The sequence below is a fragment of the Hemiscyllium ocellatum genome, chromosome 11 (genome assembly GCF_020745735.1).
Source record: "Hemiscyllium ocellatum isolate sHemOce1 chromosome 11, sHemOce1.pat.X.cur, whole genome shotgun sequence".
In the NCBI taxonomy this organism is placed as follows: Eukaryota; Metazoa; Chordata; class Chondrichthyes; order Orectolobiformes; family Hemiscylliidae; genus Hemiscyllium; species Hemiscyllium ocellatum.
In genome coordinates, this window is record NC_083411.1 from 68,448,939 (window position 1) to 68,733,864 (window position 284,926).

The window sequence follows — 284,926 nt, forward strand, 5'->3', positions numbered from 1 at the left end:
AAGGCTTTAGTCAAAGTCTGCGACTTCGGAACTGCCTGTCTTATTCCTTTTAGAATCAGGTCTTTCAATTCCCTCATTTCTTCTCTATGCTCCGGGTTTTGATTTTCCCACTGGGGTCTCTGAGGGGAAACTTCATCTCACCCTGTCCAGCATCTCCATCTCCAATCGGGTGTTCCCTGTCCCATATTTTAATGGCTGCTCCTCGTATAAGTCCCCTTTCTTCCCCAGTAAATAGTATATTCAAAATAGACATTAACTCAGCCCACGTATACAGACTGGGCCCCAAAAATTGATCAATTTGTTCAGATAACCCTACTGGATCTTCAACCAGTACCTTAATTTCCTTTTTAATGTTCTGACCTCCTCACTGGCGAGGGGGGCACTTACAAACCCAATCTCTTTGTCCTCTATTGGGACCTCCCGAAGGGGATAAGTCGTTACGTTCTTCCCCTTTTTTTGTTTTTCCCCCTTAGGTTTTGATTTAGATCCTCCGGAGGCCTCCTCTATGTCTACTTTAGCTTCCCTTTCTTTTGCTGAGGATTAAGGGTCAGGAACAATAACATCCCCGTCCACCGCCCCTTCGTCTTCCTCTTGTGAGTCATCTTTTCCCTGTCCCTGTCTGTCTGACTTTCCTCTTCCTCCATTTTCACCTAATCTGATTTTATGGTACGGGGTGGGGGGAGCAAACAGCCAAGAGGATCCCAGGGACAGGGTGGGGCAGAGGGGGAAACCCTTGTCTTTACTGCCATCATTCCCAAACTGCCCTTCCAACAGGATGCATAGTCCGCCTCCTCTTGACTAAAAGGTTGTTTTTTATTCACATACAAATCTAAATACTGACATACCCAATCCTCGTTCGAACCGTATTTTGGCCAGAAGACAGCCGGATGAAGGATTGGTTCTTTGATCCATACTAAACAATAATATTTAATCATTTTCTTTTTATCTTTTGCCCTTGTACAAATATTGCTTGTCCATTCCCTCAACATCCTCCCCAACGGACTTTCAGGAGGAATGTTACCAGGGACTTTTTCTTCTTCCTGTACCCCATGACAGGTACTGTGCCTACCTCCCATTTCCCGGGGCCCTCGCCAGTCCCTCAACGATTAAATACCCCTTTTTCCAGCCACCAAGGCAATACTTAAAAGTCAGTTTTCTTACCTTGATCTGTGCACAGAGTTGCCTGGCCCCTTGTCGCCGTATTTTCTATCGACCTCCTGTCACTGTCTGATTCAGATGTCTTGCTTGTGGGATGCGTACCAGTCACCCAAGGGAGTGGACCAAAGCGGGACACGAGACCGCTCCTCAATTGGGAACAGGACGCGTCTTCCCAGTGTCCAAGGCCAGCCACTCCCCCGGCGATGGAAGAACATCCTGGACAAGCCCCCAATTGTGAGAAACTAAGCTCACACACTTCAATACTTTCAGACCGAGACAAAATCTGAATCAGTAGTGTCCTTTATTTACTCTTGCAAGAGGGTGTGATGTCCACTGTCTACAAGGCAAGGGACACACACACACTGAATTCAATGAATACTCGATATTTATATAATTTGGTTTCTTTTTTTATTTCATTGCTCCTCCCCTGTTTATATCCTCCACTTCCCTAAGACCAGTACCCATTACTCCTGTTTATCTCTTGCCTTATCCGGCCTTGTCTGTGACAAAATGCTTATTTCTGGCCTCACAAGGCCGTTTGACCTCATCCCGCTGTGGGTCATTGTTAGGCATATCCTCTCTTTACCATTATCTACTGCCTCCATCTGTGTCTCCCCCACCATACTGATCGTTAAGACCCTTTTAATTGGGGTTTGTTCCTGTGTTTCTGTAAAAGTGGGAAACAGATGTTTATACCTATTGTTTGTACAGACATATCTAGCTTAACTGCCTCCCCTCAGCATCTTATCTAGTCGCCTGTAATATCTACCATTGTTTTGCAGTCCAGTTTCTTTCTTGCATACAATTTTAGCTAATACAAAAAGCAATTATGCATTTCCTCCACATAGTTTCCATTCTTGTTGACTCAGCTCTTGGCTGAAACAATTACACACTGGTGTGAGTTCATTTACTTTGTATAAGTAGTTATAATTGCAGAAGTAACACTACTTTACCTATACCCCATACTAGATAAAAGATTTGTACTGATTTGAAGGGTGAAAGACCCTCAGGTGTAAAAAGTGCTTTCTCTGAATATGGACAATGTTAAAAATCACATAACACCAGGTTAACATCCAACAGGTTTATTTGGAAGCACTACCTTCCAGAGCACTGCTCCTTCATCAGTGAAGCACCAGTTACCTGATGAGGGAGCAGCACTCTGAAAGTTTGATCAACAGGATGTGTATTAATCCTGCAGGTGACAACTGGAATTACTATTAACTCTATAGGTGATAAAGGTACTGAGAATTAAACTTACAGGTGATAAATGATCATAAGCATTAACCTTAAATCAGGTAAATGTTATGTCAAAGATGTGATAAATGTAGTGAGCAGTATTAGAGTATTCTCCCCGAAATTGAAAAATGGAGGAAATATTAATCCATAAAAATGGCAAACTGAGTAAGTAATAGTCCATCCGGTCATAAATGAAGTCAGTATTGATCTATAAAGTTGGTAAATTCAGTGATCATTATATTTCTAATACACCGAGAGTTGACATTGCTGCAGATGACGTTGATGTCCCAGTACCAGGGAAGTGAGAGTGCGCGTTCACGGGGTCGGGGGGTTGGAGAGAACCGCGTGGGCGCGCTGACGTAAGCGGCGGACTGACGTCAGCCACGTTGCAGTGGGCGGAGCCAGGGGCGATGGGGGAGGGGCACTGTCCCTGTCGGTGTCGGTGTGGCTTAGGCTGAAGGCGAGTGTCCGTCCGCTGCCACCCAGTCCCTGCCCTCCCGCCGCAGCAGTAGCAGCATTATGAGGCACGGCCGCGCCTGGCGGCGGGACTAGGGGATGCCGTTTGTCCAGCTGGAGGAGCCCTGGCAAAAAATGGAAGTGTCGAGTGTGAGTGAGGTAGGAGGCAGGGGGCGGGTAAGGGAGGCCCCGAGGCTGGGATTGCCCCTCCCCCATACCACACCCCAACCATACCACACCCCTCCCCAAACCACACCCCTCCCCCATACCACACCCCCTCCCTACCACACCCCCTCCCTACCACACCCATCCCCCATACCACACCCCTCCCCCATACCACACCCCTCCCCATACCACACCCATCCCCCATACCACACCCCTCCCCCATACCACACCCCCTCCCTACCACACCCCAACCATACCACACCCCTCCCCAAACCACACCCCTCCCCCATACCACACCCCAACCATACCACACCCCCTCCCTACCACACCCCCTCCCTACCACACCCCTCCCCCATACCACACCCCCTCCCTACCACACCCCTCCCCATACCACACCCCCTCCCTACCACACCCCAACCATACCACACCCCTCCCCCATACCACACCCCCTCCCATACCACACCCCCTCCCTACCACACCCCTCCCCCATACCACACCCCCTCCCATACCACACCCCCTCCCATACCACACCCCCTCCCTACCACACCCCTCCCCCATACCACACCCCCTCCCTACCACACCCCTCCCCCATACCACACCCCCTCCCTACCACACCCCTCCCCCATACCACACCCCTCCCCCATACCACACCCCTCCCCCATACCACACCCCTCCCCCATACCACACCCCCTCCCCCATACCACACCCCTCCCCCATACCACACCCCCTCCCCCATACCACACCCCAACCATACCACACCCCTCCCCCATACCACACCCCCTCCCTACCACACCCCTCCCCATACCACACCCCCTCCCTACCACACCCCCTCCCTACCACACCCCTCCCCCATACCACACCCCCTCCCTACCACACCCCTCCCCCATACCACACCCCCTCCCTACCACACCCCCTCCCTACCACACCCCTCCCCCATACCACACCCCACCCCATACCACACCCCCTCCCTACCACACCCCCTCCCTACCACACCCCACCCCATACCACACCCCCTCCCTACCACACCCCCTCCCTACCACACCCCTCCCCCATACCACACCCCCTCACTACCACACCCCCTCACTACCACACCCCTCCCCATACCACACCCCACCCCATACCACACCCCCTCCCTACCACACCCCTCCCCCATACCACACCCCTCCCCCATACCACACCCCTCCCCCATACCACACCCCCTCCCTACCACACCCCTCCCCCATACCACACCCCTCCCCCATACCACACCCCTCCCCATACCACACCCCTCCCCCATACCACACCCCCTCCCATACCACACCCCCTCCCTACCACACCCCCTCCCCCATACCACAGCCCCTCCCCCAAACCCCTACACTCACCCAAACCACACCCCTCCCCCATACCACACCCCCTCCCTACCACACCCCTCCCCCATACCACAGCCCCTCCCCCAAACCCCTCCACTCACCCAAACCACACCCCCTCCCCACACCACACACCCCTCCCCACACCACACACCCCTCACTCCCATACCACACCCCCCTTACCACCCCCCTCCACCACACCACACACCCCTCCCCCACACGCCCCACACCACACCCCCCTCCCCCACCCCATACCCCCCTCCCCCTTACCACACCACACCCCCACACCACACACACCCACCTCCCCCCATAGTTCACCCCCTCCCATAGTCCACCCCCCACCACAGCCCCTCCCCATAGTTCCCCCCACCCCCACCCTCCCCCACAGCACACACCCCCACACCACAACCCCCATACCACACCCCTTCCCCCTTTACCGTACCCCATTCCCCATACCCCATCCCCGCCCCGTACCCCTCCCCCTTACCCCTTACCCCTCACCCTTCCTGCTCCCCCTCCCCCGTGCCCCACCCCTCCCCTCCCCTCCCCATCCCCTCCCCCGTACCCCATCCCCCCCGTACTCCATCCCCCCCGTACCCCATCCCCCCCGCACCCCATCCCCCCCGCACCCCATTCCCGGACCCCATCCTCCCCCCCGACCCCATTCCCCCCATCCCCCCGACCCCACCCCCCCGACCCCATCCCCCCGACCCCATCCCCCCGACCCCATCCCCCCGACCCCATCCCCCGACTCCATCCCCCCCATCCCCCGACTCCATCCCTCCCATCCCCCGACTCCATTCCCCCCATCCCCCGACTCCATTCCCCCCATCCCCCGACCCCATTCCCCCATCCCCCGACCCCATCCCGCCCGACCCCAGTCTCCCCACCCCCGACCCCATTACCCCCACCCCCGACCCCATTACCCCCACCCCCGACCCCATTACCTCATCCCCCCGACCCCATTCCCCCCATCCCCCCGACCCCATTCCCCCCATCCCCTGACCCCATTCCCCCCATCCCCCTGACCCCATTCCCCCCATCCCCCTGACCCCATTCCCCCCATCCCCTGACCCCATTCCCCCCGACCCCATTCCCCCGACCCCATTCCCCCATTCCCCCGACCCCATTCACCCCATCCCCCCGACCCCATTCACCCCATCCCCCCCGACCCCATTCCCTCATCCCCCCCGACCCCATTCCCCCCATCCCCCCGACCCCATTCTCCCGATTCCCCCCGACCCCATTCCCCCGAATCCCCCGACCCCATTCCACCGACCCCATTCCCCCCATTCCCCCGACCCCATTCCCCCGACCCCATTCCCCCGACCCCATTCCCCCGACCCCATTCCCCCCATTCCCCCGACCCCATTCCCCCGACCCCATTCCCCCGACCCCATTCCCCCATTCCCCCCGACCCCATTCCCCCCGACCCCATTCCCCCCGACCCTATTCCCCCCGACCCTATTCCCCCATTCCCCCCGACCCCATTCCCCCCGACCCCATTCCCCCGACCCTATTCCCCCATTCCCCCCGACCCCATTCCCCCGACCCTATTCCCCCATTCCCCCCGACCCCATTCCCCCCGACCCCATTCCCCCCGACCCCATTCCCCCCGACCCCATTCCCCCCGACCCCATTCCCCCGACCCTATTCCCCCATTCCCCCCAACCCCATTCCCCCGACCCTATTCCCCCATTCCCCCCGACCCCATTCCCCCCGACCCCATTCCCCCCGACCCCATTCCCCCCGACCCCATTCCCCCAATCCCCCCATCCCCCGACCCCATCCCCCCTCCCCCGACCCCAACCCCCGACCCCACCCCCCCGACCCCACACCCCCCCGACCCCACACCCCCCCGACCACCCCCCCGACCCCACTCCCCCCCGACCCCACTCCCCCCCGACCCCACTCCCCCCCGACCCCACTCCCCCCGACCCCACTCCCCCGACCCCATTCCCCCCGACCCCATTCCCCCCGACCCCATTCCCCCATTGACTCCATTACCCCGACCCCATTCCCCCAATCCCCCCATCCCCCGACCCCATCCCCCCTCCCCCGACCCCACCCCCCCACTCCCCGACCCCACCCCCCCACCCCCCGACCCCACCCCCCCGACCACCCCCCCGACCCCACTCCCCCCCGACCCCACTCCCCCCGACCCCACTCCCCCGACCCCACTCCCCCCGACCCCACTCCCCCCGACCCCACTCCCCCCGACCCCACTCCCGCCCGACCCCACTCCCCCCGACCCCACTCCCCCCGACCCCACTCCCCCCGACCCCACTCCCCCCGACCCCACTCCCCCCGACCCCATTCCCCCGACCCCACTCCCCCCGACCCCACTCCCCCCGACCCCACTCCCCCGACCCCATTCCCCCGACCCCATTCCCCCGACCCCATTCCCCCGACCCCATTCCCCCGACCCCATTCCCCCCATTCCCCCGACCCCATTCCCCCATCCCCCGACCCCATCCCCCCACCCCTGTACCCCATCCCTTCCCCCACCCCCCCCGTACCCCATCCACCCCACCCCCGTACCCCATCCCCCACCCCCCGTACCCCATCCCCCATCCCCCACCCCCGTACCCCATCCCCCACCCCCAACCCCCCGTACCCCATCCGCCACCCCCACCCCCACTCCCCCGTTCCCCATCCCCCACCCCCACCCCCACCTCCACCCCCCCCCCCCGTACCCCATCTCCCCCCCACCCCACCCCCGTACCCCATCCCCCACCACCAACCCCCCACCCCTCCCACCCACCGTACCCCATCCCCCCCGTACCTCATCCCCCCCCACCCCATCCCCCACCACCCCCGTACCCCATCCCCCCACCCCCCGTACCCCATCCCACCCCCCCACCACCCCCCGTACCCCATCCCACCCCCCCACCCCCCGTACCCCATCCCACCCCCCCCACCCCCCCGTACCCCATCCCACCCACCACACCCCCCCAACCCCCCGTACCCCATCCCACCCCACCCCACCCCCCCCACCCCCGCGTACCCCATCCCACCCCACCCCCCCACCCCCGCGTACCCCATCCCACCCCACCCCCGCGTACCCCATCCCACCTCCCCCCCCCACCACCCCCCCCTCTCCCACACCCCCCTCCCCCATACAACACACGCCCCCAACTGCCATACCTTCCTGCCATACCCCCCTCCCCCCATACCACACCCCCCTCCCCCCATACCACACACCCCCTCCCCTATACCACACCCCCCTCCCCCCCCGCACCACACCCCCCTCCCCCCCGTACCACACCCCCCTCCCCCCCGTACCACACCCCCTCCCCCCCGTACCACACCCCCTCCCCCGTACCACACCTTCCTCCCCCCCGTACCACACCCCCCTCCCCCCCGTACCACACCCCCCTCCCCCCCGTACCACACCCCCCTCCCCCGTACCACACCCCCCTCCCCCCCGTACCACACCCCTCCCTACACTCCCCCTCCGCATCACACACCCTTCCCCTCCGCATCACACCCCCTACCCCTGCACTACACACACCCCCGCACCACATCGCCCCTCCCACCGCACCACACACCCCAAAACCCCTCAATCCACCATACCACTCCCCCTTCCCCACTCCCCTCACATCCTGAGACTGTGCCTACTGATTCCATGCCTAAAGTCAGTACCCACGTCTCCTTCACAGACTTTGCCGTATTTGATTTTCTCTTTTCCCCACAAAATCACTGCCTCCTCCAACTGTGCATGTAATTATTCTCTTTTCCCAGTTCCCCTCCACCCTTTGTCCATTTTTTATCTGCCTCACACTTAACATTGCTTGTTGTAATTATGCCAGTTGCCTGTTTTAACTAAAGGTCTATTCATTGTCTCCATGGTGTTGACTTGGAACAAATAGGAGGAACTGGAAAACTTTTCATATTCACAGTGCTGGTGGTCTCTTGTAATTGAGACCTGTCACTCACCACAACATTACCAAGCTACCCTGCTGTTGAACCTCGGGATTTCCTAAACAGTTTGTTTTCCATCACTTTTGCCAGGGGAGAAAAGACATGTCTCTTATTTCTTAATCAATTCACATCAATTTTGTATTTGTGCATTTGTTGCTTAAACATATTTCTGTTCTAATTTTGTTGAATTGTTCGATATCTGAAAAAAAATATGGTGGCAGTGACTTGAAGTTTATAATTCAGGGGATTCCTCTTGTATTAATAAACTGATTTACGAGTTTATTTTGGTTTAATAATTCTATTATCTGTGCAGAGCTGATGGCCAAAGAACCATTTCCTAAACCTTTCCTGCCTTTGAACTGACTGTAAGCAGATTTATAGGCAAATAGAATTGTCCTCTATTTTTTGGTCTTGTGAAATAATTTTGGTTGAAGAGGTGCCCTTCTGTTTCTTGTAATTTGCCCAGAGAAATATTTCAGCTCTTTCTATTAGTAACATACTACTTGACTGTACACATGAGTCTCAATTAGACTCTTGTTAACTCATTGCAGGAATTCATTAATGTGTACGTAGACTTCCTGATGTCTGTGCTGAATTAGCTTTGAACTGTTGCCCTTTGCTCATTCAGCATTTCAAAGTAAAGGTTTACTGTTGGGCATTGTACAATGGCAACTTTCCCCTGAGACAGGGGCTTACCGCTGAAGAATTCTAGTTTTGAAGCTATCCAATTTTGTATAATTCCCCTTCCCTTGGTAGATTGGAATCTTGGTAAAGGAGGAATCATGTGGCAAACCCACATCCTGTCCCTTGCTACTGTGTGCATTCCCACTTTGGTTCGCTATTTCGGATAGTAATTAGATTTTGATTTTAAGTTGGAGGATCAAAGATTAAGTTGTCAATGTTAGAGTACTATGAGAAGAAGTGCCTTATGTTCATAATTGGGTATGGCAGTGGAAACCTCACCTCAGATTCAGTAGCACTGATTTTTGATTAGTTTCGTGGATTCCCATATGCACTTGTTTTCTAAAGAAAATCAATTGGGGGTGAGAAAGCTGCAGAAATTTTGTCCATAAAGCAAACCTTAATACTACCCCATTACAGGGTGATTGTCAAGAATTTGATAGCTGTTGATAAGCGTGGTGCTGGAAAAACACAGCTGGTCAGGCAGCATCTGAGGAGCAGGAGAGTTGATTTTTCAAGCATAAGCTCTTCATCAGGAATGAGGGGGTGGCCCAAGGGGGTTGAGAGATAAATGGGTGGGGGTTGGGGATGGGGCTGGGGCTGGGGCTGGGGGGTGGGAGGGGGAAGGTAGGTCGGAATGTGATAGGTAGATGGAGGTGGGGGGGTAATGGTGATAGATTGGAAAGGAGGGTGGAGCAGATGGGACAGTTCAAGAAGGCAGTGCTGAATTGGAAGTTTGGCTCTGGGATAAACTGGGGGAAGGGAGATTAAGAAACTAGTGAAATCTACATTGATCCCGTGTGGTTGGAGGGTCCCAAGGTGGAAGCTGAGGCATTCTTCCTCCATGCTTCAGATGGCTGGAGTTTAGCAGTGGACGAGGCCCAGGACTTGCAAAGAGATTGATAGCTGGCAAATTCAGATTATGGGAGAATCTATGACAAAAGGAAGATCGTAAGAGTGTTTAAGAGAAAGTTCTTCCTACATACTTTCCATTTCCCCCACCCACAACGAAATTTTGTTTTGCAGCTGTAGGCTGTCTTGGCAACCTGCAAGATTAGTATTGTTGATTATGTTAATTATTAAATTCTATACTGCATTGTTGGTTACCATAATTCTGTCTTGTATTATTTATTAAATTCTACAGAGAATTGTGGTAACCAACAATGCAGGCTTGTATTAAGGTATTTAATGGCTTTATTTCAGTCCATCTTTATATGAAGAAATCGTCTGATTTTTTGAATTGTCCTATTCAAAAGTTTGTAAGTTTTGTAATCCTCAGTGTTCACGTTCTTTTTGATCTTTATAGTATAGAGTTTTCTGTAATTCTGGATATACTTGGCAATATGTGTATGATATTGGCATTTTAGTTGAGAGAGGACAAGGTTATAATTTAGATTTTAACACCAGTCTGCAAATATATTGTGGCTTTTAATGTAGTAAAATGCTCCAATCTGCTTAACAGGAACCATTTTCAAATGAGTTGACAAATCGCCACATAGAGATTTGAGGTCAGGCAGAATGTACATTTTATGAAAGGAGCAAATTACTTCAGGTGCTGGAATTTGAACTAAAAACAAAAAATGCTGGAAGTCAGAACCTGTCAGGCAGTATCCATGGAGAGAGAGCAAGCTAATGTTTTGAGTTCAGATGACTTTTCATCAGAATGGATTTTATGATGCTTCATAAAGGAAGACAGTTTAAGGGATGGGAGAAGTTAGAGCCTTAGTAACCAGAAGCATGGCTGCCAGTGCTGGTGTGAAGAAAATTGGGAAATGCAGGAGGCTGAAGTTGGAATATAGAGATCCCAGAACATTCTGGTGCTGGAGGAGGTTACTGGGATAGAAAGGGCAAGGTCCTGGAAGATTTGAAGATGAAATTGGACTGGACCATGAGCCACTGTTGAGCAACAAGGACGTGGTGTTGGGCGAATGGTACTTGAATGGATTGGGATATTGACAAGTGAGTTCAATTTTATTGAAGGTGTAAGATGGGAGGCCAGACAGCAGTGTTAGAACAATTGAGTCTAAAGTGAAAATACGGAACAAACAAAGGTTTTAGTGACATATGAGCTGTAATGCTTTCAAGAAGTATGTTTATAATCTGAACAAAAACAAATCTATTTTCAATTTAGACTGCCCTACTGAACAAGCATTAGCTTGCTACACTCACATTTTGGGTTGTATGCGGCATTGGAAAACCCCCATGTGCATAATTGAAGCTCTTTCAAATTGTCCCGTGGAATTTCCAAATGCAGGTACTGGCTTTCCATTGCAAAGTGAAATTTTGATTACAGTGTGTTCTGATGTAATGCGATAGCTCTATTCCCGTGCGATCCTGTGTTATAAGAAAATTCCGTAATACCAGAATCATGTTATAACCAATAAAGGTAAGGAAAGTTCATGTCCTACAAATAATAGTCTAAATTCTTCAATCATGTTGTAGCTAATTTGCATTGAAGAAACCTGTGTTATAGCCGAGCTGGCTATAACTGCGATATTCCAAAAGTAGCTTAACCAATGTCCACTACAGCTGCAACATGACCTCCCAACTCCTGTACTCAATACTATGACCAATAAAGGAAAGCATACCAAATGCCGCCTTCCCTATCTACCTGCGACATTACTTTCAAGGAGCTATGAACCTGCACTCCAAGGTCTCTTTGTTCAGCAACACTCCCCAGGACCTTATCATTCAGTGTATATGTCCTGCTCTGATTTGCTTTCCCAAAATGCAGCACCTCACATTTATCTAAATTAAACTCCATCTGCCATTCCTGAGCCCATTGGCCCATCTGATCAAGATCCCATTGTAATCTGAGGTAATTTTTTTTGCTGTCCACTACACCTTCAATTTTGGTGTCCTCTGCAAACATTAACTATACCTCCTATGTTCGTATCCAAATCATTTATATAAATGATGAAAAGTGGTGGACCCCAACACCAATCCTTGTGACACTCCACTGGTCCCAGGCGTCCAGTCTGAAAAACAACTCTCCTCCACTACCCTCTATCTTGTACCTTTGAGCCAGTTCTGTATCCAAATGGCTAGTTCTCCCTGTATTCCATGAGAGCTAACCTTGCTAACCAGTCTCCCATGGGGAACCTTGTTGAACGCCTTACTGAAGTCCATATAGATCACGTCCACCGCTTTGCCCTCATCAATCCTCTTTGTTACTACTTCAAAAACCTCAACTAAATTGATTTGCCACGCACAAAGCCATGTTGACTATCATTAATCAGTCCTTGCCTTTCCAAATACATGTACATCCTGTCTGTCAGGATTCCCTCCAACAACTTGCCCACCTCAAACATCAGGCTCACTGGATTATAGTTCCCTTGTTTTTCCTTACCACCTTTTTAAAATAGTGGCACCATGTTAGCCAACCTCCCGATTTCCAGCACCTCACCTGTGACTATCGATGATTCAAATGTCCCAGCAAGGACCCCAGTAATCGCTTCCCTAGCTTCTCACAGAATGCGAGGGTACATTTGATCAGGTTTTAGGGATTTATTCACTTTTGTGTGTTTCAAGGCATCCAACACTTCCTCCTCTGTAATATGGACAATTTTCAAGATGTCACCATCTATTGCCCTACATTCTGTATCTTCCGTGACCTTTTCCACAGTAAACACTGATGCAAAATACTCATTTAGTATCTTCCCCTATCTCCTGTTGCTCTACTTAAAGGCCACCTTGCTGATCTTTGAGAGGCCATATTCTTTTCCTAGTTATCCTTTTGTCCTTAGGTAAAAACACTGACTGCAAATGCTGGAAACCAGATTCTGGATTAGAGTGCTGCTGGAAAAGCACAGCAGTTCAGACAGCATCCAAGGAGCAGGAAAATCAACGTTTAGGGCAAAAGCCCTTCATCAGGAATACAGGCAGAGTGCCTGAAGGGTGGAGGGATAAATGAGAAGAGGGTGGGGATGGGGAGAAAGTAGCTACTTTGGAATCTCTTTAACTCTATTTGCCAAAGCTATGTTACATCCCCTTTTTGCCCTCCTGAATTCCCTTTTAAGTATACTCCTACTGCCTTTATACTCTTCTAAGGATTCACTCGTTCTATCCTGACTTAACCTGACATAAGCTTCCTTCTTTTTCTTAACCAAACCCTAGAATTTTGTAGTCATCCAGCAATCCCTACACCTGCCAGCCTTTCCTTTCTCCCTAACAGGAATATACTGTCTCTGGACTCTTGTTATCTCATTTCTGAAGGTTTCCCACTTTCCAGCCATCCCTTGACCTGCGAACATCTGCCTCCAATCAGCTTTTGAAAGTTCTCACCTAACACTGTCAAAGTTAGCCTTCCTCCAGTTTAGAACTTCAACTTTTAGATCTGGTCTATCCTTTTCTATCACTATTTTAAAACTAACAGAAATATGGGCCCAAAGTGTTCCCCCACTGATACCTCAGTCACCTGCCCTGCCTTATTTCTCAAGGGTAGGTCAGGTTTTGCACCTTCACTAGTAGGTACATCCACATACTGAATCAGAAAATTTTCTTGTTCATGCTTAACAATTTCCTCTCCATCTAAACCCTTAGCACTATGACAGTTTCAGCCTATGTTTGGAAAGTTAAAATCCCCTACCATAACTGCCCTATTATTTTTACAGTTATCTAACATTTCCTTGCACATCTCTTTATCAATTTCCCTCTGACTATTAGGGCATCTATAATACAATTCCAATAAGGTGATCATCCCTTTCTTATTTCTCAGTTCCACCCAAATAACTTCCCTGGATGTATTTCCAGGAATATCCCCCCTCAGTACAGCTGTAATTCTATCCCTTATCAAAAATGCCACTCCCCCTCCTCTCTCGCCTCCCTTTCTATCCTTCCTGTAGCATTTGTATCCTGGAACATTAAGCTGCCAGTCCTGTCCATCCCTGAGCCACTTTTCTGTAATTGCTATGATTTCCCAGAACCACATTCCTAATCATGCCCTGAGTTTGTGGTCTCCTTTCTTGAAGACGGTGGCAATGGCAACATCTCAGATCAGCAGGGATTCCTTCTTTGTCCCTGATTTTCAGGAACAGGTGGTGAGGATGATGGGTAAGCTCTGCTTCTCCAAGTTTGAAAATCTGTGCTGGTATCTCTTCTGCACCTGCAGCTTTTCCATTCTTCATGTGTCTAATGACAGTTTCAACTTATGCCACATTAGGCGGGAGTCCAAAATCACCTTTGGGGAGTTGGGCGGATTTTCTGATATAGCTAAAAAGTGATAAACTGCAATTCAAGCTCATTGGAAGAAAAGAATGTAACAGCTGGTCTGGGGTTTTATGATCAGTGTTGGGCTCTTTGCTGCATTTCAGAGGCTTGTGTAATTGGTGTTTATTTATGAGAACTTGGCATTAGCCTTTTAGAGGGGAAGGGAGTGCCAGGAGCTGAGGTAACAAGAGGAGCATCAAGTTTTAAGCCTTTTGGTATCTCTTGTAACAATTGAGGTATCACACTACATGTCATGGTTTTGTAATTAGATACAGTGTAAACATTTTTCCAAAGCTCTGCTGCAGCTTTTATCCAGTATATGTTGTTTAAATTTGTGTTTGAAGAAAATGATATTTGCCAGCTGTTAACCTGTTGAAATTAGAGAACGTGGTGGCATTTTCTCTTTCTGGATAATCTCTACTGATTGAAAGCAGCACCATTGAACATATTGGAACACAAAGGTGTACGCTATGCACATAAAATGTTTGTAGTGCTTAATCATTCTTGCGTAGAAACAATCTATTATTAATTGGAAGGTGATGCCATAGAGAAATTGGTACAAAATCAGCTATTTTTGATAGGCCATGAGCCCATAGTACGCAACAAACGATAAAATACTACATAGCCTGACTCTCCTATCCAGAGCTGTCAGGTCTGTTGTAGTCTTTGGATTAGTGGTGCTGGACGAGCACAGCAGTTCATTCAGGCAGCATCCAAAGTGCAGCGAAATCGACGTTCCTGATGAAGGGCTTTTGCCCGAAACGTCGATTTCGCTGCACTTTGGATGCTGCCTGAACTGCTGTGCTTTTCCAGCACCACTAATCCAGAATCTGGTTTCCAGCATCTGCAGTCATTGTTTTTATCTAGGTCTGTTGTAGTGGCAATGAGAACTTGCAGCCTGTTTTCGTGCAGAGGTGGAGAACGTGCAGTTTGCATCCAAATCTGAACAACGTGTGGCTGAAATTCTGTTCCAAACTTGACAAAAAATGCTGTTATCTAACACTAGCATTTCTTACCTTTGACATGGCAATAACTTGGATAAGTGATTTCTGACATTGACCTCAGGGTTTTAGAGAAGAAGCCCTTCACAGTTAAGTTTGTTTTATTTGAATTTTGAGATGTAATTCCCCAGTAATTGAGTTCTTTTAGATTCACTTACGCCAGGGACAAGAATGAATAACTGGGGACATTGGGACGAACTCTAGTAAAACTGAGTCTTATTTTCTTTAGTTGAAGCATTGGTGATGGACAAATTAAGTTGATGAGGTGGGTGTCAATTCTTTATGGAGAATTAGGGCACAAAATGGTTTGCCACTGGGAGTGGCTGAGCCTGAGATTGCATAAGGAGAAACAAATGCACATTTGAAACAGAGGAAGAATAAATCAGTATATTTTGTTGAGAAAGAGGGGAGGGCGGCAGGTGTAATGGCTTAATTCAGTTCAATGAAGCAAAACTAACTCAAATGACTGAGGTTAATTGTCTTCCAAATAAACAGCATGCATTTCCCTTTTGTTTGCAACATGTACTGTTTTACAGCTGGTGCTTTGTGAAATTTTTTTGGAATATGCTGAATTTTGTGCAATGCCGGAACCAAACATGGTTCTATTGTTTCGCTTTTTTGAGGAGGAGTGAAGGCTGATGTATTGGAGGATCTGGCAGTTGGCATTACTGAGTGCAGTGAGGAAGTCTGACGCAGGATCGCTGAAGTGTGTGGGTGAAGTAACAAAGGACTGCCTGCGTTGTTTGTTAAGGTCTTGAAGTGCGCTTTAAAATTATAGCTGTAGATATTTTACGTTCAAGTCCAAACAATACATGATCTGAATACATTTTTTTTGCATTCATGTATCAACAGGATTTGTTGAGCTTTGTGTGCCACTATTCGATGGTGGAACTTGTTTTACATTGGGCTTGATGTTTGTCTTGAGCACAGAAGGACACATTTAAGGACACAAGTGCTGCAGTGTTTCACCAGTCTGCTTCAAGTTTATTTGAATAACCTACAAATATAGATACTAAATACTCAGTTTATCTTATGAATATGTGAAACCTATTTACCTGTTAAAGTGATTAATGCTGCTATTATATGAGTTAGTGTCTTAATAAGTGGAATTTACTGGTTATTTCAGGTTTCTAGACTATTTGCCCCTTGTGTACATGCTGGTTTGTTCTCTGTGGCACTGTTGCTGCAAGGTGGAGATGCTATATGCTGTTTTGATTTATTTCAGGAATATAATGCCAGAGATATTCCAACAAAGGCAGCTAGAAGTGTGACCTTTGAAATTTGTTGTACCAGTTTTGATTATGTGGTCACACATATTTGTAAAGGGCATTGGGCTATTTAGGGTAGGCGATGACCTCATGATGTTTTTGTTGGATGATTAATTAAGAGACTCAGCTAATGTTCTGTGGATCTAGGTTGAAATCCTATGATGACAGGTAGTAGAATTTGAATTCAATTAAAATTGGAAATAAGAATTGTTGAGTGTTGAGAAAAACCCATCTGGCTCACTAATACTGGATAGCTAGAGATTAGATTAGACTTACAGTGTGGAAACAGGCCCTTCGGCCCAACAAGTCCACACCGACCCGCCGAAGCGCAACCCACCCATACCCCTACATTTACCCCTTACCTAACACTATGGGCAATTTTAGCTTGGCCAATTCACCTGACCCGCATATCTTTGTGACTGTGGGAGGAAACCGGAGCACCCGGAGGAAACCCACGCAGACACGGGGAGAACGTGCAAACTCCACACAGTCAGTCGCCTGAGTCGGGAATTGAACCCGGGTCTACAGGCGCTGTGAGGCAGCAGTGCTAACCACTGTGCCACCGTGCCGCCCACTATTGAGGCTCTGTTCAAGAAAAAAGGAGGCATATGTCAGCTTTAGCCAGCTGGGATTGAATGAATCCCTCAGAGTGTAAGGGCAGAAAGAGTATACTCGAGGGATATCAGGAGGGCAAAAAGGGGACATGAAATTGCTTTGGCAAATAGGATGAAACAGAATCCAAAGGGATTCTACAAATACATTAAGGACAAAAGAGTAACTAGGGAGAGAATAGGGCCCTTTGAAAGATCAACAATGCCGCTTATGTGTGGAACCGCAGGAGATGGGTGAGATATTAAGCAAGTATTTTGCACCCATGTTTACTGTGGAGAAGCATGTGGAAGCTCGAGAATTTGGAGCAATAAACAGTGATATCATGAAAAGTCTCCATATTACAGAGCAGGTGGTGCTGGATGTCTTAAAATGCATAAATGTGATCACGTGTAACCCAGAACTTTATGGGAAGCTTGGAAAGTGATTGCTGGGCCCCTTGTAGATATATTTAAATTGTCAATAGCTGTGATGAAGTCCTGGAACACTGCCGGTTGGTTAACGTGGTGCCATTACTCATGGGCAAAGATGAGAATGGTCCTAATGGAAGTATTGGGTATTCTAAAAGACATTAAGGTGGACAAGTCCCCAGGTCAGGATGGGATCTATCCCAGGTTGCTGAGGGAAGTGAGAGGAAATAGCTGGGGCTTTAACAGACATCTTTGCAGCATCCTGGAAAATGGGGGAGGTCCCAGGGCCTGGAGAATTGCTAATGATGTCTCCTCAGTTAAGAAGGGTAGCAGGGATAATCCAGGTAATTACAGACCTGTGAGCCTGATGTCAGTGGTAGGGACGCTACTGGAGAAGGTACTGAGGCATAGGATATATACCCATTTGGAAGAAAATGGGCTTGTCAGTTATAGACAGCATGGTTTTATGCAGGGAAGGTCATGTCTTACAAACCTAATAGAATTATTTGAAGAAATGTCAAAGTTGATTGATGAGGGAAGGGATGTAGATGTCATTTATGTGGACTTTAGTAATGCATTTGATAAAGATCCCCATGATAGGCTGATGAAGAAGTTGAAGTTGCATGGGGTCCAGAGTGTTCTAGCTAGATGGATGGAGAATTGATTGGGTAGCAGGAGAGAGAGAGAGAGTAGTAGAGCGTTGTTTCTCAAAATGGAGACCTGTGACCAGTGGTGTTCCACAAGGATCTGTGCTGGGACCACTGTTGTTTGTGACGTACATAAATGATTACAGATGAGTTCAAAGTTTGCAGATGACACTAAGATTGGTGGAGTAGCAGATAATGAAGGGGTTTGTCAGACTACAGTAGAATATAGGTTGGAGAATTGGGGAGAGAAATGGCAGATGGAGCTTAATCTGGACAAATGCGAGATGATGCATTTTGGAACATCCAATTCAAGAATGACCTAAACAGTAAATGGAAAAGTTCTGACGAAAATGATGTGCAGAGAGATCTGGGTGTTCAGGTCTATTATTCCCTGAAAGTGGCAACGCAGGTCAGTAGAGTTGTCAAGAAGGCATATAGCATGCTTTCCTTCATTGGATGGGGTATTGAGTACAAGAGTTGGCAGGTCATGTTACAGTTGTATAAGACCTTGGTTTGGCCACATTTGGAATACTGCATAGAGTTCTGGTTGTCATGTTACCAAAAGAATATTGATGCTTTGGAGTGGGTGCAGAGGAGGTTCACCAGGATGTTGCTAGCTATGAGGAGAGGTTGAGTAGATTAGGATTATTTTCATTGAGGTTGAGGTGGGGGGACCTGATTGAGGCTTACAAAATCATGAGACGTATAGAAGGGAAGAAACCAAGAAACTGTTTTCCAGAGTTGGGGACTCAGTTACTTGGGGTCATGAGTTCAAAGTGGGAGGGGAAAAGTTTAGGGGAGATATGCGTGGAAAGTTCTTCATGTAGAGGGTGGTGGGTGCCTGGATCGAGTTGCCAGAGGAAGTGGTAGGGCAGGAACAATTGCCCTTTTAAGATGTGTCTAGATAGATACATGAATGGGGAGCAAAGGGATACAGATCCTTACAAAATAGGCAGCAGGTTTAGATAGAGGATATGGATCGGTGCAAGTTTGGAGTGCCAAAGGGCCTGTTTCTATGCTGTAATTTTCTTTGCTCTTTGTTCTCTTTGCATTATTTAAGAAAGGTGGTAAGCAAAAACCAGGTAACTATAGACCAGCAAGCCTGACATCAGTTGTTGGAGGGGATTGAGAGAGAAAGGATTTAGGTGTAGTTGAAAAGGCAAAGAGAATCGTGTATCACAAACTTAATTGAATTTCTTGAAGTAATAAAGAAGATTGATTAAGGTAGAGCGGTGGACATTGTTTATATGGACTTAGCAAGGCATTTGACAAGGATATTTCTGATGATGAGCTTATACGCGAAACGTCGAGTCTTCTGCTCCTTGGATGCTGCCTGACCGTTGTGCTTTTCCAGCTTTGATGAGGTTCCACACGGTTGATTGGTGGCAAGGTTAGATTAAATGGAATACATGCAGAGCTAGCTATTTGGATACAAAATTGGTTCAAAGATCAGAGATGGGGTGTTGGTGGAGGATTGCTTTTTGAACTGGTGGCCTGTGACCAGTGGTGTGCTGTGCAAATCAGTGCCGGGTTCACTGCTTTTTATCATTCATATAAACGATTTAGATGTGACCATAGGAGGTATGGTTAGTAAGTTTGCAGATGACACTAAACTTTGTGGTGTAGTGGATAGCAGAGAATCAGACCTCAGAGTACAATGGACCTTGATCAGAAAGGTCTAATGGATTGAGGAGTGGCAAATACAGTTTAATTAAGATAAATGTGAGGTGCTGCATTTTGGTAAGGCAAGTCAGAGCAGGACTTGTACCCTTATGTCCTTGGGAGTTTTGCTGAACAAAGAAACCTTGAATCAGCATCCCAATATTAATTGAAAGTGGTGTCACTGATACACAGTATTGGAAAAAGGTGCCAAAAAATGTGACATTGGAAAAGCTCAGCTGATCAGGCAGCATCCAAAGAGCAGGAGAGTCGACGTTTAGAGCAAATTCTCTTCCAATCAGGTAGATAGGATAGTGAAGATGGTGTTTGGGGTGTTTTTGTTTATTGATCAGAGGACAGAGTATAGGAGTTGCGAGGTTATATTGTGCCTGTACAGTGCATTGGTTAGGCCACTTTTGGAATATTGTGTGCACTTCTGGTCTCCCTCCTATAGAATGGGTATTGTGAAACTTGAAAGGGTTCAGCAAAGATTTATGAGGATGTTGCCAAGGTTGGAGGGTTTGAGCTAAAGGGAGAGGCTGAATAGGCTGGGGCTGTTTTCCCTAGAGCATTGGAGGCTGAGCAGTGACCTTTATATAGGCTTATAAAATCATGAGTAGGGTGAGTAACCAAGGTTTATTTCCTCAGGATAGGGTAGTCTAAAACTAGAGAGTATACATTTAGGGTGAGAGGAGAATGATTTAAAGGGACTGAAGGGGCAACTTGTTCACACAGCGGGTTATGCTTGTATGGAATGAGCTACCAAGGAAGTGGTGGAGGCTGGTGTGATTACAACATTTAAAAGGCATCAGGATGGGTACATGTCTGGGAAGGGTTTTAAGGGATATGAGCCAAATGCTGACAAATGGGACTAGATTAATTCAGGATATTTGGTTGGCTTGGAAGAGTTGGACCAAAGGATCTGTTTCTGTGCTGTACATCTCTGATTCTATATTTCTAATGCCTCTTAGGGAAAAAAAAATGCCATCCTCACCTGGTCTGGCCTGCATGTGATTCCAGACACACAGCATTGTGTTTGATTCTTAACTGCTCTCTGGCCAATTAGGGATGGGTAATAAATGCTGGTTAGCCAGTGATGCCCTCACCCAAGAATGAATCTTCCTTTTTTAAAAAAAAATGCACATTTTTCATATAGCTGGAAATATGTGAAAGCTAATGGTGACATGGCTTAAAATTTGATTTACAAACCTCAAGACTCCATGGTTTTCCATTAATGTGGTCCAGCACAGCTGGGAGACAGAGTTATTGCTAGCATGTACTTTCGCTGGGTCACCCTTTATTGGATTGTGCTTGACACTTCATTTCTTGGCCCTCTTGTTTTCACTGGACAGCATCTTGAAATTTGGCTACCACAGTCTGTCCCAGATAATAACTTAATTTACACTGTCTGCAATTATTAACCAGTCTTGATCTTGAGTTTAATCAATTGTCCAAGTTGATTCAACCTTGTGACCAAGTGGGCTTCAGGAAAGCTATGACATTTCTTGTAATGTCTGTTCTCTGCTTAAAGCAGGGCGTAGTCATTTCTGCTTTTCCTACTTTGAATAAGTTCCCTCTGTTCAAATTTGCATGCACATTAGACAACTATTCCTGCATCCCAGCGCATTATTAGTTTCCTTTATTTTGTGATCGTCTTTGTCTCTCTTGTTCACTTTCCATTCTGACCTTTCTCCCCTCAATAGGTTTGCTTTTCAAACTTGACCTCAAATAATCACAATGGCTTTGTCTCCATACTTTCCTGCTTTGTTCGCAATATAAATCTCTTTGATAAGCTGCTGTATGTTCCTTCTCAACATTCTGTAAAGTCCCATTGAGGAACATCAAGTTTTAAGCCTCTTATACATCTTGTAACAGTTGACATGTCATGGTTTTATAATTCGAATACGGTACAAACATTTGCCAAAGTGCTGCTGTAATCTTTATCCACTATATATTTAAATTTGTGTTTGAAGAAAGTGATATTTGCCCTGTGTTCACCTGTTGAAATTATAGAGAACATGGTGGCAAATTTTCTGTCTGGATGATCTCACATTAATGATACCTTCCGTCATGTTTGTACAACACTACATCTGCAAAAGGGAGTAGATTTCACCCAGGTCTATGATGAGAGACATGCAGAGTTGTATGTATGCTGCAGCAGCAGCAGAAATGATATGCAACCACAGTCTGAAACCTGCCATTTGTAAAAATACCTCCATAAAACAGACTGCAAAAAAGGCAAGTCACATGTCCGTAATTGCTCTTGAAAAGGCTAAACGGTAAATGCTGGCCCAGCTAGCGAAGTGCATACCCTCTGGAAGAATATACAAAAAAAATTGTCTCTACAAAACCAGGTCAGAAGCTCGAAAATCAGTGGTAAACAAGTCACCTTAGCACTCAACCTCAAAATAATCCGTGACAAAACAATTCAATTGATGTGGATCCCATCCACCATCTTTTAACATTCACTCCCTCCACTAATGCACAATGGTAGCAGGGGACACAATTGACAAGAAACAGTTCAACAACACACCAAGGCTCCTTAAACCGCATCTTCCAATACTGCAGTCTCCATTACCTAGGGCTGAGGAATTAAATTACTGTTCCTTCACTGCCAAATTGTGGAGCTTGCTCCCGATCAGCATTGTGATTCCATCTACTCCTCTTCCACAGCAGTGGGCTTGAGAGGGCAGCTCACCATCACCTTTTCCAAAGCAACTGAGGGTGGGCAATGACTTCTGTACTAGCCAGTCTCCCCCCAAATTCCATGAACAAATGAAACAAATACAGTCAAATTTCAAAATCAAATTAAAGAAACTGAACGTTGAGCGGCAAACAAGGGAAGGCATAGTGACTCAGTGGTTAACACTGCTGCCTTGCAGTGCCAGAGACCCAGGTTCAATTCCACCCTCGGGCAACTGACTGTGTGGAATTTGCACATTCTCCCCATGTCTGCGTGTGTTTCCTCTGGGTGCTCCAGTTTTCTACCACAGTCCAAAGATACGCAGGTTATGTGGATTGGCCATGCTAATTTGCCCATAGTGTCCAGGGATTTGGAGGTTAGGTGGACCAGTCATGGGAAAGCAGGGTTACAGGGATAGGGTCTGGGTTGCACGCTGTTCAGAGGGTCAGTGCAGGCTTGTTGGGCTCAATGGCCTGTTTCCACACTGTAGCAATTCTATGATGGACGATGATACTTATTAAGTGCAAAAAGGGTAACGGGCTAACAATAGGCATCCAAATGCATATGAAATTTAATACGCAGAAGTATGTACTGATGCATTTTGCCAGGTTGAATAGGAAAAGTAAATAATGTTAATGGCTGAGATCCAAAAGGAATGCAGGGGCAGAAGGCCACCAGTTCTGGCCACCACATTGCAGCAATTAAAGAACAGTTCTTTAATTCAGATTTATTAATTAAAATTAAATTCCATCAACTGTTTTGGTGGGTTTTGAACTCCTGTCTCTGGGGTATTAGTCTGAGTGTCCACCTTATTAGTTCAGTTACGTTACCATTTTGCTACTGCCCACATGAAATAAATCTTTGTTTTGGAAGGCGCCTTACCTCTGTTTTATTGGCAAATATGAAATGTGTGAGATGCTTCTTGATGCTGAACATGACAAACTAGATGTGACAAGCTATCACCTTGAAAAATCTCCTTTTGGAACTGTTAAATGTTATTGAACTGTAATTAAATTTTAGTTCTCTAACGTGAGGGCAAAAAAACATGGCCATGACATTAACAAGATTCAGAAAGAAAAGGCAGAGATTTAAATTAGTTGATAAAGAAGCAAATAAGATATAAGCAAAAACTCTTTTCATGCAGTAAATGGTTATGGTCTGAAATGCACTGCTTGACGTTATATTGAGGGCAAGTGCAGTTGAAAATTCAAAATGGAATTGAGCTGTTTTCTGAAAGGAAGAGAGAAGCATGGCACTAAGCGAATTGCTTTATTTGGAGACCTGGATAGATATGATGGACTGAATGGCATACTCTGCTGTATCAATTCTGTGATAACCAATTGATGAATGTAAAGCAACTAAGAGACTATAGTAGAATTGTACCTGTTGTTTCAGTTTGCAGATTAATCCTGTTCTAACGTTAAGCTGTCCTTTGTTGTTTTTCATATAATCTGAGACCCAAGGTCATCTTTTGCAATTCGTAGCCAAATAGTGCAATAATAAAGAAAGATAGACTTGTATTTGTTGATGAGTTTTAATATTTTTTATTATAATCTAAGGACCATCCCAAACCACTTTGCAGGCGATTAATTCTTTTGCAATATTATTGAAGTTGCAGTATAGAAATGTGGAAAACAACTGATATAGCTAAGCATCTCAATGCTGTGTAAGGAAATCCAATTTTTTCAGTGTTGGTTGAGGTTAAGTATTGAGCATCTTTTATATTGAACAGGGTCTTGATTTAATACCTCACCCAAAATAATCACCACTCCCTCGGTACAGGACTGGGGTTTTTAATTTTGATCGTAGGGTGTGGCTGTTGCTGATTGAGCCAGGGTTTATTTCCCAGAGGGCCGTTAAGAACCAATCACATTTCTTTGGATCTTGGTGTACACATAGACAATCTCAGGTAACAGTGGCAGATTTCAGCTGCGTTTTGAGAACAGCCAACTGGGTTACATGATTGCCATTATTCCAGGTTTTGTTGTATTCAAATTCCACCACTTGCCATAGTGGGATTTGAACCCATGTCGCCAGAAGGTTAGCCTGGCATTATTAGTCTAGTGACATCATCATTACACCACTGCCTCCCCAAAGATACAGGCTAGTTTTCATCTTAGTGAAGTGGACTGGGATTTATGGCTTGTGTTCTTATCTGTTCTTTACTGAATGTGAAGGCGATAAGTTAAGTAATGTAAAGCACAGAAATAAGTGAAAAGCAGATTTTACATTTGTTTTACACATTTCTGGCCTGGCTGGTCCAAAATTATGTTAAGTGGCAATCTCAGTGAACTTTGATAACATTGGTTTATTTCAACAAATAAATATTGATATCCAGCTGCTGGTATTTTACACGATTTGTAATAAAATGTTTCACTTAGCTGGATATTGGGGTGTAATGAGCTTGTTAGAAGTTTCTCTGTTGACTGAGCCATGATAGTATCCATAGAATATTCTATACCAGGAATTGTGGCCCCACAGATTCCAGGCTTAATGGAAGACCCTAAAGTGTTCTGTGTCATTTGTGATCTAATAGATAAAATGTGCTAATTTTTCTGATAAATTGTGGACCGGAACTATCACAGCAGTTCCCTGATTCATATGCAGTGAAAGGAACTGAATCATAAGGTATCAGTCATATGTTATGCAGTTGGCATGGAAAACAGTCTTTTGTATTTTTGTTATTTTTAATACAGTGTTAGAAATAACAGTCTGAAGAGAAAATTAGCTTAAACAAACACTATCAAGTGCCAAACAGATATCATTTTGGCTTCATTGGTGATGTTTTATTTCTGAGGCAGAAATTGGTTGGTTCAAGCCACACCCCAAGTCTCAATTTCCGAGCATTTAAATTCATTACAGAATGAGAGTGCCATTGTTTGAACTGCCATTTTTTTGATGAAATACTGAATTGCTGACATGGCTTAGGTTTGCATTAAAAGAAAAAATGGAAGTTACTTGGGGAGTTCTTAGAGTGTTCTTATCAGCTTTCTTTTGTCAAATAATGTGTCTCACATGAATTAGTTATTCCTCTTATAGCATGTGAAAAGTTGGTTATTGCATTTATTCACTTAATTGACTGGTTATAATGAAATGTAATCTTAAGTTAAGGCCGTTGGGAACTTTCTGAGCTATGCAAATGCAGTATTGTTCATCCTGTTTGCTGCACATCATCAATTCCCTTTCCCCCTTCACTTAATGAAGTAATCCTCGAAGAAAAAATAAATGTACATCCCAATTACTTATAAACTGTAGACCAGACTAGCTTTTATTCTTCATTATCTGACAGAACACATCAAAGATGACAATGTTCCAGAGGTGAAAGGTTTCCAGTATTTTTTTAAAATTGGTTTGTTCTAAATTAATGTTTTTCCTGCTGCAAAATAGATAACAGGTCTGGAGTTCTGGGCTAATATTCGTACTGGGAAAACAAATTGCTTCCTTTGAGAAAAGGATAACTGAACAGGTACATGCTGAACCTATGATGCTATGTACAGATCCAATGTTCCAGGTTTTTCGATCAGCATTTGCAGATACTCTTGTCAGTCTTTGAAACTGAACCATGTAGAGGACAACTGCGGCAATATTGAGATGTTTGCATCAAATCTGCACCACATTTTCTTTCATTTTAATCAGACTTTGTGGTGAAACAGGTAAGGTGGACTTTTGCAATAATAAGTTGTATTTCATTTAGGTATTTCTGTGTTCTGTGTAAGGTATAGACAGGATAGATCGAGTGAATATTTAAAAGAGTATAAAAGAAATAGGAGTATACTTAAGAGGGAAATCAGGAGGGCAAAAAGGGGACATGAGATAGCTTTGGCAAATAGAGTTAAGGAGAATCCAAAGAGTTGTTACAAATACATTAAGGATAAAAGGGTAACTAGGGAGAGAATAGGGCCCCTCAAAGATCATCAAGGTGGCCTTTGTGTGGAGCCACAGAAAATGGGGGAGATACGCAATGACTATTTTGCATCAGTATTTACTGTGGAAAACGATATGGAAGATATAGATTATAGGGAAATAGATGGTGACACCTTGCAAAATGTCCATATTATAGAGGAGGAAGTGCTGGATCTCTTGAAACTGGTAAAGGTGAATAAATCCCCAGGACCTGATCAGGTGTACCCTAGAACTCTGTGGGAAGGTAGAGAAGTGATTGCTGGGCCTCTTGCTGAGATATACGGCGGCACAGTCAGCTCAGTGTTTAGCACTGCTGCCTCACAGCACCAGGGTCCCAGGTTCAATTCTAGCCTCGGGCAACTGTCTGTGTGGAGTTTGCACGTTCTCCCCTTGTCTGCGTGGGTTTCCCCCAGGCGCTCCAGTTTCCTCCCACAATCCAAAGATGTGCAGGTCAGGTGAATTGGCCATGCTAAATTGCCCATAGTGTTAGATGCATTAGTCAAAGGGAAAATGGGTCTGGGTGGGTTACTCTTTGGAGGGTCGGTTTGGACTGGTTGGGCCAAAAGGCCTGTTTCCACACTGTAGAGAATTTAAATTTGTATCATTGATAGTCACAGGTGAGGTGTCGGATTACTGGAGGTTTGATAACGTGGTGCCACTGTTTAAGAAGGGGGGTAAGGACAAGCCAGGGAACTATAGACCAGTGAGCCTGACATCAGTGTTGTTGGAGGGAATCCTGAGGGACAGGATGTCATGTATTTGAAAAGGCAGGACTGATTTGGGATAGTCAACATGGCTTTGTGTGTGGGAAATCATGTCTCACAAACTTAATTGAGTTTTTTGAAGAAGTAACAAAGAAGATTGATGAGGGCAGAGCAGTAGATGTGATTTATATGGACTTCACTAAGGTGTTCAACAATGGGAGACTGATTAGCAAGGTTAGATCTCACGGAAAACAGGGAGAACTAGCCATTTGGATACAGAACTGGCTTGAAGATAGTCGACAGAGGGTGGTGGTGGAGGGTTATTTTTCAGACTGGAGGCCTGTGACTAGTGGAGTGCCATAAGGATTGGTGCTGGGTCCTCTACTTTTTGTCATTTACATAAATGATTTGGATGTGAGCATAAGAGGTACAGTTAGTAAGTTTGCAGATGACACCAAAATTGGAGGTGTAGTGAACAATGAAGAAGGTTACCTCAGATTACAACGGGATCTTGACCAGATGGGCCAATGGGCTGAGAAGTGGCAAATGAAGTTTAATTCAGATAAGTGTGCGGTGCTGCATTTTGGGAAAGCGAATCATGGCAGGACATATACACTTAATGGTAAGGTCCTAGGGAGTGTTTGCTGAACAAAGAGACCTTGGAGTGCAGGTTCATAGCTCTTTGAAAGTAGAGTGGCAGGTAGATAGGATAGTGAAGAAGGCATTTGGTATGCTTTCCTTTATTGGTCAGAGTATTGAGTACAGAAGTTGGGAGGTCATGTTGCGGCTGTACAGACAATAGACAATAGATGCAGGAGTAGGCCTTTCTGCCCTTCGAGCCTGCACCACCATTCAATATGATCATGGCTGATCATTAGTGTACAGGACATTGGTTAGGCCACAGTTGGAATATTGCGTGCAATTCTGGTCTCCTATCGGAAATATGTTATGAAACTTGAAAGAGTTCAGAAAAGATTTACAAGGATGTTGCCAGGGCTGGAGGATTTGAGTTATAGGGAGAGGCTTAACAGGCTGGGGCTGTTTTCCGAGGAGCTTCGGAGACTGAGGGGTGACCTTATAGGGGTTTACAAAATTATGAGGGGCATGGATATGGAAAAGACTTTGTCTATTTACCCTGGGGTCAGGGAATCCAGAACTGGAGGGCATAGGTTTAGAGTGAGAGGGGAAAAATATAAAAGAGACTACGGGGCAATATTTTCACGCAGAGGGTGTTACGTGTATGGAATGAGCTGCCAGAGGAAGTTGTGGAGGCTGGTACAATTGCAACATTTAAGGGACATTTGGATGGATATATGAATAGGAAGGGTTTGGAGGGATATGGGCCGGGTGCTGGCAGGTGGGACTAGATTGGGTTGGGATATCTGGTCGGTATGGATGGGTTGGACCGAAGGGTCTGTTTCCATGCTGTACATCTCTATTACTCTATGACTCTGGCTCCCTTTTGTCATTCATTCACTATTCAGTATTTTGTGTTGTTTTCCTCTAAAATGATATTTATTAATTTCAGGTGTAAAATTTGCAGATCTGGGAGCTATCTGTTTAAAAACAAAATAATTTTTTCCGTCAATTCTGAAAAATTAGATGTGCAATGGTTATAATTTTGAAGAATTCTTGATATGAACTCTTGGAGCATCTCCTTCCCATAGAGTAGTGCTTTCTGATGTAATTTTGGTGTTTCCCTGCAAATATTCAGGCAAGACAACATCCTACAACAGACTTGTGAGAGGTTGTGGGAAAAATTGTAGACTGTGAGGGGAACATTGTGGAGCTTTGAAAGGACATGGGCAAGTTAGTGGACTAGGCCCATAGGTGTCATTCAATGGAAAGAAATGTGAGGTGATGCACTTTGGGAGGAAGAACATTGAAAAACAATATAAAATAAAGGGCACCATTCTAAAGGGAATGCAGGAGCAGATGAACCTGGGTGTGTATGTGCACAGATAATTGAAGGTGGCAGGAGAGGTGAAAAAAAACAGTTGATAAAGCATACAGTGTCCTTGGCTTTATTAATTGTGGCATACAGGACTAGAGCAAGGAGGTGATATTGAACTTGTATAAGACACATTGCATTTCATTTGGAGTATTGTTTACCGTTCTGGATGTCACATTATAGGAAAGATGTGAATGCATTGGAGAGCATGTAGAAGTGATTAACAAGAATGGTTCCAGCAATGAGAAACTTCAATGATAATAGATTGAAAAAGTTCTCTTTGGAGAGAAGCATGAAGGACTCTTGATAGAGGTTTTCAAAAGCATATGCAGGCTGGTAAATAGGGAGCTGTTCCAACTCAGAAGGGACAAGAGCCAGAGTGCATAGATTTAGAGTGACGCACAAAAGAAACAAGGATGACATATGAAAAATCCTTTTCAATTATGTGAATAGTTTTGAACCTTATGTCGAGGGAAAGATATAGTAGCATTGGAAGGTTCACAAAGCTGATTCCACATATAGAGGGGCTGTCTTATGAAGGAAGGTTGAGTATGTTGAGCCTGTATTTATTGGAATTCAGAAGAACGAGAAGCGACCATATTGAAACATACGGGATTCTTAGAGGACTTGACATAATAGATGTGGAAGAATTGCTACCTTTGTGAGAATGCCTAGGACCAGAGGGTGTTACCTCAGAATAAGTGGTCACACATTTAACAGACAGATGAGAAGGACAAAGAGTTGTTGAGATGGGTCGTTAAGTAAGTTCAAGGTTGAGACAGATAGATTCTTAATCAATAAGGAAATCAAGGGTTATGGGGGAAAGGAATGAGAAAGGAATTGAGGAAGCTCAGATCAATCATGATCTGATTGAATGGCAGAGCAGATCCAACAGGCTGCTCCTACATCTTACGATCACACAATAAGGGTATGGAATGCGCTGCTTGGAAAGATGGTGGAGGCACTTAGGAGGACATTAGATGATTATTTGGATAGAAATATCATGCAAGGGTATGGAAAAATGCTGGCGATTCAGACTACACCGTAACAATTCTATGATTCTGTGCTCTGCATTATAACTGACTGCAAATAGATATGAGCCAAGTTCGAAAGATCTGTGCCTTGTCCCAAAGTTCTAATGCCACTTTTTAAACCCAATCATTGTACCCAATCAGCTTTTGAATAATTCTTTGCACTGAGACTCACAGAAGGAATGATTCACACACAACCAGCTCTTTAGTACTGGTGTTTGGGTACCATCTCTGCTTGTCTTGTACAGGTGGGGCTGAAGGGAAAAAGAAGGGAGGGCATCACAGGAGAAGGTCTGAGAGACTAGCTTTTGGTTTTGTTTGAATGTGATTCCAGCCAATCCATTTACTCCCTCAGCAAGCAAATTGATCCCCGATCAGAATCTTTGCAATACATAAAAATTAAGTTGATTAATTTTGATATAATTTTAGCTTAAACCTGGTCCTAGCTGTACTTCTAATTATGTTTTAAAAATCAGTTTCAAGTAAATTTTGTTCAAGGTATATAATCCACGGAAATTGTTTTGGAGTTGGACTTTTCAGTGGGATTTGAACCCATAAAATACCAGCTTCAAGTCTCTACAATGAGACAATGTAATGTTGTCAGATATGCTGTCCTTCAGTTGAGACATATGTCCTTGAAGTTTGCTGTGGAAGGTGTTGTGGTTCTGTTAAACAAGGAGGCAATGAGTTTTTTCTCATTGTCCTGGCTAGCACACATCTCTCATCTGATACCACCAAGACAGATTGTCTGCTCACTTGCTTTGCTGAGGGTGGGACTGAGCTATGCATTGGATTCACTGTCATATTTACTTAATTACAACTGCGAATATATTTAGGATGTATTTAATTAGTAGAACCATGTACAATATTTTAAGATTTGCAATTATTAACTTTCTGTTTGAAATTTGCAAGATGGTAGTAAAGAGAAGAATGCTTCTGTGTTTGACTGAATAAGACTTTTATTCCACTTCCATAATGTTGTCTGTTTGTTAGATTCATTTTGGTGCAACTTAACAAATTGTTGTCGTCATCATCATCATCATCATCATGGCCACTACCTTGTGATCACTAGATAAGTCAAATTTTGACTTTTCTATCATGGAAGTCTGCATTATTGATTATGGGGATTGATTTTTTTTAACCTTTTGTGAAATACGTATTTTCTTTCCCTTTTCAAATGTTAGTTATAATTTAAAGTAATGTATAGTTGGAGAGCTAAAAATACAAGTATTGTAGGTGGTGGAGACCTGAAATAAATTCAGAAAGTGCTGGATCAACTAAGCAGGTCTGGCAGTGTCTGTGGATAGAGGAGCAAAATTAAGGTTTGAAGTTCGTTTATTGCTCTTCTTCAAAATGCATTGTTTGTCTTAATCTGTGACTTAACAAGAAACTATTTCTCTTCCTCTGAGGTGTCAATGTAGCTAAAAATAAGAGTTGCTGAGTTGGATTCTAATAATTTTCTTGTATGTGCTGTAGTGTCACTTATTCATTTGAGAAAGAGTTCTTAGAAATTGCCGTTTTGCTATTTATCTTTTCTGGTAAGTTCCTGCTTGCAGATTAACTTGGTTTGATGAAACTCAATCTGTTAAGAACTAAGAGAGTCATCCTCTGGATGCAAGCTAAATGTTGAAGATGCTAGAAATCCAAAATAATTCAGAAATATTCAGAAGATCAGGCAGCATCAGTTGGCAGATAAATAGTTAACACATCAGATTGATGATCTTTCATTAATTTCTGATTTTAAAAAGTCAACTACCTGAAACAGTTAACTGTCTCTGACTTGACAGATCCTGCCTGATCTGCTGAGTGTTTTCTAGCTACTGCTTGGTCGGTGTATCAGTCAAATTCGTAGATTCTGACACTATGACCTTGAAATATTCCAGTATCTGTTCTGTTATGCATCTACTTTTAATTCAAATTCTAATTATAAATTCAAATTGAATTCAATACTAAATTAAAAGCAAGCCATAGATGCTGCTAGCTTTGTATTTAGGACATTAATTTGTTTTTTGTTTTGAGTATATGATGGTTGTTGATGATGATCATGTTTTTGTAAGATTTACACACTAATCTGAAATAATTGTAGTGTAATGACCAGCACTCTGCAAAATTACAAAACCAGTGTAGCGACTATTTATTAAACCAGCAAACCATGTGCTGCTGCCAATACTTATACAATATTTGAGTTGTGGAATTGCTCCATGAGTTAGTGAAAGGATGATTCCTTTGATGTTTATCCTATTGATTTAAGGTTCAATTCCACCTTCAGATGGTTGTGTGGAGTTTGTAAATTCTCCCCATGTCTGCATGGGTTTCCTCCTGTTGCTCTGGTTTTCTGCCGCAATCAAGTAACGTGGATTGGTCGTGCTAAATTGCCCATAGTATCCAGGAGTGTGCGGGCTAGGTGGTTTAGCTGTGGGGATTGCAAGGTTGCAGAGATACGGCAGGGGTTGCGTCTGGATGGGATGCTGTTCTCGGTCAGTGTGGACTCTATGATCTGCTTCTACACTGAAGGGGTTCTATGATTCTGTGGTTGTTGCTCCTTCCTGTTTCTAATCATGTAATTGCCATTTCCTGTGGGGCCTTTATCTTGCTTTGGTCATTTTCATTATTCATGACTGGTTCATCTGAATCTTGCTATTTATTTCCCTGTAGAAGATTTTGGGTTCTCTTCTTACTTTTCTTATTTGCTTTGTCATCTCTCTAAACCACCTATATTCTCATTGTTTTCTAGCTGACACCAGTCATAAGCACACTTTATCTTAATTTCTACCCGCTGTATTTTGTCATCCAGAGAGCTCTGGCTTTGTTCTCCCTACCTTTGTTTTTAGAGAGGATATACCTTGCCTGTGCCCAAAATACCTTTAAGAAGGTATTCCATTGTTCATTTATTGATTTTCTTGCCAAGGTTTAAAACCAGGTTGTTCAAATAATTTCCATTCTTATCCCTTTGAAGTTGGCTTTCCCCTAGTTAATTGGATGTATAACTGTAGGGAATTACTGAGGTTAAGCCCGGTCACACTGTGTAGGTCATTTCAAATTGGTGATTAGAGTTTTGGAGTTATGTGGTTAGGATATGGGTAACTGCTGAAGTCTTGTGCAGGTGTTGAGGTGGACTTTAGCATTTTAGTCGGTGTTAACTTGAGGAAAACTGAGGTGTGGTGCAAGATAGATTGTTCTGAGAAGTCATGCTTTGAGATGAAGATTTGGGCTTGTAATTTTTCAGTGGTTGGGATGCTAGGGCTGAAATTAAGCTACGTTGATGGAGTTAAAGGAAGTGATTTAGCTGGCAGCAGGGAACAAATTCTGCCTTTTCTCCTCTGATAGGCATGTGATTTCCAACCAAAGAAATGGGGGATATTTACACTCCACATGTTTAATTATCAGGGCATGCCCACATTTTCCCAAGGAGCAAAGGTGATTCCATTTTGTTGTATATGGTTGAATTAATATTTGATCTCTTTTTCCATCCTGGAGAGTTTTTAAAGCTTCCATAATTTTCTGTGACTTATTGATTCTTTTTTTCACTTCTGTATCATCCATGTTTTACAATTTTTGCATACTATACTATCTAAGAGCAAGAAATACATTATAAAATGGGAAGGCCCTGTATTCGATTAAATTTGCATTTAATTTGACAGTGGATTTAACATTTTTACGTGAATAATGATTCTGGGATCTCCAGGATATTGAATCATTAAGGGTAAAATTAATTTAAGACAAATGTCCTTTTCTTTGAAGAGAAATGGTTAACATGGGACCATATCAAATCTCAGGGCTATTGTTTTTGAATCTCATTTGTTTTTCTTCTCACCCTCGATATTTTTGAGCCATTTTTTCATGCTGATGGGGACAGTGATCACTACTGTAAATTATGAATACTGTCAGAGTTCTGAAATGTTATTTATTGGTTGCATTAATCACTTGCATTTGCTGCGTGTCTGTTTGCAGGAATGGCAAATGCTGCATCTGGTAGTTGGATGGTTATAATTTACAGTAAATAGTCCTGTTCAAAAGTGAAGCATCATGGAACTATTTAAAATTGCTCCTGAAAATACCTCCCAGGCTAGTTTTCTGGCAAAACAGGCAGTAAAAGCATAATTTTATTAGGCTTTTCTCTTCAGTGAATTGACAGTAATATGGTCCAGCAATGGGTGCTATGAATATTGCAGGGGCAGTTCTGAGATGTTGACTCCCACCCTCAACCCTGACATTTTGTCATGAAATCGAGAGCATTTTAAAAATGTTAGATTCCAATTATTGAAATCAGGAAACTGCTGTGATGTAGCACCACCTCCAGCCAGCATGTTGTGGCATGGCACTGTGCTACATAATGTCACAATTTGTAACATGTGCCCGCAGCTACATGACACGTTGCATATACTTCACCCAAAAGCCATGTATAAAGTTGAATGGGGCCAATTAAATGATCTCAGCCAGTTTACAGGTTTGGTGCAATCCGTCTGCGGATTATAGGTACTATACATTAGTCAGGCATGCTGTGGAGAGGTCAGTTTAAGGGTTGAGCTTGTTATTCCTGTATTGAGATAAAGGGAGGGATTAAGTATGATGAAAGTGGATGAAAGAGCAGTTAGTGATAATGCATGAGCAGGATAGGCAATAAGGTGTCTCTAGTGACACAATAGGAAGTGCTTGCAGTTTGTAGTTTGGAAGAATTTGGGGATGACAGTCATTGAGTTGATCTGATCTAAGCAATAATGGTACTTATAGTACATGAGCTTTGAGAGTCTTGGGCCATTGCAAAATGGTGGTTTTTTGAGTGTGAGTTAGCAGAGGAAATGTGGTGCCAGTTCTCCTTGCAGAGCACAAAATGCGATTAGCCTTCTTGTAAACTGCTGTTTTGTGTTCCACCTGGCACACTGCACTCATGAAGGCAGGGTCCAGGGTTGCTGAGTCTTTTGGAGAGGCCTTGTTTTCTGGTCAGCAGGAAATTTCACTTTTTTTTACACCATCACATCTACAGACTTGTCAGCCAATCAAGGAGGTAACTTAGCTTTCTGTAGGGCACTCCTTGAGGATAATGCTGGAGCACCATGGTGAAAGAAGCAGTTCCTGACTTGCAGCACCTGAAATGCAGTGGAGCTTGGGTTTAAATATGGCACTGATGGAGTGAACATCACAATGACCTGGCAGTGGTGAGCACTTCTATCCCTATGCCACACAAGATTGCAATTTGCTTCTCCAGTACCTTAATGAAATGAAGAGCAGGAACTTTGTGAGAAAGGTCAACATGGGCATAGTGGACTGGCTGCCCTGAATTTCATTTGAGAAAACACTTGGTTAAAAATTGGGAAAATTCAGCCTCTGTCTCAATTTGTAAAGCCCACTATCCTTATGCCTTACTAATTGCCTTTTCAACCTGTCCTGCCATTTTCAATCATTTGTAGGCATGCACCTCTGTTTACATCCACTCAGGTTTCTCCAATTGAATTGTGCCCTTTTATTTTACGTCGTATATCCATGTTCTTTCACCCAAAATGTACCATTTAACACTTTCTTGCATGAAATTTTATTTGTCTTGTGTCTGACAATTTCACCAGCTTGCCACAACCTCTTGAGGCAAAAATGAGGATTGCAGATGCTGGAACCAGAGTCTAGATTAGAGTGGTGCTGGAAAAACATGGCAGATCAGGCAGTCTCCAAGGAGCAGGAAAATCGACGTTTCCTGCTCCTCGGATGCTGCCTGACCTGTGCTTTTCCAGCACCACTCTAATCACCACCTCTTGAGGTCTACCGCTATCCGCCTCTACCACACAAAGTTACAAATGTTGTGTCAGTTGCACAGTTTGGAATTTGTCCCTGCCATACACTTCCCAGAATTTTGACTTGGCGATGTTTCGGAGTCAGGTATGTTTATGACTTTGAGCGAAATTTAGAGATTGTGTTATTCACATATATGTGCTGCCTTTGCCCTTCTATGGTACAGCTTCCAAAACTGTCGGATAAGATCTTGTAGTGAATTTTAAGCCAGCAATGGCTGCCATGGAGAGTTGACTGATGTTAACCATTCTGATCCCTTTTCAAATCATTATATTGTTTTTTAATGGTGCAAGCAGTCTAACTGGTCAATTTTCAAAGACTGATTGCTGTTCCAAAAAAAAGCCAATGGTATGGTAAATAATTAAACATCCCGAAAGATTGACCATTATCCCTCCCTTCGCAAAGAGAGGTTGTGTCAATTTTCAAGTTTTAAAATGTATCCCTCTGAGAAAAGATTTGTGGACTATTGTTCAAGGAGGAAGAGGTCATGAATTTGCAAGTGCTGTGACAGAAGCCATTGTTTGAGTTATATTTTGTTGAGTGTATACACTGCTGCCATTTTGGCTGGTAGAGGATGGACTTCGATTTCAGCAGCTCTTTTATTCTGGATGATATTAAATTTACGTTGGTACTGCACTCAGCAATGCAAAGTGAGAGTCTCCCATACATTGACTTGCATTTGAACCGCAGGTTTGCATCTATAATCTGATGCCATTTTGTATTCACGTAATTAGTGAAAACCTGGAAATGTCGTAAGCATGAAGTGCATTTTTTGGGATTTCACAGAAGTCGATAACTGATATACCTGGATTCTAAAATATACACTGAAGAATAATGCCCTTGCCCTCTATGTCAATGGTCAGTGAACTGTGTAAGCTTGTCTATTTCACATCAGCTTTCTACCACAATAAATTCAGCAATGCTCAGGATTTTTGACTTTGGATGGGAAATGAACTAAAAACTGTCATTTCTTTTCACAGGCCTTACACGCAGATATTTGACTTCTGTTTAGGTTAAAAGCTTTTCAAAAAGACACATTTAGTTGTTTAGGATATCATAAATTTTATCTATTATTTTGAGTGAAATTTGCTACATGTCTAGAGCTGTGTTTTGCAAGTTGATCCCATGCAGCAGGTTGAATAGAAGAGAACTTTGCATGATTGGGGGGGAATCTTTAGGGAGCTTCTGAAGTAGCGAGCAAGGTGAGGTGGAGGAGCTGAGATAGGCCCTTCCACAGGTAGGAGAAAGTGAGGGCTGCAGATGCTGGAGATCAGAGCTGAAAATGTGTTGCTGGAAAAGCGCAGCAGTTCAGGCAGGATCCAAGGAACAGGAGATTCAACGTTTCGGACATAAGCCCTTCTTCAGGAATGAGGAAAGTGTGTCCAGCAGGCTAAGATGAAAGGTAGGGAGGAGGGACTTGGGAGAGGGGCGTTGGAGATGCGATAGGTGGAAGGAGGTCAAGGTGAGGGTGATAGGCCAGAGTGGGGTCGGGGTGGAGAGGTCCTGAACCTCCCTCCCCCAAGTCCCTCCTCCCTACCTTTTATCTTAGCCTGCTGGACACACTTTCCTCATTCCTGAAGAAGGGCTTAAGCCCGAAATGTCGAATCTCCTGTTCCTTGGATGCTGCCTGACCTGCTGCGCTTTTCCAGCAACACATTTTCAGCCCTTCCATCGGTAGGGGTTATGTTGGATGAGACAATAGCAGCTGCTGGAGATACTGAAGGAGAATGAGAAGCTGGGTCCTGTTGGAAGAGCTGAAGGTGTATCAAGAGAAGTACATCATCAAGAATGGAAGGCTCCGTGAACTTAATAATACCAACATTTGATTTAATCAAATGTATTGATATAAGTGGACAAGTATCCAGAAGGTCTGTTCTAATAATCTAGAGAATGTGAGTTCATATCCCACTTAACGGTTTGAGAATTTGAACTTCAGTTTTAGTTAATAAAAAGCAGTTGTCAGTAAAAATTATAATTTTTGAATTATTGTAAAAATCTAGTTGGTTCTCTAATATCCTTTTTAAGGAAGGATGTTTGCTATACATTTTGTAACTATGCCAATATGATTGACTCTTGATTGTGTTCTGAAGTGGCTCAGACATTTTCTTAAAAACAAAGTTCTGTTGTGAGATATGGTTGTCCCCAGCTAGGTCAACATTTATGGTCCATCCCTAATTGATCTTGAGAAGGTGAGGCGAGCTGCCTTCTTGAACTGCTGTATTTCCAGATATTACATACACCTTAATCTTATGATGGTGTTAGAGAAGGGTGGGCTGGGGGAGTGTCATAACTTTGATCCAGTAGCAGTGAGGGAACAGCAATTTATTCCAAGTCAGCATGCTGTGTCATTTTGAGAGGGATTTTGGAAGTGGTGTTCCTACGCATCTGCTGCTCTGACCTTTTAGGTGGTAGAGGTCAAAAGTTTGGAAGGTGATATGGAAGGAGCTGGTTCAGTCACCACTGTATTAAAAGGTTGTGGTCCAAGCCTGATGGGGTGAAATTGGCTGAGAAAGATCCACCTCAAATGGCTCAACATTTTTTCATTAGAAAATGGCTGCCTGCATGAAGACCTAATTAAATACCTGGAGTTTTTTCAGGAAGGCTTAGGAACTATTAAATGTACCAAGACTACCTTGCATGTTGACTAGGAAACAATTCTGTGATTCTGCAAGGCCTGCCCACTGCTATTTGCTATAGAAGCAGAAATCCGAGAAGGCTGGAAAGTGAAGGAGTCATCAAACCAGTCCAGTTTGCAGAATGAGCAGCGCCAGTTTTTAAAATTAGATTAGATTGATTAGATTACTTACAGTGTGGAAACAGACCCTTCGGCCCAACAAGTCCACACCAACCTGCAACCCACCCATACCCCTACACCTAACACAATGGGTAATTTAGCATAGCCAATTCACCTGACCTGCACATCTTTGGACTGTGGGAGGAAACCGGACACCCGGAGTTATACCAATTATAAAGCCCGATGGATCAGTTCACCTTGGTGGAGGTTTTAAACATTTTGGACATGAGCCTTGCAAACGAGGTTAGATGAGGATTGCCAGAAGAATGCTACAATTTTTACCTATAAGGGTTTGTATCAATATACAAGACTGCCATTTGGGGTATCATCAACCTGTGCAATGTTTTAGTGGATGACCAACAAGGAGCACTTAGAACTTAAAACAGTCCTTAAATATTTCTCCCAGGTGGACGTATGCCTTAGAAGGGAAAATGTGTGTTTCAGGCACCCCAAGTGATCTACTTGCCCTACAGATTCAACAAGACCAAGTTTCACCCGGTTAAGTTAAAGTGAGGGTGATCAAAGATTCCCTGGCTGCCATGTCAGTACCAGAGCTTAGGTCTTTTCTTGGCTGGTGTTTTGTTATGGAAAGCTCATACATAACCTAGCCTCTACCCTGGCACCTTTACATCAACCCTTTAAAAAGAGTCAGCCTTGGAAATGGTCGTGTAGCCAATCTTTAGTTTTCAGAGGAGTGAAGAAACCACTGTCATCCTCTAAGGTGTTGGCACACGATGATCCCAAGTGAGATTGGGTATTGACATGCGATGCCTTCTTGTGTGGCATTAGGGTAGTATTAGCTCATAGGTTGCCCAATGGAGAACAAAGCCCAATAGCATATTCATCCAGGGCTTTGGCTAATGCAGAGCATAAATACGTCCAAATAGAGAAGGAAGGTTTGGTAATCGAGTTTGAAGTTAGGAAGTTCCACCAATACCTTTTTACAGTTGTACATTTGTAATAATAATGGACTATAAATCCCTGCAAGGTCTCCTTAAAGAGACAAAGCAGTGCCGCCCATAGCTGGAGGCCAAATTCAGTAGTGAGCTCAAATACCATGTGCATATAATTACAAGTTGGAACACCATCTGGGAGGCCAAATACCAAATGCAGATGCATTGAACTGCTTCCCACTGGCAGACTCACTACTTGTGGTATCGCCACAGGAATAATCCGTAATGGTTTTAAATTTTCTGGACACCCTTCCAGTCACAGCTGATAATATCAGAAAGATCCGATTCTGGCAAAACTGAAACAGATGATGGTGGGAAATGGGGTTTAAACACCAGTCTGAAGCCTTTTTGTACTCAGAAGCCAGATCACAATCGAGGATGACGTGATTATGGGGAGCAAGAGTGATTGGCCCAAGCAAAGTTTACTGCCAAATACTTGCTGAACTGCACCAAGATCATTCAGGGGTTTCCAAAATGAAGATGTTGGCGAGATGTTATATTTTGTGGCCAGGATTGGATGCAGATGTAGCCATGTTGGTGAGGCTGTGCCCAGAGTGCCAACAATGGCAACATTTATAGCCAGCAACTCCCCCAGTTTTCTGAAAATGGCTGGATAAACCCTGGACTTGGTGACACATTGACTGTGCAGGTCCTTCCATGGGCTCAGTATTCTTAGTCATTGTGGACTTCCAATCAAAGTGGCTGAACATGCATGGAATTCATTCACCAAACACAGGGAAATTGATAGAAAAACTGCATGCATCGTTTGCACTACACAGACTCTTGGAAGTGTTGCGGTCACAGATAATGGGCCAGCGTTTAACAGCAAGGAATCTGAAGTTGAATAGTATTCATCATATAAGGACAGTTCTATACCATCCATCATCCAGTGGTCTGGCAGAAAGTGCAGTCCAAATTTTAAAGGTAATCTTTAAAAGTGCAGCTGTATGTTGCTTCATGTACCAAATTGTCCCGGTTCCTATTTGATTTATAAGACTACGCCTCATGCAACTACAGGAAAATCCAGCAACATTGCGAATGGGGAGAAATCTCCACACCAGAATTAAATCTAATCTTCCTGGACCTTGGTGGCAGGAAGGGTGAAACTGTATCAGAAATGCTAATGCCACACATGTGACTACTCTAAGCGAGAGACACAGTTTACTTCAGGAGATGAACTTTTGTACAGAAACTGCGGGAATGGCCCTGTATGCGTAAGACAGGAGGTCAGGTCCAGTGATGTATCAAGTTTGGGTAGGTGTGATGGTCCTGAACAAGGCCATGAACAAACTGCAAACTCATAAATGTTGTGAGAGCAAAACATGTGCAGGTCCTTGACTGTCTTTCTGACTGTTCAAGAACCTGTGGGTTCTCCCTCTCTAAGCATTGAAGGTACCATGTAATCTGAGATGGACATGATGAATGTTGCCGCCTTGTGCCTTTGCTACCTGAAGACAATCTAGGTGGAAGAGGCAAGCTATTGTGCATTACACCCCGCCTATATCAGAGACAGAGTTGGTGGAACCTGACCTGGTGCTAAGAAGGAGCTACAAAAAACAGAACCGCCTATATCCTCGTACTTTGGGAGGGATATAACTGCGTCAACCAGATGGACCTCAGAATGAGTTCCTTGGTTGGGGCTGTTAACCTGGTCCAGTCAGGGAGTCCTGGTTGACAGATAAGAACAAGAATGCCAGATATCCTGTTCACTCTGAAGAAGCTGGATCAGGGTTGAGGACTCTCCACGTATAATTCAAGGGTGTGATGGTGATGGGATACTGACATCTGTGGAGTTATTTCACAACTTCTGATATATTATCCAGTCATAACTTTGTACCAGTAACGCATCTCGCAATTTCAGAGGGAAAATATTACTGAACAGAAAAAGCTGCCTGAAATGGTGATTTCTTTTTCAAATGCATGATATTCAATGGGAAATAGATAACGGCCGTTGCATTGTATTTCAACCTCTTAGTTTCTCATGGTTTCCTTTTTAAATGATGTGGGTGGGAGTAGGAAATTGCAAAGGGATAGAGACAGATTAAGTGAGTGGGCACAACTGGCAGATGGAGTTCAGTGTGGAGGAAGAGATGATGTCATTTATTTTTCGATCCTAGAATGAAAAATCTATTTGTTAATAGTGATAAAGCAGGGAATACAGAGAAACAAAATTCTGTTTGCATACGCAGTTTACAAAGGTAGTGTGCAGGTACAAAAATAACGTCGTCCTTATCTTAAGCAGCAATAAGTGTTTTAATATCAAAGACTGATAAATTGAAGTACAGGCAGTTATGATCTGATTGATTGATAGAATAAGCTAGATGGTTGTCTTCAGTTCTCTGTTGGACGAGGATATAACAGGTTGACAGTCCTATCTGATCAGTTGGGAAAACCCATAATTTAAGTTGTCAAAACAGAAAATGTTCAGAATATCCACCAAATCAGGTGGCTTCTGTAGATAACGAAACGGAGTTAATGTTTCAGGTCAATAACCTTTCACCTCTGTTTGTCCCTCTACCGATCCTGTTTAACCTGCTAAATATGACCAAGGTTTGCAAAATTTTGTCCCTGGTCTTAAGTGTTGTCTTATCTCATTTTAATATGCAACTTTTGACATAACTTTAGGTATTAAAAAAGTCTAAACAATGCTAACTATGGAAGAAATGAACAGAATAATATTGTAGCTGGCTGCCTATTACATGTAAGGTGAAGTCAAGCCTATGTATTTTAAACTGAACTCTGAAGCCAGCTCGGTCTAAATTTGAGACCAAAATTAATTTTGGATTCCTGAGCAGAAAACTGATTAAGTGACTTACTAAGATTAAAAAAAGGAATAACACTTGTAAATTAATTATTCCTTCCCATATCTTGGCCACTATTCATGGATTAAATGATGACTTCCCAATGGAAACTTGAGAGTGGAAAAAGTGTTTTGCACATAGTCCTTTCAGCTATTATTTTCAAAGAGCTGGTTCAACTGAGGCCAGTGCACAGTCAAGATTTTTGAGGGTGGAAAGTAATTGTTGCCATTTGTTAAAAAGGATATTCCAGTAAACAAGAACAAAAAGTTATCTTCCATTTTCTTAGCAAGCATGGATATTAGTGTTTTGAGGCAGACTAATTAAAATCCAGAAAGAGGGGAAACTTTTCATCTGAGAATGGTGTCAAGGGGGGATTTTGAGAGAATACAATATGATTTATCATTTTCCAGTCCCCTCCTTTTATTGTTTCATTTGTGTTTTTCTAACTGTTAATTTCATTGTTTTATCCATTCATGAAACAGGCTTCCTACATTGCAGCTGAAAATGTGTTGCTGGAAAAGCGCAGCAGGTCAGGCAGCATCCAAGGAACAGGAGATTCGACGTTTCGGGCATAAGCCCTTCTTCAGGAATGGGCTTATGCCCGAAACGTCGAATCTCTTCTTCCTTGGATGCTGCCTGACCTGCTGTGCTTTTCCAGCAACACATTTTCTGCTCTGATCCCCAGTATCTGCAGACCTCACTTTCTCCTTCCTACATTGCAATAGTGACTGCACTTTAAAAGTACTTGATTAGTATAAATTGCTTTGAGACAGTCATGTTAAATATACTACAAATACAAGTCTTTTACTTACTGTGGAGGAAGCAGTTGGGGAGAGTGGGTTGCTGAATGAACCACCTCCTGTTTTTATGACCCTATCCATTTCTCTTATTAATTTACATTTTTCTATTTCACTATCCAACTGATTCATATCACCCAACATTTTTTGACTGGAAAATCAGTTATTTTTCTTCTCTCTCCCACTTACATAATCATTTCTCAGAATCTTAATAGAATGCTTAATCTTCTGATGATGGGTACACACTAAACATTACGCATGTGCCTAAACATGAGCAGCAAAATTTTAACCTACCTTTTCAGATGCTGGTAATTTGCACCATTTTGTGTTTCATGCTGGCTTGCTTTCTGCTACACATTTCCGTGTGTGATATGAGAAAATATTTTTCTAACTTTTGATGTTAGTACAGCTTTTCTTGAGTAATCTGTATTCTGTACTGCTTTCCCTGTTGTCCTACTTGGAACAATTGCTCTCTTGAACCTTTTTAATTATTTTGAAGATCTGCTTTATCCTTTCCTGTGAAAATGTGTTTTATCCATTTGAGAATTTCACAGTGACTTTCTAAGAGACCTGCAGCTGCCCAGATCCCACTGTTACAACTCTGTTAGCTTTTGGAGCTTGATGAGTAAAACTGCTGTCTCGCAGCAACATTTGCTCTATTATTGATCACTACAATGTATAATTACAACTTGTTCTGACTTGAAGTTCCAGTGCATCCCAGTAATTTCCTTTATTGATAATTGCCTCTCAGAGACCAAATGCTTAATATTAGTCCCACAATATTTTGTTTTTGAACTCTGGCAATGGAGACAAAAAAAAAAGTCCTTTTGTGTCCTGGTGCATGCTTCTTTATAATTACTCAGTGTTTATCTACACTAAAATCCATCTGATTTTTCAGTCTATGTACTCAATATTTTACAGGTCTCCATGAAGGGTGACATACCTACTTTCTGCTTATCTGACTACACGGATTCACATCATCAGAAAATTTAGAATTAGTTATAATTGCTGTATTTGGAGAATGTAATCTGATCTTGAATTTTCCTTGATTTATGACCTTGCACTTTGAACTACTGTTGCTGTTTCCAGGAGCTAATTTAGCACGGGCTCAGGGTGAACTGATGGCCTTTCTCATCCATATGTTCAACAGTGATCCATCAGATATGGTCATATTTCTGCAAAAGACAATTCATGATATCACCAGAGAAGTATCCTGGGTATGCTTGGAACAGTTAATTGAAAACTCTAAAGATCATAACTCGAAATAGATATGAACTTCCTTGTGGTCACCCACACCCAAACAAACATGTTACTGACCGAATTTACAAAGTGCACGACCAGTGTCATGTCTTCCTTCAGTTGAGAGAGCTCAAGTAGACATTAAAGCTCATCTGAAATTATAAACTTCTTGATGTAACATAGATAATCAATTACCTTGTTTGCTGATATTGTAGATCATAGAAACCAATCATAGAATCTGTATGTTGGAGAAAAGGGCCGTTTGGCCCACTGAGTCCACACTAACCCTCTGAAGAACCCCCCCCTCACCACCACCACCATATCCTTTAATCCTGCATTTACCATGGCCAGCCCACCTAACTTGCATGTCCCTTGACACTATGGGCAATTTAGCATGGCTAATACACCTAATCTACACATCTTTGGACTGTGGGAGGAAACTAGAGTGTCGTCCCATTTCTGTATCAGTCGAAGCAAATGCTCAGACACAGTATGGCTCTATCTCCTTCATCTTTATTCCAAGCCCTGGAGAAAGAGCAATTACCCATGTACACAAAGACATGAATTCCCGGTCTTCTCTCAAACAGCAGATTCTTAAGGAATTATATAGTCACTTAAAGGAAGCAGCATCCAAATAAGGCAACATCTATATTGATTGGGTGACCATTGCAATCAGCGAGCATCAACAGTAAAGGTCGAGCCATCTGGCATTACACAATGGATGTTCCTCACTTTGTTAACTGGCATTACACAATGGATGTTCTTAACCTCGATAACTGGCATTACACAACAGATGTTCTTCACTTCATTAAGCCAATACTCTTGTCTCCAGTACCTCATTGTTTACTGCAAGTTCTTATCCGGTCAAAGTCATGCTAGCTGAGCCTTTGTCACGCAAACTTAAACTTAACTCTTTTCCCTACCTGCTCATACCTTTATATACATTCTCATTCCCTCCTTTTATCATTCCATGATAACTACGTAGATGTCATTGCCACTTCCTTCATAAGAATCTTACAGCCAGTACTTAAGCATGTTAATGACACACAACATAACAATGACTATAACAACAAAAGTTATGAGTCTGTGCACAGGTAGAATCTGCAGGATCTTCACACGTGGAAGTAAAGTTCACCAGTTAAGTTCTTAAATCCACAGTCCTTAGTGACCACTCCACCCCCCCAACCACTTACCTAAACTCTTCTTTTGTAAAGTCCAACCTGAAAACAAAGTTCAGACTGTCCTTGCACACCACTCCATGGAGAAATCTGAATTCTTGGATAAGGGCAGTTAAATACTTAACAAGGCTGACAAGACTTCTATCCTTGCGGAGATACTTCAAATGGAGGATACCAGTGCATCTGAACGTGAAGTGCGGCAGCAGCAGCTGCAGGCTAGGTGAATGCAGCATTCTTTTCTGCTTCTGCTCCCATTCTGCTGTCAAATGCGACAAAGACAACTGGCTGTGTTGATGTTCACTTGATCAGTGAGCCTTCATATCCCTTAAATGTTTGAAAGAGAAAGTAAAGCTCATGGTTTCATATCCATAGGAAGGCCACTGACAAAAAGCACACAGACCACCTCTTCACTGTTGTTAGCTGCTTCACTTTTCGTGACTGGGACCTAATTGAATCCGTTGGATCAGGTTGTGGGGGGTGGGTGATAGTCCGAAGGCATGCTTTACCTGTGAATGAAAAAACTCTAGCTGCTGAGAATATCTTTGCATTTCCTCTCTCATTCCTTCCAAGGTGGGTATCAGTATGAAGACAGTCACACAATTAACTATACTACATTCCTGATGAAGGGCTTTTGCCCGAAATATTGATTTTCCTGCTCCTTGGATGCTGCCTGACCGGCTGTGCTTTTGCAGGACTACTGTAATATAGACTCTGATCTCCAGCATCTGCAGTCCTCACTTTCGCCGACACCAAATCATGTCTGCCTATTACAACATTCTCAGTCGTCTTGGAGTCTGTTACTCTGTTCACTGTTTATGATAATATCGAGTTTCATACAATCCATAAACTTCTAAATTGTAGTGTCTAAACAATTAAGTCAATTATAAACAATAATCAGTGGCCCTAAAATCAAACCCTTGGGATCCTCATTCAGGTTATTCAAAAATGATTTTCCTTTGACAAATTAGTACTTGACTAATGTGAAAGCTGTCAGGAAAAGTAATTCAAAAAGCTGGAACAGCAAGAAACCAACAATGTTTCCTGTGTTTTAGCCATCTTGAAACAAACAAACCCACAAGGTAAGATTTTAAATCTTGATCTCTCTCAATATTCCTGTGTGTTGGAAATGGTCCCCTCGTTCAATCACTTAGTATTCTACGGAAGTTTCAAATGGTATTCTTGAGTTACCTCAAAACTAGCAGTTGTGTTTCCTGATCAAATGTGGTCCTAGATTTCTCTACCTTGATCTTCAGCTCCTGCACTGATTTCTTTTCAGCTTTTGCAGCAGGATAACTTTCAGCTAAATCCTTGGCCTCTCAAGATTTGATTTTTTTCCTTAAGTGAATTTCTCCTTGCAGATTAGAGAAACAGGAAGGCCAGCCAAATTTGTAATGGATGTCAATGATTTGATCCAGTCATCTTAATTCCACTTCAGTTCTTCTCTTCCTTGTAGCTAGTGAAAAACGTGCTTCAAAACAATGAGCCAATTGAGTGTGTTCTTTCATTGTTGCATGTGCTCAACAAGACAGCCTCAACTCCAGAGCCAGAGTGAATGTGCTGTCTTATTGATACCTACCTGTATATGACCTGCTGCCCTAGCGCTACCCATCACATTGTCAAGATCACTACCATTTGAAGTCATGTTTGTTCGCATCTTTTTTAATGCCTCAATTCTAGCTGCAGGACTACTCTCTTGGTGACCTTTGATACCAATATGGACATGACTAATTTCTGCTCATTCTCCACTTGATGGGCTCTGCAGCCATTCAGGAGTTTCCTTGGCTCCTGCACCAGAGAGGCAACATACCATCTCAGTTTCTTGTCAATAACTGCCAGTGCAACAATTTCCTCCCATATCAACACTATTTTCGTTATGGATTCTCCAATCTTTATTGCGTCCCTTATGCAGCTGGAGCAGCTATGGTGCTGTGAAGTTGGCTTAGATTACGCCCTTTCTGCTGTCATGTCTTACAGGCAATATACTTTTCAGAGTAATGCTCATGATATGATCACTTCATAGTTTGTAACCTGAACGTATAAAAATCTTGTACTTAGTCTTAACTTAGATCACTTGAAACATGACTCAACAGGAAGCTTTCTCTTCGGTTTAACAGGATAGCTTGCTATTAGTCCAGATGTTATGATTGAAGAGTGTATTGTATGTACATAATTGTTGGTTCAAGTGACTGTTGGGTTCTTTAGTGCCATGATATTTACACTGTAATTCCTTTTTGTTACTTGAGGTAATGTAAGCATTATGACATAAGGTCAAGTGCAGTGTGGGGCAAATTCACAGCGGTCCCTAGATGAACCATCATTTCTCTTCTGTCTAGGTACCCTTTAGCCTATGCATATGCTGTCCATGAAACGCTTTCACTCAATGTGTCTGTGTTGGCAGCAGCAGCTTGTACATCAACATCCAGAGTGTGAACTGCTTAAGTTGATGACACTTTGTACACACATGGGAATGTACATTATACATTATGGAATTCCCAAATACACCAGGATATGAATTCCATGATTCCAAGTTGTGCTTCCATGCCTCTATTATTTGGACTCTTAAATTTATTACTTCAACAGAGTTACCAGTCACTCACCATTGAGATGCTTCTCCTGCACTAATGTTGTTTTATTGTTTAAGGGAGTTAACTGAAATGTTATTGCTTAATTTATTATTTAAAACCTTCATGTTATAATGAGATCATCATGAAGGATTCCCATTCTCAACCTCTCCTCTCACCTGAGGTGTGGTGATTCTTAGGTTAAATAACTACAGAGTCATCTCTTTGTAACGAGAAAATAGCCCTATGGTCTGTAAGATGATGGCAACTTTACCTTGCATTATAATGTACTGGAAAATATAGACTTGTTTCACCAGCCCCGATTGTTTAGTTTTAACTTTCAGCACTATGGCTGATTAATTGAGTATTGCTTTTAATTGTTTGATAAACTGTCAAATCAGTTTTCATTTTAAAATATTTTTAATCAACCCAGTCAGTGATGTTATATAACTCTGGAGCAGGTGTGGATTGAAACAGCGTTATTGGCCCAGAGGTAGAGGCCACAAATCCCTCTTTAATAATATTGTGAGGTGCATGAATAGCGTAAATAGCCAAGGCATTTTCCCAGGGTAATGTAGTCCAAAACTAGAGATCATAGGTTTAAGGTGAAAGGGGAAAAATATAAAAAGGACCTAAGGGACAACTTTTTAACGCAGAGGGTGGTGCGTGTATGGAATGAGCTGCCAGAGGAAGTGGTGGAGGCTGGTACAATTACAACAGTTAAAAGGCATCTGGATAGGTATATGAATAGGAAGGATTTAGTGGGATATCTGCCAAATGTTGGCAATAGATTAACTTAGAATATCTTGACGGCATAGATGAGTTGGACCGAAGGGTCTGTTTCTGTGCTTACGTTTGTAAGATTCTAAGACTCTCTCTAAGCATTATCTAGGTCTCTGGATTACTAGTCCACTAACAATGCCAGTATGCCATTGTCTCCTTCAGTTTTAGTTTTTATATTGATGAATCAATCACCTGTTGCTTTCTAAACATTTCGTTTGGATTAAGACCTTAGCAATATAGTCTGACTGACCTGTTTTCTGATTCTGTGCTCACAACTTTATGTAATGTTACTTGGTCATCATTCTTGATTATTCCTGTCTTTGAGTTAGCTCCGGGGGTGGTTTTCAAGTGTATGATCAGCTCCTGCTGCTTTACATCAAGGCTATGATCTTCTGTGCATTTTGAAACTGTGTTGCCTTTCTTAAAGGTTGAAATGAGTGCAGTTATGAGAAATGTAAAGAGATTTCAGTTTAATTGCAACCATTATTTTGCTTCCAAATTTTTTTTTAATGTTTGACTGCAGAAGTAAATGATTAAGGTTCCAGTGGGCTGCTCTGTCCTGGGCGGGTGTGAGGCTTCTTGAATGTTGTTGGAGCTGCTCACGTCCAGGCAAATGGAGAGTATTTCATTGCACTCCTGACTTGTGATTTAATGTAGTTGGGCAGATTTTGGGGAATCGGGAGATGATTCAGGTCAGCAGGTAAGATCTACTCTTGTAGTCAGAGCATTTTGGAAGGTCAAATGTGAATGCTGAATATAGGATTAAAGACGGGATTCTTGGCAGTGTGGAGGAACAGAGGGATCTTGGTGTTTAAGTTTCTATTGATCTCTGCTTTAGTTTTACTGCAGATGCATACAGGAGTATGCATACAGGACTATGACAAAATTTGTCATAGGTAAACTTACCAATGCATGCTAATGTGGACATCAATTACTGTGTAATCTGAAAAGTAAGTAAGTTTATCTTCACACACTTTAGTACACTTGTAATCTGAAAAATTATTTACTGAGATAATGTTGGACAATATCAAACAGTAACTTAGTGTTAGCCAAGATCATGCTCATGCTAAGAAGCTGAATTTCTCAAATTCTATGTGGATTCTTTAGCTAGATTTTGTTCACAAGATGATTGTAATTTTGTCTAAAATAGCAAGAAGCCTGCAGGTAATTTGCAAATGCTTAATGTGATGGTTTGTCTTGGGCTCTGTTGTGTGATGAAGTTTGGGTTCAGTTTATAATTAGTATTGAAGCAGTGTGTGTTGCTTAATTACTAAAAAATGTAACAGAATCCCTGTATTCAGAATGTTTTATTAATGTATAAATGTGAGATGACCGGACGTTGTCACTGCCACTGTCACAGGACTGTTGGTAACACAACAGGAAGTTTGAAATGCCACAAGAAGCAAACCAAAAGCAAAAATATGTTGTTGTGTGGCTTTCTGATCTCTCGGGTCTACTGTTTTCCTGAAATTCTGTGAGCAAATATGATTTTCAGGAAAATCACAAATGTTTATTGTCAGTAAAACTTTGGCTTTAATTGGAAGATCGAAGTATATTTAACAATGTGCTGAACGCCACATACAAATCATTTTGAAGCAGCATTTTTTTAAACTGTGTGGAGGTACATGTCTTTTTAAATAAGTGATCTAAAATAGAGTGAGAGGAGGGGCTACTAATTCTAGTATTCAGGAGTGGGCTCTTCAGATTTAAACCTGATTTGTATTCTGTGCAGAATTTTTATTTTAATTAATCCAGAAGTTAGAAGTTGTATAATCTAATGGGTGAAACTTTTTGCCTGAAGTACTTGTAGTTGTGAGATTAAATGTAATTGCAGCAGATTTCCTTATGTGTTCATTTTGAATCACTGCAAACATGAAAATTTAGTTTCTGTTGGTAATACTGTGGATTTTGAAACTAATTCGCAGCTTTTTTTTACTTCATCGGTTCAATAGACTAGATAGTTTCTTCAACTCCACATGATGTGGTGAGATATTTTTGTGTTGAAAAAGTGTTGGTTCTATTTTTGATTTCACTCCAAAAGTATGTTTAACACAAGGCCAAATACGACGTGCTAATCTGATGCTCACCTCATCTGACAGCCGTAAATGTGAACTTCACAATGGTAGTCAAACTGCAAAAGATAGGAACAAGAGTATGTTCTGATTTTATTCTTTTTTTTACATGATGCTAGGTTCTGTGACTCCTCTGTCAGGCACTGCTGAGACCAGCTTGCAGACTGTAGACTGAGAATAGAATCTGGGACCTTAGTGTGTAGCTTTACCATATAGAACTTCCCAAATACTTTCTTTATCACAAGCTAGTTTGAGTGAAAGCTGAGATTTTTAATACATTTTATAAACATAATCCTGATTTTTGAAAATAATTAGAATTAATGAGAGAATCTGTTTGAGTACTCTGTGTATGTCAGCGTTAACTTTTTTCCTGAAAAAAACTTGTTATTTCACAATCTGTCTTTTATAGAATGGTGTACTAGTACAGTGCTTTTGTTAGATTTGCGACCTGTTTTCTTTCAGGTTTTGATGTTTTATTGAGACAATTATGTGAAATCCAATAAAATACACTTGATACCATAATTTTTGCATTTTCATCAACTTCACAAAATACATTGTACATCTGATTCTGTAGTTGTTTAAGGGCAGTACGGTCAAAATGAACTCTTTTGCTAAAATGCAGTGCGATGGGTGAGCCATATTGTTTTTTTTTCATGAATGACTCTGCTTCTGTGTGACATTAAGAAATAGCCTAACCAAAACCTTTCCCTGCTGATACTAGCTGTGACAGATAAATGTAAAGGTTATGACTTAGTACCTGGTTGCTGGACTGCTGCTTAAATGAGTCAAAAAGCACGTAATTAAGCTTAAATTGCCTGCGATGAATGAATGCATGAACGAAAGTAACGTGAGAACGTTGGGTTTGATCAGCGATAATTCCAATAATTGTGAAGTGTTGTTCAATTATACCTCTCCTCCAGGTTTGCTTGAAAATATTTACTCAAAAGTATTGAAAACTCTGATTGAAAATGTTCCTATTCTAAAGGAAGAACAGTCTTTCTACTTTTAAAAATAGCATTGTTTTATTTTGAGCTGGGTACACCGTTATACAAGGTGCATTGACAGCCAAGTCTGTGATAAGCTTTTGGTGTTTGATGTTAGAAATCTTGGATGTTCCAACAATGCTAGCATGCATTGACATACCCACTAAAGAATATCGTTGGAATTATTATTATTACCAGGTTTCAGTTTAGGAAAAATTGAGGCTTCCACATTATGAAACGTTGTCCTTGATATGATGATCTTCAGGAATTAAGTTTGGCATGTACTTTAAGTAATGTAATCAGATTTGAGAAACTTCCTTTCCCAAACGGAAAAAAGTTTCTACTTTTACAAAGATCTCTTCCGGAAGGTTAGAAAGTAGATTTTCACCTTCTAATATTATAGTTTCAGAATGAAGGAGTACCAATTTAAGCCTAAGATGAGGATGAATTCTTTGAGATTTGACAGTCTTTGGAATTCCTTGCCACAGAGAACTGTGGGGGAGAAAGAAGGCAGAGTCTTGCTGTGTTTTTGAGGTTGAGATAGAGGAATCAAGGTTATAGGGAGCAGGCAGGAAAGTGCACATAAGGAATGTCAGATCAGCCACGATCCTATTGAATAGTGGAGCAGGACTAATAGCCTGTTTCTACTACTAGTAGTCTCTTTTTAGATTACTTAGATTACTTCCAGTGTGGAAACAGGCCCTTCAGCCCAACAAGTCCACACCGACCCGCCGAAGCGCAACCCACCCATACCCCTACATTTGACCCCTTACCTAACACTACGGGCAATTTAGCATGGCCAATTCACCTGACCCGCACACCTTTGGACTGTGGGAGGAAACCGGAGCACCCGGAGGAAACCCACGCAGACACAGGGAGAACGTGCAAACTCCACACAGTCTGTCGCCTGAGTCGGGAAATGAACCCGGGTCTCAGGTGCTGTGAGGCAGCAGTGCTAACCACTGTGCCACCGTGCCGCCCACGGTGGCACAGTCTTATGGTTTTATTACAGATATAGTTAAAACTAAGTAGGTAAGTTTGCTCGCTGAGCTGGAAGGTTTGTTTTCAGACGTTTTGTTACCATGACTGGAGTCTCCGGTGAAGTGCTGGTGGCATGTCCCACCTCTCTATTTATACGTCTTGGTTTCTTAAGGTGGGTGATGTCATTTCCGGTTCTCTTTTTCAAGGGAAGGTAGATTGATTTAGACTCTGTGTTTGATGGAGTTTCTGGTTAGAATGTCATGCCTCCACGAATTCTTATGCATGTCTTTGTTTCACCGTCCTAGGATGTGTGTGTTGTCCCAGTCAAAGTGGTGTCCTTCTCTGTCTGTGTTTATAGAAACTAGTGCTGGTGGGTCGTGTCTTTTGGTGGTCAGTTGGTGTTTAAGTGTCCTGGTGGCAGGTTTCCTTCTAGTTTGTCTGGTATAGTGTTTTTGCATGGTAACTTGTAAATGACGTTAGTTTTGCTGGTGGTATCTAATGGATCCTTTAGGTTCATTAGTCGTTGTTTAAGTGGAATACCATGATGCTAAGGGGTCTAAGTAGTCTGGAAGTCATTTCTGATATGTCTTTAATGTAAGGTAGTGTGACTATAGATTTTAGTTGTTGTTTCTGTTTGTTTGGGTTTGTTTCTGAGGAATTGGCAGATTGTGTTTATTGGGTATCTGTTTTTCTTGAAAATGTTATATAGCTGTTTTTCATTCTGCTATTTGTAGTACTTGGGTGCTGCAGTGTGATGTAGCTCATTGAAATAATGTCTTGATTGCTCCTGAAGTGAGGTATTTGGTCCATGTGTTGTATTTCTGGTTTGAAGCTCTCCCTTAACTGAACGTTCAACTGTCACATCTTGGAATGGGAGTCTATTGTCGTTCTCTTCTTCTGTGAATCTTATGCTTGACAGGATATTGTTGATGGTGAAGTATGTTTCCTTGATTTTGTTCCGTTTTGTGATGACAAAGGTGTCATTTATGTAGCGGACCCAAAGTTTGGGTTGGATAGCTAGGAGGGCAACTTGTTTAAGTCTCTGCATTACTGCTTCTGCTATGAGCCCTGATATTGGTGATCACATAGGTGTTCTGTTGACTTTTATTTGTAGGTTTTGTTATTGAATGTGTCGTGCGTGGGTGGTGAGGCACAAGTCCACTAGCTTGAGGATGTTGTCTTTGCTGATGAAATTGGTGCTGTCTAGTGTTTGTGGCCCTGGTTTTCTAAGTAGTGAAGCCAATGCTGCTTTGGCCAGAAATTCGACTATTTTAAAAAGGCAAATGCTCTGCTTGCAGACACCGACACATACTAGCAGGTGGCGATTGACCTGTCCCCACAGCTATTAAACAGAATCTCGTCCTTTCTCACAGCATTTAAAACTCAGGAGAATTAAACAGGACAGACTTCCAAAACATGAAACCAGATGGATTCAACACACCACGCTTCTACAGATTACCAAAAATACACAAACCTGGGGCTTCCCTCTTCCTATCTAGTACACCAACATACAGGCTAGCCAAAAAACTCCACTGAAAACTAATCACCTAATTGAAGATTTACACCTCTCCATTCACTCCACCCAAGAATTCCTGATCACCATCAAAGACAGCAAGATAGAGGAGGACAAAATAATGGTCTTGTTTGACTTTATAGCCCTTTACACATCAATTAACATCAACCTGACCAAAGAAACACGAACATCATGACTAAGAAAACCAGTACCACAAACACGAGACAGCACCAACTTCATCAGCAAAGACAACCTCCTCAAGCTAGTTAGCTGACCTGTGCCTCATTACCCACTACATATTCAAAAACAAAACCTACAAACAAGTCAACAGAACACCTATGTGATCACCAATATCAGGGCTCATAGCAGAAGTAGTAATGCAGTGCCTTGAACAAGCTGCCCTCCCATCTATCCAACCCAAACTTTGGGTCCGCTCTGTAGATGACACCTTTGTCGTCACAAGACAGAACAAATTTGAGGAAACATACTACACCATCAACAATATCCTGACAAGCATAAATTCACAGAAGAGGAGGACAACGACAATAGGCTCCCATTCCTAGACATGACAGTTGAATGCTGATAAATAGGCTGCTTTGTCTTTGATGATGTTGACCCTCTTGAGTGTTGTTAATATTGTACCCATCCAGCTAGCAGAGAGTATTTTATTACATTTTTTGCCTTGTAGTTAGCTGTCGGTCATTGGATAGAACAAGAGATGCATTCTTTGTTGTAGAATTCCTAGCCTCTGACTTTCTTTTGTAACCACACTGTTTATATGGCTCGTCCTGTTCTGTTTCTGGTCACTGGTGACCCCTAGGATGTTAGGGATTGTTGACCTGGTATTTTTACATGTCACAAGTGTCTTTAGAAGTCACAATTTTGGAGCAATTCAAGCTGATGAGGGTGGTGGTGTGGAAATAAATTGCCATTGGTATGCAGAGAAGACAGATCATGATATCATTCAGCCCAGGTTAACTGATTTGACTCTTTGTCCATTTGTGAGTTCGATACTTTGGCCCCTAGACTTTCTATCTTAACAAAGTATGCATTGGCCAGCAGCATCCTGAGCAAAACTATTTGAGATATCTTTCTTTAATTATTTGAAAGTTAGTTTCCATTTCATCTACTGAGTTTTTGTTTCGTTACTGTTTTGTACTTAATGTTGTCTATAGTAAAGTTGCAAAAACCTACAGAATATTGAAGGACATAGTATGCATTCCCATGTTATTGGCTACCATTGCTCACATGCACATTGCTTTGGAGATACAGCGTTGTTAGCTCTGCCCAGCAATGAAACTGAAAGCAATCCCACTCCATCATGTTGTGCTGGTGTGTGGCGACAAATCATGCAGTTCAATACTGGGCATCTTCTCACCAGTTGTAAGATGTTCTTTCTGAATCAGTCTGATGTACTATCTCCATTTGGGCTTGGTAAATCAAAGAAAGGCTATTGGCTGATGGGGGTTATCTGCTCCCACACAGTTGGAGTTGGAATATAATCAAAACTGTGCTACAACATACAATGTGATTAAGCTGACCATTGACATCCTGAAAAGCTGCTCCAACTCTTGAAACTCTTAAATTATTTGTAGAGGAAGTGTCGAGATTTCTTGCATAAAATTGTCATTGTCAGAGGGCAGCCTTTACTAGCAACTGTATGGAAGCAACCATAACACAACATTAATTTAATATTCTGACCCTTGAGGGAAGGCTACTGGACTGTCATGGCACCTTGCAAGCCCCTTTACACATGAATTAACAACCATGATGATAGTGGTCTCTGCTTGCATGGCAATAACACGAACTTGCTCTTTAGCAGTCAAACAATTGGTGGAAACTATTTGTGTTTTGATGAAAGCTGTATTGCTGGCCCTCAGGTGCTGTGTTATGGTTGCACGCATGCAAATAGAATTGGCCAAGACTGTGGATCTTGAAAGGATGGTCTTCAGATTCAGGATGTGTGCCATGTTGGTACTGCACTCCATGATACTTCTCGCCATTGACTTTGTGGAAGGCTTCTCAATGCACTGAGTGTTCCATGTACTCATGTTCTTCGGCAGGTTGTCTCCTCAAAGTGCAGCAAAGAGGAGATATGGAGTGTTTGAGAGAGACACACAATTAGGAAGAGAAATTATGAAATTTAATTCTAAGGAGCATGACAGAAAATAATAATGTTTTACAGGCATATCAATAACAAAGGCTGTAATGGGATTAGGCCCATTAGGGGAGATACAAAGTAACATCATTACTAATAATAAAGAGCTGACAGAAATATTGAATAATTATTTTGCTTGCGTGTTTACTCGGGAGATAGAAAAAGGAGATTGGATGATGAGCACAGCTTTGTTTAAGTGCATTTAAAATAAAAAGAAAGTGGATGCCTTGAAAAAAATTTTAAAAACTCTAAGGATAACTTCCTGATCTGGAAGAACAACATCCCTATATTTTAAAATAATCTAAAGGAAAGAACACCAGAGCCGTTGTACATTTAAATGATCTCGAAAGTGCACGAGGACTTGAGTAATTTCCATATTTGAAGAGAGGCAGTGTTTGTTTGGAAAAATAATTTCATCTGTATACAGGGGAGAACATAACATTTGGAAATGGGAAAAAACCCTAGTAGATGTTCAACGCGGATTTCAACAAGGGAAAAGTCTTGGTAGACCAGGCTTACATTTTTTTAAGGTGAAAGCAGAGCAAGTACGCAATAATGCAGTAAATGTAATTTACCTGAATTTTGGAAAGGCCTTTGATAAGGTGACTCATATTAGACTAATGGATAAGTTCAGAGACAGAGAACTATTCGCAAAATGGATTTATAGCAAGCTTCAAGGCAGAAAGAAGAAAGTGGCAGTAAAGGAGGTTATCCAGTATGGCAGATGTTCCTCGAGGATGATTGCTGGGGTCACTGCTGTTCGTAATTTATATCAACAATTTAGACTTCAAAATCGAAAACATTATTTTTGAATTTGCAGACTGCACCAAATTGGAGGATATTCAATGCTCAGAAGGCTGACAACACATTACAGGAGGTCTTTAATAAACTTGCAGAATGGGAATGTGGTAAATGAAGTTCGACACTAGGGAGAGAGAATAGCTCGGCTGCTTATGACTTTGCAGTTGCAAGTCTACATGGGTCGAAGAACAAAAAGAGTTTCGTGTGCAAATACACAGAATTGTTATGGTGCAGAATATGCCATTCGACTCAACACACTCGCAGTGGCTTTCTGAGCATTTTGATTGGTGCCAAACTTCTCTCTTCTCCATAATCTTACATATAGTTCATTTTAATTATTATCCAGAACTCTCGTGAATTCATCAAATGAACTCTCCACTGCACTTCCAGACAGCCCATCCCAAACCCAGACCACTTGCTGTGTGAAAAAAACATTTTTCCTCCCCTCGCTTTTGCTACTTCTGCAAAACACTTTAAAACTGTGCCATCTGCTTCTTAATCCTTTTAGGAGTGGGTACAATTTGGTCTCCATCTAATCTGTCCAGATGTCTCATTGTCTTGACAATTTCTACCAAATCTCCTCTTGAACTTCTCCTCTCCATCGAAAAATATCTCAATCTTTACAATCTATCCTCACAACTGAAAATGTTCATGCCTAGAACTATTCTTTTAAACCTCTTCTGCAATCATTGCAGTGCATTCACATCCTTCCTACAGCATGGCTTTGAGAACTGTACACAGAACTCCAGCTGAGGTCTGACCAGTGCCCTATGTAGGTTTAGCACACACTCCCTGCACTTGTACACTGTACCTTTATTAATAAAACCTTAGAATACTGTATATTTTGTTAATAGTTCTCTCTACCTATCTTGTCTACCTACCTATCTCTGTATCATCATTGATAACTTTTGCACATATACACCTGAGGTCCCTCTGTTCCTGTATACCCTTTTTTTGAATTGTACCTTTATTTTATACTGTCTGTTCATGTTCTTGGAGTCAATGTGCCACCTCACACATCTCTGCATTGAACTCCATTTACCACCTATCTATCCACTCTGCCAACTTGTGAACTTCTATTGTGTTCCTCATAGTTTACATTTTTTTCAAAATTTTGAGGTATCGGAAAACTTTGCACACCAAAATCTATGTGATTTTTGTAAGTTCATGTATATATTTTATATTATGTGATTACATAGTGTAGAAGCCTCCAGTACAAACCTTCCTGCAGCCTGAAAAATACCCATTAATCATTGCTGTTTCCTATCCTTAGCCAATTTTATATCTACATTGTTATTATCCCTTTTATTCCAATGACTTTTAACTTTCCTCATAAGCCCGTGGTTTATAGCTGTATAGGTGCTTTTTTGGAAGTCCAAGTACACCACAAAAATAGCCTTGCCCTCATCACCCCTCTTTGCTTCCTCTTCAAAAATCTCCAAGTTAGTTAGACGTGATTCTCCCAAGCACACCCATACTGACTCTTCTGATTAATCTTCTTTTTTCTTTTTCCTATTCCAAAAAAATCGCTTACAGAAATTTCTCTACCACTGAAGTAAACTATCTGGTCTGTGATTGCTAGGCCAAGATTTATAAATTTCTTCTCTGAATCCGGTGAAGACAGAATAATTATTCCCGATGCCTATGTAATTCTCACTCTCACTTTCTTCAATATCTTTGGAAGCATCTCAATTGGTTCCTGTGCCTTAAACTTTAAGCAATGATACCTTAGTTTATCCAATCCCACCTTCTGATCAATTTTAAATCCTTCTAGTGACTGAGTTTCCTCCTCTCTCCATTAATGATGGCCAATCCCCCTTGTCAATATACAGAGGAACCCCGATTATTCATATACCAAGTATCCGAAGAAGATCTCAAGGTCACACTAGAAACATTACATCAAAGAGGTGTTTTCAACACTGATCGTGTCTTTTGTTTACATCGATTTAAAAACAACCTCGGCTTTCTGAAATGCTGCCGAGAACAGTCCTGGTCATCGATGGGAGCCCAGGCACCATCTCTCAATGACTGGCTGCCCGTCCTCTCTCTCCCCACACTTTCCCTGGAGTTCTACACAGGGGTGTATCAATGTTGCAGGTCCCTTACACACAAGTGTGTGTCTGTTCAGAAACAAACCCTGAGACAGAGAGAGGGAGCAAGGCAGGCAGAGTGAGGAAAAAGGAAACTTCAGAAAACTCGGAGCCCCAGAGGAGAGGCATTGAATCAATTAACCGAATAATCAATTATCCAAACCAAATACTGCCCGCCTGTCTCGTTATGATAGTCGAGGTTCCACTGTAGACATATGCCTCTTATTTGCATGTGCAATTACCCTTTTTAGTCCCTACTTAGCCATTCTCCAGTAAAACAAAGAACTGCGGATGCTGGAAATCTGAAGCAAAAGGAAAAATTACTGAAGAAGTTCAGGTCTGGCAGCATCTGTGGAGAGATGGCAGAGTAAATGTTTTGCAGCTGTTCAGAGCCATTCTAAAGAAGTGTCACTGGACCTGAAGTATTAATTCTGCTTTCTCTGCACAGTTGCTGCCAGACCTGCTGAGTTTCTCCAGCAATTTCTATCTTTGTAAGCCATTCTCCACCTTCTTAAAACCTGTTTACTATTGATGTGCTAATGGAAGATTTTGGAATTTCCGTTTATATTACCTACCAGTCTCTTTCTGTTATTTGATTTTCCACCTACCTTTTGTATTCTACCTGACACCTCGCATAAGCACACGTACTTTATTTTAATTTCCATCTCTTTTGTCATCGAAGTAGGTCTGGGTTTATTTATTGTACCTGTTTCTTTTTGAGGAAATATACTTTCGCTGTGCCCAAGCCATTTTCTCTTTCAAGGTAGCCCATTGGTCTGCTACTGTTTTTCCTGCTTACTTTTGGTTCGTGTATCCAGCCCAGCTTCGTTCTTGCCATATTGAAATTGATTTTCCACGCAGTTGATTGTTCTTACTCTGTCATTTGCTGTTGTCATTCTAAAGGTTATGATGCAACGATCACTTTCCTGACTGTATCCCATGACATTTGATCTACTGAGCCCACCTAACCCTGAAGGACTAGGTCTAACAGTGCCACCTGTCTTGTTTTTCTTTCTTTAGAAAATTCTCCTAAATACAATTTCTGAATGCTTGCCCTTGTGCTTTCCTACACTACATGCAAGTAATAAGTCCCTTATTTTAATTATGATGTTTTCACCTCTCTATAATTTTCTTGCAGATTTGATTCCCTGCTGTCTTCCCGCAAGTTTAGCAATACCCTTTTTCATTCCTTAGCTCTAATCAAACTGATTTAGTCCCTCGTCTCTCTAAAGCATTTCCTTGCCCTTAGTATAACAATGCTTCCGCTAGCCAAAAATGCCATGTTAATCCTTACTTTTCCCTTTACTTATCTTTTATTTTGCCAGCTATCACTTAAAGTTGTGCTGTAGATTAGAAAGCTAAATTAAATTCAAGCACTAAGCTTATGGTTTCTCTCCTATGAAGAGGATCCTAGGCACCGCAGAGTGTACAGAGAGGCATTGCAAGGATAACACCAGGATTACATAGGTACGCATATCAGGAAAGGAATGGACAGTTGAATCGCTTCTTGGTGGAAAGAAAAAGGCTGAGGGGTAACCGAATATAGGTCTATGTAAAATTCTGAGGTTTTGATAGAGTGGATACAGAGATTGCTTCTAGGAAAGGAAGCTATTTATCATTCCAAGTTAACCGCAAAGAAATCCAATCAGGAATTTGGAAGCAATGCTTTTAAGCCAAAGAGTAGTCAAAATGTGGAACCTCCTGCCACACCAAGTAGTTGCAGTAAACTATATAAATGGGGAATCTGGACAAACATTGTATTAGTATGATAGACTGTTTGTACCCTGGTATCCTGTGCAATTGAATGTTTAAGTGCCCAACCTATAAAATTGTGTGAGATCTGCAACAACAGTAGAATTAAGGGTGCGGTGTAGCACCGAAATGTTGGGTGGGAATCCTGACCAATAGAAATTGATGGTAGATGAGTAATGAGAGATGTGGCAGAACATAGCAGTTGATAACACATTCACTGACCTTGGTCCCTGATGGGGTCTTCATAGTCTTGTGCTGCTAGATCCAGGCCCTCATGGCTTGATTTACCTCTATAGCTATCTGCCCTTTGTAGACTGTGTCCCTTCAAAATATCCAGCAGCTCTCTTCTTTTCCAAAGCCTTCACACCATTGTAAACCAATATTCTGTCATTGATTGTTATCAGTCTGATGAATAGTTTACATTTATGGAGTTTGCACTTCATTTTTGCTGCATTCTTACCAAGTTTGTTGCTGAACTGATATTACATAGATGGTAAAGCATGACTTGATTTGTTCCTTAAATCCAAGCAAAATTAAAATCATTTTAATACCTTTTGTGCTTTATTAATATAGCGTTGTTTCAAGACCTATTACAAAGTGTTTGAAAATGTTTGTGTTGGATTCAAGTTATGTTTCATCTTTTAATGGAATCATGTACAATCCAATATCATAAGAACTTTTGTTACTTGGGCATGCTGTTCACGAATATTGTGTTGATTTCAAATTTAAAGTAGCACTGTAGGGTTTGATATGTCTTTGCTAATGTTATTGGAACTGCTGTGTGGAGTTGCTCAAATACCTTGATTGTAATTATTCATCTATGCAATGCAGCCAAATATTAATTTTTAAATAAAAAGGCATAAGATTCCTGAAGCAATGGGTTTACGTTATTGGGAAATGTCAGTGTTGATTTCCCAAAGAAGCTTTATTCTGGAAAGAACTATTGTATTTGTTTAACTACTTTCCACCTTAAATTACAATCAAAATTACACCCAAATATCTGCTGATTTCAATTATTGCATGTGTTGATTAAATCAATACTCATTGTTTTGGTACACCAAGTGACACCAGAACAAATCACATTTCATTAAGGAACTGCTGTACTTTTAATTCCCATCTCCTGATTGTAGCAACTTTTATGTTACTTCAGTTTGGATTCTAGGTTTTCTGAGCCAGTACCTGATACTGAAACTGCAAGTCCATTTTGCATTGGTATTTCCATTGACCCATTTCGAACATGCTAATAGGGAGCTGGATTTGGTAATATTCCCTGTTTGTACGTTGCAGAAAATGAGTAGCTGAGTTAACCATTTGTATGGAGCAGTAATCAACATTGTGTTTACTCTAAAGTACAGTTTTAATCAAGATTTGGAAAGTCTCTAATTTTTATTTATGCTTGGGGTGATGTGACTCATTTGACAAATTATTAAGACTAGTTTCTAGCTAATTTTTAATGGCACAGATTTAGTGATATTGCTTCATACGTGTTAATTCTTTTAAGAATGAAATTGTCAACCTATCAACTTAATTTGCTCATTGAAGCATTTTGCCTTAGCTACGAATTAACAATGCACTTAAAAAGAAGCTAGACCAGTAACTGAGGGAGTAATGAGTAGGAGGATATGTTGATGAGCTGAAACGGAGCAGGGTGACAAGAGCTCATTTCAAGCATCAACACCGATAGCCCTGTTTGGCTCAATGGCTGGTTTCTGTGCTGTAAAATTTAGTGTAAGTAAGATAAATTACACAGAAAATTATATGCAGCAGTTCAGAGAAAATAGTTATAAACTAAGATTTGTTTCTTTCAAAAAATACCCCAGAATCTTTTTTTCGCATTATGCATTCTTGTAACTGAAATACTCTGTTTATAATTGTACATGTGCGCTTCAGGCTTGTAGTGGGTTGCAGTGTGGGTGTTTTGGCATATTGAACAGAACGGTGTGTCTTTATTTCCACATTTGAGTCATGAATCCTTTTTGGATCAACTCCCAGTTTGTTCAATTTAATTTGAGTTCGGCATTTCCTACACAGTATATGGCATTATATCACAGAATTTTGTTTATGTTGATGTGCGATGCAAACTTAATTCGGTTTGAATGGTTCTGCTTTCATATTTTCTGTAATACAGAGCTTCAGAAGAGGGAAAGAGAGTGACTGCAAATTTCATTTTTGTGAAATAGACAAATTCAAATAAGTTGTTTATTTGAAAAACCATTTATATAAACTCTGGAATTCCATATGTAACTGCTGCAATAATTTGATTTATTATGTGTATGTTAACTCATTTGTAATTAATGCAGCAGTCCAAGTGGCTAATTTGCAAGTAAAATATTTTGCTATTTACGGTTGATTTCCTTTGTTCACTTTTATATTTAGCAATTTTTTGATGTAAGATCAATCCAACCAAGATTGCAGCAGGGTGATACATTGTGCTTTGTTTTTTAATTTGACATTCTAGTTCTTAACAATATTTTTCTCTAATTTACCGTTAGTGCCACATCACACCTCTGTAGCTGTTTGCCTGCCTCCTGTTGGCATTTGAACGTCTCTCAAATGGACATGATTAAATGGATTTAGCTTTGAGGACTTGAAACAGGATCTGCAAATTGGATACAATACAGTTACATTAGTACCTGTATAATGCATCCATGAACTCGTCATACTCTCTGTTTAAATTTTGTTCCATTTTCCTTCTATCTTGTTGTGTACCATTCCTTGTATATAAACAAACCTGAGATGTAGATGCTGAATTATTTGCTGGCAGAGAGCATTAGAAAGATCTTCAGCAATAAAACAGCAGTCATCTTATGTCAGAGGTACACTGTCCATCAGATGATTCTGTGGACTATGACCAAGACTAGCCAAGCACAGTGACGTGGCTTTTTTTTTCCCCATCTGTGGATACTGAGACCAATTTTACCAAGGTCTTTATTTAGGTTCTTCTCTACTTCATTTTCTTGTATGCCTGTTATTTTTAGAAGCACCATGGAACTATTATCCTCTCTCTGACAATTCTTTATAGTAACAAAAGAAAAAATATTGATGAAGTCAGCCTGTTGATTGTTTTGAAATTATTTTAATCAAAATACAGTCATCAGTTGCTTGATATTTAATTATAGAGCTGTGCTTTCAAAACTTTGTATCTTCAGGATGAAGGAAGGTTCAAAGAGATTGCAATCACGCATCATGTGAAGGAAGGTTGTGAGAAGGCTGATCCCACACAATTTGAATTGCTGAAGGTCCTTGGACAGGGATCTTTTGGAAAGGTCAGTGTCTTTGTCATTTTGGTGACAGCAGGCTGCTGAGAGAATTTAACCATTCTTTATTCAACAGGCAGGAATTCAAATTCATGTGTCCATCTGATCCTTTTCCTCAAAGTTTGCATATACTTTTGAATGTGAACATGATATTACAAAGGATAACATTATCTCCATTGCTGATTCAACCTTTGCTGATGTGTTCATGTCTCCTTTTGCTACAAGTCATAATTTGATGAGAGTTATCCAGCGCAGACTAAATTAACTGATTTCCAATTGCTATGGTTACCTTTGTCAATGACTGGTCTTGTGTCAAAATATCTTGTGATGTAACAGGGAAACAAGACCAATTAATGAGTCATGCACAGTGTAAGTGATATTGGAAAAGAATGGGTAAGTGTTTTTGCTTTTCTGAAGTTAAAGAGCACAGATTAAGTGGTTCATACTTGATCAGGTTAATTTTAGTTGAGGATGGTGGGGTAAAGAGAGAGCTCTAGATATGGTCTCTGTTCATGGACTGGCAAAAGCAGAAATTAACGAGAGCTTCTATTTTTTGTGGACAGGAAATGTCACAGTTTGGAAGTATATAGAAGATGCTGAACGAAACCTGAATTTGAATTAGGGGTACGGCATTCTTGCTGAAGTAGTCCACAGGCACCCTGTCCAAGTTGTTCATGAATATTCACTACCTGGGAACCAAATGTGCTGTAAACAAGTGTCCAGAAGCTTAATTTTGCATGCTATGGTCTTTGAAGACCCAATTTCAGTATTTCCAGAGCCCAAACATTTTTATGCTGACCAGCCATAGTTAAAACGAACATTCCTGTTTTCTTCTCTCACTAGTTTTCTCATTCATCTTTCCTACCTGAGGGGGTTTATTCCTTGCTGGAATCTGATGCCTGGCTGAGGTAACTCATTCATTCATGTGCAAACTTGGTACTGCGCATCTGCAGTTATTCAATCTTGAAAGGGTGATGCCGTCTCAGCCAAACTGACCTGATATTTATCTATGTGCAGGGAATGTGGGCTAATCATTAGGATAAGAAACTCTTTAGTGTTTCCACTGTTTTTCACCTGACATCAGCTAATTCTCAACCTGGAGATTGGGTATTCAATGCATGAATGGCTCAACGATTTCCTCAAGAAACCTGTTTTGCAGGACCTCTAACAGCATGTTTAACTAGTAATTGTTCATGCTGTTGCACTTGAATCCATAATGCTTTTCAAGTATTTTCTGAAATCATTGATTTTCTTTCTTAGTGGTCTAAGTGTTAATTAACATTCCACTCAGCTTGGTTGATTTCTCAGCTCTAAAGTTTGACTTAAATTTGCATTACTCTGATTTAATTGAAAATGTATGAGCAATTGACAATTTCTGATTACACTTTTTGAGGCCATAATTAGCTATTTTTGAATAAATTTGTACATCATTTTTCAGGGAATGTGATTGTTTCAAACCTTAAAGTTACATTTAACTGGAGCACACTTTAAACAAAATGTAAGTGTGTACAGTACTTTTGATGTTCAAACATGAAAAAGACATTGATTGAATTTCTGGGCAGTGATGAGCTGCAAAAGTGAAAGGGAAAGGTCCTGAAGTTAAATGGTAGATTATAGACATTTATTACAACCATGTGAAAAATTTCCTGGTGCTATGTTAATTGAAGCATGTACCCAAACTTAAACAAATGGATTTATGTTTCTGTTAAATAAAACAAATGCAATTTCAGTGGAACACTTTGTGCTTGTTCATTTTCCAGGATGTAATTTTAAGGGCCTTTACCCCAGTTTTATTAACCTCAGGACACTTCTCCCCACCAGCCTCTGAGTTATCAAGGCTTACATTTGACCATAAGTAATCCCATTTCTCTTCTCCAAGTATGCTAATCAACATATCTGTTTTAAATTTATGTTTTGCATGTACGTAAAACTGTTGGGGATAATGGAAGATTGTATTTTTACTGTGTGTTTCAAGACCTTTCAAATTAAATGAAAATAGCTTGGTTAGTTTTATTTTGTCATCTTTTCTTTTGCATAATTAAGTTCAATTTTATTTTTAAATAAATGCCAGATCTATACCACTGTGTGCTTTTGTTTTAGTTAAAGCCCTTGTTAACTAAAAAAACAAGAACACAATATGATCCATGAAGTTAGATTTCAGTCTGGGAAGTGACTTGTTCAGCAATAATGTTCACTGTGATTATTTCCATGCTGGTGTTAATCTCGGCTTTTATGGAATACTCACGTTAAAGTGTTTAACTGGCTGATTATCCTGAAAGCACAGCATCGTTGTCTGAATTAATGATTGCATGCATCAGCAAAGAGGTTTTAATACTTTCTTTATTCCTGAACTGAGAGGCTAGAAGAAATACTGAGAAATATATCCATTCCAGGCTGAAAACTGCCCTGCAATGGCTTAACGTCAACTGGTTGCAGTGATTCCAAAATCAGTATCTTAAAAACAGATCAAAATGAGATGGACTTTGCATCATTTTCTTATAGAACATTTTTTTTTAACAAAACTTCAAATTTTTACAATTGACATGTTTTTAAATAGTACTGAGAATTCTGTGAAAAATGCTACAGGCTTCATACACCTGGTGGAAAGATCAAAAATTAACTGCTCAAAGCAAATATGGCAAGTTTTGAGAAAACAGCTTTGGGTTGGCCTCAGTATACCTGCAAATAATAGTTTGTAGTGCATTGCTAAAATGGATAATGTATGAAATTGGCTTCCAAAATCATGGAAACTTGTGAAGTGTGTTGATGGTGAGATATTTCCTTTCAGACTTTTCTTTTGTAAGCACTTGGAATGAGAAAATTAATTGCCTCAAACTATATTATCATGCAACAGTGAATCATCTGCATTATTTTGAAATCGTTTTATTAATTATATTTTGGATGAGGAAAAACGTTCATTTGTTGATGCATGTTTGTATGTGGCAAGTATAAATTAGCTCTTTTGAATATTGTTATTACTTGAGTTCAAAAGAACATCCTGTCTGTTTTGGATGGAAGGTGTTTGTTGTAAATATTCACTTTTAAGGAGTTGAACCTGCAGACTTTTAAATCATACTGTGGTTTTGATCTCAACCTTTTTTAAAATATCTTTTTATTGAGAAAGATTTTTTAAATATTATAACAAATACAAAACAATACAATTCAAAACCATACAAAGAACACCAAAAAAATTCAAAAAACCCAAACTGCCATCATGTACAAATGTATAAATAGATTAAAATATATTAAAACCCAGCTAACTACTTAACTAAATAATAATACAGCTCAACAAAACAAAACAGTAACTCTCGAATATAGAGAGCGTTACTTTTCACATATTCGTACATTCACAGTTCCGCCTCTCTGGATATTGGACTCGTAAAGCACAATCGTTACGGCCTTGTTAGTGTGGCTGACAAATCTGTGTCCAGATAGTCCAAAAAGGGTGGCCATGTCTTAGAGGAATTCTCAGATTTGTGGTGTACCATGCTTGTAAGAAAATCCAAGGGGACGTGCTCCATAACAATCTTACGCCAACCTGACAGGCCTGGGTTTTTGGACACCAACCTAGCAAGACATTCTTCTTTGCGCAGAAAGTGAGGATGTTGAAAAGTTTTTTCTTATGTGCATCTAAAGGAAATACACTGGGCAGACCAAGAAGAAATTACACACACAATCCCCTCCATTGCACCTGCCAAAGTGTTCCAGTATGTTTGAAACCTGCCACAGAGACAATAAGTAAGAGTTCCTGTACTAACTTTACACTTGGGCCATGTTGTAGATACCCCTGGTTTAATATTTGACATATGGTCTGGAGCCAAGTGGACCCCTATGGGTCCTGTTGCAAATTGAGATTTTTCTTGTGTTTTCCCAAATATCTTTCCATGCCTCTGAGGAGACCTCAACACCTAGAGCGCTCTCCTAACCCTGCAAAGCCAATCAAACTCATCTGAAGGGCCATCCTTCATTTAATGATATAAGGTGCTGACAGAAAAGGTACTCTAAGCACTGAGCACCCTCTCTATGTTGGATTTGTACAGATCAATCGTAAGTGTAGTCTTTTTTTGAATTAAATTCCTAACTTGAAAACAATGAAAGAGGTCTCTGCTAGATAGCTCATATCTGATAGCTGATCAAAAGACATCATTGTGTCTCCTTCAAATAAATGACCCATGCAAGACGCACCCCTAGCTGCCCAATGTTTGAATCCTGAATCCATCATTCCCAGTTGAAATCCCAGCATACCCATTATAGGTGTAAGAAAAGATGTTTTGCCAATATTGCCAATATTCTACCAAATTGCCCTCCATGCTTTAACAGTATTGCTATCTATTGGGCTATGGCAATATTCCTTAACTGTCCTCATTTTATCCAAAAACAGTAAATTAGTAAGGGGGCACTTGGCCTGAGAGGTTTTGATATCTAACCATATTGAAAAAGGATCCCCACAAGCCCAGTCACTCTCGTAAGATAAACACGAGCTTCATTGATTGTTTTTAATGTTGGGAGATCCACTCCCCCCAGTTTGTGAGGCAATTGCAGTTTAGCTAATTTAATAAGGGCTGCTTACAATGCCAAATAAAAGAGCTGAGCCAGCCATTCAGTCTCCTAATGCTTGCTTATCAAATATCAGAGGGAGCATCCTTATAGAGTACAACAAACGGGGGAGAATATTCATTTTAGTAAGAGCTGTCTGACCTAACCATGAGACTGGAAGTGCCCGTCACCTTTGAAGGTCTTGTTTGATTTTGTAAAATAATTGAATAAAATTAGCTTTAAACAACTGATCAAGAACTGGAGTGATGAATAAGCCCAAATACATAAAACCCTCCAGTAACCACTTAAATGGGAATAGAGATTCTCCCTCAAGATCTAGCACCTTCATAAGACTACCCATAGGCATAGCCTCTGATTTTGCGAAATTAATCTTGTATCTCAAAAAGGTGTCAAATGATGCATTATATCGGGTGAGGCACCAAAATTGTTAGATTTGACAAAACAAATGAGGATATTGTCTGCTTACAACAAAATCTTATGTAATTTTGACCCCACTTCTAGACCTTATATATTGAGATCCCTATGAATGGCCTCTACCAATGGTTCAATCACCAATGTAAAATGCAATGGCAAAAGGGGACACCCCTGACAGCTGCCCTTTAAAATGTTACAGTTGCTTGATTGTACCGCACTGGTGATGACTGCAGTGAGGGGGTCACTCGTAGAGAACCTTTACCCATCTCAGAAAGGCTTCACCCAAGCCAAATCGCTCGAGAGTATAAAAAAAGTGCGGTCACTCAACTCTGTCAAATGTCTTCTCTGGAGAAATCTCCAATCTCTGCATTGATTGTTGTTGACATGCTTGAATTTCATTAAGCAGCCTCCTAACATTATTGGAGGATCTGTGACCCTTTATTGAAGTCCGTCTGGTCTACTCTCACAATAGAACGTAACACAGTCTCCAGCCTTAATGCAAGAGTTTTAGGGAGGATTTTAATGCCAACATATAAGAGTGAATTGGGCCTGTACGAAGCACACATTTTGGACCTTCCCTTTTTTTAAGAATAAGCGAAGTATTGGCTTCTCTTGGAGAGGGTGGGAGATGATCATGACTGTACGAGTCATTGAGCATGTTGAGCATCAAGCCTGACATGCTTATAAATTCCTTATAAAATTCGCTGTGAAGTCCATCAGGATCGGGCATCTTACCATTCTGAAGCTGTTTCACAGCCTCCTGCACCTCTTGCTCTGATAAGGGGGCATTGAGGGGAGACTATTGTTCGGGAGTCTCACCTGGGAGCTCCATCTTGGCCCGTCCCTCCTCACAGCCCTCAGATAGGTGCATTTCAGAGTATAATCTCTGGAATGCCGCATTCATCTTTTTGGAAGCACATGTTAGGTTCCAGGACCCTTCCCTAATTGACATAATGGTTTGACGGGGCACTCCATTTCCTGGCGAGATTCGCTCGGCACTTGCCCTATTTGTCGCCATGCTCATTTAACCTTTGTTTTGTGAAGGTAAGTTCCACTGTACCAATTGGTTCTTTGCTGTCTTCATGAGCACAGAATTCAATGCAGACTGTAGCGCTGTAATCCACTGTAGCTTAGCCATTGAGGGCCTGTCAAAGTAAGCCTTCTCGGCTGCTTTCAACTGTGCTTCGAGGAGATGCTGTTGCTCACCCTTCTGCCGCTTCCTACTGGCAGAGTAGGAGATAACTAACCCCCTGGCATAGGCTTTGGCAGTTTCCTAAGGGAAGGACGCACTACTAACCGAGCCTGAATTAATGTCTAGGTACGCCCTAAATTCCTTAGAGCAGTACTCCACTGACTTAATATTCTTAAGGATAAAGGGATCCATTTGCCAATGCCTCGTGCTCACTATAGCATCTTTAATCTTAACCAACAGGTACACTGGAGCCTAATAGGAGATGGTAATATTACTAATTGTACATGATGCCATCAAATCCAGGGTTGCCATGGGGGTCGGAAAGAAAATCAGTCCTGGTGTGACATCTGTGTGGATGGGGAAAAAAATGCAAAAGCTCTGCCTGTAGGGTGGAGACACCTCCAGATGTCCACCAACCCTAACTCTACACACAGATCGACTAATTGTTTAGTTTGCACAGAGAGTATCGGGGAGCCTTTGGGCAACCTGTTTACTGTGGGTTCCTTAAGACAATTAAAAACTCCCCTGATAATGATATGCCGGAACTCAATACTGATCAATTTAGAGAACGCATCTACCAGAAATTTGAGGAGAAATTCAAAGCATCCATCCCAACTGCTTCCGAGCATAGTTTAGACCAGATTGTTACCAATAAAAAAGTGGAAAAGAAAGTCCTGATCAGACTTCCTCCTTTTATTTAAAGTGAAGTAGACATAGCCATACAGCACTACTTTTTGACATACTAAATTGTTCAGATTAAGTTAATTTTTGCCCACAAAGTCTCTTGCTTTCTCTGACATGTCAAAGAGATGTACAGATCCATCTAAGTGTTCCGAAGCACCGCTAGATATCTGAAAGAGTACTGCATCCTGAGCTCCCTCAGTCTTGTCTTGGCGCCATCATAGGATTTTCTTTTCCCGATCACTGTCACTGAGAAGTCCTGGAAGAGCATGATCTTAGAGCCCTCATAAACTAGGGCATTCGGATTTTTCCCCTGGATTCTGGAAGCTTCAATGATTGTCTACTTATCTCTGTGGTGATGAAATCACATCAAGACAGGATGAGGACATTGATCCAACCTGACCTCCGCGCTGAGACCCAGTGAGCCCCCTCAATCTGCAGGCTTCTCGTTCCAGCCTGCAAGTTAAGGAATTTTGGCAACCAGCCCTCAATAAATTTCACTGGTCTCTCACTTTCCTTACCCTCTAGCAGACCGACAATCTGAATTGTGTTTTCTCCAGATCGTGTTCTTGAGGTCATCAACCTGGTCAAGCAAATTATGGACCTGCGTCTCCAGGGCCCAGATCTTATCCTTGGAGGAATCAGTATCAGCTTCCACCAATGTGACCCTGTGTTCTACCTCATTCGTCCTTTTCTCCATGTCTCCCAGCTGCTGTTCATGGTTCTGCAGCATGATAGAGATCGGGGCCAGCTTCTCCTTTATCTGCTTACCCAACATCTCACGAGATTTCATGAGCTCCTTTAACAGGACCTTGTAGGAAATAGAGTCCGAGGATCCTGCAGGCTGGGCCAGGCCTTGGATGTACCTCCTCCCTTCTTTGGCATCCCCGGACGGTGAGGTAAGTTGCTGTCTGACAGTTTCCTGGGACACCACAACCCTTCCAGAGACCCAGGGTATTACAGTAGTCCAGGTAGGGCGGGTTAAAACTTCGCCCTGCCTGCGCTGCGGTGCGGAGCTCTGCAACGTGATCTTCCTAGATCGCCACCATCTTGGATCCCCCGATCTCAACCTTTTAACCAATGCTTCTGAGAAAGTTTAGTAACTTGCACAAGTTCTGCTTTAAATGTAAAGAAATATTTCAAGTATTTACAATGCACAAGCAAACCTAAACAGTGTTCGTGCTCCACGTAAGTTTTCTTCCACATTTCTTCTTCAAATGTGACCTTTATTTATTTCTGTCTCAAGTGCAAATTATTTGGAAACAGGCTGAACAACAAATGACCAAGTAAGATGAATGTGAAGGCACTGTATTTGTTAGGATATTCTTCCATCCATTCTGAGGCCTGAACTATTCACCCCAGTGTTCACTACTGACGTAGATAATAGAATAGAAAGCCATTTATCCAAATTTGTTGGTGATACAAGGCTACGTGGCTTTATAAATATTGTAGATGGGAGCTTAACGTTATAAAGAGATTTTGTTCAGTTAATGTATGGGCAAAGTTGTGGCGAAAATATTTCAATGTAGGCAAATATATGTTCATCCACTTTGAATGTATGAAATATGAAACTACATACTTGCTATAAGGTGCGAAACTATAAACTGTGGCTGTCCAGTAAGGCTTTGAAGTCCAGGTATATGGGCCATTAAAATATTATGAACAAATACAGAAAGTAGCTTTAATGTTAGAGTCTAGTCTTTAAGCAATGAACTGAGGAAGCACTTTTCCCTAAGGCTGATGGCAATTTTGAAGCCACTTTCATAAAGCCTCTAATGCTTTATCAGTAGAAATGTTCAAAATTGTGATCACTAGATTTTGGTTGCTGTGGAGTACAGAGGATTGTGAAGCATAGCCCTAAACTTTATTCGGCTAGTTGATGATTCTTGAAAATGCTGCAGATGATGCTACTGAAATTATTTCAGCTCATGTTTTAAATTTCAATTTTTCATCAAAATTATAACCTTTTGCACATTTCTGTGATCAGGTCTTTCTGGTTCGAAAGGCGGTTGGCCCTGATGCTGGACAGTTGTATGCAATGAAAGTACTGAAGAAAGCAACGCTAAAAGGCAAGTCTGTCTTAATTTCTTATTTCAAATTTTAAGTTCAAACCGTTAGTTTCCCATCCTGAATGAAGGAGGTTGAGAAACACATTTTATAATACAAAATCGTAACACTGCAAATACTGAGAAGCTACAGTTAAAGTTGTAAAAAGCTGGAAATACTGAGGTCAGACAGTCAAAGTTAATAGTTCAGGTCAATTAACTGAGAATTTTCTGTTTTCTTTTCCACCATTTGTGCTTTTTCCTCTTTTTTGAATTGTAGTGTTACATGAATGGGCTTTAATATATTTTAAATCCTTAATATATGACCATTTATAAAATAACTTTGAGAAAGTATTGCTGAAGTCACATTTGATTTTGTAAAAAGGCCTTCAAGTTTTCAACAGGTTCAAATGAATTCTAACAGATGGCAATTACCAGATTGTTTAGCTGAGCTACTTCTAATAAACATTTGACATTGTTTCAGTCTTGGTTGTAAATGTTATATCATTCATTTGACGTGGGAGTTTGAAGTGGCAAGGTTTTCAGGTCTCTGCTTGCAGATGTGGTAACAATGGTACCAAGTGCTTTGAGTACACTGAAGTGTCATTTGCCTTGGGAGGTAAACAAGTTTGATGTGCCAGAAATTAAACATAGAGCCGTAGAGGTGTACAGCACGGAAACAGACCCTTTGGTCCAACTCATCCATACCACCAGATATCCTCACCTAATCTAGTCCCATTTGCCAGCACTTGGCCCATATCCGTCTAAAGCCTTTGTATCCATATACCCATCAAGATGCCTTTTAAATGTAATTGTGCCAGCCTCCCCCACTTCCTCTGGCAGCTCATTCCATTCGTGCACCACCCTCTGTGTGAAAACGTTGCCCCTTAAGTCCCTTTTATATCTTTTTCCCCCCCCTCACCCTAAACCTATGCTCTCTCGTTCTGGACATCCCCATCCCAGAAATGTTATAAACGTCTGTAAGGTCACCCCTCTGGGTCCGACACTCCAGGGAAAACAGCCCCAGCCTGTTCAGCCTCTCCCGATAGCTCAAATCCTCCAACCCTGGCAACATCCTTGTAAATCTTTTATGAATTCTTTCAAGTTTCACAACATCCTTCCGATAGGTGGGAGGCCAGCATTTTACACAATATTTCAAAAGTGGCCTAACAGCCACAACATGACCTCCCAACTCCTATACTCAGTGCTCTGTCTAATAAAGAAAAGCATACTATGTTGAGTTTGCTCATTCTCCCCATGTCTGCGTGGGTTTCCTCTGGGTGCTATGGTTTCCTCCCACAGTCCAAAAATGTGCAGATCAGGTGAATTGGCTATGCTAAATTGTCCCTAGTGTTAGGTGTATTAGTTAGGGGTAAATATCGGGTTTTGGAATGGGTCTGGGTGGGTTACTCTTCAGTGGGTTGATGTGGACTTGTTGGGCCAAAGGGCCTGTTTTCACACTGTAGGGAATCTAATCTAATCTAATCTAATCTAAAATGACTAAAAACATTGGACTCAGCAACGATCCTTGTGGCACACCAGTCAGGCCTCCAGTCTGAAAAACAGCTCTCTGTCACCACCTTCTATCTTCTACCTTCAAGCCAGTTCTGTATCCAAGTGGCTAGTTCTCCCTGTATTACATGAAATCTAATCTTGCGAACCAGTCGGCCATGGGGAGCCTTGTCAAATGCCTTACTGAAGTCCATATAGATCACGTCCGCTGCTCAGCCCTCATCAATCCTCTTTGTTACCTCTTCAAAAAACTGAATCAAGTTGGTGAGATTTCCCACGCACAAAGCCATGTTGACTATTCTTAATCAATCCTTGCCATTCCAAGTCCATGTAAATCCTGTCCCTCAGGATTCCCTCCAACAACTGCCATTGTTAGGCTCATCCTGGATGTTTGGCAAGGATATGTTTCTGAATGATCAGATCCTCACTTGTGCTATTCCAAGGTGTCTAACTGTAAGCTTTCAACAGTTTTCCCACCAGTTAGTTTGGACATTAGATTTTTGTATCCCTTAGAAATGGAAAAGAAAACCTAGGGAAGTATCAGCCTTAATTCCTGAAAACCAGCTTTGCAACCAAGTGCAAATTCTGATGACAGGTAAATGACCTAAACCACTAACTCTGTTTATGTCACTGACAGCACTAACTTTCTTTCTCTATGGATATGGCTGGACTTGAATATTTACAGCATTTAAAAAAATATGTATTTCAGTTTTCCAGCATCTGCAGAATGTTGCTTTTGTTTTAATGAGCATAATTCATACACTTGAATTTTTAGCTAAATTATTTGGTCTGTATATTTGGGTAAGGAGCCAAATCACTAAGAATCAATGTCCTTGGTTTACTTTTTCCTTTATTTGTATGAAATAAGTATTCTTATATAGTCTAGTTCCTTTTGGGAAAGGGCAGGGAAGTTAGCTTCATGCAGCCAGCAGTAGTTGAAGAACTAAATTTGTGCAGGTTGAAGGAATGTTCTCATCGCAGGTGATTTTGGTAGATTTATGAACTTTCTACATTTCCTTTCAGTGATGATTGTGTTTGTTTATTTTCAGTACGGGATCGTGTCCGAACAAAAATGGAACGAGATATTCTAGTCGAAGTAAATCATCCATTTATTGTTAAATTACACTATGGCAAGTATTAAATTTGACTCATGTTAAATTATTTTGATACTTCTAACTTAGTTTTTTTAAATGCAAAAGGCATCTGGATGGGTACATGAATAGGAAGGACTTAAAGGGATATGAGCCAAATGCTGGCAAATAGGACTAGATTTATGTAGGATATCTGGTCAGCATGGATGAGTTGGACCGAAGGGTCTCTTTACATGCTGTATATCTCTATGCCTCTAGATTATTTTATTCTGTTGTCTGTTGTATTTTAGACAATATATAGATTCACTACTTTAATTTTCCATTACAGTAGTATACTTTAACTATTATCTAAGAATATTTTGTACTGATAGAGTACCTGTAGCAGTTGATATTTCAAAGAAGAAACTTGAACTTTCAGCTGATAGATCATACAAGATTTTACATTTTGAGACATTTACTATTATAAGCAGACTTAGTAGCATTAGCTAAGTACTGTTGTACATTTATACTTGCTAAGCTACAAAACAGAAAAAAAAAATCATTTCACAGGCACATTGTCTCTGAAATAATCGTTCATTTTTTCCTGGACCCAGCCCAAATTTATTAACTTCTGGCAATTTACTTTTGATCTTTATCTTTCTGGTCTGATAACGTTTAGTCCCAGAGTTGTCTTTCACAGTAAATGTTTTTCCTCGAAATTCTCCCTCAAGAGCAAGATAAGCAAATCCTTATGCATTTTATATTTTCAATCTGATTGCAATCTCCTACCTTCATTCCTACATGCCTGAACCATGGACACTTTCAACTCTTGGCTGTGTCCCCTCTCTCCTGGATCCTAACAGACTAGCTTGCCTGAGCTTCAAGAATATCTTGAGAAACTGTGATCCTCTCAAACTCCATATCTCGTTCATGTGTTTGATATGAGTCTTGAATCCAGTTTTAACTTGTTAGCTATCATAGAGATGTCAACTTTCTCATATCTGGGAAGCAAATAGAGTTTACAGTATTGTTCACAAATTGACTCTGAATATCTTCTGAGGATTTTGGAAACTTGCTGTCTGACCACTGTAAACACAGATGCTGCTGTCATTGTCTTTGAGCTTGAATTACCTACAACTTTCTTCCTTTTAGTTTTAACAGACTGTTTTAGGCAGATATTTGAACAGGTGACATTTTTACTCTACTTTGTCCCAGATTAAAGACCATCTCAAAGTATAACAAAGTCATAAACCTCATATTTGACACAGTACTTTTTCAATGCTGTGAATAGTTAGCCATGCATTTGTATGATACAGCAATAATCCCCTAATGTAACAATGCAGCGTAACAAACAAAAAAGGGGACAAGGAAGTTCAAATGCAAAGAGTAAAAGGTTTAGTGGTTGCTACTGGAAATGTGACAGGTGGCAGAATTAATTTGCTTATGTGTCTGTTGTTATTTGAGTGAAATATTATATCATTATTTTGAGAAAGTAAGCAGTTAAAGTAGAAGAAAATGGTATACTTATGAATAATAGTTTAAATTATGTGCTTGCCTATGGTCTTAGTACACCAAAATTCATGTGATTGTCCAATCAGTCCCCTCATTGGTGAATAATCGGCTGCTCAAGGATGTGCTGCTTAAGTCCCAACACTTCTGACCCAAAATACACGCGCAACTAATTGATCAAAATTAGTTAAATAGTTTTTTTTGCGGCATAACCCATGAAAGATGGGCCATTTTAATTAAGACGTGTAAATAATGTTTGTGATCTTTTATTCTAGTTTAAGATCTATGGAAGCTGATCCCATTTAGAAATTTAGGCTCATCTCCAAAATAAGTTCACCAACTGTAGTGGTTAACAGGCCTTCTAGATAGCTTTAGATTCAAGCTGGTTCTTTTGCCCACAGGACACTAATACACAATTTTAAAATTTTTGAATGTTATTTTGAACTTAATAAACTGTACTCTGATAGAAGTAGAAAATTGTGTTCTTTGAGTAATTTTCAGGAATTTATCTTAAAGGACGTGACAGCACATTGTGATTAAAAATGCAAATTTTGTGCAAGCCCATATTCAGTTGTATTAATCAAAGTTACCATTTTATATCGAGGAATATTATAGAGTAACATCTAAAGAAAAAATTGTGAAAGATATAGCCTGATTGTGATGATTTTGGCAGATTATGCATCTGGCAAGGTGGAAATTAGATGGAAAGAAACTTGATTAAGAAATACTGCTTGAAACTAGCACAGTCTCTTTGATTACACTCAGTGGGATTGCTCCCCGTATTTTACTTTATCTTATATAGTTGCTGCTTCCATGCTCAGACTATCTTTTGTCTACAGAATTTTGTTTCTAGCAAGTTGTTTGTACTTTAAGCTTGATACCCACAAACTGTTGAGTGTAAATCACAGCAGGTATTGGGGTCAAAATAGTTTGTAAGAAAAGGAAGATAACAAAAAAAAATTAGTAAAGAAGATAGATTGTTGGTACTTAAAACATGACACAGATGCATCCTAGGATTTTGAATGAAGTGAAAGTAGAAATTGCAGGGGTAGTAGCCGTAATCTTACAGTCTTCCCTAGTCTTTGGAAAGGTGACAAAACACTGGACAGAACTGAAATCATTATGGACCTCATTCCAGAAAGGTTGTAAGGATAATCAAGCAATTACAGACCAGTTAGTTTAAATTCAGTGGTAGGGAAACTTATAGAAACAATTACTCAGGGTAGAATTAGTAGTGGAGATTAAAAAGGTGGGTTAATTCAGAACAGTCTGCAAGATTTCTTATCAAGGCGTTTAGAAGCATAGTAATGGCGCATATCTTTTTATACTGTATGAGGAGAGTGTGCTGCTTGGATGGCAAGTGGACTGTCATTGATGGAGGCATTGCTGTGGAGAATGCACCAGAAAGATGATTGACTGTTAATGGCCAAACTTTGTTTGAATTTAAACCAGATAGATTGTTGTCAACAAATTGCCCAAGGAATAAACCAGAGACTCGTTTTGTTAAGTTTGAACTGGTATTATGTGTGTGTATTCTTCCTGCCCACAAGGAGCAGGATGCATAGAACTAAGAGTTACACCGACAATCAATTTACAATTGTAAGTCACTTTGGCAGAGTGGCACACTTACATGTACGGGAGCTATATATATTAGCACATATGCTTGTTCTTTGTAGACAAAAAAATAAAAATATACAGACAATGCACCGGTTTCAATTTTGTAAAATAGGTGACTGTAATTCTTTGGTTCATTGGATTCCGATATGATTGACCTGGTGTGTGATAAGTTGAGGTTAGTTTCGTGGTTATCTAGGATTTAGACTAGATTTTGACATCTAATCTTTCCTGAGTAATTGGTTACTTAATTGCTGCTCGATTTGCCAATTTAAGTAGGCAGCTGGAAACTGAATAGTTCTGGCCCCTTATCTAAGGAAAGATACACTGGCATTAGAGGCACCCCAGAGGAGATTCACTAGGCTGATTTTGGGCGCTAAGTATTTTCTGATAAGGTGATGTTGAATAGGTTGGGCCAGCATTCATTAGAGTTTAGCATAATGAGACACCCATTGAAACAAAGAAAATTCTCATGGGGCTTAAGAGGGTTAATGTGGAGAGATTGTTTCCCTTTGTGGCAGAGTGTGGGACAACTGGTTATATATTTGGCAAATAAAGTCACCAAGTTAGAAGAGAAATTCCCTCAGTAGTGAATCTGTGATATTGTTTACTGCTGTTGAGGCTGGGTTATTTAGTATATTCAATGCTGAGAAAGACATATTTTTAATCAGTCAGAGCATTAAAGATTATGGAAAAAAGGCTTGAAAGTTGAGTTGGGGATTATCTCATCAGCCATCTTCTCAGTAAACAGAATGGCAGGCTTGATGGACTAAATGGTCCACTTAGGCTCTTCTGTCTTGCGGCCTAGGTGCTGACCTCTTAGCCATACTATTTCTGAAGTCCACCCAAACTGACTCGCCACTTTGATGCTTCAAGTTAAGGCTATCTTTTAGTACTGAGTCACAGGCATCTTAAGTAACAGAGCTACCCTATCACTTTTTTCTTGAGTCATGTTAAGTATCCCAATCAACATTCAGATCCCACCCTTTGTCATTTACAGCCATGTTGCTAATGCTCATTAGGTCATCAGTGATATAATCTATCCAAAGAAACTTAAACACATAAATAGAAAGTGGGGCATACCATCAGCGCTTCATCGGAGGCTCACTGATGATGTTACCTTGTATGATGACGAAATGTCTGGAAACAAACCTTCCAGCTCAGTGAGCAAACTTGCATTCATAATCCTTTCTCTGCTGATTCACTCTTTGTATGTTTTGTCACTTCCTGCCACATTCTGCTAAGTTTCCAAATTGCTCCCCTGCTTCATTATTCTATTGTTTGTTTTTATATGCCACATTTCCACTTAATTGCTTCCCCTCACTATTCAGTAACCTGTCCCCTGCACTAGGTATGTTTTTCCCAGACACTGGTCCCTGCACTGTTCAGACGTACAGCTGAACTAGCTGACAGCTTTCACTTTTTCCAGTTCTGGTTCCTGTACCCAAGCAATCTTTCAACAGATTTAAGGGTCTTGCAGCCTGTCTGAATGTAAACAGTGGTTACAGAGTGAATGAACAAACTGACCATGGTGATGAGGTACTGGAAGCTGTTAATGCAAGGGAGTTAGCCAGAATGTATTGATAGAAGGAAGACAATATGGTTGACGAATGGATAGCTTAGCAACAACTTTTCATTCTGTCTTGAGCTGCTCTCTTTCTGTGCTGTATACATCATTGGATTATAAAATTTGTCTATTTTGGATAAAAATGCACTTTTTTGTTTAATCGCTCAGAATCTAATGCAGTACTTGTGTTTTTTCTTGAAAAAGAAACCTTTCACTCGACTAGTGAATCCAGTTTTTGAATGTTGCATATGTCAGAGGCTCCCAATTCTCCCATTTTTCAATCTTTTTGTGCTGTTAGAAACTTTTGCAGGTTGTAGATTACATCTGGTGCTCCTTGCATTCAAGCAACACAGATCTCAGCTTGGTAATCAACCTGTTGCTGGTATAGTATGGTTCCAAAAATTATGTTTTTCACTCATTTCACTAATTTTTGCTTCAGCCTTTCAGACTGAAGGGAAACTTTATCTAATTTTGGATTTCCTCAGGGGAGGGGATGTATTTACACGCTTATCCAAAGAGGTAAGATATCAGATATCATTTTCACATAACTATTGATGTGAAAGTAAATTCAAGTTTTAAGGAAAATGATGAAAGAAAATAAAACATGCTGACAGTCCTCCGGTATTCTATCGTAACCTGATACATTTGTCATCTGAGAGAGAGTAAATTGCAAGTGTACACAATGGAACAAACCTAATATAAGGAAGGATGTCAAAATAATTTTCTTCCTTGTTAATTTACCATCAGTCGTAATTTGAGACTGTTCCAAACAAAAACGTAAGATTTTAAAATCTAGTTTTGTTCAGTTAGCTTTAACCTTCATACTGCTGTGTGTCTAATGCTTCAGTTATGAGAGTATGTTTAGCCTGATGATTTGTTTGTATTTGTAGCATCGTCAATAAATTGCACGTCAATGCTTTTTTCATTTGGTCTGTATTTAGTGAAAAATTGGATATCTCTTCAAAATTAATATTTGCAAAAACAGCATTATGATTATTTTAGTAAATATACCTCCTGTCTGTGCAGGTTATTGTACTGATGTCATAGAATTGATAAAACAATACAGTTCCTCGTATAGGTCATGTTTACTGAGGAAGATGTGAAGTTCTACCTCGCAGAATTGGCCCTTGCTTTGGATCATCTACACAGTTTGGGAATAGTGTACAGAGATCTAAAGCCAGAAAAGTAAATCCTTTATTTTCTTCTGGATTTATATTACATATTTATCCATTATGCATTTTATGAATATTTAAATGATAATCTTAAATAGTTAATTATTTTTTTAAATGCCATGTTTACGTTGCTAATTAGAACTACTTGAATTTTATATTAACCTTATTTTACAGAATTTTTATAATGGTTTGAAATACCTTCTGAAAATTTGTGATGCTAATGTTTTGCACAAAATTAATATTATTTACTATGCATACTTTAAATACAAATGCTCATTTTATTTGTAAATATTCTTTATAATTGTAAATAATTTTTGTAAGAATTCATTAAAACTTATGTACATACATTGGAGAATGTGAATTTTAATTTCAGCATTTTACTTGATGAAGGAGGACATATCAAGTTAACAGGTAGGTGCATTCACCACCCAATGCATTAACTATGTAGATAATTATTTTATGTATGAACAAGGTTGTTTTGCTAATCTTTAATATAATTCTGTGACTTTTAAAGAAAAGCAGACTTAGAATTTGCTTGGACTTGCAAGTATAATGGCAAGGTTTGCTGTTCTGAGACTGTCTTTTGCTCAGGTCGTTGAATTCTAACCAAAGCATTTTTTTTTTGCGCAAAATGGTGGAAATATTTGTTGCCTTTCAGTTAAAAGCCTAATTGGCAAATATTGGATGGAGTCCAGACGGCTGCCAGCAAATGATCTGCAAAATATACTTGAGAGTTATCTTATTGCTTAGTTTTCCTTCTTTAATGATATAATGATGACCCCTTGTCATTCAGAAAATGATGAATAAAACAGTATCTTCTCTTAGATTATTTCACTTACATTTCTTTTAATCTCACTTTTAATGTAATATACACACACTAACAACAGAAAATAAATTGTATTCGCAACAAATTCATGTGATTAATCTTTCTCATAATCAACCTCGAGCCTGAGCATAATAGTGAATGATAGAAGTCACTGTGTTTGTATTTTGTTAAAGATTCTCTTGAATATTTTGAGAACATTAAAGTAAAGATCTGAAGTCCTGTGCATCTCACGTACTCAGCCTTCAATTGTCTTTGAAGTAACCAGAAGCATTTTGGTTGTGGATTAACCTTCATTTGTTAGACCATTCCAATGCTTTATTTCCCCACTGTTATTTTGAACAAATTACTCCAGAAAAAGTCACTGTAGCAAGTGGCTTTTTGTAAATTGAAGCTAGGTTCGTAGTTCACTTTGTTTCATGCTGAATTGGGATCCAGCCATGGGTCAAACTGATAGCATTAATAAGGCAAAAATGTTATTTAGATTTAAAATGTAGTCTAAAATGTAATTAAAATTTGCAGTACAAAATGAATTTATAAAATAAAGTTGAAGTTTTAAGAAATTAGTACCGTACATATACAGTTTTTTTTATGAACAGCCTTTAATGTATTTAATTTTGTACATCCAAACAATTGCCTACTTCTTGGAGTAGGATTTCTCAGATTAGTTTAGGCATTGTCACCTAATTGGCTACACGTGCCAGTTATAGCTTTTAATTTGAATCTTAATTAAAGCTCAACTTAATAAAACTAAAGATTGTAATGGTGTAGCCATTTAAGGAAATAGTGTTCCAACAGACCTTTTGATGTATTCATGTCCTGACCAGAATAAAATTCTGATTCAACTAACACACATTTGTGTTGGTTCTGATAAACCTATTTATTGATAGAAATGAGAAGTAACTCCATTAACATGAAAGCTTGGTTCTTAATCACAAGTTCTTTTCCAAAACCATTAGAACTGATTATTTATTCATTAGTTTTTGGTCAGTTGGGATGTCTGATGTGCACAAATGTTTATTATGTGTAAAACTTAAAATTATCCTCACGAGATTCAGTCCAGGACTTAGTATTAATAATACTAAGTTGTGAGCAGTTTACTTTACAATGAAACTTAATCCTGGATTAGAATCAGTGGTAGAGAAACTTTTGAAAGAAATGGTGAAGCAGAAAAATTGCCTCCATTTAGAGAGGCATGGATTGTTCTGGAATAGTCAGCATGGCTTTGTCAAAGGGAGGTTTTGCCTAACACATCGAGTGGAATTTTTTGAGGAGGTGACCATATGTTTGGATGAAAGTACAGTGAGCATAGAACAGGCCCTTCGGCCCACATATCATGATGGCATTCTAAACTAATCCCATCTGCCTGCACATGGCCTGAGTCTAGCTACTCCCCTCTGGCTCATGGGTATGCCTAAATGCCTCTTAAACACTGCTTTCATATCTGCTTCTACCCCCTGGCAGCATGTTCCAAGCACTCACTGCCTTTCGTGTAAAAGGAAAACTTTCTTTCCACATCTTTAACTGTTTCCCCTCTCAACTTAAATCCTATGCCCTTTTGTATTTGACATTTCCAACCTGGGAAAAATACTCTGACTATCCACCCTAGTCATGCCTTTCATAATCTTATATACTTCTATCAGGTCGCCAACGTTCCCCCCCCCCTCCCGTCCCCAGCTTCCAATGCTCAAATGAAAACAATCCAAATTTGTCCAATCTATCCGTATAGCTAATACACTCCAATCCAGGCAACATCCTGCTAAATGTCTTTAGCCCCTCTACATGGCATCCACATCCTTCCTATTGTGTGGCGACCGGAACGGCACACAGTACTCCAAATGTGGCCTAACTAAAATCTAATACAACTGCAGCATGACTTGCCAACTTTTATACTCAATACCATGACCAATGAAGACAAACGCACCATACACCTTCTTTGCCATCTTATTCACTTGTGTTGCCACTTTCAGGGAGTTATGGAGTTGCACCTCAAGATCCTACTGTTTATCAATGCTTTAAAAAGTCCTGCCATTTACTGTATACATTCCTCTTGTATTTGACTTCATGGATGCGACCTAAGTACAGCTTGGAAGGGTACCTTGAAATTTCGGGCTGTTGAACTAATTTATATGGATTTCAGCAAGACATTTTGACAAGGCCCCACATGACAAACTGATAAACAGGTCAAATCTCATTGAATCCAGAGTAACTTGGATAAATGACAGGAGGTAGAGGGTGGCAGTATTTTGTGTGACTGGAGCCCTTGACCATGACATGATCTCCCAGACCATCCACAATCTCATTACCTTAGGGGATCTCTAATCCACAGCCTCCAACCTCATATCCTAAAACCTCCCCATTGCCAGTTTCTACCTATTATCCAAAATTCACAAGGATCGGTGCTGGGTCCCTTAGTATTTATGATATTCAAAAATGATATAGATGAGAATGTGGGGATGATAAGTAAGTTTGCGATGATAGAGTTTGGCAGGGTAGTTGACAGTGAGGAGAGAAGTGTGAGGTTATTAGAGGGTATAAATGGATTGGTCAGATGGGCAGATCAGTAGCAAATGGGAACTATCTCTCATAAATGTGAGGTGATGCACTTTGGAAGAAGTTAAGAGAGTACTCAGTGAATGGTAAGCCACTAGGAAGCTTAAACAAACAGGGGGATCTTGGAGTATTTGTCCACAGATCCCTGAAGTTAGCAGGACAGGTTAATAGGGTAGTTAAGAAGGCAAATGTGATGCTTAGCCTTCACCTATCGTGGTATATGTTAGAAGAGCAGGGAGGTTATGTTGGAGCTGTACAGAAGTTTGGTTAGGCTACAGCTGGAGTACCATGTGCAGTTCTGGCCACCACACTGTAGAAAGAAAGTGATTGTGCTGGAAGAGGTGCAAAGGAGATTCGCCAGGATGTTGCTTGGGATGGAGCATTTCAACAATAAAGAAAGGCTTGGTAAACTGGGGTTGATTTCTTTGGAGCAGTGAAAGTTGAGGAGGGACCTGATAGAGGTTTATAAGATTGAGGGGCATAAATAAGGTTATTAAAGAGGGAATGTAATTTTAATGTGAAAGGCACAAAGTTTTGAGGAAATTTGAGGAAAAACATTTCAACATAGAGGGTAGTGGAGGCCTGAAATACACTGCCTGGGAGGGCAGTTGAGGTGGGAAATCTCAACATGTTAAAAAAGTTCTTGAATGAGCACTTGAAGTGATATAATATTTAAGGCTATGGGCCTAGTGCTGGGACATAAGGTTAATGTAAGTAGAAGTATATTCTTTGCAATCAGGACTTGCTGGACTGAAGGCCTCTTCTGTATTTCTGAATGATTTGTTGATAATTTGTTCCCTTTTAATTTGTTCATGAAATGTGAGCATTACTGGCTCATCCATTACCTATTGCCTATCCTAAATTGCTTCTGAATAGGTGGTGATGAAGTGCCTTTTTGTACTGCTGCAGTCCATGCAGTGTAGAGATTCACCAACAATGCTGTTCAGGATGGGAAATCCAGGATTATGATCCAGCAATAATGAAGGATTGGTGTTATACTTCTAAGTTAGGTTCGTGTGTAACCTGGATTGGAGACCGGCCAATGGTGATGTTCAATGTGTCTGCTGCTCTTATCGTTATAGGTCTCTTCCGTAAAAATGCTCTTTAAATTTATCATGAAGGTGGTTGCTGTAATTCATTAAATTCCTCCATTTTGCCGTATTAAACCTTTTTGTACAATTCAGTAGTCTAGTTCAGATAATCTCATGGGAAATAATATCAAAGAATTTCTTTTCACAATTGAATGGGAATTCCAGCTATCAGGCCTTGAATATTAGAATCCACTAGTCACTAACTAGAGTCAAATCTAGTATGTTGTTTTGTTGGTAGGATATATTCAAATATCAGCTCTGAATAGCTAATGATCTGACCATTAGGTATTCATATTTATTCATTTTAGCAAATTTCACAAGGTGAAACTTGTGTGTTTTTCCAAACGTTTAACTTTTCTGTACATTACTTTTGATACAGGTCAAGAAAATATATAAAATGCTTCCTATCATTCCTTCCCCTCCCTACTGTTCCTGCAACAAGCTTGTCAAATTATATGCGCATATGCATGGCTGTTTTAGTAATGTATGTTTAATCATTTGTGCTTTAAAAAGATTGCTTATTTACAGTGTTCACATTTTTGACATGACTCTTATTTATAGATTTTGGGCTAAGTAAAGAGTCAGTTGACCAAGAAAAGAAGGCATACTCATTCTGTGGTACTGTGGAGTACATGGCACCAGAAGTAGTAAACAGGCGAGGCCACACACAGAGTGCAGATTGGTGGTCTTTTGGTGTGCTTATGGTATGTGTGAGATTTTGCTTGCCTAGCTTTGATTTGTTTTTTTGTTTCATATTTTGCTTCATGTAAGTGACTGGATCCTAGTGTAGATTTTTCAGTTTGGCTCCATTGTGCACTTTTACCCAGATTTTGTGGGGTAGACTTGTACTACATAGGGAATTAAATGCTCTAGGCTTAATAACCATGGAGAGCTTGGCCATATGAGGACGTTGAAGTTGCTGTCAGCATGTAACTCAGAAGTTGTTTGTCAACATCACTCTTGTTCATGTGAGGATTTAAGTTTGTTCTTTCATGGAAATTTCAGTTGGTGGCTTGAATTTCTGAGAACCATATTTGCTCTATGCTCAGGGTTCCAGTGTGGAATTCCTGACAATTTAGAGTTCGCAACCAGAGTTCACAGATTCATAATCCTGAGTTCCCCAAGGTGCTAACTCCCTTTATATTCCAGCTTTAGCTTTGTGGCCAAGCAGAAATTATTTCATAGCAGCTTTGAATTTGGAGTGCCAAGTCACTCACCACACCTTAAAGGAATGCAATTATTTTCTATTTTTATTAAGACGGAACTGACTTATTAGTCATAGAATCATTGCAGTGTGGAAACAGATCCTTTAGCCCAACAAGTCCGCACTGACTCTCTGAAGAGTAACTCACCCAGATCCATTCCCCTACCCAATTACTCTGCATTTACCCCTGACTAATGCACCTAACCTACACATCCCTGAACACTGTTGGCAATTTAGCATGGCCAATTCACCTAACCTACTCATCTTTGGATTGTGGGAGGAAACTGGAGCACCAGGAGGAAACTCACGCAGACACGGAGAGAATATGCAAACTACACACAGACACTCGCCGAGTCTAGAATTGAACCCAGCTCTGCATCTTGTTTTTATACTGAATCAATGATTAATAAATATTACTGGTTTCCATCTTTTCAGATTTGTTTTGTCTTTAAATATCAATCTTAATTTTTATTTAAAGTCGTATATGATGCTGATACCCAGCTAACATTTGTTATTTGAATGCTGTGCACTAGCTATCATACTGTTACTGATTTTTAGAGGAAGCTATGTACTTAATAATATTTGCTTTACTGATATCTTCAATTCTCATTCAATTTTAGTTTGAAATGCTTACTGGTACATTGCCATTTCAAGGCAAAGACCGGAATGAAACCATGAACATGATACTGAAGTAAGTTTGTTCAATATACTGCCCTGCAATTCATAATCACGTGTCAGCTTGCAGGGAGTTTCACACTTGTTAACTTGTTGATCACTTTATTAAAGCTCCTGTTGTGACCTTTCTTGAGGTTACAGGAAAATATTAGACTTTGGATAAACTTCTATAAATGTTTAGTTCAAGTATGAGTGTTATAGATATGTTACTTCCTTCAATTCATCACAATTAGGGAAGATTTAAATAGGGTGTATAGTTTTCAATTTCCATTTCTATTTTTGGCAATTGTATATTCTGTTTTGCTGATTACTGCTGTTTACTCCTTCTTTGTTTTTAAAATAAAGACTTCCAGTTAAAATGATGAAAAATATAGGTCTTGGGTTTATTTTTTAATGTGGCAGGTTTGGGAGTGGTCTGTTATTTTCTGCAGTCAGAATGAAATCGATCTAAATGCAATTAACAGAAATGTGCAGGATAAAATGCAAGGCCATGCAGCACTTTCAATGAGCGAGCCTTCAAGTAACAGTTTGGCCTCAATTCACTAGTTTGGTTTGACTCTTTGGATGTGTTTTATGCAGTTTATATGGTATTAGTGCTAATACGAAAACAAAACACATTACATTAGTTTTGAAAGCTGATAAGTTCTACATTATGACTTTACAATTGGTGCTCTGTGATCCCATGTGCCCTCAAGAATTGCTTGACATATGCACTTCAATCTGTCAGGAGTAGATGAAGGTGTCTAATTTAAATGGAGAATAATGGATTCGAGAGTGATTACAACGTGCATGTTTAATTGAGGATTACAGCTCATGTCATAAACAAACTTAAATTGCAGCAAATTGCATATTTCATCTGAAAACGCAAAATGAGATTGCAATGTCAAAATCAATCACTGCTGCCTGCTGTTTACAGTGTAAACTGATTTAATTTTGTCATTTTTTTCGTGCTGGTAACAAGTGTCCGATTGGATCTGTGTAATTCCACACTGTTAATGCATGATGGTGTTGAATGAGAGACTGAATATTAGAATATCGTCACTTCAAACTTATTTAGAAATGGTTCTGATCAGTTTTATTTCTGGTGCATTTTAAATATGTATTTCATAGTCAACTGAAATTATTCTCACGATTTTCCACTTTGGGAAATGGGTCTGTAACCACGTAGTTTGCATCTTAAAATGTAAAACATCCCTAAAATATTTCAAAGGAATGGTATTCCTTAATCCTGAAGAACAAAATCTTGTGTTCATTCAGCCATTTTCAGAATGGCAACTTTGGTCTAAGCTGACAGAATTTACCATCAAAGTACTTACAGTAATCAGAATTCCTGTGTCACACTGTGGCAAGTTCATGCCATTGATATTCTGCATCTGAATCAAATTACTTATGAGGATATTATAGGACATTCCTGTCTATCATTCTTTAAATGGGAATTATCAAGAATGTAAAAATGCAACTGAAATACTGTATGCTCAGTGAAGACCATAAAATGACTGCTATGTGTTAGTATGCAGTGTTGTATCATTTAAGTAAAATAATGAATTGATTTGGAACAAAAAGAAAAATTGCTGAAGAAACTCCGCAAGTCTGGCAGCAGTTGCGGAGAGAAAGAGGAGTTAACATTTGGGGTGCAGTTATTCTTCTTCAGAACAGTTCTGAATGAATGTCACTGGACCTGAAATGTTAACTGTTTTCTCTGTGCCAAACTGCCAGACCTGCTTGAGTTTCTCCAGAAATCTCTGTTTATGTTTCAGATTTCCAACATCTGCAACTCTTTATTTTATTTTAATGAATTGATTTGCTTTTTCCAAGGGCTAAATTAGGAATGCCTCAGTTTCTTAGTCCAGAAGCTCAAGGTCTTCTCAGAATGTTATTCAAACGAAATCCTGGGAACAGACTAGGTACTGATTCGTGTTTTAAAATAATCGTTCATCTCTTTATTGAAGTTATTGTTTCCAATTTGAATGAATGCATATTTGATAGCTAATAAAAGCGTATTGGCATTGAGAATAAAGTAAAATTAGAATTCACTTTTACATATATATTTACAATGTTGGCTAACTGTAACCTGAAAATAGCTTTTTCGATTGCATTTCTTTTGATTTCTTTAAGTATAATGTTTACAATTTCTTGTTCTGTATTGTTAAGGAGGTCATTCATTTTTTTGATGTTTGCTATGTCCCCAGTACAAATGCATTATAAATTTGCTTTGGCACCAAACAGAATCCTTAATCTGTAGGGCAGCCCTAAGCATAACTGTGAATAAATATAGGAGAGGTAACATTGGAAAAGATTATAACAGTTCATTAGGTCAACTATAAGTTGAAGCAACGTCTTTTGATTTCTCATGTCCTCATTCACCCTTTTGTTAAATATCAGATTTTTCTTATGAATTTTTTGAGATTAGCAACTTGAATAGGTAGTTGATAAATTCACACATTCAGCAACTTGTGGAGGGTACTGAAATCTGAACCATATGTTTGCTTTATGGTAGCTTATGCTCTGTCCCTTGTAGATTTGTGTTATAGCCATGTGGAGTTTTGGACTGCAAGGTTGGTCTTAGTTGCGTCTGAAGTTTTGACACTACGGGTGTCGTTTCATTACCAAAATAGTGTCTGTATCATGTACATACACTTTTGGTGTGCCATGCTTGGAGCTCGTTCTTGCTAGTGTTGTTAATGTAGATTTTGTGAATCTGTGCTGGAAATGTGCAGGCAACACTCAAGTGTGTTGTGTTGATCTGATGTCACTTCTGTCATACTTATCATTTTAGGTAATGTCCTCATGATCTTCCTCAGCTGCACATAAATTCAGCACCCTGAAGGTCCCCACCCATCTTAGCCACTCTATCAGTGATGTTTAAAGAGACCATGAACTTGACATTGATACCCACCAAAGAGAGGAACGTGAGGGATGTTGAGGTTTAGGAAAGGTGTACGAATACTTTCATGCAGATCAACATAATGAAAGAGGAAGTGTTGGGTGTTTTGAAATACATTAAAGTTCATAAGTCCCCAGGGCCAGATTGGTATCTATGCCTGCCTCTTCGTAGGATATGTGGAACAGTCCATCTTCCGCAACTACACTGGCACCACCCCCCACATTTTCCTCCGCTACATCGATGACTGTATCGGCGCTGCCTCATGCTCCCACGAGGAGGTTGAACAGTTCTTCCACTTTACCAACACCTTCCACCCCGACCTCAAATTCACCTGGACTGTCTCAGACTCCTCCCTCCCCTTCCTAGACCTTTCCATTTCTATCTCAGGCGACCGAATCAACACAGACATCTACTATAAACCGACTGACTCCCACAGCTACCTAGACTACACCTCCTCCCACCCTGCCCCCTGTAAAAACGCCATCCCATATTCCCAATTCCTTTGTCTCCGCCGCATCTGCTCCCAGGAGGACCAGTTCCAATGCCGTACAGCCCAGATGGCCTCCTTCTTCAAGGACCGCAGATTCCCCCCAGACGTGATCGACAATGCCCTCCACCGCATCTCCTCCACTTCCCGCTCCTCCACCCTTGAGCCCCGCCCCTCCAACCGCCACCAGGACAGAACCCCACTGGTTCTCACCTACCACCCCACCAACCTCCGTATACAGCGTATCATCCGCCGTCATTTCTGCCACCTCCAAACAGACCCCACCACCAGGGATAAATTTCCCTCCCCTCCCCTATCAGCGTTCCGAAAAGACCACTCCCTCTGTGACTCCCTCGTCAGGTCCACACCCCCCACCAACCCAACCTCCACTCCCGGCACCTTCCCCTGCAACCGCAAGAAATGCAAAACTTGCGCCCACACCTCCTCCCTTACTTCTCTCCTAGCCCCAAGGGATCCTTCCATATCCGCCACAAATTCACCTGCACCTCCACACACATCATCTATTGCATCTGCTGCACCCGATGTGGCCTCCTCTATATTGGGGAGACGGGCCGTCTACTTGCGGAACGTTTCAGAGAACACCTCTGGGACACCCGGACCACCTAACCCAACCACCCCGTGGCTCAACACTTCAACTCCCCCTCCCACTCCACCAAGGACATGCAGGTCCTTGGACTCCTCCATCGCCATACCATAACAACACAACGGTTGGAGGAAGAGCGCCTCATCTTCCACCTCGGAACCCTCCAACCACAAGGGATGAACTCCGATTACTCCAGTTTCCTCATTTCCCCTTCCCCCACCTTGTCTCAGTCAAATCCCTCGAACTCAGCACCGCCTTCTTAATCTGCAGTCTTCTTCCTGACCTCTCCGCCCCCACCCCACTCCGGCCTATCACCCTCACCTTGACCTCCTTCCACCTATCACATCTCCATCGCCCCTCCCCCAAGTCCCTCCTCCCTACCTTTTATCTTAGCCTGCTTGGCACACTCTCCTCATTCCCGAAACGTCGAATCTCCTGCTCCTTGGATGTTGCCTGACCTGCTGCGCTTTTCCAGCAACACATTTTCAGCTCTGATCTCCAGCATCTGCAGACCTCACTTTCTCCTCCTAGGAAATAATTGGGGCCTTAACAAATATATTTACATCCTCTTTGGCCTCAGGTGAGGTTCCAGAGGACTGAAGAATGGCCAATATTGTTCCTTTGTTTAAGCTAATCTAGGTATTTATAATCTATTGAGCCTGACATGAGGTTGGGAAGCTGTTGGAGAACATACTGAGAGACAGGATCTGTTCTCATTTGAAAGAAAATGGACTTGTTAGTGATCATCAACATTGGGAAGGTCATGTCTCACCAATTTGATTATGTTTTTTGAGGAGATGACAAGAATAGTTGATGAGAGAAGGTTGTGTATATGGACTTTAGTAAGGCATTTGATAAGGTGTCTCATGACAGGCTAGTACAAAAGGAGTCTCATGGGATCCAGGGTGTCCTAGCTAGATGGATACAGAACCAGCTTGGTCATAGAAAACAGAGAGTAGTGGTGGAAGTGTGCTTTTTGGAGTGGAGATCAGTAACTAGTTCTGCAAGGTGCAGTTTTGGAACCTTTTGTTGTTTATAATATACATATAAATGATCTGGAGGAATGATTAGTAAATTTGCAGATGACCCCAAAATTGACGGAGTTGCAGATAGTGAGGAGGATTGTCAAAAGTTAAAGTGAGACATGGATTGCAGATTTGGGCAGAGAAATGGCAGGTGGGGTTGAATCCAGACAAATACAAGGTGATGTATTTTAGAAGATCAATTTCAGGTATGAATTATATCATAAATGGCAGATGCCTTAGGAGCACTGACATGCAGAGGAATCTGGGCATACAGGTCCATGGATCCCTGAAAGTGGCAACACAAGTGGATAATGTTGTCAAAAGGCATACAGCACGCTTGTCTTCGTTAGCTGGGACATTGAATTTAAAAGTTGGCAAGCTATGTTGCAGCTATTCAAAACTTTAGTCAGGCTAAATTTGGATATTGTGTGCAGGTCTGGTAGCCACACTACGAGAAGGACTTGGATGCTTTGGAGAGGATGAGGGAAGGTTTGCCAGGGTGTTGCCTGGTCTGGAGGATTTTTGGTATGATGAGAGGCTGAATAAACTTGGATTATTTTTGCTGGCAAGACGGAGGCTGAGGGGTGACTTGACAGAATTCTACAAAATTGAGAAGCATAGATAGGGTGGATAGTCAGAGGCTTTTCCCCAAGGTGGGAAGGTCAACTACAAAAGGGCACAGGTTCAAGTTGGGTGGGGGGGGGGGGGGGTGGGGAGAGTGCAGGGAACATTTTTCATAGAGAGTATAGGTGCTTGGCATGCACTACCAGTGGAGGTGGTGGAAGCAGGTACGTTTGCAACATTTAAGGCATGTCTTGATAGACACTCGAATGGGAAGCAAACAGAGGAATAGACACTGTGTAAATGCAATAAGTAGCAGGTCTAAGTAATGATTCAGAATCAGCGCCGGCCTTGGTGAGCCAAAGAGCCTGTACTGGTGCTGTATTGTTTTTTGCAGGTTTGTTCCTGATTTCTGTCTGGTTCAGGTTTGAGTTTACAGAAGTGATGAGTAGTTGAGGAGATAGTTAAAAATGAGGTTTTTGAGGATTGCTGTGGTACTTGACTACAAAGGTGTACCATTTGGTCCAGATCATGTACTTGTAGTTGCAATTCCTCCTGGGTTGTAGCACGAGAGAGAGAGAGAGAGATGAAAAAGAGATGATATGAAGAAGGGTCACTGAACCTGAAATGTTAACTCTGATTTCTCTCCATAGATGTTTCCAGACCTGCTGAGATTTTCCAGCAATTTCTGTTTTTGTTTGAGTGAGATGGCGAGGTGTCTTGAAGAGTCCGCAGAGAGTGAGCTGGAGAAAAAAAATGCTCAAAACAGAAAGCCTTAGGTCTTCCAGGTCTCCGTTCACCTGAATCGGGAGCTTTACTTAAAGAAGGAATTGCTCACAGAACTTTGCCATCTGCTTTAAACAGACCTGCAGCTTCCGGAGTGTGGGGATGGGCCTGCCATCAATGCATTTCTACAATCAGGCTGGGAGAGGCAACATTTTTCAGGTCACTGTCCATTGCTGCATCAGAGTGCACGCCCATCTCATACAAGCACACCCCCATTTGTGGGCGGCACGGTGGCACAGTGGTTAGCACTGCTGCCTCACAGCGCCGGAGACCCGGGTTCAATTCCCGACTCAGGCGACTGACTGTGTGGAGTTTGCACGTTCTCCCCGTGTCTGCGTGGGTTTCCTCCGGGTGCTCCGGTTTCCTCCCACAGTCCAAAGATGTGCAGGTTAGGTGAATTGGCCAGGATAAATTGCCCGTAGTGTTAGGTAAAGGGGTAAATGTAGGGGTATGGGTGGGTTGCGCTTCGGCGGGTCGGTGTGGACTTGTTGAAATGTTGCCATTGTGCCAGCCTCCACCACTACTTCTAGCTCATTCCATAGACGCACCACCCTCTGCGTTGAAAAGTTGCTCTTCATCTCCCTTTTAAATACCCCCACCCCTGCCCTAAACCAATGCCCTCCAGTTCTGAACTCCCCCACCCCAGGGAAAACGCTTTATCTGTTTACCCCATTCATGCTCCTCATGATTTTATAAACATCGGTTAGGTCACTGCTTTGCCTCCGATGCTCCAGGGAAAACAGCCCCAGCATATTCAACCTCTCCCTATAGCTCACACCCTCCAACCCTGGCAACATCATTGTAACTCTTTTCTGATCCCTTTCAATTTTTCACAACATCCTTTCCTATTAGAAAGAGACCAGAATTGCACACAATATTCCAAACGTGGCCTAACCAATGTCCTGTAGAGCCACAAAATGACCTGTCAATTCCTATATTCAATGCTCTGGCCAATAAAGGAAAGCATACTAAACACGTTCTTCACTATCCTATCTACCTGTGACTCCACTTTCAAGGAGCTGTGAACCTGCACTCCAAGGTCTCTTTGTTCAGCAACACTCCCCAGGACCTTACCATTAAGTGTATACGTCCTGCCCTGATTTGGCTTTTCATCATGCAGCTCCTCACGTTTATCTAATATAACCTCCATCTGCCACTCCTCAGGCCATTGGCCCATCTGATCAAGATCCCGTTGTACTCTGAGGTAACCTTCTTTGCTGCAGGAATCATTCTGTCTGAATAAAGAAAAGCCATTGGAGCATATGTGTTACCTACTCAGGAATGCAGGTTTCCTCATGGTATAGATGTGTGGCTTTTTTGGCCCCACATCTTGGTGTTGAGATGTAGCACAACTTCAAAAGTGGGCAGTTGGTGTGTATCCTGGAAAGCTCCATATTCTGGCAGTAGTTGTGGGGCTTTCATTCAGTTTCAGTCTGCTGTTTTCAACCATAGTATCACTATCTGGCTCCAAGGAATTCACTTTACACTTGGCACATGATAGTAGTTTGCAGCACAACTAAGTGTGTACATGCCTAATGTGTACATACAGGTATGTTACTGCAAGAAACATTGATCACTGAGGTGTTGAAGCAGAGAGTCTGCTGCTTAGACTGATCTGGAGGAGCCCTTTAGTACTTGCCAAAGTGATGTCCTGATTCATTGTGATCAACTGCGTGCTCTAAAACCTGGACATTATGAGGACAGTGTGTGCCACATGTGAAATGTAGGCTTGAGGTCTATAGCAATACTAAGTGTATGAGATGAAATTCTGTAAGTGTTCATGTACAATTGAGATTTTTTTGGTGATTGAAGGGGTATGATATGAAGTGAGTGAGGCCTGAGGCTCAAATGTAACAATATGGCTCTTGAAGAGACCCAGATCTTGACCTTCAGAAGATCATTGAACATTGGCTCAGCATCCAGGCCCTCATAGTGAACTGTTGCATTCACATTCATTTGTGTCTCATTCTTTGTGCATGTTTCATGGGTCTCCTGGCTGTCTGGATACAAGACTGCCCCATCTTGTGCACCAGGGACTTGAGTGGTGTGTCAGAAAATCTGGGAGCCTGTGCTCTAAAGAATGCACAAGCTTCACTGTTCTTCTTAAGTCTGACACCATGCAAATACAACCTCCAGTACTTACTGCAGCCATTACCTCCACATTCAGAGACAGGCTACTTTTAAGTATAGGTTATCATTGGGGTGCATGCCACTAATATTAGGTTAGCAGTTTTCACAAAGTTTCTGTACTGCCTGACTGGGTTTGTGTTAATCTGGCATTAGGATTCCTGGTTTTGGACTATTGAGTTTTAAGCCCTTTCTGTTTCTCAGCAGCTACTTTTACCTTTAGCCCTGCATCAAATAGTTAATCAAGTTAAGCTATCAAGTTCTCTTTTGTTTGAGAAAATCTTGAACTTTCAAATAAAACTTGTTCTTTTCCACAGTTTCTAAAATGTATTGGGGAATGATAGAAAAGCTAAATTTGCACTTCTTTAACTTTGCGTAAAATAAAAAACTGTTATCCCTATTGTGAAAGCCAGAATACAATCTTAGTAATCACTAAAGAAACCCAGTGATGTAATAGCATTGTATGTCAAATGAAAAGTGCTGTTTGTAATTGATTTTGCTCTAAAATGCTGACTACACTGGACATAGAAATATATAATTAATTTTCTACGTTCCTGTACATTATGGAGTTTGTTTATATAGAGTGCTAACTGCCGTCCATGTTGCACTGCATTTGCAAAATGTGCAGTGATATAGCAATAGTCAGAAATCTCCATTTGTAAGAACAGTTGATTGTATTGGGCTGGAGATTGGCCTCTGCCTTCATACAACCAAAATTACAAATAAACATTGTATGATCTTAATTCTTGTAGGAGCTGGCCCTGATGGAGTTGAAGAGATCAAAAGGCATCCATTCTTTGCTACCATTGACTGGAATGTAGGTGTTTCCCATTCCAACAAGCAAGATCAAGGTCACAAAGCTGTTAAATGTAATGCTTTTTACTCCTGAGAAACCCAATGTTAAAAACTAAATTTTCATGCTTTTAATTCAATGCTTGCTCAAAATAATTATTCTGCTGCTATTAATAAAACATTTGAATATATTTATTATACACATTCTGGGATTTTGATTTGAAATTGTGTATAAAATTTGTAATGCTTTTGCCAATCAAATTTATGAATTTTTCTCTAAGGTGTTTGACATCCTTTGCACGATAAATTGTTCAGGGGTGTCTCAGTTATGTAAATCAAGAATTTTTATCATGTTAAATCAACAATTGACGTAAGATTTTTGGCTGTTGGAATTGTCCGTATTGAGAGTGCAAATGAAGTGACTGAGACATGTAAAATCTAAATATTCTCCTTTTTGCAGAAACTGGTCAGGAAGGAAATTCAGCCTCCGTTTAAACCTGCTTCTGGGAAGCCAGAAGATACTTTCTGCTTTGACCCAGAATTTACAGCTAAAACACCAAAAGGTACAATTGATTGCTGTTTTATTATCCATTTAAATAGCCTGTCCCGAACAACAAATTTTTATTCATTTGGTTTGTGCTTTGTCAAATATTGAGCGAAGGCATAATTTAACTCTACAAAATTTACAATATACATAAAAGTTATTGGATTGTTCAAGTTACAAAGCTAAGGGATAAATATGATTTAGCTTTTTTATTGCTCCCTTTTTGTTTTCCCTAATATACTTGTATTATGTAATTAGTATTAATATAGTATAAATGATTTCAGTTTCATGAATTTTGAATTAAACATTTATATTTGTACAAATTAAAAGGAAGCATTTTTTATTAGGTGTCTGCGTTGCTGCCTGTTGTATCTGGTAATTGTCGTTGGCATGATGCCATCAGACATCACCTGATTTCTAAAGCATATTCACAGGATGCTAACTGAAGAGGGTAGTTATCTTCAAATTTCAAAGCTGATGAAGTCACTGTCTCAAACTTGCATGAGGTCAATAAATACTTCAAGTTAACTCAATTCATCTTTACGGCTGTGTTAAATTAAATGAGTTCCAGAAGCTTTTTGGAAGAGTGAGCTGCATTATTTCTTAATTCACCAACCGCTTGTCAGAGTCAAAGCTCTATTTTGTTCTTCAAGATGCATTCGCTTCTCAGCTTGATTTTGTACCAAATAGAAGCAGAATAAAGCAAAATATTCCATTTTCCTATTCTCCCCAAGATCTCCTTTAAGATCGTGGAAAGGGTAAACACAGTCCCAGGCTAAATTAAAGGATAAAACATCAGATGTTCTTATCTTTGGATGATTATCTAAGCTGAGTACAAATCTAGGGAGGAGAACACAATTAGAGGAATAGGTTTGTGAAAGAGGGATTCCGGTTTGAGAACAGGAATCAGGATTGCGTTACGAAAGAACTGTACTGTTGAGGCAGTCTCCACCTGAACTGGGCTGGACCAGGGGTCCTGGCAGAAAGGATTAATTGGACAGTCGCAAAGATTTTAGACTGCTAAGTTGGGAGAAGGGCTCTTCTAGAAAATGTATAGTTAATCATTTGGTGACAAACAGTACGAAAACAGAGCAATAGTAAGAAATAGTGTGTGAGGCACTACAAGTAGAAGGAAAACTAAAATGTGTGATGTGATGGAATCAATGGAGAGAAGTAGGAACTGTGTTAATGAAACATTAGAGCTGAAGGGCAAGTCTCGATCTGTGGTCCAAAATAAGTTGGAATATTTTGTTGTGGCAAATTTAATTTGACATATCTATGGCAGATGTTATTGAGACATGCCCGCAGGACAATCAGGACTAGGATCAAAATATATCAGAATATAAGGACAACAGCACATGGAAAGAGATGGGGAGGAGTAGCCTTACGGATGGAATCGCTTTAGTGATGACAGAGGATATAAGAAGAGATAAGCAGGCAGTGGAGACTTGAAGGGCGAATTAAGAAATGGAAATGGATTCAAGACTAGCAGGAGTTCTGTTTATGCCTCGGATAGTTACTGAAAAGTTGTAGCTTGTGTATATTCTAAGTCTTAGCAGAGAAGTGTGGAAACATTTATTTTTGGCGGAAGCAAATAGAAAAGTGATATAAAGGAGACAATTCTAAAATGGGTTCAGGAAGGACTTGGGCACACACATGTGCATAAGTTGTTGAGAATAGTAGCACAGGTGAGAGGCATCTTGGGCTTTAACAATTGGTGTATAAAGTACAAAAACAGGAAAATTATGTTAAACCTGTAGAGAGCTCTGATTTGTTCTCTACTCAAGTCTGGACACCACTTAAGGGTAGATGTGATGGCATTAGAAAGGGTGCAGAAAAGATTCACCAGAGTGGTTGCAAGAATAAGAATCGTCAGTTGCCTGGATAGTTTGCTAAAGTGGGCAGTTCTTTTATTAAGAGGATATTTGAAAGTATTCAAATCCTGGGGGGGGGGTGGGCTGATTAGAGAGGGAAAAATTGTTTCTATTGGCAGGAACTTTGAAAGGAAGAAGGCACATATTTAAGTTAATTGGTTAAAAAAAACGCTATAGAAACATTAAATAAAGCATTTATGGCTTGATGGTAGGAAGCAGATGGTAATAGTGGAAGGATGCTAAACGGACTGGAGGGCTGTGACAGGGGAGTGCCCCAGATCGGTACTAAGCCCATTACTGTTTGTTATCTATATCAATGATTTGGATGAGAATGTACAAGGCATGATGTGTAAGCTTGCTGATGACACTAAAATAGGCGGTATTGTGGACAGTGAGGAAGATTGTCAGAAATTGCAGCAGGGCCTTTGAACAGCTGGGGAAGTGGGTCGAGAAATGGCAAATGGAGTTTAGTTTAGAAAAGTGTAGATCTTGCATTTTGGAAAGTCAAATCAAGGTATGAGTTTCATGGTGAATGGTCAGGCTGTAAGAAGTGGAGTGGAACAGAGGGATTAGATTAGATTAGATTAGACTTACAGTGTGGAAACAGGCCCTTCGGCCCAACAAGTCCACACCGACCCGCCGAAGCGCAACCCACCCATACATTTACCCCTTACCTAACACTACGGGCAATTTAGCTTGTCCAATTCACCTGACCCGCACATCTTTGGACTGTGGGAGGAAACCGGAGCACCCGGAGGAAACCCACGCAGACACGGGGAGAATGTGCAAACTCCACACAGTCAGTCGCCTGAGTCGGGAATTGAACCCGGGTCTACAGGCGCTGTGAGGCAGCAGTGCTAACCACTGTGCCACCGTGCCGCCCAAGTTCAGTTCACAGTTCTCTGAAAGTGGGGTTATAGGTAAACAAAGCAGTGAAGAAGGCTTTTGGCACACTGGTGTTCATCAGTCAGAGCATTGAGTGTAGAAATTGGAAAGTTATGATGCAGTTGTACAGGACATTGGTGAGGCCGCACTTAGAGTATTGTGTTCGGTTCTGGTCACCTTGTTATAGGAAGAATGTTATCAAAGTGGAAAAAGTGCAGAAGAAATTTACAAGGATGTTGCCAGGATTCAGTGGTATGAGTTATAGGAAAAGGTTGGGCAAGCTCTGATGTTTTTCTTTTGAAGCATAGGAAACTGAGGGGAGACCTTTATAGAGGTGTGTAAGATCATGAGAGGCATGGATAGGGTGAATGCATTCAGACCTTTCCCATGGTTTGGGTATCGATATCTAGAGGGCATCAATTTAAGGTTAGGGGAAAAGAAAAAAGGGAACCTGAGGGGCAACTCTTTTACACAGAGGGTGTATGGAATGAGCTGCTAACAGAAGTGATTGAGGCAGGTACATTAACAGCATTTAAAATGCATTTGGACAAATACATGGTAGGAAAAAATTAGAAGGATTTGGGCCAACTGCAGGGAAATGGAGTTAGCGTGGACAGACATTTTGTTCCACATGGACCAGTTTGGGCCAAAAGGCCTTTCTCCTTACTGTAGGACTCTATATAGTTCATGCAGTGGTTAAAATCTGGAATGCACTGTTTGAGAGGCAGCTTCAGTCAAGGCAGTAAAGAGAGAATTGATTATTCGCTGAAAGAAAGGTTGTAACCCAAAACAGAGAGTGCCAGGGGATTGGGAGACAGGATGAAATGCTCCCTTCAGAACCAGCTCAGACACAACAGGCCAACTGATAACCACCTGCACTGTGATTGTTCTCTCATTCGTTGGTTTAATGATACCTCAGTTGTGATAAGCCCTACAAGACTCTGTTTTGGGGTTTGAAAGACTCCCTGTACTCATTAATGATGTAAATGATAAAATAGATAACCACTTATGACAGGATGGACAGAAGTTTAAAATTACGAAGATATATTAATAGATTAAGTGACTCGGCAAACGGATTTCATTCTCAGCAAATGAGGCCATTTATTTCTAACGTAAAATAGATTGAACTAGGTATTTTTTTAAATGGCAGCAAGTTAGAAATAGTGGCGCAGCAAAGATCCAGAAATATTGACACATAAACATTTCTTAAACAGGCGCAGAAAATAATTAGTAAACTTGATGGAATTCTGGCCTTTACATGTAATTCATGAACGCATAACTGGGTCAAACTTATGTTTCACCTTTTTTAAAAAAAACCTTTGGTTTGACCATATCTGGAACATTGTGACCAGTCTGGGCACCACATTTTAGAAAAGATATATTGGCCTTGGAGAAAGTGTCGTGTAAAGTATTTGGACAATTACTGGCCTCCAATGGCTAAGTTACAAGGAAAGTGAAAATGTAAGTAGTAAGGATGGCACACAGGAAAATAGACAGATAAAGTAAATGGGCAAAAACTTTGGAGATGGGACATAATGGAGGAAAATGTAAAGATATGCAGTTTTCAAGGTTCTCTTTCATAAAGGACAAAAAGCCAGCATACAAGTTTATTGTGTAAATGGATTGTCAACCTTTATTTCAAAGGGGATGGAGTATAAAACTAGACTGCACTTGCAATACTGTGAACAACTTTGCTCTTATTTAAGGAAAGATATACTGGCCACTGGATACGGTCCAGAGAAGATTCACTTGGTTGGTTCCCAGTATTTTCTCTTGAAGAGAGGTTGAACAGGTTGGGCTTGTACTCATTGGAGTGCAAAAGAATGAGAGAAGACTTTAATGAAATTTACAAGATTCCTGGGCAGCCATCATGTGTAGATGCGAAAAGGTTGTTTCCCTTCATTGGACAGTCTAAAAGAGAGGGCCTTATCTCAGAATAAGGGGTCACACGTTTAAAATGGTAGATGAAGAGCTTCTTTTGTCAGGTAGTGAATCTGTGGAATTCTTTATCACAAAGGGCATTCGAGGCTGGTTTGTTGAATACATTCAAGGCTGAGATACAGATTTAATTAGTAAGGGAATAAAGTTTTTTAAGGTTATGACAGAAAGTGGAGTTGAGAATGATCAGATCAGCCATGATCTCCTTGAATGTTGGTCTAGACTTACTTGATCGACTGAATTGCCTACTCCTGTTCCTATGTTTTATAGTCCAGTAACAACTATCCAATTGAAGGACAGTAAGGAGTTAATGAGCTACTTTTGTTCTTTCATTGATGAACAGTTTTCTTTAAAATATTTTCAAATTCGTCTCGAAGTCCTGAGTTGAACATGGTATCGGCCTACAGGCAGGTGGTGTGAAAACACATGTTAGACTGTGGGTTTAGTTAGATATTTTAATAGTTGCATACAGAACCAAACCCTCAGAACGAGTTTGGAAATGAATTCTGTCTGCATTCTTGCCTTTTTAGTCATTTTGTATACATCTTTCAATGTGAATATGAAAGAGAGTTTTCCGGATTAAGTTTAGAGCACATGTTGTTTATACGTTACTAAAACAATAGTAAATAACACTGCATAGCTCAATGTTGATCTGTATTTATATTAAATTCTTTAGGTTACTCAATTAACAAAGCTGTTCATCCATTTATAACAAACTGGTTAATGACTATTGTGAAAATAGCTGGCAAAGGAATTTAATCTAAACAGATAAGAGGTTTAGGTGCTAATCTTCTCACATTGCAATGTCAAGGCCCAAATCTTCAATTAGGGATTAATGATAGTGGATCATTGGTCACCTTAGATCTCTGTCTTGGCAGTTTTATTATAATTCCTGACAGCATTATGGTAATACTTCACCGACAACTGGCATTTGTTTCAGAATAGGTGACTTCCAAGTCCTTCCAATCTTGGGTGAAATTGTACCAGGATAGAAATATTTACGTTAAAAAAAAATCAAATATGATTTTTAAAGAAAGTTTATGCATAATTTTCTTTTTCTAAGAATGTTACTTGTTAGCTTGTTCATTTGATAACCAGCGAAATTGCATTATATTCAAGGTTCATATGTGGATGTTTAATCAGATTATCATACGTTGAATTACAATGGTCTGATACTATTATGTAATACAATAGTTTAGCATTCTAATGAAATGATTTGATAATTGAATGCTTTTTCTTTAAGACTCACCTGGGATTCCACCAAGTGCTAATGCGCATCAGCTCTTCAGAGGATTTAGTTTTGTTGCAACAAATGTAGTGGAAGAAGTCCAAAGCACCCCTCTGTCAGTGGTACACCCTGTTATGCAGGTATGATACATATCCAAATGTTAAGCATTTATGATGCTGACATAAAATGTTTATATCGTACATGCTATTATTGGGCAGGCTTCTACGCTTTAAAAAGAAATGCTAATTTATCTATGAAGGAATGCTGGAACTAAAATCAAACTTAGTTACTTAATTTATTTTTGTATGGTCAAAACAGCTTCAAGGGAATAGCATGCAGTTCACTGATGGGTATGAACTCAAAGAGGATATCGGCGTTGGCTCCTACTCAATCTGCAAGCGTTGCATACATAGGGTTACCAATCTGGAGTTTGCTGTCAAGGTAATTGACGAATAGCTGGTGACCTATTCTTAATATGAAGCGTTGAAAGTTTACTGGCACATGTATTCTTTAGTTTTCTTTACCGAAACTCTGATGGTCTTTATATTTTGGATGAGGAACACATTTTTATCTTATTGCCCTAATTTTGGAATCAATCTCTCCATGTTAGCGAGTACATAGTCAACTTTAAAGATTATTATTATGATTTTCAGCAAGTGCACGCGTATTCTGCTGGATGGCTGTTCAGGACTTTGGAAATGAAAGGATAGTGCTGTACAGAATTCCTAAATTCTGTGATCATGAAGTACTTATAGTTTCCAGTCTGAATTTTCTATTAGCGTTTCTACTGTTGGCTACATTGTAAAGCCAAGCTGAATGTTCCCCTACTTTGATTCAGTGTCAGTTACAAATCATAACTGTTTATATTCTATTTTGTCAAATTATTGAAAAAAAGTGTATCAATTAGATGATTTTCTATTGCTTATTGATATGTTTCTTGTCATGTTTTCTAAACTTCATGCTTATGAAGTACTAGCAACTGTCTTCCAATTTTGTTGAGGTGCAGGGATGTTGTTTGACCTACAGAGTTGCAAATATATTACACCCTGGTCAAAAAGACTTGTGAGGATAAGCCCAGAAATTACAGCCTTAGCTAAATTTAACCTGATGTTGAGACCTTGTAGAAATGATATTTGAGAACAAAACTAACCATCATTTGAGCAAGCAACGATTAGTTAAGGAAAGACAGCACAGATTTTTTTAGGGGAAAAATCAAAATGATTTACTCAAGTTTTCTTGATAAAAACAAAGTGGATTAAAGCAATTGCTATAGTGTACGCAAACTTCCAAATGGTGTTGAGTGGAGTGCTGTAGAACTTGTTTGTTAGTCCAAGAATACAAGGTTTTTTTTAGATTAGATTAGATTACTTACAGTGTGGAAACAGGCCCTTCGGCCCAACAAGTCCACACCGACCCGCCGAAGCGCAACCCACCCATACCCCTACCCATACCCCTTACCTAACACTATGGGCAATTTAGCATGGCCAATTCACCTGACCCGCACATCTTTGGACTGTGGGAGTAAACCGGAGCACCCGGAGGAAACCCACGCAGACACGGGGAGAACGTGCAAACTCCACACAGTCAGTCGCCTGAGGTGGGAATTGAACCCAGGTCCCTGGTGCTGTGAGGCAGCAGTGCTAACCACTGTGCCACCGTGCTGCCCCCCACTGTGCCACCGTGCCGTTGTGAGTGCAAGTTTTTCAACTGGAGGTTTCCCAGAGGTTAGCATTCAAAACACAGCTTTTCTTGTTCTATATTTATGACCTAGTCTTGAGTATGCAGGATGAATAACATCTGATGCACGTTACTCGAATGAAGTTTCTGAATGTTATTATTTCAGCGTTTAAATTTTTTTCTCCACTCCAGAATCTATTTTAGTATGACAGTTGTGTGAAGATCTGGCCTTTTTTAAAGATCAGAACATCATTTTGAACAATGAATTCAAAGCTGCATTTACAAGGTTTCGGTGATTTCAGCTAAATAACCAGAATGTCAGCGAAGGACTTTTTTGCTGAGCCAGAACCTAGTTAGTGCAGGAGGGAAGGAGTTATGTTATTAGTAATTTTTAAGCAGTCAGGGCTGGGTAGAAACCTAGAGATGCTTAGATGTCAGTGAGAATAAAGCTGTAGAGGCAGGAGGCTGCAGGGTATCAAAAGTGAAGACATCTTACTGCAGTTGAAGACATGAGTTTAAGGAGCCATGTTAAGGTATAGTGAGCTAAGTTAACATATTGTCTTAAGGGTCTCAGGGAGAGACCTTAATTGAAGAAAATAGCGTCTAGAAATTTACCAACAGAAAACTGGTTACAGCAGAGCAAGAAGCTTTAGAATGGAGATGGAAGTCACTCTTTACTGAGGTTTGCATGTCTGAAAAGATGTTACTTTGATACAAGGGATGAGTCTTTCTTCCTAATATTGATTTAAAAATATCATTCAATAACATTTGAATGTGGATGTGTATTATAATATGGATGATAATTTTCTTTTATGTGATAGACTTTGAAGGTCTTTTGTTAAAAATACACTGGCATCCTTTTGTGAATGCGTTCAGTAACTGACCTCCACAGTAAACAAAAGCAAAATAAAATATCAATCTGGTTTCACTCTAGAATCTGACCTGTCCATTATTGCTGTCTATTATGATCAAAATAGCATAAAGCTAGGAAGAGTTTTGGCTTGGTATGAGAATAGTGATAGACTTTGGAAGAGCAATGGCTTTTCTTTGTTATTTCTGGAATGCAAGTGATGTTAGCAAGTACTGAGTGCACATTGGTAATTGTCCTTGAGAAGGTGGTGGTGAGCTGGATCTTGAACAGCTACATTCCATTTTGGTAGAGTATTCAGAATGATGAGCAGTTGGCCAGAATAACTGGGGAGAAACTGTTCCTCAAAACAACTAATGACAGCATAGAGAAATGCTTAATAAAGCCTGTGGTTTGGATCTGGAATGCACTGCCTGAGATGGTGGTGGGGCTAAATTGAATTGTATTTTCAAAAGAGAACGAGCTAATTATCTAAAGAAAAAAAATTTTTGTGAGGCTGCTAGTAGAGGATGCAAGAGTGGGACTATTTGAGTTGTTGTTCCTGGAATTTGGGACTAGCTCAAAGGGTCAAATGGCCTCCTGTGCAGAAGCATTCTATGTTTCAATTTTTTGACTGATTTAAATGTGTGAATATATTGGAAGAAGGATTAAGCATAATTTGTAATGGTAATTGGAATCTATATGAAAATGGATTTATCACCATGCATAAATATTTGGGTGGTTAAGAATGATTAAGAATTGAAGATATCCAGGTCCCAAATCATTCCCCGACGTGAAGGCTGGAGCTTAGAATTTAGATGGGAAGAAATTTAGATTTGGGAGGAATATGGATGCACTGGAACTTTGTTAATCCGGATTGGGCCAAGCATTGTGCATATGAAATATATTTTCTCCAATACCGTAACTCTTGAACAATAGCTTCATTTTGGCACTTATCAAATGCATTTTCAAAATTGTTGCAATTCGGGAAACAGCACAAAAACTCATTGGATATCTAATGTTTCCTTTTTATCATTACGTCCTCAAGAAATTGTCAAGCACCAAGTCAATTGTGCACCCTTTTGCCCTTACATTTAGTACAAAGCATTTCCTGATTTATCTTGGCATAACAGAACTGGCTTAATTCCTCACATTTTATTACCAATGCATTATGGCATCCTAGTATTGCAGGAGCTGAGGCTGTAATTATGGCACCATCTTCTTGATGCAGCACCATTTCTCTTGACTGAACTACTGGAATTATTTGAAAGAAAATTTAACTCCTTTTTATACTGTATTTCAGAGGCAATATTGTTAATAACTTGAGCAAATATTTTAGCATTTCAAAATATGCAAATTATAGATAATATTGCAAAGTTGTTTATGTCACATGATTTATCCACCGCAATAGCACAACATAATACATCTTTCGTAGCTGTGAGTACTTGGTGCAAAGCATCATTCAACCAAAGTGTTATTTAGTGTGATTATTTTGAATCAGATACTGGGATTTCAAGCAGCCCTTTATGTAAACTTGCATGAAACTTGTGTTCGCTGCTTCCAGTTTTTTGTCCTTCATAACTTCAGCATCAGTAAATGACTTACCTTGTATGTCCAACAACTGTGATAACTTACAATGATACCTGATTGCCCTTTGCTGTTGGCCTCCTGTAAGATGATATAGTGATGGAACAGATTTCTGATTTCTAGACCAAATGAATTTGAATTATGTAATGAAGGCTGTATGCTTTCATATTAAATTACTGAAACCATTCTACAGCAAAGCGTTCACAATGGTATTACAGAAAAATAAATTGATTGTTGCATGTCTAATGAGTTTTTGTGCTGTTTCCCGAATTGACTTTCGCCTTGATTCCATTCAGTATACTTTTTGAGGTCAGTATATGAAAGAGTAACTTTGTCTGAAACAATGGTAATAGTCTAATATCTGAGACACTGGTTATGGATTGCAGTCTTGCCCTAGGGATTTGAGCTCAAAACCTAAGCTGACGCTCCAGTAGTACTGTACACATATTCCACCAATAGAGAAACTGCTTCTGGGCTGAGGCATTGAACTGATGCACTATCTGATCCTTCAGCTGAATATAAAATACCCCATTCATTCTAGAAAAAAAGAGCAGGAGAAGTTTGCCCAGGAGTCTTGTTAGCATTTAACACTCAGCTAGCATATTGTGAAGTGGGGTCTAACTCTCGCAGATTGCCCACAGTTCTTGTTTGTGGAATTGTGCTGCGCAGAAGTTGTCAGCTATGTTTCCTGCGCCTTAACCATAACAACACTACGAAAGTTGTCAACTATTTTAGAATGTACAGGAGTCGTGCTCGTAATTGGAAATCTTTTAATATCTTATTTATGGCCTAGGGTTTTTTTTGCCTAATAACAAGCACAAAGGACTCGTGTCACTTTCTCTTTGTATTGGAAACGTAAGTTTCATTTCCACGTATAGAAGCCTTGAATTGGAAGTTTCTACCATTGACTTACTGTTAGCATGTTTACATCAGAAAAGTGTCCAAATTCAAGCTAATTTGTATTTACTCTTCACTTTTGTAATTGTAAAATCATGTACTTGCTCTGTATCAACACTTGAATTCAAATTTGGATTTGTTTGCTTTCCTCGCATAGTCCAAGCGATTCCGTGACAGCCATGTTCTCTCTTCCATCTGTCAGCTTTGGAATCATAAAGTTAGGCAACATGGAAACAGATCCTATGTTTCAACTGGTCCACGACGACCATAGTCCCAAACTAACCTAGTCCCACCTGCCTGTGTTTGGCCCATATCCCTCCAAACATTTTGTATTCATCAACTTATCCAAATGTCTTTTAAATATTGTGACTGTACCTGCATCCACTAGTTCCTCTGAAAGTTCACTCCACACACTTTGTGTTTAAAAAAATAAGTCCTTCATGTCTTTTTGAAATCTTTCTCTCATTTTAAAAAGATGCTACCGAGTCTTGAAATTCCCCAACTCGAGGGAAAAAACACCTGCCATTCACCTTATCTATATTCCTCATGACTTTATAAACCTCTACACTATCCAACTTCTTTGACTCTGCTAGATCCTTTTCTGGGCAACAGTTTTGGCTGCCTCTGAATGGTGGCTTTTTCTAGCCTTTGCTGCTTTTTCTGAACCCTGCCATTTTCAGTTAAATTTGGATCATTCCCCTAGATTTTGTTATGAGTCAAGCTCCACTTCAACCATACCCCTCTCACCCACTATGCAGTAGACTAAGTTATTGATGTCAAATCCTATATGAATATCCTGTGCATTAGGACCAATTCATCATTAGTGATGCAGCCTTCAGTTTGCAACAACTTTCGAATCAAGTCTCCATTCTGATAGGCTTTCTCATTTACTGAATGGTTACTGGCTCAGTTAATCAAACTTGCAAATAATTCATGCAGTAAACCTTCTTAGTATATTTGTCCCTTTGGGAATTGTAAATGCCACTTTGACTTTTTGTCTTTATTTCCAGGTCAGTTAGCTCTTTCTTTTTATCTGCATGCTGTTGTATATTATGCTGTTTAATATTTATATCAAAATGGAAGGAAAAAGCTGTTTTGGTGCCAACAGAAAATGCTTCAGCTAGAAATATGAGCCAACATCCAGTTTTATGCTTGGGTTCCATAGATGGCTGAGTGTAATTTCGTAGTCTTATGAACTTGACTATTATTAAATTGGTATGATTGTTACAATACTGATTAGCAAGGAGGAGGATCAAGCAGATGAGGCTCTCTTTGGAGCATTGAGGTTGATTTGGAGATGTCAGTCAGATCTTGAGTATTTAGAAATTCATCAGCCATGAATAAGTTCTTCATGAAAGAGAAAAATGCAACATCATCATGTCATTATAGTTTTTAGCCTGCTTATTTGGAACTGCAATCTACTAGCAGAAATGTTTCAACTTTGACTGTTCTGAAGAATGAGCATGGATGGGGGCAGTAATATAGATAGCTTTTACTACTTCTGTGCCATAAAATCGAAAGTCAGAGCTGAGATTTTTTTTCTATTTTGTTTTCTAGGGGAAGATTTAATTTTGCAGTGGGCTAATAAAGGGCATGTTTGAGACAATTTGATGCTGAGCCCAGATTATCTGACCTCAGACTGTCAGCTTTGTCATGGCCAGTAAGCGTTCAGTCAGGCAATGGTTCACGGAGGTTTTAAATGGGTGTACAGAGGAACCTCGATTATCCGAAGGACACGGGTGGGGATATTTCTTTTCGTTAATCGAATTCTAGATGATTGAGTGCTTGATAACATGGTTAGCCAAGCATTGGGATCTTGTGATCTTGTTCGGATTATCTGAAATTTGGTTAATTGAATGCTGGATAATTGAGGTTCCTCTGTAATTTAAGCTGCGAAATGGAGAAAATAGGTCCTCTGTACTGAGAGCAAAATAAACAAGTCACAGACAAGACTAGTCTTGAGGAAATAGTGATGGTGAAGGTGTAGGAGGAATGCAAGAAAAGTGAATAACACACATCAGGTCTCTGAAGTTGTGGAATTCAATATTGAGCACTAGAAGCTGTTAAGTACCTAAGAGGGAAGTGAGGTCATGTTCCTTGAGGTTACGTTGCGCTTCATCGGAAAGTTGCAGCAGATCCAGGCCAGAAATGTTAGCGGGTGAGCCAGATAGTTTAAACCATCTCTACTTTTTTTTCCACAGTTAGCAATCCCTTTGTGTTTTGCACTGGGCCTCCCCTCTGTTTGTCTCTGCAAAAAGTATTTAAAAAAAATTTTCCAATTCATTTCAGCTTGGAAGAAATCAAACCAGAATTGAATGAATTACTTTTATTGTCACATATACTCAGATGAGAATGATGAAAAGTTTACAGTTGTTGCAATTTACTGCCATCTTAGGTACAAAGGTATCTAGGTGTACATACTTAACATCAAATTCTTAGGAAACAAAAAAATAGCAAGTAAAGAAATAAATAGTCCATCATTATAAGTCATAGGAATGAATTAGAAAAATAAAGTAAAAAGTTCATGATATTAATCTTTCCTACCCAGTCCATGCCATCTCCTAGCCTCAATGGAGATCTTCACTGCCTTGCTGTTGCCTGTGCCCGACCCACCAAGGAGTCACCCTCCTTTAGGCACCACATCTTCATTGCTTGGGTCCACTTTGCCAATACCACTGAATCCACACTCGCCCTGCAACCAAGAGTCTCTGGCTCTGCTGCCAGGCTAGACTGCCGGCGCTGCCAGATTCAAAGCAGTAACTCTTTCTCTCTCCATGGATGCTATCGGATCTGCTGAGTTACTCTAGCATTCATGGGTCATTTCAAATTTCCAGCATCCACAGTATTTTGCTTTCATCCGTTAAGTTGGGGCTAGGATAAAATATTATATAATGTATAAATAACAAAATGAAATTTATTGGGAGAAGGAGAGGAGATAAGTTAAATTTTGTTTGCGTATAATAAATCCATGGTTAAAAATTAATGCAAATAAATCTCTTAGAGTGCAAAGAATGAAATGATGGGAGTTTTGGAAAGAGATAAAATATAGTTACTAATCTATTTCAGATTTTAAAATGACAGTTAATTGTAATGCAAAAATACTTTCAAGGCTTTCAGCATAATATATAGAATATTTCTATTTCATGTCACTATGTAATATTTTATTTGAAATAAATTTACTGCTTCCTGGTAGCATTCATGCTACAATTTAGCCATGACAAACATGGAAAATGACATTCTGGTGGTTACCTCTCAGCAGTGCACTGTGAGGTGTAATATGGAGTTTTATTCAGTATTTTCAAGGAAATAAAATAAGCCTTAAGAGATTACATATAAAATTGTTACTTTGTTCTAATCATACTTTTCCTAATTTTCCATTCATTCCCATGTATGTAGAGTTTATTGTAAGTTTCATATATGAGAATACAATATACAAGTGTGCTTAAAGTACACTCATTCAGTTTTACATTGCTATTGTTCTGTAAGTTCAATTGGAAAGTTGTAAAAGGATCTGTAAACATTGCAGAATAGTATTGTGAGGTACAATACAGGAGTACAATGGGACCTTGATCAGATGGGCTGAGGAGTGGTAGATGGAGTTTAATCTAGATAAGTGTGAGATGTTACGTTTTGGTAGGGCAATTCAGGGCATGACATATACACTTAATGGTAAGGTCCTGGGGAGTGTTGTGAAACCAACAAGACTTTGTGGTGCAAGTTCATAGTTCCTTGAAAGTAGAGTCGCAGGTAAATAGGATAGTGAAGAAGGCTATTGTTATGCTTGCCTTTATTGGTCAGAACATTGAGTATGGGACTTGGCAGGTGATATGGCTGTGCAGGGCATTGGTTAGGCTACTTTTGGAATACTGCATTCAGTTCTGGTCTTCGTGCTAAAGGAATGATGTTGTGAAACTTGAAAGAGTTTAGAAAAAGGTTTACAAGGATGTTGCCAGGGTTGGAGAGCTTGAGCTATATGGCGAGACTGAATAGGCTGGGTCTATTTTCCCTGGAGCGTTAGAGGCTGAGGTGTGATTTTACGGATGTTTATAAAATCATGAGGTGCATGGATAGGGTGAATAGTCAAGGTCTTTTCTCCCGGGTAGGGGAGTCCAGCACTAGAGGGCATGGGTTTAAGATGAAAGGGGAAAGACTTAAAAGGGATGTAAGGGCGGAAGGTGGTGTGTGTATGGAATGAATTGCAAGAGTAGGTAGTGGAGGCCGGTACAATGACCACATTTAAACAGTATCTGAACAGTATATGAATAGGAAGGGTTTAAAGGGATAGGAACTAAATGCTGGCAAATGGGACTAGATTAATCTAGAATAGTAAGGCGTTTGGTATGTTTTCCTTTATTGGTCAGAGTATTGAGTACAGGAGTTGGGAGATCATGTTGTGGCTGTACAGGACATTGGTTAGGCCACTGTTGGAATATTACATGCAATTCTGGTCTCCTTCCTATTGGAAAGGTGTTGTGAAACTTGAAAGAGTTCAGAAAAGATTTACAAGGATGTTGCCAGGGTTGGAGGATTTGAGCTATAGGGAGAGGCTGAACAGGCTGGAGCTGTTTTCCCTGCAGTGTCGGAGGCTAAGGGGTGACCTTATAAAGGCTTACAAAATTATGAGGGGCATGGATAGGATAAATAGACAAAGTCTTTTCCCTGGGGTCGGGGTGTCCAGAGCTAGAGGGCATAGATTTAGGGTGAGGGGGGAAAGATATAAAAGAGACCTAAGGGGCAACTTTTTCACACAGAGGGTGATACGTGTGTGGAATGAGCTGCCAGAGGAAGTGGTGGAGGCTGGTACAAATGCAACATTTTTAGAGGCATTTGGATGGGTATATGAATAGGAAGGGTTTGGAGGGATATGGGCCGGGTGCTGGCAGGTGGGACTAGATTGGGTTGTGATATCTGGTTGGCGTGGACAGGTTGGACTGAAGGGTCTGTTTCCATGCTGTACATCTCTATGACTTGATGACTCTATAATATCTTGTCAGCATGGAGGTGTCGGATGAAAAGGTCTGTTTCAGTGCTGAACTTCTCTATGACAGTAAGAGTATCCCAGGACATTGTGGGAACCTAGGGGAGAAATTGTGGGGCCCCTAGCAGAGACATTTGTATTATCTACAGCCACGGGTGAGGTGCTGGAAGTCTGGAGGGTGGCTAATGTGCCTTTGTTTAAGAAAGGCTACAAGGAGAAGCCTGCGAACTATAGAACAGTGCGTCAGATGTCAATGGTGGTTTAGTTGTTGGAGGAGATTCTAAGAGATAGGAATTACATACACTTGGAGAGGCAAGGACTGATTAGGAATAGTCAGCATGGCTTTGTGTGTGGGAACTTGGGACTCTCAAAATGGATTGTGTTTTTTGAGGACGTGACTAGGAAGATAGCTGAGAGCAGAACGGTAGGCATTGTCTACATGGACTTTAGTAAAGCCTTTGACAAAGTTCCATGTGGTAGACTGGGTAGTAAAGTTAGACCATATGGGATTCAGGGATAGCTTGCTAATTGGATACAAAATTGGCTTGATGGTAGGAAACAGAGGGTAATGTAGACGGTTGTTTTTTGGACTGAAGATCTGTGACCAGCGGCATTCTGCAGAGATCTGTGCTGGGTCCGTTGTTGTTTGTCATTTATATGAACAATTTGAATGAGAATATCGGAAGCATGGTTAGTAAATTTGCAGATAACCCTAAACTTAGTAGACAGTGAAGAATGCTATCTAAGAGTGTAACAAGATCTTGGTCAGGTGGGCCAATGGGCCGAGGAGTGGCAGATGTAGTTGAATTTAGATAAGTGCAAGGAGTTGCATTTTGGTAAGATAAAGAAGGGCAGGACTTAGACAGTTAATGCTAGGGCCCTGAGGAGCATGAAAGAAAAGAAAAATCTCGGCATTTAGTTACATAGAGTCATGATTAGAATAGTGCTAGAAAAGCACAGAAGGTCAGGCAGCATTCAAGGAGCAGGAAAATCGATGTTTTGGCCAAAAGCCTTTCAGGAATTCGTCACCCTCCATGGTAACATCTTCAGTGGGCCTCAGGCGAAGCAATGTACATGATTCCTGCTTTCTATTTATATGTTTGGGTTTCTTTGGGGTAATGATATCATTTCCTGTGGTGATGTCATCTCCTGTTCTTTTTCTCAGGGGGTGGTTGGTGGGGTCTAACTCGATGTATTTGTTGATAGAGTTGGAATGCCATGCTTCTAGGAGTTCTCGTGCATGTCACTGTTTGGTTTGTCCTAGGATGGATGCGTTGTCCCAGTCAAAGTGGTGTCCTTCTTTATATGTGTGTAAGCATGCTAGTGAGAGAGGATCATGTCGTTTTGTGGCTCGTTGATGTTCATGTATCCTGGATGCTAGTTTTCTGCCTGTTGTCCAATGTCGTGTTTGTTACTTATATAGATAAGTTGCAGAGCTGGGCGGAAATGTGGCAAATGGAATTCAATGTAGCTAAGTGCGAAGTCGTTCACTTTGGTAGGAATAACAAGATGATGGATTACTGGGCTAATGGTAGGCTACTTGGTAGTGTGGATGAGCAGAGGGATCTTGGTGTCCATGTACACAGATCTCTGAAAGTTGCCACCCAGGTAAATAGTGCTGTGAGGAAGGCATATGGTGTACTGGGCTTTATTGGCAGAGGAATTGAGTTCCGGAGTCCTGAGGTCATGTTGTAGTTGTATAAGACTCTGGTGCGGCCTCATCTGGAGTATTGTGTGCAGTTTTGGTCGCCATACTATAGGAAGGATGTGGAAGCTTTAGAACAAGTGCAGAGGAGGTTTACCAGGATGTTGCCTGGAATGGTAGGAAAATCTTATGAGGAAAGGCTGAGGCACTTGGGGCTGTTCTCATTGGAGAAGAGAAGGTTTAGGGGAGATCTGATAGAAGTGTATAAGATGATTAGGGGTTTAGATAGGGTAGATACTAAGAACCTTTTACCGCTAATGGAGTCAGGTGTTACTAGGGGACATAGCTTTAAATTAAGGGGTGGTAGGTATAGGACAGATGTTAGGGGTAGATTCTTCACACAGCGGGTTGTGAGTTCATGGAATGCCCTGCCCGTATCAGTGGTGAACTCTCCTTCTTTATGGTCATTTAAGCGGGCATTGGATAGGCATTTGGAAGTTATTGGGCTAGTATAGGTTAGGTAGGATTCGGTCGGCGCAACATCGAGGGCCGAAGGGCCTGTACTGCGCTGTATCCTTCTATGTTCTATGTTCTATGTTCTTGCAAGGTATTTTGTAAATGACATTAGTTTTGCTTTGTTGTCTGTATAGGGTATTTCAAGTTCATTAGCTGCTGTTTTAGTGTGTTGGTGGGTTTGTGGACCACCATGATGCCAAGGGGTCCGAGTAGTCTGGCAGTCATTTCTGAGATGCCTTTGATGTAGGGGAGAATGGTTAGGGTTTCTGAACATGTTTTGTCTGCTTGTTTGGGTTTGTTGCTGAGAAATCGGCAGACTGTGTTCATTGGGTACCCATTCTTTTTGAATACACGGTACAGGTGATTTTCCTTTGCTGTGCGTAGTTCCTCTGTGCTACAGTGTGTGTTGACTCGTTGAAATAATGTTCTGATGCAGCTTCATTTGTGGATGTTGGGGTGATTGCTTCTGTAGTTTAATAGGCTGGTTAGCAAGGTCATGTGACCAGCGGAGTGCCACAAAAATTGGTGCTAGGTCCACTACTTTTCATCATTTATATAAATGATTTGGATGTGAGCATAAGAGATATTGTTAGTAAGTTTGCAGATGACACCAGTTTTGGAGTTGTTGTGGACAGTGAAGAAGGTTACCTCGGATTACCACGGGATTTTGGACAGATGGACCAGTGGACTGAGGAGTGGCAGATGAAGTTTATTTTAGATAAATGCGTGGTGCTGCATTTTGGGAAAGCAAATCTTAACAGGACTTGTATAAGGTTCTAGGGAATGTTGCTGAACAAAGAGACCTTGGAATGGAGATTCATAGCTCCTTGAAAGTGGAGTCGCAGGTAGATAGGATAGTGAAGAAGGTGCCTGGTATGCTTTCCTTTATTGGTTAGACTACTGAGAGGTCATGTTGCAGCGTACAGGACATTAGTTAGGTCACTGTTTGAATATTGCGTGCAATTCTGGTCTCTTTCCTATCGGAAGGATGTTAAGAAAGGGTTCAGAAAAGATTTAAAAGGACGTTGCCAGGGTTGGAGGATTTGAGCTATAGGGAGAGGTTGAATGGGCTGGGGCTATTTTTCCAGAGCATCGGAGGCTGAGGGGTGACCTTATAGAGGTTTAAATCATGAACGGCATGGATGGGATAAGTAGACAAGGTATTTTCCCTGGGGTTGGGGAGTCCAGAACTAGGGGCATAGGTTTAAGGTGAGAGGGGAAAGATAGAAACAGGACCTTTTCACGCAGACGGTGGTATGTGTATGGAATGAGCTGCCAGAGGAAGTGGTGGTGGCTAGTACAATTGCAACATTTAAAAGGCATCTGGATGGGTATATGAATAGGAAGGGTTTGGAGGGATATGGGTCGGGTGCTGGCAGGTGTGACTAGATTGGGTTAGGATGTCTGGTTGACATGGACTCGTTGGACTGAAGGATCTGTTTCCATGCTGTACATCTCTATGACTCTAAGTACCTTCTTTAAGGAGGAAAGCAAGGTTGAGTGACAGAGAGGTGTAGTCAGGGAATTCCATAGTTTAACACGCAGGCAGCCAAAGGCACAGTGTTTCACAAGAAACCGGAGTTAAAGGAATACAGACATCTCATTGGGTTACGAAGATGACAGAAAAAGCAAGGAATGAATCCATTGATCCAAGCCTTTTTGATTATTTTAAATTTTTTCTTACCTGGACCACTAAGTTTCTACGACGTCCAATGTTTCTAGCTTTTCACATAGATTGTCCTCTATCCCTTTTTGATTAGAAGTGGATGACTTCACTTTGCTCACATTGAAATCTATTTTGTGCATTTTTCCCAGTCACTTCATGTATTAATATTTCATGTATTAATATTAATAGTGCTTCCATTTGCACTGCTTGCAATAACACCAGTTTTATGGCAACAGCAAGCTTGGATGTATTCTAACCCATTGTACAAATCATTATGATCCAGCTAGATTCACATACATTGAGTGGCTGCTGACAATTCTCACATGCTGTTTTGCGCTACTCCAACACATTTCTTTTAACCAGGTCAATAATTTGCCCTTCATTTCATGAACTTTTCTAAGATTGTATTTCAGACTACAGCAATGTTCACATATTTTTATTGAGACTGAAGACTGAAACCCACCTGCTCTTGGGGATTTGTTAACTTTTTGTGCCATTGTTTTCTTCATGACTGTTACTTTGTTGATCCTAATTTTGATGAATCTATGCCCTAGCTTCCTTCAGATGTCTGGTAGTCTGTCGTCTTCCTTTAGTGCAAATATTGATGTTGTAACCCTAAAATATGTTATTAACCCAAACCCTGTCACATGTTTGCCATTAAGTGTTACTGTTTTCCAAGCATGCACATTACTTTTCACAGCCCTCTTTGGGTTGAGTGTTGTAGCTGTTGCAAATTTTTTATGCTTGCTGTAGCTTGAAGTTGTAGTTTTGTCCTTTGTTTTGCATTTTCATATGCTGCTTAATGTGAAGGAGAAAAGGGGGATGATTGGTTTTTGTGATCATTGAAATTTGGCATTCTTGCATTTGTCCTGATGACACGATAAAAGCTTTGGCAGCTTCTTTTTCTTTGCAGCAATATTCAAATTAAAGGCCACCAAGTGACTGTTAATGTTATGGCCACTTAGATAAATGTTCACAAATCATTGGGTTGAGAAAGTGTAAATCTAGCTTATTACTCATTACCATGTCTAACATGAGTGCTCCACTGTGCATTCCAGAACATATAGCCTAAGAAATTCACTACTTTTCAGTAAGTGAAGCTCTGCTTATCGCAATCTGTGCATATAAATATCCCTTACTAAAACCAATCTACTTTTGTTCCAAGGTTGTGTAAGCCTTAATCACTAAGACTTCTCTCTGTTTTCTCAATCATTCTATACTTTGTAACTTGATATACTTACCTCAGTTCTGAATATCTTGCAGCCATAACCCACAGTAATGGTTTTTTTCTGTATAATGCCCTATATTCCATGCCTTTGCATTACACAATTTGACCTGTCTTCATGCTCCATTGTTTTGCTTGTGCGTTTCTTATTCTCTGTCCTGATATAATGGTTTTACATGATTTGTTTAGTTTTTCTTTAACTTATCATAACTTTTACAGTTATTTTGTTCTCTTCCCTTTTCATTTGTTTTTAAACCTACTTTTATTACCTCTGCAGTTGAGCTCCTCCTCTATCTCCATCTCAATAATTCAAAGCTCTTGTAACTGTCCAGTTTATTCTTCACAAAGGGGCCTGTTCCAAACGTAGTCCAGTTGGATTTCAGCTCCAAGGTACAATTTTGTCCATCCTTATGACTGGTTCCAACCCCATGATATTTGCACTCTCTTTCTCATATCACTACTTCAGCCATGTGAGAGGACCTCCTGACAGAACCGGAAAGACTGAGTGCATAAATGATGTTTCTCCTAGTGTCTTGGGGTTTTAGAATGAGCAGTCGTGATCTTAGGCTCCATGGTTGGCCATTTAGGACTGAAATGGGGGGTCTCAGGTTAGTGAAACTAGAATTCCCTGCAATGCCCGGCTTTAGAGACAAAGCCATTGAATATATTCAAAATTAAATAGATTTCTCGAATGAAATGGGGAGTGAGTGGGAATATGCTGTGAAGAGAGAAAATCAGTCATGATTATATTGAATGGTCAAGCAGGTTTGATTTTTTTTCTATATCATGTCTCCTTTGGCTCAGTTTTTATTTCTTTTTAGCCTCTTTTTAAATGTATGTTACATATGTAGATAATTTTACGGCTGGTGTTGCAATTGTTTAAAGCAAATGCATGAGCCAGTGAATATACAAGATTGCTTGAATAACTGAGACTGTTTACAGTGATTGGGTTTGGTTTTGTGATGAATGAATTCTTGAGCTTGTTTTTGTTAATTCAATTCAATTTTTTAAAATTTACAGATAATTGATAAGAGCAAACGAGACCCTTCAGAGGAGATTGAAATATTAATGCGCTATGGACAGCATCCAAACATTATTACTTTGAAAGATGTAAGCTTGTTATTTAATTTTAGTTGCTTTTATAATTTCCAAACATTTTCCAGGCTAATTCTGCAGACCACCCAGTGAAAAATGTTTGTTACATTCCTTATGTCTCCTCCCCCTAAACTTTCTGAACTTTTTCTCTGAGTCGTACACTGTCTTCAATATATGCTGTGGATCACAAATCTGGAACTCCTCTACCTACTTAACACCATCGTGAGCAACTTCAGCATAAGAGATTCAAGGAGAAGACTCACCATCTAGCCATGACAAATCAAGTTGGGCAATACATTCTGATGTTTCCAATGAAGAGCCTGATGATGCCGTCTGGTCCAGTCCATGAACTGGGTGTATGAACCTGAGTGCAGAGTGTCTTTGCTACAGCTTTACAATGTTTTAATAAAGCAATGAATTGCAGGTCATGGAGATCTGAAACAAGAACAGAAATTGATCACAAAGCTCAACAGGTCTGGTAGCATTTATGGGAACAAAGCAAAATTATCGTTCTGATGAAGAGTCACTGGGCTTAGCATATTAACTCTGCTTTCTTCCCACCGATGCTTCACAGTGTTAGTTGACAGTGCAGCGTTGATGTGTCGAAGGCTTCTGTAAGTGGATCAGAGATGAGCCATGAGGGCTGTTAAAGGCTGGCACATGTTGGATATGACTGGTGATCATGGAGCCCTACGTTGGTGTCTGGTGTCCATTTGGAGCAAGCAGTAAGAAAGCTGAACTTTACTGAAGCAAGTGGCCATCAACAAGATGTTTAAAATGCACTAGTCCCTTAATTGTCAACTCACTGCCTCCTGACAACACACTTGTGAAAAGCATAAAAGATAAATACAAGTTACTCACAGCATCACAGTCATCGGACTTCTTGTCTGGTTGGCCCTATGGGGCTAAAGGGATCAAAGAATATGGGGATAAGCAGGAACCCACTACTGAGAAAGATGATCAGCGATGATCAGCTATGACCAGAACGAATGACAGAGCAGATTCAGGGCCCAATGGCTTAATCCCACTCCTGTTTCTTATGTTCTATGCCACACATCCTCAGACCCCTGTAAGATTCTACTCATTGTTTTTTAATCATAGAAGGTTTGAAAACTCAATTTAAGATGAAAGACAAATACCATAGGCAATATGTGGAGTATCTTTTGCTTGTGCAGCATGTTTAAAATCTAGAAAGCATTGCTTGAAATGGTGATGCAGCTAGATTGGGGATGGGTGTATGTGGCCTTTTGGACTCTGTTTATGAAGGGTAAAGTCTATGCTTATGATTTCATACCTTTGTGTGTATAACTGCATTATTGTATTGTTCGTGTGCAAATTAATTTTGGCTGTGAGTGTATGAGATTTTAAAAAATGTCTACCTAGTTTCTCCCAAAAGGGCCTGTTAACAGACTAAGTCCGTTACCCTGTAGCATATGAGCTTTAATTACCCAGATGTTTTTCTATTTTATGCCCAAATAAATGCTTTCAGTGGAATTAAATACTTGTCATATTTAAGGTTTATTTAGGAACAAGTTAGGAGCTGTTTGTAGCACAATTCAGTATTGACTGTTTTGCATGCACAGGTATATGATGATGGGCGATATGTTTACCTTGTCACTGAACTGTTGAAAGGGGGTGAGCTGCTTGATAGGCTCCTTCGGCAGAAGTACTTTTCTGAACGAGAAGCCAGTGCTGTGCTATTCACAATAACAAAGACAGTGGAATATCTTCACTGCCAAGGGGTGAGTGTTTACATTTGCGGCAGATTATTATTTATCAGTACCTCAGCCAACAAGTGTGGCATAATTCCATTCAAAGTTTTTATTTCATTTAAAATATGCAAATGTTAAATGTCGAAAAAAATACATTTGCATTCTGTCTTGACCTTTCTTTTCAAATTCTGAACCCTAGTTCTAGATCCTCCCACAAGAGGAAACAACTTTCTGCATTCACCCATCAACGTCCCTTAGGACCTGTGCATTTCAATTAAGCTGTTTTTGACTCTTCCAACTCGAGGTTACAATCCTAGTCTTTCCTTATAAGGTAATCCACTCAATCCCCTCTCAATAAAACAAAACATTCTATCGACTTTTCTGATTACTTACTGTACCTACATACTAACCTTCTGTAATTTATACACAAGGACACCCAAGTCTCTCTGCATCTCCAAGCTCTGCTACCTCTTACCATTTAGATAATGTGCTTCTTTCTGCCAAAATGGACATGTCTCACTTTCCCAGAATACACTCCATTTGCCAAATCTTTGCTGCTCACTTAACCTATCTATATCCTTTTGTCCTCTTCACAAATTATTTTGATAACTGTCTTTGTGTCATCAGCAAATTTACCTACTATGCCTCTGGTCCCTTCATCCAAATCATTATATAACTTGTAAAGAGTTGAGACCCACTGTTAATTCCTGTGGCACACCACTTGTGCCATCCTGTCAGTGAATAAAATACATTTATTCCTCTTCCCTGCTTGTGAGCTAGCCAACCTTCTTCTGATGCCAAAATGTTACACCCAGCACCCATAAGCTTTGATTTTCTACAATAACCTTTGATTTGGCACATTATCAAATACGTCTGGAAATCAAAGTACTGTACGCCCACTGGTTTATCCACAGCACAAGTTGTTTCTTCAAAGAACTCCGTTAAATCAGTTAAACATGCTTTGCTGTGATATAACTGTGCTTAAAAAAAAATAAATCCATGTGGCGACCAGTTGGGCTTAAAAGAGGAGAACGGATTCACTCTCCTCAATTGGCCATTGTATTATCTTTCTTATCAAGTAAGCTGAGTTTGGATGGTATATCAGTATCGTTCTGACAAGAGTGTTAGGTTGGATTGTATGTGTGTTAGTTTTATGTTAGAACATTTTCACTAATGTGAATTTAGTTAATTCACATTTTCATTTTCAGCAAATTTATGGGTTTTTTTCCTGCCGAAGAGGTTTTAATGGTGAAATATATTTGCTGGTGTTCCTTTTTTAAAACCACATTCATGCACAGACTTGATTTGTATTTATTGCAGGCTGACATTTTTGTATTTCCTGTTCACACTGCAGAATTTTACCAACAGGGATCACAACTTAATTAAACTTGCTGCAACTTTTGATAATGTTCGAGTGCTATAAACAATTTTGCAATGTTCTGGATGAATTGTGAGAATAATCTTCTGGTTTACTTTTTATATATAGGTTGTACATAGAGATTTAAAACCAAGTAATATTTTGTATATGGATGAATCTGGCGATCCTGAATCTATCCGGATATGTGATTTTGGCTTTGCAAAACAGCTGCGTGGTGAGAATGGCCTGCTTATGACCCCATGCTACACAGCCAACTTCGTGGCTCCTGAGGTGTGCCAACATCCCTACCTACTTGTTGCACTTTACTGAAGTAAAAGACTTTGTCAGTCATTAAAAGCAGTCAGTGCCCTCGCTGAAAATCTGGGACAAGTTTGTAAAATACAAATCTGTTGTCATTAAAGATTTGGAGGTGCCAGTGTTGGACTGGGGTGTACAAAGTTAAAAATCACACAACACCAGGTGATAGTCCAACAGGTTTATTTGGAAGCACGGGTTTTTGGAGCACTGCTCCCTCATTAGGTGGTTGTCCACCTGTGGACCATCACCATCGGACGGACAATCACCTGATAAAGGAGCAGCACTCTGAGAGCAAGAGCTTCCAAGTAAACCTGTTGAACCATTACCTGGTGTTGTGATTTTTAATGTCATTAAACTTCTTTGAATATTGTCATGGGATTGTCTGAAGTGTCAAACAGAGTGCTGGCTAAAGGGCTCATCAGAAACACACTACTTCAGCACTCACTGAAGTGAAGTACGGCCAACATTATATATTCATAATTCATTGGTTTAACTTCATTGTAGGCTTGAAAACTCAGTCATCCCAATCAGACTGACAAGAACGAATGTTTTTAAATTGTTATGATCTCAACAGATGGTATTGTTATAAAGTTGAAGGTGTATATACCTTTAAATGAGAGAGAATGCTTTTCTGAACTGAGAAATTACAAGCACCTGTGTATATGACTAGATGGCAGTCCCATACTTTATTGGAAAATGGAAAATATGTAACGTGTGGCTGTGAAATGGACACCTGAGTTTTGGTTGTTGTTTTGACAACAATTTGAATTTATCCAATCAGTTTAAACTATGCCCCAGGTTACTAAAACCCAATTGAGTTTGAATTTATCGTTTTGCTAACATCAAACCAATGAGATCCAATATTGGGGGTGTATAAGAATGTGCACATTTTGAAAATTGGTCAGAGAGCAATTGCCATGGAGAGTGAAACTGCTGGTGAGATCACTGCCCATCTAACATCATGCTCTTAAAGAAATGAGAAAAAAACCCCTCTGTATCATGTAAAGTGAAAAGAAAGAAGACAATCCAGGGAAATCGGCAGTAGGAAAACTGAAGACGCTGGGAAGACAAAGATGGTGTAGTTATGAGATTAAGTTAATTTTAATAAGTGTCTTATTGGAACAGCATATTTTTAATAGAATTAGGGTCAGATAGTAACTAATTAAGATAAAGCAGGGCTTGGATTTGTGAATAGTTTTCCTTTTGGTTTAATGTTCACTATTGGAGTCAAAAAGTGGTGCTGGAAAAGCACAGCTGGTCAGGCAGTATCTGTGGAGCAGGAGAGTCGACATTTCAAGCAGGAATGAAGACCAGCTTATGCTCAAAATGCCAATTCTCCTGCTCCTCGGATGCTGCCTGACTGGCTGTGCCTTTTTAGCACTACACTTTTAGACTCTGAACTCCAGCACCTACAGTCCTCACTTTCTCCTGTTCGCTATTAGAGTTAGAAAAGTATTTTGATTTTTTTTCTTTAAATAGTGGAATAGTTCTCTATCACTTGCATCTTAACAGATTATGAGGCAAGGTGAGCTTTTCTGGGTGTTTTGGTTTAATAAACGTAGGAGTTTGACTACTGCAATGTAACATTACTAATTGACCTGGGTTCAATTCCAGCTTTGGGTGACTATTTTGCACATTCTCCCCATGTCTCTGTGTGTGTGCTCCGGTTTCCTCCCACAGTCTAAAGGTGTGCAGGTCAGGTGAATTGGCTGTGCTAAATTGCTCGTGGTGTGAGGTGCATTAGTCACGGATAAATATAGGTAGGGGAATGTGTCTGGATGGGTTACTCTTCAGAGGGTCAGTGTGGACTTGTGGGCGAAATGGCCTGTTTCCATGCTGTAGGGAATCAAATCTAATTCTTTATTAGATTTAAGCCCTCTTATGGCATTCCTACCACAGGAGACGCGGGTTGAAGTCCTAAGTGTTCCAGACGTGTGTAATTACACCTCTGAACAGGTTGATTAGAAAAATAGGTTAAATGAAAAGTAGAATGCAACCTGGCTTGATCACGTTTTTTTAAAAAACATGGAGATGTATTCACTAGAAGCTACAGATTTTCTTCAGCAACTGAACAGAAGTACAAAATAATTTATATAAGAGCTATCCAGGTTGATCTCAAAGCATACAGCAAAACAATGTTTCACCTATTCCCTGACCTTGTGCATTACAGATTCTCAACTACAGAGCAATTACACCATATATCTCAAATCTTCAAGATTCTATTTAACTGACTACTGACAATTATGAAGTGCTTTCCAAATCTGCCGTTGTGAAGTCTTCACAAATCTGAAAATATAAATTTTGTCAGTGTTAGCAGTTTACAGGTTGCTAGCCAGGACTCCTGGCTTGAAAGTTTCTCAAATGAAACCCTTCTGCTGAGGTGACCAGTTCCCTGAACTGCACTGAGGAGAGAAATTAACCAGATTTCTAAACCAAGCACTTGTGTCTTCTGAACTGTACAGAAAAACTTGCTTCTGAACTGAATTGTTTTAAAACTTGCTCATCCTAGATTCTTTTGAACTGAAAACAAAGCTTATAGCCCATCATATTTACTTGCTGTCAATACAAAAATATAAAACTCTCCATTAATAACCCAGGAGTTTGCTGTCACCTGTGCTCTGATGCACACTGGATTATTTCACAGTTCCTGAAGTGCTCTCTGACCCTTGTCTTCTTTTGAACAAAACACTTCCCCAAAGCAACCAATAACCATATGTCGTTATTTTGAAATCTAAGTTTCAAAAATAATACATTTATATGTTATATCCCTTTCATCACAAGGCTAGATCCTTCCTCAGAGTGGAATGGTACCTTGGATGATCAGTATATTTTTTTAAAAAAGCAGAATTAAAAAGACATGTCATGATTATGCCCAGGAATAGAATAATCTGTGAAATGCTTAATGGAATACAGGAGGTTAAGTGGCAGAAATAATAGTCACCAGAGACCGTAGGAGATATAACAAGATATTGGAAGATATAAGCAATTTTGATAAATCTTCTGTTGATTTGAAAGCAAAATAGTGACACCAGAAGGTGAAGACTTTCTCAAATAAATTACCATGTAAGGAATTGGACAGAAATGCTTATGTAATGAGGGCATTTTTTTCTTGTGACTGAAGTTCATTGAAAGTGCGTGTTTTGGTTGCTTTTCAGGTTCTAATGCGTCAGGGTTATGATGCTGCATGTGACATTTGGAGCTTAGGAGTGCTCCTATATACAATGTTAGCTGGGTGAGTACAATCAAACATGTCAGTGTCTGATCTATATTGCACCCATTGGCCTTTGCTTGTGGGATAATTATATCAAAGTATTGTTATCAGATCTGTATTTTTACTGTAGCATATGAACTGACATCTTTAAAAACTTGCAGAAATAATCTGAAAAGTGGGCTAACCTGTGCTATTTTTTAATTGTTAGTGAAACTGTACCTGCATTCCATTGTCATTGTTAATGAGTGACAGCATTGGACAGAGTAACTCGTTCACAAATTGCAAAGTCTCTTAATTAATGGTTAAAAGCCACAGCTTTCAAAAACTGATAAGGGAAAAAAAACTGATTTTCATTTGGCTTTAGGTATTTTTCATTGCACAGAGAAAGAGAGAGACACCACTCCCTTTCTGGAAGTCTGAAAACATCTGTCATATCATTCACACACACAAGTTGCTCAGTTAACAAGGAGCCAATTAAATACTTGTTGGAATGTAGAAGGCCTTTGAAACTGACAAATTCGCAGAGGAGTTAGCTGCCTTTTGCCAGCCAGATCTCTCACTCACTGGTGCTAGCCCATCTGCAACTGAATTTCCCCCACTGCTTGAACAAGTAAAAGGGATCATCTCAGTGAACTCTTTAGACAGGTACGTTGGACTGTCTGCCCAGGTTTTTCCTCCACCATAACTCCAGTTTTTTTGTCCATCTGCATACAGGCGGCACGGTGGCACAGTGGTTAGCACTGCTGCCTCAAGCGCCAGAGACACGGGTTCAATTCCCGCCTCAGGCGATCTCTGTGTGGAGTTTGCACATTCTCCCATGACTGCGTGGGTTTCCTCCGGGTGCTCAGGTTTCTTCCCACAATCCAAAGAAAATGTGCATGCGACATTGCCCGTAGGTGAAGAGGTAAATGTAGGGGAATGGGTCTGGGTGGGTTGCGCTTCGGTGGGTCAGTGTCGACTTGTTGGGCCGAAGGGCCTGTTTCCACACTGTAAGTAATCTAATCTGTCTGTAGGGTAGGTTTTCTAAAGTGTTTTAGTTAAAGATGACTGAAAGAGTTTTTATAAAGAGTTTTAACTAGTGGAGTTCTGTGTTGGCAGTTTGTATTTATAATAAATAGTAATGCTTGTTAAGTACAGAAATCTGGTCCATCATTATGTTAACTTGGATCTTAAAAAGTCAGGTGAATTGAGGCAACATGCGTACTGTGATAAAAGCTTTAAGTTTACTGATTTCAGAAAAAACGGGGTTTGATATCCAGTGTACTATTCCAGTGAGGCATGACAATTCCTGTACACAGGAAGTTGTAGATTGTGACCAAGTTGGATGATAATTAGTGATATTCCCCATGCTGTGGCCAATTCTAGATTTCTCAATGCTGAAGTAAATTTCATCATTGTCTGTCATTGCAACCATTGCACTTGCTAACTGCATTCTCCCTTCTTACTGTATGTGAAATGCCTGCTCATAAACCTAATGTTATTCAGGGACCATGACCCCCCTTGGTTTTTCAATCTTTGTTAATCTGTAAAACTGCCCATGTTACATAAAACCAAAACTGTGGAAGAATGGAATTAATAAAATTTGATGATATTGCAGCTTCTATACTAATTAGATTTCTAAGCATTTTGCCTAACTTTTGATTTTATATGATTTATTATTGTCACATGTACCGAGATACTGTGAAAGGTATTGTTTTGCATGCTAAGCAGACAAATCATACCTTGCATAAGTATGTCAGGGTGACAGAATAGATTGCAGAATATAGAGGAACAGCTACAGAAAGGATGTAGAGAAAGACTATCTCTCATATATGAGAGATCTGTTCATAATTCTGATAACAGCAGGGAAGAAGCTGTTGTTAAATCTTTTGGTATGTGTTTTCAAACTTCTGTATCTTCTGCCTGATGGAAGAGGGTGGAAGAAAGTGTAGCCAAGGTGGAAAGGATCTTCAATTCTGTTGGCTGCCTTTCAGAGGCAGTGCGAAGTATAGATACGCTCAGTAGAAGGAAGGCTGATTTTCATGATGGATTGGGCTGGGTTCACAAAGTCGTGAGCAGAACGGATACCATCTGGATAGGATGCTTTCTATGGTGCACATAGAAAAATTGGTAAGAGTCATCGTGCAAATGCCGAAGTTTCTTAGCTTTCTGAGGAAGTAGAGGTGTTGATGCGCTTTCTTGGATGTAGTGTTGATGTGGACAGACAGGGGTAGATTGTTGGTGATACATACTCCGAGCTGTCAACCCCACCACCACCTCAGCAACATTGATACAAACGAGTGTGTCCTCCACTCTGCTTTCTGAGGTCAATGACCATATCTTTCATTTTGATGACACTGAGGCAGAGATTGTTGTCTTTACACCGTGCCAGTAAGATGTCTATCTTTTGCTGAACTCTGTCTCATCATTGTTTGGGATCCAACCAACTATGGTAGTATAATCAGCAAATTTATGTAGAAATTTGGAAAGAAAATAGAGAGGTTCGTGTAGGGACTGAATAATTTAAACTGAATGTCACATTAATGAGCTTTCTAATGTGTAAAATGTGAACAAAATCCAAGTCAACATGCACAAGATTTTGGGAGTTTGAATCTTGAAGGATATTTGAGCATGCTCTGATCCAACCCAAGCTACGCCTCTTTCCCCACCACCCCTCATTCACTACGCACTGATGATTTTCTTACTTTCTGTAAAGTTGTTGGTGTCTTATGAACAACTATTATGCAGTGTTATTTTTCCAAATGTTGTGTTTTTGTCATAGCTTTTACATCCTTGGTTGATTTTTAATCATTGCTTTCAGAAGACCTTGTTACTTCAGTAAATTATCCACTCTTATTCTCTTTGAAAATGAATTGATCTGGTCAGTGCATTGTGTGGCTCAGCAGGTAATCTTGCAGAGATGTGTGTGAATAAGTAGATTAGGAATTATCGTTACCAGTATTAATGAAAAAGTTGATTATTTGCTTGCAACATGTTTCTGGATCTTCTATTTCAGTGTGACTTTAGCACGATTTGTTTATTTTATATTGCTTAACATCTTAACTACGATAATAAAAGTATGCTGTTTAACGGCATTGTGTTTATTTGTCAATATTATGGCATAATTTCTGATCCAATTGTATCTGTTGTCAGTGTTCCATCAAACCATTTAATAAATTCAGATTTCACATCTCCTTAAACATAATTATGAACACTTAGAGCCATTCAGTACTATATTATATCTTATCATAGAACATGACTGATGAACGTTATTTGTTAAACAGCAGCAATTATTTCAACACATACAAGTTATAAGAGTGATTTTACAAAGTAGTCCATTAACTGTACACATCTTGACACTGCCTACTCAATTCTTAAGCACAACGAGTGGACAAGTCTCTTGTTTTTTTTTAAAAAGTGCTGTTAAGTCTTGACATCGTACTATCAAAGGGCAGATTGGAGCAAACGCATATGTCATCTTGAAGGGAATGGAGAGGTCTTCATAATTAGTTTGCAGCTGACTTTTTATTGTAAAAATACATTATCAATATTGCCATAATTACCATACTTGTTGCCCGAACTCTAACCCTGACCCCTGCAAATGAAGTTGGATTTTAGTAGTGGTCTTTATTAGTGTTTCACCTTTACTACTGCAAACTGTGTTGGGAAATTGTATGTAGAGAAGTAAATGATTTTGGTTCTCTTGATAGCTGGAGTTTGACATGCAAAATGAGCCACACTGGCAGCATGGTGGCTCAGTGGTTAGCATTGCTGCCTCACAGTGCCAGGGACCCAGATTCGATTTCTGCCTCAGGTGATTGTCTGTGTGGAGTTTGCACATTCTCCCTGCGTCTGTGTGGGTTTCTTCTGGGTGCTCCCTTTTCCTCCCACAGTCCAAAGATATGCAGGTTAGGTGAATTGGCCATGCTAAATTGCCTATTGTGTTCAGGAATATGTAAATTAGGTGCAGTAGTTAGGGGAATGGGTCACTCTTCAAAGTGTCAGTGTGGACTTGTTGAGCCAAATGGCCTGTTTCCACACTGTAGGGATTCTATGATTCACACTGAGCGTAATTTGGCTATCACTCTGCAAACTGCGGTGCTGTTTTTGGAGGGCTGCAACTGGTCCTCGATTGAGGAGAGACTAGTTGACCAAGCTTCCTGTTGCAGAGCAAGTGCATTTTGGTGGGTGTCATGTGAAATGAGTTCATGGTCCGGTTTGGCTGTAGTGTGACTAAGCTCCGACGGGAAATTTGGCCATTGATGAAAGGGCTATCGAAATCTGTAGAACTGTATTCAGTGCTGTTACAAGTAAAGATGAGTGTGCATGATTCACTGGTTCATTTTGTCTTGTACTAGTTATACTCCTTTTGCCAATGGACCAAACGATACTGCAGAAGAAATTTTATTGCGAATAGGGAGTGGCAAATTCTCACTGAGCGGAGGCAACTGGGATACAGTTTCGGATGCAGCTAAGGTAAAATATGCAGTTGTACTAACCATTTTAAGGCAACAAAATTTGCAAGTATAACATAATATTTTAGAAATAAGGTTGAGCAAAATATAACCAATTAGTATTGTTGGTTAACTGACCAGTGAAAAGAACCTTTCCTCTTTTGAATGGGCTTTCATTAGGTTATTGCTTAAGTAAATTGAAGGCAAAATGAGCAATAATGGTATTGGAAGAGAAGCAACTTTCTTGTTTGTACCCTGCAGCACCATTACACAGGTCACCATTCTATACTGCTGAGACTAACAGTATCATTCACACCACACTTCAGCAGGTGGGAGTTTTTCCTTTTAGGCTAGCATTGTTTGATTAATATAGAAGGTTTATTTTGGTGCCGACATAAATTACTGAGGTGGATTGAAGGTAAGCAAACTTTCCTTGTAGTAAGTGAGTCAGTGTACTCAGTTTGAAGGATTTTTCCAATCGGGAGGCATCAGATTGTGAAATTTCCTCTCCCCTTTCCCACTCCACTCAAACTCTAAATGCTAATTGGGCAACTGAAAGCATCCTCCTTCAGGGCTTTGCTGATTGGTTGGCTCGGTTGGCAGGACAGTTGGTTTGTAATGTAGAATGACACCAGGGTTCAGTTCCTGTATCAGCTGAGTTACGAAGGTCCAACCTTCTTAAACTCATCCAAGACATGGTGACCTGCCGGTTAAACTCACCTCCGGTCATCTTTCTATAATGAGAAGCAGTCCTGTGCTCTACAGGGACTATGGGGACTTTGCCTTTTTAGATGCATGGTAGATGGAATTCAAAAATGAAAAATTTGAAATGCAAGAATGAGGAGAAATGAGAAAAATTCAATGGCAGAATTTTAAATAGGGCAAAGGAGTACTGAACTGTAAGAGCCCACGTACACAAATCTATGAACATGGCAGAACAATGCGGTTAAGGGCTTTAGCTTCAAAGTAGAGGTGCAGAGTAAAACAAGGAGGCAATACTAATCTTTTTCTAGGATACTGATTTGATCTGAGCATGAGTTCTGTGTTCAATTAAAGGCACCACTGGGAAGCGTGTCAATGCCTTACAGAGAATACAGAAGAGATGTCCCGAATGGTAGCAGAGATGAGGGTCTATAGATACATAAAGAGGTTGGCCTGTGCTCCTTGAGGCAGATGTGTTTGAGGTGATTAGCTGCTCCATATCATGAGTTGTTCTGATGGAATAAATAAGAAGTTGTTTCCAATTATCAAGGGATCAGTCATCGAAGAATGCGGACTTAAGCTGATTGATAAAAATAACCAGAGATGATGTGATTTTCTTATGCAAAATGTTTTGATCTGGAATGAACAGGTCGTTATACCAGATACAATGGTAATGTCTTTTCGGGAATTGGTTATATACTTGAAGGGAACATTCATAGGTTGTAGGAAAATGTCAGGAGTGTGGAATTATTTAGATAGTTCTTGAAATGAGACTGCATTCACATTAGCCAATTTTTGTATGATTTAGTTCTGTTACAGGCTATTGGTAGACAGTTGGAGTGTTGGTCTGGTAATGCAAATGGGGAATAGTTGAGTAGTGAGTGAGTACTTAGACAGGACAATTGTTTAAACTGAGTACATTGTGCTTCCCTCTCTCAAATTATTCTGTTCCCAGTTTTCTCAGAGAAGGACTCTCCTATGCTTAGCTTGAATCAAATTTAAACCAATGTATTATAAAGTTTTTTTTTAAGCTTGCGGCAGCAGCCTTGTCTATAAATTAATCTGCAATCTTTAAGGTATCTGGTTTTACAACTAGTTTGGAGGAGTATTTTTTATTTTATGCCCCATTGTCTCTTGCTTTCTTTTAATTCTGAAATCCAGGATTTATTGTCCAGTATGCTTCACGTTGATCCCCATCAGCGATTCACAGCTGAGCAAGTGCTCAAGCATCCCTGGATTGCTTGCCGTGATCAGTTACCACATTTCCAACTGAACCGACAGGATGCACCTCATCTGGTAAAAGTAAGTATTATAAATGAGTGAAGATACCTTTTACCTGTAGGCGTTTGGGGAGGGGAGGTCCGAGTTATGAAAACCTGTATAACTCTTCTGTTTTACTTGAGTGTTCTGATAAAAAGTTAAACTGTGAAAGATCTGTGCACTGCAAATTCAATACAGTTACAAATGTCTACTTCCAAGATTGTTCAAGAAAACAATATGCTCTTTATTTAATGTAGATGTTCTAAAATAGTGACAATCCACTATTGTGCTTTGTAACGAAGGTCTGTCCTTATCCATAGGGTGCCATGGCTGCTACATATTCTGCCCTCAACCACAAAACGCTTCGCCCAGTGTTGGAGCCAGTTGCTGCTTCAAGTTTAGCCCAACGCAGAGTAATGAAAAAACTTACCTCAACGGACTTATGAAATATATAAGAACCAACAATATATGACTTTTTTTCAATTGACTTGAATGGCAGCAAGCTCTTGGAGGTTGCACTAACTGAAGAGTTTTTGCTTTTCCTTATTTTTTACTTTGAGTATCGGGAGATCAAGCTACCAAATCAGGATGTGAGGGATTGGGTTCACTGGAAGATGGAATGATAAGATTTTATCGTGACAAAAAAGTTACGGAAGATAATTCATCTCAAAAAGTACAGACGGGTTGACATCATGAAAGTTAAATGCATTTTTTTGAAAAGGGCACATTAATTTTAATCAAGGTGGCAATGGGATCAGCAAAGTACACAAGTGGGTTGCTGGTGGCCACATTAAGAGCTATTTTGCTATATATTATGTGATCTTGTTCTGAGACATTGTTTAATTAAACTTTGTATTTTATTTATTTACTTTCATTTTCAAGAAATACAGTACTTCTAGATAAAGTTTTATTTTGATGTCAATTTATATATTGTCATTAAAATGTCATATTGCACATCACCTGGATTGTATTAAGTTGTCCAACAGCCTTAATATTGCTTCTTAACAGAGATCCTTTATTTGATTTTCCACTTTCTTCCAGAAATTGCTAGACAGAACTTGAATTTGTGCATTTTTGTAATTAGATTAAATTCTATCCAAGAGGAACATTTCACAGTATTTCACCTTTTGTCGTTGAGATTTTACAGTGAAATCTGGAATGTGTCAACATTTAGGGCAAACATTAATCACACCGTGGTAGATGATCCTGCAGTCCCTTCAAGTAATATCAAGTGAGAAAACATTAGTATTATTTAGAGTTGATGTACTTCATCTTCATGTGTACCATAATAATATTTTGGTTTCTTTACTTTCCTGTGGTTTGTGAAGTTGAAGGTAACTAATATGTACAGAGAAACTAAGACTCCAATGTCACTTGTCTCATATTCTACTCAAGATCATATTTTCAAAGCAACCTTAAGCAATCACTTGCATAATTGGACAGAATTGGAATCTCAGGTCTAAGCAAATGGAAAAAAAAATAGATATTGTTTTTAACCTTTTTTGCTTTTCTGTCATATATGTTGCAGTTATGAATGTTCTACACAACTTCAGTGTCAGTCACAATCCTTGCTGTGGATAAAATCCTTGACATATGTTACATGAATGACACAATTTATATAGCTGTCTCTTTTTAATCCAGTTATGCTTACGAAATTGCTGGCAAACCAGATAGACTACATACCGCTGAGGGATATTATTGAAATTATTTATTGTGTCTGTTTTCCTAAGTTTATACGTGTCACATTGGTGAATTGTGCAGAGGTGTCTCTGTAGAATTTGGCCCTGGTTTTGTCATGCAAGCCTGTTGGCACGCAATATTATTGAATGGCATTGACAGCAACTTCAGCCGCAGTCATGTTGATGTTGGTGGTACTCTGTTCCTCCACAAGATTGCTATTGCAGTCTTCTCTGGTGGATTCTGCACTGGAATTTGTTTTGAGATGTGAACTTAGGTTGTTTAGGAAATGTGGGGGAAGATATTTGTATGCAGCAAGTGGCAGGAACCTGAAACTCGCAGTTTAAAAGGGTGATGGGAGCGGAGGTGGTCCGTGATTTCAAGAAGATCTTGGATGGACACTTGAGGAACATTAACTTCTAGGGCTGCAGGGTAGAGCGAACAATAGGACTGATTAGCTTGCTCTTCATTGAGCTGATGTTTGCCTCAGTGGGCTGAATTTTCTCCTTCTGTGCTGTATTGACTCTCATGATCTACAATTCTCACACTAAATATTGATGGAAAAACTTCAGTCTTGTTCAATCAGGCGCAAGTTTGAGTTTTAAAATAGTGTACTCAGCATAATTACTGCAGCACAAACTCTCTGAAAATGAATTTCACAAATGTGGAATCTAGTTCCTGTGGATGAAATTTCAAGTTGGATTTATAAAATAAAATTAGAATAATTTTTTATTTAGTTTTGTGTTTGGTCTTTTGTGTCTTTCTCTTAATCCCGTGTGTATATCTCTGCTTTCACTTCTCCAGTTACCTAAATGTCATTTAAATTTTCTAAAAATTGCTGTCTACTTTGCGATTTCTGTTTGCTGTACTAACAGATTGTATTGGTGTCCCTTCTAAAGCTGAAATCAACAGAAAAATATCCAAAGCGTAGAAATCTCTGTTAATTGCAAGTCTTTGAAGTGAACTGATGCAAGTCTTTCTGTCTCTCCCTTAAACAAATTTCTGAGCCATCATAAAAATATTTCCTAGCTTCAATATCTTCGACATTGCTAAAATAGTCACCAAAGACTTTGATTCTTTCATTTTAGCCTTCCTCTGGGGATTTGACGTTGAAATGTTTGAAACAGAAACATTTCAGGTAGGAACTTGTCTGAGAATGGCTTATCCCAAGACTTTAAAAAATAAAGGAAATGAAGGACCAGCCTTTTTAGCAACACTTGGAAAATGATAATAGCTGAAATGCCTGACGATAGTCAAGTAGCATTTCTCAACATCAGTACAATGAAACGTAACTGTCATGAATGGACATATGTTGATACTTCAGTAATTGTGTTCATCTCTCGACAGTGCATAAGGACCATGTTGAAGATGATCAATGTTCCATGATGGCTAAGTATTGCCTTCATTTCTCAATGTTAAATTTTAAATAAATGCACTTGCTACCCCAAAATGTTGCAGTTTATCCATTACTGCATTATTTATCAAATTATTTCTAATATACTTAAACCATTCAGTTATGCCACTTAAGTTCCATTCAGGCTGACAACCAATCTTGTTACAATTATGAATCAGTTTAATCACAGTGCTGCAAATACCAAAGAAACAGATGTTCAATTCAAGGAATTTTGATCCCACAAGAAGTCCCCATTTTGTTATGATGCCAGCTGGTGATGATACTGGACAAACCAGATCCCAGAGGGAAACCTGACTTGATAGAAAAGTTTCATTTTTCTTTGATCTTCAGGAGGTACAACCTGAATTATTTCCTGGATTAGTGGTGCTGGAAGAGCACAGCAGTTCAAGCAGCATCCGAGGAGCAGGAAAATCGACGTTTTGGGCAAAAGCCCTTTATCAGGAATACAGGCAGAGAGCCTGAAGGGTGGAGATAGGTGAGAGGAGGGTGGGGGTGGGGAGAAAGTAGCATAGAGTACAATAGGTGAGTGGGGGAGGGGATGAAGGTGACAGGTCGGGGGGGGGAGGGTGGAGTGGATAGGTGGAAAAGAAGATAGGCAGGTAGGACAAGTCATGGGGACAGTGCTGAGCTGGAAGTTTGGAACTGGAGTGAGGTGGAGGAAGGGGAAATGAGGAAACTGTCCTGTAACACACCAGATGGCCGCCTCCTTTAGAGACCACAATTTCCCTTCCCACGTAGTTAAAGATGCCCTCCAATGCATCTCATCCACATCCCGCACCTCTGCCCTCAGACCCCACCCCTCCAACCATAACAAGGACAGAACACCCCGATGCTCACCTTCCACCCTACCAACTTTGCATAAACCAAATCATCCGAGATTGATAGATTCTCGTTGTCTCGAGGAATTAAGGGCTACGGGGAGAACGCTGGTAAGTGGAGTTGAAATGCCCATCAGCCATGATTGAATGGCGGAGTGGACTCGATGGGTCGAATGGCCTTACTTCCACTCCAATGTCTTATGGCCTTATTTCCGCCACCTCCAAACAGACCCCACCACCAGGGATATATTTCCCTCCCCACCCCTTTCCGCCTTCCGCAAAGACCGTTCTCTCCGTGACTACCTGGTCAGGTCCACGCCCCCCCCCCCTTACAGCCCACCCTCCCTTCCTGGCACCTTCCCCTGCCACCGCAGGAATTGCAAAACCTGCGCCCACACCTCCTCCCTCACCTCCAACCACTGCCCTTAAGGAGACTTCCACACCCATCAAAGTTTTACCTGCACATCCACCAATATCATCTATTGTATCTGTTGCTCACGATGTGGTCTCCTCTACACTGGGGAGACTGGACGCCTCCGAGCAGAGCACTTTAGGGAACATCTCCGGGACACCCGCACCAATCAACCACACCGCCCCGTGACCCAACATTTCAACTTCCCCTCCCACTCTGCTGAGGATATGGAGGTCCTGGGCCTCCTTCACCTCCACTCCCTCACTACCAGGTGCCTGGAGGAAGAACGCCTCATCTTCTGCCTCGGAACACTTCAACTCCAGGGCATCAATGTGGACTTCAACAGTTTCCTCATTTCCCCTTCCCCCACCTCACCCTAGTTCCAAACTTCCAGCTCAGCACTGTCCCCATGACTTGTCCTACCTGCAATCTTCTTTTCCACCTATCCACTTCACCCTTTCACCCCCCACCTTGAGCTATCACCTTCATCCCCTCCCCCCACTCACCTATTGTACTCTATGCTACTTTCTCCCCACCCCCACCCTTCTCTCACTTATCTCTCCACCCTTCAGGCTCTCTGCCTGTATTCCCGATGAAGGGCTTTTGCCCAAACTGTCGATTTTCCTGCTCCTCGGATGCTGCCTGAACTGCTGTGATCTTCCAGCACTACTAATCTAGAATCTGGTTTCCAGCATCTGCAGTCATTGTTTTTACCCTGAATTATTTCCTGACTGTACTGTGACTAGATCTCAGGCACATAGAACTGGACAGGAAGAGTGTATACATAATGGGATGTAACAATTCAGCCAGCAGTGATGAAGGGGTCTTGCCTGAAGCGTCAACTCTCCTCCTCGGATGCTGCCTGACCTGCTGTGCTTTTCCAGCATCATACTCTCAGTACATTTAGCAATTATCTTTGTAGGAAGCTTGCTTAGCATTTTCCTGAGATTACCTGACTGTTTGATCTCAAAGTTCAGAATGATTTTCTGATTAGCTTTTGCAGCATTGAAAAACTAAAATCCATTTTCCTCCACTTCAGAACCCACAACAATAATAATGTTATGAATCTCCGTGACAAGTCTCAGCTTGGCAGATTGTACAATTGGTTCAATTCTACTTGAAATGACCATAGAACTGTCTAGACCCGAAATCCTAAAATACCACCCCCAGTTGGTACTGCTTTGCCCCTTTCTAAGGTTCTACATGGAAGGAAAACAACTGACTTTGAGATCAATTCTGCCTTCAGGAGTTCTAAAAATTCTTAGGAGAGTAAGTATTGTTTTACCTATCATTTCCAGAGCAAATGAACACAGTAGCTAGCACACTAAGATTAAGCAACTCTTAAGTTTGCTAAGATCTATGAAGCTTAGATCTTGGAAATAGAAGATACAGTACAGATTAAAATCCAAACGTTTCATCCCCTGTCTGGGTGACATCCTCTGCTTGGGAGCCTCCTGTGAAGCGCTTCTGTGATCTTTCCTCCAGCATTTGTAGTGGTTTGAATCTGCCGCTTCCAGTTGTCAGTTCCAGCTGTCCGTTGCAGTGGTCGGTATATTGGGTCCAGGTCAATGTGCTTATTGATTGAATCTGTGGATGAGTGCCATGCCTCTAGGAATTCCCTGGCTGTTCCCTGTTTGGCTTGTCCTATAATAGTAGTGTTGTCCCAGTTGAACTCATGTTGCTTGTCATCTGCGTGTGTGGCTACTAAGGATAGCTGGTCGTGTCGTTTCGTGGCTAGTTGGTATTCATAGATGCGGATCGTTAGCTGTCTTCCTGTTTGTCCTATGTAGTGTTTTGTGCAGTCCTTGCATGTCCTACACCAATGTAGTGTACAAAATCCCATGCAAGGACTGCATGAAACACTACATAGGACAAACAGGAAGACAGTTAACGATCCGCATCCATGAACACCAACTAGCCACAAAACAACATGACCAGCTGTCCTTAGTAGCCACACACGCAGATGACAAGCAACATGAATTTGACTGGGACAACACTACTATTATAGGACAAGCCAAACAGAGAACAGCCAGGGAATTCCCAGAGGCATGGCACTCATCCACAGATTCAATCAATAAGCACATCGACCTGGACCCAATATACCGACCACTGCAACGGACAGCTAGAACTGACAACTGGAAGTGGCAGATTCAAACTACTACAAATGCCAGAGAAAAGATCACAGAAGCGCTTCACAGGAGGCTCCCAAGCACAGAGGATGTCACCTAGACAGGGGACGAAACGTCTGCATAACAAATTCCCAGCTCGGCGAACAGAACCACAACAACGAGCACCTGAGCTACAAATCTTCTCACAAACTTTGAAGATAAAATCCAAAACTTGACCTTGTAGCCCTAATGCATCCCAATTTTGTTTTTGGAAATATAGAAACAGTAGATCATTCAATATCTTAAACCTTTCTGACCCATCATTTTGATCATAGCTGGCCTGTATCTTAACTCCCATCCAACTGCTTTGTGTCTGTAACCATGAATGCCTTGACTGAAAAGAATCTATCAATCTCAGTTTTGAAGTTTTCACTTGACGACAATTGTTTCAGATTTTCACGAACCTTTGTGTGGGGAAACTGCACCTTGAGTGGCCAAGCTCCAGTTTTAAGATTAAGCCCTTGTTCTGGATTTTCCATGAGAGGAAATAGTTTTTCCCTGCCTCTTAATTTTCTGAATAAATTTGATTCTCTCTGGGCTGTTTGATTCAGAGTGAACAAAACCATGTGAATATTGATGAATACAACAGAGTTTCCTTGCATTTTTATGTCTCAGTACCTCATATAAAACTGAACTCTGTCCTACCAATACGTTCCTCGTGCCAGCCTTCCTCCCTGACCTCTTTGTGATGATATATGTATTCTGAAAACTCAACTGCATTCACAACTGTTATGATCGTTGATTTTCATAGAATCCCTACAGTGTGGAAGCAGACCATTTGGTCCATCGATTCCACTTCTTTCCTCCAAAGAACATCCCACCCAGACCCACCTCATCCCCATACCCCTGCCATTCCCATGGCTAACCCATCTAGCCTGGACACTATGGACAAGTTAGCACAGCCAGTCCACCTCACCTGCAGATTAGATTAGATTAGATTCCCTGCAGTATGGAAACAGGCCCTTCAGCCCAAAAAGTCGACACTGACCGTCCGAAGAGTAACCCACCCAGACCCATTCTCCAACCTTATATGTACCCCTGACTAACACATCTAGCACTAGGGCAATTTAGCATGGCTAACTCACCTGACCAGCACATCTTTGGAAAGTGGAAGGAAACCCACACAGACTGGGAGAATGTGCAAACTCCATATAGATAGTCGCCTGAGGGTGGCTTTGATCCTGGGTCCTGCTTGCATTTTTCCTTACTACTTGGATCTCTGTTTCTTCAATTTGATATTTCCCTCTTACTGTTTTCCTTTGTGTACTTGATATGAATGAAATTCACCCTATTTCCATTACTGTTGTTTCCATTTTGTCTGTAAATTGGCTGAGCCCATCATAAACTAAGCCTGCATAAGCTGCTTTGGCCTTGCATCGGATCTGCCATGATCCTACTGAATGCCACAGCAACTCGAGGGCAAATTGCCTCTGCCTACTCCCATTTTATATGGTCTCACCACTGTTAGCACTTGACAATTCAGCAACTTTTAGGCTAAGATCGCTGTCTTTTTGTTCTGTGGTGTGTGTGGGCAACTGTTTATTTTAAAGTGCATGAGTAAAGCGTGGCTTGTTTGGCTTTCTCAGGTTACTGCACAGTTGAGCTTCCTCAAGGGAACCTTCCTCAACCTGGCAAAAATAGGAGCCCAAACGTGAATGAGAAAACCCAGCTAACACATCATTTTGGGCACTAGCTAATGTTCCTATTCACCAGTCTCCCAAGGGTGTCAGCAGGTTGCTAACACAGGCACAGTACTGATGAAACCAATAATTAGCACAACTATGCAGCACTGAAATGACGAGCAAACTCTGTACAAGTTCTTATCCACAGCTTATTTATTTTTCTCTGGCCAGAACATTGGCCCAGAGACTGGCACAGGCAAGACTCTCATCCCTCCGATCTTCAAATATCGATATCCGGATTCATCTGGTTTGAAGTCTCCTACTTTGCTACTTCCTGGCTTGAAGTTTTCTGGCTTGTCTTGTGCAAATTCTTCTGCTAAGATCGTCTTCAGGTTGAAGTAAAGTGGAACTTTGTTTATTATGTTTTTTAAGAAAAGACTTTTCGTAACCATTCATACTATATTAGTACAATCATGATATATAAATTAAAAATCATATAATACCAGGTTATAGTCCAACAGGTTTAATTGGAAGCACTAGCTTTCGGAGCACTGCTCCATCAGGTGGTTGATGAACACCTGATGAAGGAGCAGTGCTCTGAAACCCAGTGCTTCCAATTAAACTTGTTGGGCTATAACCTGGTGTTGTGACTTTTAACTTTGTACAACCCAGTCCAACACCGGCATCTCCATATATAAATATGAAGTCCGTTTTCTTCTGTATCGTATATTTAAGAAACTTGGTTGCTCTTTAAGAATTCTGCAACCAAAAGCAGAGTTTTAGTATATTTCTTTAATTAACCTGTTCAGAGATGTAACTACACACCTCTGAAGCAAGTGGGGCCTGAACCCTGGTCTCCTGGCTCAGAGGTCAGGACACTACCACTGCACCATGAGAGCTCTGAAAGCAGTGCTTTAACGCTATTGAGGGTTAATGACTTTGCAGGTGTTAAGGTCAAGAATTGCATGATCAGAAACCCTGATGCTGGTGTGTGGATGTTGGAGCTCCGCCCTGAGTTTGGTTAGCATCACAACACAAAAGCAAGATATTACGGATGCTGGAGATCTGAAATAAAGTCCAAAAGTGCCGGAGAAACTCAGCAGGTCTGGCCGCATCTGCAGAGAGAAAGAGAATTAACATTTCAAGTCCAACGTGACTTTGTGGAATTGTAAAGAGGTGGAAAGTGATTGGTTTTAAGATGTTGATAACATGCAGAGGAGCAAGTAGGACAGAGGGGATGTCAAGGAAAGGTTAAAGTGGAGAGACTTTAGAGGGTGTCAAGGATTACATTCCTGTGATTGTTATTAATTAGGCAGCTGTTCCTCCAAGCTGTGTTGAGCTTCACTGGAACACTACAGCAGATCCAGGACTGAAATGTTTGCATGAGAGCAAGATGGTGTTTTGAAATGGCAAGCAGCCAAAATGTCAGTCATTCTTGCAGTCTCCTCAGCGTACAGTGAATACAATCGGCTACATTGAAAAAAATGCGTCACTTGGAAGGAATATTTGGAACCTTGGACAGTGAAGAGAGAGGTGGTAAAAGGCAGGTGCTACACCTCCTGCAATTGTATGAGAAGGTGCTGAGAGGAGGGACGATAATGATCGCTTGGATTTCATAAGCGCAGTGGACTGGGGTGTAGCAGAGGGAATGGGTCTCTTCACAATCGAATAGTGGTCACCATCGTGTTGAGTTCAAATTGAATTTTAGTAAATAACCTGTTGACTTGAGAGATTGGCCATACCTCCAGGAAACGTGTTGGTTTGACTTTTAGACCATACAGAGATGCCTTCTGGTGGTCAAAACAGATGGCTGGGTTATGGATTTATGAGTGCATTCTATTAAGCGTTGTTAAGATCAATGACTTGCTTATTAAACCATTTGTTACATTCTGAGAGTGTACAACCTACCTCCATTTCATGCAGGTGTATCGGGTGTTTTGATGGCATCCTTTTATTTGGGCACCTTGGCTTTTCGAAACTGTGGTTTTTATGAATTTTTGATTGTTCCAAAGTGAAAATAGCATCCAGATCTGCAATGTAACTTGACAATATCAGTTTTCCATTTAGGAAACATAATGTGATATTTATAACAATTCCTAGGTCCATTATTAAGTAAATGTAAGAACAGGTCCACAGGTTAGATTGCCCCCAATACTACAATGTGAGTGCATTTAAACTGTAATGAACAGTGTCCCCCACACAATCTCATCCACATTATCATTCAAGTTAATTTTTCACTTGCATGTCTTTGAAGTCTCTTGGGAGGTTTTTGATGTTAAATTTGCCTTGTCAACATATCGATTTTATGTATTGAAGTTCAACATTTTCTTTCCATTTATTGTAAAATTAACAGAGATGAACAGAGTATGGACAGAGCACTCACCAGAAGCTCACTGGCTCTTCAATTGTAGCATCACTCTTTGCGTGGAGACTTACTCAATAGTACAGAGGCCTGGTCTCTGGGAATAAGTGTGAAATAAGCAAAGACATTCCCCCAAATACAATGTGACTTCAGTTTCAACTGAATCTTTATTCCCCACAGCAGTGTTTCCAGCATCAGGAATGGACCTTAATCTTGGATTCCCCACCCCTTCCTGCCTGTTAAGTTACAAAAGGTATTCAAAGTGTGAAAGAGGCAATTGAGCAATGGTTTGGCAGGTCATGTCATTATTGGAAGACATTGAAAGTATAAATATGTAACCGTTCCATGTATCTGAGCAAAGTTGCGCTAGAATCTCTATACTTGTAAATATTCGGTGGGAGGTAGCTGGAATAACAGACCACTGATTTGTTGCAAAGTACAGAGTAACTGAAGGAAAATATTAGCTCAAGGGGAAAGCATATACCTAGGGAATAGAGAGAAATCATAGAATCCTTACAGTATGGAAGCAGGCCATTCAGCCCTTTAAGTCCATACTGTCCCTCTGAAGAGCATCCCACCCAGAAATCCCCTCTGCCTGCTCTTTCCCATCATCACTCCCCACACTATTCTTGTAACCCTGCATTTCCCATGGCTTACCCACCTTGCCTGGACATCCCTGGACACTGTAGGCAATTTAGCATGGCCAATTCACCTGACCTGCACATCTTTGGACTGTGGGAGGAAACCCATGCAGACATGGAGAGAATATGCAAACTTTATACAGCCAATCACCTGTGGGTGGAATCGAACCCGGGTCCCTGGCACTGAGACAGCAGTGCTCACAATTGTTTCTCTTGGATAAATAAAACCACTGTCTGTTGTACAAACCTAATATTGCTTTCCGATTAGAAGAGATTTCCAAATACTTGTCTTCATTTTGTGTTGCTGGGAGGGCAGCAGTGGTACATTCAACATCGTCTTCATCCATTGTAGGTTGTATTAATTTGGTGTCTTTGATTTAATGGGGTTAGTTTCCTTATCCACGGTGATTGCTCCAATTCGTCACTTTCTGCTGAGAGAAATGAGTACTTTGTTTTTGTTTTAGACACAAGTATGCCAAAACGTTTATTCTCCAGACACAGCCTGGAAAGGACTGTTGGAGATATGAGTGATATACTGTACAGAGGAGCATCACCAAGAATAATTCCCAGTTACTTTCAGAAATAAATCCTTCTGTCTGGCTTCTTTCAACTTGTAGTTTATTTAACAAAGCATAAAACTTTTCTCGACACTGCCCCCCGCCAAGTTGTTGGCAAAGCTGTCACATTTTATAAATATTACATTTTCCCCAGTTTTAGAAATAGCATCATTCAGCACAGAAACAGACCCTTCGGTCCAGCCAGTCCATATCTGGCTGACCATAATCCCAAACTGAACTGCTCCCACTTGCCTGCACTTGGTCCATATCCCTCCAAACATTTTACATAAATGTACTTATCCAAATGTCTTTTAAACATAACTGTACCTGCATCCACCACTTTCTCTGGAAGTTCATTTCATACACAAACCACTTTGTTGCCCCTTGTGTCTTTTTAAAATCTTTCTCTTCTCACCTTGAAAATATACCTCTCCTGTTCTTGAAAATCCCACCTTAGGGAAAAGACGCCTGCAGTTCACCTTCCCTATACCCCTCATGATTTTATAAACCACTATAAGGTTACCCCTCAACCTCCTACTCCCCAGTGAAAAGATTCCCAGCCTATCCAGGTATCTCCTCAAAATTCAAACCCTCTATTCTCAGCAACATCCTGGTAAATCTAATCTGAACCCTCGCCAGCTTATTAATATCCTTCATATAAACAGGGTGACCATACAAGGACACAGTACTCTGGAGGAAGCCTCGCCAACTTCCAATACAACCTCAACATGACATCCCAGCTCTTGTATTCAAAGGTTTGAGCAATGAAGGCAAGCTACTTGAACATATCATGATAAAGACCAAATGCGATATTCTTGTAAAAATTCCTAAAGATCGCACTTTTCACAAAATATGTGTCTCAGATAACTGTTCACTCACACACTTATCGCAGTCTTATTTAGAAAGTAAATTTCTATTCAAAAACAGAGATATATGTAATCCCTGTTCAAGGTTCGTCATGGACAATGACTACATAGTCAGTTGTTCAAAAGATAGTTTTCATGTATAGGAGATGGATTGTGATCTCATAGTCAATCCAACAGTGATTTCATAATAGTTGTTAAGAGGCCACTCATGAGGTCCCATGATGCTTTGCACAGCTGATTGAAGTCTAATGCCCTTGTGTTCTTGGAATCGCAAATGAAAATAAAAACATATTTCCAAAGCCATCTTGCCTCACGCTGCAGTTAGTGGAAACGTGCTTTCACAGCTTACATAGAAAGGAAATATCTGACCGCATTTGATATGGGCCTAATTTGAAAGTAATTTCTGTGCAGCAAGGAAATGACAGAAGGATGTGAACTGATGAAATTTAGTCTGCAGTAATTTTCAGGGAAATAAGGCTCCCAGATACCCTCCGTTAAAAAAAACACTGTAGTTTAGCACAGGTTAGGGACAAGAGACAGCACCAGGTTTCCAGTTTGTTCTTCCATTGTTAGATAATCGCGGCCTGATTCCTTAAGTGTGTATCTTTCAGATGAGCTGCTAAACTGATGCCTTGTTTACTCACAAATATCCCGTGTTAGTATTTAACAAAGAGCTGAGAGGTTCTCTCTCATCGTCTGTTATAACATTTACCAATGTTGGCTGTGGAATAAAACACTTCCAGAAAATATTTACCATTGGGACTGTGCTGTTTGCAAATTGGCTTGTACTTAGAATGAATAACACTTTTACATGTATTGTGCTTCATTTGCTGCAAAGCATCCCAGGATGCCCCGACATGATGATAAACGTTTTATAAGTTAAGGCACTGTTGATGACATGCTTCAACATTGATCAGAGCATGAAGAGAAACATGCTCCCATCTTCTGCTGTGTGACTTTAATTAAAAGCAAAGTACTGTGGATGCTGGAAATCTGTAAGAAACCCGAGAATGCTGGAGAAACTCAGCAGGTCTGGTAGCAGTCAGAGAAAGAGTTTGTGTTTTGAGTCTGAGATGACTCCTCTTCAGAATTGGAAGCATTTAGTCATACAGGACATAAAACATTAACTCTGCTTCTTTGTCCACGTGGGCTACCAGAGCTGCTAAGTTGCTCCAGCACTTCCTGCTGAGATTCCAGATACCTTTATCCTGGTAGTGTACGCAGCCAACACCTTTCTGTGCAGGATCCACAGCAGGTCCCTAGTTAAGTGCAGTCACTCTCTCTCCAGCTATTTTCCTGACCAACTCTTCAGGATATACAGCTCCTTGTTTCACCCCAACCTCTCCCAGGCTATTGTAAGTTTCATCATGAGACAAAAGTGGGTCTTATTTAAAGAAATCCATTCCTTTTGCTGAATCCTTGGAGTTTATAACAGTTATCCTATTGCAAAGCCTTCTCTTTCATTCACTTCAGCGATTATATATGTGCGAACAATTCATTCTCAGGAACCGTTAGTGTAATTGTCCTGTGTCCTGTTCTATAGCAATGTTTCATTAGAAAGGTCTAGAGGTGATTATTCCATTTATTTTCGCTAATTCTGAATGGGGTCATATTTTTGGAGGGTAACTCGTTGCTTAGTGGGTTTTGCCCTCACTTACCAATCTCACCTCATTAACTACCTGCCACCCACCGTGGTATGCCTCCAGTCCAATTTCTGCTCCATCCAACCACGTATTTTTCCCAGAGCCATCTGCATGCAGTGGATGTCCAAGAATTCTTTGGGATCCCTGGCTCTGGCGCCATCTTTAAAATCCCACTGTGCACTCTGACATGCCCTCTTAGTCTGGAGTTGCCCTGCATTTACCCCGGACATGACAAACAAGGGCAAATTGGCACCCTATTTTGTGGGCAAGCATCTGGTGATCCTGCTGGATGGGATTGTGCCAATGTGGGCAGGACCAGCAGTGAAAGTTATGACACTAGACCATGCCAGCCTTTGCTACACAGGTCAGTACAGACTTAGCCACCTAGAGGAATGCCCAGTGCTGTAGGAGGCAGGTCAATGGTCGTCTTCGCCCTACCAGAGAAAGCGCCACCATCTGGTCTCTGTTACTTCACCCTCTATCTCAGTGACCGTACTCACCTCCCACTGAAGCTCGTGCTCTCCCACTCTCACTATCTCCTGCAAAATCACCCCTTCTTCACTGTCTCGCACCCCAACTCTCCACATCGCTAACCTTGCATGTCCTCTGAGCTGCCCACCCACTCACTCAGGGCCCTTCACCAACTGCAAAAGTACCACCTGTGCCAACTATTTTCATTTCATGTAACATTCATCTTTCTTTCTTTCCAGGAGGTTAACAGCTCAGAGGAGGGCAGAAAGAGTCAGGACGTGTGGTGTGCTGCCTATTGATCAGGTCCTCTCCCCTTGCGTGGAGGTGATACTGACGCTGACTGTCCTATGCAGGGAGGCTGCGATGCACTCACTTAGAGCTGGAATGCCTAGAGAAGGACTGCTGACAACTATAACAAGCTTCCCGGCTTTTTACAAGTGAGGCACGGCAGCAGTAGGATGAGCCTGGCATCTCTAGCTGAGAGGACAAAGCTCAACAAGGCAATGGATAGACATCCAGGTAGGTTCAGAGTGAATGAGTGAAGATGCAGCCTAGTCCCATTCAGGAGCTTGCTAATAGATGTCAGTACAGTCTGTGACACAGCAATGAAGCGTAGAAATATTCTGCAGGTGGATCCATGTTCTTAGAGGCTGGCACATATCGGATACCAGTGTTTGTGGACATGGACTGCAATGTGGTTGGTATCCTCAGAGCTTGCAACGAGATGTTTACAGTAGGTGTCTAACACAGTCAGAGCAAGCAGGAAGGCTGTTCTGATTTCCTTGCTGAGTTTTCCCACTGTGGCGTTTCTTTGCCACGTTTGGTAAGAAGGGAGTAAGAATATTAAAGTGGTGAGTTGTGGTACTAACCAGCCACTTAACAATCCACAATGACCGTCAATTGGCATCTCGACTCTGGAGAATCTTGCTGTACCATTTGTGAAAAGCAAATGCTGGAGTGAATTACTCCTAATATAGAGATTTGCCTGGCTGGGCTCCTATCCCAGTTCTGCTACCCACCTCACTCATTGCAGTACGGTCTGGCCCCAATAAAACATCCCCATAGCTTATCGTCTGTCTAATCTCAACATTGTCCCACAAAGGATTCCATTTCTTTTGGTTTAATTCTTTAAACTCAAAACTCATTGATTTCATTTTTAAAACTCCTTCCTGACACATGGGGGCAAGACATGATCAATGATCAGATGAGGATCATTTGAAAAATTGAGATTCTTCTTTCAACCTCCCAGAATTTTATCTACTGTAGAATTACCCACAACTATACAGATCTGCAACTACATTATAACCCCAATTCTGGACAAGTCCTGGGTTGTCTGATGGGAGCAGCAGAAGCCTTGGTAAATTTTAAGACTTGCCCTACCTTTAAATTCCTCAGGAGCAATTTACAGTCAAGCTGAAAATGTGTTGCTGGTTAAAGCACAGCAGGTTAGGCAGCATCTCAGGAATAGGGAATTCGACGTTTCGAGCATAAGCCCTTCATCAGGAATGAGAGAGAGTAGCCAAGCAGGCTAAGATAAAAGGTAGGGAGGAGGGACTTGGGGGAGGGGCGATGGAGGTGGGATTGGTGGAAGGAGGTCAAGGTGAGGGTGATAGGCCGGAGTGGGGTGGGGGCGGAGAGGTCAGTAAGGAGATTGCAGGTTAGGAGGGCGGTGCTGAGTTGAGGGAACCGACTGAGACAAGGTGGGGGGAGGGAAAATTAGGAAACTGGAGAAATCTGAATTCATACCTTGTGGTTGGAGGGTTCCCAGGCGGAAGATGAGGCGCTCCTCCTCCAGCCGTCGTGTTGTTATGTTCTGCCGGTGGAGGAGTCCAAGGACCTGCATGTCCTCGGTGGAGTGGGAGGGAGAGTTAAAGTGTTGAGCCACGGGGTGGTTGGGTTGGTTGGTCCGGGCGGCCCAGAGGTGTTCTCTGAAGCGTTCCGCAAGTAAGCGGCCTGTCTCCCCAATATAGAGGAGGCCACATCGGGTGCAGCGGATGCAATAGATGATGTGTGTGGAGGTACAGGTGAACTTGTGGCGGATATGGAAGGATCCCTTGGGGCCTTGGAGGGAAGTGAGTGTGGAGGTGTGGGCGCAAGTTTTACATTTCCTGCGGTTGCAGGGGAAGGTGCCGGGGGTGGAGGTTGGGTTGGTGGGGGGTGTGGATCTGACGAGGGAGTCACGAAGGGAGTGGTCCTTACAGTCAAGCGCTTGGTTAGCTGTTGCCTGTGAGATTTGGGATTCTTGCCATTTTACCGTGATGAGTGCGAGATGGAAAGCTTCAAAAGTATGTATGTTTTTTTCAATGTTACTCAAACAAAAAAAAAACTTTGGATGCTGGAAATCTGAACAGTCTCTGAACTTTCAGGTCAAGACCTGAAGCCTTATCTGCTTTTCTGCCTCAATGATGGACTTGTTGAGTATTTACACTGAAGTGTCAGCAAGTCACTCCTTGCAGAGGCAGCAAGGAAATGTAGGTCCTGCCATCTTGACTAAAGTAAAAAAGAATTGCTTGTTCTAAACTACTGCACGGTAGTAATAAAAACAATGTGTTCTGAGTTCCAAAGAAAAATCATGGAACTTGAAACGTTGGCCCTGTTTCTGTCTCCATCAATGCTGCCAGAACTATTGGATTTCTCCAGCATCCATATGATTTTGCTCCTATTGCTGATGGTACCTCACACATCTGCTAATGTTTTGATGCCATTGAGGAAAGCCAACAGATTTGCCACGGTGCTGCAAAATGGTATTTTTCAGTTGACAGGCAGTCCTCTGATTGCTAATGAGTACGATTGTAGAGCCTGTTTGCAAGCTGATTTGTACACAAGACCAGAACACTGCAAGGCAGCCATCCGCAAGGGAGAAAGTGAAGACAGCAGATGCTGGAGATCAGAGTCAAAAAGTGTGGTCTGGAAAAGCACAGCTGATCAGGCAGCATCCGAGGAGCAGGAGAGTTGATGTTTTGAGCATATGTTCTTCATCAGGAATGTGAGGGTGCCTAAGGGGGCTGAGGGATAAATGGGTGGGGCAGTGGGGCTGAGGGGAAGGTAGCTGGGAAAGTAATAGGTAGATAGAGGTCAGGGCTGATGGTGATCAGTTGGAGTGGAGGGTGGAGTGGATATGTGGGAAGGAAGTTGGACAGGTAGGACTGTTCAAGTGGGTGATGCCGAGTTGGAAGGTTGGATCTGGGATAAGGTGGGGGGAGGGGAGATGAGGAAACTGGTGAAATCAACATTGATTCCGTGTAGTTGGAGGGTCCCAAGGCAGAAGATGAGGTGTTCTTCCTCCAGTGGTCAGGTCCTCCAGTCGTCAGGTGGCTAGAACCTAGCGGTGGAGGAGGCCCAGCACTTGCATGTCCTTGGCGGAGTGGGAGAGGGAGTTGAAGTGTTCAACTACAGGGTAGTGGGTTCTTTAGTGCATGTGTCCCAGAGATGTTCTCTGAAGCGTTCCACAAGTTGACGTCAAGTCTCCCCAACATAGAGGAGACTGCCACCCATAAGTCCAGATGTAATCGAATGTTGGATCTTTAAAATTACTACCTGTACAGATCATTTTGAAAGCACGAGCATTCATAAATACATGAATAAGAAATGATGTGAAGGATGTGGGCCAAGCACAAGCAGGTTAGACTAGTTTAGTTTGGGATTATGGTCGGCATGGACTTGTTGGACCAAAGGGTCTGTTTCTGTGCTGTATGACTCTATATAGATATAGATGAGGCAGACATTCCTGTAAATTGAAGACCCTCTATACTTTTAATATTGCTGTACTTACAATGAACTTCTGAATTTCAGAAGTCATCTCAGGAAAATAAGCCTAGCCTGGCCACTAGGTGGAGCAGTCAAGTCACCCATGGGATTCAGCACTCCACTTGTTGTTGATGAACTTGGCCACGAGGTGGAGCAGCTAAGTCACTCATTCATGCAATCTCTTCATGTGCAACTTCATAGTACTGATCTCAAGAGAGAGGGAATACTGGATAAATTAAACTGCCCCAAGTAACAGGAATATATTTATAATAAAGTGGCATGGTGGCTCACAGGTTAGCACTGCTGCCTCACAACGCCAAGAATCTGGGTTCAATTCCAATCTCTGTCAACTGTGTGGGGTTTGCACATTCTCCCCGTGTCTGTGTGGGTTTCCTCCGGGTGCTCCGGTTTCCTCCCACAATCCAAAGATATGCAGGTTCGGTGAATTGGCCATGCTAAACTGCCCATAGTGTTCAGGAATGTGTAGGCTAGGTGTATTAGTCAGGGGAAATATAGAGTAATAGCATTGGGGAATGGGTCTGGGTGGGGTAGTCTTTGGTGTGGACTTGGGCCAAATGGCCTGTTTCCACACTAGGATTCTATGATTCAAAGTGTGTGATGGAGTTTTATCCATTTTTTTTGCACACACCAATGTCTAAATTGTGTTCAAGAACATCCTGCCTACTGATGGTTGAGGTGAATTTCATTGAAAATGCCACATAACAAAACAATGTTTTACAAAGACCTTATATGATCATTGTGATACATGAGTTAAAAGAAATCCGGATCATTTGAAATACAGTAAGGTCTTTATGATCACCAGCTTGTATTGCAGTGGATATTTTAACAGAGGGAATCGCCTATACTAGCACAAGGAGGGAGAGAAACTTAAAAGCATTTCTTAAGAGCAATTGTTAAATGTCAGTTCATCACAGAACTAAGTTATATTTTTCTGAAAATGGATTAACAGAAAAAAGCATGTTAAATGTTAATCTCTAGCAATGAAATTTTTGTCTGATTGTGACTTGATTATAGGGCAGCACAGTGGCACAGTGGTTAGCACTGCTGCCTCACAGCACCAGAGACCTGGGTTCAATTCCCGCCTCAGGCAACTGACTGTGTGGAGTTTGCACATTCTCCCTGTGTCTGCGTAGGTTTCCTCCGGGTGCTCTGGTTTCCTCCCACAGTCCAAAGATGTGCAGGTCAGGTGAATTGGCCATGCTAAATTGCCCGTAGTGTTAGGTAGGGGTAAATGTAGGGGTATGGGTGGATTTCGCTTCGGCGGGTCGGTGTGGACTTGTTGGGCCGAAGGGCCTGTTTCCACACTGTAAATAATCTAATCTAATCTAATACCAAAGTACTCTAAATCCACAATTCGCAAATGAAGGAATCACAAGATTTAAAACCATCAAGTCTTGCATGTGGGATTATAGAATGGTTGCAACACAGAAAGAGACAATTTGGACCATTGTGCCTTGGTCGGCTATCTCAAGTTATTTAACTAGTCCCACTCGCTCCCCTTTTGCACGTAATTCTGCAAATATTTCCATTCAAGTAATTGTCTAACCCTCTTTTCATGGCCTGAAATCTACCTCCACCTTCCCATGCTGCCGCAGGAGGTGTAAAACCTGTGCCCATACCTCCCCCCTCACCTCCACCCGAGGCCCCAAAGAATCCTTCCACATCCGGCAGAGATTTTCCGGCACATCTAAATACGTCATCTACTGTGTCCACTGCCCTCGGTGTGGTTTCATCTACATTGTGGAGACAGGATGCTAACATCTCTGGTACACACACACACACACACACACACACACGCACTCCAAACAAACACACCATCCTGTGGCTAACCACTTCAACTCACCCTCCCACTCCACGAAGGACATGCAAGTCCTGAGCCTCCTCCACCACCAAATCCTAGCCACTAGACTCCTGGAGGAAGGATGCCTCATCTTCCGCCTAGGAACCCTCCAACCACATAGCATCAATGTGGATTTCAACAGTTCCTCATCTTCCCTTCCCCCACCTCATCCCAAATTCAACCCTCTAACTCGGCACTGACCTCTTGAACTGTCCTACCTGTCCATCTTCCTTCCCACCTATCTACTTGACCCTCTGCTCTGACCTTTCACCATCACCTGCATCTACCTATCACCTTGGAGAAAGTGAGGACTGCAGATGCTGGAGATCAGAGCTGAAAATGTGTTGCTGGAAAAGTGCAGCGGGTCAGGCAGCATCCAAAGAGCCGGAAAATCAACGTTTCAGGCATGATTCCTGAAGAAGGGCTCATGCCCAAAACATCGATCCTTCCCAGCTATCTTTCCCCCTGCCTCAAACCCCATTTATCTATCAGTACTCTTCACCGCACCCCCCCCACCCCACCCCACCCCACACACACACTCTCTCTCTCTCCCCCCTCGGATGCTGCCTGACCTGCTCTGTGTTTCCAGCACCACAGTCTCGACTCCAGCATCTGCAGTCCTCGCTTTCTCCTAGTAGATTAGCACTAAAGGTTGGCAAAGAATATTGTAACTGAACAATTTTCTTTGCTATCAGACACAATGAGGATCCATTCTCTCAAATGGAAAAGGTAGGGAAGATAACTCCAGAGCTCCTGGATAAAAAAAAGGCAGAAATTAGGATAAAAGCTTCTAACAGTGTGAAAATATGATTGAGAAGAAAGCTGTATAAAAAGGAGAGGTGAGAAAGCAAACAAAAAGCTAACAGAGGTTACGAGAAGAGGTTTGCAGCTAACATAAACGGGAATCCCAAAGGCACACAAAAAGGATGGTAAAAGGAAGAATAGGGCTGATTGGGTGCTAAACAAAGTGGGACTTACACATAAAAATAAAAGCAAGGGTCATGGCAGAGCTATTAAAGTTATATTCTGAACCTCTCTTCACTGAAGAAGTGGGTGCTACCCAAGAAATGGCAACAGAGGAGGGAATTCGGTCACTGGAAGGGGTTCAGAATTGATAAGGAAGACGTATTTGTTAAGGTGACAAGTCCCCAGTATTGGATGTGATGCATCCAGTGAGGGGGGAAGGATGAGGGGGGCGCGGGGGGGGGGGGGGGGGGAGGTCGGGAAGGGGTGACTGTGGTAACTGTAAAGGTATGGGCCACAGCTTTCCAATCTTCCTCACTCTCAGAGTTGAGGTCAGAGGGCTGGAGAATTGCAAATGTTAAAACCTTGTTCCAAAAAAGGGCCCAAGGGTGCAGCTAGTAATTGCAGACCAGCTTAACGTTCTTCCATGTGGAATCAGAGAATAGTTTAACATATGATGGGGAAACTTTGAGAAAGAAAATTTTTGGGATAGAATTGATTCGTATGGATAAGTGTGGATTAATGAGGAGTGTCAGCATCAGTTTTATGGGGGGAGATTTTGGTAAACTAACATGCTAAAGATTTTGGAAAGCTGAGAGAGCGTGCTGATCTGGTCACTGCTATTGATGTGGTGTAAATGGACCCATTAAAAAAAAATTGACAGATGGAATATAATGTGGGAATATTTATGGCTATGTACTTTGGCAGGAGGAATTGTGGAACTGAATATTATTTAATTGAGATAAAGACTGCAGAAATCTGCAGTATAGAGGGATTTGGAAACTCTTGTGAATAAATCACAACAAAGCTAGTATACAAGTTCAATAAGTAATAAGGAAGGCAACTCGAGTGTTGGATTTATTACAAGAGGATCAGAGTAAAATGAAGGGAGGTCTTCCTAAAACTACAGTCAGTTCTGCTATAATATGTGTTTCTTCAATGTGAATTGGCTTTACCGCAATTAAAGAATTTAGACCGTTATTTGTGGAATGCAAACTTTCATGACCTGTATTGGCTATGACGCGATTCTGACCCCATTGGTTTAAATGGGCAGCAGTTGTTCGTTTTTTTTATAATGTGAGATTGCACGAATTATATCAGAATTGACTGGACACAAAGGAGTAGTTAGACCACACCTCGTAGAATCATAGAGTCATACAGCATGGAAACAGACCCTTTGGCTCAATTTGTCCATGCTGACCAAGCATCCCAAACTAAATCAGTCCCATTTACTTGCGTTTGACCCATATCCCTCTATGCCTTTCCATTGTCTTTTAAATGTTTTAACTGTACCTGCATCTACCACTTCCTCTGACAGTCCAACTAAACAGTTCACTAGGTTGATCCCAGGTATGGAGGGATTTTCTTGTGAAGCAAGGTGGAGTAGGTTGGACTTGTTTTCATCAGAATTTAGGAGAATACGAGATGTCCTGTTGTAATGTAGAAAATTCTTGATGATGGTGGTTTTGACAGGGAAGATGTTGAGATGTAATTTGCCTTTATCTATGATCAAGGGGCATTATCTCATAGCAAAGGGTCACCATTTAAGTCAGATGAGGAGGAATTTCTTCTGTCAGAGGTTGGAATCTGTGGAATTCTCTACTACAGGTTGGCTGGCTTGTTAAGAATATTCAGGGCTGAGATAGATTTTTAATCAGTAAGGTTATGGGGAAAACACAGGAAAATGGTGTCGGATATTATCAAATCAGCTGCAATCTCACCGAATGGTGGAGCGGTCCCGATGAGTTGAATAACCTTTAGCTCCTACACCTCATGGTATTTGGTACACTGTCCCACAGGCCTGTGAGTGAATTTGGAGTCCTTGGGATAAAAGGGATTGTAGGCATTATGGATATAAAATTGGGTAAAAACAATGACTGCAGATGCTGGAAACCAGATTCTGGATCAGTGGTTCTGGAAGAGCACAGCAGTTCAGGCAGCATCCGAGGAGCAGCGAAATCGACGTTTCGGGCAAAAGCACTTCATCAGAAACGTTGATTTTACTGCTTCTTGGATGCTGCCTGGACGGATATAAAACTGGCTGAGTGATAAGTAACAGAGAATAATGGATATTTTTCTGTCTGGAAGGAGGCTTGTAGTGGAATTCCTCAGGGGTCAACATTGGGACCCTTGCTTCTGATATATTAATGTTCTAGATTCAAAGTTAATGGATGATGCAAAACCTGGAAGCATTGCAAACCACAAAGACGACTGTGTGAAATTTCAAAGGACATTGACAAGTTGATAGGATTCAGTTAGCAGATAACGTTCAATGCAGAGAAGTGTGAGATAGGTTGAGAGAACACAGGCAGTATAAAATAAAGGGTGCTGTTAAAATGAAAGGTGCTATTCTTGAGGTTAGGTAGGAGCAGAGACACCTGAGTGAATATGAGCATAAATCAGTCATGGCGGAAGAACAGGGGGAGAAAGTATAGGACCTTCAAGTACAGGAGCGAGCAAGTTTTACTGAACTTATATAAGACAGTGTTAGACTTCAGCTGGAATGTGATGTCCAGTTCTGGGCACTTCATTTCAGAAAGCATGTGAATGAATTGGAGAGAGTTAAGGTTAAGGTTAGTTTTACAAGATGGTTTCAGGGGAGAAAACTTGTTATGAAGCTGGATTGGAGAAGTTGGGACAGCTTCCTTGGAAGGGTGAAGGCTAAGAAGAGATTGGACAGAAGTTTCAAAAGTAGAGAAGGAAAAACTATTCTTACTTGTAAAATGGATGAGGCCCACAAGGCACAGTTTTAAAGGAATTTTCAAAGCGGATGTGAGGAGAGAAAAGGACTTTTCTCACACAAGTAGTTCAGGGTTGCTTTCTGCTGCCTGGAACTGTGTAGGAGGCAGGTTCAACTGAGGCACTTAAGAGGGCATGAGACAATTATTCAAATAAAAATAACGTAAAAATGATTAAAATATTTAATTTTACTTGCCCATTCAGGGTCCATCATCGTCCCTGGCATGAAAATGAATCTATATAAAGCAGCATTAGTGTCTCCCTGTTGCACTAATTTTTGCTTTTCTTTAACCTTGCATTTAGGTCAAACATTGTAGCCAACCTGTACTCAATGAGTGCAGAGTCCTGCTGGCCCCTAACTCTCAATGCTCTGCCAACTTTTGGATCAAGGGCACACACTGAGCCCTAGGTGGCAGTAAAGAGTCATTCTTCTGCAGCCAGGCAGTACAGTACCTCGAAACATCAGAGAGCACTTGTGCCAATTATGCTGTTCAAAGGTAAAATACAAACTCCACCCTCTTGCCTTTTATATTCAGTCTTTGATCTCCTGAGCTGACATAATTAATGCTGAAGAACATACGTGTAACATTAAAAGAGAAACATATCAATTTTTATTTAAAGTGAGTTAAACTAGAAAGAAATGCAGCAAAAGTGTACCCACTAATATAACAACAGTTTTTTTTTTGTTTTGTCTCAGAGACACATTGTTGTCATTGATTTTAGGGCTAGCAATAGTTTATAGTTGTATTAAAATAGTACACTGGAAATCTTTTGCCTGAGTGCACTTCTGTGTCAATTTTCTTCCCATGTAAATTGCTCTGTTTTCATTGAGGAAGTATGAATGTGTACATGTATCACATTGTAATTACATTCTCTGATCAGTGGTTGGCACTGTGGTAGTTCTGTTCTGCCTCCCACAATCGCCTATATATTCTGCAGACAAACTTTTGAATTCCAACAACTTCACTTCTATGTCTTTCAGATCACGCATTTATAATGATGAAATTATCAAATCGAGAATGTTTAAGGTTAGAAATGAGGAGTCCTACAATGATGGAAGTGTCATCTTTCAGCTAGCATTTTAAATTGGGGCTCTGTCAAAGATTCTTTTGAAGAGCTTAGAGGTTTTATGGTTCCCAATCTTTAGGTATTGGGTGTTCCCGGATAGAGGCATCTCTGGAGTCGTCAGTATTTATTGCCTGTCTCTACTCATCTTTGAGAAGGTGGTGGAGAGCTGCCTTCTTGAACTGCTTCAGTACATGTGGTGTAAATGCAGCTACAATGTTTTTAGTCAGACAATTCCAGGATTTTGTCTCAGGACCTGTGAAAAGATGGTGATAAATATCCAGACCAGAATGCTCTGTGACTTAGGTGTGACTTTAGAAATGAAGATCTTCCCATGCTATTGTTACCCTTGTTCATCCAGGCTGCAGTGTTAAAGCTTTCTCATGGAATCCCTGATGAGTTTGTGCAGGGCATTTTGTGGATTCCACACACCACAGCCCTGGTAGGATGATGGGGAAGGCAGTAGTTGCTGCGATTATTGGGTGATGTGTTAATCAAGTGGACTGTTTTGGCTGGATGATGTTGAACACCCTGCGTATTGTTGCAGCTTCACCCATCCAGAGCAGTGGAGACCACTCCATCACGCTTCGCACTCGTGCCTTCTGGCTGGTGGACAGACCTTAACAAGTTAAGAGATGAGCTGGAGAATATCTAACCTTCTTTTGTGGCCACATCGAATTGAGTTTCTCCTGCAGGTGACCTGCAGAATACTATGGTGAACAACTTGGTGATGGTAATGCTATTGAACATACTGGTGAGGTGAGCAGGCTGTCGTGTTGGGTGATGGTTATTGCCTAACACCTGTAATGGATGAATATTAATTACCACAAATCAGTCCAAGTCAAGATGTTATCCTACTCTTGCCATTTAGATGGCTTCACTATCTGAAGATGACAAATGGTGCTGAATACTTACACTCCACTGTGAACAGCCTCACTCCTGACCTTAGGTCATTACGAAAGCAACGAAGGTAGTTGGGCTAAGGACACTTTCCAGACAATATCCAGCAATGAGATCCTGGATTATCATTGGACTCCAAAAACACAATCATCTTCAAGTTATGACTGCACTCACTGGATATTGCCCCAACTCTCCTTTGGCAACAGCAACTCTTTAATACCTCACTTAGTTGGATGGTGTTTTAATGTCTCTTTCACCTCCCATCTTTAACATTGTTTGAACCAAGGCTGTGGTGGAATCTGGAGTCAAGTGGTCCATGTGGAATCCAAACTATTTAATGGTGTACAGGTCATTGTTGGATAAGTGCAACTTGATAGTGCTGTCACCAACACCTTCCATCATTTTGCCGATGATTAGATTACTTACAGTGTGGAAACAGGCCCTTCGGCCCAACAAGTCCACACCGACCCATCGAAGCGCACCCACCCAGACGCATTCCCCTACATTTACCCCTTGACCTAACACTACAGCCAATTTAGCATGGCTAATTCAAGTGACCTGCACATTTTTGGACTGTGGGAGGAAACCGGAGCATCCAGAGGAAACTAACGCAGACACAGGGAGAATGTGTAAACTCTACACAGTCACCTGAGGCAGAAATTGAATCCGGGTCTCTTGCGCTGTGAGGCAGCAGTGCTAACCACTGTGCCACCGTGCCGCCCACGATCGGATGTATGGGAATCTATTGCATTGGTTGCACTGGAACTTTTATGCCAGGTCCTATTTGGACATTGACAGGTAAATGCCAGTGTTGTGGTTAAACTAGCACAGCCTGGTTAGAGGTGTAGTTAGTCTGCGCAACAAGACTTCAGTGTTCTGGTCACCACGATGTGGGGCCCATAACCTTTGCCATATCTTATGTGCTCAACCATTTCTTTATGACTTTGAATTATTTGGGGACTACCATCTTTGATGTTGGGGGCCTCAAGAGGAAGGTGGGCCATCCTTTCTCGCTGAAGATTGCCTTACCCATGTACCCATGCTAGTCTCCACCATTATTGACTTTAGGATGTTTCTGAAGCATTTTCCTCCTTTTGTATAATTGTCCACTGCCATTCATGACTTGATGTCACGTGACTGCGAATCTGTCGGTTGTGGAATCACTTAACTCTGTCTGGAGCAGGCACCTTCCTCTGATCAGAATGTATTTATTCTTTCTTCACCAAGATGGCACCACAATTTTCAGATGCATTTAGTACTGTTCCTGACATTCTCGCCTAGATTCCTCCTTGATCATGAGTTGATTCTCTTCATTTGATGGTGAAGGTAGTGCCAAGTGATCACTAACAGCTTCTGGTGGTGTACAATTCTGCAGCTGCTGATCTCACACAGCACGCATAGAACATAGAACATAGAAAAATACAGCGCAGTACAGGCCCTTCGGCCCTCGATGTTGCGCTGACCGAAGCCTACCTAACCTACACTAGCCCAATATCCTCCATATGCTTATCCAATGCCCGCTTAAATGACCATAAAGAGGGAGAGTCCACCACTGCTACTGGCAGGGCATTCCATGAACTCACAACCCGCTGAGTAACCACAACGCCATGGATCACAAGCTCTGAGCTGTTAGTTCAGCTCTTAATCCGTCTCATTTCCAGTTATGCCACAAAACACAAAGTGTTCAGTGTGAAGGTGGAATGTGATCACCACAAAGGACTGCCCTTTTACCGTTGATCAGATACATCTACAATAGATAGATTGTGAGGATGAAGTCAAATAGGTTTCTCTCTTGCTAGCTCTCACGCCACTCTCTATAGACCCAGTCTATCAGATCTGTCTTCAGCAACACGGCCAGCAGTTCTGCTGCTGAGCCAACCTTGGAGATGGGCATTGAAGTCCACTGCCCAGAGCACATTGAGTGCCTCGGTCAATCTCCAGTGCCTTTTCACTTTGTGCAGAAGAACTCAGCGAGGCGGTTATAATCATCAGGAGATTTCCTTGCCCATTGTTGACCAATGCCATAAGACTCCATGAAGTCCAGAGTGAATGTTCAGCACTTGCCAGCTCTTCTGCCTGTCACACACTGCATGCTTGTCACAGTGCCCCTGTGGAGATTAGATTAGATTACATTACAGTGTGGAAACAGGCCCTTCGGCCCAACAAGTCCACACTGACCCGCCAAAGCGTAACCCACCCATACCCCTATATTTACCCCTTACCTAACACTAGTAGCATGGCCAATTCACCTGACCTGCACATCTTTGGACTGTGGGAGGAAACCGGAGCACCCAGAGGAAACCCACACAGACATGGGGGGAATGTGTAAACTCCACACAGTCAGTCGCCTGAGGCAGGAATTGAACCCGAGTCTCTGGCGCTGTGAGGCTGCAGTGCTAACCACTGTGCCACTGTGCTGCCCACTATTAGAGTGGTGCTGGAAAAGCACAACAGGTCAGGCACCATCTGAGGAGCAGGAAAATCGATGTTTCGGGCACAAGCCCTTCATCAGGAATAAGGTTGGGAGTCTCGGGGGTGGAGAGATAAGTGAGATAAGTGGGGCTGAGGAGAAGGTAGCTGAAGACCTAGTGGGTTGCAGTGAGAGAGAGACTCACTGAGATCTTTGTAGAGAGAGGGTCTAGTCCCACCCAGCCCCACACCTCTCCCATTTATCTCTCCACCCCCGAAACTCCAAGTCCTGGGAAATGTGTCTGACACAATCTGTTGTTCCTTTAGTTAAATAACCATATAAACTTCTGAACATATTAGGAGCAGGCATTGGCCCTTCAGCCCCTCAACCCTGCTCCATCAGTCCATTAGGTCATAATTGATTTGATTGTCAACTCTAATCCATATTTTCACCTATCCCTGATAACCTTTCATCCCTTGCTTGACACAAATCTACCTTTGTCTAAAAAATATTCAACACTGTTTCCGCCAGCTTTTCAGGTAAAAAGTTCCAAAGACTCATTGCCTTCTGAGAGAAAAAAAATTGCCTCATATCTTTTAAATGGGTTATCCCTGAGTTTTGACCTCCAGTTCTAGATTCTTCCATAAGAGGAAGCATTGTCTTCATAAGTACCTTACTGAGACCTCTCATGGTTGTACATATGCTTCAGTCAAAGTCAACTATTACTGTTCTAAATTCTAATGACATATACTATCACTTATTTTCATAAGACAAACCTCTCAAGCTAGGTAATGGGCAATAAAACCTTTCCAAACTGCTTCTGACACATTTTATCCTTCCATAAATAAGGTGATCGATATTGAGTATTGTATTCCAGATGTATTCTCACCAATGTCCTGTGTTGCAGAAGCATAGCCTTCCTACTTTTGAATTCAATTCCCTTTGTGACCAATGATAACATTGTCCATGCTTTCCCAATTACTTGTTATACCTGCCTACTAAACTTCTACAATTCATTCACACGACCACCCAGATTCCTTTGTGTCTGAGTAATCTGGAATTTTGGCAAAAGTGGGCCAAGTCATTCTACTTGGATCGGTCAAGGATCCTGGAGCAAGGTTCTTCATTGGTTCATTCTGGTAAGGAGCAATTGAGAGACCCATTCCTTCCAGCAACTGGACTCGCAGCCTCAAAATGGCCCGAATGCCAGAAGTTCCAAAACTTTCAGACCGCTGTTGCCTGGAAGGTGCCTTAAGGACCAATGCTTCCCCATTGATCAGCTTGTCTAAAAAAGCAGGAACCAGCCATAGATAAACCTATATCCACATATTCCAACAGGGCAACAGTGATTATACTTTGCCCGTAGTTAATTGACTGTGAAGTGCTTTCAGGTGTCCTGAGGACGTGAAAGGTGCTACACTGATGCAAGTTATTTCTTTGACACAATGAGGAAAGAATATATGACTTTCAGATGGGGCCCTGATTAAATCCTGTTCCAGTAATCCTTCGTACTTTTAACTCTCAGCTTCCTGTAAGCTAGACCATGAGAAAACAACTAGCTCACATTCTCCGGTTTTTAGATATTTATCCCCCACATCTCAGTCTCCCTGGTTGAGAGAGAAATTCTGCCAATTCTTTTCTGGAAACAGTCTGTTTGAAGCTCTGACTTTCATCCTCTGATTCTTGTTAAAACTTACCCTCTGGGAAATGTCTCCTCCCACTCTTATAGCACACCCTTCCAATAACCTCACTGAGCCTGGAATTTTCACAGCCCTGGTTTTTTGAGGGCACAAATCAGCATCCCATCACTTCAGTGTGGATTACATCTGTGCAGCGACAATGTAAGATTTTATTGCATCAAGAAGTAATTGTCCAGATCTTTTGTCTTTGTAAGAAACTTGGTGTACACATGATCAGCTTAAATCCATGTCTCTCTCAATTTCTGCATCTCAAGTTGCAGATGCTAACAGATCTTAATGTTCTAATTTAAGTCTTATTCACTAATGCGACAACAACACTTAGGATCATCTTCAGGCACTAAATTCCATCAAAACAGACGAGTGAATCAGACCCATAAGCAGAAGTAGAGCTGGTTTATTTGGATTTCCTGGATTGGACTTCAGGAGACCCATGCCCTCTGGTCTGATCACCCCCTGGTTTTAAGTATTTAAGCAGAAAGAGAATACAAGCAACTGGAAGCTAGAAGAGGGGGCTGGAAAATAAGTTACTAATGCAGAACCCCTAGGTTTTATTGATCCACCAATGACCTTCAGCTGCTTATGCCCTCATCTCTGATGGAGGAAAGCATTGGTTGACTTGAAGACTGAGCTGTGCAGAAATGTGAAGTGTCGGGGGTTTGTGCGTAGGGCCTAGTTCCAAAGAGCTCATGACCAAAGGCATTTTTTGACTCTAAACTGGACAGCTGGATAAAGAAAAAAAAAGTTTGAAGGGATATGTGAACAGACTGAGCAAACGTGATCTGAAATATTTGCTCAGTTAGAGGCTAAAAGCCAAATAGCCTATTTCCTGTTAAAATGTCTGTGATAATTATCGCACTGCTGAAAGGACTGCCCCTTTTAAACTGTAGCAGCATGTGCTGAATATATTGAAACATCTTGCAACAAAATAACCAAAGGATAAAGTAAAATTTAACAAAAGTCAAGAACAGGTACAGAAAGAGTCCTTTCACAAACCACCCCGTAGGACAATTCAGCGTATACACGGAAACACCACCACTTCCAAGTCATCCTCCAAGCCCATCCCGAATTGGAAATAGATCACTGTGTTACCTATTCACAACTGTTGGTTCAGAATCTTGGAACCCCCTTCCTGACAGCACTGTTAATGTCTCCGCACCCTCATGGTTCAAGAGGTGGTCTATCTTAGAATCTGAGATTCTTGTGTACTTAACTCAACCTCTTAACACCCACAGATTGATGGACAGTGTTCATACTCGTCTTTATTTCAGATGGAAATCCAGCTAGTTCTTTGAATTGAAGTCATATCTTAGCGTCTTGTAGGGCAGGCAAACATTGTCTAAATATTGAGATGTGGGACTGTTAAAAAGACAAATTCCCCGATTCACCCAGAAGAGGGAGATCTGCAACTTTTCACTTGTTTACTGCTTCTCTTCCCTTTTCAAACTGTCCGAAGTTGTCTTTCTTCCTTGCAGTATTCCCCAGTTGTTCAACAGAGAAAGCAAAGTCCAGCCAGGGTTACAAAAACCCTCTTGTTCTTTTCCACACATTGTCCAATGTCTTCCAGTCTTTTCCACACAGTCAGCAGCTGTAAACATACATGCTTAGGGCATCATTTTATGGTGTGAGGATAAGTTGGTGTTTTAAGTGCACAGTTTGATTTACATTTCAATGAGACTTAAATAATAGCTGTCTTTGACATGGGGTTATGAGTAGAAATGCTTGTTCTTATAAATGATTAGATACTTGAAGGGATATAAATGTATTGAATGGATTTTTAAAATACAAATAATGAACTCTGTGATAGATATTTAGAACTTATAATCTCTGATTTCTGAGTTGTGCCAATGGATACAACATGACTTGGTATAAGATTGTATAAGAGCAAAGAATGGTTAGTGGGGCCTTGAGTTGGCATGAAGTTGGCAAAGAGTTGGCATTAATCATAAGAATGACAGTATGTGTGTGTATTGGTGTTAACTTGGCATAGTGGCAACATGGTGCCGTGAGGATGAATGAGGACATGGGCTAGCATGGAGGCTTGTGAAGTTTGAGGTCAGTGCAGATGGGTGGAGGAGTGAACAGGCATTAAGTTGGCATGAAGCATTTGTGTGTCCAGAGAGTGGGGGTGTGGATGAAGGCATGACTTGGAATGGCTGGATTGTGGCTGATGAGAGGGCTGATGAAGTGTGGTAGTGAGAATCAGAGGGTGCAATATTTACCAAAACAACTGGTAGGAGTTCCTGAAAAAGCAAGTTAGGCCTTTTAGATAGTCTGTCTCAGCACCTAACAGCTCCTGTGGCTAACTCTTATTCATATCTGAGAGTGATGGGAGCCTGACCCCCTCCTGTGACTGCCCCTCTTCAGCCCCCTTCCTGCCATGGAAATCTGGCATTTTTCTCCAGGGGTGGGTTGTGAATTGGGAAGTTTCCTAACTCGAGCTATCTGCCTGAAGAGTAAAAATCCAGATGAAGGTTTCACTGGTCTGTTCAGTCCTCATTTCCATCAAAACCAGTGAATTAGCTCAGTATATAGAGCCTCTCGAATTACTGCAGAGTTATTTTCCTGTTCCCTTATCCAGAAGATCCTTGTTTGCGTGTAGTAGTGCTTCCTGGTATCACTCCTGAACCTACCTTTTGCTAATCCCTACATATGATCCATTGGCCTGTGCATTTGGTTTAGCTTGAAGCAATATATTCTTCAGCTTATTGGGATCGATTAGCTCAGTTGATTCGGTCTCAAATGTGTGCCTGTGAAAAACAGCATCCGCATGGATTCAATTCCTATTCGAGTTGGAGAAGACCTGAGACTTTCCTCTTTCCTCTACTCCTGAAAGAGGAAGGCAATAGAAAGATAAATGTCAAGGGAATAACTCAGGTGTATAAGCAAGCAGTGAGCCAATGACCTACCTTTGGGTAGACCATATGAGAGATGCTGCTTCCATCAATTCCTCACAATTACTTCTTTCCAATCTGAAGAATTGAGATTTTTCAGAAGTTTATTGTAACTTAGCTTTTCACTTTGAGAAATCAGCCAACCATTTCCTCCTCTGCATCACATCCAGGGCTAAGCTGTGTGTTGAACTGAACAGAGTTTCTATGGTTTTGCTCAGTGAGAGTTCTGTACAGTTTCTGTGTGATTACATCAGAATTATACCCCAGTCATTTGGCAACTGTAACTCAGCACTTCATCTGTTATTCTGATTTCTGGTCAACAACAATGTGTTTGACTCAAAAGTGCCCTCTGAAATGGCTGAGCTAGCCACACAGTTGTATCAATCATTACAAAGTCTCAACAATGAAATGAAACTGGACAGACAATCTGGCATTGACCATGGCACCAGAAAAGACAACGGCAGAAACAGCCCCACCTACTCTGCAAAGTCCTCCTAACTAACACCTGGGGATAGTGCCAAAATTGGGAGAGCTATCTCAGACTAGTCAAGCAATAGGCTGATGTAGTCAAACTCATGTAATCATCACTAACCCTGGATATGTTCTGTATCACTGGAAGGACAGACTCAGCAGACATGGCAGAACAATGCTATACAGTTAGGAGAGAGTTGCCCAGGGAGTGCTCAACATTGATTTTGAACCCCATGAGGTCTCGTGGCTTCAAGTTAAACATGGGGAAGGAAGCCTCCTGCTGATTACCACACACCGCCTCCTTCAACTGATTAATCAGTACTCTTCCATGTTGAACAATTCTGGAGGTTGCAAGGACACATGATGTACTATGGGTGGGGGATGTCAATGCCCACCACCAAGAGTGGCTTGGCAGCAGCACTACTGATTGAACTGGTCGGGTTCTCAAGGACATAGCTGTTAAATTGGGTTGGCAGTAGGTGGTGAGGGCACCAACAAGAGGGAAAAACATACTTGACCTCATCCTCACCAATCTGCTGGCTGCAGATGCATCCATCTATGACAGAGTTGGTAAGAGTGACCATCGCACAGTCCTTGTGGAGATGAAGTCCTGCCTTCATTTTGAGAATACCTTCCATCGAGTTGTGTAGCATGATCACTGTGGTAAATGGGACAGACTTCAAACAGATCTAGCAACTTAAGATTGATGTCTGATTAAAATGATTTTGAAGGAGTGGCTGATTTATTTACTTATCATTTTAGCAGCTCATAACTGCACCCATCTCAAACAGGAAAGAAATTGAAGGTTAGTTAGGAGAGAAATGGATGAAGGAAAAAGGTATTGCTAGTCTATGTGAATGTGGTAGGTGAATGTCATTGGAACCACTTGAGCATGTGGAGAGGTATCACTGTTGTGATTTCCATGTACTAAATTATATTTGTAATTTCAAAAGAAATAATGACTTTAAACAAACTTATCACACCTGCTCTTGCTCCTATTCCAGTTTGCATTCATCCGTCTACTCTAAGATCTCAGAACTGGTTTCTCATTAATTATGATTTATCACGTGAATTGTTGATGGGGGTTGATTCTCACTGAGAATAAGCCTGATAAGGTCATTGTTCAAATCACAAGTGTTGGCCCAAAACATAATTCAAAATTTACTGTTATTTTCAGTAAGAATCTAAAGTTTATTTGAAATATTAGTGTCAATGCTGAACTCATGGCCATTTCGTTGAGTGGGTTTGCATATTGTAAACGCTAAGACCCTATTTCCCTCATTGCTCAAGGTTCATACTGCTCAAAATTGTTGGTACAATATGGTTTTGACCAGCAGGAGCTTTCTTGCAAGCGGTCAAAATGCTTACGCAAAATGTTAGTTTGAGCTTAATCCTAGCAAAGAAAGGATTAAGAATCTAAAGGATAACATTATTGTTCCTTTATTAAGTGCAGGTCTTCTGCTCATTTCTTGATCCTTTGCAATTAGACACATTACTCTTCAGATTTCTATTTTCAACTTCCATCAACAATGAGGAATTTGCCCAGGGAAAGGAATACATGTTGTCTTTCTCCTGTGTACTTCAGGGAAACACAAGCCCTCTTGTTGAAGGATCCTCTGTCAGTAAAAAGCTGTAGTCCTCTGAGATTTTAGCTCTTCCACCAGCACCACTGAAAATTCACTAGTTCCACCATTGACCATGACTCAATATCCTGAGCATGGGAATCTTACCTTGGCCTGGGACATTTCACAACACCCTGAGGTCCCAAACGACCCTAGTATCTAATCTTGGTAAGCGGTGGAGGATTTGTTCTTGTTCAATGAATAAATTGGCGGTGGGGTGGGGTGGATTGGGAGGGGTTGGAGCACGTCCCATGTAGACCATTTCTATCTTTCCGTTGAGGGCAGGCAGATGGTACTTTGTTCTTCAAATGATCTTCAGAATTGTTTTGCTCGACCAGTTTTTGAAACAAGACTTGCTCAGATTGTGTGGTAATCTTCTATCTCAGACTTCCCACATTTTCAAATTCATGAAAAAATCTTTAATCTCTTTGTTACAATTTAAAGTGATCCAGTAAGACTGAATACACAAGTGATGAATAGCTTTGAGTTTCATAGAGGATTATTGTGGAGGATTCATAGAGGATCAGATACGCACGACCTTCAGTTTTGTGATAACCAGATCCAGGGAAATGCCCCAGATTGTTACAACTCCAGATGGGATATCCCCAAATGGTTTTGTTCCTGGGAGAGAAGGCATGGTGGTCAGTGCTGCTGCATCACAGGCCAAGAATCCAGGTTCAATTCCAGCCTTGTGCGACTGTGTGGAATTTGCACATTCTCCCCGTCTAAAGATAGGTTTCCTCTGGGTGCTCCAGTTTCCTCCCATAGTCCAAAATGTGCAGGTTAGGTGAGTTAGCCATGCTACATTGCCCATAGTGTTCAGGGATATGTAAGCTAGGTACATGGCCATGGGAAATGCAGGACTATAAGTATGGGGTGGGTCTGCCTGGGATGTTGCTCGGAGGAATGGTATGGACTTGATGGGCTGAATGGCCTGGTTCCACACTGTAGGGATTCTGAGATTCAGGAGGGATGAACTAGCTTCTCTACTCAGTCAGTTTCAATAACCAAATTAAAAGAAAAAAGAATCTCTTCCCTTATGGATACCTTTCCCCAGCCCAAAGATTAAATTAGATTAGATTACCTACAGTGTGGAAACAGGTTCTTTGGCCCAACAAGTCCACACCGACCCTCGGAAGAGCAACCCATTCGTCTACATTTACCCCTTCGCCTAACACTACGGGCAATTTAGCATGGCCAATTCACCTAACCCTCACATTTTTGGACTGTGGGAGGAAACCGGAGCACCCAGAAAAAAACCCATCCAGACACAGGGAGAATGTGCAAACTCCATACAGACAGTTGCCTGAGGTGGGAATTGAATTTGGGTCTCTGGTGCTGTGAGGCAGCAGTGCTAACCACTGTGCCAAGAAAACAATTTAACCAGGCTTTCTTGAGTTAAAGAAAGAGTCAGATTATTACTAAGATTGAAAGGAGATATTGAAATGTGGCACACATATGTGAGAGTCAGTCCAAAAAGTAAAAGTCACAAGCAAGGTAATGATCAGTCATCAGTTTTTTCAGGATGGATAGATTGTGAAATATTGTGGCTTTTAAGGGAATGAGTCTGATAACATGAAATCTCATTGTTGTGTCTTATTTTCAGAAATTCTTAGTTCTGCAGTTAGCTGATTATTTTCTCGAACAGTGGTTGTGCTGATGCTTGGTTTTCTTGGTAGGGTAAACCACAAACATGTCTTTCACAAGAATTGTCTTTCTTCTTCATGCCTGCAGTCTGTGCCAAAACACACAGGATGCCACAATTCAGTTTATTGAATGGCATCTTTCCTTTTGGAATGCTTTTGTTTGAAGTTCCCTCGACACACTTCCAGTGTGACATTCGATGATTCCTCCCAGGCCTCAGTATAATCCGCACAGGGATTTTAGGCAGCCATTGAATCTGCAACCTTAGCCTTTTCTTGACTTGTATGGCTCTCTTTTAAAATTCTAGATTAGAGTGGTGCTGGAAAAGCACAGCAGGTCAGGCAGCGTCCGAGGGGCAGGAAAATCAAAGTTTCGGGCACAGGCCCTTCATCAGGACCGATGAAGGGCTTTTGCCTGAAATATCGATTTTCCTGCTCCTCAGATGCTGCCTGACCTGCAGTGCTTTTCCAGCACCATTCTAATCTAGACTCTGATCTCCAGCATCTGCAGTCCTTACTTTTGCCTCTCTTTTAAAAATGCGCATTGTACTTAAAAAGTTCAATTTATCCATACATAATTTGGGGTCTGATCCATTTATGATCTGTTTGTGATCCAATTGACAGTATCGCATGAGGATCAGAGTTGTAGTACATGCCAAATGACAAGTGTATATAATAGTTTACTTACAATACTACATATATCTGCCCTTTCATGGAGAAAAAGTATAACATTGTTGTGAAAAACCTTAGAGAATGAATTGTGTCAAGAAAAACACAGTTGAGGATATAAAAGATAAAACTGCCAAATCACAGACATGATGCTAAGAAAGTACAGCAGATGACTGTTACAGAATGTGCGGGATACTGACCAAATGAATAGTCATTGTTAGCAATGCATTGCCTTTTAGACTCAGCTGGGCTTTTCGCATTTTCAAGAAATTGCTGTTTATAGCCGTTAACCAAGATCCAAAAGCCCATATCACATGTATTATTATTGAAAACAACTTGTCACCAGAGGACTGAAACTGTAACAAACTGCCAGCAATTGGGATTTCCAATCAACTGCTGAAAATCTCTAAACCTCACATAGCTCAGAGTTCACAGTAACTAAGCTTCAGATGTAAAAATATCATTACTCTGTTGGGAAAATATTTTTTAAAATCAGCTTTCTACCTTCAGGCTTCAGCTGGAAAAAGGATCTGCAGTAATTGGAGTTGTGGGCAACATTGGGAGCATTGTGGCAGTGATTTCTCTCGCTGACAATGTAGCTACGACATGCTACTGGGCAACAGTTTACAATAGGGACAGTCTGTCAGCAGTCACATGCTGATTATCTGTGCAAGGGCCACAAAGCCTGGAGAAAGTAACCTCTAAAGGTTTTGCAGCTTGATATGACTTTTTATGTAATTAGTACAAATGTTTGTATGGCAAATCCTGTCAGTCACACAGCTTTGAAGGAAATGTCCTGTCCAACCCATCCTAACTAATGTGCTGCAATGTAATGTTCCCTTGGAGAAAATTCCTTCGTTTTACCTCCCTTCATCAGGTAAGGCAACCTCCTTGGGTGGCAAAAAAATATGGTGAAGAAACTCAAACCCTGAGAACTGCTTCCCCTGAAAGCAATTAAACAAACTCCAGAAGACTGTAGAGGTACACGATAGGAACTAAACCCTTGATCTTGTTCTGCTATTCAATTACATCATTGTTGATATGCAACTCAATCCCATTTACCAATCTTAGCTCCATTTCCCTTGATGCTCTTACTGAACAAAGTTACCTTTGGTATTTAATAATACCTATATGTCATATATCTTTAGTATTCTTGAGAGACCCTCAGCTTTTCTTTGAAGAACAGTGTTATAATAATAGAGGAATAAACTTGTTTAAAACATTTTTTAAAAACTTTCAAAATAATGTCTTGAAATTATGTGCATCAGACACTTTTAGTTATTTCTGGAATCGGTCTGGGAGGTATCACTTATAGGAAAAACGTTCAGCAAATCTGAAAATGTCTCTTTACTGAGGAATGAGCTTGAATTAAATAAACCAGAACTGAAACTTCGCTTTTTTAAAAAAAATCACTAGTAAAGGAATCATGAATTGCCCTCATTTAATTAAGACTACATGTGAGACTTTGTCATCAGCTTCAATTTACTGCTGGCATTGAATATTTTCCTCGAATCTTCCTCACCCTCCTATTTTAACCTATCATTTCAAACGGTGAAAAGAGAAATGTCTTGAAAAGTTGATTACTATTTTTTCAGTTTTGGTGGTCAATGATAGCCTTTACCCTAGAATTTTAAAGGAATAAAACCATATGGTTGGGCTTGGTGGAGATATTGAGCAGACACAGCAAGTATTAGAAAATAGTGTTGTGGTAACTGGAATCTGAGGAAATTGTGCTGCTAGAACCTGTTTATAAAGGGCTTAACTTTGTTATATAATCCATAGACTCATGAAATGATCTAATGACATTCAGCAGTCACTTGTATTGAACTGCACACCAACTGAAGTTAGTTCCTCGCCAAATTTTGTTTAAAACAAATGAACCTTTTTAACCAAAATTTGCCTCCAGTCTATCTGTCTCTTAAATATAAAAATAATTTCAGAAAAAGCTGTGAAATGTAATGCCAACCTTTCTTCTCAAGTGATTTCACCCAAAATGCCAGCAAAAATACAAAGAAAGTTTTATGTCAAACAACTGAATGTCAACATTATTGATATTGTACTTATGAGAATCCATCTTAATTTTTGTTACTATACATCTTTGGTGCTCATTCCATTACTAACTGCCCCTTAACTCTCTCATGTTTTGTGTAAACTAGTCACTGACGCGCTTAGCTACTGTCTCTTCCTTTGCCATCCCCCACCCAGAATAAAGGATTCAAAATACCATAGCACCTCTCTAAAGGCACACCATCATGTGCAGCATTACGAAGACCTAGAAGTGATGCACAATGAAACAGTCTTTGGTCAATTTGAAAATTAAATGGTTGACACATTTGCATTGCTTAAGAGGTAGCAGAAATAGGCTGCAGAGAACAATGGGGCTGCACTTGTCAGTACTCCACTGACAGGTTGCAAACACCTCTTGTCTGCTTTGATTTTCTACAGGCAAATCAAGCTTCATACATTATGCCACTTCACAGCTGCAGTAGCAAGGCAGTTGGCACCTTAGCTGGCAAAGCAAGATTTACATATGTTGTAGCAATGAATCTCAGTAAGTCCATTTCACATGGTACTCATCATACATTAAGAAAATTGTGTCTTCATTATTTTTTGCCATTTTCTTCATGGGAAAGGGACGGAGCATAGAGGATAAGTGTAGCAAAAAAAAAGCTCTCGCTGTATAGCTGTGGTAATTATTGAAGGTTTAGAAGAATCATTGGAATTGAGCATGAAGCAAAGCTGAAGATAGATATTCCCACCAGCATAATTCACCATAACTGTTAACTCATTCATAATATGTTCCGACGTGCCTTAGTTTCAAATAAATGGATTAATGCCTGGGTGAAAACGAGGCACAGGAAAATGCAGTTTGAATGGTTTTTCTGGGATGTGGAATTTACAGATCATTATTTCTGTAGTGCTGCTGTGATAGATGTCAAAGGTGTGTGTGTATTTATACACACTGACCTAGCTCCCTTTTGCCAAGCTAAACGAACTTTAGCAGCACAATGCTTGTCCAATGACATAGGGCTATGTCTAATGCCTGTTGAGGAGCTTCTACAATATTTCAATCCATATTTACTTAAAAAAAAGCAATAATCTGGTCATGATCTCACTGCCATTTGTGGGAGCTTGCCGTGTGTCAATTGGCTGCTGTGTTTACGATATTATGACACTGACAAAAGAATTTGATTGGCTGAAGAGTGCGTTGGGTCATCCTAAGATATTGAAAGATTAATGCCTCTGGCCAATTCATAGAGTCCCTACAGTGTGGAAACAGGCCCTTCGACCCAACAGGTCCACAGTGACCCTCCAAACAATAAGCCACCCAGACCCATTCACCTACCCTATTATCCTACATTTGCCCTTGACTAATGCTCCTAACCTACCCATCCATTAACACTATGGGTAATTTAGTGTGGCAAATTCACTTATCTTGCACAACTTTGGAATGTGGGAGGAAACCAGAGCACCTAGGGGAAACCCACGCAGACACAGGGGGAACATGCAAACTTCACACAGTCACCTGAGGCTGGAATTGAACCCAGGTCTCTGGCACTTTGAGACAGCAGTACTAACCACTGAGCCACCATGCTGCCCTCATATTGAAGAGTCCCAGGCTAATGTTTGGGAATAAAGGTTTGAATCCCATATTGGGTAGTCAAATTTACTTAAAATCAGGCATTAAAAGCTTGTTTAATGTAACCATAGTCATTGTTGTAAAGAGTGAGTTGGTTCATTAATATCTTTTGGTGGAAAGAAATCTAATATTGTAGGACATAGAACATTACAGCACAGTGCAGGCCCTTCAGCTCTCGATGTTGTGTCGACCTGTGGAACCAATCTGAAGCCCATCGATCCTACACTATTCCATTGTCAGCTGTATATCTATCCAATGACCATTTAAAAGCGCTTAACGTTGGTGAGTCTACTACAATTGCAGGCAGTGCATTCCATGCCTCTATTACTCTCTGAGTAAAGAAACTGCATCTGACATCTGTCCTATGTCTATCACCCCTCAATTTAAATTTATGTCCTCATGTGCTAGCCATCACCATCCAAGAAAAAAACTCTCACTGTTCCACCCTATCTAACCCTCTGATTATCTTGTATGTTTCAATTAAGTCACCTCTCAACCTTCTCCCTAATTAAACAGCCTCAAGTCCCTCAGTCTTTTCTCATAACACCCTCCCTCCACACCAGACAAAATCCTAGTAAATCTCCTCTGAACCTTTCCAAAGCTTCCACATCCTTCCTATAATGTGGTGATCAGAACTGTACTCCAAGTGAGGCCGCACCAGAGTTTTGTATAGCTACAGTATGACCTCATGGCTCCAAAACTCAATGCCTCTACTGATAAAAGCTAACACACCGTATGCCTCCTTAACAATCCTATCAACCTGGTTGGCAACTTTGAGGGATCTATATACATGGACACCGAGATATCTCTGCTCAACTACATTACCAAGAATCTTATCATTAGCCCACGAATCTATATTCCTGTCGCAACTTCCAAAGTGAATCACCTCATACTTTTCTGCATTAAACTCATTTTGCCACCTCTCAGCCCAGCTCTGCAGCTTATCTATGTCCCTCTGTAACCTACAACATCCTTCAGCACTAACCACAACTGTACTGACCTTAGTGTCATCGCAAATTTACTAACTCATCCTTCTACGCCCTCATCTAGGTCATTTATGAAAATGACAAACAGCAGTCGCCCCAAAACAAATCCTTGCAGTACACCAGTATTAACTGAATTCCAGAAGTAAATTTCCCATCGACCACCACCCTCTGTCTTCTTTCAGCTAACCAACTTCTGATCCAAACCACTAAATCACCCTCAATCTCATGCCTCCATATTTTGTGCAATAGCCTACCATGGGAAACCTTATCAAATGCTTTACTGAAATCCATATAAACGACATCAACCACTTTACCCTCATCCACCTGTTTAGTCACCTTCTCAAAGAACTCAATAAGGTTTGTGAGACATGACCTACCCTTCACAAAACCGCGTTGACTATCTCTAATCAACTTATTCCTTTCCTTATACATTCTACCTCTTATAACCTTTTCCAACAGTCTACCCATAACCTGAAGTAAGGCTCTCTGGTCTACAATTATCAGGGTTTTCTCTATTCCTCTTTTTGAACAAGGGGACAACATTTGCTATCCTCCAGTTTTCTGGCACTATTCCTGTAGACAATGCTGATATAAAGATCAAAATCAAAGGCTCTGCAATCTCCTCCCTGGTGTCCCAGAGAATCCTAGGATAAATCCCATCCGGCCGAGGGGACTTATCTATTTTCACAATTTCCAGAATTGCTAACACCTCCTCCTTGTGAATCTCAGTCCCACCTAGTCTAATAGCCTGTATCTTAGTATTCTCCTCAACAACATTGTCTTTTTTTCTGAGTGAATACTGATGAAAAATAATCATTTATCACTTCCCCCAACTCCTTGGACTCCATGCACAATTTCCTACTACTATTCTTGATTGGCCCTAATCTTTCTCTAGTCATTCTGATAAACCTATAGAAAACTTTAGGGTTTTCCTTGATCCTACCAGCTAACAACTTCTCATGTCCCCTCCTGATTCTACTTAACTCTCTCTTTAGGTCTTTCCTGGCTAACTTGTAACTCTCAAGACCCTAACTGAGCCTCATGTCTCATCATAACATAAGCCGCCTTCTTCCTCTTGATAAGAGATTCAACTTCTTTAGTAAACCACGGTTCCCTCACTCAACCACTTCCGACCTGCCTGATAGGGACATATTTATCAAGAATACACAGGAGCTGTTCCTTGAATAAGCTCCACATTTCAATTGTGCCCATCCCTATGTTTCCTTACCCATTCTATTCATCCTAACTCTTGCCTAATAATGTCAATTGCCTTTCCCCCCGCAATAACTCTTGCCCTGCCTTATATACCTATCCCTTTCCATCACTAAAGTAAACATAACCAAATTGTTAAAAATCACACAACACCAGGTTATAGTCCAACAGGTTTATTTGGAAGCGCTAGCTTTCAGAGTGCTGCTCCTTCATCAGGTAGTTGTCTAATGAACGACCTAATGAAACAGCAGCACTCTGAAAGCTACTGCTTCTAAATAAGCCTGTTGGACTATAACCTGATGTTGTGTGATTTTTAACTTTGCCCACCCCAGTCCAAAACTGGCAACTCCAAACCATAACTAAATTGTGGTCACTATCACCAAAGTGCCCACCTACCTCCAAATCTAACATCTGGCCAGGTTCATTCCCCAGAATCAAATCCAATGTGGCCTCGCCCCTTGTTGGCCTGTCTACATACTGTGCCAGGAAACCATCCTGCACACATTGGTCAAAAACCAACCCATCTAAAGTACTCAAACAATAATATTTCTAGTCAATATTTGGAAAGTTAAAGACCTATAACAACTACCCTGCTACTCTCGCTCCTATCCAGAACTATCTTTGCTATCCTTTCCTCTATATCTCTGGAACTATTCAGAGGCCGATGGAAAACCCCCAACAGGGTAACCTCTCCTTTCCTGTTTCTAATCTCAGTCCATACTACCTCTGCAGATGAGTCCTCAAATGTCCTTTCTGCTACTGTAATACTGTCCTTGACGAACAATGCCACACTTTGCTCTCTTTTACCATCTTCTCTGTTCTTACTGAAGCATCTACATCCGGAACCTGCAACAACCATTCCTGTCCCTGCTGTATCCATATCTCCCATGGCCACAACATTGAAGTTCCCCAGGTACCAACCCATGTTGCCAGTTCACCCACCTTATTCCAGAGGCTCCTGGCATTGAAGTACCACCTTCCTTCTTGCCACTGAATTCTTGTGACCTTGAAACCATATTTCTGACCTCCTGGAACTACAATTCAGGTTCCCATCCCCTCTGCTGAATTACTTTAAATCCTCCTGAATAGTATTGGCAAATTTCTCCCCCCAGGATATTGGTACCTCTCTGGTTCAGGTATAGACCATCCTGTTTGTAGAGATCTCACCTACCCCAGAGTGAGCCCCAATTATCTGAAACCCTCCCTCCTGTACCATCCCTGTTGCCACATGTTCAACTCCTCTCTCTCCCTATTCCTCACCCCGCTAGCATGTGGCAAGTGTAACAAATCAGAGATAACAACTCTGTTTGTTCTAGCTCTAAGCATCCATGCTAGCTTCCTGAATTTCTGCCTTAAATCTTCATCTCAAACCCTGGCATCTGGAGGCAACACATCAACCGTGAGTCTCCCATTCCCACAGAACCTTCTGTCTGTACCCCTAACTATGCAGTCTCCAAATGTTAAATGCTCTGCTCCTGTTCCCCCTTCCCTTCTGAGCAACAGGGACAGACTCTGTGCCAGAGACCTGTACCCTATGGCTTACCTCTGGCAAGCCACCACACCCCCCCCCCAAAACAGTATCCAAAATGGTATACTTGTTCTTGAGGGGAACGACTAAAGGGGTTCCCTGCACTGCTTGCTGATTCCTTTTCCATCCCTTGACAGTAACCCATCTGCCTTTTTCTTGTATCTGAGGTGTGACTACCATGACCCAGTTTGGCCTCCATGTGACTCCAGACTCATAGTAATGAATTATGGTTCTGTTGCAGGGCAGACAGAAACCCCTCAGCCCCATTATGTCTGCAGCAACTCTTCCAATTGAGCTTGATGCTTTTTTGCCATTCCCTTGCCTTTCCCCCATACTCTTGCACAATTATTTCTATTTAAATTATTATCCATTGCCTTCTTAAGTGCCTCTATTGAACTTGGCTTCTGCACATTTCCAGCAGTGCATTCCAGACCCGAACCACTCGTTCGAGAAAAAGGCCTTTTCTCACTTCACATTTGCTTCTTTTGCAAATCACTCTAAGTCCAGGCCATCTCAATCTTGCTCCTTTTAAGAGCAGAAATAGGTTCTTCGGATCTAAAGTATCAAGCATCCACTCATGATTTTGTAAACGTCTATCAGATCTCCTTCTTTTCTCTCCAGGGCAAGCAGGCTCCTCAGTCTATCCTCAAAACTGAAGTTTCTCATCCCTGGAATCATTCTTGTAAATGTACAGATCTTAACTAGTCGCTGAAATGGACTAAGCACTCATTTAAAAGTCAATTAGGAATGGGTAATTAATGTCAGCCCAGCCAGCAATGTCCATATCCTAGAATGAAACCACAAGATGTTTTCACATATGCCGCATCACATTTAATATTTATCCATCTCCATTGTACAAGAATTAGAGTCACAGTTATTGAAATGTACAGCACAGAAACAGACCCTTCAGTCCAACTCATCCATGCCGATGTTGTAAATTAGTTGAGTCCCATTTGCCAGAATTTGGCTGATATCACTCCAAACCCTTGCTGTTCATATACCCATGCAGATACCTTTTAAAAATTGTAATTTTACCAGCCTCCACCACTTCACTAGCAGCTCATTCCATACACGTACCACCCTCTGCGTGAAAAGGTTGCCCCTTGGGGCCCTTTTAAATCTCTTCCCTCTCACTCTAAACCTATACCCTCGAGATCTGGACTCCCCCATCCCAGGGAAAAGACCTTGTCTATTTATCCTATCCATGCCCCTCATGATTTTACAAACCTCTATAAGGTCACCCCTCAGCCTCTGATGCTCGAGGGAAAATGGGCCCAATCTATTCAGCGTCTCCTTAGAGTTCAAACTCTTCAACCCTGGCAACATCCTTGTAATTCCTTTCTGAATTCTTTCAAGTTTCACAACATCCTTTCTACAGCAGGGAGATTAAAATTGCACCAGATATTTCTAACCAATGTCCTGTACAGCTGCAACATGACCTCCCAACTCCTGTACTCAATACTCTGACCAATACAGGAAAGCATACCGAAAGCCGCCTTCACTATCCTATCTACGTGCGACTCCACTTTCAAGGAGCTATAAACCTGCATTCCAAGGATTTTTTATCAGCAACCCTCCCGAGGACCTTACCTTTAAGTGTAGAAGCCCTGCTCTGATTTGCTTTTCCAAAATACAGCACTTTGCATTTATCTAAATTCCACCTGCCACTCCTCAGCCTATTGGCCCATCCGATCTAGATCCTGTTGTAATCTAGGGTAACCTTCTTCACTCTCTACTACACCTCCAATTTTGTTGTCATCTGCAAACTTACTAACCACACCACTTATATTCACGTCCAAATCACTTGTATGAATGAAGAAAAGAAATAGACCCAACGCCGTTCTTTGTGGCACACCATTAGTCACAGGCCTCCAGTTTGAAAAGCAACCCTCCACCACTACCCTCCGTCTTCTACCTTTGAACGAGTTCTGTATCCAATTAGCTAGTTCTCCCTGTATTCCATGTGATCTAACGTTGTTAACCAGTCTCCCATAATGAACCTTGTTGAACGCTTTGCTAAAGTTCATATAGAACATGTCCAATGCTCTGGCCTCATCAATCATCTTTGTTATTACTTCAGAAAAGTCAATCAAGTTAGTGAGATCCAATTTTCCATGCACAAAGCCATGTTGATTATTCCTAATCAGTCCTTGTCTTTCCAAGTAGGTGTAAATCCTATCCCTCAGGATTTCCTCTACAAACTCAACAACATTAACAACATTTAAAAGGCATTTGGATAAATACATGGCTAGAAAAGGATTAAAAGGATGTAGGCCAAGTGCCAGGGTTAGCATGGATGGATATTTTGGTCAGCATAGACCAGTTTGGGCCAAGGGCCGGTCTCCGTGCTGTAGGACTCTATAACGTGCCCACCACTGATGTCAGGATCACTGATCTATAGTTCCCTGGCTTTTCCTTACCACCTTTCTTAAATAATGACACCACGTTAGCCAACCTCCAGTCTTCTGGCACCTCATCTGTGGCTATTAATGAAACAAATATCTCAGCAAGGGGCTCAGCAATCACTTCCCTAGCTGCTTCTTCATAGAAAATGAAAGTTTTCTGTTTCCATTAGTTACGCATAGAAAATAGGAGCAGGAGTAGGCCATTAAACTGGATCATGGCTAATCATTTAACTCAGTATCATGCTCCTGTTTTTTGTCCACTGCCCTTTAATCTCTTTAGCCCCAAGAACTAAGTCTAACTCCTTGAAACATTCAATGTTCTGGCCTCAATACTTTCTTCAGCAGAGGATTCCTCAGGCTCATACCACTCTGCCTGAATAAATGTTTCCTTATCTCCATTGTAAATGGTCTTCCCCATATCCTAATACTTTGACCTTCATTTCTGGACTCCCCCTGTCATCAGGTATATTTTTCCTACATTTGTGTTGTCTGGTCCTGCGAGAATTTTATACTGTTTAATACAATCCCATCTGATTCTTCTCAAATCCAATGAATAAAACCCTAACCAATCTAGTCTCTTGTCGTATGTCATTCCTGCCATCTCAAGGATCCCTCCATTGCCAGAGCATCCTTTCAAATGTGGTTTCATCGAGGCCTATACAGTAGTAGCAAGACATCCCTACTTTTGTACTTGAATCCTCTTGCTATGAAGGTCAACTTACCATTTGTCTTCCTCACTGCCTGTTGCACCTACACTCTTACTTTCAGTCACTGTATCATGATTGGAATGGAGTCAGCCAGTTGGACCTCATAGAATAGGAGTTCTCCTATTGGGGGATGTTAACCTGATCCAATCACGGAGCCCTGACTGACAGATATAAACAGGAGTGTCAGAGGTTCTGTTCACTCTGAGGGAACTGGATCAATGTCAACAATTCTCCACGTGGAAATAAAGGGTGAGGTGGTGATGGAGGACTGACCTCTGTGGGGTTACTTCAGGCTTTGTACCTTCCCCTTCCTTAATCTATCATTATTCAGAAAATTTTATATGCCTTCCTGTTTTAGTGTCAAAATGGGTCATCTCACATTTATCCACATCCTCAGTGAAATCTTCCATTCTGCGGTCGAGGTTGGCAATGGGTGTTGAGGTGAGGGTCAATTTGCTCAGGAGTTTTCTTGTGCAATCGTGCACTTCTCCGCTCATTATGTGTGCAGGCAGCGGGAGAAGGGCAAGTCTTGTGGGCAGGCAGGCGACACCCCTTTCATTATCTTCGATGATGGGGAGGTGGGGCGAAGGTACTGGTGCCATAGTCAGGGCACCCACACAAGCATTCATCGCAAGCCAGGCGTGTCTCTCAAAATCTCAGAATAGATACTTGCAGCTGAACATACTTCCCCAGTCAGCCTGCCTCAACCCCCGATTACCCTGCCATCCTTATTCAAGGAAGAATGTAAATGCATGAGAGTCAGTCAGAGGAGGTTTACAGATTGATGTCTGAATGGGCTGACCGATGAGGATAAGATGGACAGGCTGGGCTAGATTCCCCTGCAGTTTAGAAGAGTGAGGCGTGACCCGATTGAAATTTATAAGATTCTGAACGTTCTTGATAAGGTGAATGTGGAACGAGTATTCCCTTTCGTGTCTAGATTAGAGTGATGCTGGAAAAGCACAGCAGGTCAGGCAGCGTCCGAGGTGCAGGATTTTACTGCTCCTCAGATGCTGCCTGACCTGCTGTGCTTTTCCAGCAGTACTCTAATCTAGACTCTGATCTCCAGCATCTGCAGTGCTCACTTTCGTCGAGTTGATTTCCTCTCGTGTGTCAGTCCAGGACGAGGGAGCACTGTTTTAAAATTTGGGGCCGCCCTTTTAGGGCAAAGATGAGAATCAATTTGTTCCCTCAGAAGTTTGTGCAACTTTGGGACTCAGAAATTGATGGAGGTATGATCATTGAATATTCTTAAAGTGACCTTAGATAGATTCTTATCAGACGATGAAGGGTTTTGGGGTGGGGTGGGGGGAGGCACACCGTGGGAATGCAGGATTTGAAACATTGTTGAATTGAATAATTGAATAGTGGAACAGGGCTGATGGACCAAATGGTCTACTTCTAGTCAAATTCTGTATGATCGTATACTCCACAGGCAGACTTCCACCTTTGGCTAGCTTCCTTGTCCAGTGCCCATTATAACCCTGCTTTCCTCCTCCCCTTAACCACCTTCCATGCCTTGGCAACTTAAATTACAATCTCAAACACTGCCTGATGTAGGTGAACTCTCCCCAGAATAGCAGCAGCTCTTTCTAAAGTTCAGGAGGTCCAGTACCTTGGTTGCCGCATGCCATTGGGAATGTGCAGTTTGGAATTGGTGTAGCTTGCTCACTGAGAACTTAATTGGGAAGAATACCTTTTCTTCTGGTGAGCTGGCTTTTTAATGAGCAGTGCACGAGATGCAGCTACACCCAAAAAGGATTCTGGATGCTTCCTGTTGGACAGGGCGATGGTCATTCAAAAGAGGGGGGCCTTTGCACACCCCACATGCCTATCAGTGGCTCCCAGCACAAAGTCTCCATATCGTGGCATTTCCCCTCAATGACCAACCCCTTTACCCTGCGCACCTAGGCCATCCCACCCCTTTTACTACCCTTGACTGGGGCCTGGCAGTCTGACTCCTGATCTTACCTTCCCTCCAGGACTTGCCGCTATCCCAGTGATAGCCACCGTTTCTGGTGGCGCCGCAGAGCACCAAAAGAACTGCTGGTCTGTTGCTTGGGAGTCAGCTGTCAGAAGCAGGAAATTCTCCCTGATGTGGGCACAAGAGCCAATGATTGGCCATAAATGGCTGCAGGCCCACTGAGCTGGGGTGAGCATCCCCCCAACATTCACACAAAGGGACAGGCAATTCGTCCCCATGTAAAATTCAGCCCAATGCCTTTGTCTGTCCCAACAGACTCTGCACAATAGGATTTCACATGATTAAAGACTTGGAATGAAAACGTATTTCTCCAGAGGTGTAAAGTGCTTAGAGGAAATTGGAAAAAAAAGACAGATTGGGGAATTAATTTTGTATAAGTGATCTCATGTGAGGTGATCTAGGTTTGGATGTGGAGATGATAGAACCTATCATGGTGGTAACTTGTGACACCAAAAGAAGGAAGTTAATTGGGAATTGTTTGAGATAATAAGGGAAAGAAGATGAAATTATGCTGGGAATTATACAAGCAAACACGCAGAGCACATGAGGATGGAAGGTTAGTAATTACGGCTGATCTTAATTACCCAGAAATTACTGAGGGTCTGTAAGAGCGACGAGGCAGATTCACAGAAACCTTCCAGGCTTGCTTTTTGGCAGAACATCTGATGGAAAGTTGATCTGATGTTCACTGTGTTGCAAAATTAGCACGCTGTCAGGCTTCCGAGAGACAGTGAAGGTAATATCAACTCAACTCAACCTTGAACACAGGGCTGGGAGTAGGTCAGTGGAATACCTGGAATAGGTTTGAAGGAGGTAATGTGGGAAAACAATATGAAAACCTGAAGCAGAAATTGTAAATGAAATTGAATATTTTGCCAAGGTGTTTGTGAAAAATTGCAAAGGGAACAGACTTGCTTCTGCACTCAGCCCTGAATTATCCTTCTGACCGGAAAGCAAAGCTAATAGGCTTGAATGTTAAACCTACCTGTCATATAAACCGATAGTATAAATATTTTTCTCGTAACGGTAAAAAAGATTTCCTGTCAACTGTTTTCTGATTAATGCTGAATTTAAGTCACTGTTCTTGAAGAATTCTTCCTTTTTTTCGTTTGGTAAAAGCTTTAATGAAGTAATCAACACCTATCTGCCTCTATCTTAAAATGCATCTTCCAAAATATAATATTCACATATATAAATTATACACTAATATCACAACAGCAGGTCAGGCAGCAAATGAAGAGGGAAAAAGCTGTAATCACATTTTCGGTCTGTACAAGTTATTGTTATGGTCTGCTGTTCATTTCTCGAACTTTTTAGTTGGTTAAGGCTTTGCTAAACTCATGAGAAATTAGCCTCAGAGAATTGGACCCAATGAACAGGAATTGCTCTTGGAGAACTGGGCAAGGGAATGGGAATTGACATTGGTGAATAAGACTAGAGAGTGGGAATAGATACTGGACAATTGGGGACCCAGAAATGAGAATTGACCCTCTTGATCCTATTGAACCAAGGAATGGGAATTTAACCTGCTGTTTTGGAACCAGACATAATTCTAGAATTTTGGAACCAGGGATGTGAGTTGATACTGTAGAATTGGACTTATGAATGCAATCTTATCCTGGAGAATTAAACAGGGGATTGGGAATAGACACTGGCAAATTGGACTGAGGAATGAGAATTTACCTTGGGGAATTGGGCCTAGAAATAGGAATTGACTCAGGATTTTTGGACAGGAGAATATGAATTACTCCTGGGGTTACAAATTAAAATATAAAGCCGGAATATTAGGAAGTAGAGACCTGTCAGCCCGAAATGTGCAATGAAAGGGTATCAAAATGACAGAAACCATTCAAGTCCATCCAATAATACTAAAAGTAGTAAGTTCAAACAGATTGCTTTATGAAATTTAACTAATGGCTAAGATGGGCTCTTTGAGGTTGTATCTATTATCAGTAATGAAAGCTAGATATTGGTGAGAGGTTACTGTTGGTGATTAGGAGCACATCTATTTGTTTGCACAATATAACACACTTTTGTTTGTTCTTTTTAGCAGAAACATCAAAAGGAATGAATAAATGCCTGTATTAAAAGTATGATTTCTAACTCCTTAGAAACATGATTGGGTTTCATGTAGATAGAATAGCTAATGAGAAATTTCACATGACCAACTGTTATGTTGTAGAACTTGCCCTGTTAATTGGCCAAGTCGTAGGAAACAGAGCACTTTATTTGTAATGACTTCAAAAGATTGCTGGTCACCTGGTCTCAAATGATAGATCAGTGTTCAGCATGAAGCATGACCTGAGGGAAGTTAGGCAAAATACTGCAGATGCTGGAAGTCTGAGACAAACAGAGAATGCTGGAGAAACTCAGCAGGTCTGGCTGCATCTGTGGAGAAACAGAGTTAATATTTTGAACCTAGTATGAACAGAGTGAAGTTATAATTCAGGGAAAGTTAGTTTTGTTGTGTGAGGTTTGTGTAAGGGTCTTACATTGCTGAGTAATGTTTGGTTAGACAAGTTTGTGTTTTTATGTCCTTTCTTTATGAATGGAAATACTCTGGAATGTCAATGTTTGACGCCTGTGGCTAAATAAATTGGATCTTACAGGAGTTAGCTCTTACTATATTTGAGATATATAGACACTGGGGAACTGGGCAGATGAATTACAAATTGGGTTTATTAATGATCAGTGTGTGATGACTCTCACCATTGCTAATATAGCAAATGTAATTTGCATATCAAAAACAGTGTCATTAAATAAAGCGTACTTAAAAAAAATGGTTTGGATGCCCCAGTTGACTGAACATTATGGTCATTGTAGAAATTGTGAAAGCAAATAGAATTATGGGGTTTATGAGTGGATTTAAAGGGCACTATCAAGAATTGTAGGCAATTGAGTACTTTAAACTGACTTGCTGCATTTAACATTCATTCTGCAAGACTGCACCTTTCAAATACAATTGTTGCAATCATAATAGTGGTACGGTAATGAACATTCACAGAATGTGTCATGGTGATGGAGTTTAATGGTGCAATGATGATGCCAGTGTCACATACATATGTAGAGAGATCTGAGAGGAGACAGAAACTCTCCCAGAGTCTAAGAAAACATGTGTATCTGCTGTGCTGTAAATTAAGAATTATAAAGAAAATACTTTGTGCTGTAGTGGTACTTAGGGAACTAAGGATAGTTAGGAAGCACAATAAAACAGCAAATCAAGCTGAAAAATTGGAAGCTTGGGGAATTGGTTAGACATTAATTTGAATTACAACAGTTGACTGGAAAGGAATACAAGTGAAATCGAGAAGCTAGATCTTATTGTGTTGGAGGATACAGTAGTAAGTTTTGGAATTGTTTCCATTCCTTCATCCACACTCGAGACCCATGTATCGATTGAAAGAGAAAAGATCACATGGTTGATGAACACAATCTCTACAAAGAGCAAGGTTTAATTATGAGGCCTCAGATTCAATGAGGTGAAGATAAACATGAAGAGTAAGATGATGTCCAATTACCAAACCAACAAATTCACTGCAAGATTTCTATCGGAGCCAGAAGAGATTTACAGATATGCAGCAAAGAGAAATCCACACGTTCAGCAGGGGCCCATGTTCCCAAACATCACCACCTTCAATTCCCTGCTTCACAGTATAGCCTTTGGTGATTATTTGCCTAACCACAGCAAGGCACCATTTTTTAAAAATGCAGGTGACGTGCAGAAGTAATCCTCAAGTCTGTCTCAACTCGAACAGGAATGGACTTCATGCTGCTAGTGTTAATTTGCTCCACACTCTAACGAACTCACTAAATAATTCCCCCTTTCAAACAGGAGGTAGAAAAAATACATAAGTTACTAATTTCCAATGACTTTTGACGAATGTGTGAATGAGCCTGAGCACCACTTTATGTACAGATCGCGGATAATGTTCCCTTTAAAATGTTGTCACTGTGCACTACTGTTGTTTTTCAGTGTGAATTCTCTTTATGTTTATTTTGTGTGGCCACTGTACTGTTGTGAAAATGCATAATACCTGCAGAGCCTGCATCATACCTTCTAGCCTGCTGCACAGCTTAATGGGCACATTGACTGTGTGACTTTGACAGCATGGTTCCTCTAAGATGCCGGTGGTTGAGGTGCATTTGGAAGACAAGCCTGAGCTCTGGATCACTTTGTTGAGTTTGTGTGTGAGTGCGAGTGTGAATGCGTGTGTGTTTCTCATGTCTGTATCTGAGAGTATGGAGTGTGTGCCTGTGTCCATCAGTGCACATGTATCTGTGTAATTTCTTCATGATCAGAGAGAAGTAAGTTCATTATGTAGAATCATGAGAGACCCAGCAGGGATGATTATGTTTTGAGGAAGCCTTAGGCTAAGTAGAAAGTAAAGAGTAATTACTTCATATTTCAAGTTGTTACCTTGAGGATTTGTCTGATCAGTGAGTTTGAACTCAGTTGGAACATTAAAAATATAAGTGATCATGTTGTTATGATTTGAAAATAAATAGATATGGGCCTGGCAGCAAGTCAAGAATAAGATAATCCAAACGTCCTGCAGGCTAGCCTCCTCAAATGTTACCAATTAAACAGTGGGAACCTTAACTGCTTTGTGCTGATAACCTGGTCAGTTTCTGGTAGTTGAACTGCAGAAGGGTCTCTATGCACACTTGGGAGTACCTAAGCCTTGTCTCATGATCTCTGAGAATCTGTAGCAATTCGTGTTGTGACGGGTAAAGAGAAGTTGCACTGGATCAGACAAATGCAGATTCCACTCTGGTGTATTTTGTCAGTTGTGTTAATTGGAGACTTTTAATTGATGTGATAAAGGGTTTCAATGTGTGTCAGACACTCAGATATGAAAAAGGAAAGACAAAAACGGTGTGGGGAGTTTCCCCTCTGTTACTGAGTAAACCAAAAGGCTGTTGGCAGGCCAATTCTTTGCCTTCTAACTTTCTGGGTATTTACCCAATGGGCAATAGACAGACCTTTCCTCACTTCTGCCTTATAAATCCTAATATTGCCCTGTTGTCTTTGAAGCTTCTGAATAACTTGCCACACTAGATATTTTAAAACTCAGCTTTCGAGATCTTAAAGCCCGAGTAGTTGTGAGGACAGATTCAATTTTATCCTCACAAGGTGAATAACAGACAATTAGGAATGTAAACTCATCTCCCGACACACTGCTGATTAAAACAGATTTCTAATACTAGGTCAGACTTCACAGTGGGTTATCAGCACTTACAGAATCAAAGTGTGGCTGAGGTAGGGATGGAGATCATTTGGCCCATCATGGCCAGACTGGCTATCTAAGCATCTTAACTTAGTGCCAGTTGTTTCTATATAAATAATTATCAAAAGTCCTACTGAGCAATTTAAACATGTTCCAATACACTTTCAAAGTAGACACACAAAAGGCTGGAAGAACACAGCAAGCCAGGCAGCATCACAAGGTGGAGAAGTCAATGTCTTGGGTGTAACCCTTCTTCAGGATTGGAGGTGGGTGTAGGGGGAGCTGCAGATAAAGGGAGTGGTGGGGGCACAGTGGTGAAGTGAGGATAGGTGAAGACAGGCAGCGAGTACGACCTGGTTGGTCAGTGGGGCGGAATGAGTCCTGTTGGTGGCAGGGAGGAGTGGAAGGGAGTCGGTGGGGGGGGGAGGTGGGAAGGGGGGTTATTTGAAATTGGAGAACTCAATATTAAGTCCTTCCTTAAGTAGGCTGCCCAGGTGGAAGATGAGGTGGTGTTCCTCCAATTTGCGGTTTGGTTCATTATGGCAATGGAAGAGGCCAAGGATGGTCATGTCGGGAAGAGAGTGGGAAGGGGAATTAAAATGGGTAGTGACTGGAAAGTGTGGTCAGCTCCTGTGGGCCATACACTTCCACACAGTGCATTCTAGGCCCTCACCACTTGCTGTGTGAAATTCTTTCCTTAGCTTATTCTGGAAGACAATTGAAATCTGTGGCCTTCAGTTGTTGATCCTTTAACGAGTGGGAACAATTCCTCCTTTACCCACACCGTCCAAGTCCCTAATGGTTTGGAAGACCTCGACAAAATCTCCCCTCAGCCTCCCTTCTCTAAGGAAAACAACCCCAACTTCTCCATTCTGTTCACAAAACTGAAGTTTCTCATCCCTGGAATCATTCTCATCAACTTTTTTTACATGCTTTCCAATGCATTCATTCATTCACATCCTTCTTCAAGTGTGACATTTAATGGGAGCAATCAATACCATCTTTCAAACTGGGTTTGGTGGCATGGGAGCATTTAATTGAGTCGAGTGACAGCAGAGGTCCTACTGCCCTCCTGTCTGTGCCCTGATCCCAGCAATTGAGGTCCTTGTGCAGGCTTTAGTGGTTTCTTTTACTCAAACTGCAAGCACTTAGAGCAGAACTCCTATGACAATGAATGTATTTATTTATTTGCTACAAATTCTGTGTCCTACGATCTTATGCTTCACAACCACCTGGTGGAGGGGCAGCGCTCCAAAAGCTAGTGCTTCCAAATAAACCTGTTGGACTATAACCTGGTGTTGTGTGATTTTTCATGTGATCAGTCACAGCTGGGTTGATGGCTCCCTGGGCATGTAGTGTTATTGGTTCTCTTTGAGTCTACAAATTCAGATCCATAGCTTTCTTCATAGGCACTGCTACTCTTGCCAGCATGGTGGCAATGTAATTCTGCTTCCCTTGCTTGGCCATCACTTCCAAATGCTATCTCTGTAAATGAAGTAACACTCTTTGCCGACCCTTTGGAACAGATAGAAATGGATTGAAGTGACTTGTGGTCACAGTCTGCAATCACTTTGACTCTGCCAAAGAGGTTTTGATTAAAATGCTCACAAGCAAAGACAATAGCGAGGCACTCTTCCTCAGTTTCTGTTCATTCCCTGGATGTAAATGCAATTCATAGAATCCCTACAGTGTGGAAACAGGCCATTCAGCCCATCAGGTCCACTGAAGAGCATCCCACCCTAACTCTGCACTTTCAGCTAACCCACCTCAGCTGCACATCCCTGGACACTATGGGCAATTTAGCATGGCCAATCCATCCAGCCTGTACATCTTCGGACTGTGGGAGGAAACCAAAGCACTTGGTGAAAACTCACATAGACACGGGGAGAATGTGCAAACTCCACACAGACGGTCACCCAGGGGTAGGATTGAACCCAGTCCCTGATGCTGTGAGGCAGCAGTGCTAATGACTGAGCCACTGTACTGCCATGGCGGTCCTTGCCTTGGTTGTCTTTGCTGCTTGAGGGTTGCTCAAAGCCCTGTCACACTAATATCACAATATAGGATCACATCACCATTTTGCGTTGTTGTACTTCAGCACTGGCATCATATTCACTGTTTCTTTTATGCAAGAAAAAGCTGTTTGTTGTTCTAAGTCTTAAATGCATCCTCAGCAGTCAACTTACCCAAAGTTCACACGCCAATGACAAATTAGACAAGAACTTTAATATAATTTCACAAATTGTTGCATCTCTACTCCAGCTGTCATCAGGGTACAGGTAAAATCTTCTACTGTCAATATAAAACCTCTGTATTTGAGTTTAGGCATCTTCAATTACATCTTTTTCTTGTTCAGCTTCAGTTCAAGTTCATCTGGTGAGATTTGTCCTGCAGTTGCACTAAATTCTGATCATGTCTGCAATGGCATTTTCCAATGAATCTCCCCAATCATTGGCGAACTGAAAATCAACAAATAGCTTTCACTCAAATTGTCTATGTTGATATTTTTTCAGAGCCGTGGAAATGCCAAATAGCCCACACATCCATCTGTATCGCCCAAATGGCATCCAGAATCATAGATCATAGAATCCCTACAGTGTGGAAACAGGCCTTTTGGCCCAACAAATCCACACTGACCCTCCAAAGAGTAGCCACCCAGACCCGGTCCCCTACATTTAACCCCTGAAAAATGCACCCGACCTACACATCCCAGAGCACTGTGGACAATTTAGCATGGCCAATTCATCTAACCTGCACATCTTTGAATTGTGGGAGGAAACCAGAGCACCCGAAGGAAACCCACGCAGACACGGGGAGAAGGTAAAAACTCCACACAGACAGTTACCCCAGGTTGAGATCAAGCCCAGGTCCCTGGCGCTGTGAAGCAGCAGTGCTAACCACTGAGCCACCATGTGTAGTCATAAAGCTACTGCTTTCATCCAGGTTCATTTGTCATTGTATCAAGAGTAGTTAAGAACTTTGCATCAACAAGTTGTGGCAACATTTCTTTCATGGTAGGATCTCTGATTCCTAAAACATGCCTACCTCTCATGTGGGAGAAAGTGAGGACTGCAGATGCTGGAGACCAGAGTTGAAAAATGTGATGCTGCAAAAACACAGCAGGCCAGGCATCCGAGGAGCAGGAGAATTGACGTTTTGGGCATAAGCCCTTCTTCATGTGATCATCTTTCAATTGTCCAAACTCGCAAGATTTAATGAGGTGTCTCAGTCCAGTCATATTCTGGTCGATACTTTCCATCTCCCTCCTGAGTCCTGATGTTGAACACAGTTGGGGTTCTCGATCACGGTTAGCTAACGTAGGCAGTGAGAGCTCATTGAGTGTGTTAAGAAGCAGTAGTTTAGATATGGTACATTATTTCATTAGATCAAGAAAATATACAACTAATGAGACAACTGGGGATATTTCCCTGACACCATTAAATAAACAGACTGTTGACACAAAATGTTTCAGTCTCACTGACATAGTGTTGGCCTGCGCTCTAACTGAATTCTTCTCTAGGTCTTCCTCCTCTCCTTCTTCCATCTGTCTGGTAAGGACTACTCAATAAAGCTGAGGAGCCAATTTTGGACTGGGGTGGAAAAAGTTAAAAATAACACACCAGGTTATAATCCAACAGGTTTATTTGGAGACACTAGCTTTTGTAGTGTTGCTCCTTCATCTGGTAGTGTGAAATGGGATCATAGGACACAGATTTTATAGCCTGTAATAGGCTATAATTTATAGGCTGTAGATTCTGCATCTTGTGATTCGGTACCACAGCTACTGATAAGGATCAGTGCTCCAAAAGCTAGTGTCTCCAAATAAACCTGTTGGACTATAATCTGGTGTTGTGTTATTTTTAACTCTGCTCAATAAAGGCTGCTTTCTTGGGTCTGCTTGATGAGAGAGTTTCCCTTTGCCCCTTTGTGGTTACTCTAAAGTGGACATGGCCTACTCTAATTTTGGTCTCTGCACAGATCCTCCAGTGCTGATCTAACCCAGCCCCAGTATGGTTACCTTAGCATGGAATCTGGCTTCTGAACTCCTGTTGGCTCATGCCTGACTCTTCCAACATGGATTTGGATTCTCTAACTTCCTTGGCTTCCGTGGGGTTACTCCAGTGTGGAATTGGCCCAGTCCTTATGGGCTTACCCGAGTACCTTCTGCTCTGAGTGCTCCCAAGCCTGGCACTTGTTGTTATATTATATTTCTAGGGACTGGCAATTAATGGTGTCAATCCATTGTCTGAGCTTTTTTTGGCCAATAGTCACGAGACAGTCACTCATCATGTTGTATGATCATTGTCCCCTTGTCCTCCCTCATCAGAGGGTTAATTCACAGTTCTTTCCAAGAGCAAATGCTTATTTTCAAAAGCAATGCACTGATAATCAAATAAGTGAATTGTTGACACCAGTTCAATGGGCATCGTGACTTCCGTGATTTTCGCAATTCTTCCCTTGTTTTCATATGCTAGAATTATGGAAAGTTAAGTATTGCACTAATAGCTACTAAAGGAAATCTTACGCTTTACTGTATGTATGAGGAAAATTCAGTTTTTAAAGAGATACATTCCATATGTAAATAAAATTAGTAAAAAGTTCAAAATGGCCAATAATATTTCTCTATTTTGGATTTTCTGTTCTTCAAGTTTTTGCCAAGGATATAAAACAATTCGTAGCACTATTTCTCTAACATTGTTAACAGGGTTGTTACTCTTAGTTGTTCGTGTTTTGTCACTGAGTCTTGAAGAAATTCCAATTGTATCTCACATCACTTTTCATTCCCTCAGGACCAGAGAATGGAAAATTCAGAGCCAGTCTGACTCACCCGGTAGTGCAGAGTTGAAAACTACAGTTCAATTTATTCCTTACAGTCTCTTACAGTAGCTGACTGTCTTATAGCTCTTAATATCCACATGAATTCAGCTGTTTACTTCAGACACCATACTATATGAGTAGACTTTAATGAGTTCCTTCACTAATACTGAAAACACTCCAACAGCAGTCACACAACAACTCGTAAGTGTATAGTGTCCTCACTAATGCATTTCTTCAAGTAGTCATTGCATGGCTGCTCACATTATCCTTGTCATGGGTTGGTGGCTCAGTATATGCAAAGCCTGACAATCAAACCTGGTCAGGGTTTGCTTTGACGCCTCCCGGGGCCTCCCTCAGGCGAAGCCTCTCAGTATCCGATCGGGGACCCAGCACATGAAAGGGGACAGCAACTGAGTGCTATCCCTTTGACACTGCTATCAACTCTGCTTTCCTGAGACCCTCAACCCTTCCCTGACAATTTCCACCCAGTGACCCCACCCTCCCTTCAAACTCATAGAGTCATAGTCTCACAGCACGGAAACAGACCTGTTGGTCCAACCAGTCCATGTCGACCATAATCCCAAGCTAAACTAGACCCACCTGCCAGCACATATCCTGACAAACATTTCTTATCACATACTTATCCAAATGTCTTTTAAACATTGCAACTGTACTCACGTCCATCGCTTCCTTTGAAAGGTCATTCCAAACACAAACCCCACTTAGTGTAAAAAAATTATTCCTCATTTCTAAAAAATATATTTCTCCTCTCACCTTAAAAATATGCCCACAGTCTTGAATTCACCCACCGTAGGGAAAAGATCCCTGCCATTCACCCTATCTATACCCCTCATAAACCTTAATAGCGTCACCCGTCAACTTCTTACACTCCAATGGAAATGGTCCAGGCCTCTCCTTATAACTCAAATCTTCCATTCCTGGCAACATCCTGGTAAATGTCATCTCAACTCCCTTCATCTTAATAATATCCCTCCTATTACAGGGTGGCCAGAAAGTGGACACAGTGCTCCAGAAGCCTCCAGATGCCTCACTGACATCTTGTACAACCTCAACATAATACCCCAACTCCTTTACTCAATGGTCTGAGAATGAAGGCAAGTGGGCTTCTGCTGGGGCCCCTTGGCAATCTTGGGACTTGTGTGGGTGCGTTGTCTGTGGATGCTTTTGCTGTCACTGGTGAGCAATGCACAGCTGCCAACCTCACATTGGCTGGCAGGTCTTGGGTGACTGTGATTTCTGTTGGCAGGGTTGTTAAATGCTGTCCGGTCTGAAATCTATGGCACAATGTAACATGTGTATCTCTATAACAAAGTAGCCTGCTTGATTGTTACCCCATCCAACATCTTCAACGTTCACTCCCTCCACCACCAAAGAACAGTGACGCTAGTCTTCCTCAACTACAAGATGAGTAAGAGCAAGGCTCCTTTGACAACATCTTCCAAACTGTGAATTCCATTCCAACTGGAATGGCAGCAGATACATAGGAACAATGACCCATTGCAATCTGGTAACCTTTCAGCAGGCCTGGGATTATTATTGACTTGGGGAGATTTACCTGTGTTGCTGGAGAGGATTTAAACCAGATTGTCAACCCAATGGGAAATTGATAGAAGAAAGATAAAGTTCGTTTAGAAAATTGAAGAAAGTAAAAATTACAGAATAGTGTTAAAAATGCAGCATTAAACACAGTCTATCTGAATTCACACATGGTGAGATAGGTGAATTGAAGGCATGAGTAGAGATACAGGGACATGTCTGACCAATATTGGATGATGAAGACTGGGAACTGAACACTTGAGTGTTCAACATTTATGAGGAATAGGCAAAAAGGGAAAGGATTTGCAATCATTCAGATAACCAAATAGGAGTGAGAGAGGATTTCTGATTAGAAGAATATGATATGGAATCTGTTTGAGTGAAGCTAAGAAATAGCAATGGGTAGCAAACGTTCTTAGACGTGGTTATAGGCCTATAATGTAGGGATTGGTTTAAAGCACAATGTGAAAGGTGCAGAGAGAAGGGGAGTGCACAGAGGCCAGTATCCCATCACCATGTCAGCCTTTATTTGCATGTACACAGTATATGGACACTGACCAGCCAGCTTAGTGCCAGTCCCTAGAATGAAGAGGCTCTCTGAATCTTCTGTTTACATCTGTGAGTCAGGGTTCCCTGATAGGCCCAGGTTAACTCATCATAGAATCCTTACAGCGTGTGAACAAGCCATTCAGCCCAGCAAGACCACACTAACTCTCCAAAGAGCATCCTACCCATCTACCCCTGCGTTTCCCATGGTCAAACCACCTAACCTACACATCCCAGGACACCACAGGCAATTTACCATGGCCAATCCACCTAACCTGCACATCTGGTGGAAACCAGAGCACCCAGAGGGGGACATGCAAACTCCATGCAGATAGTCTACCTGAAGCTGGAATTGAACCTGGGACCCTGGTGCTGTGAGGCAGCAGTGCTAACCACTGAAAAAACCACCATGCCACTCTTGTCAATGAGAGCCACCTGATCCTCAATCCAATCACTACTGCAGTATTCAAGGGTGCCTTGGAGATTGAGAAAATTTAATGAGCACCAGTGCTGTGGTGGAGGAATTCCTGGAGGTGTTTGCAATAGTTTTATTGAATAATCTATTGAGGAGCCAAGCTCAGGCACTGGCTATTTTAGATCAATTAATAAATAATGAGAAAAGGGTAGTTAATAATCTTGATGTAAAATAACATTTTGGGATTTGCTTTTAAAGAGTTAGTGCTTGTTTTTAAAAAAAAAATCATCTTTCCTTGAAGACAAAAAACAACTGGAAAAGCAAAAGAGCTGAGGTTATAAGGGAAGTTAGTTATTAGATCAAAGGAGAAGGCTTGTGAACTTGCCAAAAATATTGTTAAGCCTGAAGACTGACTAAATGTGAGAAGTCAGCCAAGGAATTGGTAAAGAAGAAGAGAATATAATGTTAATGTAAAATAGCAAGAAACTTAAAAATAGTTGTAAAGGCTTATTTCACCAATGTATGTGAAAATGAAAAGATTAGTAAAGACAAATGTGGAACCATTAAACAGGAGAATTTAAAGCCAGAAATGGAGAAATGTCAAAGAAGCTAAAACACATACCCAGGACAACATCCTGAAATAATTAAGATCCAAGGGTGTAGCAAGAGTGTGGAATTAAAAGAAATTTGTACTTTTTAAAAATAACATCATGAAAATATATACAGGAGACTCGTGGATGTATCTTCTCCATATCCACCTATCCAGGCCTCTCAGTATTCTGTAAGTTTCAATGAGATTCCATCCTCATCCTTTAAACTCTGAGTACAGGTACAGAATTCTCAACTGCTCCTCATATGACAAACTCTTCATCTCCAGGATTATCCTTGTGAACCCTCTCTGGATCCTGTCCAAGGCCAGCATATCTTTCTTTAGATATGGGCACTAAAACTGCTCACAATATTCCAAATGCAGTCTGACCAGAGCATTGTGCAGCCTCTGTAGTACATATATGCTCTTGTATTCTCACCTTCTTGAAATGAATGTGCACATAGTATTTGCCTTCCTAACTGCCAACTGAACTTGTATGTTAACCTTAAAAGAATCCTAAACTAGGACTCTGAAGTCCCTTTATGCTTCAGATTTCCAAAGCCTTTCCTCATTTAGCAAATGGCCTACACCTCTAATCTTCCCACAATAGTGCATAACCTCACACTTTTTCCCACATCGTATTCCATCTGCCACTTTTTGGCCGACTCTCCTAACCCATCCAAGTCCTTCTGCAGCCTTCCTCAACACTACCTGTCCCTCCATCTATTTTTGTGACATCTGCAAACTTAACAACGACGCTCTCAGTTCCTTCGTTCAGATTGTTAATGTATAACGTGAATAGATGTGGTCCTAACATGGACCCTTGCAAAACTCCACTATTCAATAATATTTTCAAGTTTGCAGATGACGCAAAGTTTGGTGGGAATATGAATTGTGAGAAGGATACAAAGAGATTTAGACTCGGGAAATGGGCAGATAAACATAGTGTAAATGAATGTGGCGTTGAACACTTTGACAGATGGAATGAATGGGCAGAGTAAATCTTAAATGGTGAGAAATTGGAAAATGTTGATGCCTAAAGGGAATTTGATGTCCTTGTTTGCAAACCTCTGAAAGGTAGCATGCAGATACAGCAAGAAAGTCAAAAGGCAAACAGCATATTAGACTTTATCACGATAGGATTTGTGTACAGGAGCAAAGAGGTCTTCCTTCATTTGTACAGAATACTGGTGAAACAGCACCTGGAGTATTGTATGCAGTTCTGGTCCCCTTAACTTAGGAAAAATATACTTTCCGTAGAGGGACTGCAGTGGTTGTTCACCAGACTGATTCCTGGGATGATAAGACTGTCCTACAAGGAAAGATTGGGCCCATGTATTTCCTTTTGGAAGAATGGGAGTCAATCTCATAGAAACTTATAAAATTTTTAAAGGGATAGACATGTAGATGCAGAAAGGATGTTTCCCTTGGCTATGGGATCTAGAACTATGGAAAACAGTCTTAGTGTCAAAGGTTAGCCATTTAGGACTGTGGAAATTCTTCACTAAGAGAGTGGTGGATATTTGGAATTCCGCGCTCAAGAGACCTGTGAATTTTGTAATTAAACAAGTTCAAGACAGAGTTTGATAGATTTCCAGTCACTAATGACTTTAAGAAACATGGCTTTCTGTGAGAAGATAGCATTGAGAAAGATGATCAGCTATGATCTACAATGATGGTGCAGGCTTGAGGAGTTGAATAACTTATTGTTGCTCCAGTGTTTCTGTGTTCCTTAGCCGTGCACCATCCTGGCTTGGAAATATTTCACTGCTCTTTCTGTGTCACTGGGTCAAAATCCCGGAACTCCCTCCCTAAATCATTATGGGTCGAATTACAGATAGCAAATGTTCAAGAGGACAGCTCATTACCTAACCTTCTCAACCGGGCACCTAAATGCTGTCCCAGACAGTGACATCTACAAACCTTGAATAAATTTTTAAAAATTGTCCAAGTAGGAAAATGGATGCTGCCAAGACTATCAGAAATTGGATATTTCATTCAAGATCAGCAGTTTAAAAAAAGCTCTGTTTACAGAATTTACAAAAATATTTAACTTTGCTTTTGCTTGCTCCAGTCAGTTTTTATACTCTTTGTCTGCAAGCTGGTGACTGATACCTCAAATAGTGACATATCCCAGCAACAACGTACCTAGTTAGGCTGTCTTTTTGTGTACATATACACCAGTACAATTTTACAATGACAGGGCAAAACAAATTTAAAAATGAGCTTCCTCATCAAATTAGAAACAGCAGCTCAAAGTAAAGTCATTCTCACAGCGAAAAGTGTCCAATCTCATATTTTCTTTTGTGACACTTTAGAAGCCAATTGACTCCTCTTCGACAGATTGTTCATATGATACCCTTAACCCATTCAAATTGTTTTAAATTTCATATCTGTCAAATTAAAATAATACAGAACTTATAAGCAAAATTGACATTTCATTCTAAGTTAGTGAAGGCTCCCTTCTGGGCATCTTTGTATTTACGTTGTATTTTAATTGTTCATTCTGTTGGTAGAGGCCTATGTATTGCTGCTTTCAGCTCAAACAGAAGCAACCTGCGTTATTGATTTAAATGGGTGGCTAGGGTTATTAATGCTCAGGTGCTAATTTATTTACACCGATTACTTGAAGGCCCCTGATGTAAACCAATTAGTATCCAGCACTTAATGAAGTCATTAGCTGTCAGATTAGCTTTTGAAATGCTTGTCACAGCTCCAGAAATGTGCATCAACACGCTGGTAATAACACTAGCAGAATTAATGGAGTGAGCAGCATAGATAATGAATTAACGTGGAACATATAGAGAGAAGACTAAGACGATAACATCCGAAAATAAAGATGTCATTGCATTACAGTTATGTTGCGCCTCCAACAGCCTCCCCTTGAGTGAATCCCCAATATTTGTCATAACTATTCAAATCATTCAGCCAACTTTCGTTGTTGGGGTGAATGTTTTTTTTCCCTGCAGTTTTTTTATTCTTTGTGGACATGGCGAGAATGCGGTAGCCTTGGCTGTGTACATGTGAGTGAAAGTTTATCTTTGAGTTGGCTTTTTTGCTGCTCAGGAAGAAAGCTGTGGGATTCACGTCCAAATCTAGACCACAGCACATTATTACAGGCAGATGTATCAGTCAAGTATTGAGAAAGTGCTGTTCACTCAGAGAAATGGAGGCAATGATGCAATATTGGAATGGGAGCGCCCACAATTTGGGCACTGTGAACATTCTTTGGTGTCCAAGATGGCATCTGCAGTGCTTGTGCAAATGTCTGGGGTGGGTTATAGAGTCACACAGTACTGAATCAGGCCCTTCGGTCCACACCAACCATAATCCCAAACTAAACTAGTTGCACCTGCCTGCACTTGGCCCATTTCCCTCCATGTACTTATCCATGTACTTATCTTTTAAACGTTGTAACTATACCCACATCTATCACTTCCTCTGATAGTTCATTCCACACAAGCCACTGTCTATGTAAAAAAAAATTGCCTGTCATGTCTTTTTTAAATTCTTTCTCCTTTCATCTTAAAAATATGTCCCCTCATTTTGAAATCACCCACCTTATCCATACTCTCCCCATAACTCAAACTTTCCATTCCTGGAAACATCCTAGTAAATCTCTTCTGAAGCTTCTCCAGCTTAATAATATCCTTCCTGTATCAGAACTGGATATAATGCTTCAGAAGAGGCCTCACCAATGTCATGTACAACCTGAACATCATGTCCCAACTCCTCTCCTCAAAGCTCTGAGCAATGAAGGCAAGTGTGTGAAATACCTTCTTAGTCATCCTGTCTATATGTGATGCAAACTTCAAAGAATTACCTACCAGAACTCTTAGGTCTCTCTGTTCTACAACATTACCCAAGGCTCTACTTTTAATTGTATAAGCCCCACCCTTGTTTGTATGACCAAAATTGAATACCTCACATTTATCCAAATTAAATTCTGTTTGCCACTCTTCAGCCCATTGACTCAATTGAGTTGCACTGGCTGCTACGTTAATGAAGGCAATAGCCTGGCCACAGAGGATTTCTGCAGGAGATATGCACAACAAGCCAAGAATAAGATCAATTAAATTTGCAGTGCTGATTTAATATCAGTGGTTTTGTTTTGAAGCTCAACATCCCAGTTATTGTCCTCTTCCTACCTTCCTTCCAGCAGCTGGAATATCCAGTGTGATTTAAAGGAATCATCATCTACTTTAAGGTTAGTTGTTGTTTTCTGGCTGTTGCTTCGATTCCAAAGCTGTTCAGTAATTTCCAATGAATAAAGTCTAAAGAGGAATTGTTGTGGCAAAGGAATATTAGTTCACCTCAGCATGGGGCATGGACTGGTCAAGCTGTGACCTGAGTCCAGGACAAGCTGCTGAAAGAATGAGAAGGAGGAGAAGGAGAAGGGCGATCAGTAAGAAGCTGCATCTACCAAGGGTGACCAAAGAACAGCTCTCTGACCCGAACCTGAACAAGGGACAGCAACTGTGCTTCAAAAGAATGTGTCCTCAATGAAACCTGCCCTTGCTGTAGCCACAACCATAACTTCAATATTGGGGCAAGGATGTCGTTGTTGGTGTATGTGACCGTAGTTGGTGGTGATAAACTGATATCAATGCAGCTCCTTCCTGGCTGGAACTGGAGATATTTGCAACATACTGTACTTGCTATCCAGTCTTGAATGAGGAGAGTCACTGTTGCTGTTTATTATTTAAGAACTAAGTACATTTCGTCCTCGAATCCCAAGCAGAGTGAGCATGCAGCAAAGGTTAAGCATCCTCTTCGTGCAGTATACATTCACACATCACATTGTATTGTCATATGTGACTTGACCACTTAATCACATCCATAGAAGAATCTAACAGTGTGTAACCATACACTGAGAACTCTGCTTGTCAATGCCAGATATCTTGGTAACTGCTTAATTCCTTCATGCCAAAGTGGCATGAAGAAAGCTTCCTATAACCATATGTTTCACGACTGTGTCCTGCAGCCAATGCACATGTGTGCAACGTGCCAACAATGAAAGCCATTTTGCTTAATGAACTCTGTTAGAGCAGAGCACTGGCAGGCTAACTCAATGCCTCTGCTGCCTGGATAATTCTGGAGGAGTCTGGCAATATGTGACAGATCGTGCAACCCAAGCTCAGCAACTTCAGGGTCAGCCCCTGTCATCATTGCATAACTGAGCAATAGGAACATGGGTACATGGATGAGAAAAGGTGATCTAATTGCTATTAAGACCAGGGTATTTGAGAGGGATTGATTCAAAACCAATACGCACAACTCCAATTTCCAACTCACTGATAGTCCCATACCTACCTTTCCTCTCTCACTAATCCATCATAGTATCTGCTTGACCAGAATGCTATATAGAAGCCAACACAAAATAAACATCAAATTTATAAATGACAGCATTTTAAATTCTGTATACTTTTTGTTCTTACACATTTCCTTTCTCCTGTATTAAATGTGGCTTTCCCTGTCCTTACCATACCACTCACACACACCTCCCCATTCTCCTGCAGTGCAAGCTGACTTTGGGATGTTGAAACCCTTCATTGGAGGATTCATTAGGTGTCTTTGAACTGCTTTGTTACTAGCTAGTCTGTCTGCACCCTGCACCATCTCAGCACAGATGATAGCCATTTGCAATAGTCAGATAGGAGTGAGCTGTTCAACATTGTGTAGAGCCCAATATGTTCTTGTGCTGTGGAGACACTGCCACTCCTGGATGGCACACAGCTTAGCAGTCTGAGTGATGAATTAGAGGACAGAGCTGGAAACCCATAGGGATCCACAGCTCCGCTGGTCGTGGCCTCAACTTGCCCAGTAGGATCTGTTTGTGCTGCAATAGAAGCTGATATATCAGTAATCAAATGCTGCCTCATTGTTGGAGACTCATTCACTGACTTTGACCGCGTGTGTGAGGTCATTGAGCTTCCTGTGGCATTGTATCCAGGACTTGGGACTTGATTTGTGGATTGATCTTTATGGCTATCGAGTTCCCCTGTTTCGTGAGCATTTATTAGACCTTCTGTTCCCTCATCGATACATCTGCTCCTTTCCATCTCCTTCACTAAGGGATCCAATTCAGTCCACAAAGCACTGGAGACTGCGTTCTCCAAAGTTGTGACATTTTTCATTCTTTTCCAGCTCAGATTAACTTCTGGCATAATTGCCAGCATTGCTCCTGCTTCATTGCATCTCTAGCTTTAAAAAGTACAGGTTAGCTTTAAGTGGTCCCATTGCTACCAACAAGCAATGCTAAGCAGGCTCTATAATCACGATCGTGAGCAGGTCTCATGCAATGTGTTCTGCCTGCATTAAACTGAATGAGCGCGAGTTACTCATCTCAACGCCCAAAGTCTTTCTCAGGACCATCTAATCCATAATGATTGGTGTCAGCAGAATATTTAATTTTTCTGAAGGCAAATTCTGCACATTGAAAGAAATTCTCATTTTTCATTTGCCTCAGGATTTGTAGATCTTGAAGTTAGTCTTAATGCTTGGAGACATTAAAAATACCGGCCTTCCATTCTATTCAACATCAGTGCGGCTGATCATATCCAACCCTATTCCTGCTTTTGCTCCATACCCTTTGACCCCTTTAGTCCTAAGAATGATATCTAACTTTTTCTTTAAATATTCAGTGTTTTGGCCTTCACGCCGTTCTGTGGCAGAGAATTCCATGGGCTCAAAACTCTCTCTGGGTAAAGAAATATCTCTTCATCTAAGTCCTAAATGGATCTGTATCCTTAGACAATGATCCCTGGTTTGGGACACCTGGACATCGGGAACCTCATTCCCCCATTTGCCCTGTGTAATCCTGTTGGAATTTTGGATTTCTGTGAGATCACCCCACATCCTTGAATATAGTCCTAACTGATCCAGACTCTTTTCCTGCCATCCCAGGTATCAGTCTGGTAAACATTCATTATATTCCCTCCATGGTCAGAGCATCCCTCCTCAGATAAGAAGACCAAAACAGCACACTAGCCTCAAATGCACTTTCTCAATTCTTTGACACTGAATTTCTTGCCATTTGCTCTTTACAATGTGTTCTATGTAGGACATATACTGGAAGAAAATAGTTGGAAGTAGAGAAGCCTTTCATAAGTTCCTGCTGGACATATCCCTTTAAGATGTTTGTTATTTGAGTCTCTGTATTGTTGCATTCCTTCCAGACATTCATTGCTAGAATTTGAAGGATGTTCTGAAATCCAATGTAAGATTTTTTTTCTCTGACCAGCTGTAGCGCTCCTTAAAACAAAACCATGCATATCTATGAGTCACAGCTAGTGACTGTTATTGTTAAGCCGGCCCTTAATGCAATCAGTATTAGCTGCTACATCAATGAGCCTTCCACCGTGCCAAGACCAAGGCTGAGTCTTCCACCATGTTCAATCCTCAGATAATGAAACAAACCTGTATCGGCTGAGGGCGGGACTTGGACAGCATCCAACCTATGTCTTACAAATGTTAAGTGCCATTTCTGCTACATGACTGGCTGGTAATGACCACCTCAAACCTCAAGACAAAGCTTAACACACTCCCACTGAATTTCCACATCATCTCTTACCATCAACATCTTGGGAAGCTGACTGAACATTTAACTGCCCCAGTTACATTGAGGCAGAAGTCTTGAGTAGGAAGAATCTGGGCACTCAACACCAGATTCCACTTGCTTTTGGTCCAACCTAAGTATTAAACGTAATCCTTGCTGGAGGTGATAAAAGATGTAGCACATAACTGACCCATTGAGGCTTTCACTGCTTCTCAATGGCTACCAAAGAGCTTGAGGGGGTGAGAGGAAAGGGTAGCTTAATGTTAATACTACTAGCTTGGTAATACAGACCCTTGGGGTGATGAGTTCAAATCCCACCAATGGCAGCTTCTGGAATTTGTTTAATTAGTAATATCCAGAATTGAAGGCTCGTCTAAAACCATGCAACTATTGTTTAAAAAACAACAATTCTTATCTGATTCAGTAGTTTTCTGTATGATGGAAATCTGCCATTTTTACTTGGTTTTACTCCACAGTAATGCTCTGAAATGGCAGTGTAAGCCACTCAGCTCCATGGTCATTAAGGATGGACAAAAAATGTTGTTATTGCCTCATTCCATCAAAGAATTAAAAAAAAAGGACGTTTTCTAGAACGGGAGGGGAATGAAAATAATATATTGATATTCTAAATAGACAAATGTAAGATAAAGTACACAAACAAATCTAACATATATTTGATTGGCCAAATGGCTTGAATCTATTCTGTAATGATGCTGTAAAGAATTAGTGTCATGATTTCAAACAGAACCCTGCGTTCAATTTGAAACATTTCTGCTTTGTACTTCAAGACTAACATATGCATAATTGCTGAAACAGGTGCCAAAACATTTTATCTTATACTCATCAGGACAAATGCAAGAATGCCAAATTTCAAACATTCACAACATTTTATACAACAGAAAAATTGATCTGATTGGTTGGCATGTCAGCTCAGATTGGCTTGTATGTAGCTTGGAGAAAACAATAGGAATCTATAGACTCCCCAGGCTCCATTGAAATTCAAAAATGGTACAAGACTTGAACATATTCTTTTCGTTTACAATGTTTTTCAGTAGAAGTATATTTTCAAGCAATGGCAGATAATGTAAAACATGGTAACTATTATGGAAACAGCGGGGGCAGCATCACCACCACTTTCCAAAGGGTGATTAGGAAAGAACAATGAATGCCAACCTTATGAGTGACACCCACGTCTCAAGAATGAATATAACAAGTGATTGTGCAGAAACAGTGAACTGGATTTTTACCAGCCTTCTGGGGCAGACTGGGACACAGGAAGGATGTAGAAAGCTGTCAGATAGTTTGTCTGGCATCTGCCTAATGCCTTATTATCAGTGGGTGAGGTGACATATGTCCCTTTTTCCCAATGAAGCCACTTAAGTAGCCAATTACATATGTACATTTTACCAGTGGTAAATGGGGCCATAACATAAGAGGAGACTGTCAGGTGAACCTTGATGGTTTCTGGCAGGGACTCTTTTGTCCATGGAAGAACATCCTGTGGCAATAATCTTACATCACCTTGTCAAATCCCTTCTCATGAGGATCTGCCTGATTGGCACTCATGGACCTCACTCATCCATTGGTGTGTTCCCTTCTTCGAGATGCAGGCTCAGTGTGGCTACCAATCCCAGTGGTGTCACTGACACTGCTGACCTGCTGGCCCACCAATTGACTGGCAGCTCTTAGCACAGGGTTGCCATCTTTCTTTTGGGGTCTGCCCCGACGAAAGCCAATTCTTTCTGTCTGTGGCCTCTTGTCTAACTGCCTATTGGAAATTAAATCCTGGTATCCCCTAGTTGTCACAAAAGTTAATGTTTTGATCAACATATCCAAAATTCTCTAATACTCCTATCTGCTCAGACCCAGGTTAACAGACAACAAGTACTGGGTACTTAACAAGGATTACTATTTATTAGAAACAAATCAATTCTACTTACTGGTGAACAACTATGAATCATTTACATATAACTCTACTGGTTAAAGTTCTAACTCTTTAACAGTTGCACCCTCCACAACACTCCCACCCAACCCCAATACAGCCGCATACAGACAAAAAGAAATTGGTGTTATCGTGGAGGGAAAGACTGGGAAGGCAGTTCAATGGTCCTTGTTCACATGGTTTGCTAAGATTATCCTTTTAAAAATTCATTTGTAGGATGAGCAAGAGTCCACGTGCGGGGATGTGAGAAGGCAAGTGTGCTGCAGTTATCAAATAGTGCTGGCTGCACAGGTAACTCCCCTACATTCATGGCCTGCCATAGAAGCATCAAAAAGCTTTGGATTGATAATGATATGCCTTATGATACATCTCCAATGGCCATCACATCCTGAGGTGAGACTTGAACCTGATTACTAGAATCCTGTAGCCAGCACAAAATCTAATTTGCACCCTAACCTTTGGAGCTTTCATTTTCAATTCTTGTTTGGGAAATCAGCTAATTCCCTAGGGGAATGGGGGGATTTGACATTCTCCTTTGCATCACTGGGACAGTGTTGGGTGGGAGTATTCCTGTCGCCCACCCAATGTGTAAAGAAGACTGTTGGAATTGCAAATGGTCACATTCAGATAAAGTTCATTAAGTTCATGTCACTTCTGCCTTGTTACACCCGTGTGTCATCTACAAAATGTAATTGAGCCATGGGTTTACCTTTTAATGTTGGAGCAGATTTGAAGGCCGGGCAGTCAAGGTATTGCTGAACATCCTAAAGTCTGTATATTGTGTTGACTGATGGCAGCTCGGTGGCTCAGTAGGGGCGGTATGGTGGTTCAGTGGGTTAGCACTGTTGTCTCACAGCACCAGGTTCGATTCTGGCCTCAGGCGACTGTCTGTGTGGAGTTTGCACATTCTCCCCATGTCTGCGTGGGTTTCCTCCAGATGCTCCAGCTTTCTCCCACAACCCAAAGATGATGTGCACGATAGGTGAATTGCCCAGTGTGTGCAGGGATGTGTACATTAGGTGCATTAATCAGGAGTAAATGTTGGGGAATAGTCTGGGTGGGATATACTACGGAAGGTCGGTGTGGATGCGTTGGGCCTAATGGCCTGTTTCCACACTGTAGGGATTCTATGATTCTATGATGATCTGTGATAGCATCCCATGGTTGACATAAAGTCAAATTCTCCTCAGAAGGAAATCCATTGTCACCATATGTAAGGTTTAAATCTACTTAGAATGCCATGGAATGTAGGGTTGCAATAGAACAGTGGGGGTTGGGGAAGGACTTACTGTCAGAAAATATGCATTAGAAATTAGAATTTTAATGAGAAGATGCCAGCTGGCATATTTTATGTTAGTTGGCTGCTGTCCAAGCGTTCTATAATTGTAGCAATTACTTTCTGGTGTTCACATTATATCTGCGCCCTGTTCTTGGAGTAAGATTCACTTTTAACTGCAAAGTACCATTTACTTTGTTGAACGGAATTGTATAAATCCTCGCAATGGTTTAAATTTCTCTGGAGACCTGCCCCACTGTAAAAGATGACGTTTGTGCAACAAAAAAAGTTAACCGTTGGCAAATATGAGCTTGAAGTCATGACCTACCCTAATCAATACGAAGCAATTAACTGGTGGCGATGATGGAGGTAATGCAAGACTGTTTGGAAGTACAGGTGAAGGAAAAGAAATGCTTCCCAGAAACACAAACCGAGACATAGAATGTGATTTGAAAACAATAATTAGAAAGCTGTATTAAAAGGAATTTCCAGTCAACTTGTGGCATTGGCATTGGCCTTGGATTGAGACTGTTATTTTTTCTGTTTTGTTCTTAAGTTGTGAGCTTTTATGAACAGGTGAACTCTTTCATTAAATAATAGGCAGAGGCAGTAGTGTGAAGGTAATTCCACTGTGCTGTACTTTAAGGCCCAAACTAATGGGGACATAGGTTCAGATTGCATCACACCAGCTGATGACAGTTAAACAAATGTAGGATACTGGAGGCAGAGGTGGGGGAGAAAAAGCTCCACTTGTGATGGATAGTTGTTTCAATTTTATAAGAAAAAAACTCACTCTTCAGGGAAGGAGATCTGCCATCCTTTCTTGGTTGAACCCACATCTGCCTCCAGAACCATAACAATGGGATTGACTTTTAACTAGCAAACCATTCCATTCAAGGCAACAAGTGTCCCCCCATAGCAAAAAAGAGGTTAAACTCCAAAATTGCTAAACTGAACATTAGCTTGATTTCTCTTAATTTTTCATCAAGGCTAACTTACTTCTAGGAAAGAATTGAATATTACAGTGGCTTGTGACCTTCTATCAGGCCAACATTTTTCGTAATGTGGAGTGCATATTACTACAGAATGAATGAAGTCACCACTTCATTTCTTACAATAATGCTGTCTTAAGCTTTTTGCATGAAAGTATGCAAATTATTTAATAGGTAAGTTTAACTGATTAAATACATGATTGTAGACACAACAACATACATTGGAAATTTTAGAAATTGGCTTTAGCGGTGAATCCAAGAACTTTTGCAATTTGGTCTTGAGTTAGATAAGGGGAACAGGTTGCCTCAGTTTCCTCTGGAACAATATTGCCAACATCCTGAGGTTATCAGAATGCTGGACCTGTATCCGGGGAAGATGCATCCTTGTGGCAAATTATGATGCAGCATTTTCTCTTGCTCAGTGACTTGGCTGTACAATGAGTTCAATCACCACTGGCATGATGAGGAATTTTATTTGGCATATGGGTAGTGTCTGACAATGAACTTCAGTTCATAAGCAAACCAATTTACAATGCATCTGATAAGAGGGTTGTGATCCATTCACATCATCATCCTACTATCCTCTATCAGAAGACATGGCACAATCAAGGTCTGAAATGTTGGATGGTAATGCATTACATTGTTAAATTTTCATGCAACATCAATAGAAAAAGGACTATTATCTCAAGCACAACATGCCAGGAAGGTGAGTGTGAATGGCATTCTCTACATTCTTCTTGAAGGACAGAGGGGCACAAATGAGATACGTGATGAAAGAGCAGGTAGAGAACTTTCAAAACTGCTTTCTGGACAGAGGTTGTGAGTTAAAGATACATATACAGATATTCGGATACCAGTTAATATTTTTAACATATGCACCTATCCAGTGTTAGAAAGGAAAAGCATGATCAATTAAGTAAAGTGAGGCTGCAATGAAGTTGACACATTGAATGGCGTGAACATGGGGAAGCCATCCAGCTCTCTGAGTTTGATTTGCCATTCTGTTAACTGTTGGCTGATTCATACATTGCCACTACTTATTTTCCTTGTTCCCATCTCTCTTGATACATTTACCTCACATAAATATATTGATTTCCATCATGAAATGTTAACTGACCCAACAAACACAATGTTTTGGGGGCGAGACTTGCAGATGCCGTTCCAAATTAATGTGGCAGAAGTTCAAGTGTAAAACTGAATTAGTGGGTTTCTACATGTAGGTCTCCTCCTGTTTCAGAAGGGCGTAATAACAGCTTGAAAAAGGTTGGACAAAGTTAGAAAGCACACAACACCAGGTCATAGTCCATCGGGTTTAATTGGAAGCACTAGCTTTCGGAGCATTGCTCCTTCATCAGGTAGTTGTGGAGTACTCTGTTAGACTATAACCTGGTGTTGTGTGATTTTTAACTTTATACACCCCAGTCGAACACTGGCATCCCCAAATCATGAAAAAGTTTGATTAGAGATAAACTAAAGACAGAAAGTGTGGTGATTTCTTGTTGTGTTCAAGGAAAACGTGTACCTACAAGTTGTTCCTCAAGTGTTCCTGGATTATTAATACCTCACTAGAATTGTTTAAGTTTTCAGCGCATCTGTGGGCTAGACTCTTGGGCAGTATGCAACCTTTTAACATTTCTGCTGTGATGTAATCTGAAGGATTTGCATGTTTAATTTCATTTGGTTAAATATGGGTTTCTGAATCTGAGTCAGCAATTGGTCGGTTTTTCCATGTATCTGAAATTGAGGGGTAACTTGTAACTATTTCTGTAACTATAACAATTGCTTCAAACAACAATTTTTGAGGGCTGATTGTAAAGTGAAGGGGTGTTGTGCCCTTATAGAATGTTGTTTATTTGGATTACTTTATGATGTGCTATGGCAAATAATGATACCTCAAAGATTTTTTGGAGGGCTTTAGAATTTGAAACAGAGAGAGAATTTTGGTTTCACTTCAAGCGTTGGGTGGGTTATTCCTATTAAATCTGTTGGACAGAGCGATTGCATAGAGCAGTGCACCTGAAAAAGGAATGATAAACATAGTGAATTAGATTACCTTGGAGTGAAGAATATGTGTTAGATCCAGACTAGAAGTGTCAGGATTAAAAAAAGACTCTGAAAAGGTTACTTAAAGCTGAGGATGTCAAAACTCAGGTGTGTAATTGCTCCAGGAAGTCGAACATTTGAAGTCATAAGTTACTGAAACCTATCACGGTATTAAATATAGGCACTCTGGTGTGAATATTCCATCAATGATGTTTTGGGAACTCTACCAGGTATGAGTTTTGTGTACTGTACAAAAGCTGTTTTGCTTCTTTTCAATTCATGCATGTTTTGGGATTAATAGGTTTATATCTTCACTGCTTGTTGAACCTGTCTTGCCATTCAATACAGTCATAGCTTGATGACATTTCAATGTCTTTTACCCATCCTATTCCCATAACCCTCCACTTCATTGTTAATCAGAAATTTATCAATCTCCACCTCAAACATACTTAAAGACTGAGCTTCTGCAATCCTCTCTGGTAAAGAATTTTCAAGTTCACAACCCTCTAACTAAAAAAGTAAAAAAGACACTCATTTCAGAACTAAATTGCATCCCTTTATTGTTAAACACTGTAAAATTCTCCAACCAGGGGAATCATCATACTGACATCTACCCTGTCTATTAATTTAAGTCATTCGTAGGTTTGAATCAGATCACCTTTTATTCTTTGAAACTCTAAAGGAACCACACGCACTTTGCTCAATCTCTTTTCATAAGACAGCTCGGCCAGTCTGGGAGCAAGTGTGATGAATTTATATTTAATGTCGATTGTTTGGATTATTTCATTTTATTTTAGTTTCTTTTGCTGTAAACTACAGTTTTGTAAAAGTAAAATCTGCATACTGCTGTTACGTTAAGAGACAACTTTGTTAAAACAGAAAAAAAATGCAATCTGTCAAGTCGGGTTTCTGACTGGGATCTGACCCGTCTGGTCCTAATATCAAATAGGTTCACAACATCTGAAAGTAGTTCTTTTTCTGGAAGACTGAGCTTTGTCTCCATTATCCTGAGACCAAATTATTGAGTTAAGAAACAGTCTTTGCAATCATTATCTAAACATGACCTCTGAAGGTAATTTAATAAAAACACTTGGAGATCAATTTTACATTACAAACATTATTAAGTCATATTTTGGTAACCCAGATGTGTGAGAGCACTGCATCCATTGTATAGAATACAACTAGGCACTGGCACAATCTAGGTAAGAAATGGATCTGCTACCATATTGGTGTACACATACACATCCAAGTTTCATGAGCTTTAGGTTTCCTTGGGTTGGTGACATCATTTCCTGTAGTGATGTAATTTCCTTTCGTGGTATCTTTTCCTGTGTTTTTTCTCTCTCAGAGGGTGGTAAATAGGGTCCAAGTCAATGTGTTTGTTGACAGAGTTCCGGTTGGAATGCCTTGTTTAAGAAAGCCAAGTTTACAAGCAGCGTAATCAATGATCCTTCAGAGGATTTCTGCAAACTAATATGAAACAGGTCAGTTCTGCTTCTTAAACAAAACACATTTCCCTGTCTGTGGGGTTTAATGCAGCAACCAGTGCAAAACAAATTTCAACACTACTGTATTCCACAAATATATTTGTAATAGGACAGGTACAATAATGATTCACTGTTTGGATTGAAAAGTAAATCCTTTACCTTCAGCCCTGAGCTTTGAAGTGAAACCATTCCCAATAGTTTTGGTTTATGTCACCAGGTCAGCCCTGCATGTAAGTGCAGAGCTGGATATGTGGATGTCCATGTAAATTAATAATTTTTAAAAAGCTAACAGACAGGAGACACATTGATAATGTTCTCTATATCAGAGCTGAACTGATATGGCCTGAAGGTAGTCCATCAGAGTTTCCTGATTTTTATGACACCACTGGAATTATTTATGACCCTGCTCCCTGATCTAAACAAAAAAACAAATACTGTAGATGTTTGAGATCTGAAATAAAGCCACCAAGTTATAATATTTGTTGGACCAAACATGTGGCATATCAGACATTAAAAGACAAAATGCTGGAGAATGACAACATGTCTGCAGAAGAATTTAGACAGGTTGGGAGAGTGGGCAAAAGAGGGGCAGATGGAGTACAACGTGGGTAAGTGTGAGGTCATGCACCTTAGTAGGAAGAATAGAGGCACAGACTACTTTTTTAAATGAGGAGAAAATTCAGAAATCTGAAGTGCAATGTGACTTGGGAGTCCGAATCCAGGATTCTCTTAAGGTAAACTTGCAGGTTGAGTCCGTAATTAGGAAGGCAAATATAATGCTGTCATTCATCTCGAGAGGACGAGAATATAAAAGCAGGAATGTACTTCTGAGGTTTATAAGGCTCTGGTCAGGCCACATTTAGAATATTGTGAGTAATTTTGGGACCTTTATCTCAGGAAAGATGTATTGGTCCTCAAAAGAGTGTCCAGAGGAGGTTCACAAGAATGATCCCAGGAATGAAAGGCTTAACTTAAGAGGAATGTTTGAGATCTCTGGGTCTAAGCTCCATGGAGATTAGAAGGCTGACGGGAGGGTCTGATTGAAACTTACAGACAACTGAACGGCCTGGACAAAGTGGATGTTGGGAAAACCTGAGGGCACAACCTTAAAGTAAAGGGAAGACCCTTTAGAACAGAGATTAGGAGATTCTTCATCAGCCAGAGAGTGGTGAATCTGTGGAACTCATTGCCACAGAAGGCTGTAGAGGCCAGGCCACTGAGTATATTTAAAACAGAGACAAATCAATTCTTGATTGCCAAGCAGATCAAAAGTTACAGGGAGAAAGTGGGAACATGGGGTTGAAAAACCTACTAGCCATGATTGAATGGCAAGAGACATAAAAACTGCAGATGCGGGGATCCAAAGTAGACAGGCAGGAACCTGGAAGAATCAAGCAAACTAGGCAGCATCAGGAGGTGCAGAAGTTGAAGTTTCATGTGTAACCCTTCTTCAGGACTAAGGGTGGGTGTAGGAGGAGCTGCAGATAAAGGGGGAGGCAGGGGCAGGATGGTGAAGTGGGGATAGGTGAAGACAGGTATGGGCTGAATGGCCTAAGTTCTGCTCCTATGTCTTATGGCCCTGCAGCATCTGTGGGGCGAGAAACAGTCAATGTTTCAACTCTAATGCAACACGGCTTCATTATGATGCTTCAAGTGCTCATCTACGTACTTTTTAGAGATTATGAGGTTAGCTACATCCACTACCCTCCAGGCAGTGAATTCTGTGCCCCCACTACCCTCTGTGTGAAAACAAAATTCCCCAAAGTCTCTCTAATCTTCTTGCCTTTCACTTTAAATGTGTGCTGGTTTGTTTTGTCCCTTTGACTAAGGGGAACAGTTCTTTGTCTTCACCCTATCCATGCCCCTCATAATCTTAAACACTTCTATCAGGTCCCCCCTCAACATTCTCCGCTGCAAAGAAAACTATCTAAGCTTATCCATCCTCTCTTCAAAGTGAAAATGCTCCATCCAAGATTAACTTGCTGGTTAATCTCCCCACAATGGTAACAATAATATATCTTTATCTTTTGGAGTGTTAAACACAGCAACTATTTGAGTTGAATGTTGTGAGAAAAAGCCCTTCTGATTGGGTATAGTTGTGCAATCAGGGAGAGCATGTTCCCTCCCATATTCCTGTCATGATTTCCAAGCCAACTATACATAATGTGTAATTGGCATGTGAAATGTTATGAAGTCATAGACGTGTACTGTACCTTTAAGAGAGCTGAAATTTCTGTCTGGCACAAAGTGTGCTGAAAGAATTTAAACTGTAACATTTGACTGTGAAACCAATAGTGTAACTGTGTTGCCATGATACAGAAACAAATTAGAATTTGGCCAATCAGTTTAAATTATGCATCCCTTATGGTAACGTGGTGGCAATGGTTAGCACTGCAGCCTCACAGTGCCAGGGACCCAAGCTCAATTCCAGTCTCAGGTGACTGTGTGGAGTTTGCACATTCTCCCCATGTCTACATGGGTTTCCTCCAGGTACTCTGGTTTCCTCCCACAATCCAAAGATGTGCAAGTCAGGTGGATTTGCCATGCTAAATTGCCCATAGTATTAGTTGCATTACTCAGAGGGAAATACTGCAGGGTGGTTTAATCTTCAGAGGGTTGGTGTGGACTTGTTTGGCCAAATGACCTGTTTGCACACTTCAGGGAATGAAATCTAAAAAAAAACAAAAACCCAATCAAATTTGAATTTAGTATTTTGACAACATAAAACCAATGAAATGATTCAATGTTTTGGGGTATAAAACTGGTGAAGCAGAATACTGAAGAAAAGACGACAGAGGAAGATACAAAGAGAAGATTCAACAGCTTGCTGGTTTTGAAATTTAAATTTTTGTTTGTGATTCTTGATTGAGGTTTTTATTGGACCATTATTGTAGAGCAGGGAGGTAAAAGATAGGTTTTAGAGAAAGGAATTGTAAATATTTATTAAGAAATAAAATTGTTAGTTTTTACTTTAAATAGTGACCACTGGAATAGTTCTTTGCCTCTCAAAATTTAACAGATTATAGAATGAGGTGAGCTCCTCTGTGTGTCGGGTTTAAATTAGCAGAAGGGTTTACCCCACGTCATAACAGAAATAGCCCCACAGAGGCTGGTATCCTAGTATCAAGTCACCCTTTAGTTGCACAGGCATAGTACTTGAGTACCAGCTTCCTCAGAGCCAGTTCTCAGAATGAACAGAGTGTCTGAGACTCTGTTTCTATCTGTCAGCCAGGGCTCTCTTACTGGAGCAAGTTAACAGCCCCAATCAGGGAACTCATATTCTATAAAGTTCACCTTGCTGACCTTGCTACAATCATGACAGACCAGAAGTAATGATCTGGTCCACTTCATTGTTCACACATTGGGGTATGAATTCCTGCCGAGGACTAATACAGAACAGGTTGTGGTGGATCAGATGTCAGTCATCTATTGTGTAATCAGAATAGTTTAAATTTTCAGTGACTTCAAACAGGCAGACTCGAAGGTGGATTGCCAGCTTGTCATCTTGTGTTTTGTACCTCATTCATAGACATGTTTCTAACCCAATGGCACTACCAGTTAATGTGCATTGAAGAACTTACATCTGCTCATCATTCAATACATTCTGAAGATGTGGAAAATGATGGCAATGTGGTCTAGAACAGAACAACCAAAGTAGCAGTAGTTCACAATGGATTCATTCGAAGCAGACTGTGAAGTTAAGCTTCAAAAAGGCTGCAAATTACAACCGGATGATATTTCTGTTTAGTAATAAGTTCCAGTTGTGCATGAGATTTGGTGCAACAATAAACTCGTGGTATTGTGATTTCCGATTGAAGTCTTTAACAATACACACCTGAATGAATAATTAACAAATCAGAACACTTCCACTGCAAGTTAGCTATGCTCGTGGCATTCCTCAAATATTCTGGCTTAGCGATTGCACTGTAATTCCTCCAGGAAAACATTACACTGGAAAGATCAGTGGGGAGGGAGGGGGTGCTTTGCAGTGTTTTGTGGACATGCCAATAAGCATTGACGTGCAACATTTATTTTCAGAACACTCAGCTTGAATGTAGTCAATTTTAACCTAATTAATTTAATAGTTTTTGACCTTTGTAAGAAATTGCGACATGAAAATTAACAGTCAGTGAGTTCTCACTAAGGATTACCTATCTGACAGTGCATTGGCATTTCGGGAGGACTGGGAATGTGTACGTCGATAAACATCACAATTGACAACTTGTACATTGTGTAACTCACTGATTTCTTTCCACCCTCTCCTTGCATTTGTTTTTGATTATCTGGAAGTTGTGCCCACATTGGATTAATGTAATTTGTGTAATTAACATATAATCTCGCCATTAATTAGTCTCCAAGGCCTATTATTATCACGTTTAATGGAAATAATGGATTTACAAAAAGAATTGTAATCCCAGCCCCATCGCAGCACAACAGGAGATGTGACAATGCTGAGCTGTTTTCTTGCAAATATTTTGAAATTCAGACCTTGGTGTCTGGCGGGAGACTAAAACTGATGCTGTCACCTTGTCTACACAGATGATATCCCTTCTGAATTTTAAGGAGTGGGAGTAGACTGAAGCAGCGTTTTTAGATTTTAATGAGGTAACTGTAATTAGTATCGGAGGAATCTCAAAGGAATAGTAGAGAACATAGCCACATAAATTCAAAATGATTAAACTGCTGAACTGCATAAGACCACAGTTCGACTGGTGAGAAAAGTTCAGCAGAAAAACAGCTTTGGCAAAAATGCTAGTCGGCAAAACAAAAAATCTGCCTTGCTGCATTGATGAGTCATGGGCAAGAGGAAAGATGGATTGCCTCATCCTCACTATTGTTCTCTTCTTCCAGCCACAACAGGGGCGGTTTTCACCTATTTCCCTCTGTTTTCTCCTGCCTTTTAAAATAGACAGTGATGTGTTTCCCCAAACCTTGTCTATAATGTCCAGTTAAAAATGACCCACAGTAAATTATTTGGGATTAAGACAAAATCGCGCTTATTCCTGCCTTTAATATCCAGGTGGATGGTTTGTGACTCACATCTCTCAATGTGTATGGTCCAAATATTCACTTGGAACTGTGATGAGAATGGTGGTGATGGTGAGGAGGATTTTTGGATGGTGAAACTGGAAGTGCAGATTTTCCTGGATAACTTGCTGTATTTAACTCTAAAACATCTTTGTTTTTTCTTCAGTAGGTTTCTTGCACAACAGCCAACCTGCATGATAGATTACTAGCTGCCTGTCAGATAGGAGAGTAGTAAGGGGCAAGATTGGAGTGCAAGTTACACACCAGAGATTTGAATACTTGTACTTGTTGTCATCTGGCATTCAGTCGTGCGTTAAATATAATTGTTTAAAGTTATGTTTGTATTACAGGAAGTGATGCAGTATGAGGTGACTCCGTTCTCTTGCTCAGTCAGTGTAACCTGAAACAGCGGTGAGCCTCTGTTGAAGCTCCATCCTCAATCTCTCTGCCTGCACTTCAATTTCATTTGTATTAATCAGGAAAGAGATAATACAGCATAGTGGCAGTGGTAGTGAGTTGACAGCATTCATCAGCAGCTGATATTGACAATTCGAGTCAGACACCTGACCTGAACTGTTTTGAGATCAGGACAGCATATCAGGAGACCCAGCAGTATGAGTAGGGGTTGAAAGCAGCTTGATTCCTGGATCCTAGCTTTCCCCCAGGCTGGCAAGATGCAACATTAATGGAAGTTCCATCTACAGAGGCTGGTTTTGTGATTTGGGTTACATTTACTATTGCTGGACTTGCATGCAAATTGGCCAACCTTGTGACCAGAAGCCCATGCTGTAGAAATCAGCTCCTGCTCAGCTCTATGAACACTGTAGTTTGTTTAGGCAGTAGCAGCCAGGTTTTCAGTGATGGACTGGAAAGCACCGGCTGTCTCACATGAATTCAGACTGTTCAGACAGGTGACTTAGACCTAGAGGTTGTAAATGCAGAGAAGCAAGCTTTAATTATTAGGAAATGAAGGTCTGTGCCAATAAGTAACTTTAGTTAAGGTAGTACTGACAAGGAGGATCTCTCAAAGCTATGGACAACTTTAGAACATCTGTCCAGAATTGAAGTTAATTTCAGTGGAAACTGCCTTGAACCCATGTGGTATGGGTAGAAAACTGATGAAGGTCTTTTGCCTGAAACGTCGATTTTCCTGCTCCTCGCATGCTGCCTGAACTGCTGTGCTTTTCCAGCACCACTCTAATCCAGAATCTAATTTCCAGCATTTGCAGTCATTGTTTTTACCATGGGTGGAAAACTGACAAAAGCTTGTATGACTTGCTTAGCCAATACTGTGTTAAATGCTATACTCAATCTCTGTGCATCTGTTTAGCTTCATTTGTATTAATCTGGAAAAGGATACTACAACAATACCCCCGGCGCAGCAGTTAGTGAAGGCTGCAATGTCAGTTGCTGTCTTTTGAATGGAACTGAGGCTTGCAGATAGCTGGAAGAACAAAATCCTATTATTCAATGGAGAAACGGAATGTTTCCTCTAGTATCCTGGCTGATATTTATCTCTTAACCAACTGCTAAAATGAAATAATTTTGAGCCCATTACACCGGGGCCTTTCTGTGTGAATGTTGGCTGTTGTATATTCTCACAAAAACAGTGACTACAATTCTTTGACTGTAAAGTGTTTTAAACATCCTGAGGTTGTGGAAGGCACCAGATTTTGAAGCTAAAATTCCAAATGGCTATTCAATTTTTGAACAACATTCTCTACAGGTTCACTGATTGACTAGACAAGTGGATGTCAGGCTGGAGATTGTACTTTTTTTTTGCTGTTTAAAAATCAATTCAAATTTGCAGCAAGGTGAGGTACTCCTGTAGGCGGGATCTGGAAAAAAAGCAGGAAAGTGTTAGAGGAAGGCTCTCAGTGCGGAGAGAAATGGAGGTAATAATTTGGGTTGATGAGATTTCTTGAGATGAATGTTTAGGTTTCATTCCTCACTGCCTCAGTCCTGGCAGTGAGTGGGACAGGGAATGGAATATGAATGATCACTATTCCACTGTCTGAAAGTTGCTGTTCACTGGTGAAACAATGTTAGCCTTGTCCCAGCACAGTGTGCACTTCCCTACGGGAAGATTGAAGTCAATGCTTCTATCATGTAGATGGTCTGGAAGGCATCTAGGAAACTGAATCAATTTAAAACACAAAGATTTGGGTTGCCAGTTCACATTGGGTGGATTCCTGGAGATTTTATCACATGACCTCCTGCCTCTAAACACCCCTCCTCCACCAGCCACTGCATTTTTGCCATCCTCCAGCCACACTGCTCTCTCAGATCCAATCAGGATGAGGTTTTCTAAACCTGATTGGATTAAGCATGCTTGTTACAGAAACAAGCTTCCTTTTTGCAACTCCAACTTTATCATAGTTAAGAAATAAAGATGTTGAAAATATTTTTATTTTGTCATTTTTCTCACTTATGGTCGTGGATTGGAGATTAATCTTCAGCTCCTGGTGACTCCTGTACAATCCCTGAGATTTTGTTTGTAGTTGTCAATGCCTTTTCTGAGTGCCTGAGGAGGAACCTGATGGGGGGATTTGCAGCTTTCCTCAAGTGTAGTCCTTCCACACTATTGTGACCCCATTTCAAAGTGCTCAAAAACTGGCATGACCCCGCAGAGAGCAGTGGGGTGCTGGGGGTGAGGAGGAGGGACTGATTGATTGATTGATTGAATTATTCTTGTCACACGTAACGAGATTTAGTGAAAATTCTTGTTTTGAGTGATATACAGACAGATCATACCCATACAAAGTGTATCTGCTACAAAGGGTATCAGAACAGAGTGCAGAATATAATGTTACAGCTGCAGAGAAGGTGCAGAGAGAGAGATCAACATTAACATTTGAGAGGTCTATTCAAAAGTCTGATAACAACATGGAAGAATGTATTTGTACGTGTACTCAAACCTTTATATCTTCTGCCTGACGAAAGAGGGTGGAAGAGAATATAACTGGGTTGGGAAGGATCTTTAATTATGTTGGTTGCTTTCCCAAAGCAATGGATGGAAGGCTGGTTTGTGTGATGGACTGTGCTGTGTTCATGACTGTCTGTAGTTCCTTGCAGTCTTGGGAAAATTGTTGCCGTGATGCAACTAGATAGGATGCTTTCTATGATGCACCTATAAAAATTGGTAAGAGTCTTTGTGGACATGCTAAATTTCCTTAGCGTCCTGGGAAAATAGAGGCATTGTTGTGAGCAAGAGAAGGGCTAGGAGAAGACTTGTACAAGCAGGAGAAGAGGGGGCAGGGGTGGGGGTCATCAGTCATTGAAGCCCTGAAGGTTGCAACCTCAACATTTAAGTTCACGACCCTCCCCGTGTTCTCAACCCCCACCTTACAAAGTGCATTTCTGAAGGGCCATCAACAAGAGGGCTTTGCAGGGTTTGCAACAGGTTCCAACCTCAGCATACATTCTCCCCAGCTGTACAGTGAAGGTTGGGGAAAGAGGTGATCAACTTTGGCAGTTGCAAACTTTCAGAAAAAGAGGTAGGAGAACCGTTCCATCCATGGCCCAAATTGCACTCCCCTTCCCCACCCCCCATCTACCCCCCATCTACATCCACTAATGGAATCATTGCATGGGGCCCCTGCGAGGCAAGCATTGCTCCTACCTGCAGAGTTTGGGATTGAAATAAGCTTGAGTACAAGCAGCAACAATTAACACAGCTAACAGCTGAACTAAACACCAGAGCTTGGAAATTACATGGTGTCAGTTCATTTAAAGTTAATCACTTGATGTCTCTGCTCGCGTAATTTCAAACGAAAGTGTTAACTGTTCCGCCGCTAGTTTTGTGTGCACCGATGTTTGTGCCAAGCTGTTATTGTGTCACTTCTCTCTGAGTGAGGTGATTTGTGAATTGTGTGAACGGTGGGGGTGATGTCTGGTGAACGGCGGAGAGGAATTATTGATGTGCATCTCTAATTCCTGGCCCTGGAAAACAAGACTCAAAAACTCAGAGTGAAGCTTTAATTTGTGCGTTTGGACCAAAGTGAAGGCTGACACAAAAGAACTTGTGCAAATTTCTGCCATTGGGAAGGTACACAAACTCAAGGGATGATCTAATACTTGGACTTTGTGAGCACTATGAAGGCAAGGATTAAATTATGAGACTCAATACAAACAACAGGAGAACACTAGTGGAATGCCATAGAGGGAGAGGGAGGTCTAAGAAAGCATAGGGTTTCAATGAATATGACAGTAACCAGATAAGAAGGCTGCCCTAATAGAGTCTGACCTGGGGTCATGCAGTGGGGAGTACAGCAGAGGTGTTGCTCCTGAGCTATTCAAATTCACCAGAAATAGTTAATCCACTGGCAAGAGCCACAAAGGTAACCTGCTGCCTTTAACTGTTTCAGTGCATTAATCGTTTGTGTCTTCATTCAGGCCACCTCATCAGTCAGTCATTATGAAGCATGCTACTCCATTGTGAAGTTCCTGTACAAGACCGTTGTTGGACCTCAACAAATGAAAAAAAAATCCCCAAGAACTGCTGGAAACCAGAAACAAAAACTGAGTTTGCTGGAGAAGCTCAGCAGGGCTGGCTGCATCTGTGGAGAGAAAGCAGAATTAATGTTTCAGGTCCAGTGACCCTTCTTCAGGTAGATAGGAAAAAGTTGGTATACATGCTGAACATGGGTGGGGGACAGGGAAACAGAATAAATGATAGGTGGAAATTGAGCCCAGAGAGAAATAGAGAGAGAGGGAGAGAGAGAAAGAGAGAGAGAGAGAAAACAACGGTTGGGCAGACAAAGGTCAGCCAGGGAGAATCAATACCTGCTAATGGGGACCATTGGTATCTGACAAAGGCTTGTCTGTTAGACCTCAGCCAGAGTATTGTGCACAGTTCTCAGTACCACATTATAGGAAAGATGTAAATACCTTGGAGAGTGTGCAAAAGCGATTAACAAGACTGATACCAGGAACGAGAAACTTCAGTGATGAGGACAGAGTGAAGAAGTTGGGATCATTCTCATTGGACAGAAGAAGGCTGAGAGGAGATTTGATAGTGGTTTTCAAAATCATGAGTGGGTTAGACAGAGTGAATAGGGAAAAGCTGTTCCCACATGTAAAAGGAACATGAATGAGAGGACATACGCGTAGAATGATGTGCCAATGAAGTAAGGGCGATGTGAGAAAAACACTTTTCACACATTGAGTAGTGAGGGTAGGAAATTGCTTGGAAATATGGTGGAGGCAGGTTCAACTGAAGCATTCAAGAAGGTGTTGGATGGTACCTTGAGTAGAAATGGTGTGCAGGATGTGGGAAAAAAGCACTAGGTCATAGAACGTGCACATCTTTGGACTGTGGGAGGAAACCGGAGCACCCAGAGGAAACCCACACAGAAACGGGGAGAATGTGCAAACTCCACACAGACTGTTGCCCAAGGCAGGAATTGAACCCAGGTCGCTGGCACTGTGAGGCAGCAGTGCTAACCACCGTGCCACCCCAAAATTCTCTTGTCACCATTCATCCCGTTATAGAAGAAAGCTACAGGGGGGAACAGCACTTCCTTCCAAACAGCCAAGGTGTATAATTGATGGCACAAATGCAGCCATTCCTTTGGCTTACACTTACCTCAATGCACGCAGTTTTAAGCAGGAAGGCCATTGCATCAGATTTCTGCACTATTTTATGACATAAAAGGCTCTGTCAAACTGATTCTGAGTTCTGTATCTGGTTGTGTGCTCTGCGATAATTGCATCAGGAGAGTGGGGAGCTGACCTTTTTTCTGGATTCAGTGAGGTCAACTCATTTAAATAATTACCTCTGCACATTTTCCATCACTGCAGGGACCATTCGAGACTGTGAGTAGGCAGGGCGGAGGGAGGACAGCTCCTTTCAGAACTGAACTGCTCATTTTCAGCCTGAAACAATGCTGCAATCTTGCCAAGAGCCGGGAGACAGACTACCCCCTTCCACAAGGAGAGCTTGGCAGAAGTGGGATGGAGTCAAAAAGTGTGGTGCTGGAAAAGCACAACTGGTTATGCAGCATCTGAGAAGCAGGAGAGTTGATGTTTCAGTAATGATAAAGAACTTACACTCGAAATGTCAACTCTCCTGCTCCTCGGATACTGCCTGACCTGCTGTGCTTTTCCAGCGCCACACTCTTCAACTCTGATCTCCAGCATCTGCGGTCTCACTTTCTCCTAAAAGTGAGATGGAGGGAGGATAGGAGCAGAACCTGGGGGCAAAAAATAGGGAAAAGGAGGTATTCTCCCAAACAGACTGAGAGCATCAGCGTTGCTACATATTCTGGCTCAGGTTGTAAAACTCGAGCCTCATGGTTTCAACGTTGAACATTTATGTTGCACCTCAGACCCTAAGCCCACAAATCAGGGCCATGAGTGGCAGATTCTGTGCTGAGATGGTGCAAGAGAGATGGTGCAAAGCTTCAGTACTTGGGTGAGTTGACACTGGAGTTGTGCCCGCACTCTCCCCAAATCCCTTCCTGCTATCTCACCAACTCATTGCTGGTCAAGAAGGTCCACAGGGGAATTTCGCAACTCACAACTAATTCAGGCTCTTAGGCGGCCAACTAATGGTCACATTCCCAAATCCTGCCTTCCCCACAGGCAAGCAAAATGGCGAGTTTCCTGTCTAGGAAACCAAAGACATCTGCCCGCTGTATAGGGAGGGGAATTTCCATTTGTCCCAAACTGGGGGCAATCAGAGGCATGGATTGGGGGAAAGAGCATGGCCTCTGAAAGCCATCTCCATTGTCCTTGCCTCCAACCCAGAGTCCCTTTCCCTGTGATCCCCATCCCACAAGAATAAAATGAAAACTACTTTCCTTCTTGCTGGTGGATCTCCTGAAGACTAGAATGTAACTGATGGTCATCAAGCCCCAGAAACTGCCGGCCGCTGCTTAGCATGTTATCCATTAAGCTTTGTCATGCTAGGTGCTGAAGACTGTGAGTCAATCACCGCTGAACATGCCCGGCCCACACACCGAATGAAAACCAAAGAATTGTGGTGCGGATATTCTGTTGCACTACGGGGGGTGAATAGTGCAGTAACAGAAGAGTTGTCTTTTGGATGAACCAAGATCCCATCAGCTTGCTTGGATGAGAAAGTGATTTTTCCCTGCTATTCTAGCAAATACTCATCCGAAATTTAGCATCACTGTGGTTTATGTTTAATGGGCACATATTCGATATATGATTCCTACATTATAACTGTGACCACACATATAACATTATTTTGTTAAATGTAAAGTGCTTTGAGAAACTCAGTGGTTGTGACTGGCGTTGTGTAAATGTAAGTCTTTGTTCTATTCACGTGAGAAGTAAATTATCTTGCATGAGGAAGAGTCTTAAGATACTGTTGTTTATTGGTTAACCAGTTAAATTGAAACTTTCGTTCTCTCTATGTTTGCCACAAACCCCATGCTGTCCAGACAGTAATGGAGTTGGTATAACTTTCACTTCAAATGAAATTTTGTAACTTGTATAAAAAAGGATTTCTAACATTACATTTCACTATTTTGCAAGTTGTTATCAAATCAATATGCCGTATTATAATTCTTGTATGATTTTCAGGCATTCCTTGACTAAGGTGGGATATAGTATATTTATTTGAGATGGGGATAGCCACAGAAGTCTCCTGAACTACCTGCCTCCCTCTCCTACCTTACCTGGAGGTAACCCATCTACCTGACTGTATCTCTAGGCTGGAAATCTCTATGTGAGCTCCCTTTCATGTTGATACCCTCTCAATCCAATCCACCCTTGGTAAAGAAAGGGCAGATGGTGATTTAGTGGTAATATCAATATGCCAGTAATCGCAAACCCCAGGCCAATGTTGTGGGAACATGAATTTGAATCCCACTGTGGCAGACAGGTGAAATTTGCTTCAATAAAAACCTGGAATAAAAAGATGCTGTCTTGGTGATGTAACCTACATCCTATGAACAAATACAAGAAATGGAATAACATGATCCATTTGTGGTCAGAAGTCCTTACTGCAGAGTAGCAGGTGAACGGTTATATTTTCCACTCTCTTGACCTTCAGACAGAGCCCATTGTTAAACACCAGGCACTGCACAGGGTCTGACCCAGTGCATGGACTAAAGATTAAGCTTGTACATACCAAACAGCAGCCAGCACCATTGATTGATTTTAACTGAAAATTCTGTCAGTCATTGTAGATTGTTGCCTTTTGTTCGTCCTATCTCTCTGTACTCTGCAGATTGACCACACTGGTCTTTCTATTATTAGATTTCCCTTCCACGGCTCAGAAGATTCTTCACTTGGATAATACTTGCCACAATTTCTGTTTGGGGGAGGATTTGCAGTGAGCCCTTTCCTGTTGGAGATGAGTTGGATAAGATTTGAGTACCTGCTGTATTTTGCTGCATTATGTGCAGCTCCAATCAATTCACAGCCAGTCCCAGACTCCTCCACTCTGCCAGTATCCTCTGGACACTCCAGGGAACCAGGTAGTGTTGTGAGGAAAGCACATATTCCAATCAGTATTACCTTTTAATAGGTGCAGACCCTGGAAAGGTGGATTTGAAGTAATGCACTGAGCCTGTTGGAGAACATAATTTTTAAAAACAATTGAAGGAGAAGGAGAATGGCATTCCCAAGAATAGTAGGGACATTCCTCTTTAGTGACACTGCCCTCCCCCTGGATACACTACATACAATACCAGGAAGTCAGTGAGGAGCAGGGAGCCTTTGTGACAGAACATCCATAGGAAATAGGTATATGTGGCAATGATGGTCATTATCCATATTGTGGCTTCCAGAGTATGGTAACAGTAGACACAAAGACACAATTCAATGACTTATTGGAAGAGATATCACAGAGTCAGTGGCACATGGTGCTGTTATGACCTTTGACAAGTTGTTGCCTTTTGCACCATCTCCACTTATTTCTCACGCTCCTCATGAAAAATATCAAGAAATACAAAGTGCTGAGAGAACACTCAGAGAGATCCTACTTTCCTCCTGACTGGTCCCACCGTCCATCTCTGAAAAACCATTGGCTGCTCAATCCCTGAGGCCTCAGGTGTTAAGGTGACAGCTCACTGTGAAAGAAAGATCATCACTTCTTACTGTCTGCCACAGCTCCGATACTGTCAGTGTATGAATGCTTGAGTCCGGATGTGAATATGATGAGTCACTGGGCATGAGTACACTGCAATTATGTGCAATCCCATGCCCCCAATCTCTCTGAGGATGAAGTTGCAGACCAGTTTTTGTTTTACAGGGGACTTCAGAAGTGAAACAGAAATATGTGATGCTGATACAAACTGAGAGTTTGGTGCTTTGGCAGACCAGTCAGATCTGCTACAGATAGGCTAGGAGTATTGAACAGTCTGCTCCCACTGTGATACAGGACAACATGAGGAGCTTAGGGCTCAGGAAGGTTGAAGATCCACCTTGAAACATTAATTCTGTTTTTCTGTCTCCACAGATACTGTCCGGGTTTCCCTAGCTGATTCCCTTTTTATTTCATTTTCCAGCATTGGCAGTTTTCTGGTTTGAGTGTTTCAGCTGTGGCTTGGATGGTAGCCTTCTTACCTCTGCACCACAAGGTCCAGGGTTTGAGGTCTACTCCAGGCCTTAAATGTATTCATAACGAAAACCTAAAGCAAACAATCTAATGCACTACTGAAGGAATACTGCAATATTGGAGTTGCAGGCTAATTTGTAATTTAAAAATCTATGCTTTGCAGACCAGTTCAGAGAAATGAGAATGGAGAAAGAAATATCGCTAAATTAATCATGGCTTCAATTTATATCATATTTGCTACTATTATTATTAATAGTGGTACACTGTTAATTCCCCAAAATCGGGCATGGTTGTGGGTGCTGGAAGTGGAAAGTTGGACAGTCTAATTGACACATTAGAATCCTGTTGTTTCTGCCCATTTACTGGACTCAAGGGAGCCCCCTCATTGAAAATATGGATATATTTCAAAGCACCATTGTGCAATGGATCCTTATATACCTAAACCGGTGGCTGTGATCACTTAGATTCATGCACTGCTCTGACTGAGCATAAGCTGGTGGTTGGTACATAACTTTTGTGACTCATAGCTGTGTAAACAGGGTGACTTTGAGTTCCCTTTCATCTCCCATGTTGTCAATTACTTACAAGGAAATATGTAGACAGGGTCCAGGCAGGTGGAATGGAAGTTTTATTGCACTATTGTTCAGCAAGTGAGAAAAGACTCACTGTTCATGTGGTGTCAGAAATAGTCAATATTGATCACTAGACCATTAAATGGGTTTTTTCCGTCCGTGACCTTTGAAATCAGCCCATGTGAGAGTGGGGGCAGGGGTGGGAATAGTGTAGAATGATGGGGAACAGGGGAATTAGGGAAAGCACTTTCATTGAGGTGCGTTGCAACTGTAAATGTACTTTCACAACAAAGATGTGCTCTAAAACTAATCCACAGGAGATTTACTTGTAAACAATGCTAATTCTTCTGTTACAATTTGATTTCTCAATATTTTTGACACCCCATACCCATGGTCCCCAGTAGATTTCCACGTCCTCGTGCTGGGACTCAGTGGGACATTTTGTGAACTTGCAATTTCACTGAGAAACCTGGCAACGTGGAAACTGTTTTAAGTTAAGGACCACGCATTCCGTTTATTGTTCAGGAGCAGGACAGACCTGAAGTAAAGTTTTGCACTTGAGTGAAACATGCTGTATTAGTTCTTACTTCAGCTGGATTTATACAGGACCTAATTTGTAATTAGTTGGCAGAGGTGCAGCCTGTCCTAGCATTATATACCCACCTATTGACGAAGCTTGGACAGTATGAGTAGTTTTGTACTTCTAACAGTAAGCCGATCAATAGTGTTTGAGAATTATTGATTACTTTGGTCATGCTACTGCCAAGGTCATCTCATGCTTATTTAAGACCCAGTTCATGGAAGTGATATTTTCACCAGGAATGAGAAAAAGAATGTGAAATGTACCCCAACCCTTAGCCTGGAACTGTTATGCACCCACCTGAAGAACACAATGGACCTTTAAGATCGAATCCCACAGGACAGTCACATGATGCTCCATTCCTGAATGAATAAAATAACTCAAAGCCTTGTGTAAAGGATAGAAGAATAGGTAGCTGCGCTCCCAAACGATTTTGGAGTCTTAGCATGGATATTGATTCAAGTCATGCCATTTCCAACTGTGGAGAACTACCTGGATTCCCAGTCTTTCAAGATCAATCAGGCTGACATAGGTCATAATCTGCTTCAAGTGCATGGATGGGTACTTTTGCAAGGCATCTGCATAAAATGCACCCTCACAGTCAATTTGCAAAGTTTCCATTCCATAAAATTTGTATCAAAAAATAAACAATAATCCAAGGCCAAAAGAAGAAGTGTGGAGAATGATAGAAATTAGATTAGATTAGATTACTTACAGTGTGGAAACAGGCCCTTCAGCCCAACAAGTCCACACCGACCCGCCAAAGCGCAACCCACCCATACCCCCACACTTACCCCTTACCCAACACTACGGGCAATTTAGCATGGCCAATTCACCTGACCCGCACATCTTTGGACTGTGGGAGGAAACCGGAGCACCCGGAGGAAACCCACGCAGACATGGGGAGAATGTGCAAACTCCACACAGTCAGTCGCCTGAGTCGGGAAATGAACCCGGGTCTTAGGCGCTGTGAGGCAGCAGTGCTAACCACTGTGCCACCGTGCCGCCCATAAATTGTAAGTGCTCAAGTGATAGGCCGACGGCATGTGCTGAAAATGGATCTGCACTCGAGGATATTTAAGGAGATACCTAACATAAGCTGCTTGTTCCATTCAGCGTATGACTATCTGTGAGGATTTGTCAGAGTGCTAAAATTAATTGCTGCTACATTATTTCACAAACAAAGCTACATTTTCTCATTGATTCCCAGGCATGAGTTTGCAAGAGAAATATCGAAATGTTTGGATAATGTACTAATTCTTTTCTGAATAGAGAGGAATATCAGCCAAAGTTAACATCATAATGGTAGTTAAACGATAACCTATCCTCATCCCTGGAACATTCTCAATAACAAGCACACCTATTTGTTGACTTTAACTCTGCCTTCCACACCATAATTTAAACAAAACCTATCTCCAAATTCAGACCCAGGACTCTGCTCCTTGGTCCCCCCTCTGCAACTGGATCCTTGACATCCTGACCTGCAAACCACAATCAGCAAGGAGACGTGACAAGATCTCTTCCCCCTCTCTGTATCAATGGTGCTGATCTGGGGGCAGGTTCGGAAGCTACAAGTTCCCAGGAGTAAATATCACAGACAAAGTACCCTGGTCCATCCATGTCAATCTTCAGTCAAGAAAACACACTAACATGTCTACTTGCTCAGAAGGCTAAGGAAATTCAGCAATTTCTATAGATGTACCATAGATAGAATCCTATCTGGATGCATCACAGCTTAGTACGGCAACTGCTCTGCCCAAGACTGCAAAAAATTACAAGCCCAGTCCATCACAAAAACCAGCCTTCCATCCATTGACTCCGTCTGCACTTACCACTCTCTCGGGAAAGCAGCCAACATAATCAGTGACCCCTCCCACCCTGGTTATACGCTCTTCCAAAATACAAAAGTTTGAAACATGTCCCGACAGATTTAAGAATGCCTTTATCCCTGCTGTTAACAGATTTATGAATAGATCTCTCATATATTAGAGTTGATCTTTCTCTGCACCTTCTCTGTAACTGTAACACTGTATTCTGGATTCTGTTCTATTACCCTGATGTACTTACGCAAAGTAGGATTTGTCTGGTTAGCACACAATACAGTATCTTTCACTGTTTCTCAGTACTGTGACAATAATAAATCAAATGAAATCAAATTAAAATCAAAGATGCGGCAATACAGAGAAATCTGGGATCCTTGTGTGTGAGTCACAAAATGTTTGCACGTGGGCACGCCAAGTAATTAGGAAGCGAAATGGAATGTTGATTATTTCAATAGCAACAATATACAAGGCTCCGAGAGTGAAAGAAACAGGCAAATGTTTGGATGGTCTCATCTCTGCTTCCAGTGAGTGAGGTCTATCAGCACAAAAGTATTCAGCAGAGGTCTACAATGAGGGCTGATGTTAGAATTGGCTAAGTGTGGATGGAGTTGGGGAAGCTAATCTCAGCTTGAGACCAACCACATTGTTGGAACTTTGCTTTAAAAAAATGGACACACATTAGCATGTATTTTCCAGTTGTAATGACAAAGAGCTGTTAATGTTCATTTTCACTACTGCTCTGAAACTGACAGTAACCTCTGGGTCTGTATTTGTGCTGTCATTCAATGCATCCCCAAAGGCTGTGTGTTTAGGTGAGGTACCCGGACCCCCAACCACTCCATCCCTGTCCCAGTCTGCAATCAATGAGAAACAGGTGAAAATTTCCACTTTGATTCTTTTAATAACACAGTAAAGAAATCCTGCAGATCCAACCCTGATGTTGTAATTAAACCTGCCGTTAAAGGTGGTGCTATTAGTGTCTGGTAGGCTGACCTCTACATTACAGAGGCTGAGTGACAGCTGTCAGAAGGCTCTTCCTATCTCCCTAAGATTATGACCCCACCATAAAACATCAAGTCATTGTGTCCATTACGGTCACTAACCTCAATTTATCTCGTGAGCTCTCCCTCCACACCCAACACAACTGCTTCCAACCTTGTAGTCCCCTAAATCGGCACAGCTCATTTCTACCTCCTTCCCAGAATCCACAAACAGGACTGCTGAACTCATCTCCTCCTACTTTGACTCGATTTCTTTCTCCCCTTGTCCAGTATCTATTCACTTACATCCGTGATTCCTCTGACACTTCATACCAGTTTCTGAATTTCCAGTTTGCAGGTTCCAGCTACCTCCCTTGTTCCATGGATGTGCAATCCCTGTACACGTCCATCCCGCCCACCCCCAGGATGGTCTCAGGGCTCTCCACTTCTTCCTGGATCAAAGGCCTGACCCAGCACGTCCTCACCCTAAACAACTTCTCTTTTAACTTCTCTCAATTTCTACAGGTCAGAGGGGTGGCCGTGGGTAGCCGCATGGGCCCTAGTTATGCCTGTCTCTTTGTGGGCTACAGTCCTATTCCATCCCTGCCCACAACTGTTTCTCTGGTACCACTGATGCTGCTATCGTCTCTTATCCAGAATTGGAAATGTTTATTGGTTTTGCTTCCAATCTGCACCATGCTCTCACTTCACCTGGTCCATCTCTGGTCCCTCCCTTCCTTTCCTCGATATTTCTGTTTCTACTTCTGGAGATAGACCAGCCACCAACAATATCCACTATGAACCTGCTGACTTCCACAGTTACCTTCACTCTGCTTCCTGTGAAACCCCACTCCATACTTCCAGTTCCTCCACCTCCTTTGCATCTGTTCTGCTGATGTCAATGTCGGCAGACAAGGGTGCTTCCGAAATGGCCACTTTCTTCTTCAACTCAGGATTCCTCAGCACCATAACTGACAGGGCCCTCAGCTGGGTCTGACCTAACTCCTGCACTTCAGCCCTCACCCCCTCTTCTCTTCCGACCCACAATAGCAATAGAGTCCCCCTTGTGCTCACCTACCATCCCACCAGCATCCACACCCAGAAGATCATAAGCTGCCATTTCTGCAACCTCCAGTAGGATGCCACCACCAGACACCTATTCCCCTCCCCTGCCTTGCCAGCCTTCCACAAGGACTGTTCTCTTATCCTGATGACAGCACTTTTGTTGGACAGCTAGAGATCCCTTTAACTTTCCACTATATTCGAACTGCCATTTGGAAAAAAGAAAGTCCACGCCGCAGTGATCACTAAATCCTTTTTGGCAGCTGTCTTTGATGTTGATGGCAAATGGCTTAGGTGCTGACAAAGAAACTTGGCCAGTATTTATTCCTGACATGCAATGCTTGGCTCTTTCTCTTCCTTCACAGATAGCTATCGGCAGCTATCAGGAGTCTTGAATTCTACTCTGTCACATTTATCTTGAACTAATTCTCTCTTGACTGGAAGTGTTCACCATAGCTGCAGCAGCACCTAATTTCTGCAGTGCCTCACGCAGAAGTTGACCATTTTCCATTGATACAGAACCTTTCTTAGTTAAGGATGTCCAGTCTGTTTTGCAACCACTGTTATAACGTAGTAAACAAAGCAGCCAATTTGTGCACATCAAGGTCACAAAAACAGCTACAAACAGGTAATTTGTTGACTGAAGTTCAGCAGGCGATAGGAAAGGCAAATCGAATGCTCGCCTTTATTTCAAAGGAAATGGAATATACAAATAAGGTTAGGCACTAGCAGATCACAGCTGGAATATTGTGAACAAGTTTGGACTCCTTAACTACAAAAAGTTATACGGGCATTGGAGGTAGCCAAGAGAAGGTTCATGGAGGAACTGTCTTATGAAGTGGAATTGGACTTGTAATCATTGGAGTTTAGAAGAATGAGAGGCAACCTTATTGAAACATATGAGCTCCTTCGGGGCCTTGTCAGCACAGATGCAGAGAGGTTGTTTTCCCTTGTGTGAGAGACTAGGGCCAGAGGGGATAATCCCAGAATAAGGTGTCACAGATTTAAGACAGAGATGAGGAGCAATTTCTTCTCTTAGAGGGTAGTGAATCTGTGGAACTCTTTTCTACAGAGGGCTGTCAAGCCTGGGTTGTGAAGTATATTCAAGGCTCAGTCAGGGCATCAAGGGGTATGGGGAAGAGGTAGGAAAATGGAGTTGGAGATTATCAATCCGCCATGATCTCATTGAATGGCAGAGCAGAGTATTGCTGAACGGTCTACTTCTGTTCTGACATCCTATGATCTTAAATTGTCCAGGACACTGGGGAAGAACTCCCTTGCTCTTCATCAAATCTTTCATGTCAGTCTGAGATGATCTAGATTTAACCTGTCATTAAAGGTATAATGCTGCTGTCAGTTCAACATAACAGGATTCTGCACAGCATGTTTCTGAAAAATAGAGAGACTAGCATGTATATTGCCCATTTTACAACCACTGGAAATCTAAAAGCAATTTACAGCCAATGTAGTACTGAAGTGTACTCATTGTAATGGAGGAGATAAAATCCCATGTGACTTGAACTCCAAGGAGGAACATTTCCCTTAGCTCACAATCTTTGGGGGTACAATGATGATTTGGGATAATAGGCCAGCCTCCCACTGTGGGGTAAATTGTGACTGAGCTGCAACTTCCTCTGAATTTGGGACCAAAGGATCACTTGTGTTCAAATGAATGACGATAGGCATGCTCTTGGGGTTAATGGCCAATAGGAGCACTGCCATCTTGGATAGATGCATTTCAAGTAGGAAAGAGAAAGGGTACCTCCATTTCTCTAGATTGTTAACATTTTAAATGTCAAAGTGCCCTCAGTATCTCCTCCACCCTTCTGGAGAGGGAACCTACCTCTCTGCTGTGGACTCCCACACCCCCATTCTGTTCAAGGGCAAATTACAGAGACAGGGTATTAGCACATTGGTGGTTTGGCCATTTGTGTGGATTTCTGCATCTACACACATCTGGTGAATATTTTCAGGTGGAGCTAGAAATCTTGCCCCACAACTTCTTGGCTTCTAAATGAGAGTGCTGCCCATCCATGTGTTGGGCAAGACTGAACCAGAATATGGAGCAGTGCAGTTTATAGATGCAAGACATTTTTTCTGCTGTTCTCGTGCACAGTGCTCACATACCTCTCTCTCCAGAGGAATTTCAAACACTTTATGTATTCTCCACACCCTCGTCTGTGAGGGAGATTCTGCGGATTTTGGAGAAGAAAGGGATTTGGCAGAATAGAATCAAATTTTCTTCCACTTGAGCTTTATATTCACAATAAAATTTTACTTAACAAACTTTGGTTGCTTATGGTTCTCCTTTCACCTCCTCCTCCAGCCAAAACAAAACCCTGAAAAGTTTCATGTAATCAGCTTTCCTTTGCTGGCTTGGATCAAGTTAACTATGTTCCCTTGGAGGCCTTAAAAAGTGGCCTGTTGGCCTGAGTAGATGCAAGATTCTCAGTGCTGGAAAAGGCAGGCCCAAGGCGCACCAGATACTGTGTTTCAGGTTTCAATCACATCAACAGAGCCACTTGAGGTGCCTGCTTAGTTTCAGGCCACTGCACCATTTGTGGTACAGTAGCGATTGAAACGAAGTCAGCAAGGTGGACCTCATCAAATATGAGGTCTTGATTGGGGCTGTTAATCTAGTCCAATCAAGGAGCCTTGACTGACAGATATAAACAATAGTGTCAGAGGTTCTGCTCACTCTAGAGCTGGCTCTGAGGGAGCTGGATTAGGTTCAAGGGCTCTCCACATGTAAATAAAGAGTGGCTTGCTGATGGGACGCCAACCTCTGTGGAATTATTTCAAATACCCTTAATTAGGCCTTGGAAGGGAGAGGATTACTGCAAGGGGGTTAAATGATTACAAGAAGAGAATGGCTGTTGGGGATGAGACAGCAACTCTGAGGAGGGATGCAATGATTGGTTCTGACAGCAGCCTATGGTTTTCACCTCCATTAAGAAAAAAGCTCCTGCACATCCCAACTCTGCCTTCAGTTACTTTGTTGGTATCAATCTCTTGCAATCATTGCTCAGCTAATTGGAGGTCTAGTTATGGAGTTATACAGAAACAGACCTTTCAGTCCAACTTGTCCAAGACACTCAGATATCCTAAAGTAATCTAGTCCCATTTGGGGTGGCATGGTGGCTAAGTGATTAGCACTGCTGCCTCACAGTGCCAGGGACCTGGCTTCGATTCCAGCCTCAGGCAACTCTCTGTGTGGAGTTTACACATTCTCCCTCTCTCTGCGTAGGCTTCCTCCCATAATCCAAAGATATGCAGGTTAGGTGTATTGGCCATGCTTAATTGCCCAAAGTGTTCAGGGATGTGTAGGTTAGGTGCATTAGTCAGGGGTAAATATAAAATAGTAGTGGAATAGGTCTGGGTTGGATATTCTTGGGAGGATTGGCATGGATTTGCTGGGCCGAAGGGCCTGCTACCATATCATAAGGATTCTACATCTTCCATTTGCCAACATTCGGCCCATATCCCTTCTCTTCATCGTACATGTTCTAGTATCAGTTCCATTCAGGCACAATTGGTTGAATGAAGCAGGCATAAAACAGGCTGTAGGCCCTTTATTTTCATTTTTTTAAAAAGCCTAATGTATTTCTAGTCTGGAATAGTGTCACTTTTGATGCCTATTCCAATTGTTAGGTTCTATGTTTCCAGTTGAGAATATGTACAACACTGCCATAATGGATGCCCTTTGCTCCTGTTTATTTACTCCTATTCAATGGGACCAGCATTATCACGGTTCTAAACCAGGATTTGTTAACATTTTGTCGAATTATGATCAGCCAATTTTAGCTGTTTAGGGAATGTCTTAGCTTTCCTTGATGAATGCAGGCATTACGATAAAATGGCTTGATGTTCTGTTTTCTATACAGCAGCTGTGTGTTTTTTTTTATTGTGATCTATTCTTGCCCATAAATGCTGCTTATTATGCTTCTAAGAGGGATTTTAATAAAACAAACAGAGTTCAGTTAACAAATCAACTCCTGTTGTTGAAATCCCATTGGTACAAGAACCCTACGGCAAAACTGAAGTCAATCAAATCTTTCTAATCTTGCCAGATGTCAAATTGAAGAAAACAAAAACGTTTCCAGGGAATAATTCACATAAAACTTATCTGGGCTATAAATTTAAATGATTACTAACCAAGTGTGAGGTTATTAGAGAGAAGTTAATGTAATGGGCCTAAAATTGCTTAAAGCTTCACTAACTAATGTTCTGTGCACATTCTCCCAGCACCTCGCTTTTACACTGTTGCCACTTCACAATGGCAATAGGCAAGTGATTTTGTGGTGGCCCATGAAAAATACTTTAGAGCCTCTTAATGGTGACTCTGAATCATACTGAAAAATAAATATCCCATAAGTGGGAACAACCCTGCTCAGAACATTAAAGTCTGGCAAGAGGTGATTCTTCAAGGGTGCCTGTAGTATGCACCCCAGCACAAAGCTGATGCTGATTGTAAACAGTGTCTTAACCAGTGTCTCTCTGGACCTGAGTAGAGCTAGGATCCACTTTTCAATCCATGAACATGCATTCCCTTCATAAATAGATCTAATCAGTGAGCAGAGACTTTATTGCAAAATTGTAGAGCCTGTTTTGAATATATATTTCAGATTCAAAGCATGGACGATGAGTTTTGAAGTCCTCATTACAAGTGAGCCATATTTACTTTGATAGGTAATAAGGTACTGAGGCAGTCCCAGGCACGATCTGGAACAAGTGGTTCGAACCAAGATGTTTGAAAGTTGGATTCTCAGAGGTGTCCATTCACGGATCTTTACCCTGGCTCCTGATGAGTAGGCAGATCACTTGATCCTAAATCTTCACCAGCTCTTGTCTGCGATAGATTAGCAGAATATGTTTCGGAGCTGCCATAGAGTCATACAGCAGGGAAACAGACCCATTTATCCAACCAGTCTATGCTGAACCATAATCCCAAACTAAACTAGTCCCACCTACCTGTGCTTGACCCACATCCTTTCAAACATTTCTTATTTATGTACTTAACTAAATGCTTTTAAATGTTGTAACTGTACTCACATCCACCACTTCCTCTGGAAGTTCATTCCACACATGAACCACTCTGTGTAAAAAGTTTGCCCCTCATGGCTTTTTAAAAACTTTTACCTCTCATCTGAAAAATATGCCCCCTAGTCTTGAAATCTCCTACCCTAGTAAAAAGACACTAGCCATTCTGCTTATCCATACCCCTCATGATTCTATAAACCTCTATAAGGTCACCCCTTCCTACGCTCCAGTGAAAGATGTCCCAGCCTATCCAGCCTCTCCTTATATCTCAAACTTTCCATCTCAGTAACATCCTGGTAAATCTCTTCTGAACCTTTAATAAAATCCTTCCTATAACAGCATGACAAGAACTGGACACAGTACTCCTGAAGAGGCCTCACCAATGTCCTGTACAACCCCAACATAACGTCCCAACTCTTACACTCATAGGTCAGAATAATGGGCAGCACGGTGGCACAGTGGTTAGCACTGCTGCCTCACAGTGCCAGAGACTGGGGTTCAATTCCCGCCTTGGGCAGCTGTCTGTGTGGAGTTTGCATACTCTCCCTGTGTCTGCGTGGGTTTCCTCCCACAGTCCAAAGATGTGCAGGTTAGGTGAATTGGCCATGCTAAATTGCTTGTAGTGTCAGGTGAAGGAGTAAATGTAGGGGAATGGGTCTGGGTGGGTTGCTCTTCGGAGGGTTGATGTGAACTTGTTGGGCTGAATGGCCTGTTTCCACACTGTAAGTAATCTAATCAATGAAGGCATGCATGCTAAACACTTTCTTAACCACCCCGTCTGTATGTGGAGTCTCTTCCATTCTTTGCCTCCCACTCTTGTACTTTTTTCTTCTTTTCATCCAGTTATCTAACTCTGAAGATGACTGTTGTCACTGGAGAAAGCTGGGAGCTGATTTGATAGAGCGTTAGTATTGAAAGTTGTGAGGAGTCTGTACAGAGTGGATAAGGAAAAGCTACCCATGCTGCCCCTGCAGTTTTTAAAACAGTTCTTTTTTCATTTCAGTCCACAATTGTAAAAACATAAAAATGAAAAGGCACAATCTTTACGCAGATGTAAGCAGTCTAGTTATATACTGCCATTTATTACCCAATTCAATAGCTGATATTCCTCTTATCAAATACTGAGAGTTTGACCAATGCCCACACTCCAGTGAATAGCTTTGTATTTTTCTATTTATGGAGAAATATGTGGAATCCCCGCTTCATCAATTTTGTAATGGTCAGTGCTAATGATATGGTAGTGCTTTTCTCAACAATGCAAAAGATCCCATGACCCTATTTCGAAAGGAAGGAGGAGAGTTCTCCATGGTGACTTGTCCTTATCCCTGGATAAACATTACTCCAACACTAGCTGTTGGATCTTATATGCAAAATGGCTGCTGTACTTCCTATATTGTTAAAAATGACAACCGCTTTATTGGGTTTAAGACTTGGGGACTATCTGAGATGATAAGGGATGCCACATAAATACTAGGTCCTCTCGTACACTTGACAACATGTTACAGAAATTGGCAATATATTCTTTCTAAGGTGTGGTTCTCAATCTGGTGTGATCTAATTAGAGCTTTGACTAGCCAACATTTAATTAGTTTTTAGGAAAACAATTTATCTGTAGTTGTTCACAACATTTTAATGATACATCTGGACTCCCAAGTCTCCATGAACCTTCACTGTTCCTAACTTCTCCCATTACATTTTAGGTTCAAAGCAAATGCTTTCATACTTGTACATATTGAAATCAACTTGCCAATTCACTTAACCTATTTATATCTATTTATATTATTTAGGGCGGCATGGTGGCACAGTGGGGGCGGCATGGTGGCACAGTGGGGGCGGCATGGTGGCACAGTGGTTAGCATTGCTGCCTCACAGCGCCAGGGACCTGGGTTCAATTCCCGCCTCAGGCGACTGACTGTGTGGAGTTTGCACGTTCTCCCCGTGTCTGCGTGGGTTTCCACCGGGTGCTCCGGTTTCCTCCCACAGTCCAAAGATGTGCGGGTCAGGTGAATTGGCTATGCTAAATTGCCCGTAGTGTTAGGTAAGGGGTATATGTAGGGGTATGGGTGGGTTGCGCTTCGGCTGGTCGGTGTGGACTTGATGGGCCGAAGGGCCTGTTTCCACACTGTAAGTAATCTAATCTCTTTATAATTTTATCCAACCAACTACATTGCTTACAATGTCATGTATTCATTTGTCATCAGCAGCTTAGAAACGTGGCTGGCTGCCCCATCATCAAAGTCATTAATGAAAATGAATGCAGTTAAGGCCCCAGCAAATATCTTTATGGGACTGGACCAGTAGCATCCTGCCAATTAGAGTACCTGTCTCCTGACACTCAACCGATTTTACAACCAGGTCAATAATGAGACCTCATTCCATTAGTTCCCAAATTGAGTTAGCAACCTTTCAATGAATTCATTGAATGCCTTCTGGAAGTCCATATGAATAACATTTATAGATATTTCCTTTTAATAATGTTTTCAATCAGATTTCCTACACATTAAAAATCCATACTGAGAGACCTTGTGGTGCAGTGATGGTGAGCCTGAAGCCCTGGGTTCAAATTCAATCTGCTGCAGAAGTGGGTCATAACATGTCTAAAATGATTGCCTATAAAAGTCTAAAATCCACACACTCAGATCAGCTGAAAGTGTTCAGTCAGTTACTCCATTCTCAGTTGTCGATTCTATTGATTTCCTGACAGTGAATATTAGGTTCTTTGGTCCTAAACCCTGATACCCCTCATTACTATGCATAATGAGTGGAAGGACACATGCAATTTCCTAATCCAAATACAGTAAGTGGTTTCTGAATTGAGTGAACCTTGAAAGATTATAGCTAGGGCATAGGGCTGTCCTGTGGTGCAGTGGTAGTGTCCTAATTCCTAGACCAAGAGGTCTGTGTTCAAGTCCTACCTACTCCAGAGGTGTGCAGTAACAGGTGGATTACCAAAACAGGTTTTTTTTAAATTATAGATAGGGTATTGGTAATGTTCTCACCTAATTTATTTAAGTTTCCTGGATTAAACACCTCCAGGCCTAGGGATTTGTCATTCTTTAGTGCTGCTATTTAGATTTCATTAATTTTGGCAAGTCCATGTCCCTGATTTGAATTGCTCTCTTGAAATTTCCAAGAAATAATCAGCTTCTATGTAACTGCTGATGATAAATATTTAACAACTCTGTAGTTCCTTATTTTCATTTATGATACCCCATTGTCAGTTCTTGAAAGGACACCAAACACTTCTTTGCATCGATTTCTATTTGTTTCATCACTATTTTTATGCCTCCCATTCAGCAGGATCTAAACTTACTTTTTCACACCTTTGCATACTGTTCCCTTTAGTTTTATATTGTCCACTGACTCCCTAGTCATCTGTGGCTGCTTCAGTGGAGAAGAGCTATTCACTGGAGGGTGGCTTCAATAGGTTCTAACTGAGAAGACCATACCAGCTGGATGTGGATGGCAGGAGTCTGGGCTGGCTGGCTGACAGGAAAGAGAAGAGGCACTGTTGGAATGATAGTGGTAGAAGCATTATTGATGTTGTTCAGAGTGCAGATTTGTGTTGCATGGGGCCACTGCCAGTCTCCAACATCTCAACAACCCCAGCAAGAGCCAGGGTGTAGATTGATTGGATTTCTGTGACAGCAGAAGCCCCTTTGAAATGTTAGCATCAAGGGATGTGATGGCAAAAAGAAGCTGGTGTATTGTTCTCATAGAAGTTGAGAGACCTAGGAATGCAGGTCTGTAGTTCCTTGAAAGTGGAGTCACAAGTAGGTAGTATAGTGAGGAAGGCGTTTGGTATGCTTGCCTTTATTGGTCTGTGCATTGCGCATAAGAGTTGCAAATTCATGTTGCAATTGTACAGGACATTGGTTAGGTCATTTTTGGAATACAGCATTCAGTTCTGGTCTTCTTGCTAAAGGAAAGACTTTGTTAAATTTGAAAGGATTCAGAAAAGATTTAAAAGGATGTTGCCAGGGTTGGAGGGTGTGAGCTACAGGAAAAGGAGGAATAGGCTGAGACTGTTTTCCCTGGAGCGTTGGAGGCTGAGGGTGAACTGACAGAAGTTTATAAAATGATGAGGGGTGTGGGCAGGGTGAATAGTCAAGGTCTTTCCCCCAGAGTAGGGGAGTCCAAAACTAGAGGGCATAGGTTTAAGGTGAGAGGGGAAAAATTTAAAATGAAATTAAGGGGCAACGTTTTCATGCAGATGTCGTGCATGTATGGACTGAGCTGCCAGAGGAGGTGGTAGAGTTTGGTACAATTACAACACTTAAAATGTATCTGGATGAGTATATGAATAGGAAGAGTTAAGAGGAATATGGGCCAAATGCTGGCAAATGGGACTAGATTAATTTAAGATATCTGGTCGGCATAGACAAGTTGAACCAAATGGTCTGTTTCTGTGCTGTATAACTCTATGACTCTAAATAAGCCAACAAACATTGAATGTTGGTTGGTTCTAATGTGCTGATAGAGTTGACAAATCTTTCCACATTGGGAATGATGGGCTCCAAGCTTTACTTAAAATCTGGCAGCAAATCAGTGTCAAACTCCCCTTAGCTCCTTGATGCTGAATGCAGGCTTCCTGGCAGTTGCCAAGTGCCTCAAATATTTTATATGTACACTCAACAGCCTTCACTATCACCTCATCTGAATCTTCCACAGATTTGTGTGTGACACGATCCTCCATTGAGTTGACACCTACCTTAACCTTACTCTTTGTCCTCACTGCAGTGCACTTGCGCCGAGTATCTCATTGTGTGTGAAACCTACTTCCTTATTATCCTATGAATTAATGCTGGCCTCATATTTGAGCTGGAGGGTGTGTGTGTGTGTGTGTGTGTGTGTGTGTGTGTGTGTGTGTGTGTGTGTGTGTGTGTGTGTGTGTGTGTGTGTGTGTGTGTGTGTGTGTGTGCAATCATATGATGATACATATTCATCTTCACTGATTTCCAGCTATTCACTCCTGTCTAGTCATGTTCAAGTCCTTGAGTACCTGAAATGGAAACGAGACTACACTGTGTGAGGGTAAATGGAGAGAAATATACAATTCACATGTGTTTCTTTTATTTGCTTTCAAATCAGCAAAGGCTGAGTGATGAAGGGCAAGGGGTTATGAGAAGGGGAATTAGGTGTGAAGATACTTCCATCTTTAATTGATTCAGTGCAGCTGGTTGTTAAGGACCAGACCAAAGCCCTTCAAAATATATTAAGAAGATAGCCTCCACTTTAACTTTTTCTTAGGCATGTGCTCGGCGTTGTGTTCCAGATGAAATTTGATTGGTCAAATTACCAATCTTGAAGCAAAACACTTCATTCACAAACTAGAGTTAAAGTACAGCAGAAGAAAGAAGAGATTGGAATAACTTAACTTTATTCAAAAACTTTACAGAATAATAAAGTGTTTAACTTCTAAACAGTAACTATTCTAATACAATAACATCACACCCTGGGCAAGGCAAATCCAGTAAAATAGATTGTCTCACAATTAATTCTCCAGTCCAGGAAGAAGAACATCAAGAGAAAACTCAGAGGAAGGGAACAAAGCAGGAAAAGATGTACTACAGCTAGCAAACCCAGCTATAAGACCCAGCAACTGCCATTGAGAAACTCAAACTGAAAATGCTAACTCATTTGAGCTGCTTCTATTGTTCCAACTTTTTAAAAAAACCAAGCTGTTCACTGTATTGGATTCAAATAGATAGCTCAGCGCCCCTGTCTTAAAGCATCTCTTCATGAAGAAACCAGGATAAAATGCATTTCTTAACGCCATAGATTTGTCAAATAAGAGACCAGCAATGACCATTCCCATGACAGTTAGTGCTGTCTTCTCACCGAGGCTTAGGACATGTTGATGTACCTCACCCGCTTAACTACTTCTTGTTACCTACGGATGTATGTCAAACTCTCCTCTGAAAGGGAATACAGGAGCAAAGTCAGAGGGTCCGTGAAAGTCATGTAACATACATGGCTGATGCGGCTGTCATTTTTAAATAGCTGCCAGTGTGTGCAGTACAAGAAAGTCTAACAAAGCAAAGCTCTTGCAAACAGCAGCAGTACATGCATTGCTTTGGTGATTGGGATGAGGACAACCTAACGTGCAAGGATATGGGGAGAAAGCAGGTAATGTTTTCATTTGAAGAGTTAATGCAGGCATGATGAGCTGAGTGGGCTTTTTCTGCACTGTTGTATTTCTCTGATTCTGTGAAAAACCGAAGTATTTGAAGGATCATTTGAATGAATCAGTAAATAGCAAACTCACTGCATTTTGGATGCATGTTAAAATTTACCATAAAAACGAAGCATGATCTTGTAAGGCAGAGCATTAGGTAGTAAAATTCATTTACTGAATAAATATTATTCATCTAGTTTTAAAGTCAAAACTTCTTTAAATGTAGACTAATGAAATTTATTGACCATTCTTAAATATCCTTGAAAAGGTCTTCTTTTTGAATCACTGAAGTGTGTCTGGCAAAAGTATTCCTACAGCTCTATTAGTTTGGATGTTCCACATTTTTGACACAATAACAATAAAGGAACAATGTTGTAATTCCAAACTGGAAAATTCTATGACTTGAAGAGGGAAACTGGAGGTAGTGCTGTTCCCATGCATTTGCTGCCTTTGTTCTTCTAGAAATCAAGAGATTGCAGATTTGGATGGTGGTGCCAGAGAAACTTTAGTGAGTTGGTTTATATAGAGGATCACTGCAGCAGTGTGGTGCTTTTACTGCAGAGGGTGGATATCTAGTTTAGTGATTCAGGCCAACTGAAGGAACACCATTCACGGTGTACAAAGGGAATTTCCATTAAATTTGAGGGAGTGATTAAATGTAAAAGGAAAGCAATAAAGATAGATACTATGGCTATTATAATTTCAACTTATTTTGTGAAAGAGACTGGTGATTGGTTGGAACCAATCACTCATCATGAGAGAGGTTCCGTGTGATTGAAGCCAGAAAGTACATCCCAGTTCTTAAGGAAGTACAAAGAATAATTTTCATTGAATTATTGACTAGTATCTTTAACATCTGTCAAATGTAAATGCTTCAAACATGTAACATTGATTGACACAATGTAAAGGATCATTAACAATAAATCCTTGTTCATTACTGACATGTTCCCGTTAAGGGCACTCATGTAAGGCCCAACCGGTCTTGGCTGTATCACAAGTTAACAAGATAGTTTGTGGGAAATTACAGCTGGATCTTTTAACGTTGGTTATTTTAGAGTACATAATATATCTCCTTATTTGCTTTGAAATCCCCATGACCTCACCATATCCTATCTTAGTAAATCTTCCAGCTCTACAATCCCTCAAGCACTCTGCTATCCTCCAATGCTGGCCTCTCGTAGATCTGTGGTATCCTTTACTCCAGCTTTGTTGTTGTACTTTCAGCTATTCATGGCCTAAACATTGGAGGACCCTTTCTAATTGCTTCTTCTGAAGCAAGTGATTCAGGCTAACTGAAGGAGCACCATTCACAGTTGTACAAAGGGAATTTCCATTAAATTTGAGGGAGTGATTAAATGTAAAAAGAAAGCAATAAAGGTAGATACTGGGGTTATTTTTCATCTTATTTTGTGAAAGAGACCAATGACTCAGGGTGGCACAATGGCTCAGTGGTTAGCACTGCTGCATAACAATGCCAGGGACCCGGATTTGATTCCAGCCTCGGGTGACTGTCTGTGTGGAGTTTGCGCATTCTCCCATATCTGCGTGGGTTTCCTCCCACAATCCAAAAATGTGCAGGTTAGGTGAATTGGCCATGCTAAATTGCCCATAGTTTTAGGTGCATTAGTCAGGGGTAAATGTAGGGGAATGGGTCTTGGTTGGGTTACTCTTCAGTGTGGACTTGTGGGTCAAATGGCCTGTTTCCACACTGTAGGGAATTTAATTTAATCTTAATCTAATCCTCTTCAACTGTTTCTTTTATGGTACTCTTTAAAACTTGCTTCTTAATGCTAGCGCACATAAAGGTTATTTCTGTGATGTTACATTCTATTTGAAAATACAGCTGTCAAACATGACGGGTTTACTGCACCATATTATCTGGTGTTAATATATCAGACTTATTCGAAGTGATATTGTTTGTGCATTAGTAAATAATGATTTTGGAGTTATGCCATTGGACAATGCAGACCTGGTTTTACTACTTTAGTGGGGACATTAGCTCATTCAAATTGAGTGAAATTGCATGGCAGAATGTATTAAATTTGTCTGCTCTTGGAGTATAATTTCAGTGCTGATACTAATAATATTAGGAGTACCAATTAATGTTTATAAAAGCTTTGCTGGACAACGGTGATTGTGGCACCTCTGGAGATATATAAATTACATATCTTATCCAGGTTAACACCTCTGTAAAAATTGAGAGCCATTTGCCACAAATTAATTGTGCAAAGTAATTTCTAACCTCAGAAATTATACAAGGCTAAGTGCCATTAATATTTATATTTAAATGATATTGCAGGTCAAAATGACCTCCACAATCAAACTTGTTGCTTGGTAATGAGCCCTATTTATGTTGAAAGTAATGCAAACTTACATGATGTTGTTGCTTTCTGCGTTGGTATGAGTACCATGTTAATAGACAACTGGTTGGACTTCAAAAATGACATAAAACAAACATAACCAAATCCATCTCATAACCGGTAAATAGGACTAATATGGAGACTGTAAAATGTCATGCATATCCACTACAGGATTCATGCTGGAAGATTCACTTAATTGTTGTAATCCATCTTTGTTCACAAAAATTACAAACCCCTTTTACTTGCACTGTAGTCACAAAGAATTGAGTGATTCCTTGAAGGATGCAGCCAATCACTGCAAACATGCTGTGTGGTTATCTCAAATGTGTTGCCTGATTAAGAAAAGTGTCAGTTTAGAAAACATTTGTTAATATTTTGCTGGGACAGACCGGCATTATCCCTTTTAAGTTAATGAATCAAACATACGATGACTTGGATTATGAACATCAAGAATAAATGTCAGCAACCATGTTTGTACTTGCTCACAAACGTGTTATGGGCTTTTGTCCTGGTAGTTTGAAAACTTTAATCAATGTCCTTTGTTCGGAATCTGGGATCTGTGCAAACAGGACACATAATTGTTTCTCCCTAGCTAATTGAAGTGAAATATCCTTGGTCAGTTGAATATGGAAATGTAGCAAAGCTAATAATTTAGAGTCATAGAGGTATAGAGATGTACAGCATGGGAACAGACCCTTCGGTCCAACCTGTCCATGCCGACCAGATATTCCAAGCCAATCTAGTCCCACCTGCCAGCACCTGGCCCATATCCCTCCAAACCCTTCCTATTCATATACCCATCCAAATGTCTCTGAAATGTTGCAATTGTAACAGCCTTCACCACATCCTCTGGCAGCTCATTCCATACATGTACCACCCTCTGCTTGAAAAAGTTGTCCCGTAGGTCTCTTTTATATCTTTCCCCTCTCATCCTAAACCTATGCCCTCTAGTTCTGGATTCCCCACCCCAGGGAAAAGACTTTGCCTATTTACCCTATCCATGCCCCTCATAATTTTGTAAATTTCTATAAGGTCACCCCCTCAGCCTCTGACACTCCAAAGAAAACAGCCCAAGGCTGTTCAGCCTCTCCCTATAGCTCAAATCCTCCAACCCTGGCAACATTCTTGTAAACTTTTCAAGTTTCACGACAACTTTCCGATAGGAAGGAGACCAGAATTGCACGCAATATTCCAACAGTGGCCTAACCAATGTCTTTTACATCTGCAACATGACCTCCCAACTCCTTTTACTCTGACCAATAAAGATTAGATTACTTACAGTGTGGAAACAGGCCCTTCGGCCCAACAAGTCCACATCGACCCGCCGAAGCGCAACCCACCCACACCCCTACATTTATCCCTTTACTTAACACTACGGGCAATTTAGCATGGCCAATTCACCTGACCCGCACATCTTTGGACAGTGGGAGGAAACCGGAGCACCCGGAGGAAACCCACGCAGAGAATGTGCAAACTCTACACAGACAGTCGCCTGAGTCGGGAATTGAACCCAGGTCTCTGGTGCTGTGAGGCAGCAGTGCTAACCACTGTGCCACCGTGCCGCCCACAAAGGAAAGCATACCAACGCCTTCTTCACTATCCTATCTACCTGCGACTCCACTTTCAAGGAATTTTGAACATGCACTCCAAGGTCTCTTTGTTCAGCAAGGAGACCAGAATTGCACGCAATATTTCAAAAGTGGCATAACCAGTGTCTTGTATAGCTGCAACATGAACTCCCAACTCCTGTACCAAGAAAGGAAAGCATACCAAACGTCTTCTACACTATCCTGTCTACCTGTAACTCTACTTTCAAGGAACTATGAACCTGCACTCCAAGGTCTCTTTGTCCAGCAACATTCTCTAGGACCTTACAATTAAGTGTGTAAGTCCTGCTAAGATTTGTTTTCCCAAAATATGGCACATCGCATTTATCTGAATTAAATTCCATCTGTCACTTCACAGCCCATTGGCTCATCTGTTCAAGATCCTGTTGTACTCTGAGGTAACCTTCTTTGCCGTCCACTGCACTTCCAATTTTGGTGTCATCTGCAAACTATATCTCCTATGTTCATGTCCAAATCATTTATGTAAATTACAAAAAATAGTGGATCCAGCACTGATACTTGTGGCACTTCACAGGTCACAGGCCTCCAGCCTGAAAAACAACCCTCCACCATCATCCTCTATCTTCTACCTTTGAGCCAGTTCTGTATCCAAATGGCTATTTCTCCCTGTACTCCATGAGATCTAACCTTGCTAACCAGTCTCCCATGGGGAACCTTGTCAAGAATAGAAATGCCCCTTTTTTGCCTCTGGCATATTTAATAGGTATATATCATGTTAGTCCTGCAACTTCCCACCAAGTGTTCATTCCCATACCATTCCCTCCACAGGATCATAATCCAGCAAAGCTTCTGGAGCAGAAGTTTCTCAGACAACAGTGCCCTAAGTTTTGTTTATTGCACGTGTGCAGTCACTGAAAATATCTGCCCAATTTGTGATTTATGAATGGTAAATGCTGATCCCACGTTATTACTCATACAGTAACATTCGTGTCTAATTACCACTACAACATGCACATTTGTCTACTACAGTTTGGTATATTTGTTTGCTAATGAAAGCCTAAACTAAGCTTGAGTGCAATGCCATTTTGTTTCCTTTCACCTCCATGGTGTTTGAGGTAGAACTAATAACAGAAGTAATTAAAAACAAGTTTCTGTTCATTATCTTGGACATGCTGTAAGTAGAAATCAATGCCATTAAAAACAACTTTAAAGGACATAGGATATTCAGAACGTGGAAACAAAAGGTGACTCTTATTGCGACTTCATTTTTTTTCTCATTTTTGGTTTGGAACCTTGAGTTGAAGTGAAGAATTGAACTTTGAACAGGAGCATGTTCTGGAAAGGAGGAGAGAGCAAACAAACTAACGTTTGTTTATGGGAACTGGCCTGGAAAGATAATTGCAGGCTAATTATTGTCCTAAGCACATTTCAGACTTTCGACACCAAGATGTACTAGAAGTAGGGCTGCCAACTGGTCGGATATTGATTGGTCAGTCATTGTGGATTGTTGTTGGCCAGACAATCACAGAGGATGTTGGTAAATGACAGGAGAGAAAATGAACCAATTCTGAATGAGATTTTGAAGCTCATGAGTGTGTTTGAAAATGCCTTGGGTGCGGCTGTACTTTGCTCTCTCCATCTTTGGCTTTCACTGCAATTGTCAACTTTCTGTCTGTTCTGATAAGAACATATCCCTCTGTTAGAAGTGGGTGAATAATCCTGGAAGCTACCGTATTTGTTTACAAGAGTCAGTGATTCTGGAACACAAGCATGTCCTACAATTTACTTGAACAAACCCATTACCAAGGATTTCTGAAGGTCTGGTACCTATCATAGAAGTGTTGAACTGGCAAATTAATGTTATTTTTTTCTTTAAATTTACCTTTTAACTGTGTCTGACTGTCATTTTGTGTATGAGTGAGGATCCTGGTTCAACAAGATTGGGCTGAGATCTTAGAATGAAGTTAATTGCCTTGTTGCTTTTCTATATTCTGCCAAAGTTCCATTAATAACAGTAAATTGTTAATTTCTGTTTCAGTTATAAACTTGGTATCTGATATCTGCTATTCTGAAAGTCTGCTAGGAACAACTGGGCAATTTTGAGGGTCATCAAATGTTTTAATTTCACTGCATTGCAAATCCACTGATTTAGTGGGACTTGCAGTCCTTGTGTCATAACTCTAATGAGGAAGATGTTAAAGCAATATAAAAATGCAACATATAGTGTTAATCAATAGCTTACTGGTTTGCTCAGATAGTTGATGGAGGAAAGAAATGTCAACAGCTTGCCTGCAAGGAGAAGTGTGGACCCTATCAAATACGTTACACAATTCATGTGCAAATGCCAACAGGTTAAGTATTTGTGTGCTAAAAAGTCATTCACAGTATGTGGGCATTGCTGGCCAGGCCAGCATTTAATGCTCATCCAGAATTACCCAGAGAGCAATTCCAAATCATCCATGTTGCTGTGGGTCTGGAGTCACATGTAGGCCAGGCTGTGTAAGGACAGCTGTTTCAATTCTCTCAAGGAGTATCGTGAATCTGATGGATTTTCTTTTTCTTGACGATTGACAATAGCTCATCATTAGTCTATTATTCCAGATTCTTATTGAATTCACATTCCACCATCTGCCGTGGTAAGATTTAAACCCGTAATAACGGAACATTACCTGTGTCCCTGGATTAACAGTTTAGTGATAATACCACTAGGCTATTGCATCCCCTTAAATTTCTACGGTAAAATGTACGAAAATGTGGTTAATTATGTCTTCTTTTTGAAACAGTCAAGACTAATATGTCCACCTTTCAATTCACTCAATCTACTCAAGTAAACAAGTAATCATAGTTTAAAAAATATGAAATGCATAAAACTCTGGTGAAATTTGAAAGAACTTGTTATTAATCTAATATTCACAACTGTATCATGCAGTGTGAAAACAGGCCATTTGGCCCAACAAGTCCACACCAACCCTCCAAAGAGTAACCCATCCCCCTACATTTACCCCTGACTAATGCACCTTACCTACATATCCCTGAACACTATGGGCAATTTTGTATGACCAATTCATCTGATCTGCACATCTTTGGATTGAGGTAGGAAACTGGAGCACCCAGAGGGAACCTGTGCAGACATTGGGAGAATGTGCAACTCCACACAGATAGTCACCTGAGGCAGGAATTAAACCCAGCTCCCTGGCATTGTGAGACAGCAGTGCTAACCACTAAGTCACCCCTGCAGTTAACATTGCCAGCAACCCCAAAGGATTAGAGCAAGAGCATTGTGTAACGTATTTTATAGGGTCCACACTTCTCCTTGCAGGCAAGGTTATGGATTTACAATTTTCACTATAAATGAAGTCAGATCTCCAATTATACAGAAAGAATGGAACTTGACTTGTTGGAAATAGTAAGGACTGCAGATGCTTGAAGGAAGAGTCGATAAGATGTTGAGTTGGAAAAGCAGTTGTTGATGAACAGTTGGTATTGATGAAGGGTTCTGACCTGAAATGATGACTTTCCTGCTCCTCCAATGCTGTCTAACCTGCTGTGCTTTTCCAGCTCCATATTTGATCGAACTTGACTTGTTCTCTAAATGTAAACTCTCTCCCTCACTTCAATCTGTTTGTAACCCTATACCCTGTGAGTTGTTAATAGAGAATGGATTTTCAGGAACTAATGCCACAAATTAATTTTTCTTTCTTTTATAAATGACCAATCTTTCTCTTAAATCTGAATTCCACCCTGACATAAAAATGTTCTGCCACACATACTCAATAGATTCCAATAAAGAGGACATAACTTTGCACTTAGACAGGCTGAGCAAATTGTATAATTTGTACACTTGTAGCAATTTGATATTTGGAAAATTCGGTGCATTAAAAGTATCAAATCCTATTAGCATTTGCTTTGAAGTATACATGTAAGATGTATTAAATGAGTAACTTGGTGTCCATTTATTTTCTTTCACCTGCTCGTTTGACTGATTTGATTCTAAGTTTTGTATTTTTTTTTCCAAATTTACTTTTAGTGTTCATCATTGACCAGTGTGATCATTATTTGAAATGATCTGTCTCTCATTTCTCTCAACCAGCAAAGAAAACATTCAACTGATGCTCAGGCCAAATGCATTTTCCTGCCACTAACCTATAAAACTTGGAAGAGTCCAAAAGGAAATCATATAAATGGAGCTGAGTTGAGGGCGAAAGTCTCTGTTGAAAGAATCAAAATACTTGCACAAGTCATCTTGCAGGCTACAATGGACTGTTTTACAGTGCAACAAGGACTCTCCACAAGAAACATAGAATCATACAGTACAACAGTGACTCTTTGACTAATTGAGTTTGCCCCGAAATGTAAATCTACTCTTAACCCTTCTTTCCAGCACTTGGCTCAAATCCCTGAATGGTATGATTGTTCAAGTGCTCAAACAAAAACTTTATAAAGGTTGTCAGATTTCTAGCCTCAATGACCCTCCCTGGCAATGCATTCCAGATTCTCACCCAGTCTCTGGGTGAGGTTGCAACAAACAGTATTTCCCATCAGAAGAGGTGGATTGGACTGGAGGGGAGAGGTTGTAGCTCCAGAGAAGATGTCCAATCAGAGACAATTAGCTAGGACCAGTCTGATAAAGAAGGTGAGAATTATGTCACTATCTTTGAACTGCAAATTCAGTATGAATTGCAGTGAAAGATGAACACAGAGAAATGCCATTTACTGGTCATATACTATGCTTTGAAACTACCTGTGGGTCTTGGATTCTCCTCGCCTTTAAGGTCATGCAAAAGTAATCGAGAGAGTGGGGTCAGCAGTATGTACCTGTCCCCTTCAGAATTTTAGTTCTTAGTTATATCTTGTGGTTCTGCATTTATTTCTGCAAGTTAGGTAGCCTCTGTGGAGAAGAAAAGTTAACATTTCACAACAGTGTGAGCTTTCATCAGCTTTGTAATGGATTCCAACTCTGTGCATTGGCAAAATTGTACTGCAGTCCTAATTAGCAAACTCATCTTGGCTTTCCATAATCTTCTACCTGATAGATATTACCTCCTCAGCAGTGACAGGACTGCCTATTTGCACAGATCCCAGTATAATTACAATTCATAAGATTCAAACCACATCCACTGTGGTGGAACAGACCACTTGTGACATAACTGAATCAATCAAAGATCTCAAAAGGACCGTACCCAATCAGATGATACAATTTTAAGGGTGATGCACTATTGATAACATAAGGATGATAAAACCCCATTTATTGATCCACCAAGGAAGTGTAGCATGCATGTTCAGGAGAAACATTTGGTGGAAACCTTAGTGTGTGCGTATATCCAATTTGCCTCAACCTTACATTTAAGGGATGTCCATATAAAATATTGCAACTGGAAGAGTTAAATTATAAAATTACTGCTAAACCAGATATGAAGCATGGAGGCTGGTCTGTCCAATGATCAGATTTCAAGAGCTCCTGCCATTTGAATGGCGCTGTTTCCAATGATTACCATTTGGGCTGGCAGTTAGCCAAGACCTATTCTAGCAGGACATAGATAGGCTCATTGAAAATGGGCCTGCCTGTGTTTGCAAAGCACAAAATATCACAGTCATGGGTAACACATAGAAAGAGCATGACCATAACATTTTTTAATGGCAATAGTGTGACAATAAAGGGTAATGTTTCACAGCACAAAACCCTCTTTGAAGCCATTTACTCCACTTTCAGAATCATTTTTCATGCTGTTAAAATTGACAATGTTTACCAAGTGCTGTTTGGTTGGGCCGCCATTGGTGTGGAAATGTAGCAAATCAGTTTATTGTCAATTTTAGTTCTCAAACCAAACAGGTATGCTCTAGTAATGATGTTATCATGGGAACGCGGTAGAGATTGAGTGTTTCATGATAACAATGCCACTTATACATGATTTTTTTCTCGCTTCCATCAACCAGGGTCCTCTACATATAGCTTTCAGCGTGCATGAACACATCACACCGAGAACCTGACCAGTGATCGAAAAATTTGGTTTCTTAGTGTAATTCTTAGCACAGCCTGGATTATTTGTTCTGAGGTACAGTGAAAAGTGCTGTCTTATGTGCTTTACAGTTAGATCGTACTATACAAGTGCATCAGAGTAACAGAACACAGTGTGGGATACAATATTACAACTGCCGAGAAGGTGCAGAGAGAGGGAGAGAGAGAGAGATCAACACTAACATTAAGGAGGTCCATTCAAAAGTCTGATGACAGCGGGAAGGAGCTGTTGTTGAATCTGCTCATACACGTATTCAAGCTTTTATATCTTCTACCTGATGGAAGAGGGTAGAAGAGAATATAAATGGGGGAGGGGTCTTTGATTATATTGGCTGCTTTCTTGATGCAACGGGAAGCGCAGATGAATTCAAAAGGTGGTAGGCTAGTTTGTGTGATGGACGGGGCTCTCTGTAATTTCTTTTGGTTTTGAGAAGAGCAGCTGCCATACCACATGGTGATACATCCAGATAGGATGCTTTATAATCATCTATAAAAACTAGTGAGAGTCTTTATGGACATGCTGAATTTCCTTAGTCTCCTTTTATAATTTAATTCTTCCAATCGTGATATTTTATATGGGCATCCCTTAAATGAAAGGTTGAGGCACATTGGACATGCGCATACATTTAGGTTGTCACTCAATGTTTCTCCTGAAAGTGCATGCTACATTTCCTTGGTAGATCAACAAATGGGGTTTTATCATTCTTATAGACAATAAAAGTAGGGGCTTTGCTGTGCTTTGTTGATTGTAGTGTCAACATGAATGGACTAGGACAGATTTTAAAAATGAGTTGCTGGAAAAGCGCAGCAGGTCAGGCAGCATCAAAGGAACAGGAGAATTGACGTTTCGGGCATAAGCCCTTCTTCAGGAATGAGGAGAGTGTGCCAAGCAGGCTAAGATAACAGGTGGGGAGGAGGGACTTGGGGGAGGGGCGTTGGGAATACGATAGATGGAAAGAGGTTAAAGTGAGGGTGATGGGCCGGAGAGGGGGTGGGGGCGGAGAGGTCGAGAAGAAGATTGCAGGTCAAGAAGGCGGTGCTGAGTCCAAGGGTTGGGATTGAGAAAAGGTGGGGGTAGGGGAAATGAGAAAGCTGGAGAAATCTGTATTCATCCCTTGTGGTTGGAGGGTTCCTAGGCGGAAGATGAGGCGCTCTTCCTCCAGGCGTCGTGTTGCCGTGGTCTGGCGATGGAGGAGGCCAAGGACCTGCATGTCCTTGGCGGAGTGGGAGGGGGAGTTAAAGTGTTCAGCCATGGGGCGGTTGGGTTGGTTGGTGTGGGTGTCCCAGAGGTGTTCTCTGAAACATACCGCAAGTAGGCGGCCTAACTCCCCAATGTATAGGAGGCCACATCGGGTGCAGTGGATGCAGTAAATGATGTGTGTGGAGGTGCAGGTGAATTTGAGACGGATATGGAAGGATCTCTTGGGGCCGTGAAGGGAAGTGAGGGGGGAGGTGTGGGCGCAAGTGTTTGCATTTCTTGCGGTTGCAGGGGAAGGTGTCGGGAGTGGAGGTTGGGTTGGTTGGAGGTGTGGATCTGACAAGGGATTCGCGGAGGGAGTGGTCTTTCCGGAATGCTGATATGGGTGGGGAGGGAAATATATCCTTGGTGGTGGAGTCTGTTTGGAGGTGGCGGAATTGACGAAGGATAATACGATGTATCTGGAGGTTGGTGGGGTGGTAGGTGAGGACCAGTGGGGTTCTGTCCTGGTGGCGATTTGAGGGGCGGGGCTCAAAGGTGGAGGAGCGGGAAGTGGAGGAGATGCGGTGGAGAGCATCGTCAACCACGTCTGGGGGGAAATTGTGGTCTTTGAATAAGGAGGCCATCTGGGTTGTTCGGTATTGGAATTGGTCCTCCTGGGAGCAGATGCGGCGAAGGCGAAGGAATTGGGGACATGGGATGGCGTTTTTACAGGGGGCAGGGTGGGAGGAGGTGTAATCTAGGTAGCTGGGGGAGTCAGTCGGTTTATAGTAAACATCCATGTTGAGTCGGTCGTCCAAGATAGATATGGAGAGGTCTAGGAAGGGGAGGGAGGAGTCCTTCGCCGCATCTGCTCCCAGGATGACCAATTCCAATACCGAACAACCCAGATGGCCTCCTTCTTCAAAGACCGCAATTTCCCCTCAGACCTGGTTGACGATGCTCTCCACAGCATCTCCTCCACTTCCCGCTCCTTTGCCCTTGAGCCCCGCCCCTCCAATCACCACCAGGACAGAACCCCACTGGTCCTCACCTACCACCCCACCAACCTTCAGATTCATCGTATCATCCTTCATCATTTCCGCCACCTCCAAACAGACTCCACCACCAAGGATATATTTCCCTCCCCACCCCTATCAGGAAAGACCACTCCCTCCATGAATCCCTTGTCAGATCCACACCCCCCACCAACCCAACCTCCACTCCCGACACCTTCCCCTGCAACCGCAAGAAATGCAAACACTTGCGCCCACACCTCCCCCCTCACTTCCCTCCAAAGCCCCAAGGGATTCTTCCATATCCATCAGAAATTCATCTGCACCTCCACACACATCATTTACTGCATCCGCTGCACCCGATGTGGCCTCCTATACATTGGGGAGACAAGCCGCCTACTTGCAGAATGTTTCAAAGAACACCTCTGGGACACCCGCACCAACCAACCCAACCGCCCCATGGCTGAACACTTTAACTCCCCCTCCCACTCCGCCAAGGACATGCAGGTCCTTGGCCTCCTCCATCGGCAGACCACGGCAACACGACGCCTGGAGGAAGAGCGCCTCATCTTCCGCCTAGGAACCCTCCAACCACAAGGGATGAATACAGATTTCTCCAGCTTTCTCATTTCCCCTCCCCCCACCTTTTCTCAGTCCCAACCCTCAGACTCAGCATCACCTTCTTGACCTGCAATCTTCTTCCTGACCACTCCCGCCCCACCCCCTCTCCAGTCTATCACCCTCACCTTAACCTCCTTCCATCTATTGTATTCCCAACACCCCTCCCCCAAGTCCCTCCTCCCTACCTTTTATCTTAGCCTGCTTGGCACGCCCTCCTCATTCCTGAAGAAGGGCTTATGCCCGAAACGTCGATTCTCTCCTGTTCCTTTGATGCTGCCTGACCTGCTGCGCTTTTCCAGCATTACATTTTTAAGCTCTGATCTCCAGCATCTGCAGTCCTCACTTTCTCCTGGACCAGGACAGATTGTTGGCAATCACCAGAACTTGACACTCTTGACCATCTCCACCTTAGCACCATTGATGCAGTGCCCTCCACTCCACTTCCTGAAGTCAATGACCAGCTCCTTCACTTTTCTAACTATGAGGGAGAGATTGTTGTCTTCACACCATACCTGTCCTGCAGCTCAAAACCACAATTGGCCTGCATCCCACTGTGAATGGTCAGTGGGATTTGTTGTTTGAAATGGTCTATGAGCTATTGGGATACCTGATACACATATCTGGCATCACACCAGCATGAGGACTCACCCTATTGCGTTATACATTTGTGTAATAGGCAAAGTGACTTTTTAGCTTGATGGTAGCATCCTCTTCATGGAGAAAACCACTTGTGGTTTTATTGCAGAGTGAAGCTAACGTCTTAATAGTCCCAGAGGATCACAGGCTGCTCTCTCATTAGAGAGAGATGATTAGTGGTGATTTAAATTCAGGGTCACCACGCCTCAGGCCGGGCTGAGTCAAAGAGTCATACTGCATGGAAACAGACCTTCAGTCCAAATAATCCACACGAAAAACATGTTTCCAAAATAAATTAAAACCTGCCTGATTTTCCATATCCCTTCAAACATGTCCTATTCATGGACTTATTCAAATGTCTTTTAAACATTGTAACGGTATTTTCATCCACCAATTCCTCTGGATGTTTATTCCACACACTAACCACCCCTCATGTCCTTCCCAAAGCTTTCTCCTCTCACCTTAAAAATATTCTCCCTAGTTTGAACATCGCCACCTTAGGGCATTCACCTTGAAGTCCCCTCATGATTTGATAAACTTCTGTAAGGTCACCTCTCAACCTTATATGCTCCAGTGAAAGAAGTCCTAGCCTATCCAGCCTAGTTTTATAATTCAAACCCTCCATTCCTAGCAACATCTTGGTAAATCTTTTCTGAACCCTCCCCAGCTTAAAAATATCCTTCCTCAAACATGGCGACCAGAACTGGACACAGTACTCCAGAAGAGGCTTCACCAATGTCTTGTACAGTCTCACAAGATATTCCAACTCCTATGCAGAACATTTGGGTAATGCACGTGTTTTGTCAACTCGAATTAACTATAATGCAGTTGAAGAATTGTGGGCACTGTTTGGATAATGCAAACTTTCTACTGAATGGATTCAGTTATTTTCTACAGTGGGATTTTCCATGGCTGTTTTCTCTACTGTGATTTTCTTTAGTGCAAGGTTGTGGAGGAACACAATTGTTGCCTTACACCAGAACATGCTGTACTCAAAGGTCTGACCAATGAAGGCAACCATGTTAAATGCCTTCTTAACCATCCCGCCTAGCTGTGATGCAAATTCCAAAGAATGATGTACCTGAATCCCGAGATCTGTCTGTTCTACAGCACTATCCAGGGCCTTACCACTAATTGTATAAGTCCAGCCCTTGTTTGTTTTACCAAAATACAATACCGCCTCAGTCCCTTGATCCCTTTGTAATCTTAGATAACCTTCTTCACTGTGCACTTTACCACCAATTGTGGAGTCAGCTGCAAACTTACTAACTATGACTCTTATATGACCCTATGACCCTAATCAAATTATTAAGATAAATGGCAAACAAAAATGAACCCAGTAAAGTACTGATCCCTGTGGAACACCACTTGTCACAGACCTCCAGTCTGAAAAACAGCTCTCCACCACCACCTTCTGTCTCCTACTGTAAAGCCAATTTTGTATTCGATTAGCAAGCTCACCCTGAATCCCATGGGGTCTAACGTTACTAATTAATCTACCACGTGGAACCTCATCAAAGGCTTTGCTAAATTTCAAGTTATCAATGTCTACCATTCTGTCATCATCAATCTTTTTGGTTACATCATCAAAAAACTCAATTAGGTTTATGAGACATGATTTCCCTTGCTCAAAGCCATGCTGACTATCCCTAATAATTTATTGCCTCTCCAAATGCAAATAAAACCTATCTTTTGGAAACATCTCCAAAAACTTACCCACCATTGATGTCAAATGCACAGGTCTACAGATCCCAAGTTTCTCCTTATAGCCTTTCTTTAATAAAAGCACAACATTAGCCACCTTCCAGTCCTCTGGGCACCTAATCTGTGTTATAGGTGATAAAAATATTCTGCTAACAGCCCTGCAATTTCCTCCCTAACTTCCTACAATGTCCTATAGAGTCATAGAGTCATAGAGATGTACAGCATGGAAACAGACCCTTCGGTCCAATCCGTCCATGCTGACCAGATATCCCAACCCAATCTCGGGATTCATCCATCTTTATGTTTTCTCAGACCTTTAGCACTTCATCTTCCATATTGTGAACTTTTTCAAAACATCAATATTTATTTCTGAGTTCATTTGCCTCCGTCTCTTTATTTCACAATAAAAATGGACAAAACATATTCATTTAATATCTCTCCCAGCTCCTGAGGTTCAATACAAAGCCAACCAAGTTGATCTTTAAGGGATCCTGCTCTCTCGCTAGTTGCTCTTTTGCTCTTAATGTACTTGTAGAATCTTTTTTGGGTTATCCTTAACCTTATCTGTCAAGGTTATCCTGAGTTTGCCTTCCTAATGTCTCTCTTACGAATGCCTCTACACTATTTATACTCTTCAAGAGATTCATTTGATCCTACTTGTCTAAATCTAAAAAAATATTCTTTTTTATTCTTGACTAGAACCTTGCTATCTTTATTCATCTATCGTTCCCTAACCTTACCAGCATTACATTTCACTCTAACAGGAACATAATGTCTCTCATTACCGCATGTTTGAAAGCCTCCCCTTTGTCAGTCGTCCCTTTACCTACAAACAGACTACCCCAATCAAATTTTGAAAGTTCTTGTCTCATACCATTACAATTTGTCTTACTCTGATTCAGAACTTTACTTGTATGGAAGACTTATTTTCCATAACTGTTTTAAAACTAATAGAATTATGATCACTAGACTCAAAGTGTTTCTCTACTAACACTTCAGTCGCTTGCCTTGCCTTATTCCCCAAAAGAAGATCAAGTTTTGCTCCTTCTCTAGTCAGAACATTTACATATTGATAAAGAAAAAGTTTTTGGACACATTTAACAGATTTCTCACCACCCAAATCTTTAACACTAAGGCAGTCCCAGTGAATGTTTGGAAAATTAAAACCCCCTAATATTACAATCCTATCATTCTTACATATATCTGACATCTCTCCACATATATGCTCCTCAGTTTCTCTTTGACTATTGGGGGGCCTATTGTACATTACCATCAAGGTGACCATCTCTTTCTTGTTTCTAATTTCAGCCCATATGTTTTCACTGGATGATCCCTCAGATTATCTCTAATTACAGTAGGAATGTTTTCCTTAATCAAAAATGCCTCCCTTTGGATCCTTCCTATAGCACCTAAAACTGGGAACATTGAGATGCCAGACCTGTCCTTCCATCTGCCAAAATTCTATAATAGTTATGATGTACCAGTCCCATGTTCTGACACGTGTTGAGTTTATCAGCCTTACTTGTAAGAACCCTCACATTGGAATAAATGCAGTTTAATCTTCAGAGTTACCTCATTCTCGGACTTGCTCTTGTCTATCTTTTCTAATTAACTTGCTCCTTTCTGAATCAAAACCATCCTCATCTGTCTTTCTACTTTCATTGCTACTTAGGAACACCCACACTCCAATCTAATAGTTCATAGGCTCCCAAAATAAAACTAACAAATCTCCACACCCGGATATTGGTCCCTTTCAAGTTCAGGTGAAACCCATCCCTTTTAAACAGATCTTGTCAACCCCAGAGTGGATCCCAGTGATCCAAGAACCTGAAGTCTTGCACATTGCACCACCTCTACAGCCATTGATTTATCTGCCCTATCCTTTTACTCCTTCCTTCATTAGGAATTGGGACCAGGAATAAACCAGAGATTACTACTTTATATGTTCTGTTTTTTAATTTTCCGCCTAACCTCATAAATTCACTCTGCAAAGCCTTAACCCTTTCCCTAACTATGCCGTTACTACCTTATGTGTACAACAACTTCCAGCTTCTCACACTCCCCTTTGACAAAATGCTTCAAGCGTTTGAGACGTCCTTAACCCTGGCACCAGGAAAGCAACATATTATCCTAGATTCAAGCTCACTGCTGCAGAATCTCCTGTCCATGCCTCTGACAGGCTGATCTCTTATAACAATTACTCTTTCAAATCTTAACAAACCCTATTTAACATCAGGTTCATTCTCAATGCTCACAATCTGGCTGCCTCTTGTATTCTCCCCTGAGAGACTATCCCTTTCAACAGTACCCAAAACAGAATATTTGTTTGGGAGAGGAATAGCCACAAGGGACTCCTGAACTACCTTTTACCTTTCCAGACAGTCACCCATTTATCAGACTGATCCCGCTGTGTAATCACGTCTCTAAATCTACTAGTCATCACACTGTTTATCTCTTGAATGCCCTCAATGATATTAAGCCTAAAAAGAAGCTTTCAATAGCACCTTCTATGTAAAAATAAACACCCTGCCTTACCCACAGATTTTGATCTTAGTCATGCAAAAGAGTTTAAAAATTTAAATAAAATACAAGCACTTAGTTGAAACAATCGAGGAAACACCTCCTCCCCAAACAATCCTCCAGCTGTCAGCTGTCAATCTCTGGCTATAAAAAAAACTCCCTCCAGAACATCCGAATGTAGGCCTCTCCACAAGCTCTGTATGTAAAACAATCTCTCTTTCCTCACATATTTCTTTTTGTGTATATTTTTTGAAGTGTGAACAGAAACAGAAAGAAAAGTCGCTCTCCAGATTGATAAATATGTGGAGGTCTCTCCCACACAAACTCTGTTTGAAAAAAAATCTCATCTTCTTCTCACTTTTTCTCATTGCGTGCTTTTTTTTTGGATTATAAAAGTTCCAAAAAATGATTCAAAATCAAAACAATCATTTGCTTCTGTTCTCTATTAACTATAAAAAAACTACAAGAAAGCCTGCAACTCAGGAGCAGTTGCAAGATCCACATTACTCTCAGTCCACCATTTCTTGTTGTTGTGAGGTTGAAAAGGTGACCTCATAGTGACCTCAGCCAGTCCAGGAATTGAATCCATGTTGCTGGCATCACTCTGCGTTGCAAACCAACTACCAATCAATCTATAAAGGCAAGAATTTCTTATGGTCATTTTTAATGCCCGAATTGGACACGACTATTTCATCCTCGGTCAACACGGAGTTGCAAAGGAAAATTTGAGATTCTAACAAGCTCAATTGACCCTTAATTACTTTAACACAATGGCTACAAGAGTAGGTCAGAGGCCAGAAATACTCCAGAGAGTAACTCATCTCCTAACTCCTCAACGCTTGTCCATCATTTAAAAGGCACAAGTCAGGAGTGTGATGGAATACTTGCCACTTACCTGGGTAGGTACAGTTCCAACAACACTCAGGAAGCTTCACAACATTCAGGACAAAGGAACAGATTTGATTGACACTACACCCATGAGCAAGCATACCCTCCAGCACTGATGCTCAGTAGCAGCAATGTGTGCTATATACAAGATATACTGCAGAAATTCACCAAAGATCCTCAGATAGCACCTTCCAAACCCATGACCACTCTCATCTAGAGGGACAAGGGCAGCAGATACATGGGAACACCATCACCTGCAAGTTTCCCTCCAAGCCATTAACCATCCTAACTTAGACATATATGGATGTTCCCTCACTTTCGCTGGGTCAAAATCCTGGAATTCACTCCCTAATGGCATTGTGGGTCAACTCACACAAAAAGACAGCTCATAGTCACCTTCTCATGGACAACTAGAGATGGGCAATAAATGCTGGCCAGCTAACAATGCCCACATTCCACAAAATGAATATTTTTTTAAAAATTACATAATGTAGGTGCATTAGGGGGGGTGAACTTCCCCATTTTGTGTCCCTTCACCTCATACAATTTCAGCAGGTGCATGTAATATCCAGACCACGGTCAGAGAGGGTTGTATAAAGTTAGATCACAGATCAGCCATGAACCCACTGAGTGGTAGAACAAGCTTGAGAGACTAAACAGCTTAGTCCTTTTCCCATACTCCTAAATAGGCAGGTACATGACAGGAGTTATCTGAATGCAGGTAAGAGTGAATTGATGCATTTTAGTTGGAAAACTGAAGTGACACTAAGTACACAAACCTTTAAAGATAGCAGAATAAGCTGATAGAACTGCTGAGCAAAATATTTGATTTGTTTGGCTACATAGTGTATAAGCAGAGTACATAGAATATAAAAGCATGGGGACCATTCCTCAATGCACTCGTTATACCCAGCTAGAATACAACTTCAACGTAAATAAGACACATGTAACCAATGGCTATCAAGTTGAGCTGTTTAAAATAGTTGGGAAGATTTGGTGGGATTTGCAGTTAATGTTTGGTCAAATGGTTCGCCGTTCCCCACACAACTAGGCACTTGGTTTCCTTTCTTAAGGATCAGTGGCTGGAGAGGCAGACATATCTGCCATTGTCTTCACAATCTCACTTTATTTAAGGTTGTATTTAAAGTCTACTGCAAACTAGAACTTAGCCCTGACTCTGACCATTTTCGCCAACAACGTGGCCCAGAAGAGGGCAGAGGGGTATACATGATCTATAGGGACTCCAGTAAGGTGTTCAACAAGGTTCCCCATGGGATACAGGGAGATCTAGCCATTTGGATACAGAACTAGCTGAAAGGTAGAAGGCAAAGGGTGCTGGCGGAGGTTTTGTTTCAAACTGGAGGCCTGTGACCAGTGGAGAGCAAAAAGGATTGGTGATGGGTCCACTCTTTTTTGTCATTGACATAAATGATTTGGATGTGAGCATAAGAGGTATAGTTAGTAAGTTTGCAAATGACGTCAAAATTGGAGGTGTAGTGGACAGCGAAAAAGGTTACCTCAGAGTACAACAGGATCTTGATCAGATGGGCCAATGGGCTGAGGAGTTTAATTTAGATAAATGCAGGCTGCTGCATTTTGGAAAAGCAAGAGCAAGACTTATACACTTACTGGTAAGGCCCTAGGGAATGTTGCTGAACAAAGAAACCTTGGAGTGCAGGTTAACTTTTCCTTGACAGTAGAATCACAGGTAGATAGGATTATGAAGAAGGTGTTTGGTATGCTTTCCTTCATTGGTCAGAGTATTGAGTACAGGAATTGGGAGGTCATGTTGTGGCTGTACAGGATATTGGTTAGGCTACTGTTGCAATATTGCATGCAGTTCTGGTCTCCATCCTTTTGGAAGGATGTTGTGAAACTTGAAAGGGTTCAGAAAAGATTTAAAAAGATGTTGCCAGGGTTGGAGGGTTTGAACTAAAAGGAGAGGCTGAATAGGCTGGGGTGATTTCCCTGGAGTGTCAGACGCTGAGGAGTAACTTATAGTGGTTTATAAAATCATGAGGGGCATGGATAGGATAAATAGACAGAGTCTTTTCTATGGAGTGAGGGAGGCCATAGGTTTGGGGTGAGAAAGTAATAATATAAAAGGGACCTAAGAGGCAAATGTTTCACACAGAGGGTGGTGCGTGTATGGAATGAGCTGCCAGAGGAAGTGGTGAAGGCTAGTACAATTGCAGCATTTAAAAGGCATCTGGATGGGTATATGAATAGGCAGGGTTTAGATGGATATGGGTCAAGTGTTGGCAAATGGGACTAGATTAGGTTGGGATATCTGGTCAGCATGGACAATAGACCAAAGGGTCTGTTTCCGTGCTGTACATCTCTATGATTCCATGTTTCGAAGAAAGGAAAATGAACTCCCCACTTCAAAAATGGGGGCCTGGCCTGACGCCTGACTGTGGCTAAACCCCTGGACTAGAAACTGATGAGTGCTTTGACTCACTGTCCCCTTCACCCGATAGTTCTTCCCCTTTGACTCCACTAAGGACTGCTCCTCTATGACTTTCACATGTTACCACATGCTTCTGGCATTTGTAGTGTGTTTGTCATGTAAACTGCTGGCACATGCCGCAAACATGCTGTGATTTTGACAAAATTCAGTACATAGAGAGATTCCTATTCCCTTGTCTATTCAGCGCTCCCCACCAGGATATACTTCCTTCCTCTGCTTTAGAAAGCAGTAAGAGCCACAGAGGCTTAGCAGCCTTTAATGAGCATTAAAAACCATGTACACTCAGAGAGCAAGCTAACAGCCGTAAATAAGTTGCATGCTGTGCTGATGTAATATGCAAAGTGACTTGGCAGAAGCATGCAAGTCATTGATATTTCTGAGGTCCAGAGTAACATGTTGAAAAGCTGCAATGTGTGAGAGTTGGTCTGACAGCAGACACAGTAAGGTTGGTGGTTGCCTATTGCTGGCTTGTGCAGTTGGAGTGTTGAGCAGGCTAGTAATGGTGGAGCACACGAGGATGTTGTTGTCACGAAACAGTTGGCTGAAGACTGGGATGTACCTGCTCTGATTTACATGATGTGCATTCTCGTTTTTTGGGCAAGAAGAGGGCAATTGGAAGTGGAGCACAAGTAAGGTGAGTTGGGGATTTGATGAGATGTAGGTGCCTGGAAATAATACAGTTACTACTTTTTGACAAGAATCTGAAGCTGCTATTAAAGGCTGGAGTGGAAAATGGGAAAAGATTTTCTTGATGTAGCAATTCAGATATTTTTCATTCTTTCTGCATTTTCGCATCTTCCTCACCATTGTTCATGACATCCCAGAGAGGGAAAATTCTGTCCATTATTCATTCTAAATATTAATAGGACATAAACAGTGCAGCACAGTCCAGGCCCTTTGGCCCTTGATGTTGTGCTGACCTTTTATCCTACTCTAAGATCAAACTAACCTACATATCTTTAATTTTACTACCATCCATGTGCTTATCCAAAAGTCACTTAAATGTCACTAATGTATTGGACTTTACTACCACTGCTGGCAGTGCATTCCATGCACCCACCACTCTCTGTGCTACCTCTGACATCTCCCCTAAACCTTCCTCCAATCACCTTAAGATTATGTCCCCCGTGATAACCATTTCTGCCCTGGGAAAAAAGTCTCTGGCTACCCACTCTATCTATGCCTAATGATCCTATCACTTTGACATCCATGATACTATTAAATCCAAAATGACAGGGGCTGCTGGACAGACAAATGTTAATATTTTTGAAGTACTGGCCACCATATCAAGATCTGCAATGTGAAATTTTGACATGCAAGGACCTGTCTTCAACAATATGAGAAAGGTGTGGGAGAAGTTCTATTATCAATAGAAAGAAATGCAACTACATTCTTAAAAGTGACAATGGTATGTAGCGTGATTGATTACATATAGGATGGGACTATATTTATATTACATGAGACATGCAATAAACTCAAACTGTGACCTGTTTAAGAAAACATCCCTGACACAGAGGCTTATACCTGCACTCCTGATTTGTTAGGAGTAAGACATATGCACAGACATAAATATTTTACTAAACTGTATGTTGGTTAGTGCATTCTTGGAGTTTTACAGTGAGGACCAGCAATACTAAAAGCTGTGTCTTTAAGTTATAGTGTCTGTTAAACAGGTCTTTAACAGTGACATTGAAGAAATATATCTACTAACTCAGTAAAACTTGATGATTATCTCAAACTAGTAGTAACTTTTGTTGAAATATCTTTAATTCAACTTTTTAAACCAATAGAACAAGTGAAATATTTACATCCAAGTACAGTCTTCAGTTCTTCCCCATGCTGGCTACTTCATGTTCAATTTGCAATGTTCTTTCATACTCTGTTCTGTTTGCATTGTTCCTGTTCTGTATGGAGAGGACACACAGTTCTAAAGCTTCTTTCCCTCGTATTTAATATGATAAATGATCAGTACTATAAAAATCACACTGGATACCTGGGTCGATGCCTTTTTTTTCAAAAGGCACTGATTGGCACCATAAGCCAATGCAATGGCCAAGATTATTTAACACACAGTGAAATTTATCTTTACACAACTTGCATTTGTGACAGCACAAAAATGCACTCATGCCTGAATATGCATTAAAAACACAATTTAGATTCACTCAAAGATAAAGAAACAGGTGAACTGTTGCTAGTGTTCTTTTGCACTGAGAAGCTATTGAACCATATCTTACATTGCCTTGTTCAGCTTCTGTAGAGCTTGCTCCATGTCAGGCTACTATCAGCAAGGTGAAAAATGATCTCCAGTTCTCATATGGCTTCAAACCAAATATAGACAGTTCAATGCATTTTAAAATTCAGTGGAGATCTCTATCAATCTCTTTTAAGCAAAGGCACATACATAATTTTCCAAGTTCACACATTCTGAAAGCAGTCGAATGTTTGATAAGAAGAAGTTTGGATAAAACTAAGAAACAATTTTCTTTAAAGTTATTAAGACAATAGTGTACACAATAGGACAAAGGGTTAGATAGCCAACAGCTAGCTCGAATTGCCCCCAGTTCGAACTATAGAAGATATAAAGATTGTTCACAACAACATTTGTCTGCATTTGATATTTGCTGTAAAAGCACTAAATTGGGCATCAATCTAGAATTGAAAGGAATGGTTTGCTATCTAGGTTAATAGCTGATCCAAGAACTGTAATGAGGGTAATTGCAATAGTTTACTCATGACTTTCCCTCTATTTCTGATAATAGTGGTTAAGTCAAAACTATTCTTTACCCTAAAATTTTCTGCTGAATTAAACATAATGGGGCATAATAGCTTAATTCTGTTAAACTGCATCTATCAAAAAGAATAACACCAATGTTACCATTCATCACTTACAGCACATAAAATGCCATTACAGATGCACAGATTGGAAGGTAGCAATTGTATTTTCATTAAGTATCAACTCGTTCCAAACGTAGAGATAATTTTGTACCCTGGACTCTCAATCACTAGAGAAAGTTCAAGACTTATTCTTAAGATTGACCATGCACACCCATTCTAATGGAAAGACCTTACATTTATATAGTGTCTTTCACAAGTTCAGGCCATTCCAGATTGCTTCAGGATCAAATAAGAACTTTTGAATTATAGGTATTATTTCGACATGTAGTTGTTGCTGTATTGTCAGAAATGTCACGACCAACTTGCACACACCATTGGTCAACAAACAGAAGGACATATACAGCCATATAATCTATCTTCTTTAGTGATTCTGGCAGAGGGCTGATCCTGTGACTTTCTGTCCCAAGTGTGAACTATGATGCCTTCCTTACTTACATGATTCATAAATGTGCATTGAAGCTGGAAAATGGCTGTGACCACACCAAGAATGGGCAGCATAAGTTTTTTTTTCCCTGTCTGAGCATGTGGAGTATAATTGTGAGTGATATAAAGCCCTTCAGGGGGCAATTGCATTAATCAGGCACTGCCACAATGGAGGTTGAAGACATTTGTAATCTTGGTGTATGTGAAATGTCTGCGGTGTACAAAGACTGGTCACAAGGAATCTTGGCTGTGTCATTTGTCATTGTAGATTGATCATGGTCATCTCTGCAAAGGAGAAGTAATGACAGGTGGATCACAATTCACAAAGACAACCTAAAGTCTCACAGGCTGCCCATGGACATAGAGTAGATTTCCTCTCACCTTTGAAATATATGGCAACATGCACTTATATGAAATGCTACCTTTACTTGTTAGTGTGGAGAATGGGGCAGGTGCAATGTGGAAGAAGGAATCATTCAGCACTTACAATCTCACACTGTATGTGCACATCATGGCTTGTGACACATATGTCAGAAGAACACCCCGATTTCAATGGTCCAAACAGAGGAATTCTACTGCCTCTTGATTGGAATCCGCCTTGTCCCATTTTCTCGGACTATGCTAGGCTATAATTTGTGTGTGCTCTGAATACTGACTGCTCTGGCACATTTATTCCCTCAAAACAGGATCCTTGAAACTGTCACCAATTTCACAGCATCATTGTTGCTGTGGCCACAGTGTTACAGAGGGCGGAGACCTGGAGTAGGAGCAGGTGCACCAATAAGCCCAGGACCTGCAGTAAGCCCTGGTGGCTGAAGAGGTCGCAGCTGAAGGTCCCGTCAGAATGCACAGAAAATACAGGAGGCTCAGAGTCTTTGATGCTATTTCCTCCAGATGAATCAGATACAATGCCATGACAGACTGTAGGTGTACCAGGACACTGTCTCTAAACTTTGCCAAATACCTAGAGCAAGATTTACAATGTGAAGGAGTGCTGGCTATCTATCCAAGTTGCAGTTAAGATGAGACCTGTGATAAACTTTAATGCAAGCTGTTGCTTCCAAGAATCCTATGGGACCTGGGTGCGATCCCTCAATCCTCAAAGCACAGATGTAAAAAGGCTGTTGCTCTTGTAATTTCTGCCAGGTCACACCACTTCAAGCAGTTTCCCCACGATCATGTCAGTGCTGCAGTCCCTGGCAGTAAGCCTTACCAGCATAATTGGATTCACCCAGGTGCAGAAACTACATACTAAAAGGACACTACAGAAGAATGCTGTCATATGTTGCTTTGTAAACCCATATCTTAATGCAGTTGACCAAAGGGGAGGGAGTGAGGATTGCAGATGCTGGAGATCAGAGTTGAGAATGTACCACTGGAAAAGCACAGCAGGTCAGGCAACATCCGAGCAGCAGGAGAATCGACACTTCAGGCATAAGGCCTTCATCAGGTATGAGGCTTGCAGGCCGGGGGCGGGGGTTGCTGAGAGATAAATGGGAGGGGGTGGAGTTGAGGGGAACATAGCTAGAAATGCTACGTAGATGAAGGTGGGGGAGGAGGTGATAGGTCAGAGAGGAGGACTGCTAAAGAGGGCGACGCTGAGTTGGAGGCTTGGAACTGGGATAAGGTGGGGACAGGGAAAATGAGGAAACTGGTGAAATCCACATTAATCCCGTGTGGTTGCAGGGTCCTAAGGCATTGACTTCACCAACAGAAAAGCATTCCATTACACCAATGTTGAGGGGTGGGTCAGTACTTAGCACTGCTGCCTCACAGCACCAGGATCCCAAGTTCAATTCCAGCCTCGGGTGACTGTCTGTGTGGAGTTTGTACATTCTCCCCGTGTCTGTGTGGGCACCCTTTGGGTGCTCCGGTTTCCTCCCACAGTCCACAGATGTGCAGGTGTGGTGAATTGGCCATGCTAAATTGCCCATAGTGCTAGGTGCATTAGTCAGAGGGAAATGGGTCTGAGTGGGTTATTCTTCGGAGGGTCGGTGTGGACTGGTTGGGCTGAAGGGCCTGTTTCCATACTGTATGGAAACTAAAAAAAAAACAAGCTGTCTGTGATCATTGGTATCACATCTTTGATGCCTACACCAGGTACCTGATGCCTAGATCCTTGAAAACTGTCATGTTCCTGCTTTGATTCAAGGGGTGGATGCCTTATATAGGGTGGTAACTGTGAGACAAGGGCTATTCTCTGTGACTACAGTTGATATTTCTGTAGGCAGTCCTCTGAGTGAGGCCAGCTTATTTTCCACCCATGGCCATCATGGAAAAGATGATTGACCTCCTGAAATTAAGGTTCCAATTATTAGGGAGACCTTACAGTGTAGCCAAAACATAACCACACATTCTGTGTTTCTGCAGAACTGAAGCAGGCAAAAAGGGAATGTGGTTGATGCTGAAGAGCTGGGAGAGAGCAGCTGAGCTGGAAAGTGAGAACATTGAGGAGGAGGAACATCACCTTCTGCAGCAGCATCAAGTGAAACAAGCCACTGGGTTCCAATAGATGTGAGCTGTGTGCAGTGATCACTTATTGACTGTACATTTGTTGTTACTCATAAAGCACATGATCCTTGACTGCTCACAAACATAAATGCAGCTTTTCTTTGTCCTTTGTTTTGTTTTTGCCTGTTGCTGAATAAAAGCAATGTTTTCAACCACTTAAAGACTTTCCAGTACAAAATGCTCCCACTTTGACCAAGAAGAAAAAGTTATGTTTTGACTGGGCATTAGGGAAAACGTAGCACTTCCTTATGCAGGGTTTTAAGTAGAAGTTACACTAGGGATGAGTGGCTTGGTTCCTGTAGCTGATATTTCAATGATAGTCGATCTGACAGGTGACAATGTAAAACAACAGCACATTTTTGAATGTGAACTTATATTTGCATTGAGGTGTCATTAGTGCCACTGAGATGCCCTCAGAAGGAGTACATTCTTTTTTTGTTTCCCTCCCAGTAATAGGAAAGTCACCACAGAACTAAAGGGACCATAAGACCGCACTCTCACCAGAGAGAACTCTCACAGATTAACCTAAGGATCACCATGCTTCGGATGAGGAGAGAGATTGAGATGGAGAGGCCTTCATAGTAACCTCAGCTGGTGAGGGAATTGAAACCATGCAGTTGGCACCACTTTGTATAGCAAACCAGCCACCCAGCCAACTGAGCTAACCAACCCTTTGCACATGCTGTGATTGGCAGACCCTGGTTGACATTTCTCCAGTTGGCGAATGGCTGGGCTTTCAAAATGGAACTGGAGCCCAGGAGTCCCAGGAGGTCCTGGCAGTTGAGAGGACTTCTGCCACTGCTGAGCCAAAGATAGCATGGCTGGAGCATCATAAGGGTGTGGTGCACAGCTAATGAGGTGAACTGCAGAGAATAGCATAAGAAGAACCATCTTGGGCTCATGAACAGAAACCCTCCGCAGAACTCTCCAAAATTGTCACTTTGCTGTTTTTCTGATAAAATTCAGCCCTTATTGAATTTCTTGAGAGTTCAATCTTCCTCGCACTGCAACTTACTAAGATGTTTTGCATTAAATGTCTAGACGTAAGACACATTCAAATTAGTTTTAAGCATCTCCTATCTATCAGACAACTAGGCGAAAGTTAGTACTGCAGATGCTGGAGGTTAGAGTAAAGAGCATGGTGCTGGAAAAGCACAGCAGGTCAGGCAGCATTCAAGGAGCAGGAAAATGATGTTTCGGGCAAAAACCTTTTATCAGGAATGCTGATGACAGGCTTTTGCCTGAAACATCTGTTTTCCTGCTCCTCCGATGCTGCCTGACTTGCTGTGCTTTTCTAGCACCACACTCTTGACTCTATCAGACTGCTGTTTAGTCATAGAATCGCCATTAATGAGTTGTGGTAGAAAGGATTTGCAGAAGTATTGAAATTCCTTACAAGTTAATATGATGGATGTACAATTTTTAAGCAATGAGCAATATTTTAAAACTACCTGCACTGACTATAGTGTACTATTTTATTGATTTAAAGGAAATGAAATGCATGATCTGAATGGAAGTTGCATGTTCCCCAACTATGTTTGTGGACTGTGTAGCAAATCAAAGTCTTGCCCATGCTGTAAGGAGTTGAAGATTCAGAGGAGAAAGGTGCAGCCCAGATGTGTGGAAACTGGAAATGTGGGACATTGCATATAATGATATGATTTGTCACAGAACGTAAATAGCTAATAGCTTTGTTGTGGCACTGAGTTAACAAGGTGCTAATTGGTTAATTGGACTGAACTTAATATAACTCAAACTCTTAAAAGGGCTGTAGAATTTTCAAGTCGAAAAGAATGGTGATTGGTTTTGAACCCACACCTAAAGGATATTTTCATTCTTCACAAGAAATCAACAGAATTACCACCAAATATTGATAGGCATTATATGTTTTTAAATTATGGCATTGAGGAAATGAGATGTCAATAAGTAAAAGGGGAGGCACGGTGGCTCAGTGGCTAGCATTGCTGCTTCACAGCACCAGGGACCCAGGTTCAATTCCAGCCTCAGGTGACATCTGTACATTCGCCCCTTGACTTGGGTTTCCTCCGGGTACTCCGGTTTCCTCCTACAGTTCAAAGATGTGCAAGTTCAGTGAATTGGCCATGCTAAATTGCGAATAGTATACAGGGATGTGTAGGCTAGGTGCATTAGTGAGGGATAAATGTAGAGTGGTTGGAGGGGGAGTGACTCTTTGAAGGGTCGTTGTTGACTTGTTGGGCCAAATGGCCTGTTTCCACACTGTCGAGATTCTAAAAAAAGCAACTGTTTGCAAACAGCACTGAGAGTTAAAAGTCACACAATGCCAGGTTATAGTCCAACAGGTTTAATTGGAAGCACACTAGCCTTTCAGGTGGTTCATCAGGAGCTGTGTTCCAAAAGCTAGTGCTTCCAATTAAACCTGTTGGACTATAACCTGGTGCTGTGTGATTTTTAACTTTGTACACCCTAGTCCAACACTGGCAACTCCACATCAGCACTGAGGGTGTATATCTAATGCGAGACAGAGAGAAAGGATGACCCAGAGACAGAGAGAAAGGAGAACCCAGAGACAGTCACCATCACCTAAAGGAGCAAGACAGAGGAGGACCTTATGCTTCTGAAACAGTGTGGGGATAGATACAGCGGCTTCCGCAGGAGATGGAGCAGGGTCAAGAACTTCTCAAATAATGTGAGAGAGTGAGGACAGCAGCTTTATTAAGTGAAGTACAGACCTGCTGTGAGAAGTGCAGTGGTGGCAGGAGACAAAAACCAAGGATGAACAGCCCCTTCAACCTGTTTCTGCCTGTCAGAACCAAAATGGAGTATCAGAGGAAAATAGGTAGGTGATAGGTGAGTATTATTACCATGTCGCATTTGATTTGCCAAGTAGTTTAAATCATGGTATGTTATTACAGTTAAAAAATAAATATTTAAATTCCAGATTAATTAATTAAATACAATTGTGGTGGCTGGGTTCCAGCTGTAGTGTGTGAGCACTGGTGAACACTGCTAGATCCATAATGATCACATCTGCAGCAATTACTGGCTGCTCGAGAAACTTTATCTCCAAGTTGATGGGCTGGAGTCTGAGCTGCAGATGCTGAGATATGTCAGGACTGGTGACTGTCTTTTAGGAGGTAGTCACACCCCCTTAGATTAATTGCATCAAACTTGGTTCGTGGTCAGCAGATAGATATTGTGTAGGGCAGGTATGGGGATTCAGAACTTCACTTTGGAGCAACATCAGCCAGAGCCCTTTTCAATAGGTACGAGATTCTTGATTTGTGGAGGAAGGCACCAACAGCAGAGAGAATAATCGAACTGTCCACAGCGCTATGATGCAGAATGCCATCGAGCTGGAAATGGAAAGAGGAAATGTAATAGGTTTAGGGGAATAAATATCATTCTCTGCAGTAAAGAAAAGAGTTTCAAAGGCTATGTTGTCTACTTGGTGTCAGGTTTATGGACAACTCTTCTTGGCTGATGAGGAACATAGAGTGGGAGGGGAATGATCCAGTTCTTGTGGTCTATGTGCCAATGACATCAACAGAAGTAGGAAAGAAGTTCTTCTGAGAGATTATGAGCAGTTCAGAACTAAACTAAAAAACAGAACCACAAAAAAACGTCAGGATTATTACCTGAGCCATGTACAAATTGGCATAGAGCATATAAGATTAGAAAAGATTGGTGTGCGAGAATTTATAGCAGAGTGTCATCGGTGCCGAAGAAGGTGAGAGTTGTTCCACTGGGACAGGATTTATTTGAACCATGCTGGGACCAGTGTCCTGGTGAATCATATAGCACGGGTTATGGATAACTCTTTCAACTAATTAGTTGGGGCGAGAGTTCAATTGAAGGGTTATTTGAAAAATCAAAAAGATACACGAGAGCAAAGGTGCAGGATAACAAAGAGATGAATGATAATCTAACGGTGACAGGAAGGAATAGAAAATATATGCAGAAGAATCCAGAAGAAATTAAAATCGGAATAAGTAATAATAGCAAAAAGTGAAAGCTTTTTATCTGAATGTAGGCATCATTTGGAACAACATAGGTGGGTTCACAGCACAAATAGAGATAAATGAAGATGATTTGATAGCTATTACCAATATGTGGTTACAGGATGACCAAACCTATGAACTCAATCCTCAAGGGTATTTAATATTCCTGAAGAACATCCAAAAAAGGAAAAGGTAAGGTAGCCTTGTTAAGAAAGGATGGGATTAGTGCCATGTTGAAGAGTGAAAAATGAGCAATAGATCATGACATAGAATCTGTTGGATGGAAGTAAGGAATCACAAGGGAAAGAAGTCATGAATGGAAGTCATCTATAGACTGCTGAAAAGTTGCCTCAATGTAGGACAAAATATAAATTGGAACTTAACAGATATTGGTGAGAAATGCAGTACAATTTGTCATTAATTTGACTGGACTAATCAGATCAGCAAAGATAACATGGAAGACAAATTTGTAGAATACATAAAGTTTGTTTCTTAGGTTGGTGCATTGCACAACAGCCTGGGAGTCGGCCGTTTTATACCTAGTAATGTGTAATGAGGTAGGGTAACAAATGATATTGTTGAAAAGGTTCCTCCAGGGAGTAGCAATAAGAACATGGCAGAATTTCAAATTCAGTTTGAGATACTACAACTCATGTTTCCAACCAATGTCCTCAACTAAAACAAGGATAGTTACAGACTTACAAAGAAAATGTTGGAGAGCAGGCTGAGAAAATAGGCGAAGATATTTCATAACACTCAGCAAAAATTTATACTAGTCAAATAATGGGCTTGATAAGAAGGATGAACCATTGGTAGTTAATAAAGCTAAAAATCACACAACACCAGGCTATGGTCCAACAGGTTTACTTGGAAGCGTTAGCTTTCGGTGCACTGCTCCTTTATCAGGTGGTTGTGGAGTATAAGATTGTAGGGCACAGAATTTATAGCAAAAGTTTACAATGATGAAAAAGACCTGGATTGTTTAAGTTTCTCATCTTTTAGGATGGGCATGTTGGTTTCAGTTCTTTCACATGCAAATTTCAAAACTTTATTAAAGTTACATTCTCAGGTGAACTTTAACAATAGGTGCCATTTTGGCCCAGATAATACATTGAAAGTGTGAGGTGTCCTGTGTGAGACTGTCTGTCCCCCGATGTTTAGACTGATTCTAATCTAAAAAAGGGATTTACTGAATATTACATGGATTCTGCAAGAACAAATTCACCCCACAAACTTATCTGTGTGTGTATGTGCATGTGTGTGTGTGTGGGCGTGCAGGGGGGTATGAGTGTCTGTGAGAGAGTGTGTGTATGTCAATGTATATGAGTGTGGGTTAACAAAGACTGTCATGGACAGTATCCACTCAAAAACTAAGACAAAGGGAAAAACCTAGTGACAGGGCAGAGGATTTCTTTTTAGGAACCAGTAGTGAATGACTAGAAAGCTAATAAAGAGAGAGAAAAAAATGATTATGAAAGTAAAGTGGAAAGGAAAAAGTATAAATAGAAAAAGCAAGTGTAGCTAAAGTGAGTATAGGACCATTAGAGGTCACAACTGGGAAATTAATAATCAGAAACAGGGTGATGACAAATAACTTAAACCAGTATTTTGCCTCACTCTTCAGAATGGAGCACATTGTAAGCATCCCTAAAATAACAGATGAGCAAGGTTTAATAAGAGGGAAGGTTTTATAACAACCTCAGCCATGAGGGATAAATTTTTAGCAAATTAGTGAGACTGAAGTCAAACAAGTCAGCAGGACCTGATCGCCTACATCAAAAGGTTTTAAAAGAAGTTACTGCAGAAAAAAAGTGGAGGCATTGTTTAAAATATTTCAGAACTTACTGGATTCCAATAACATTGAAGGCAGTTCATAAGAAATTCAACAGGCTGCTGCCTGGGAATAATGGGTTGATATATCAAGAATAGTTAAACAGACTAGTCATTTATTCATTTGAGTTGAGAAGTATGAGGGGTGATCTTATTGAAATATATAAGATTCTGAGTGGATTTAACATGTTAGATGTTGTGAAGATGTTTCCACTTCTTGGGAAATCTGTAATTAGGGATGTGGCTATAGAATAAAGGGATACTCATTTAAAAATGGCATGAAAAGCAATTTCTTCTTCCAGAGGCTAATTAATACCTGGCGTTCTCTACCCCAGAGAGTTGGGGAGGCAAGATCACTGAAAGTATTTCAAGAAGATGTGTATTGATATTGCAAAGTTATCTATAAGTTGATGGCTGGCACAAAAGAGGAATTGAGGTCTGGGTCAGATTCACCATGGACTAACTGAGATTTACAAAATTATGAAGGTCTTTCAGAATGTAGTTAGTTAAAAATCACACAACACCAGGTTATAGTCCAACAGGTTTAATTGGAAACACACTAGCTTTCGAAGCGACGCTCCTTCATCAGGTGATAGTGGAAGGCTCGATCGTAACAGAATTTATAGCAAAAATTTGCAGTGTGATGTAACTGAAATTATACATTGAAAACTTGATTGTTAAGCCTTTCATCTATTAGAATACAGTGATAGTTTCACTTCTTACATGCCGGCATCTCCAAATCATTTCAGAATGTAGATAGAGAGAAGATGTGCCCACTTGTGTGGAGTCTAATACCAATGGCCATTTAAGAACATAGTCACTAATAAATCCAATAAATAATTCAGAATAATCTTGTCTTCCCAGAAAATGGTTATTATATTGAATTTGTGACTACGTAAAGTGATTAATGTGAATATTTTAGATTCCTTTTCATTGGAAACTAAGTAAGCACATGAGGGAGAAAGGAATAGAAGGGTATTCCGTTCGCGTTATATGAAGTAGTATGGGATGCTGGTTATGTGGAATATAAACACCAACCCTTTGCTATAAATTGGACCAAAATTAACAGAAGTTATTAACTTCATTATTGTTTATGATTATGAAATTAAATTAATTGCTATTTCATGACCAACCTCGAGAGGAGATGTCAAAGAATAATTACACAAAATTCAGAGGCTTTTAAGGCTTCTCTAATGATTTCAGTACCAGCAGATTGATTGCCTTAGGTCTGACTCCTGAAAGGCTACAGGTTGAGAATGGGTTAGTATTAATGCAATCAGAAGGTTAATGAAATAAAAACATTAAAAACTAGGAACAGAAATAGGCCATTCAGTCCCTTGATCCTGTTCCGTCGTTTTAATACAATCAAAGTTCATTTCTTCTTGGCCTCAACACTGGTTTCCTGCCTGCTCCCAATAATCCTTCAACCTGTTGGTCATTAAATATCTGGTTACCTCATGTTTAGATTTAATCAATATCCCAGCATCCACTGCACTCAGAGATAGTGAATTCCACATATTCACAATGCTTTCACTGAAGTAATTCCTCATCTCTGTTTTAAATCTGCCACCCCCAGGCCTAAAACTATCTCCTCTCATTCTAGATTGCCCCCACAAGGAAAAACATTTGCCCTACATCTACATTGTCAATCCACTTTAGCATTTTAGGTATCTCAATTAGATCTCCTTCTAAACTGTAGCTCGGTGTCTCCTCATAAGGCAAACCTTTTATCTCTAGAAATAGCTAAAAGTAATACCCAAATACAGGCTGAGCCAAAGTTGTAATCTCACTATGTAGCTATTAATATTTTTTAAAATGCATGCATGGGATATTGTTGTCGCTTGCAAATTGGCATTTTTGGCCTATTCCTACTTGCCTCTCGCCCTTTAGAGTCAGCCACATTGGGTTTGGAGTCACACATGGACCAGACCAGGTAAAGATGGCAGAGTTTATTGCTTGAAGATCACTAATGAGCCAAATTGTTTTCTATGACAATTAATACACAGTCACCAATGAACCAACTTTGAATTCCATATTTTATTGAATTCAAATTTCATCATCTGCTATGGTGGAATTCAAATTTATGTCCTTGAATGTTACCCCAGGCCTCATCCAATGACATTACTAGCACACTACTGCCTCCCTTGTATCTTATGGCAACAAATCACATTTGGTGCCTAGAAATTTAAGACAGTTCAGTGTACAGTCAGAAAGTAGTGCAACCTCCTCCTGTCTTCCCTCTTAATGATGGCATTATACTGTGTATTTGTTGGAAATCAAGTGCTATAGGATAATATCACATCATCTTCTGCTGATTCTTACTTGATTTCATTTACTTCCTCCCTATATGTCCCTGTGATATTTTCTTCAAAAAGTCATTGACAGAGATACAAAGGAAGCCAGGCTGCAGTTTGCAAAGGATGAACATAAGATTTTAAGTTCTCAATTATCTGAGAGCATTTCTATAAAGTCTGCTATTTACGATATATCCATTTTACTGGACTAAATACAGATGGGCAATATCAGACCATATTGGTTGTGAAATTATTATTGACATGCATATTATGCTTGTGCACATTATGGGGGATTAATTATTTAAACTGAATGCAATAGCAGCAGATACAAAAGGTATGTCCCTAAATTCAAATGAATATATGTTTGTTTATTATTAATAATTAATAATAACTTTAGAATCTGGTGATGTCCTCTACATTTCCAGTCATAAGGCTGTAAATTATAGTCACTTTTATTTCTGCAGATATTAGTAATTGTTTTTGACTTTGCCTGAGTCCTTGTCCATTCGACATTGACCGTTGTTTGATCATCTGTGTGCGTGTACCAACCTTGTAAGGTTCTTTACACATGTTTTGGAACTTTGACATTTTGCAAATGTTGAAATGTATTTAACCACGGCTTTATGTTGCTTACTTCTAAAGTCTGGTATTTATTTATTTATTTATCTGTCCATTTATTCACTATATATTTTTATTGGATTATTTCACCAAAACACTGACCTCTGTCCTTGAGGTTTACATCAGCGTTACATTGTTTTTAATTTTCCTGCATTCAAATTGACTGCAAGCTAAACCGTGCTTTTTTTTTAACATTGACCAAGTGGGCTATTTCCCACTGTTAAGCTATTTCATTTATTCTATTATATGCTTTATTCCATCCGATTGCTTAATTTACAATGGTAGTGGTAAATTGCTATGCAAAAAGGAAGGGCTGAAATGATATTCTAATAGTTGTGTAGTAAATATGTGTAATTATCATGTTATTACTGTACAAACACTTTTAATAGCCAAGGATTGATATAGCTGGCTAAATTCTTTATACGTATGACTCATTTTGAATAAACAACATAACAAAATGGCTACAAGAGCTGTGTAAAACGCTTTTGTGCTTTGCAAGGTTTTTAATTGTCTCTAGAAATGTCACCATGAATTGGGAATGATACCAACTCTTAGCAGAATTTGTACAAATTATATTCAGGAATTGTTGGCGCTGAATAATATTCAGAGTGAAACAGGAAGCTGAAGCAAGAAGTACAGAACAAATGCCATCATTTGTGCATAATCCTGCTTTTTTTTTTCTCATTTCTTTGGCCACGTAAAAGCTTGTTGGAGCAATGATGAGACCAGCCTGACCTTCCACATCTTCTTTCAGAATCATGCTAATGCTGATTTTTAGTAATTTTGGTCACCAATTTGAAATGCCTTTTCATCAATGCTTTTAAAAGAATGGCAATATATTAATAAAATGCATACAATGTCAAATATTACAAACTTATTCCTAAATATTACCTTTTGTAGCATGGAATGTAAATAGAAAGGGTGAATCTGTGTTACAATTTAATGAGGAATATTTAAGGTTTAATACAAGTCTTGGCAAGTGAGTAGCTTGTGATAATTCTTTTGTTCATTGAACCTCCACATAAGGAAAAAAACAGCAGAATGATTTTAATAGTCTAATTTCTCAAGGTCTTTAGTGTGCTTTATGTAATCATTCAATTGTTTCCCATTGTGATGATCAAATTTTATAACATAAAACAATTATGTTTCCTTTGGCTCTTGTATATGAGACATTCACAAATTCAAAAACATCAGATTGACATAGCCTCAAATTCTTTTCTAATGAATAGCTTGAGAATCGTGTTAATGATATTACAGCAATGTACGGCTTTGAAACTTGTGAGTTATAAATGTGATTTTTATTTATGGGTTGCAAATTATTTTACTCCTATATTTTAGTTATTAACTGAAAATGAATTTAAGAAGTACTTTTTTAAAAAAAGGAATCGTTTTCTCAGAATGAGGGCAACGCTGATAATGTTGGTATTTATTTCTTGTCCTTAGATGGCTATGAAGTTGTAATGGGCACAACACTGGAGGTTTGCAATAACAGTTTGATACAATTGGCTGTTATGTCAGTTCCCAATTCAGATGAGAGTTAAGAGTCAACCAACTTGTATGGGACTAGAGACATATATGTCCAAACTAGGAAAAGACAAGTAGGTTTGCTACCATGAAAATAATTGGTCACCAAGTTGATTTTCTTTTTACAATAGTCTGACAACTTCATGGTCAGATTTACAGATACCAATTATTTTTGTTCCAATTTGTTTAAAAAGGTGATTTCAAATACCTAAACTGCTATGGTAAGATGTACACGTGAATGCAGGTTCATTTCTCTTGATTACTAGTTGGGTATAATTATTATTGAACTACTATACTCAGTTAAATAAATTACTTGGCACTGATGGCAAGGACCTTTATGGCCTAATAGGCATGATATATCGATATATGAGAGCTTTTTCTGCTGAAGAAAAAAATGTGCTTAATAGATATTTTTGGATGTTCATTTTCAACCTTGTTAGGGAAATGCTGTTAATAAGGTCCACTGTGATGAAGGTGCTTTTGATAAAAGCTTTCATTTTTAAAAAGCTCTTCTGCATCTGCTTTAGTTGTGTCAGCATTACTCATAATATCTGTAATCTTGAAAGGTTTTTTGCCTATTCTTGAATTACTAGCATTTTGAGATCAATGCCTTACTTTGTGTCTGTTTGTTGAGAAAAGTGCAAACTCGTTTAAGGGCAACCTTTCTATAAATCATCATTAGAAACTGTTAGCTTGTTAACAATCATATTAGAGCTGCACTTAGACAAACCTCAGACTCATGCTACATTTTGTAATTGTTTGCTGCAAATTTCTCCACTTATAATAAATAATATTGTCCAGGTAATATGATAAAGTTACTGTGTTGAGTAATACAAGATTTTGAACAAGATTAGGACAAACAGCCCTTCAGGCAGATAAGATCATGACCACACACACACACACACACACAATATGTAGAAATGATTTCACCCCTGAAACTGGTGAAGAACACTGAGACAGGGAATGGCTATTCAGTCCATTGAGCCTGTTGTGGCAATCAGTTCAATAATCAGTGATCTGAACATGTCTGAGCTCCATATTCCTTGATACCCTCACTGAATAAAAATCTATTGATCAATTTAAATTATTTTGAACATGTTACCAATCCTCTTTCAAGTTCATTTCTTTTATGCATGGAATTTCAAAGGGATTTTCTAATGAAGCCATGACACACAGTGAAAAGATGTTGGTTTTAAAATTATAATCCTTTTTGTGCAGAATATTTTTCTTTGCATGGAATGAATCCAGTGTAAAATGCAAGTTATTTTATTCGAGTGAGGCAAACACTATGCTGAAATTCATGAAATACAATTTCCTGTTTAATCTTTTGTTTATTAGATACTGTATATGGTTTAAGTTAAACCAGTTGATCAACGTCTTGAAATATAGGAGGATTCTGTTTACACCCATAGAAACAAAAAAAAAACAGGCACTGTTTACTGTCTTTTTGGGAGGAACATTAGAACAAAGAATATGACGCAAATCCAGAGATTAAGAATCATGATGGAAATGCACATTTCACTGTGATAAAAACATGTATAGGGGACAAAAAAAACCCTTCTGGTCAGACATAATTCAACATTATATTTTCATTTTTAGTGTGACCGGGCCACTCTCTTCTTTATATGAAATTCCCTTCATGTATACTCACTAATGAGGATGGGCACTAATTATATTGCAAGATACGTTGAAAGGCCACTTCTGCTGTCTGTATTTTTTTTCTCAACTCTGCGTTTGCTTCTGTTTCTCTAAGCTGTACGTAGGCCATTTACTTTCCTTGATGTTTTAGTACACAGTTTTCAATCACTCCATCTGAAAAAAAAACCAACAGCCAGCAGTGCAATTCTGGTACAAAAGGCATTAAATAGTAAAAGAAAATGAACAAACATGAATGGCTCACTATAGTAAAGGGTCATTGAATTAACCCCAATTATAATTTTTAATGTGCTTTTGTAAAATCATCATCTAAATAAACACTAATGTAGCCTTTATGTACATTTGTTATGGAAAGCATAATTGTGCTTTTATATTGTGTCGGAGTAAATTAGAGTAGGTTTATAAAGCAAAATGACCGTGATGTTTATAAATATAAAACAAAATTGCCATTGCATTCGAAGTTGTATATATTGTTACATACCAAATCAAAAATACAAATCAACTGATTTTGATCCTTCAATTTTTCAGTCCTTATGTTCCTAACTGTACAATAATTTGGCATTTTTGCAATTAATACAACTAACTGCCCTACAGATTTGTGATAGTTCAACCAAACTTTTGTCAAAAGTTTGAAAGATTTGACTTCTCATGTAGGATCTTTCATTATATATTTTGCATAATTAGGGACTTAATATAAGAAAAATGTGCTCAATCTTATTAGTTTATGGAATAAGAATTTGTTATCAGATAAACATTTCCTAAATGCATTCTTTGTGCACCTGAATAATAAATTTGAATGAATAATTGTTGGGGTTGGCATTTTGAGGCTTAATGCAATGTTCAGAAAGGGCAATGTTTAATTCCATCCAGTTGTTCAAAGTCTTTCAACATAGGAGATTCAGCTCACATCAATTGAAAGAAAAATGTATTTGATGCTTGTTAGGTGAATTTTATACTGAAACACTGTCATTCTTACTTTAAGCTCAGAAAGGATAATTTATTTTTAAGATACTCTTCTCCTAACTTTCATATATTTGGAAAAATTGGCACTGAAAAATATGAGCATTTAACTTTTATACATTTATTGTGCTTTCACATAAACAAAATGTTGAAATTCTATTGGATTTCTTCTCCTGGTACATCTGTGGTTCTAAAAGTGAACATTTTGGCAATTTAAGTCATTTCATTTGTTCTATATTTTTAAACTTTTCATGAACAATATGCTTTTGATAAATATGTTTTCTTGCTATCATGTGTACCATTCCAGAGCAATAACAAATGAACTGCACAGGAAATACTTTGTTCTTTTAGTTGTACACTCGCCGAGAACATATTATTACAGCATGAGGTTACTGCCAACAATTACTTAAAACTCCATTGTCAGTGTTATCCATTTTATATCAGTTTTGTGAAAATAATGAATATTCTTAAATTCAACAATTAACTGCTCGGTCCATTCATATACTTTAAAGTTTTATATTTGCATATGATGCCAAATGTTTCCATAATTTTACAACTTGCTCTTCAATCCAACATATACTTAGCTTTCAGAACAGAAGCCAATTCAGCAATAACATCTGTGACCATATTAGATATGTATCCAAAGACTTGCAGTTATGTTTTCAGTTCACAAATTTTGGTAAGAGTATTATATGGAATCTTGATGGAAACCATTCTACTATCTGATATAAAATAGTTTCTACATTAAAATAATGCCTGCAATTAATTGATACACCATTTTGGGATATCTCAAGATTGTAAATGGTACTATTGAAAGGCAAGTTAGTTTAGCCTTTTTTTTCTCTCCACAGAGAATCTCATAGTCTAGTTCAATATTAAAGAAAATTAATGATGAAATGGTTTAAAACTCTTGAATTTATAATAGGGAGATGATGCAGGTTGTAGAACGTGCATCAACAACACCAGTGATTTTTTTTTCCCTGAAATGTCACATGGATATTTGCATATGAAAATGATATACATGCAAAGACTCTTGAGAGGTTTGTTAGCAATTTTTTGCTAATTCAATTCTTTCCATGATGAGGGGACTGAGAATTCTATTTGCACAGACTACGCTTACAAAAAGCCAGGCCCTGGCACTTTTCTTCACTACCCTCATGTGTGCAAAAGCAGCCAGTCTCTGGAGATCTGACACGAATATTTTGCGAATTCAAATCGAATCAAAAACAGCTAATGGAAAATATGATTGTATAGTAACTGGTGTGAATACCACTCTAGTTCCAAACTTTGCAAAATTCTACAAGAAAGTAATTGCCAGATGAAACAGAAGTTGGCACAGTCAGCTTTAGTAATCTTGTTAATTCTTTCAGTGTTATCGATGATTATGGTGAAGGAAACTGGAACAAAATTAAATAGTGATGCTTTTAACATCTGTTTTCTTTGAGAAACTCAATCAATTTTTGCATCTTTAAATGAGAGCTACTTCTAAATGAAGAGGCCTGACTAGGTGATCGCACACAGCACCGGGTAATAGTGGCATACCCAGTCAATGAGCGACAGCACATTGTCTTTTAATTCAGTTCTGGGATCGGCGGGCCAAAACCTGATTTTGTACAAGTTTTAGGGATGTTAGCTTTCACCTGCCTTTCCTTAACCAGTCACCTGACGGTTCAACCCCCTGTTCTTGAACATGCAAATAATATATGCTTCCAATATATTTTTATGATTACAGTTATAACAAGAACCTCACCCATAACTATCGCTAATAACATTAAAGGGACCTAGAAAACTGAAGACAAAGGAAAATATTCAGGATATTGGAAGCGTGAAAGTAAAACATAAAGTGTTTGAAATTCACAGCATCTAATGGGGAGGGAAACCTTGTTAATCTGTTGGTACCTTTCTTCAGGGGACTTTCCTCGTTCTCTATTAAGTGTCACCAAACACTTAGCAAGTGAGGCAGCATCCATAGAGATAGAAACAGAGCGAGCATTTCATGTGGATAATTTCCCAGCGTTTAGAATGTTTACAGCATATCCTCCAGCAAAGTGGAGCAGTATGCGGATGGAAAGGAAACGTTGCTAGAGTGAACCAAATGGAGTGTTCAATTTGTCTGTGTAGATGAGAATAAGATCCAGGTCCAACTCCCGTCACTGATTGGCGCCGTTAGCCACTTGTGTTCAACCACCCAACTTCCGCAAAATCAATGAAACACTTTCATAACGTCCATATCAAAAAAAAAGTGGAGAGATTAGTCGAAATGAGATGTGCAATACTGCATGAATTATATTTGTAAAGTCTGTATCTGTTTGGTATTCAGTTTTTTTTTCGGAAATGCGACACTCATTATAACCAACACATGCACCGTCTATGTTTTAACAAAACTGCTTGTTAAAAGGCACTAAATTGGATGAACACAACTTGACCATATTAGATATGAATCCAATTACAGGTATGTTTTTAATCGACAAAATTTGAGAAGACTATTACCTGGAACCTTTCTAGAAACCATTCTGTCATCCGATACATAGTTTCTACATCACAAAAATACCCACAATTAATTGATACTCCACTTTAAGATATCTCGAGATTGTAAAGGTACTATTTTAAAGGCAAATTAGTTTTCTCTTTCTTTCGCTGCAGAGAATCTAATAGATCAAGTTCAATTCTGAAAAAAAAGAATTGTTTTAAAAAGTTAGAGCAGAAGTTAATGCACGTTCCCCGTTACCTGAAAGAGTTTTGTATTGAAGTGTAAAGTTCTTGCTGAAGGAGCTTTCCAGAACCAGGCTTTAGTATACTAGTCACACTCCTTAATTAATTTAATAATTTTCACTTATGGAAAAAGTCGTTGAAATTCTACCTGTCAACAATTTTATCGGGATAAAGTGACGAGAGTTTTTTTTTAAAAAAATACACATTTCCTACTTATGTACCCCGAGCAATTTATTGGATCAAATAATGGGCTGGAGGAGTTTAGGTCCCAAGGAGTTCCAAAATCGTGGTGAATGACAACGTTTGATCACCTTGCAATCTCCCCAGCAGGGGGAGCTTTTGGTGGCTCCGTTCCGGAATACATTTCTATGTACCTGGGCTCCTCGATTTTCCGCAGAATGTCGGCCTCCCAGCAAAGGTCTGCTTTATTTAG

The 284,926-nt window shown here is 41.1% G+C and overlaps 1 protein-coding gene across 5 annotated transcripts; it reads left to right on the top strand.

Moving 5' to 3' along the window:
• Nucleotides 1–2,812: 2,812 nt before the first annotated feature.
• On the top strand, nt 2,813–133,987 carry rps6kal (ribosomal protein S6 kinase a, like). 5 transcript variants are annotated; one of them, XM_060832175.1, is made up of 21 exons: nt 2,813–3,009; nt 64,427–64,543; nt 73,366–73,447; nt 75,985–76,065; nt 81,135–81,214; nt 81,774–81,880; nt 82,241–82,278; nt 86,896–87,038; nt 88,159–88,229; nt 90,029–90,117; nt 97,440–97,504; nt 97,940–98,042; nt 103,964–104,088; nt 104,267–104,389; nt 120,007–120,096; nt 121,665–121,823; nt 123,280–123,441; nt 126,624–126,700; nt 131,017–131,134; nt 132,976–133,116; nt 133,395–133,987. In XM_060832175.1, the coding sequence occupies exons 1-21, from the start codon at nt 2,950–2,952 to the stop codon at nt 133,518–133,520; spliced, it is 2,157 nt and encodes a 718-aa protein (XP_060688158.1). In that variant the 5' UTR covers nt 2,813–2,949; the 3' UTR covers nt 133,521–133,987. The 5 variants fall into 5 exon arrangements, with proteins under 5 accessions (XP_060688158.1, XP_060688159.1, XP_060688161.1 ...); XM_060832176.1 differs by having other exon boundaries at nt 2,813–3,000; XM_060832178.1 differs by lacking the exon at nt 2,813–3,009 and adding an exon at nt 65,098–65,442 and having other exon boundaries at nt 64,470–64,543.
• Nucleotides 133,988–284,926: the final 150,939 nt, after the last annotated feature.

Bases quoted from the DNA above. Each gene is read 5' to 3' on its own strand.
- rps6kal (XM_060832175.1), top strand. From the start codon at position 2,950: ATGCCGTTTGTCCAGCTGGAGGAGCCCTGGCAAAAAATGGAAGTGTCG. The intron at 104,089-104,266 runs GTATGATACATA...TGGTCAAAACAG, and splicing joins TGGTACACCCTGTTATGCAG to CTTCAAGGGAATAGCATGCA. The intron at 121,824-123,279 runs GTGAGTGTTTAC...TTTTATATATAG, and splicing joins AATATCTTCACTGCCAAGGG to GTTGTACATAGAGATTTAAA.